This window comes from Betta splendens, chromosome 14 (genome assembly GCF_900634795.4).
Source record: "Betta splendens chromosome 14, fBetSpl5.4, whole genome shotgun sequence".
Classification (NCBI taxonomy): domain Eukaryota; kingdom Metazoa; phylum Chordata; class Actinopteri; order Anabantiformes; family Osphronemidae; genus Betta; species Betta splendens.
Genome location: NC_040894.2, coordinates 13,053,610 through 13,294,195, shown reverse-complemented (window position 1 = coordinate 13,294,195; position 240,586 = coordinate 13,053,610). Strand labels below are relative to the sequence as shown.

Genomic DNA, 240,586 nt, shown 5'->3' with positions numbered 1-240,586 from the left:
CAGAGCATCTTTTAATACAGTCGAGAACCTTCTTAATCACCAGCTGTTTGCTGCTGTTGCTTCTGAGCGGGGAGAGTTTGGCCTCCGTTGGAGACGAGGCGCCCTCTGTTAGCTCTGCTGTTTCTGAACACCATGGCAACTGAAACATTCAGAAATCCACAGTTCATTTGTTTTACTGGAAAATATTTTAAATAATGTGTCTTATGAAATTAATAATTGTTAATAATCACTCATTTATCGGTGCCCAGTTATTATAACCTAGCCTTCAGTGTTAGAGAAGCTGCTCGAAACACTTTTAAAGAGCAGATTTTATCAGCTTCATTGTGGCATCTCTGCTTATAATCGTTTAGTAATCCCACAGTAAAACTGTGAAATCAAATATAGTTTGGAAATAAATTTTGAGTTTTGGTAATAATGTCTATTTTTTTTTTTACTTGACCTAACTCTAGCTGTGCAGAGACAGCACAAACAACACCAACATACACATCAACTCAATGTGTTTGTGTTTAAGATAAACTGTCAGTGTGAAGCAGCATTTGCTGTTGCCATGACAACAGGTCCGACACACAGCCGTCATCACTGCCCTGTCTTTAGCACTGTTAAGGGACTTCCAAGCACTATTATTGAATGCTGTTGGCTAAAGATGCGTTGCTGTGTCGATGACACTCAGTTTCATATGTTCCATTCATCTTTAAAAGTATTTCTCACTAAACCTGTATTTATTCTCTTACAAAACAGCTTGTATTATTGTCAAATGAAGCTTTATTGCAGTTTTATTATATGGCACAGCTCACCCTACTTTCTCCAACAGGCAGATATGAAAATAAAGTGCATTCAAACATTCTGCATTATGAAGCTTAAACATCACAAACAACAATAATCAAAACACATTTTGAGTTGACAGGGACCTAAACAATTTTGAAAAGGTTTCATAAGCAGATCCATAAAAGTGAGTGAGCCCAACTTACAGCCATGAGCTTTATATTTGAGCTGTTTAGTGAACATTAAAATCACAAGATTTGGAAGTTTATCCACAGCCGCTGTATAACTAGAACAAAGAGGCTTTTTGTTTTGGACCTGTCTTCCCTGGTTCACTCAGTTTTCTATGTAAACATTGTCTGAAGCTATTGCTGCTGATTGGTGCTTTTAGTTTAATGAGCTCATAGGTCAGGATGTGCTGACATTTTGGGCTGAATCATGACAAGTGGACTTTGAGACACTGCTCACCGAATGACAGCTTTCTCAAAAAGTCGTGTTTGTTTGCTCGAAAAACGCAGCAAATGAAAATTGGGCCATCAGCTGGGATAAACATTATTAGCAGCTTGTAATAGCAGCCACGGTTATACACAGAGCTCGAGCTGTGGCTTTGATGCAGCGCATGGTGTGGTAAACATTTACACATCAATTAAAACCATATTTCATTTCTCACACGAGCTGTTTATGAATCGTTATGCTGCACAACTGAGCCGTGCAATCTTCAGCATCTCGCCCCGTATTCGTAATGACAGCCAGACACAGCGGAGAAGAAAGATGACTCAAATATTTACTCTCCCCATTGTTCTCTCGCTGGCCTCTCCTGCCGCACACGCTGAGGTATCCAATATATGGAAACAGACTCATCTGAAGAATCGTTAAAGGAATGGGATCTGGCAGCGTGTAAGGCCTTTTCTCTGTGTTTAGTCCTGGCTGTCAGAACAGGGCATGGAGCAGCGTCGTGCTAAGACAGGTGACGTGTTGTGGAAGAGGATGTTCTTGCTGCGGGACATCAAGAGCATCATTATAAGATAACGCACAGCATTTAGTAAAGAAGCAAATATTATTATGTCATTGTTTGGTTACAATGGGTTGGATGTTTGGTTGCCCTCCACACCATGTAATCATTGTTCCAGGCCAATAGATGAAATACTCAGAGTTCCTCCCAGGTTTTCTAAAAAGGAGGAAGTGCCAATTAGCCCATTAGAACATGTTGTCTTCCATACAGTGCCATCCAGCGACGTGGCCTGGCCTCTGCTGCTCTCTTGCCGATCGTCCTTCGCCATAGCAACGTGAAACAAACAAAGCAGCTCTTTAAAATTACCACTCAAACAAAAAGCCGTCACGTCTCTCTCTCATCACAAACTACCACACTTAATGTGATGACAGTATGTGATTACTGACTTTTCAAACAGCCAGGACCTATCTGATATTTAATAGCTTTGCAAATGCCGAGGACGGTGAAATAACAGTGTTTTCATCAAGAATTTACAGCGTTGCCGTACTGAAAGTAGAGACTTGTTTTACAGCTTTTGTCAGATGGCGATCGCATGAATATAAAATGGAGCAGATATTTGTTTTGCTTATGTTAGATTGTCTCCTAGAGTTCTTCAGGATTTAAAAAACATCATAGCACAGAAACAGCTCTGGTCAGAGTCACTAATGATCTTCTCTTAGCTTCAGACAATGGTCTAGTTTCTGTCCTTGTCTTGTTAGATCTTAGTGCTGCATTTGATACAATTGATCATAAAATTCTTTTACAGAGACTAGAACATTGCATCGGAATTAAAGGAACAGCACTGGGATGCTTTAAATCGTATTTGTTGAACAGATTCCAGTTTGTTCACGTTAACAACAAATCCTCCATATGCACAAGGCTTAGCTTTGGAGTACCACAGGGTTCTGTGGTTGGTCTAATACATGTCTCCTCTAAACTAAATTCTTAATGTTGGGCCTAAAAATCACAGAGAGACTGTTGAATCAGATAGCCATGCTGTATGGCATAACATTAGCTTCAGATTCTACTGTGAGGAACCTTGGTGTCATCTTTGACCAGGAAGAACCGCCTACTTTGACCTTAGAAATATAGTTAAAATCAGAAGCATCCTCTCTCGCAGAGAAACTGATCCATGCATTTGTTACCTGTAGGCTGGACTACTGTAAGTCCTTACTCATAGGATGTCCTAACAGCTCGTTGAAAAGCCTACAGCTAATTCAAAATGCTGCAGGCAGTGTTCTGACAGGACGTAGAAAGAGAGATCACATTTCTTCTACATTAGCTTTTCTGCACTGGCTACCTGTAAAATGTAGGATAGAATTAAAAAATTCCTACTGACCTACAAAGCACTTAATGATAAAGCCCGTTCTTATCTTAAAGACCTCATAGTTCCTTATGCTCCCAGCAGAACACTTAGCGCTGGGCTACTTGTGGTTCCTAGAGTCTTTAAATGTAGAATGGGAGGCAGAGTCTTTAGCTACCAAGCCCCTCTCCTGTGGAACCAGCACCCTGTTCAGGTTCGAAAAGCTGACACACTCTCCACCTTTAAGATCAAGTTTAAAATCTTCCTTTTTGATAAAGCTAGAGTTAGAGATAGTTCAGGTCACTGGCAATGACCCCCCCCCCCCCCCCCCCCCCCCGCACACACACACACTCCCCCACTCTGCAGGTATTTTCCGACTCAAAGCTAGGTGCCTGTGATGGGCAGCTGTGGATCCAACCATCCTGCATGTATCCAGTCTCTGGTTCAACCATCCTGCCTGTGCTCTGTTGTTGCTTGTTGTTGTTGATGTGCTTCACAGCATTTGTCTGCTGTGATCTCTGACACCTCTGCAGTCCTATTTGACCTATATTCAGCTGTGCTTTAATAAACTCTCACGGAGTGGCCTAATAAATCTGCTCTCTCCTTTTCCACCAGTCTCCCCTTCACTTAACTCACACAGACAATAACCTAAAATCAGCAACGGGTGAATTTGTTTCTGCTGAGCCTTCGAACCGGAGCATTGATGAGCCGGAGCCCTTGCTGGGGAACAAAAACGTTTTATTGGAGTCTGTTCCCTGCAGGGAGTTTCTGATTTAACAGAGGCTGAGCTGTCTCTGGGGTGAAGATCCATCTGTGCTAATGCAGCAAGGTCACACAGGCCCGAGCCTACGACCCCAGCTGCCCCCAACATGCCTCCAAAGTCCCTGACACATTTTATAACTAGAAAGCCCAGATCCAGTTCATGACGCCTTTTACCTTTGCTTTTTGCTTTTCCACTAACAGCTTTAACGGTGGCTCCTTTGTAATAAATACGAGAGGAAACATGTAGTTATTGTAGCATGACCACAGCTGAAAGGACAAAGAGAAGGCAGCTCCAGTGAAAAACAACTTCTAAAATGCTTCATTGCTAGCACTTTTAGTGGGTGGGGCTACAAGCGTCCACATCTGACATTATGATATAATTTAAGAGTCTGCAGCATTTCCATTTAATAATTCGGTCTGCAGGTAAGCTGTGTTTTTACAGTCAAGTCAAGCTTTAGGAACTAATTTGCCTTCATTTTCAGGTTACAGCTGTCTCGTGACTACCATCTGTTTTATGACTTATTAGCAGAGAACCGTTGGCGCCTGTTCACCAGGAACACCCACAACTGACGTCCAGGGACGGTTTGTTTAGCTTGAGCTGATCAGAGCGAGGGGTCACGCGCCGGTGATCCTTCACTCATCACACAAAGATGCACTGAAACTGTATGAGCGTCTGCCAAAGGACTGAATCCAACAGGTGTTAAATTACAGGAAACGCAAACATTTCACTGATCTCTAATCTTCTAGTGTTCATGTGAGTGTCTACCCAGCAAGTAAAAATTCACTTGAGCCAACCTTACAGCTGCTATCGGCATTGTTAGATCTCCGCTTTATGTCTCTTAGCCTTTTTTCTATGATGTCCATTCTCTCCTGTTTCATTTGACCAGGACACCATGGCTCTGCCTTCGCCTTAGGCTTGATGTGTCACTGAACCGTGTGCACAGTGACCATTTAGTGTTTCCAGGTTCTAATTGGAGGCTCTGAAGGATGTATCATCAATCATAGGGCAGGCAGAGTGTTGGTCTGTGGGCGATGCAGCAGCCCGCACTGAAGCCATAGACAGGACTCCAGCCTGACTGGCTTCATTTGATTGTGTTCTGGTGGATTGCGTGTGGTTTTCCTCTGTTTATTTGCCACAGTAACAACACATTATATTCTCACTGTGTTATTGCCATGCTGCTGCTACGCTGATGGAGAAATAGTGGAGTGCCGTGTACCTACACGTAGGTCAGCGCAGCATAAGTGGATTTTATTTATGGAGCATAATTACTCGAGCAAAGCTGCCACTGCCCTGTATTTGGTAGCTATGTTAATAAATGCTTTAGATAAGACTCAGCACGTACAAAGTCTAATCTACCTGAGGGAGCTGGAGTGTCTGGACCAAATTCCTTCATTACATAGTGTAAACCAAGGGTTATAGTTTACTTGGTTTACACTAGATTCATATTCACGAGAGGTGAAAGGTAATCTAATCTAGAGCAAAGCAACTCACCTTTAAATCTGTCAGATGATTGGCATCATCCTCCTAAATAAAGGAGAAACTACTTGGCATTTATTAAAGATAAATATGTGCTAAAATTTAGGACACCTTTTTTCTGCTAATCTGCCCATTTGTAACAAGGTCCAAGATTGTATGACTGTGGCCCTCTGATATATTTCCCCATGGGGACGTCACAGTTTAGGTAGTGAAAATATGTGTGTTATTTTATTGCTCTATCTTTGTCTATGTCAGTCGTCTGTGTTGACTTTAGATATTCACTTAGCAAATCTTTAAAAAGCCAAAGCCTGATCTCTCTTAACTGCTGTGGCAACCACTTAATATGAATGGTGCCACTTCATCAAACTGTGGTATTTCCTCTCCAGTCCGTCAAAGTCCAAAGCTCTCTGTTTTTGTTTTCTTTTCAGCGGCCCTCTCTTTTCTCTGCTGCCCTCACTGAGTGTTTACTTTGTTCCAGAGGAGAAAGGTGCTAAACCAGAGCTGTAAGTCACGTCTCTTGTGCACTCTGGAACTTGAATAAGAGTTGCCTGGATGCTCAGAGAAAAGGTGCCCAATGAAGACCTTTGTTGAATGGGGAACTCTGATTTCAGGTCAGGACATGGACACACGCTGCTAGGAGCTGAATGGCACCCTACCCTCCTCCGGAGACTCGAGATCAGGGGGCGATTACATCAATACAGCATCCTGACCTCCTTCCTTGACCCCCGGAGACCCTCGTGTGTTCTCCTAGCCTTGGTTATCTGGATCATATGACTCAGCAGAGCTGTGTGTTATAGGTCCTTTACATAAATACAGATAGATAAAAGAGCAGGGACAGGAAGGCAGACATCTTGCAACTCCATGGCTTCTTAGTGGCTGTGACCCTCAGCAGGGTGACTGTGGCTTATGCTGAGTCTTTCTTTGAAGCCTCAGGGGAGCGGGCTGTAAGTTAGGCTTTATTACAGGGAAATGGATGGGTCAGGTACCTGCTGTGGCTTGTCGTTAGCCCCAAGACTGTCTTATCAGCTTAGACTCAATCTGGGCTCACGGCTACCGTGGATTACATTTGCAGCCGCTGCTGTCTGCTGTTGGGCCCCATGCTGCCACTAAACATCCACAGCTGTCGGCAGGCAAAGTCCAAAGAAGCGTCTTAACAATGCGTCGCCATGAGGCCAAGTGAGGGAGCCGCATGGGATTCTCTGGCTCCATTCACGTTGTTTGTAAGCTCCTGACAAGACAGACCCCCCTCCTCAGCTTGATTCATCCCCATTCTTTAGCTCCGCTTTACAGGAAATAGATTATGTGCTGTAATTGGAGCTGTGATTTGATCTTCTGTGAAAGTGGCCAATGCAGAGGACTGTTAATGCGCTTTGAAGATGACTTATATAGAAACAAGTGAGGCCATACTAATAGAAAACTCACCCCGATGCACCTAGGTAGTCACGGGACAAAGACCTGCTAACATGCTCAACTAGAAGCTTTGAATTTCTTTTGAAGACTTGAGAGCTAATCCAGAACTTAGAATCAATTATGTAGCAAAAACAAGTAAAAGAGACAACAAATAACCTCACTAATGTCAGCGCATTGGTGCAGCCAATGTGCAGCAGTGGTGGGGACCAGAGTCAGAGTCAAACAGCTCCAGAAGCATCTCTTAGATTCCACCATTCTTCTCTGTTTCCAAGCTTTTTAGTAGAGTTCCAAAGTTTGTTTGAAACGCTTCCCCTTAACAATTCGCCAGCACATGGAGAACACTCTTGTTACGGCGGACGTCAAATTCTATAAGCATTATTCTCTAATTTCATTTTGTCTTTGTTATTTAGATTCAGAGATTGAAAACAGAATCTGTTAATAATTTACAGAATGAAAAAAATACACAACTAATGGCAGCGAACCACCGTCCTAAGAGCTAAAAGTCAGGGATGCGTAAAACCGAGGTCCCTGCTCTTTGAAGGATGACAGAACATCAAATGCCCTTGTCTCTCTTTGCCTTTATGGATATTGAACTGTTCCAAAAATCTCATTTGATGTCAATGCTCAGCACATTCCCGTGGAACAAAGACGAGATGAACAGACACAGTAGTTCTGCTTTGGGTTTGGACAAAGCATCTCACGTCTCAGACCCCCATGATGACAGCACCAGGGAGTTCTGGTCTGACCTTCATCTGGACAACTGACCTACAGCTTAAAACATAAGAAGACACAGATTCTTCTCAACATTTTTTCTTGGTTTTAATTTTCTTGCGGCTGCTTTGAATTGACTTTTCTGAAGTGACAACATGCGTTTCTCTAAGGTTCTACCAAAGTAAAGCTGCCAGAGTGAAACGCTGGAGTGTGATGTATTAGACTTTGAGGAATGATCAACTGAGAATAAAAATAACCTTGTTGTCCTCATTAAGCTGCCAGCTCTGAAATTATTGACGCACGCACAAGCTGTCAGCTGACCGACGAAAAACAGTTCGAACGAGATCCTCCGCAATTAGCGTACTGTAGCTCAAGTCACAGAAGAAATGTGAAATACACTGAAACACAATCATCTCATTTGGTTACAGTTTGCATGATATAAACAGCTGTCAATCAATTGTGCAACGCCAATCAGTTGGACAGTGTCGTTTCAAAACTTTTCAGCTCGACTGACTGGATGTAAACACAAAACAGTCATCCAAGCGCTGGCTATTGACTCACAGTAATGCGGACGTCATTCAAGCTCAGGCTACCACAAACAACACAGACCATCATTTCCTATAACAGAGTGATTATTCTCACCTCCTTTTGTGGGAACAGATTAAAGGCAGAGGTATAAATCAGATTGAAAAACTGTGGAAACTGTTTTAAATGAGTTGAAACAGGCATCAGTGTCTCTTTTGGAGTAAGCGGTCGGTTTAAACCAGCTGTAAACACAAAGCAAAACACAGCCCTTTATTCATGTTCAGTCAGTAAAAGAAAGAAACACTTGCAGTTTGCTCAATGTTTTGGTGGACCCCCCAAAAATGTACTGCAGAACTGAAATATGGATTAAACAGGCTTTATTCAAAGAATGTAAATTAATCAGCCAGTCACCGTATGCAGGTGAACTAGAGACAGAGCAGAAAACAAATTTAGGTTTAACCTATGGCCTACCTTGAATGCTACATTACTTTACACGCCTCAATGGACAAGACCGAACTGACTTTAAACGTGACACATGAAACGTAGAGTGAATACGCAAAGAATGTGTTAAGCAAAGTCTCACCGACACACGGATTGATCATCTAATCCACTGAAAAGGGACCAATAAACCAGGGGGGCAAACTTACTAATGTCCACCCGAAGGGGCACATCCCTGGTAGCCAACTAAACTTTCTGCGCCTTGCGATAGCGAGGTGCCGGTCTACGATGGCGATCAGCCTGACCTTAGTCCGTGTCTGTACGTATCTGTATGTACAACTTTTCGTACCCTGGGCCACCAGAAGCGCTGACAAACTGATTTGATCGTACGGGCCACCCAGGGGTGGACCATCAGGCTAGAATCGTGGCAGTTGAGAGGGTACAAACAAACAGCGGTCAGCACATGCTGATGGTGCAGAAATACCCTGATTAGTCGCATTAACCATCTGTTCTAGTCCAATAAGAGATGCCCCCAGCGTGACTGACTCTGGAAGGATCAATTTCGTCTTGTCAATGGCATCGGTAGTCTCATGAAGCCTGAGCAACACGTCAGCCCTATTATTCTCAATTCCCGGGCGAAAAGACAAGATAAACTGGAACTTTTCAAAACAAATGGCTCACCAGGCCTGTCAGGAGTTCAGTGGCCTGGCCGTTCTTAGATACTCAAGGTTCTTATGGTCCTTCAACACAGTAAAGGGATGCTTCTCTCCTTCTAGCCAATATCTCCATTCCTCTAAGGCAGGGGTGTCAAAGTGATGCCAATGAGGGCCGCTGCCCTGATGGTTTTCCACCTCTCCCTGCCGCAGCTCCTACTGATCACCTTGACCAGGTGTGTTTAGTCAATGACAAGCTGGAAAATCCAACCGACACACCCGATCAAGGTAATCAGCAGAGAGAGCTGGAAAACCAGCAGGGACACCGGCCTTCGAGGAACGGAGCTTAAGACATGGTCAATTTAACAGCCAACAGTTCACGATTGCCCACATCGTAATTCCTCTCTGCTGTCGTCAGCTTCCTAGAAAGAAATGTACAAGGGTGTAATCTGGAATCACCAGGTATGAGATGTGAAAGGACGACTCCAACCCCTGAGTCGCAGGCATCCACCTCCACTATAAATGGTAGTTCCGAGTCAGGCAAGGTAAGTATAGGAGCTGAAGTAAACATTACCTTAAGTTTTTGGAAAGCTTCCTGAGCTGCTGGGTTCCAGGTGAACCGGATTTTGGAGGAGGTCAACTTGTGGAGTGGTTCAGGCTGATATGAGAGAGCATCCTTTATTCAACCTATACCTTTACCTCTATTCTATTCTTCATTTAACACTAAGTAGAATTGATCTTGAAGAGCAAAGTCATTCCACCTGTTCTCAGCAGCAATCAGAATCAGAATCGGAAAAGGCTTTATTGCCAGGTCCTGTAGAGTGCACTTTACAGAATTAGGAACTTGTCTTGGTGTTGGCACACCCAGGCAGCCATGACTAATTTGTCCAGATCAATAGTCCAATCGGACAGAACTCAGGGCTTAATCACCTTTTATGGGTCCAGGGGGTACCTGTGACATCTCCTCAAGCCTGTCAGACAGGGCTGTCACCATAGTAACCAATTGTTCAGTCTGCCTGCAGATGTTGTTCGTCTGTCTCTTGTCTTCCTCCAAACGAGATCTTACTAGTCAGTCCTGCAATCCGGGCATCCAAATGGGCTGAGATGTTACTTGTCAGTCCGTCAATCCGGGCCGCCCTCTGGTGTAATTCCGGAATTATAAGTAGCCCTGTTATCAAAGTCCAAAATATGAATAGAACCTCTGCATCCTTGATGGACAATGGCCAAGCCATGCAAAACTTCTGTCCGAAGCCAAACAGGATCAAAAATCAGAGACAATTGATCCCCAAAAGATAAATATAAAGGTGGAACAATAAGGTTCTCGCCTCCTCCAGGCTGCCATTCCCTATACCACTTCCCTCCCTCCTAGCGAGGTTAGCACATATGCTAACTTAAGTAAGTAAGTTCGAAAGGAAAGGAAATCAGAATTTCACACTGTGTGAGGAATGAACGACTACCCCCCGGCTCTCCGCTATAACGTGGTGAGAGAGGCAGGTGTACCTCCGAACTACCCAAAAGCCTCTGAGGGGGAGGCAGTCGGTTCTGTGAAGTTAAAGGAGCAGGCGACAAACAAACCATCAAAACAAACTGAAGGCGAAACAAATACTAATGACGCTGCGAGCCAGCAAACTTCACAATGTCTTAATAGCAACTCAGCTGCTACCCATAAAGCGGCCAGAGTCCAAGATGTCGCTATTTACCGTTTGCTCCCAGATTGTCCGTGATCACACGATTCAAAGCAACAACAAAGTGTACAAACAAAATACACACCCAACGGACTAGCGTAATGTTGTTTTCTAAACAGGCTGAAAAAGATAAGCCACAGATTGGCAAACTGTCAAAGACTCTGAGAATTCATGGTCAAAACTTGAACAAATAAGCACTTAAACCCAAGAAGCATAACCTGGCTGATGGCGTCGGAAATCAGCAGTGCTGCTCCTTTGTAGGACAAAATAGGTACGTGAAATAATAATCCTGAGAGAGTGGAAACACTGCAGGTAAGCTAAATACACCACTGATTAAAACGACAGGTGCAACTGATCATCAATGGAGCAACCCCAGAACAGACAACCCGAAAACTGGAAGTCCCTACAATAAAGTCTCAAACAGAAAACAGCACTGCTGATCATCACAGTTCTGTTTAGTTCATGGTCATTCTTCCTATACTGTTTATTTGCATGCATATTAAAATTGTAGCAATCTGTCACTGAATATATAATACAGTATATAGCACTATAAATATGCTCATCCCGAGGCACACGGGTGCTTTTATTATCAGTGAAAGGTCCTGTTGCTGCACAGACGCTGTTGAAATAGAGGCTGGTTCCAAATATTCTGGCCTCATATTTGACTTGTGCCCACCAAAAGTTAACAAATGGATTTGGGAGGTAAATTAGCTGATACCGCTACAGCTTTATGTTGACCCTATAGTTACCACTGCACATTTAGAGCAGTGATTAGCAGCTACAGTGGCAGCGCTAAGATGGATTCAGCCAAGCGGTGATTTGTGAGGTTGCAATGTGGCCTAAACCCAAATATGCTCTGGCCTCTGGCTGCCCTGAAGCTCTCCCAGCTCTTTGATGTTGCACACACCTTCTGTATGCCTTAGTGGGTGGGAAAAACAAAACCAGAGCCGGCCCAGCGGATTCTCTGCCACAAATTCCTGTTTAAATTTCCAAACAAATACATCCTTCATCAATGTATAATATACGCTTTAGAGGCTGTGCTTTGATATATTTAACTATATAGAGTGCTGGTGACTCCTTAAAGGCACCTCTGGATACAAATAATTGTGACAAGCGTGATTGTCAAACGTTTGCTCTTATTCTCTGGTTTAATGATTTTTAATCAAGAGACAAACCATTGACTCCAGTGGGCTGAAATGTGCAGGGTCTGGCATCCCAGTGATGTAAAGCTACTCCAGCCTCGTGCTGGAGCCATCTCAGTGCCAGCACAAAGCAGAGCAGTGCCAGTCGAGACATGACATGTATATCTAGTACATCTAGTGTATCTAGTAAAAACGAACTTGCACACGTGCAACCAGACAACGTGTGTGAGAAGAAGAGCGTGTGATCCGTTTGGTGGAGGCTGGAGAAGAGAAACAAGTGTCCGTCAAACGCGACACACTTCAGCAGCAGCAGCACGTGAATGATCACACAGTGGAATCTATATGTTCCTACCATGACCTGCATGACTGACAGGTGTGATGGAGGGTTGCAATGTTGGCAGAGACAAATGAGAGTAATCATTAATGTTACATATGTGATGTAAGGTCTCTGCCTGGACACTTCTTTATCATTAGGTCTTTCCAGCTTTATATTTCAGTTATAGATATTCTCCATTCTCTGGAAATGCTTCTAAGGCAGCTAAGATGTTTAGCAGGTCAGTGGCGTGTTCATTTCCTCAAATCTGCTCGATCTGATGACACATTCCATGACCATCCTCGTCACATTTCCACCGTTGCCCCGCCGAAAGGATCTGAAATCACCCTTAAACGTCTGCAGAGGCATTGAGGGGAACCCTGGGAAAGATTCCATCACCATGTTGAAGACGCCAAACTGCTCCTCTCTGACCTGAAGCTACCAGGAGTTTAGAAGTGGGACTCCTTAGCTGCACAACAGCAGATCTGGTCTGTCTCAGCCACCCCCTGCAGGTCGTCTTTATCCTGTTGAAAGTGTCTGTCTGAGGCAAGCAGGAAGCTTTTATAGACTGTAAAACCCTTTTTTCCCTTTCAGTAAGGTTCTCTTATGTATTGTGGGTATTGGGACTAATAATTCTGTGTAGTGTAATTCTCACTAGTTTGGGGTAGACACCTCCCTTGTATATTTATTGCAATTACTCTTGAATCTGCCCTGATGGTTGGGTCTATCGAACAGTACCTGAAACTCCTGCTTCTCTCGTCTTAAAGCTGAAACCTTTCTGCCAAAGATCCTCAGACCCAACAAATACTATCATTGTTTTTCAATTGGAAGGAACATCTTTTATCACAAAATCCAAGCGCTCACCATAAAATGTAATTTTTTGAAACCAATACCTTTAGCAACATTCTAAATAACTACAGTTTCAGACACACATATATCGGTACCAATATCTGTCATGTCTTTCAGTTTCAACTCCGATCTGAACTGGCTGCATTTCCAAAGGGATGGGACATTGGCCAGAAATAGTTGTTAAATATTTAAAGGGCTTCCAATACACTCTATGTTAATGATTCTTTGGATTTACATCATCAATCTGACACTGATCAAGTTGGATATTTAGACGCAGTAGACATTTCTTGAATCGTTAGATGTGTGTGGCTGGTTAATGTGGGGAATCAGGTTCACCCTGACCAGCTCTTTGTTTGGAATAGTCATAATAAACGACACTATGCAACAGGTTATGTTTTTGAATTTATAGAATTCCTTGGACCTTTTGAGCATTTTTGAGCATGTTTTGAGTTCTGACACCTTCTGGACGACATTTTGTCACATGTGGTGGAATTAACGAAATGAGCTCCAAGCACACATCCTTTAACTCAGTTATTCTGTCTGACACAGAGGCAGTCGTTGTTTGCTAATCCCTTAATCCCGATATATACCAGCATATTTTATATATGTTGTCTTTTAGGACTGCATTTGTCCTATAAAGCAACCCGTATTAACTAAAGCTCACAATTACTTGTGTATTAAAAGAGGTTCCCTCGGCCTATTACGTTGATTTTACAGCCTGCATCTTTACTGGCGTGACTCAGTCTCACCAGTCTCGTCCTGTTGTGTTTTCCACATTAAAAAGCTGTGGAAACCAAGTATGTATAGTATTGGCAGAGGCAGAGTCAGCAGATTAATGGCCCAGCGTGGACACTGTCAAAGAACCGACTCAACGGTTGAGGCAACGGGTCGGGGTCAGGGTCAGGCGGGGGTCATTGGGCATCACAACACGGCTCCAGAGCCCCTGGAACACAACTTTTTTGTGTTGCAAGTGGCCAAAAGTCAGTTGTTTAGCTCCCTTTAACGTATATTAACATTAAGAGAAGAGAAGATTTTATTACTCAGTGCTGGTTTCACGCTTTATAGATGACTAAACGTTCTTCATGGTAAGATGCTCGCACCTACAGAAAGCAGCTCATTACTCTCACTAACCCCAGCAGCCGAGGCCTGAATACATGGGAGCACAGCGGAGGTGTAACGAAGTAGACGGGAATGTTTTCTGGCCGCGGAGGACGTCTACAAAAGACAGTGACAAGGGATAACCTGTTTAAAAAGCAACCACATCTCACATGCTTTGACGTTGCACTTAGAACCTTGTTTGTCTGTAAGAGAAATTTATCCTCCCCGCAATGCGTCAAAGGAAACTTCGCTCCCGCTCAACAGACGGATGTGATTAATGTTATAATAGGTCATAGTTTTGTCTGTTGGGGTGAGTTATATAAGTAATGTAACATCCCACAGACCAGGGCCTTGGAGCTTACTTATAAATACACCCAGACAGACTCTACAGTAGAACACACTGCCCATGGAGGCATTTTTATCTCCAGCGACGCCTTGCCTTCTAATAAAGATGCGCATCAACGAGCATGCCGGTCTCACTGCACATCCTGTTTGAAAACCATTTGTTACGCTGAGAGGTTCTTACTTACTTCACAGTCACTTTGCAACATTCTCCAGATTCAATGCCTGCTCTGTGTTTGATCCCCCTCCTCTAAAGCTCTGGCCCTGTGGCAGCTGTCACTGGAATGACCCCTAATTATCATGGAACCCCGGGCCTTAATGTCCTCGTGAGCATGTGTGTTTGTGTGTGTGTGTTCCGTCACTATCCATAACTAAATAAATACCCTGCAGCACGTAACAGCGATTCTGATCAAGGCAGCCTCCTGTTGACTGTGTGTGCATGTTTGCATGCACGTAGTTGCTACTTGAAGGTTTCGTAGCCTGGTATGTGTAGTGTTTTATTTAACAATGAGGTGTTCCACTGCTCTAAATACTGGCTACACACACACACACACACACACACACACACACACACACACACACACACACACACACACACACACACACACACACACACAGTTGTGTTTCTCATCAACGTGGGGACTCCCCATTGATATAATGCCTTCCCTAGACCCCATCACAACTAAAGGCAGGACGTCTAATCTTTGGTCTCATCTGAACCAAAAGTCAATTCTATCCTCAGCCCTAAAGCCACATCTTAACCCTAAAAGAAGCTTTCAGACTGGTGGGGACCCACCAAGTGTCCCCATGTTGTTGCAGTGTCCTCACCTTGATAGCAAAAACATGGTTTATGGGCCCCTTGTCGAAAGAAAAACACACACACACACACACACACACACACACACACACACACACACACACACACACACACACACACACACACACACACACACACACACACACACACACAAAGACACCTCTTCCAATGGTACCAGCCTGATCTCATCTTTCTAGCAGCCCATAAAGGTAGCCTGCAGTGTGAACAGCCCTTTCACACTCAAGGGCCCTCTCCTCAGATCTCATTACAGTGTGCTACAGCGAAGCCCACCATGTGTTCCCACAGTGGAAAATCCTGCTGTTCTCAAGATATGGCTGAAAAGTCATTAATTCCACCTCCAAGCCCCCTCACCCCCCGGCTCCTGCTCACAGAGCCTCCCATTGCTGATGTTCATAAAAAACACTCCAAGCACTCTGGGACAAAGGGGCAGCAGCTGCACGGATGCTGTTCCTTGGCCACATGAGCAGCAAGCAAGGGGTGCCACTGGCTGCTCACAGCGGGAGTGGCTCAACTCATAATGTGAAGAAATGGTTCAAATGAAATGGTGCAGGATGTGAACCGGCGGCTGGTAGCACTAAATCAAGACAGAGGGGGCTTCATTAATTTGGTTCTTTTTTTCCTCCCTCCTTCTTCTGTTTCTCTCCTTGTGTCAGCACTGGTATTTTGGGAGCAGACATGGAAGCGGTCCACTCAGCAGCTGCGACCCACCTGGGACGAGCGCGCGCCTGTGTGTTCGTACAAGGGTGAGTGCTTAGTTCACGGTCACATTCCCACCTTAGCAACCGGCGGTGGTGGGGCAGGGTGTGAAAGCGAGCCGGGCCACACACGCCTCATACGGCCCGCAGGTTTCCCCCCTCAGCTGTATGGATTACACACACGCACAGGCTCAGGAGGAGCCTGTTGGGGACTGAACGTAAGCAAACCTACTGTAAACACCAGCTCGTACGGAATTACGTACGGAGGACTGAGGAGCTCAATCCCCCTCACACAGATAATGATGTATGACACATGCACAACTCAGGCAGATGATCTACCTCTGTGTCTTTGTACCTAAACGCTCTCTCTGTGTAGTGACATGTTGCTGAGCCTAGTGGTTGATGGGACACAGTTATACTTAAAGCAGCAGATGGAAAAGCCGTAGACAGAGGCATTTGAAGTGACTTCACATGCCCCTTTTGTTTTTACATATAAATACAGGGTCGCATATATAGTATTTTCCACTGTACTCCAACACATCTTGGGCATACCAGGAAAGCGGACCTCACAGATTTCTCACATTGCATTGTGAATTTTGAGCCTTGTCTTGCTTGCAAACCCCCTTTGTTTTGTTTTTTTGTTTCCGGACCCAGCATTTGACACCTCTTCACTGCCACTCTGACAGCTGATTTATTTCCATTCGGTGCAAAAGGGATTCCTGTCCTGAAGGATACGTGGCACCTGGGGAGGGAAGGGGGGGCTGGCAGGCAGCGCGGTGTTCCACCACAGGGCCCCAGCAGCTCGCATTGTTGTTCTGCTGCTCTCACGTCATCTGACATTCACAGCGGCTCTGCAGCTTGCCGATCTTGTTACCATTCAGCCGGCGGAATCCAGGAAGAATAAATCCTTGACTGCATTTATAGGGTTCCCTAGATATTTATCCCTCTAGCCAGAAGGCTATCCCATGTGGGTACAAGGCATTCAGGGGTTAATGTGAAATCCTCCTTATTCCCCTTATACAGGATGATTTATTCCTTTGGCTTAAGTTGTAGCACATGTGCGTCACATAGACAGAGCTGCACATCGGATACGACCGCTGGCCCTGACGTCTTGGGAATCATTTGTAGAAGGTCCAAAGGGGTCAGAAAGAAATTTCGCCCCAATAATCAGACAGACCTGCCGGATGCGGCGCACGTATTGGTTGCTGTACATGTTGAGCCAAAAAAACAGTCCTTTCTGTTGCCTAACAAGCTGGAGGGTTCGAATCAACCACCAGCAGCTGGCAAACACGAGTGCCAGCATTTGACAAACTGCTGCGTTGCATCGAGAACAGGGACTGCTCATCAAATTTCTGTTACTGAATAACAAGGGGAACCTGGACGTGACTGGAGGCTGCAAATCTGTAAGAGCCATTAGGGCGAGCAGCAAAGGTTAGCAATCACGATGTCATAGCCTTGTCAGGGACTCAAATGCACCATTGTCCTCATTCAAGGGATATTTTCATCCATCACTTTTGTTCATCCTCATCTCCAGTATCCACTTGACTCTTATTCTTTGCTTTATTGTAGTGGGGATTAGAGTAACATGTGGTGTATTGTGGTGTGTACACCAGTTACAGCATCCACCGCCACAGGACACGCAGTCACAGGTGTCTTTACACGCACCGAGCAACATAAGAAGGTTAAAGAGCTGAAGGAAAACTCGTTTCTGATTAGAAATATTACTTTATTCGCTGCTGGAAAGACACAAATTGAAAATTTAAACCAGATGCTTGAATAAATAGTTTAAAAACATATTATTTTACCATAACCTGAGATTTATACATACATGATTTATACAAACCATGCACACAGACAGGGAGCGTATCGGTTGATACTGTAGCTGCACTGCTGCCAAGTCCTGAATGCGAGTCTGGGTCACAGCAACTCTCCACACTGAGATAAGGTTCAGGCCATACATGTAGTTCCACCCAGAATAACAGCGCTAAGTACAGTAGCTTTAGTCTAGCTTAGCATAAAGCCTGGGAGCAGACGCAAAAAGGTAGGGAAGGTTAGGACAACAGCTTAGCAGCACCTCCAAAGCTCTGCGACTTTGTATGGATTAAACAAACAAGATATGATGTGTTTGCTTTGCATAACCGTTCCCACCTGTTTACCGGCCAACCTTACATATGTTCCTTGAAGTGAAATAAGAAATAGGGAATTTGTGTAGAATAAAAAAGTCTGTTGTTGGTTAGTAGTTTGATATGTTCTTCATGCAGTGATGGTGCTAAAAAGACAAACGAGAGCTTCACTTGACTATAGGCTGCTCTATTTGTGCACAGTCCCTGAATGATGGATGATCAAGACAAACTGGCTGCATGATTTTGTTTTTTTATTTGTCTCTTCTCTCTGCTTTTTACTCTTTACTGTTGCTATTAGGATAAAAAAATATATAAATAATAAAAAAATATAAAAAATAGTATTTATTGTTGTTTTAATTAAAAAGCTTGCTTGCATTTAATTTCTTGGATTTTCTATATTGTTTTAATTTTGAAGTCACTTTTACCTTGTGAAGTAAAATGACTTTTGTTTTGCATTGCCATGATTTTAACTGAACTGAACTGAGCTATATCTAACACAACATTATTACATATAACATCATCATTATTAGGAATGTTGCATTGCTATGAATTATAGTTGTAACTTGTAACTTGTGTGTAAGGTAGGAGAATAAACAGAGACTTGGTAGCTCCATGATTTTAAGACTACATACAGAACCAAGAAAAGGAACAGGAACCCTGCACTGAACGCTGGATCCTCATTCGCTTAAAGCCAGGTCCCTCTGTCAGTCAGGAAAGCCAGTCAGGAAAGCCTGGTCCATCCTCACTGGGGCGATCAGGTGAAACATTCAGAGCCGTTTGACCTTGTGTCCTCTGCTTCACTCCATCTGGACTAGCAGCATATTAGTCCACCTGTAATGTAATACTTCCGTGTAACAAAAAAGCTTCCTGATTTAGTTCAAGATTGTGCAACAAGTCAGGTGTGTTATTTGTTTTCTCATCATTGTGTCTTTTAATGGCAGCCATCATGATGCTGTATTACATATCATGTTTATTTTATTATTTACTTCATGATTTGAAATGTTTCGATCCTCTCCACCATGACTCCTCGTGTGACTAACGAGACTTGAACAGTATCTGATGCTGTCTTAGATGCACTTCATGTGGTGGCTGCGTCACAGATACACAGGTAAGGTTTCACTCTATTTGAAGTCCATCCCGAACGAAGCCATGTGTGTAGCAACATTGTTACACGCTAATCCAGCAAGCCTCCACTGGCCAAGGAGCATAATCGAAACAGCTGCGTTGTTTCCTACAAGCAATGACTAGCTGCTCTGATGATGCAGCCACATGTGCCTCCAATAAGAAGCGACGGGAAGTAGGGGGTCAGAGTTGACATTGCTAAGTCTGACAAAACATCACAAGACACAGATATAAATCTGGAGAAGTCAATATTAGTCAGTGAGGAGATAGAGAGCTTTTGAGGAGACATCTCTAGATCAATGCACTGGCCCCTGGGGTTTCTACGGCCAACTTACCTCTGTCTAACTGTGCCTTCGCTCCAGCTTCTATCTCATCCATCTCATCTGTGCTGTGAGGCTGATCCTTCTCCTCCAGCTGCCGCTTCAGGAATCCACATACCACCTCTTCACTGCGCCGGCTGACCCCCGTCCACTCCACAAACAACAAATAATTGCCTCAGCTGATGGACGACTCTCTGCCTAACCCAAGATGGAAGCTCTCTGTCACTGACAGCTTCACGTCGATGTGATTATTTGGCAGTGAGACTAGTTTTAACCTTGCTTGCTGTTTTATCCTGGCTGAGGCAGCTGTTGTTACCCATAAATCTTTACGTCTAAGTTCGGATAATGGTTCTGAAATGCATTGACGTCAGATAGGGGAGGAGTCAAGAATGAGCAAAGCGTTGCCTTCATCTAGATGAAGAAAAAAGAAAGCCATTATTGGTCATTATCACATACAATGTAACAACAAAATTTGTCTACTGCATTCAACAGCAGTGGGCTGACATGCAAGGCTAGTGCAAAGTGGACTCAAGGACACACTTGGTGCTCTGGTGGGGGTTTGAACGTGGGAGGTGAACCGACACTCTGCCACTGGGCCACCAAGCCACCATGTAGGAGGAGCCACCTCCTGCAACAAAAGAATAATTTGTTTGTTCAGCCGGTGTCCACAGCATATCTGTCATACAGCCAGTAAAGCAGCAGTCGGCACGGCAACCACTGGAATAGCTCCCCTCATTAGACTCTAATCAGACTGTAATATGGCTCAGTGTTTTTCTACAGTGCACGTGTGACTTATGTGTGACTAGTCAGTTAATCAGTGTACACTTACTTTAATGTGCTCTTGATAGATTGAAATGATTTGGCCTCTTGCGCTGCAGCCCGCCTTTTCAGTGTCATTAGACATTATTGTTATGATAACCAGGACAGAATCCCTGGAATGGCAAAGGCCAGGGGAACGTTTGATTAAATGCATCAATCTCTGCTGAGAGCCCGTACGATAAAACCTGGTGTGCTGGTACGAATTAAAGGGACGTTTATCCAACTTATCGTAGCAGCAGACCTCCTCGTCACTAAAACAAGATCTAGGAGTTTTGAGCTTTGAAACATGCCCCTGCGCTGCTAGAGGAACTCAGGGTTTATCACACATGAATAAGAGCTTTGTGACCGCGGCGTGGCTATTTCTGACACCACCATTTATAACTGAAGAGTGTACATTTGGGTTAGCCGCGGGCAACGCATGTTTTCTCTGTCTGACATCGCATGCATGCGACGCGCTGCTAGGTAGAGCACAGCCTCATACAGTCTGCTTTGCTTTGCCCAAACCTAATATTGTGAAGGAAATTTCTGATGCAGTATTCATGCAGTTCTGGCCCTGCCCCTCGCATTGCAGCTCGCCTCAGCATCCCACTGGACTGTTGACTCAGCAGCGCTGCTCAATGGTAGCAGTCATTTAACCGTATGTCACAGAAAAAGTCAAACTAAATGTAGACTGAAGTTATTACAAATTATCCTGAGGCTCTAAACACAATCTCACTGAGACACTTCAGTGGAAACCATGGATGTAGACAAGTCTGGGGATCTGGGGAAGTCATGAATCCCCCCCACTGGGGGACACAGATTTAGGGCAGTAGTGTGACTGGAAACACTAAGAGGATCACATTGCCAGAATCCTGGCAGATGCTGAAAAAGACTCCAAGACGGTTTGGATGCTTTCGTGCTTGACGTTGTCAAAGACCTTTGGTGCCTGGCCAGAGCCAACAATAACAAAGTCTAAAGTGAAAACACTGAAAATCCTACCAACACCTCCCCCTTCTCCCCCAGGGGTTGGATGCCTATGTAGATTAAAATAACGCTATCAGACATCTTTAATGAAAACTACAATAACATAATTACATTTTCTTAGGCTTAGTCTAAATAATATTGTCAAATATTTCATTCTCCGCGTTGCAGGAGACTTTGATACTGTGTCTGATTTCAGTGTTTAAAATGGTAATAAGGATAATGTTAATAGCGTAATACGGCCATTTCATGATAGACAATCTGGGTATCAATTTCAAGGGCCACTAATGGGCTACTGATTCAACAGAAGGAGCTGTGGAATGTCTTAGGTCTAATTTCACAAAACCACCGAGCAACAGATACGGTGACAGATTTAGGAAAATAAAAACATCTCAGACTGATGCTGGTCAGACTCACAGAAGCAGTTGCATATTCCACTCATTATTGTATGCAGTGACCTTAGAGATGTCCATCTGAAGTCATCACTTCAGTGCAAATGAAAAGTCTTTGGCAGCCAGATTTGTGAGGTGTTTTAATTGTTGTGTCCAGAGGCAGACCCGCCTTTGTCCTCCTAACTTTTTTTCAGTTTCAACAGAATTGCAGTTATTCCAAAGTAAAACATTTACAGTACACTCTGTTTCAGTACTTTTTACACTGTTGAGGAAACAAGATGCCAATAACTACACAATGTTCTCAGTATTTCTCCAGCAGAAGCTATTTCTCAGCCAGTTTAGAGAAAAACACTTGATACAAGAAATAAAAATATAACATTTAAGAATTTTTAGTTTAGTTTTTAAAAAATAACTTGATGCATATATTAGCTGATGCTCACAAAGACCTTCCAAGTCCACTGTCACTCCTCTGACGCAAACCTGCCTTTTCCTATTTATACCAGAATATTATTAGGCCTCGAATAACAACATTTGTTTGGGTTGCTCTCCAGAGGAAGCCGGCAGGGAAGGTCAGAATGGTTAAGGCTGTTTGTCAGTGTGGCTTCGGGGCTGGGAGCCCTGGAACACATTTCTGGAAGGCTCTTCAAAACAGTGGCCTGCCATGTTTCTTCCCCTCGCTGAAAAACTGGACCATGAGGCCCTCAAGAATAACACAAAATGCCAAGAGCGAAAATAAGCCTCCCCGTATCACACAATAGGGGAGTATGTGGATTCCGTCTCCGGCGCAGCTCTGAAAAATGTGCAGATTGATAAGAACGCTGGCTGCTTTATCATATAAAACAAGCACACAGGTCTGACAGAACAGTCATACCAAGCCATCCATCTAGCCTCCTAGAAGTCACGGTGTTCACAACATTCATCACACATGGAGAGGTAACTCGAACCATACTGGTCTAAGCACCACTTGTGACTCCATGTACCAGGCACAGTGGATACGTTAGAAGCCGCATACCTAGACACAATGAAAACAGGTAATTTTATTCATAGCATTCATTTCTAAATATTACTAGATGTCTAGAAACTGAAGCTTCAGTTTCCTGGATGCATCTACTGTCTGACATCACTTTTCTTATCTCACTCAGCAGAACGGAAAAAAAATTTTCACTAAAGTGATAACAAGCCTGTAAATATATAAAGGGTTATTTATCTCAAAACAAATACTGCTGAAGCCTCCAAGTGAAGCATAGAGAAAGTCTTACACTGCTTAACACACAGCGATTTAAAGGTTGATCACAGCAGTGACTAGACGTGTCAGCATCATGAGCAAGTGTCATGCAGAAGAAGTGAAATGACATTAAACCTGGAGAACTTGACATTTGATTAAATAGTAATGGTGGGTAACTTACAGTACAGTACAGTACAGTACAGTACAGTGTTGCCTATAGTAATGGAGAAATAGATGTTTTTTTATTGTATACAGATAAAAGGTCAGTTTCACTATAATATAAACCATCACTGCCATGTGTTAAGTAAGTTACACTGTAAAACTGTTTTTTATTTACTATTATTATAACAACTTGGCTGAGTGGTTAACTTGAAGTTAAAGGTGGAAAACTTTTTTCTGGTATTTTTATGTCCACCTGCTGCATTAACACACTAAACTTATCCTGAGATTTAATGATGCATATCGTTTTTTTATAAAGGAAACCTGGAAATTCACCACTGACCACAGCAGAACCACTTATTACTCAATGCATATATCCACAATAAAGTATGTTCGGACAAGGCACACAATAAAACCTGTCTTAAACGCTGGCAGTATTTATCCAAACAATAAAACACATTAGATTTAAATGGGAATTAGTCATTGAAAACAAAATGGGGTTGGAGTAAACCCAAAAGCTGGATTATTTTTTTCATGAGTTTAGGGCAAGTTGGTTTAGGGAGAAAATTGACTGTTCAGATGATGAAACAAAAGCAACAAGGCCCTGGACGAAAGAGCTTCTATGACTTCAGCAACAACGACGTTAAATGGAAAATACTCATTTAAATAATAGTAAACAAAGTTGATCCGCTGTATCAGCGCATATGTTTGTTCTATGACAGACAGGCCTACTGCATAGGTCTGACTTTACAGTGCAGCTTGGAAACATTAGAATCAGGTACCTTTGTTTGCAGCCGTTCTAATCTGCTCAGACCTTCACAGATTTCCATCTGTAGCAATATGAGGCATATGCTAGTAAAGTACACAACTTTAAATGATTGAATGTTGTATTGATATCTTAAAACCCCCTAATAACTTAAAGGTGTATTAATATATATATATGTGTATATAGATGTATATAGATGTATATGTATATAGATGTATGCATATATAGGTATATGTATATGTATATGTGTGTGTGTGTATATATATATATTTTTTTTCCATCCATATTAGTTGGCTGAGGGGGTTCAGACCTATGCAGAACAGCAGTGGGGACAGTGCATCTCCTTGGTATATGCCACATTTGATGGATACTTGGGCAAGTGGCTTCCCATTGGCTTCAAGGGTGGTTCTCCACAACCTCACTGAGTTTGCAATGAAGGCCCTTAGAGTTCTGTTGATGTTGTACAGCTCCAAGCATTCAGTGATCCATGTGTGTGGCATTGAGTCATAGGCTTTCTTGTAGTCGATCCAGGCTGTGCACAGGTTGGTGTGTCGCACTCTGCAGTCTTGCGCAATTGATCTGTCAACCAGGAGTTGGTGTTTGGCTCCTCTGGTATCCTTACCAATGCCATTCTGTGCTTCACTCATGTATTGACCCATGTGCCCACTTATCTTAGCCGCAATGATGCCTGACATGAGCTTCCATGTTGTGGAAAGGCAGGTTACTGGCCCGTAGTTGGATGGGACAGTACCCTTTGAGGGATCCTTCATTATCAGAAGCGTTCGCCCTTCGGTTAGCCATTCAGGGTGGGTCCCATCCCTTAGCAGCTGGTTCATTTGTGCTGCCAGGCGCTCATGGATTGCAGTGAGCTTCTTTAGCCAGTAGGTGTGGATCATGTCAGGGCCAGGTGCTGTCCAGTTTTTCATACCTGAGACTCTTTGTTGGATGTCTGCCACTGTGATAGTCACTGGATTCTGTTCAGGGAGGTTGCTGTGATCTTCCCTCAGATCTTTATATATATATATATATATATATATATATATATATATATATATATATGTAATATATGGAATGTTATGTGGTGTGAAATAACAATATGTTGTTGTCATAAAGCAACAAGAAAATATTATATATTTTATTATTATTTAATTATAATATTGATAAAGGGCAGCATGTTCCCTTGTCCAGGGTGTAGCCTGCCTTTTGTCTGAGTGACAGCTGGGATAAGCTCAGAGAGTGTGTAGAGGGTAATGACATCATTCATTTCAGCCTTAGATTTAGTCAGTTCTTTGTTTATTAGTAGTTAAAAAAGGACTTTTTGACTCAAGGGTGGAACCGGAGGCGATCAGTCAGGTTGAGTGTGTAAGAGTTATTGAAAATTATTATTCTGGCAGAACACGCTGCATATTTCGATCAAGTGGAACTGATGGCGCCGTTACGCAGAGTGATTTGTCCGTTGGATAAACTGATGTGAAAGCAAAGTAAGAATAATGAGAATTATTCCATTACACTCCCACAAAGACAAGCTCAAACCTTCATGAAACACGACACCCCGACTTATAAATTCAACACAAAGCCCGTCGATTTATCTGGACTGCTGTGTGTAATGTGTTTTCCCCTCTCCTACAAAACCAAAACGAATAGAGCTTGGAAAGTTAAGTGACATTTTTATATTCCAAATTTACTAAATTTCCAAATTTATTTTCTTTATGTATCAATAAAAGTGAAGCTATTTTGTGCTTCATCTTTATTATGACAAATGGAGTGCGAGGGACATGCCAGGCTGCAGGAGGAGTGGCTGACGAGAGGCACCGTGGAGACGACCAGTGGCCTCAGTTACTGTTGCACACCTAACAGTCTGGGTGGATTGGATGTGCAGCCTTAGTGTGTGAAGTTGGCAGCAGCTCTGTGGTGTTGGTGTCTTCTGGGTGCAGGTTCCCACAAACACTGCAGTTAAAATCAACTACCTTCAAGCAGGTAAACGTCAAGACCATGGCAGAGCCGTGTGTGCGTCACTGACCTGGAAAAGGAGGGGATGCATTATGGGACTCCAGTGCACTGAGGCCCCGTTTTGCAGCTTCCTTGGAAGATAAGCTGCTGACGGCTCACTGCCAGACGCAGCACACGCCACTCACAGGGTGGTTCCAACGGTGCAGCTGGTCAGTGATCAGAAAAACATAACACAGAGGGTTCTGCTCGTGGTCCATTATTCATGATGTGAATAGAAACCAACAAAGACTGGATCAAAGCAGAACGGAGCTTTAGTCACTAGCAATGAAGCGCTGAACACAACCTCTGTAAAAACAAGTCCTTAAAGTGTGTGTTCCTGGGAGCACTGTGAAAATGTCAGTGATAGTGTTTAAGGTTCAGCCCTGTTGATAATGTTTTACCACCACAACACCACTTTGATGCTCCCTCCTGAATCTCTGAACTCCAAGAAGAGTTTTCCAGCCAGGGTGAAATCCCAGGAGCTCTTCCAGGATGACTTAAGAGGCTAAACTGTGTTTCCACAGACTCTGGCACGTTTCAGAGGAAGAACATTGACAATTCGTCAGGAACTAAGTTAATATGTTGATGAATGGTTTCGCTGAAACATCCCACCACCAGATACACATTCTCGAACCAACTCTCAACTTGGGAGAAATGATCGTGGTCAGATACCAGTGTCCATGAACCAGGATTAAATATTGAAGAGGTGCACGAGGTTGAGGTTCACAGATTTCTTAGCCACTGTTTCCAGGCGCATCAAAGCTGTTGGTGCAGCCAGTGGGTCATTCTTCCGCTTTCACAGCAGAGAGTTTTTATTCCCTGATCCAAGCAGCCGTACTGTAGCTTCAGGAAAACCTCCAGCAGGACATTCCTACCTGCTGCGTAGATTTCGTTTACAAGGATATTTGGCCCAAGCTCCTCCCTGAAAATCTTTTCTACTCTACTGTAGTACTCAGTGTCTCTCTGTGACACACATTCGCCTCTCGCTCACTTCTTCTGGTCACACTGGCAGACAATGAAGATCAGATGTGTGTAATTGCTGCCAGGAATAAAGGCCCGGGTGCACCTGTGATGTCGGAGATGAGACAATTACACACATGACAAGATAATTGCAAGCGCGAGGAGCATCGAGTCAATTCAACAGCCTTGGCGATTTCCTCATACAGTACTAGTCCAGCGGTGATTACCAGTGACAGTGGCCATGTGCGTCCCATTATCGGCTGTGGCATCGGTCTTGCTTTGAATTAAAACAGCATCTTCCTTCTCAGCCTGCACACATACGACTGTCACCAGGGACAGGCAGAGAGGCTCACAGATCAGTCCCAACTAAGTGACAAGAATGGTCACTGTCCAGTAGAAAGGAGTTAGCAGCTATAGTATAGGAGCTGAGCTGAAGGCGTCCATTTTAAATCTAACATGACAGCTGACAGTGATGGCAGCAGCTGTACGAGCTTATGCTTGGGCAGAGTGGTGCCTTGACTTAACACTAACTGTTTATTATTGCATTATATTGGTGATGGTAATTTATCCAATAGTTATGGAGACGCTTTGCTTAAAACCACAAATGTGAGCCTCACTGGGTACGATTCATCCTCTGGGCACCATAAATGTCTGCAAAATGTCAGCTGCATTCTTGCAAAACACGCTGATGTAAATTCTGAGGGAATCTTAAACGACACTGTGGAGTTTTGAACGTGTAAGAAAATTCACTGCTAACCTTTAGCATGAAACAAATCTAACGGGTCCGCTGACATCATACAGTACCTGTGTTTTCAGCACAGGATCACTCCCAGAAACAAGAGAGGACAACTCATGAGGTCGATACTTGAAAGTACATCTATTTCAAAACATGTGTACCACATGCAGCACAATGGCAGCGAATAGGCATCCGGCAAAAAGCTAATCTTTCCCTCTGCGCTACGATACGTCTGTTCCTCTTGTTTGCTATAGCTGTAGGGGGACTGTTGTTAAAGCCTATTGTGTGTCCGGGGAGTATTCCCTCTCCGTCTGCATGTCAGGTGTCAATTACGTCATTCAGATTTTCTAAAGGTAATTTTAGGAAACCATAATGTTTTCGAGCATAAATCTACCATGGAATCCTTGTAGGAGCACGATGACATCAGTCTTCAGCAACCGGCTTTAATTTCACAAGGGCCATAATAAAGCTATCACCGTTATTGTGATATTATTTTTACCCCAATATTATGCACTCACGGCACTCCAAACCCAATATTGATATTGCGGCAGTGAAATCAGAGGAATACCACTGTGTTTCATTAGGCCACGCAACTGGAGCATGTGGAGAGAATAAGTCAGGCCCATAAAAGTTTGTATTGGTTGAATGTGCTGGGAAGGAAAGAGAAAATAGGGCGAGCGATGGTGAGAGAGGTTTTACTGGCGGGAAGCTGGGAGAGGTGACTGGGATTTCATCCAGGCAGATTGTCCTCTGTCTCTGAGATGGATTAAACAGCTGAGCGAGGTCGCAGCGCCACGCTGACCAGCCAAGTCCAGGACCAGGCTAGGTCACAGAGCTCGTCCACCAGCACCTGGGATCAACGCTCAGAAAGGATGCTGCGTCTCCACAGCCCTGTATCACTACCTCGCAGTAAAGCATTATAGAGGCAGTTTGAGGTCTCAGAGCGCTAATGAATGAGAATATAGTGTCTGTGTGTTGACTTTAACCCACTGAGCTAAACTGATACATGAACCCTCTCCTCCTTATTCAGTCACGATGTGCTCAACTCATTGTGAAGACTTGAAATGGAGCAGACCACTGACCAGGCTCTGACCACACTTCATTGTTCATGAAGTTGCGGCGTCTTTACTAAGATGATGCATGAGAGCAGTATTCATTTAGCAAGGCTTAACTAGGTCTAAGACAAAGCACAACAACATATTGTCATGCATCTATCAAACATCTTCTTTTTCCATTTCCCAATTGTTCAGAGATTTCCAAAAATACATGCACAGTCAAAGCAGGCCCAGCATATAGGAGGATTACAGTGCATGAGTGATCCCAGCAGCAACAAAGGAAGCGGCCCTTCTGTCATGCATGTACTGTAATGACACACGTATAGAGTGTCTGTGACTGACTAGGAGCAGTCAGCTGATGCTGTGTAAATGAGGCTGCAGCTATTCTCTTCATGGATTAAATGGATTGGGACATTTTGCTGCTGTCTGTTTGTATCAATAATCCGACTTAATAAAGATGAGGAGAGAGGGTAACGCTTCATTCGTTGCTGTAAAGCGCTGGGGCCTGGTTCACCGACAATCTCGGGATCTGCTTTGGCTGGCGTGTGGTTTTGTGAGGTGCCTGTTGACGGTGAGCAGCACAGTGGACTCTACACTGAGCGCACAACTAAAAATACATAAGGATGGTTTTGTGAGTGCTGGAACACGGTCTGCTTACTCTCATTCTCAACACCTTGGCTCTTGTTCTCATAAACTTTATAAACCAATGTGAAGCCGCAGACTCTGAGCCTTTTCAGACGGGCACCTGCGCTCAGGCACTCACACAGGTCTTCATTCACACAAGGTTCCCGTCCACAAAGCGTATGACATGTGGTTCCCAGAGGGGCCGAGCGCTGAGGCCTGCAGACACCTGTAGGAGCTTAGTCGTGAGAGCACACGGTCTGCAAAGTGACACGAGCAGCTTATGGGATAAAGGAGCAGGACACTGCTCTATGTGAACCTGGAAATTACCAATGGGAGAGACTATGAACAGCCGACAGCAGGTGATTCTGAAATAGAACGTTTATTTCCATGACTAAGAGGGTACGGACTATTATTAAGAACCTGAAACATAATCTGCCTGCTCCACCTGATGTGACGTGCAGTAAAATCACACAGTGGGGTTCAGACACTCTAAGCTGCTGTACTGAAGGTGAGCAGCAACATGAAACATAACCTGGAGGCTTGGTCATAAACCAATATCAGCACCAGGTTCATATAAAGGTTCACAATGAGGTAAAGGAAGGCAGGAGGCTGGTTACTGTGGAAAAGCCACAGATGCAGTACATACAGTATACAACCACACATCTGCCCTGAATGAGAACAAACTGGAGCATACCTCAATAAAAGCAAAAAATATTCAATTTGTTGTGCAACTTAAAACATAGAAACATTATGTATATTTCACTTTTTACATTTAGGACAAAATTCTTATTTACGTATTTATAAGTTTAAGCAAATTTAGTTTTCTGCTGATTATGATTTATGAAATATTAAAGTTAGAAAGAAGTTGTTCAAAATTATATGGGAAGATTATAGTTAACAAGTCTTTAAAGAGACAACTTGATCCCTTCTAACAAGTGTAACTGCAGTCCACAAATTTTGTCTTAGGGACATTGATGAAGATCATCCACAATGTGTTTTATCACAGGATCTTTGATGATACAGTAGGGGTCATCCGTCCTCAGACTGACACAGATTAATTGGTTTTAATTAGACCCAAGCACTGTGCTGTTGTATAAAGAACATCTGTGACATGACGCCACACAAAAGCATGTGTAATTAATTGTACATAGTAAAGATTGCAGATCTTCACTAAGGACGTCCATGAAGTGGCCAAGCTTGATTTAATTTAACATTTCCCAGTAGATGCTAAGGTGAAGTTCACCAACACGACACAAACACAGGCAGACAGTTCCTTTAATGTGGGCTACATACATCCATGCCTTTGGACTGCAAGTCTTTAATAACAAAAAAAAACCCAACAACCTCCATACAAAAGTATATGTACATGGTCACTTACTGAAGTGTGTAGCAGTTCATGGAAATGATGTAACACAATTGATCTTTCAGTTAAAACAATACTCCAACAGGCAACAACCACAGTACTGGATCTGAAACAAAAAGACAGGTGGACCGCCTGGTGCTGAGCCCATCGTTGCCATGACAACTGATGCAAAGCTGCTGTCTTCATCTGGACCCATACGCTGCAGCTGATACCAGTCTGACATCTGACAATGTTAATGGGTTACATCCTTCATGACGGGGAAAATAAAACTAAATATCGATTTCCTGAAATGAAGTACACACACAATCGTTGAGAGAATTAAATAATTCAATAAATTGAAAACCAGTGCAAGAAAGCATTCAGAAGACAGACGAGACTAAATCACAGACAATGGAATTGAGACATTTATCACTTCAACTGAACACAAGACGCAGAATTTTAGTTCTGGTCCACTGGATGTCAGCATCAATTACCATTAACATTAAAGAAAAATATTGATAGAAATGGGCTGAAAACAACTGCACAATCCTCCTGCACTACTGGGATGCTCATCCTCAGATCTGCAGAAAACATCTCCACACTGTACAGAGAGACAGTTGAGTCGGGCTGCAGGGATGCAGTGTGTTGGAACAGCCTCCCACCTCACTGTGTTAGGTCACTGGTGGGATTACTTCAAGTCCACCTGTGACTCGTGACCACAGGATGCAATCTAATGTGAAGCCACACAAAAGCCTTCGGCCTTGGACCCTGAAGCAAAGCTGGGGAAGCCTCTAAAGGTGGTACGTAGTAAGTACTGGGACCGCAGGCGGAAAATAATCTACTCAGATTAACCTTAAACTAAAGGTAAATAAACATATCTGATAAAAAACTAATTAAAACCTTGCTGTTATTGGAGTTAGGGCTAAATTAAACCTTCTTGTGACAAATATCAATTTCAAACTTAGGAGTTAAGCTTACTGTTCCAGTACCTGCACCTACTAACCACCTTTAATTTATGGAAATGTTTATAATAAGTGCAAATTGGTCTCCTATGATTTTTAACGTTGCAAATAGAGAGTCAAGTCCACAGCTTTCAAACTAACTAAATCCCTGCCTTGTATTCATCCAGCCGTTCATTCTGCCCTCAGCCTCACTTATCAGAGTTCTTGCGTGGCCTGCGGAAGCTGGACGTGTTCTCATTTAGTGCATAGATGCGCCTGGAGAACTCCTCGAAGCCAGCGGCGTCCAGCTCGCCCAGCACCTGCTCATCGCACTCCACAGCTACGGCGTGGTCTACGGGAATGCAGCAGTAGTCCTCCAGTTGAGCCTCATCTGCCAGCCCTAAACCCATCCCTAGACCCAGACCTAGGCCTAAACCGGTTGCTTCTGTGCCCATTATTTCCTCAGCTTGTTCCACAGAGCAGCGTAGTTCTGGAACTAGGGTAACAGGCATCTGTTCGGGCAGCAGGGAACCATTCATGGTGTCCGTGTGCTGAACAGTGGCAACTGTATCCTCCACAGTTTCCTGCACTGTAGAGTAGTTTGTTGCCACTGTGCTGCAGGGCAGTTGCTCTTCAGTTTGGTCTTCCTCCGCCTCCATCTCTCTCTCCATCTCAGCCCCACTGCCTCTCTCCACCTCCTCTGCCAGCTCTCCACCCTGCTCCTTAACGCCCGTTTGCTCTTCCTCCTCATTAGCCTCCACAGCCTTGGTGAGGTTAAGTGAGGCCATGCTGGCGTCGAGAGAAGAGGGCATGTGTTTGGCTGAAGGTGATGGTGATAACAGGCCAGCTGGAGGCTGCTCTTCGCCCACGGCTGAGTTGTAGCTGGGTGTAAGGTTTGATTTGTGCTTGAGCTCTTCTGCCTCGGAGCTTGTCCTTTTCCTCAGGCCTCTCTCTGGGGAGCCGACGTGGCAGGTGTAGTCCATCTCTGAGGCAGCAGACACACCAAGCTGGGCCTTAGCAGGTACTGGGATGGAACTGGAAACATGATGTCGATCACTGTAAGGAAGAAAGAAGGACAACTGTTAGTGAGCAAATACTAAACTACTTCCTAGCTAAAATAGATTAAATTCTACTAATTGGAGCAAACATTGACTCCACTACAACCTTGAGTATGATGTGTAACCGGACCTGGCTCTTTGCTGATCTCATCAGTGCCGCTCCACCCATAGCAGCCAGCTCCTATCTCCTAATCCAGGAGAACGACAGCTGGAGCTCTTTGTAAATCACTCCACCTTACAACATTCCGAAAATATTCAAGCAGCCAGCGAGACTACACTCACGTTCTGCTGAGTGGAGAATCTCAGCGGGCGAACAAGTATGTCAGATATTTTGCTCCGTAACAGATAACAGACTTGGGATGTGGGACACCCTGCCATGCCCCAGTACTAGAGCTATAAATTCACTTCAATAGGGGCCTCGATGCCTCTTTTGATTGCTAAGGCCATGTATAATTCACGGGGCTACTTAGCACCCCCCCCCCAACATGTCCGGTTCTCCATTCAAGGAGCTGAGGTAGTGTACTGTTTGGTGTCAAAGGTGAAGCTGGGCCTCCCTGTGCTGTCGGGTGATTTACATCTGTTGGGTGGACAAATCTGTGCTCATTGAGCTAGACACGCAGTCATAATATATGCCCTTGTGAAGGTTCTCCTCTCACTTAGCAGTTGCTAAGGAAGTCATGCTTAACGCCATGGCACGCGAGGAGAGCTCTGGTCAGTATATTGTGGAGGAGCTTGCTAGACTAACGGGCAGATGATGTTTAAACTTGTTGAAGGACAACAATATACAGTCTGAAATTAATGCATGAAAGCGCTTATGTTAACAACCTGCAAATACTGAGCCTCATAACATTGAAGCTGCTTAGAGGCCAAGAGATGTAAATGACCATTACACAGTCAGCTGAGGTCAGAAAATAGACACAGACTAATGGCCATCAAGTGAGAGTGATCACTTATACTGTAAGTGGAGCTGAACAGAAAATGCTGTGCTTGTGCTGTACCTGGCAGTACATGTCTATCAAAACACGTCATTTTAAAAATCTGGCTAACAAGCAGAAGGTAAAACTCCACCATGAAGCATTTTTTTGGCAAAATGGAAACAATGTGGTCTTTAACACCTACTTTTGTGGGAAATTATCTAAAAAAAAAAAAAAAAAAAAACACCCCCAAAAAAAGAGTTGTTGAAAGTGATGATTTGACACTTATCTGCAACTTTCCAATTGAAACCATTGTGGCCTCTTTCAACACCAGTCCAAATATTCCAAACCTTTGGTGGAAAGGACCAGAGACAGATGTCATGAGAAGTCAATTATCATTTAAGTACGTGGAAAATGCGGTTCGGGCTCTTTGAAATACAATATGGGTTCGGCAACTGGAGACCACTGGTACTGGGTGAAAAAGTTTAAGGTTCCTGTGCATCATTTAGAATCTAATATGTGAATACGTGAATCAAATATGTTTTTAATTTTATTTTGACTGAGTGATACCTTGATGGCAACAGCTGACTACTTTGATTTTAATTGTAGTCAGCCAGTTCCTCCCATTTGCCTCTCTGTAATAATCAATTTCCTCTGATTTGAATTTACCATCTACTGTACATCCTGAAAAAAGTAAAATTGACACAAAAATTCACATAAACTTCACACACATTCTGTTTCATGAGGAGCTTTGTATCTGGGCCGGGTGTTAAGCCGGGTTATGAGCAGCAGAGGGGGATTGGCTGTGTCAGTGAGGAGTTCAGCCAAGCAGAGCTCTCTCAGTCATAACATTTTTTCTGGAAATATTTTAACTGGTATATTGATGACATGATGTTTAAGGCAGGCAATTAGGTTGCGTACAGTCTGTAGCATGTGACGTGTGCCGGGAGACAGGACTGCTGAAAACATTTGCTTAAGTTGTGTGGAAAAGCTGGACCTCGTATCGTGTCATTCCCCAAATAAGGCCAGGAGCACGGACTAACTGTCTCCTGTTAACATTCTTGGGGCACAGCTTGAAATGCTTCAAACTCTAACATTCAATTACCAGTTATCTCCGTCTTTGAGCATCTTACCTTTGCACTAACCCTACAAGCACTGAAATTAAATTGTAGTTGGCCCACACTAATGCTGACACAATTGCACAGATCACTCAAATAAAACCACTGCTAAAAATCTTGCCTCAAAGCTGCGTTCTATATCTATAAATCCAGCCAAACATCAAAACTCTGGCATCTCAGCAGAAAATGTCAGTTTGCAAAGTAAAACCAGTGCAGCGTTAATCACTGTGGTCCAGCAGTAGCTGGATCCACCGCTTCTTCGCCTTGAAACAAGTCAGGAGAGGTTGGCCAGGAAATTAATCAGCCGCCCGATGCCTGCAACCGGAGGCTCTCCAACCGGTAGGAGACCACCAGCGCTCAGTGTGAGGACAGTATCCAAATGAGAAATTAGAGAGTACAATCCATATGACACTAATAATAAAAAGGAGCTCAGATTTGAAACATGATGAGGAGCCTTGACTGTGTTTATGTCGTTACAAGCAAAGCACCTTGGCATACCTCACTGTATGATCCACAGCTGGGCAAGTCAATTGTCACTGAGACCTAGAACCAAAGCTCCAGTGCACGCCATGAATGTGGAGAGACCTGACCAGACCAAACATGATACTTGCCTGCTCTCTTCCTTACCACTTTCCATTCCACTGTTCCTTTCCTGTCCATCCCGACACATTTCAGGTCAACTCGTGAATCCTGTAAACCAGACCTACCCTCTGTCCAATTGTCCTGACAGGCTTAACGTGCCCCTGTCCCTATCCAAATCCTGCTGAGGAGTTGCAGGTCTGAGCCAACACAAACAATATCAGATAAGATTTGGCTGTTTGATGAGGTTGAGGGAAATCCCTATGAAACTTGTAGAGCAAACATTACTAAAAATTTGATATGCTCTATGCTGGAAGGTTTTTTTTGCTCAACACAGGATGTATTGGCTGTATAGCCTTGGAATCGACCCCAGCACAGCAGGAGCGAGGCCATCAAGAAGTTGAGAACATCCTCCCACTGTTAAGCAGTGCTTTATCTGACATGCAACATCTATTACACACACTAAGCAGATTTTGCTACAACATTATTTGTAATAATTTCAATAACAGAGGATTATAATCAGTCTATTCACAACCACAGTTTAAATGAAACAATAGCACACAGGAAAGAATTAGAAAAGCTCAATAAATCTTCAATTAATGTCAGGAAAAACCTAAACTCAAAGGTCACTGACCACGTTTAATGCAGTTTGTAAATTGCTTTTAATGGCGACACTCTACACGCCACGTGACAGGAGGAGGTTAATATGGGTTTTATCTACTATGTGGTCTTTGGGGAGGTTTAAACCCTCCAGATGCAGATTCATCTGCCCGGCCAGACGCTTGGCCACACCTTACCTCCCCCTGTGTGTGTAACCTCGCTCGCAGGCACCGGAGTGGGATTAGGGCCCTCTGAACCTTTGCCAGGCCCTTAGCTGATGTGGAGCGGCGAATGGGAGCATGTTGAACGCGTTTGCTTTGATCTTAGCACGCTGTTCAAAGAATCGGTTTTCGGTACTGTCTCTGTCTCACTCTCTGTAATAGATTCTCTGCTGTTACGTACCCTTGAGCGAGCAACAACACTGCTGTTGTGTGACTCCAGGGACATGTTATGATGTATATCTGAGACAGTACTCAGATATGATTAGCAGCTTGTCAGACTAGCATCACAAAAAAAATAGACATTACACACTACAGTACGTTCTTGCCCTCCGATTCCCATCCACTCTGTGTCCGATGCAAGCCTGCGACCTTCTTGGTCTCGGCACTTTGAGAAAGAGTCTCCCTACAGACTGGATTCATGCTGAATTAGTTTAATATGGAGAGAGGAATGTTTCCAAATCAGTTCTGGAAAAAAGTTCCTCTGGTCATATCCTTCATCACATCATCCCTGTTTGGATGCATGAAAGAGTGAGAGAGAGAGAGAGAGAGAGAGAGGGGTGGCAAGGAGGGATAGAGGAAGCGGATAAGCCTCTCTCACACAGTGTATGGAATAATTACCTGCAGCTGCCATGCAGCATTTTTATACATCCATATTTCATAAACTGGGAACTGTATCTGAATTTAGGCTTTTTCAAACAAGCACGAAAGCAGGACTGGAACTGATATGGAGAGGAAATGGTGCAATAGTGTGTAATGGGAAAATCAGTGGTTATCCCCCAGATTACAGGTCAATGTGAAACACACACCTCCATGTTCCTGACCAACAAGCACAGCTTTAACATATCATCAACGGTCATGAATTTTGACATTATTTTACTCTAAGGCTGTGTTTTTACCTGGCTCACAGAGCTGTGCCCAGGCCAGCTGTGTGGTCTCGTTGTCGTACAGGAGTGTAGCTGTGACAAGCCGCTGTAGTACAGCTACACTTGTTCCCTCTACTTCCTAAAAAACCTGCACAAGCGTGTACACGCGAACACACGTGGCTTCAGGGCTACGGCTTCTTTGCTTTCATCTCATCTATCTTTAGGCCCTTCCACTTCTCATTTAGAAACGGGGCGGCAATGAGGAACTGATTTCAGAGCTCAGGCTTTTCATGACTTCTTTCCTTTCAAAACAAAAGATTATTCAATTAATGTGTGTAATACACATATTCCCCTTGCTGAGTGGAGATCAAAGACAGCTTTCTCTTATAGGGCAGTGGAGCTGAAGCCTGGCGGAGACCAGTGTCCGAGATTTAGTCAGGGGGTTACTCACAGGGCATAAGACTGTAGAAGAGTCGTGACTGAGCCCTAAGCTCACTCCCCTCAGCACTTACTGAAAAGCTTACACCTACAGTATAAATGTGGAAGGACTGGTGTACAGCAATTTCAGACAGCAGTTGAGCAAAATCAACAAGGAATCTCTTAAAATAGCATTTGCAGATCAGATATCAGAGATATCAGCTAATGTCATAAAAACAACTAACTAATGCAAGTTAGAAGTCATTTATCAGTTATGTGTAAATATAACTTTTTGCAAAAGTGAGAGTAGCTTTAGATTTGAAACTGTGCATTTGAAAGTGTGCATTAATTAAACAATTCCCTCTGTTTGAGTTGTTGAGGTGAGAATGTGTGACTCAACACGGTAAATTGTATATTGTATTGTACTGTGACGCACGATAAAATCTCTGTGCTTCTGATTCTTACCATCTGACCAGCAGGCCATGTTCCAGAAAGTTCTTCAGGTTGGGTAGAGTCTGCTGCAGGTCTGGGGTAGTGAGACTATGTTGATACCTCAGCTGGAAAAAAAAAAAAATGATGATGGTGAAAATGATGTGTCATTTACCTCAAATTCATGCATGCTGTTTATCTTACGCTGACCCAGATTCACCATGTCATGCACGTTTTTTAGGTTTGGATATCATTTAAAGGACTTATGGCCGACAGAGGTGTGAAGTATTTGTGCTTTCACCATGACGCATCCCCTTCCATCACACTTGTGCCACATCTGGACACACAATGAGCATCTCTGCCTGCTCACAGGCGTGTGCACTAATATCAAATTTGTGTGGAAAGATGGGGGTGACATGCAGGTGGCAAGAAAAAGCAAACATGTTCTTAAAACATCTGGACAAAACAGGGCCACAGACAGTCTATTAGAAACACCAAGGCCTACTTCTGAATGTGGGCCTGAATGTTCCCCCCACTTTTAAACTTCAGTGCTTTATTTTATGATGACAGCATTAAACCCAGTGCAAAAAAACTCATCAAGGCCACCTTGAAGCTCCAGCTCCGGTGCCAGAAGTAGCTCATCCAAGAGTTGAGTGAGGTCACAGCGAGCCAGCTCAGGGGCTGGGGAGTTTATTTAACCTATATGAGCGAACAGCAGAGGAGCATCATGCCGCACATCCGCTGTATATCTCCAAGGCCCTTCTGTCACACACACTGTCTGCGCCAGCTGAAGTCTGTTTTGTTTCCACTTGGGCACCACAACAACCGCTATACTTGCACACATACAACTATATAATGGATGAGCTACATCATAAAATAGGAATTATGAAGAAATAAATGTCTTAGTTTCAAAGACCAAGCATCATTTTTCCTTGTTTTTAGTCTGAATTTAGTTTTACGGTTTTAGGGGGAGACAAATTGTTTTGAGGGCTTTAGCAACCCTCAAAAACACATTCATGGGAGGGTTTTTATGTGGCAAATGGTGTAATATTCAATAACGACACAGCTGTAGCACATAAATGCTTGACTAATGGCCAGAGAAGCGGCTTACAAGTATTAACATACTTCATGTCAATCGTCACAGTTTGTGTGACGTGACACAAAATTCACAACAGTATCAGAGGAAAACCTTCTCAAAAGCAGCTTAGATCAAGAGAATTGGACAAGGATGTTGTTGCCTCGAGACCAAGCTGGTGATGGAGCAGTCCAAAATCTAGGAGAACAACACTGAGATTCATTCATGTCTGAGATCTTCACAGGGCCGTCTGAACGGAATTGTGTTTGAAATACCAATCAGAAATAGCACCAGAAATAGCCCAGCAACAAGGGAATGGATCGTAATGGGGCTGGTGGCTTCTTCTGTGGCCAGATGCTATATAAAGGAAAAAAAGCACTCTCATAGTGTAGATACCTTAAAGTTGTCCTATAGAAAAGATGATCATTAAGACTTTTGGCAAATGTCTGTCAGTGTGCACAAACAACACTTTTACGAAGTGTGTGGATGGCAGCAGGATGCTGGGTGACTGCTGCTTCACACATTGCGACAGGCTGTAAGATTGGACACTGCAGCCTCTCTGGTAAAAAAGGCATTAGGTTTCTCCTCAGACTGCGCTACATCCACATATATGTGTGCTGCTCATGAACTCCGTCCTGGGAGGGCACATATCCTGGAGGCAGACTGTGGAATATGCAAACAACGCCCCTCCCCTTCGTTGCCGTTTTTTAGACTCAAACGAAAAAAACATTAGCGACCCAGCTGCGTCATCTGGAGGAAAACGAAGGTTGTAAAAGAGAAATAAAAGCGGGAGGCAGCTTAATCGCATGAAGATGGGTGTCATTTCCAAAAGTCAGAACCATGAAAGCTCTGAATGAAGAATGGAAACAAGCAGAAGGGAAGGTTTAGATTCTGCTCTGCTAAGCTAAACTATTTTTTTAAGTGTGTGATATGAAGCAATATGTTGTAACTGACATGACCTAAGAAAAACAATTGATCTCCATTGTATAGTACATAACAACACGGTTCTGACTCCAACTGTTAGAGATTTTGCCCAAACGGAGCATCCTTTAGTGTTTGTAGGTCACAGAATCAGTCCACTTGAGACGGCTTGTCATTTCCAGTTTCCTTCTCATACATCCTTGTGATGAACGTTGGTGTAGAACTTTGCGTGCTGGTCCGTGCATGTGTATAGAACATTGCTTTCAAGCTGGCCGCGAGGTTCTTTGTAATGGAGCTAACCCGCTTGTGGTGAGAAATTCCCAGAGCCCATAGAGGATGGCTGAAAAATGAGAGGATGGAGTTTGGGGGTTAGGGCAACCACGATGACACACTGAAAGAGAACCGCCAAGGTCTCCTCGTTGCTGTTCACACCTTGGTGTCTGGATACTCCCCACTTCCCTGGTTCGGTATTCAGCTACAGTAAAGCCACTCATGGCACGGTTCTAGGGACCAGTAGTATGAAAATGGGCGAGTCAGGAGGACGTTGACAACTGATACATTACATGGGAATTCGGGGGGACTCATCGTCATCCATCACAAAATAAGAACACAAAGAATGCAACAGTTTATGTAAGTCCGGCCTGCCAATCTGCCGCAGCCATGACCACACATGAACACACTCAAAGTGTTTACATTCAGCTTGCAATACATGCCACCCATCACTTGGCAGAACATGCTTGTTTGCTCCAAGCTTTGTACAGCAGCTAAGTAAACACAGTCAGTCTCCTGCCACATACAGAATCACTGTTTCCTTAAGTTTGTCAGTGCAAATCCTAGTCAGACGTGGCCTTGAATGTGGGCAGGCTGCAGAGGCATTTGAGGTTGATTGCGGATGATGGGCTGTAGGAAGGTAGCCCACGTGAACCTCCTGTCCCCCCACGTCTAATGCCATAAGGTGTGCTTGCCCGGAGCAGATGCCGCAACAGTCCACTTGATGCACATTACGCATCGTTTGGTCTTCCAAAGTCACTGGAGATGGGCGTTGGAGAAAATCTGGGACACAGGATATTTTCATCAAGAGGTTAAAAGTCATCTAATCAAGCTCTGGGGTATCCTGTGAATGTCTGAACGGCATCACAGACAATTACCTGTGATCTACAATCAGTAAGTTTCTGTCCACTGGGGTAAAAATAAAAATGGTTATTTGAAAGAGAGCATGGGTTTACAGACTCCCTGGAGAAGGTAATCAGAGAGCTCTTTAAGTCCTACGACAGTTTATTGCAGAGGAACTATCCAGGTGTTTATCATCTCCCTGATCAGACTGTGGACTGGACAGTTCAGTAGACACAGACGTGGACACAGACAAAGGCGCAGCAGCTCATGCTATGATAATGTGGAATTTTATATTAGTGTCTTCTACAGTACCTATGGTGCTGCTTATTATTAAAGCCAACAATGTTTTTGTAACCCGAACATAAAATAGATTCCCAGGCAAACTGATCTCCATGTGCCTTCATAATCAAAACATATCCGACCGAACCAAACGTCTATTTAGATTGATAAAGGTGATGCTATACTGCATTCTTGCAGGTTTGTGCTAGGTGCTTTCGTTTATGAATGGTAGTGAGACTGGCACTAAAAAAAACAATAATCTACAGTTTCCTGGGTTCAGAGAGCAGCTGTTGGGCATCCACAGCATCCTCTGGAGCCATTTGGCTCCCGCATTAAAACCACATACCCCACACAATGTTCAGGCCTTGCTCATGATTAACCTCATTGAGCTCTCAAACCCAGCCAAGATTTCCCGATTCCTTCACACCACACACACTGCCACATTTTCCTTGTCCTTTTGAGATGCACACAAACCTTTTACGCTTCTTAATTGTACTTGTCATTAAATGTGTAATTTGTATACTCGCTCTTGTTTTAACACTCCCATTACAAGCCTTTTTTTTTTTTTAAATAAAAAGGAACTCACACAGTGGCATGTCGGTCTAATTACTTTTTATTTTTGTTTACAGCTGTATGTGAGCCTCACACATACAGCTCAGGGCCTTTTGATTGACATCTTTTTTTTATTCTTGCCAACAGAAATATTGTTGCCAACTATGGGAAAGCCAACTCAAGACAATAAACAACTCATTCACCTCTGTTGTGCTGATATAATACATTAAATCACTCTATTTACACACAGATTTCCATATGAGATATTGCTTTGACGTTTCAATAAATGGTTTCCCTCATCCAAAAGAATTACGACATGGGTGTTATCTTTGGTTGCCAAATAAGACGTACATTTAACGTTTAAACCTACACAACAAAACTGTCTTTGAGTCACTTTACAGATTCAGGAAAGAAAGTAGGGTAAACAAACAAAAAGACAAGACAAACATAGTGAATACATGTACAGTATATATCTATATATGTATATCTATAAACTAGACATACTGCTGAACAGATCCTTAAGAATTTTCATATTATACCTGAATTAAAGTTGGCCGATCTAAATCCGATCTACCGTTGTGTTGCCCCGTACAAAATACTGCAAACGTGCAAAAACACAATTTTTGCTTTATGTCATAAACAAGACCCACCATCTTGTAGGCGCTTTCTAGCTGACTGGTGAATTTGAAATGGCCGATTATGTTTGTTACAGCGCTGTGCTTCTATGATTCAGCCCATCTGGTGTATTCCAAGCAAATAATGAAATTGTGTACAGCCTTCACTCATCTGCTGAATATATTACACTACAATGTCAATCAGGACGCATAAAACATGTCTACAAATGGAAAAAGACAGTCATGAAAACAATGAGTCGCCTACTGTATCTGGTTAATGTTTAGTCTTTTCATTTGCCGTGAATTTATAGTCACCCTCCGTCCTTTTTCACGGTTTCACATTTGCTGCTATGTATTGGACAGTGTTTTAGGTAAAACCTTACATGGTGCAACAGGTTCAAAACCTCAGGAATTATGTGGTATAACATGGATTATGAAGTCTGAGTTCATTAATCACTGGAGCCTTTCATCTGTCTCTATAAATATGCAGAGCAGAGCTGAACAGTTGTTTGAGTCTGGCCAGAGCCATATAATTCACTCACAACAGATATTCACTTCCTTTAAACTACAACAATTCTCTGGCCTTCAGTATGCGCCATGATCATAATTATCCACATTCCTGCCAAACCGGGAATCAAGATTTAGAAACAAGATAGCTATTTGCTTACTACACAACATGTCCTCACACATACTGTATGCAGAGTTCACAGGTTTTCTGTCTCACACATTGCTTGGAAAAGACGTGTCTTTATTATTTACCAATCTAAATTCGGTTTCAGTTATTATTGTATTTTTCTAAAATCTATTTTACTACACTAGGCACACAAGTAGAAGGATACAGAGGCTGTGGAAACACTATTATCTCAGATTTTCTTCAATTTCTGTTTGCACAGAAATCAAACCCAGACTTTTATATCATGATTAGGTTGTGTGTCATAAAACGTTTTTACAGATGATAATAGTAATTAATTAGACTAAGTCACAATAATTAAATTACTGTTGTGTCAATAAATCTTTCATCATCATTTGATGGATCATGAACCTATTTTGCAGCATTATAATTAAATTTTTTGTTAGACATCTGAACAGCCGCAGTAGCAGGTGATGCTGAAGGCTGACTGCCATGATGAAAACGCAATATTTAAAAATGCAAAGTGAACACGTTTTTAGACCGTTAGATTTTCACTCTATGAAACCTGAAAAGAATAGTTATGGTAAGAAAAAAAAGGGTAGTATTGGCAGAAGGGCAACACCTGTTGTCTTTGTCCCACCTAGCTAATCATGGATTACTGTTAACTCTGATATGAAGCAAAGTAAATAATATTAAAACGCAGACTCAGTCTGTTAAATGAAAGTCGGGAATTAATAATTTATTGCTTCTATCAGATTCAATCTGACAAAGGCCTTTAGTTACAGAGTCTGTAACTGATCTACAGCACATCAAGTTTAATATTCACAATGCAAGAATGTAGGTACTGTACAGTAATATACTTAAAGCAGAGGAAAAATGAAATGTCTGGGAAAAAGTATTGATTTGTAAACAAAAAAAGGCAAAGGGTCAGAAAAGTCCTGCTTTCTATAAGATATCCCATTGAAAGAGACTGGAAAGAACAGTGTTAAAACAAGTTGCATTTTATACTTTTTAAGATTCGAATGCTTCCTGTGTCTGTGTAGAGTGGTGGATGGTGTAATTTAAAATAAATGATCCAAAGTAATGTCAATGTCAGTCATAAAAAAGTGTGAACTTCTCTCTTTAGTGTCAACTGTTAGTAGTGTGAACTGTTAGTAATGTAGAAAGAAAAAAAATGACACACTCGCTGCTTTAAATTTTCTCTTGAAATTGTCAACTTAAAATGTCTTAAAATGTGAGGCCTAAAACCTTTCACTTTCATAACCTTATCCACACTTTCAGCATATTACATAACAGACGGTGTAGAGGTATGTCTAAGATTAAGGTGTTTGACTAAGCTATTGACTTTAGCAGCGACCTTATCGCGGGGAGATTTTTAGAAACCAAAGTAAACCCAAATATCACATGGTCATGGGGACTGCCTGACTGCAGAACTCAAGTTGTACGGTATGTTACAGCACTTCCTTAACAGATGAAATGTAATATTGCTCATACTTCCTGTCTTTGTTGCCTTTTCAAACGAGCGTGTAATAAAACAGTTTTTAATATTGCATACTCAGAGTTCTTTCACTTCATTTAACATCCTTTAACTGGGCTCACGTTCTCCTTTTACTTGCCCTGCTCTCCTCTCCCTCATGTCTCTTCGACACTGTCGTAATGTAATACAGGTGTGGCGTAACAATTCAAAAGCAGCCCTAATTCAAACCACATTTCTCCGTCACATTGCTTGTCGTTACACTTTGCTAAGGATCATATTGCTGCCAAAGTCAGTCAACGGATTTACATAATTACAGGAACTGTAACGGTGCGAGATGAATAGCAAATTCACTTAGGGAAACTATGGGCGACAACACACCTTGGGTGACACCGATCACTGTGTGAGGGTCAAAGGTGGGTGCTCCCATGCCAACACACTTACTGTACTGAAACTATTTCATGATATGCTTAGTAACGGATGTGCGTTGGTCAGTAAAGCCAATGACATCTTTGTGCTACAGTATAGTGACATCTAATGGAAGAGCCACCATCCGTGAGAATCTCTTCTCTTTCCAGGGCTACTGAGTCTTACCACTGGAGTCAAGGCGAGCAACCTAACACCAAAGGCTGACCCCTGTTTGTGAAGTCACATCACCAGGGTCAACACCCTGTTACCCGTCTAGGCATGCAGAACCACCATCAATCCTCTATGGCAGCTCTCACCATAACTCCTGGGGCCTGGATGGGGTACACCTAGTTCAATATGCTAATTCCCTACTTTGTAGTTTGAAATTCAAAGCCCGGAGACCATGTTCCTGGAGAAAGACACAAATTTCTGTGGCCTTTGCTGTTTGGCACCGTTTGCCGTAAAGGCCACAAAATGTGCGATGGGTAACAGAAAGGAAATGGATAACGCCAGTTCAGCAGGCCTGATATCTTCCTTTTAGCATGGAAAGTTCTTGTCACAAAGGAAAGTCACAATAAACACATATGTTTTCAACTTATTACTTATTTTCTACTTACAGTAATATATTTTAATTTTAGCCATCAAGTCTGAGTCTCATCACACTTCTTATATTTTATGGATTAGAAGTGTTGTGGTATTTTATGAGAAAAATCCATTTTATACATGTGCAGTGTTTCCACAACACCCTTAGAAAAAAAGACGATGAATGTACAGCATGTTTTGTGGGCAAATGTCTATCCTACAGTAACTTCATGCTGCCCACATGTATTCTCTAATTCAATCCAACTCCTTGTAAATAAAAGATATTATTTTCTTTCCTATTTACTTTGTGGTAGGTTTTACAGCTTTAGATTTTCTAATTGTAAGCTGCTAATGGCTACTTATCCAAATGTCTGCATATTGCAGTAGCACATTTTAACAGGTTGAAAGTCTGTAAGAGCACAAACAAGAAACAAAGAATAAATAAAAACTGACAACTGATATAACATTAAGCTCTTATTTATCACTACAGATTTCCCTCTGCTAAATCACGCAAACCTCTTTCTACTTAATTACTACAAACAGTGATAAGACTTACTGCTTACTGTAAATCCATAGAAAAAATTGTGTTAGCTGGTTTTTAGTATTTACTAGATGCACCATTGGCAGCAAATACAGCATTGGCCCTATGGGGAGAGGACGACTGTGACTGAACAGACTACTATTTCAGAATATTTAAATTGATGTTTGTAAAATGGTACACAACTCCTATTTTCTGTAGACAATAATATAATTTGATTGTTAATAAATTATCAGAATTATGCAAATTATATGTCATCAAAAATATGCATTTATATAAAAACCAGCTATTTATTTGCCCAATTGCACTGTACAATCTACCTTTACAATATTATTAGTAGTAAGATTTAATTAGAAAGAGTTAAGAGAAATAATATTTTGCTGTTAAATTGTTAAGAAGACAATATTATCACTAAAGAGCTTAGATGCTCACTAAGTCAGCAGCAGTGTCACACCATTTGTGTATAATAGAATTTAATTTAATAATTTGCAATCTGTCATGTGACAGTTTTCTGGGCTACACGCTGGCATAAAAAAATAGCAGATTCCTTTCTAGTTAATTTGAATAAAATGCTTGTGCTGTCAAATGCCACCAACCTATAATAATAACAAAAATAATACGCCCCTTTGTAAGGGTTTTATAATCAGTTTGAATAATCAATCCCATAAATGAACAAACAAAAACGTAACTCACTAGCTGAGTGTTAAAAGAAAAAATAATTCTCAAGAACCAAATCCGATTAGACCTAGAAGAGAGAGGCAGACACAGACTGATGAAAAAGAAACAAAAAGCTATTGTGCGATCAAGTTTTTCCCTCACCACAGTTTTGCTTGCCAACTATGTAGATTGTTCCATTAATTCAGAGTGAGGGAAAGGGTGTGAGGTTGAGCGTGTGGTTTCTAATAAGCTGGAAGAAGGCCACTGGGGAATTAAAGTGAAGGTTAAAGTGAAATCTGGTGCCCGTACAAAAGCTAGTTCATAAAAACCAAGCTCTCTAGTACATGAACACAGACACTTGAAACACCAAGGAGGAAATATGACAAACTAAAGCTAAAGTGAGGAGGAATAATGTACATTAAATAATCTAAACGCAGCCTCTGTCATTAAACCTACTGACCACACTGTAAGTCTATGTTCCACAAATGCTTTAGGCCGACAGAGTTTGACAGGTAGAGAAAGCCTTGTCAACAGGATAGAAGAGATGAATTATGACATTGTGGCTGACAGGTAGACTTTTCTGGCTGTTTTTTCTAACAGTCAGGGGAACGACACGTACTGTAACGTTCTACTTTCACCACAGCAATAGGAATAGATGACAGCTAAAAACACATATAGTAAAAGCTAAACACATACACCAACACATGATAATTATAACATGTACACGTGTGTTTATATTGGTACAGTGGTTGGATCCATATTTCATTGAAGCAGGGTGCCGTTTCTGTGGACACAATCCTAATTGCTCTGAAAAGGCAAAGTCAACATCTTGGCTAAGACATGTTTGTATGAAAAAGGTTACGTTTCCATGGTGGCAACAGCACTGGCAATAATGCTTCCACTAAAACCAGAGTGATGGTTGGTTGGCGTCATAATGGGCGAGTAACAGCCTGGACTACTACAACATAAAAAAGCTGAAATTCCAGTAAACACAGTATATTGGGAAATGACCTGCTGCTGTCACTCTGATTTCACACACTCAGTGATTATCCTGTGATTATAAACAAATAACAATGCATTCAACTGTTGTAGTAAATATGGTAAAAAACAGTTATTTGATGTTGCAGAAGAAAAGCTTAACCTACAGTAGTAATTTTTAAAGGGAGAGAAGAAAACCCTTTCCTTGCAGCTCCCTTTTTAACGCAAGCTGGTGTTTATTTAACAGCTGCTTTCATGAGCCACTTAGCCCCTTTTCTCCAATAAGTGTAAAATGATAACGTGACCTCTGGGACAACAGGCCCGGGTCCATCACAGTCACGTCGTTAATAATGACAGAGCTATGGTAGAGATGAAGACATGACAGTGAGGACTCTGTACCCATTTCACTCACCCATCCAGGACTTGAGGATGACATCAGTAGGTGCTGCAGAGACACTGCCCTAATGAGGTGTTGATTTATTTGATCGAGAGGAACGAATCCTGAGACTCACTTTACAAAACTAAAAAATACTCTCTTGACACAACGATGAGTGCTACTGAAAGAATTCTGTTGTCCGAAGCTGTTTCGGTAATTCAGATGAAAACCTGCTGAAGGGCCAGAGTCACAGGGCTGCAATGAAATCCACATGGAAGCACTGGGAAATACAGAATAAGAGAAGGCAAGGATGGCAAATGTTTTTTTTTATTTTTATAAATATTGACCAGATGGGGCCAGCATTGTTTTATTCTAAGAGCTGTCATTGAGCTGCAATAAGGCCTGTGCTCATGATAAAGTGTTTCTACTCCCGCACAGCACACAGAGTTTGACGAATTAGGCAAAGCAAAAAAAGGAAAAAAAAAAAAAAAGAGTTTTTCTAAACCTGCCGGCATAAAATATGCTTGTACTCTGCCCTCTGTATTCTTACGACAAGTTGGTGAGAGCCCAAGGAGCGAAACACAGAGAATTCTTAAGTTTATTTATCTTGCCAATTTCCTCTGACTTTACAAAGAGAAAAGATGAATGGACATTTAATGTTTAGATATTTTAACACGTCATGACATAACTATGATCAAACAGAAGAGATCTGACCTTATATGAAGATCAAACCCCACTTAATTCAAAATGGACTGTCTGGTGGGGTTTTTCTCTTTCTTTTATCTACTAAGCATTTACGTTCCTTCTATCCTCAGCCAGATAATACCACAGCAAAATGGCTGTTAAAGTGAAGTCATAAGTGAAAGGATTTCAAGAGACCTTGTTGCTAAATTAACTGGTACTGTAGCATGTACTGTAGTACAGTGAGGTGACAGGAAAACTGAATCCAAACAAACTGGCTCAGCTCCAGATTCCAACAGACTGGAAACCTCAGACACACTATTAAGTCAATGATGGAGCAAAGGAACCAACAGTTTCCAGACAACTACTAGAATCACAGCAAACCAAGTTCATGTTGGTGATAACAGACCTACACCAAGATGCATGTATACTGTACTATGATCATTGTTAAAGATGAACAGTACTGTAGAGTAAAGGCTAATGACACTTGACAATAATTCAATAACTAATAACATATTTGCCCTTATCTATGTTAACAAACCACATATAACAAACTTTACGATACAATTGCACATACAGTAAATTCTCTAATTATTTAGCTCTCTTTTCTACACAAAACACAGCCTTATACTGTATTTAGTGGAACCAGCTCCTTCAGTACCTCTTTGCGGTGATGGACAAACCTGGAACTACCAACCAAATGTGGAAATTCAATTACACAAATTTAAGTGTTTCATAAAGTCATAGGTGGCTGTCCATAGGAATTCCCATAAAAAGCTGGTGCTTGGGCATAATCGCAGCAAGCGGACAGCCTCACTACGTACATACGCCCAAAAGTGGAAACCACAGAACACTGACATACACTTACAAGTCATGAAAAAGTTCAAGAAGCTTAAGACAAATTATAACTTCTGGCAGATGCAAAGGAGACAGCTGACGGACACTCTGCATTGTACTGGTCTGCTCTGAAGCATGGAGGAGCCTCACTGCACTCTTATTAAAACCTCAATCCAGGATAGGGTGGTCAGGGTTTCGCCAGCACAGCACCACAGACACATTACTGCTTTTCCACACTCCCACTGATACAGTGGTAAATGTCTGTTTGTGGAAGAGCGCTACTTCTTCTGGCAGTAAAATGGTGCCACCAACAACTTATTTGGCCAATAAGTGGTACTAGACGCAAACTGTAGCTAACAACAAAAGTTTGTGATGGAAAACAGAGACCACACACAAAAAGAGGTGGTGAAACCCAGCATCCAAAGGTGTCTGTTCAAGGAAACATTATCTAATTATACATTAAATTCAGTGTATTTGATGTATGGGAAATCAGGGCCTTTGACTAATCAACAATTTAAACAAGAACAGCAAAAACAGGACCTTGCCTCTTCTGTCGCTTCTCTCTGCATTAAACTCCAGGAGACGACTGTCAGCTTCCTGTCTCAACTCGCGTCAGGCTGTTAACAATCTCACAATGGCTCACACGTCTCTCAGTTTAACCCATTTATAGCCTGCCAAAAACAATCCCCTGCTTGAAATGTGATAAATAAAGTACTCTAATGAAGTGCTTTTTACTGTCAGCAGTGTACAGGGATCTTGTTAAAATTGGCACCTTGATGGCATTCAAATGCAAAACACATTGACAAACACAGGTTTTATAACTTATCCTCCACTAGATGTAAGAGGATGATTATCCAGCATTTGTACAGCATGTGGCCATGTGGGAAATGACGCTCACAATACAAATTCAGGCTTTTCTGCACCATGCTAAAGCGAAAGCAGATATGTTTATAGCTTGGCCTAAAACAAGAACCTAACTTGATACCTCATTTCTTCTCTCCTTTTTTCTAGGAAGGGTGAAAGTGAGATATATTACATTGACTTAGGGCAGCATTTTCTGCTCCATGTCCCACACATTATATGTTTTTGTCATATCAATCCCTGTAAAATGGAAAACGAATGGGGCTGTTGCAGTACAATGAAGACAATGAATGGCAGGAGGCAGCTGAAATGGTCTGATTGCTTCCAGGCCCCGTGTCTGTCTTAAGCTATAGATCGCGGCTGAGCCTGGGGAACTACGGTCCAGGGTTCAGGTAAACAAACAGCATACACTGGGCTGCATTATGATTTCTGAACAGGGAGAAGTCTGTTTGTTGACATGAGGCTCTCGCATAGGCGGCTGCAATAACAATGACTGCTGTTGTTTAAATCAGACAGTGAAGATGTAATTGTTTTTTTTTTTTCTTTAGTGTTGTCTGGAATGAAGTAAGAAATGAGTCATGAACCGCAGCCATCAGCTGAACAAGAAGTAAATTACAGGTCTATTCCAAGTTTCCTACAAAGAAACCTGAAATAGTTGTGCCTAAAAACTGAACCATTTCTCAGGAGCAATTTACTGATACATAAATAAATATCCAGTTTCTGCTCTTAGACCTTTTTAGAACTGAGAAATTTTGAGCAATAGAGCAAGTAAAGAATTAAAAAAAGCAAGAGGAGCAAAATGTTTCTCCAGCCAGAGACCTGTGTCTAAGATATAAATGCTTCATTAGGTTTCTTTTATTAAAAATCTAAAGTCCTTACTTTCAGAGGACTTAAAGATCAAGGTCAATCTGATTCTTTGCTTGTTTCTATGTATTATCAGACTGGTCCAACCAACCTGCTACCTGCCTGATGCTCTCTCAGATGCTCCAACATATGTTGAAGAGAGTATAACTAAAGATCCACAACTAGGTTTGAATGGTGGCTTTTCCTATACTACTGCTGCTGCCACTCAACCTCCACCCACTCAGTGCCTATACTTTATTATTAATTATCTTAATGTTATAAATTCTGGTTACTAAAAAACATTTCTAATTGGGTCCAACTAAAATAGGAAAGACATCATCTACATTAGTGATGGCACAAATCAAATTTCTGATTCATGGCATGTGGTCTGTCAAAGAGAAAGAATGTCAACTTGGGAAAAATTTAGATTGTAGATACATATGAAGATTACTTACAAAATACAAAGAATACTTACTCACAAAATCTAGCTAAAAACACAGTACTACCTATAACAACCGCGTTGAAGGTAATAAGACTGGACTGAAAATTGTTTTTACAATCTTGGCAACATAGTCTGAAATTAAGTTATGAAGTAAGGGAGAGCTCCATATTGTTCACTTTTTGTTCGTGTTCTGTCTTTGCTGGGCTTATATGTTTTTTATCCAAGCACAATAGTATGAGCTAATTTACAAAATAGCTTTTGTCATAACCATGCAGTGTCTCTTTTGGTGGGGTCATGAGCTTTGTTGATGATGAAGAACTGGGAGAGGGTTCAAATTCTGTTCTGGAATATACTGTAGAAATGCAGACCTAAAAAAAAAAATGAGGGAACAGCAAAAAAAAAAAAAAAAAAAAAAAAAAAAAAAGATGAAAAACTAATAAAGGGGAGTGAAGGAGTTTGCTCACCAGACACAATTAGCAAATGTCTGGCCAGTCATGCAGACTAGTAGGTAAATAGGACTATACTTCCTTTAATACTAGACCTCAAAGTTAACACTAGCATGCCTAGATTTTCTTCTTTTTTTTCTATTAGTAAATAATGTAAAATCCATTAGTTACATTATTTCACGTACATATTTTCTTCCTAATTATTCATCTACTAGCGGAAAAAGTATCATGGGTAAATTACCACCATGTGGAAAACCATTCTTTTTACTGTCATATTTACTGTAAACAAAAGCTTTCCCACTTGGATAAATGTAACTAACCAAACTAACCAAATAGATTCACCAGGAACACATCCAGCCAACCAACTTCTGTTTCGCCGGCTACTACCTCCACTAACTGCAGCAGGTCCCCCTTAAGTCATAGCCATGTTTTATGGAGCCACAGTTGCCACTCTTGATGGCAACAGGCGCTTTGACGTATGCTCCAGACCACCAGTGTGGCAATCCGCCAACACATCACAGTCTGAAACTGCTTGGATACTTTTTTGACTTGACAGAAATAAAGCTGAGCCCAAAGGTGATCTGGTGGGGCTACAGCGGATTTAAAATTGTAATTTGCGGAAGCTGGTTTCCTTTACATGAGGTCAACAAGAATGATGCACCGAGTTGGCCAACGAAGGACTAAGCAATGTGTCTACCCCCTTTTGCTTAAAAGCTAGTGATTTAAAAAAATCCCACTCGGGATAGGTAAGTGCTGCATACCAGCCGCCTCCAGAGCTGCTGGTTTTCCCTTAGAGGTGGTGAAACAACTCTATATTTTTACTATATGTCACTGTGAATAAAAAGAATTGCAGAGTTAACTTTTAGTGTATCCCCCCCAGTGGAAAGGCACTTCAGGCCCGGTTATAAGGCTTTAACATTTGACAATCCAGTGCCATTGATTGAACACCTATAGTTAGAGCAAATCAGACACAGTATATGCAAAATGGCAATATCTTCACATAAACATGTGGCTTATTCAGACACTGCAGTAAGTTCTGATTGAAGAAGTATGGTCTTAACGTCTCAGTTTCACCCCAGAAATTCCTTGAAGCCTTTCTTAACTTTTCTCTGTCAAACAAATTAACCTAAAGTGGCAACATGGGAGTGTGTTACCACCTTCCATCCACAGCACCCCATGCAGCTTTCTTATCTGTACCCCCGGGCTCACAGACATAATAAAACCAAACTTATCCCTGTGCCACATCAAAGAAGGGCTGACCTGCTGTGGCCCTGATTCTTTAACAGCTTCCCTGTGTCAGTTTCAAGCACAACCAAACAGGGCAATTTAATAAGAGATAGGCAGCTAATGTCTTCCACATACATGTACTGTAGGACTCCAGCCAGTAAGCAGACCGGCCAGTCAGTCGAATCTGTTGTGAAACCAGACCTGTGTTTCATAAAGTCAGACACTGGACTAGTTGTGGCGTACCTTCACAACTGAAAAACCCTCTAAACTAATTTGGCATCTGTTGATTATTCATATAAGCAGTAGAAAACCAACGCTCAGTGTGTATGGGTCAAAAAGGAAGACATTTCCTGATAAAGTGGTCGACTGTGGCGAACTGAATCAGTTGTAATTAGATTTTAAATGAGACATCACACGTAACATTAAACACGCCTGTGGACTCTTTATTTTCCAGTCTTAAACCTTAACATCTGTGATGTGAGGTCTAAAACAATAAAGGACCCAGACTCAGCGTGTCTGAGTGTGCAGTTTGATGCAGTGTGCAGAAATCCACCAAAACTAAAGCATTGTTTGTGGCAAGTTTTACATTCTCAAGTGTGACATGTTTATCACTTGTTCATTTTCAAAACAATGGGCTATTATCACTATCATATGGAGCTGCATTACTCATATGGCTCTATTAAATTGTTTTGGATTTAACCTGATAACTCATCCTTAACATACTTGAAGTTAAGAAACACATGGAATGGATAAGACAGGACACTGCATGAATGATGAAATTCCATCCTGTAAAAATACTGATGCTCCACCAAGCAGTTAACAGCACCACATGTAACTCTAGCTTTAGTGGGTGAAAATATGAAAAAAGCCACGTTTCTCAACGTAACCTGAAATTAAAGTCTACTCCCCACCCCCCAAAATACTATGAGTTTATGTACATTTACTGTTCATGGATCACATTCAGTTTGTTGTGTGGACTTTAATTTCTGAGCTTTCCTTTCCTAGCTGAAATATTTGCAAGTACTAATGGTCTATATTGACACAGACAAAAACACCCTATCTTAGTAAAATTTTACATGTAAAGTGGTTTTACTTTAACTGTCATAGTATTATACTGCATATACACTTGTCTTGCTATTTTTTCTTCTTACATGTACTGTAATGAGAATAGTTTTTCTCACTTAAAAGAACCTTTTATCAGTAATCACTGATCACTGTCACGTTTTACTTTGCAAACAAACATGGACAGGACTTTAAGATAAATGTTCAGCTTGTAAGAAATATGAGCAATATTTTTTCATTTTATTTGAGCTTTGGTGCAAACAAAGTCTTTTGCCAGGTCTTCTACAGTATGCCGCGTCTGTTACTAGTCACAGTGGTGTAAATGCATGCCTGTGTGCATATGTGAGCAATCAAAAAGTGTGTGTGTGTGTGTGTGTGTGTGTGTGTGTGTGTGTGTGTGTGTGTGTGTGTGTGTGTGCTTGCTTAGTCTTGACAGTTATTATGGTACATTAAAATCAATCAAATGATACTGACCTCAGTGGTTCAGTTCAGCTAATATTTTACCTCTGAGAAGAAGCCGGTGAAATTGACAAGCAGTGATGGAAGTAGTGTCAGATTAAAGCTTGGCGTTAACAATGTACATGAACCTAATGAGGTGAAATATCGAAGTGACCTTGAACAATCATTATGAAGAAATGACAAACTATATCCACTTAGACTGCTTAAAAAAACAACATTTTTCTTTTCATTCTTTTTGATACTATACTGTACAGTACAGTATGTCCATTTGCTGCTATTGGCCAAGTGTCTTGTTATTTGGCTTATCTAATATTATTTCCACTCAAGTGGGAAGACAGTAGACATGGATACCAGAATAATAAGAACAGAACTATAAGGAATGTAAATTGGTAGAAGTCACTGCTAGATGTCTAAGGAGGAATTGAAGGAGTTATTCAGGTCAACACAATAGGTGTACTTTAATAAGTGTGAAAAATTCAAGAGCTCAGCACTCTCCTGGTTTGATAGAGGAACCTATTTGAAGCATGAATGTAACGTATGCAGCAAATGTGACCCACACACATAGATACATTACATGTTTTGACTACTGTATCTTCAGCTTCAAAGGCACTTCACTAGAAAAGGGAGGTTCATACTGTACCTGATCTAAAGGGAAGAGCAATATGAAAATACAGTTGCCATAGAGAATCGTAAAGACTTGCTGACCTTTTTAGATCAGCTCTGCAGGACGGGAGTCATAATTTTGTGCCACTGAGCCACAGAATAGAACATCCAAACCCTCATATACCACCATTAACACAGTAGAACACCAAACTAGAGACATGCAAGTATTATGAGGCTGGATTCCACTTGGGGCTACATACCAAGCTACTGTAAAAAGCTTACAATGGCAATAGTAATATGCAAATGATAAGCAAGTACTGTATAATATTGACTGAGGCTGTCTGGTATTTTCGTATGTCTGGACAACCATGTAAATCATTAACTGGGGGAAATGTGCTGGTTCTGATTAAATGATTTTTTCCAGACCTTTCTTTCAGACAATGGAGTCCCCCCTTGTAAAACGCTTTGACTGTAGAGGTAACAGGGTAGAAACGTTTGACACAGAGAGTGAAAAAGCTGATGTTATATTTTAATAAGCTTCAGGTGAATTTACCTGCTCTATATAAAACCCTTCCATTCTTACATAAAACCTTTCAACATTTGCTTCATGGTTGTGTGTTCATGTATTACCTGGGCAATGTTCTTGTTGAGTAAGTAGACCCCATATTCAAAGTGAAATCTCTCTCCTCTGGGATACAAAGGAAATCTGTCAAAAATAGGAAAGGAAGGTGATTTATTGTATTTGATACACTACATTTACCAGTCCCATAAGCTTCATAACATTATGTATAATCTGCATGTGTAGGTCATAAAAGCCTGTTTATTGTTGGTACTGTATTTTGCAGCAGCCTTCTTATGGCTGTTCACATTTACTGTACAGTGGTTAACACTTGCACATGGTTAGGGAAGCGGATTCTGTCTCTGGGTGTAAGAACCCATTCATCCACCCATTTTCTACCCCTCTCACCCGTTCAGGGTCGTGGGGCTTGCTGAGGGCGAGAGGCGGGGTACACCCTGAACAGGTCGCTAGTCCATTGCAGGGCCACACGGAGACGAACAACCATGCAAGCACACACCGACACCTATGGGCAAAGTAGAGTGGCCAATGAACCTAATAAATGTCTTTGGACTGTAGGAGGAAGCCAGAGAACCTGGAGAGAACCCACACAGACACGGGGAGAACATGCAAACTCTACACAGAAAGGCACCCGGGCCGCCCCGGGACTCGACGCCCTTCATGCTGTGAGGCGACAGTACTACCCACTGCACCACCGTGTCGCCCGGTGTAAGATTCCATCCCAGAAAAATATCTGAAACTGAAATATCAAACAGAAGCAGAGGCGTCCAAACAGCCTAACTATCCGCCTCTCAGCAAGAACAATAAGAATGTCTCCTTTCAACATGGTAAAGTCTCAATTGTGCCAGTCAGGATGGCTTAGGACTTCATCTCTAAATGCTTTATCTTGACCTTCGGTGTAACCTAAACCTAATCCCACTCTTAACCTCTCACCCAAAGACGGAGCATTAAAAGAAGCAGGGGGATAATTTCTCCTTTTCAGGATTCTAACACTCATGTGAAACTGAAATCTACAAACGCATTGAAAAACAGCACAAATGCAGTAAATCTAATAAACAGCATTCTATATACAGCGTAACCAATTCAATAACACAATTCAACTTCTTATATGAAAGCCCTGCCAGAAGCGAAGAATGTGTTTTGATGTGTGGATTGCATAGTAAGTGCAGAGATGCTCTGAATGCTTTGTGTTTAGATTTATGGAGTGGATAGTATGAGCATCCGGCATCCCTGCTTCTCTCAACAGATGGAGATCATTCTAAGAGAGTCTAAAGAGAGGAACTGTAGCCTCAAGGCCACACAGCCGGCCACTCGCTGGTCCTCCACATGCTCGATGTGCATCTAAGGGCCCCTTGGATAAAGCGACACGCCAGAGGTCACGTCTTAGCAGTAGAAAATAACTAGAGAGGACAAACAACACAACAGGCATTCCCGCTCCTGCCAGTGTTCCAAATATCACTTCTCTACAAACAGATAGGATGTTGTTTGGTGAACACGTGTGAAAAAATACTAAACAGAGACAATTCCAACATATACATGAACATACATGGGCTACATGATTAATGATCGCTGTCCACTGTGTCTGAAATCACACTGGAAAGACCCCGGTTCACCAAACACCAGGAATTCTTCCCTGGGACGTCCAGTGAAGCCAAATATATTATTACACAACAGCAGTAGTAATATAAGTAGAATGTGTATGGAAGAGACATAAAAAAAAGACGCCATTTTTAATCACTCAGCTAGCTACAGTGGTATAAACAGTCATCTATGCTAAACAAAATGAAATAAATTACAGTCCTGGAGGAATATCCAAGCCAGATTTCAGCACCCCGTCAGTCCGTCAAAGTGGAAGCTCCAAAATAAACAGACAGAAACCAGAAAAATTTAGATGCAGTCTAAAAGAGTGCTGTTTGTGGCAATTGACCCACTGCCACAATTTGTTATGGTGTTGTTTTTAATTAGGCTGTGCTTCCTTCCTCTCTTGCACCTTGTGAACAAAACTCTAGCAGCTTTTGTTTAATTTTGTTGTACATGGAAATCAAATCAAACCAGTCCCGTCAAAGCAGAACGCCTTGAGTTTCTTCACTTTCCTTAATCAAGCTGTTCCTTCTGTCAGCACATCCCTCCCCTGCCCCCACCTCAGTGGCAGCTCCGTTGAAGGGTTGTGTCCATTAAACTAGCACCAGCAGACTGAATATGACAAGTGCCATAATCAACACACCCACTCACTTTAGCATCTATTTAAAAGACTGATTACCGATACATGAGATCTGCTTTCATTTAGCTAATATTTAACTCTGCATGCACTGGACCAACAGATGAAAAGGAAATGACAGTGAGTTAAAAGCAGAAGTAAATCTGTCATTTTTTCCCCTTCCATAAAAAAATGGGGGAAAAAAATGGAAAAAAAAACAAAACAAAACTTTTTTTTCCAGCTTCCAAAGCAACCTCACCACGGGATAGTTAACAAGTGAGTGCTGGCTCTGGATGCAGAAACAAATATATGCAATTAATAGGTTTGGAGCCATGACACTGTAAAAAGACAAAAGCATCTCACAGGAAAGTCCCCCAGCTTTATGAGAAAAAATATGTACACCCCCAGCCTCCCAGCTCTTTAACTGCAAGGTCTAGACACCCATTATCCACACTTCAAATATTGATGTTAAAAGAAGGAAACAGCCAGTGATTAGACAGTTACTGTACAGCAATGAGGTGGAGCGACAGGAAGTCCATTGCCCTTGCTCTGTAGCAGGCCAAGTTGGATTCCTTTCATCATTGTACGATTCCTCATCACCAATGTCTACAATATGTCCTCTGGGAATTTAGGGTGGTGGGTGCTTCTTTAGCAAACTGCAAAGAGTCCTCAATAAAAGGCGGTTTTAGAATATTGGGTCCAATGTAAGAAATGGTAGGAGGTGGGTGGTCGCACTGAGATATACTAGTGTTGACGAGGACTCCTAGTGACTGGCTGACTTGCGGTAATGTATACACAGGCTGAGGTCTCCATATGTGTTGGTCTGCCTGTTTAGATACCCAAATTAATACTCCAATGTGAAAAACATCAGCTCTGACTTACACGGTGGAGACTAAGCTTGGCCAGTGTTAACACCCCAACTTTAATGGTAGCACTGGTTGAAGGGGGGCTGCATGTGAGCTGAACAGCACTGAGCAATAAAATCTTTTGGGTTGGTTTCCAAAAAAAAAAAAAAAAAAAAACACCAACACACCTGCCGTGCAATCGTCAAGGCTCTAATGGCAGTGGTTACTATATAAATCACAGTGAGCTGTAATTTTCAATATCTGGGAAATGATTACATTGAGCATCTGTCTGTGAATGCTATTTTAATCACTGCTGCCAGTATAACCCTTTCGCCATCGTGGTCTATGTCGTTAAAGTGTCTCCTGAGCGATGTGGTGCTTGCTCGTTCTGTCATGCTGCCTTTTCATTACAGCTCTTAAGAATAGCCAGGGTCTGTTCATTCATCATCTTTACTTTTGTTTAATTCCACTTTTTTTAATGGCACATAGTGATGGCAAAGAAGAAAGTGATATGACCTGTAATCACAAGCAGACCATCACTTCACCCCAAATACATGTACGTGCCAACTCACTGTAATACAAACAATTCTAACAGCTACTTAGGATGAGGAAACAACAAATCATTACAGTGCATCCTTTGGGAACAATGAAAATCTGCACAAAATTCTGGACTTTGACTGACAGAACAAAAGCAGCATCCTTTTATCAATGCTTTAACAGAGAGCTATAGCAAAGCCTAGATGGCCTCAACTGAACGGATTACATTTTCTGTCCGCTCATTTTACATTATAAACAAGCAACCAAATATTATTAAATATTCTCAGACAGCTGGATCTTTCTTTTCAACCTACAGCCCCTTCAGAAAGTCATTTAGCCCAGATGCTTCGTGTTATCTTTTTAATGAAGTATGGCCTAAGACCGCTCGAATAGGCTGCTCAGCAGCAGGGCTCCAAGATAAAGGGCTGCTCATGCAACTAACCTGTCATCCTAAGAGACTCCTTGACTTCTTCAGAACTATTATAAACATACCATTCCATGCCATTGTCCTTGACTGATATGGCAGAAAACCACAAAAGACAAGTAAACATTCTGTCCAGTCCGAGGGTCCCTTTGTAGTTGACAAAAAGACCTAAATAATGAACCATTTGTTCAAATTTGATTTAAGCTCTTTGGCTTCTAGATTGTCTGTCTCCTTCATCTCTTCTGTGAAGAATAAGGCAACTAAACCACTACCACACATGTGCATGTGACACTGCTTTACAGAAAAGGATTTATTCTGTAATGCAAGACAAGGACAGACTGTAGGGACATTTTAAAGACTGCACATTCAAGAAAGCAGAATGTTGTCCAATGGCTGAACTGCACTGGCAGAAAAAAAAAGAATCTATGCCAGATATCTGAACATTTAATTTAAATAATAATCTGTAGGGCAAAAAAGAAAATTGCCTCTCTTGCAATTTAAATAAATTATTTATTAACTGGTACTCAGACACCAAGAAGCCTCCAGTAATATGGAACTTTGAGAAGGCTGTTCAAGCTGCCCTTTAACCTAACACTGCTTTTTCCTGTCACTGCTGCAACCTATCGCAACGTAAGTCAGAGCAGTTTGGGTAGAATTCCCATGCACATGTTCCATGTTAGGAGACGTGAAACCACTGAAACCCCCTAAACAATAACCTCTTTTCTTAGAGCTTACAGGTTCTTCTTGTCTTAAGCTGGTCCTTTCCCTTGGCATTTACAGTACAGCCACAAGCGCCACCAAAAATGTCTTTTTGTGCTCACATAGCACACCGATGTGTAAATCCGACTTATATCCGTTTTCCTTCAGCCAGTGATAAAGTTAAAATTGAATTGAAAAAAAAATGATTTGCCTCAATACTTAGGGGCAAAAGACTATATGAGCCAGTGCTTGCTTTTTAATGGCTGGGTTCTGTTCTCAATCAAACTCACGACATCTGGATCACATCTCCCAACTTCTCCCCCCATGCAATCAGAAACACTGGAACTCTGCTCTACGCAGGACAAAGCGTGGGCGCAACATGCCGTTAGCATCCACTGATTTCTGAGAATATCTGACAGGGAGGTGGTTTGGGGATCCAAAAGGGCAAAAAAAAAAGAAAAAAAAGAAAGTGTCAAACAGACCAGTCATCTTCTACACCTTACTTTCAAACACTATTCCAGAGGCCAGTCTTGAGCTTTGGTCTGTGCCCAAGTGCTGAAGGGTAACAAAGTTCAGATCAACATGTCTTGACTGTGGAAAAATATCAGACTATATGAAGTGCAGCAGTCATTTCTTGGTCCCACGGGTGGAACGAAATAAAGTAATAGTCAAACCCATGGGCGAAACATACGCAGGCTGTTCACACCATGCTAAAAATCGCACACTTGTACTTAACTCAGATTAACAGGATATGATCAAGCCTTTGTTCCCCACTGATGCTTGATTGAAGGTAAAAGCAACATTGACTTTATTTTGTGTACTGTAGCAACTGGGGTAAATATTTGGCTACTAGAATCTGGTTGCAGAGTAGTTACTGCTTTACAGCCAATGAAAAGCACCTCCACACATCACATCACAAAACCAAAGTTTGGGCAATTACAGGGTCCTACAACATGCAGCGAAAACATACGGTTCTTATGTGCATGTCATTAAAATTGCCTGGCTGCCTGCTAATCCTACCACACTTTGGTAAACTGATCCCGGGCCACCTCACTTATCACCAGGCTGCTTCTTTCCGACACTTTAATCGGTACATTTCTGTCCACATCTAGAGTTCTGCTGGTTGCGTTCTGTCTCCCAACACATCATTTTGCCATGTGTTTGCAGCCCATTGGTGCCTCAGGGGTCATAAACATGTTTGGCCTATTCAGGGACACCTACAGTAAAGCTGGACTGTTGTGTCTGTTCAATGGCCACAGAGCCTACAGGTTTAGTTATTTTTTTGTTGGTGGTTGGCATAAATATCCTGCAACGTGACTCAGAGTGAGCTTCTCCACCTGTTGTCATACTGCAATCACAGTCACTGACAGATTGCAGCATGTTGCATAGTGTCTCTATGTTCCACAGTTTCTCCCTGCTTCTTATCGTCTTGTGCCTCCAAAAGACCATGTAAAGCAGTAACATTTTCTTAATAATTTCAAGTATATAGTACTAGTTATTTTAGTAGTATAGTTATTACCCAAGATCAAAATATTTAGCTATAAAGTTGAAAATAAACTACAAAACATTGCTGCCATATAATTTAAATGAATAAATAAGTTATAAATAAAAAGGTATTGCACACAAATAGAAATATTTTACATCAAATGCATTTCAAATGTATTGAGAAGAGTTGCCACGTGCATACATGAGAATGCACTTTTTTGTACTAAGAGAGCAATTTAATTCACCCATGCTTATTAGCTACAATGCTTATTATAGCCTAATCTGTCTCATTACTCACCCACTCGCACCTGGTGCACGTGTGAAACGTCAGTATGTATGTGAGGAGCATATCTGAGCGCACGTGCCCCAAGGATGCAATTATTATAAACACGGTAGGGGTTTTTCACCCCGACATGTTGCATAGTTACAAGACCATAACAAATGCAAATAATAATTTATTTACATTGCCGTCAGCTATGAGTAGAGTGTGTTGTAAAATTTATATCTTACACAAACCGCTCTTGCAAGCCCCCAGGTGACATTAGATTCTGAGTCGATCATTTGCTGTGCTCTTTCTTCACCAAGTTCCTTTGAGCTAAGTTCTGGATTCACTAAAAATCACATAACGTGAACACATTAATCAAAGTGGTTACAGCCCTACAGGTGTGATAGAGACACAGGCACATAAAAGGGTACAGTGATTTACAGTCCCGACTGAAATTCATAGAGCATTTTCTTAACACCAAACCTAAAAAGAGTGGAACTTTAAGTTGTTACCATGGTCGCAAGAAAACAGAACATGAAGACAGACGCTAGTGTCTAAGCTAGACTTAGTTTTAGCAATGGGAGAAGGGAGGGAACAGCAAAAACAAGCATCTCTGTGGTTCCTAGGCCCAATCTGACCTGGTACTGGATGCAACAAATGATTCAAATAAATTCAGCATTGTAAAGAAATACGCACATAAGAGTGTTGAGATATTTTATCCAGCCTAAATCCTCTCTCACAGGCAGAATACTGAAGCTGCCACCAGCTGATGAAAGACAGGACCCTGCAAGTCATGAGTGTGACGAAAACAAGTGGAAAAAAAACAAATCCCGTTGTACTGTGCACTGCGAGGGAACAATCATCTGTTGCACCGACCGCTGCAACAGATGATTGTTCACCCAAAACGGCTGTCACTGTGACCGAGCAGATGCAAAAGAACATGGGGTAGCTAAATCCATCAAAATCAGCTGAAACACACCACTTGTGTGTGTGTAAGATGTGTTGTGTAAGATTTCATGCTGCATTTTAAGAACGACTTTCATAATTTCTACGCTCCTTAAAAAAAACAAATGTTTCTGCAGATGCTCTGACTTAAAATGTTTACATTACTTAAGCAGTACAAACCTGTTTATGCCACAGCTCTATAGAGGACATGTATATGACTGTGTACACATTCATGGCACAGAAGGAGATTAAATATCTGAATAATACTTTGTTCAAATCTTATAGCACGACCTATAGAACACAAAAACAAATACATATCTGATATATATATTGTGGAAATCTTGTGGGTTTGTAAGCATGTTAAGCTTTGGTGCATGGTGTTGTTTACTTACTCCCGCTCCTTCTCAGTGAGTCGGTCAGTGATGGTGTCCTTGATGGAGGAGCGTGAACCCTTGTGGATTATCGGATACCTAAGAGGGATTTGCAGGAAGCACGAGATCATCAGGACCAGGTGTGCTGTGTAACCCAGGGCGACAGCTATGCTCCCATCATCCCTTGCTACAGTACACAACATAAAAAAAGGCTGCAGTAAGTCACACATTATATAATATATAAACACAAATATATGTTTGTTCTGGAAACACAAGTTTCCACATTATACTTTAAACTACCAGACACAGTCACATTCGGCCTGTTTGCTCACTAAGTTCATCTTAGTTGGCAACAGGTGACCTGAGCTGCAGTTTGACATTTCATTATTTGAGAGGGTGAAAGAGTCATTTAAAAAAAAATAATAATAACAGCAGATACTGTACTGTAGCATTTTTCTCTCAAACAAAACCGGCAGTGAATAGGACTGAAATAGAGTATTAATGTATTATGGGGAACTATAAGTGATCTTTATTAACAGGAAGAAGTATCAAATCATAATAAAATGCAAAAAATAATGAAAACGGCATCATTTGAATCGTTCCACATCAGTACAATATTGTATCAAAAACGTACATGTACATGTGAAAAAAAACTGTGAAACCATGTCCATGTCTTGTGAACGCAAACAAAGATGCAGAAAGGTCCAACCCAAAGATAACTTGGCAACCAAACATTCAGAGGATGTGGACTAATGTGGGAAAGATGGTTTGAAAGTAAGACAAAATTTGGCACAGCAAACAAAGTATTTGAAAAAAAAAGATCACACAGGGTGCAGTGGGATACCCAAAGTCATTTGAGATATGCACTTGAAAAGCTAAACGTCACATTTTTCTATCCCCTCTGAGCCCAAATATTTTCAGGGCAGAAAGCTGGATGCCTCTGTGAAGTCTCTGATGGGGGAACGAAACAGAAAACCGTCTCGATTTAAGTACGAGAAATGGTTTCAAGACAACATGCTAAGTGGTTTCACATTCTCAAACAGCAGCAGGACACCGCCTTAGGCACAGACTTAAAATTGTCGTGGTTTTTATCTTAATGCTTTGAAATAATAGACTATGGCAATAGTGAGCGGTGGGCTCCTTGGCTTATTCACGTGTTTTTTAACTTAACAAAAAAGCCTGGTTTGTATTGCTCCACTTCCTGAACTTTTGCAATTAAAGCACCTGGAGTAAACAGCTTCCTGGCCTCGAGTGCTTCAGGATGATTCATCACATAAACAGGAATATCAGGTCAAGTAAAGGAAATTCTACTATAAGCGACACCCTAGGGAGCAACCGGAGACTGCTGATACCAAGTTGAGCTGACAAGAAAGGCTTACTCAGATGTTAAATGCAGCACCACCCTGCCACATCTTGACCCACAGTAGGATTAGGACTCCAACTTACCCTGAACCTTGTCTCTAATGTGGGACACTCTCCCCTGTAGGCTTTTTCAAAGTGGCCTCAACAAACCCAGTTCTGGACTTGAACACCATCTTTGTGGGGCAGACCTCACACAGTTAGGTAAAAGTGAGGGATTAAAAGCATGCTTCCCAATGTTTTCCTGCCGTCATGTCTACACGTCGTCTGTGCTGGCCCTCTGCAGGATGTCTAATGATCACGGTTGTTAGAGGGTGAATGCTAATGGGTAGCTTTATGCATTTCACCAAGTGCAAGCCACCTGATCATGACGGAGGGCATAAAGGTAGTAGTTAGCAGTAAATGCATTAGGATGTTCTCGGTTTAAACTTTCATCTCCTGCACACGCTCAGTAGTTTACTTACTGCTACGTGTACACCTATGCAGGACTGATAGGCGGAAGCAGCCACAGCTCTGCAACTCAAAGAAATACATGAACGCTGCAAACACAAACAGGCTTGCTGTCACTACTGCATCACTACTAATGCTGATCTATTAGCACGCTGCTACAGATGAACAACAGGTGGAAAGGGACAGCAGGAAGTGGGCGGCATTGACAGTGCCCTTTTTGAATTATGGGTTCTAAAGCCTACTTGGTCTCACCACCTGTGAGGAAGAGGAGCTTGAAAATGCAGAGTGAACAATGGTGGCACTGTTCTAAAGCCAACCATATATTACCCATGCAAACCAGCCACCCCCACCCCAGTTTTATCTGAGCAGTTCTTGATGTTGTGTGTGAAACCAGATACAAAAGCATCTTGTGACAAATGGTGTTGGAAAACTGTTCCACCAGTAGCCAACAAAACATCACAAAAAACAGAAGGATACACCCAAGTGTACCTTACTCTTTCTCCCCAGCCTTCATAGATGGCCCTAATCTCTGAATTACATGTACCTCATTTACTGTAAATGCAAAACTATTGACATTTTATGTAATTTATATTTACAGTTTATTTAATATTTAATAATTCACCTATTTTCAATAGAAACCACTTTCCCTTCTCCTTCCTCAGTAGCCAGTTGTCTTTATCTCTGTAGCAACCCAGGTTAGAGACCAGGGGCATTTGGGCTAAGTCATAACACATCTGTTCTCCTGCATTTCTCCTAAAATCATTCCAAAATACTTAAATATTCTCTCTACTTACTATGACAAGAAGAAAAAGATGAAGTCAGATGTGAAGAAGGTAATATAGAAATAGCCAGGTTTGTGGCTATTAACTTGCTTTCAGTTACTGGGAACGTGATCATGTTCATTGCACATATTTCAGTAAAGACCTGTTGTCATGATTGGGTAAATTCTGACTGCATTAAATCACTTAAATTAGGAAGGGCGTCACTCGTTCCCAGCTGCTGGAACTACTGCCCCTATTGATGAGATAATTATGCCATTATGCTTTAAAATAACACACTGGTAACATGCCATTTATGCACATTTCAGACTGTAATAACTTAGAATAGTAATGCATACTCCCATTTCCAAATTACCATCTACGGGAGCCAAAACAATGATATCATCAGTCTCAGAACTGCAAAGCATTCAACTGCTTTTCTTCACCAAATATCTGTGTATAATCACAAGTATTAAATCTAAGACCAAACATTTGTTCGGCATGCCTTAACACCAATTATCCTGCTGTAACCTTAAAACACACAAGCAGGGACACACAGTAAATTACCTTGAAAGTCTTCAGAGTTTGGCAGCTTCACTCCGCATATGACATAATCCGACTGATTAGTCTGTGGATTGAAATCAGGGGTTTGTTATTAAAGACAATGAGCAGACATCAGACGTGCACCTAGATGAGCCCATGTGGGGCCAAACACCTGCTTTGGTGCTGGCAGAGGTGCTTGGCTTTATCATTATTGTCATTATATACTACTGGATAAGGAAACATGAGTTACTATAACAGAATTGTGTCAGATGAGCAAATTGATGGAGTGAAGACTCTTGGCAATCCTCTAAAGTGGCAATGACATTAAGAACCAGGTTTTAGGAAGGAACATTATTCCAGTACCTGCTTGAACAACCTTTTCTTGGTGGTAAAATGTGGTGTGCAAGGGAGAATAGCTAGATTTAACTCACCATATCTATGGGGTAGATGTATGAAAGCTCAGAGAGAAGCTGACGACAGCGGAAGGTGAGCTGAGCATTGGACTTGAGGAACTGCTCTCTAGGGAGGCAAAACCAGACACAAGGACGACACTGTGAGTAACTGGCTGGCACAAAGATCAGAGCTGTTGTTTACAGATCACAGATACTTTAAGAGTCTACAGATGTAGGACAAATCTGTGCCAAACCCACCACTTTTCCAGTGTCTGTGCTGCTCCAATCTGCAGGTAAAATGAGCTCTGCATGTAAATAGTAAACAGTAACTCTTCAAGGATGTTTAGACACATGGTCCAGTGAATGCCAGTGAAGAATCAAAGTAACATTCACTGGTTTAATGACATAACTAATCAACTGGCTATTGTGGTTTAATGATTGGTGTGCAGTTTGACTGTCCAAACCAAATTTACAAAACTACTTTAGAAAAATTCCATGTGGATGAAAAACAGGGTGAAAATTGTTGGAGAATGTGATGCACCGTCTTTTCCGTGCAGCTTCAAACAAAAGATGGAATAGATCAGTGCATGATGATCTAAATCGGAATCAAATCAATATTATTGGACACTATTTTGGAGCTGCGTTCCTGACAACTATATTCTCAAGGAAGCTATTGATATCAAGAGCAGCTAAAATTTAAAATCTAGCACTTAATGTACAAAAGATAGTTTCCCAGGTTACCAAACATTTGCTGTTTCTCCATCATTAATTGGTACTTTAAGATACAGTAAAGTTAGGCCAATAAGCCGCTGGTCATAATTTTAGAATACTGTATGTAAGCAGTATCTACTGTAGCTCTCTACCAAAGTCTCTACTAGAAAGAAAATAAAGATTATTCGAAAGACATACTAGTTTTGTTTTGGACACCATTTTCCTATGGAAGGTGGTGGGTGGGATGTAACATGGTGATTTAATCAAACTAAGTGGATTTAAACTGTTAAGAACTGCCGTACGTACAACAAAGTTGTGAATAAACTTGCATAAGAAAAGAATGTGAAAGTGTGCATGTAAAAAAAGGACATTAACTAGAAAGATATTTAATGAATACCAACAGTGGATTTTAGGCAGATGTCCCAATGTCCCAGTTAATTTCCTGGCCCTCCCTGGCCTTTCCAGGGCTCTGGTATAACATTTGACTGCCAGGTACGTCTCAGACAAACAAAGTTGTATCTAGGGTCGACAACCACTGTGCACATTCCCCCACAGGCCAAGGCAAACACAAGCCAACAGGCTGCTTAACGCAATGTGCAAAGGCTGTTGAAGCACATAAATAGGCAGCACCAGCCATAAAAATATCCCCTTGCTTTGAAAAAAGCACGGTGGGAGGCAGGATGTAATCTCAAAACTGTTTAATACAATTATGCAACACACTCGGTCACATCAATGGCTCTGCCCTGGGTAATGTATAGCTGGTAGGTTTGTCAGGAATAAAGCAATAGCCAATTACAGGTTCACACATACCTCTTAGCAGTGCATTCCTTTTGCTGCTTGCTTAGGGTTTCTTTCTCGTCCTTCAGACTTTCGTGCTGAGCGGAGAATGCATCCTCTGACAAACACACAAAAGACAAGAAGAAAATTAGCAGTTATGGGTTATGTTCAACTCCATCTGAACATCCAGGTGGGCCCGTGTTTGGTTAGTTGCCATCCACTGTTAAATTTTTTTAGATCACGCCAAAACCATTTCCTTTTGACATCACATAAAACTAAACAACATATGTATGCAAATTACAGGATTTGTCAGACTCTGTAAATACAGAGCAGGGTAAATAAATCAAATCCGACAGATAGGGCACAGTGGTGATACAGCCGGTGGAAGTTGCGTAACCACAATAAATCAGTGTAATATTATTTAGTTCTATGTGATTCTTTGTCTACTCTGTGTTCATGCAACATAACATATGTTGGAACCAGAGGCAAATGCATAAGAATCACACCTTAAGGAGGAACATTATTTTAATAACTAAATAATTAGAGTAATCAATGCTCATTTAAACAAGTCAAACAATGCACTCAGTTTTAGTTAGTTGTTCAGAAATCATTACATATGATACCATTATTATAATATAAATAAGCAGAGGAAGCTAAGATACACAATGATAATGAGTATAGAGAGGAAATGCTTTTGCCTAATTGCTTTCTCTGTATAGGTAGTGATGCCATCAGGCAGCTGTGCTAAAGGACTGTAACTGCTTCAGCAGGTGATGGAGAAACTACATCGTCACCCGTCTTTATGCCAAAATAAAATTAATTTATGGAACTGTAACCCACGTCCAGAAAAGCAGGATGACACCAGTTGGTCGAACGTTTGAGTTCTAAGCAACTGCTTGATCAAATCCCATTTGATGCTCAAGACTGGCATCTTAAGAGTAAAACGAACGACAGACAGACAGACAGACAGACAGACAGACAGACAGACAGACAGACAGACAGACAGACAGACAGACAGACAGACAGACGGACGGACAGACAGACAGACAGACAGACAGACAGACAGACAGAGCTCTTCGAAAGAAGGAGAAGTACTCTGAGGTATCTCCATCAGATTAATTCATAAGACAGATAAGAGTCAGACAGAGATCAGACAGGTCGTCCATCTGCTGCAAGTGATGACATAGAAACATATTTTAACACTGACTACACAGGCCTGTATTGGATTTTTGCTTTCATGTAATGCCCAGCCCTATCGGTTCTATCCATCCATCTTTTCACTCTGTCATCTCACTAACGTGTTCCAGTTTGTGTCAGGGCACCATCATAGAAAATATAGACAGGCTTTACAATGTTATTAAGCTATTGAAGCTATGGCTGAAAAATCCTAATGTAACAATAATGAAATCAGGGAGTTCAAAATAGTTTGGGGGATTTTTGACATATGCATGATATTGTAAAGCCAGGTTCCTTTCTTAACAAACACTGAGTGTGGCATTTTAGAAAATTGTAATAACCTTCAAAAGCTGTCTTTTAAAGAGTTTTCTTCCCAGAGTTATTGAGCTGTCTTTTTTTAAAAAAACCAAACTTTAACTTATGATGCTACAACTTAAAAGAAAAAAATCCTTAGCCCAGCTGATGAAAGTGCCCAATAGAAAGATTGTCATCATCACATAATGGGCTTTTCTTGTGATTATACACATAAACATGAGAAAAAAAAACTTTTTCACATAAATCAGATACTTATAAAAACTGTCTTACAGACACATTGTTAAGTTCATGTCACTGAGCTGAAGGTCAATACAAGCCAGCTCCAAGAGGAAAGAATTACTGGAGTCTAAAAAATGGATCATGGGAGTTTAAGAACTATAAAATCTGCACATTAAAAAACAAAAATCGGGTTTGACAGAGGTTGACAGGAAAGTCATGGGACTGAGCAAAGAGAAAGGAAGTGGGGAGAAAAAAATCTTGGTGCCTCTTTAAGCTGAGACCTGGTGTGTAGTACCTGTCAGCGCATGAGGCAATGCTGCAGCCAGCTGAAGGATGTAGATGTGTGAAGCTCAGCTGCTGCTTAAGTAAGCTTAATGATGATAGCTTCAATATGAGACCTTTTCTCCAAGGTGACAAATGGCTACAAGCCACACACACACACACACACACACACACACACACACACACACACACACACACACACACACACACACACACACACACACACACACACACACACACACACACACACACACACACACAATAGCTTCCACAATGCTGCGTCACTCTCACTTGAGAAAACCCATCACTGACATTTATTGGTCAGGAGCCTTGGCTGTATTACAGAGCGTGAGAATGACTAGCACTACAATAAACGCCGTCTATAGACCTGATTTATGTCGCCTACTCAAGGTGGAAGGAGGGAATTAGACATGAGGAAATTGTGACAAGAGTGTAACCCAAGCAGAACCAAAGCCATTAATTCCACACTTTTATTTTGAACTCACAGCCATGGAAAAGGAAAAAACTGTGGTCTTGCTTATATGTCCCCTGTTATGATTTGTGCGAAAGACATGAAGTGGAGCACAAGTATAAAAAAAGTGCTCTTCTTTTTACTTCTGCACCACTGCTATGATTTCACAGCCTTTACTGTAAATCAGCAGGCAGTCATTAACCGGTCATCAGGATGATACCAACTGCTGATGTTCTTTATTGCTTATTATGCCAACACTGTCCAGGATAGTATTATATGAACAAAGATGTACACAGAACAAGCACCAGCATGGCCTGCAGCAAAGTCCTAATAGTTCCTTTTAAAAAAATGCAGACATCGAACTTTCATCTCATCTTTATCGGCTGGCTTGCATGTACCTGCAGGACCTCAACTGTACGTATCTCTGGGTTTTTAGTAAGGCACTCGTTTTTCCCAAGAATACTTACTGAGACTTATTCACTAATGGGCTGAGTGGACCACACAGCCAAGTAGAAATGAGATCTTAAAAAGCGTGGCAAATAATAAAGATTAACAGTCCATATGGGATGCCCCCAGGGAATAAATTGCATAGCAGTGTACTTACACATACTGTTAGACATCCAATAAAACCTACAAAGAAACGTGTTTCTAATAAACTCTTCAATGTGTGAAAAAGTGACAAATTAAACACTCTGTTCTAATTAAACTAATATTGTCAATAAATGAGAATTAAAATCACCATTGCTTGGTTTATCTATTTACAGTCTTAACTGAAAAGAATCAAGTTTGCTTCTTCAAGCTTATGTGGAAAACAAGCGGTCCTACATGAAATTTAAGCTACAACTGATAAAATCGCACGCCTCCAAAATGAAAGCTGAGATCATATGAAACAAACACGTGGCGGTGCCAATCTAAATACAATCAGACAGAATGGTCAGCTGCTGTATGATATACTATAAACAGCTGTCTCCGATAGTATCCTGCCTGTAATTAACGCAGGTTTTTTTTCCGATCGTCAAACAAATGAATATGTGCAGGCTGATTACAAGAGCTAAACAACAAGTTGAAAGTACAGAAAAGCGTCGCAGCATATGGTTTTTGGCTTTTGAGTTATGAGCATAGGAGGAAAAAAAACTAGTTTGTCAGGACAGCTTCACTTGGCCTCAGCATTTCAATTTGTCCTAAAATACATTTTCCTTCTTTATCCCGCTGAAGGAATTTTCCTCATCTATGTCCTAATAAGCCGGTCTGGACAAAAGCTATGACAGGGCAGAGGAGGGCACCGAGCACTTTGGCTGCAGACAGAGTGGTGACAGGTAAAGAAGCTGAGAATTAAGAAGCTTTTTTTTTATTTTAAGTAGCAGGACACAGGAAATTTCCCCCTCCCCCCCTCATAGCGCAGCCTCTAAGTAAATGCATAGACTCCATCCTAATCACTACCAATCCCCACCTTAAGTTGGCAGCTCAGTGAGGTGCCCTGCTCTATGGCCTAAGACCAGGCCTGGGCACTGGGCCCAATTTAAAACAGATGCAGCGCATTCTAGAAGCATACACAGAAACCAGCTAACTGTACACCCCGTTACACGGTGCTGCTAAACATTGTTTGTTACATTAAACCTAGGATTTGTTGGGTTTTCCTCGAGATGACTGTGTTGTGAATTGGCTCTACTGCGTATAAATTATCTAAAATGAATTGAACTTAACAGCTGCATATAAACTACACTGGGGGTTTTGTATGTGCACACATAAGTCACCAAAACTCCTCCCACACTGACTTTTAGACTTCATTTTCTCTACTGTATGCTCAGACTTTCAAAACAGTCATTTATTTGTGTAGTAGAGGTCCAAAGATCAGATCAGAGATCAGCCATTCAGATATCACATGGTTAACTAAATGACTCTGCTCCACAACTGTTTCAGCGGCCTGGAACAGGATGCACAAACCCGAAGAATCTGTACCTCTGTGTACACACAACAACTCACTTCACACATGAAAGTAGCTTGATGCGGCTTAAAGGCAAATTATGAACACCACAAAAGTGTTAGGGTGAAATAAATTAGTTCAGGTTGTAGTTTCATTTGCTTTGTTTACAACATCTGAGAATAACTTAATTAGACTGAATTTGTCAATTTAAGAGTGCCTAGATGCAGTTAAGCTATAATTTAATAAATAAAACGACAACGATCAGTTTATCTTATTTGAATTATTTTCCACCAGCGTGATCAAGTTAATTTATTGATAATGGTGAATAAAATGCTAACTACACAAGCATTTACTATTCGTCTATTACTTCTGCTTAACCGTCCCCTGCACTGGGGAATCAGCAATTAAAAAATTTACAGTGTGGCATTAAGAGGCACCTGTTTTACCTTTATTCTGGAGTTGTACCCTCTCCTTCTGCTGCAGCTCCATCTCCCTGCTCAGCGCCTTCTTCTGTCGTTGCAGCTCACTGCGCAGGACGGCTAAACGCAGCTGCATGCATTCCCGCTCTTTCTTCTGCTCGGAGCACAAGAGAGTGAGGATAAAAGAACATATTTAGTATAACGGTCACAGAAACGCTGAATTTGTATTACTCTTTTATCCTATAAATCCTTAATTCCTATAAGCTCTCTCAAAAACAAACTATGTTTTTGCAGGCTTGTCTTATGCACATTGATGTTATACATATCTACAGTGCAACTGATTTCCTACAGAGAATCCAGCATCCTAAGCAATCACATCCTACTGTAGCTTCCCAGCTTCACCCCGAGCTGGTGTCTAATCAGACAGATGTCAACACAGGGTGTTTTTAAACTGTTGCAGGCAGTGACACCATTAATGTTTTGTCACAGCAAAGAATGCATAAACTGGCAGGAAGGAAGTCTGCGGAGATGCTGGGACAGAGTGAATTACCTACGGACAGTGTGAATTACCCCCAAGCAACCTTGCGGTGCACTCAATTTTTATATAACATTACTAACCAGCAAAAAAACCAAGCATGTGCACAAAAAGGCATACCCCTGAAGAAAACGCCAAAAAAGACCACAACAATATGTATGAAGTCTAGAGGAGTCTTTATCTTTATGTGCCTGCAACTATCAGCCGGTGTCTCTCTCACCACATGTTTGACCAGGAGCAGTATCAGCATGTAGGCTATTAGTCAACATCCTCATGGGATATCCCCTTATCAGGCTCCATGTCTCTATATGGCAGAGGGGGGGCTCTGCGGTGGGCTTAGGACCTAATGAAGTCCAGCACAGGGAACTCATGGATTGATGGATGTGGTCTACTGTAGATGAAGGGGGGATTGGGAGGTTAACAGAACCATTTGATTAAAAATGATAAATTGGGATGAACAGATGAGCAACTTCAAAACATGCAGAGAGAGATTTAAGAGGTGACTTTTAAGAACTGCGTGGATGATGTCTAAGAGCCTGATAAGTTGGAAGGGTTTCATGAGGAAAAGGTGAGACGTAATATAAAATGACAAGGAGATCTGACAGAGGTTTAACCCCGTAGCTGCCAAATAAGGAGGCATCTCTCATTGTCTCTCACACACACACACACACACACACACACACACACACACACACACACACACACACACACACACACACACACACACACACACACACACACACACACACACACACACACACACACACACACACACACACACACACACACACACACAGCTAGATTCTAATCTTAGCTGGTGTCTGAAAAAACACAGACATGGATCTACTTGAAGATTTCTGAAGGCTTTGTGACAAAAACAGAGCGTTATCAGAAACTAGGGGAGAAAACTGATAGAGCCTTCATCTCTCAGTGTGTGTGCAGACCCTGATGCTTGCATGGTAATCACTGCTGGCCTTGGCACGAACCGCCAGCCTCCCACACTTTCACTGAGAAACACAGCTGACAAGTGGGACACAACCATGCAAGTCTGTGTGTGAGAGGGACTGTAACCTGCCACCAGGACCCGTCTGACTACTGCTGAACATCAAAAAGAAGTGGGTCAGCTAAGCAAATAAGCGTCCAGCTTGAAGGAGGGAGGACTGTGTTATAACCCAGCCGATTAATGGCGGAGTGTGGGTGAGAGGGTGAAAGGGCCATGTGCTGGGGTTGGTGGCCTCCAATCTGGCCCCCTTTGATCTATGCTCGCTATGACATGCACAGAAGGATAGTACAGAGCTCTCCAGAAGGCATAAGGGGGGAGTCTAGAGGAACCACACAATGCTCCAGTCACTATGTTGCTGGGTTTTTAGACAAGGATAGAAGATGAGGATTATGTGATTTATTAGCCATTGTGGGCTATGAAAGTAGGTTTTAATGAATGCTTCACTCAGTATTTGAAAGATACTTTGTGGAAAAAGGAAAAAAAAAAAGAGTCTCAATGCTTTTGTGGGAAAGCAGGACAAAGCTATACTGGAAATGTTGTGATTGACCTGTGAAAAAGCTAATGAGAGGAAAAGAGGCACTCAAAAAGGTAAATCTAATATCACAATACACAAAAACATTTCAGCTGCCCAACGTACACCTCAGCATCAGAGGGTGAGTAAGTAATCCGCTGGCCAGAAAAGCATCTTTCAAAGACATGTCTAGTGTCACCCTCTCAGGGCTTTATTAGAGGGGATGCTTTTGGAGAGAATGTTTACAATAAACACAGAGAAAAACCTGGGATCAGCGCTTCGTTTTCACAGCTGCGAGGCTGCCAATTCCAAAAATGTTAAATATGCTTTCTTGTCTTTTCTTAAAGTCGCAGTCCAAAACATAGTTGGATAGTACGAGTGTAAACAGTGGGTTTTGCTCTCTTGCCACTTTTCTGTGGAGTCATCTAAACAAGAGATACAATAGCCGAGCCTTTACATTCAAACTAGATCCAGGGACTCAACTGATGCAAGCACTTAAATCTTGTTAAGTATTTAGCACAATATACACAAGCTGCCGATGCTTATTATTAGTGTGGAAGTGAAGGCCTGCTAATGCTGATCACAGCAATCCCTGCTCTCAGTATTAATGAATGTTCTATGAAAACATCTCAACGTCAACCTTCATCTAAGACTTTCTCAAAACCCAAACTTCAGCTCATTGCCGCCTACATTTACGGCATGGGTTGATGAATCAACTTGATGATCGTTGATGGGAAGGAAAGTTGCTGATCAGGTGAAGATCACTGTGTGACTGTGCTCACCCGTTCCGTGCAGGTGGCCGTCGTCCTCAGCTTTTCCTCGATCTCCTTCCCAATCTTCTGCACTGTCACTTGGGTCTGTTTGATGGCTCTCTGTGCCGTGTGAAGCCTGCAGGGTGGGGTGGAAACAGAAAGTCATCCTGATTACTGTTTGTTACAGCACACCGGACCACAAGACATTAACATGTTGAATTTGTATTTCCAAGCAGCAACCAAATTGACTAGCTGAATAAAAAATTGAGTGTCAGTGTTATGACTACACCATTTCATTTAGCTTAGATGTTTACAGTGACTGTTTAAAGGATTTTATAAGAATTATGACTGTCCCCATCTGGAAGCGTTTTTTTTTTTGTTTTTTTCTTATTTACTGAGGTTTATCATCCCTGGTCCAGCCCCACTGCCAAGTCTCCAGAGACTTGATGAGCTTTCACATTCAACTAAAGGAACAAAAAACATACTGACAACATTTCCAGTGTTAAAGGTTTGCAGTTCTTCAGGCATGCGGCCAAAAACACTAACTTCTTAAACAGCAAATATCACAAAAGAGTGTCGTCACAACTATTCTCTAATAACGTAACCGCAACATGACATTACTAGTTGTCTCAAAGACCTGAGTCCATCAGTTCCAGAAAGTGAAGCCAACCCTCGACCTTCAGCTGATTAATTGAAACCACAAAGCTGGAGGCCCATTTCCAAATGCCTTGCTGCTGTCATCACTACAATAGAGCCGCTACACAATGACAAGCAAGCAGCATTATTTATACCATAAATCATACGTGCAATTAACATCCAAGGATGTTTTCCCTAAATCCAAATCTCATACAAACAGGGACACTAACTCTCCCCCACACCATCAACCCAAACCCTACCCAAGGGACACCAATAACTCATCAACAACAAAGTCAGTATGGTGGGAAGGAGTTAGCTCCGACAGGGAAAAGGGGGAGCTCACAATCAGCAGACATACAATAAAAATTCTCAGAAAACTCATCAAGTCACCTCTAAATATTATTGTCACTTCCTAGCAACCAAAGGTTTCTACAAATACATTTTTTAGGAGGAGTCCTGCAGAAAAGTCCTTTCATGTTCCTTCCTACCCACATTTTCTATCTGTCTGAGGTGACAGCGATAGGCCTTTGGAATATCAGGGCAAAGCTGTTTTGACAGCTTCATGTGTTTAGGTGATTCCACAGGGAGTATCTGATCTGGCCTTTTCCCCCCCAGGTGAGAATAGTTATCTCCCCTCTCCTTTTCACGCATGTCTGCCTGCTTATCATTCCCTGAGTCTTGGCTCAACGCCTGCCCGTCAGGCCCTACCACAGCCTGTGAACCAGCAGGATTTGGGGAGGGGGCGGCTCCCAACGTACACCTTCAGTGGACCAGCAGTTCAATCGACTGCCTTGAAATCGGTTTCCCACAGGCCATGACGATTTTCTCTAGGGAATGAGAGGTACTTAACAACTTGGCCACGGGGGATTTAAAGGAAGTTATGACTGAGGCTGTGCACTCAACCACTGATGGCGATAAGCATCTGAAAAACAACATTTGCTCCTTTGAACGTAGTCCTGGATTCTGCAAGGTTGTCGAGATTTTGAAACTGACAGATGCTTTGATAAACATAATAAATCTTGGAGTTTTTGTAAAATTAAAAAGGAAATACACAAGCTAACTGAAGTTCTTTCAAAACAGTAGATATGACAGCTTTTCCAATCAAGATATCTCTGCATTTCAGCATCTACGTTTTTTCAATCAGCATAGCATAAAAATCAGCAAGTCCACATGTGTCACCCTGCTCATCTCTCAGAGATAAGCAACAAAGATGCCAACGCTGAGCTTTTCATACAAGACCAAATGTACGTAGAGTAAATCACATCAACTACATTTAAGTGTCTCATTTAGCACACAGAGATTTAAATGACAAAGCGCTTATTCACATCAAACAAAGCATTTTACGTTGCTATTTTTGACAAACTACATTTAATATGGATGCTTAGGGAGCAAGCGTCAGATAATCAGGTAAACGGTTCTAATCCCAACATACACGTTCTACAATACATGAACGGTGCTGAACAGTGTGTGGCCTGCCCAGTTCTTCTTCACATACATATACCTGTACATGTGTGCCCAGTTCACTTGTCAAAACACATGGGTCAGAGGAAACAAGCCCAAAGACTAATGACTTCACTGAATTCATTTCCAGCAACCATTTCCTAAACAGAACAAGGTGAACAGCACGGGCCGATTAACTAATACAAAAGTGTCTCCGACACATTTGCAGACGACAAAAATGGAGAATAATGTCCCACTATCACGCCTCTGCCAGGGACAAATCTGGAGGCAAAGCGGAACAAAACAAACTGAATTCTAGATGCATCTTACTGACAAAGAATGTAAACATATTTAATGACTTGCTGTTCACCTCACTTGAAGGAAGGAAGTAGAAAAAAATACCATTGGTCTCAATTTGGTTAATAGTAAATTGGTTAATAGGAGTCACACTGTGGTTAACACCAGACGACAGATGACCCAGGGTAAGCTCAGTGTCACTTAAAGCCACAATATGCATCTACCATGACACCAGAGATGAGTGTTCTCTGCTCTCCCAAGTCATTGTGAAGGTGGAAAGGCACCATCTGAAAACCAACCCAAAACCACCTTTACATTTAAATATATGAGGGACGCTTTGATTTTACTCCAGAGGTGTGAAATATGAACAACAGATTCCACATTCACATGTCCAGTTTGATTTAAAGTTTTGTTTCTGTAGGCTGCTTGCTGCTGGGCGAGACCCTGGGGCCGGCTGTAGACGCCGATCCAGCTGCCCGCCTACTGTAGGAACATATGAACATATCTAAGTCCTGTGGCTGAGCTGCGGCAACCAAACAGCAGGCTAGCAGACTTCAAGAGCTGCCTAAGGAAAAGCATAATTACCCTCAGTGGCCTTTCAGGTAGAAGAGGTGCCAACAGAGCATCTCCATCACAGTGCACTGCTCCAGTTGACACTTACTGTATGTACCATATTCTACGTTATCAACTTATAAGTATACACTAGGCATAAACAAAGCTCCTGAAGAATTGTTTTTACCCTATTTCAAGAACAGTATAAAACTCTGTTAAAAACATCTTGGTTGAGCTGCAGGAACACCTTGGTTACAGTCTTCGTGGCTATATTTCTAACCAGTCAGGGGCCCAGGTCTAGATACGATGTTGCTCAACCTTCATATCAGCCTCTCTGACACAGGTTCACTAATGGATGATCTGTGCGCCCCCTCTTCATCTCTCCATCTGAGACGTGTTGTGTTCACCAGCCCACATCACCACGTTACTCACACAAGCGAGAGGCACTGTTGACTGGAGCCAGGCGGAGAAGTGGACTGTGAATCTGCTGACAAATTACCATCATTAATCAAGATCAGTGCATTTTTAGTAAAGCCATTCTTCTCCTTTTCCATTAAAGCCCGGTGCCAGGAAAAGACTTACACTGGGCAGAAAGAGAGAGCTGGATGAGGATGTCTGACACTGTTCAAAAGCAATTTAATATTAAATTTAAACCCTCTAGGCCGCACAGTAAGATTTACATAGAGGAACACTGTCTTATATTCCACTGCATTTTCATGGTTTCATTGGTCTGACTTCAGCAGCATAAACATAAATGCTTAGTATAATTTATTATATATGTATCTAAGAGGAGGCAAGGTGAGCCAATAACATTTCAACAGAATGCGTCAAAAATCTATGCACATACTTTGTCACTTTAGAACATGAGTTGTATATACGGTTTTGTACCATTGGAGGGAGAGAGGGAAGACCATCGCTGATGGAGTGTACCGTACCTGATGAATTATACTACAATACATAAAACATGCACACGTGAGCGCAGTAAGTCAAGAAATATTACAGGACAGGGGAGCGTGAGGGGGGAAGGGTGATCAATGTGGAAGTGTGCTCAACTTTGGGGTGGACACAAGATGATGTGGAAGAAGGCTGCAACAGACGTGGCAAGAGCAGAGGGAATAAAAGTTACTATTCAAACTGGGCTTTTTTTTTCCTGTACGTTGCTCGGGAGGTAATCGTCTTATACAAACACAAGCCCTGACCACTTCTAGATGAGGGAGCACTGTTTATGCTTAGCTGATATGTGGTATTCCCTTTGCCATGGCACTACAAAAGCCTGCGACACATTTATTGCCCCCTATTTAATTCTTATAGAAGGAAAATGCTAGTTAAAGCCTTTATAATGTCCCTAATGACAGGATCCCTCTCTTTTTTTGGAAGCGTCCAACTTGAGCCTTCCAGATATACGTGTATTTAGACAAAGCTGGCCTCAATTATGTTGTTAGGTGATCCCACTAGGGTGAAGAGCGGGTTTCCCTCTGGGGAAGCCCTGGTGATTGCGAAGGTAGTGTTTATATTCTACCACATTTAAATATAAATGCAAAACAACAAGCAACATGTTTGTCAACAACATTCCAGAACCCCCGTGTCAAATCGGCTTCATCACTGTCCAGGGTTTCCCTCATAGCCAGCATCTGTCTGTCTCCTTCTTGTGGCACAAAGTTGTATTACTGCCAACTTTGTCAAATTAATATCACAACGCTACATGTGCCATTAATTAAGATAAAGTACATAAAGGTTTAAATATATATACTATTTGCAAAAAAATTGTCCAAGAAATACAGCGTACACAAAAAAGTGCTTCACGACTTTGGATAAAGTTTGGGAGATTGAGCTGAAATGTTGTCTCTCCTATAGCGCCACCTGCTGGACAAAAAAATGCCAACGCCACAAGGGATTTCAAAATTAAACGTGTCATTAATGCCATTAATTCTTTAACACTGTTATTATTTAGAAAATACTTAGACCTGAAAAAATATAATATGATGTACGATGTGGGCCTTACCTGAGCAAAGCAAAAACACTGTAGGAATTCCTGACAGAACTCTGGTCAACTTGAAGCAGGCTGTTTTTCTTCTGCTCTAACTGATCCTGAAACAGCAACACGTGTCAGTGAAGAAGCTCAAGGAGTGTCCAGACAAAATCATATATTAGCTCAGTGCTCCATTATGATGCAGAAAATGTACATAACACACTACCTTGTCAAAGTCAGCTGCATAGTAGCCATCATTCAGTCCAAATATGATTTCATTTGGATTCCTGGATCGAATCTATGGACAAAACAACACAAACAAGACAGAGAAGGCTCAATGTAAGAGCAGCATAGACATGTGGGCGAGACTGTGTTAATGCATAATGACTTCAGCTTTAACCAACCTCAAAATACACTTGAGTTTTCACTTAATTCCAAACTATGCATCACATTTTCACTTCTAAAAACCTTTACTGTTGCATGAAAGGTTGCAGCACATTATTACCAATTGACTGATAATTAATTGAAGCAAAAATGTTACAGTTTTAACAAAAACTACAAAACGCAGCACAGTTTGCAGATTCTTGGTTTGCTACATATAGTAATTGGAAATGTGGTTTGATTTTCAGCAATTCATAAACAGCAAAAAACATAATTTCTAGCTGATCACACACCAGCAGTAAGGATACTTGTCTTCATTTAACACACCCCATTAAACATAGAGAAATAGCAACAGTATTTTAATAAAAACAGGTTGAACCTGTTGAATTCCAACTTTAATTAGGAGCTAAGAAGACGTTGGATAATACAGTATCCAAGTAGATCTACTACCAAATGGCTTCAAAGACAAATCTACCATTTGCTCTGGCTGAGTCAGGGCCCAAGCCAAAGGACTAAGGCTGAGCTGAAAGAGTCCTTTACACAGCTGCCAGAAGTGCTTGCTTGAGGGTATTGATGCTAATGGTTTAACAAGTTATTAAAACAATGTTTTAAGTAGCAAATTAGACTGACAGTAGAAATGGTGTAAAAATCCATGACATGACAACTCTAATAGCAGTGTTAACAGATACACAGTTCGCTACACAAGAAACTCATGTTAAGTGCCCACTGACCTGCTGTCCTGTGTATCGGAGGCCATCCAGGTTGACTTTCCATTCTATGAGGAGCTGATACTGGTTCTCCTGCCCACCCCAAATTCTCACCACAAAGCAAGACACTGAGGTGTCCAGAAGGTCAGGAAGCATGCCAAAATCCAGGCTCCGCCAAGTAGGGTTCTACACAGACAAACAGAGAAACAATTTATAGTTATCATAATAACTTAATACAATAAACATACCTATTTCATACCTGTTCAATAATACTTAAATACAAAAAAAGTTATTAAGTTATTTTTTATTTATAATTATTAATTTATTTTTTTATTGTAAAAGCACCTGAATAGAAAGACAAGTATAAAGGTTTTGATCTACATGTCATAATCAGATTTCTGGCCACTGTAAGATCATCCTTTTTTATGTTAACCTTAAACTCGGATGCTTATAAACCCCTTGAGTACTGACTCTCAACTGTGGCCATATTTAATTATGTATTGTTAGCCTCCTGCAGAGAGGAAATTGTTGGCTGTTGAGTCAGTTTCAAGGACAGGTTGGAGGGGAATGTCAAAAGCAGAGGTACAGTACATGAGGGTGAGGAGGGGTGGGGAGTGTTAGAAGATAGAAGTAGTGAAAGGGAAGCAGAGGGTCACAGCAGGCAAATGGACAAATAGAAAGAATAGAGAAAACTAGAGATGAATGTCAGCAAGGATGTTAAGTACAACAGGAGGAAGTTGGGCTGAGGAATGTCACAAATCATGACTTCGGCAGTGAATCATTCGCTCTGCCCTCTGAGGATACTTAACAGAATGCTTGGAAAGCTGCTTAGGTCAGCTCACGACTCGGCAGCAAGCCCAACAGTAATGGCTTGATTGCCTTAACTGCTTCAGTAGCTTCACACAGAGCTGAATGTGCTACACAAAAACATGGGAACAGTCAAAGAAATATAAAAAAAATATATATATAAAAGTTGTTCAATATCTTATTCACTACAGCATGTGTCAGTGCAGATTAATGTTGCTTTGAATGGAACGACCGGTCCACCGCAGGGAAGAAGGAGTTAGACAAAAATGCAGCTAAATAATAAATAACAATAAATGCTAAATGGTAAATGATCCACATTTATAAAGCACATTTTTACACTTTAGACTTTAAGGAATCCAAAGCGCTTTACAGTAGCTTCTCATTCACCTATTCACTCTCACATTCACACACTGATGCTATCGGCTGCCATGCAAGGCGCTAGCTTGAAACACCAGGAGCAACTTGGGGTTCAGTGTCTTGCCCAAGGACACGTCAATACAGTATATCGACCATTAGATTCTAATCAGATACAGGAGGACAGGTCTTTCTTCATTAAAGTACCACAATATACTAAATCAATAATTAATACAGCCCTTACACAGTTTAGTATACTCACCAGAGAGTCTCGTATGACTTCACTCTTGTAAAAATCTAAAAAGGCAGAAAATAATGTTAATAAGAGACACACATGCATACAGTAGTAAGTAAAATAGTTAAATCTACCTTAAAGTACAATTTTCCTGTATTCTGTTGTAAATAAAAGTAAAATTATACATATGTTTCTTCATATTTCCTAATAGGGAGAAATACAGTGTAGAAATAGGGTAGTTAGATTATGACATCCACAGTAATTACGTTTATCTTTAGAGAATGTAAAATTACACAATCCCATGTTGTATACTGACAAACAGACGCCTTATTGGGAAGAGTAGATACTGGTTACTACAGTACCTACATTTTTGGTTTGTATGGATTAAAATGCCTAAACTATTATTTTATATCATGGAGAAAAGGACTTTACCTGTACTACATAAAATCTCACAAATTTAGTATTTGGACAAACTATTAACAAATCTCTTTATTGCTTAGCACCTCACAAATTGATTAAATGAAGTCTGATGAACTGCCTCCACTCTATTGATAGTAAAAAATATGTTTTTTTCATTGTCTGAATTTTTTTTTCTTTGAATACACACATGTTAATATTTACTGATTGGCAAAATCATAAACTTTTTTTAAGATCTACTGATCCTGGCTACAGTAGGTAGTGTAACTCCCATTAACACAGAGGAGCTACGTGCTGGCATGTGACAAAAGGTGTTAATGCGTACCTCTAGAAATGCGTTCTCCTATGCAGAGGTGCAGGGTAAAGTATGTGTCCAGTAGTGGAGAACCATTCTTGTTGACAATGTTTCTGGCTGCAATGCTCCGGAGATGACGCAGCCGTCTCTGTGGTTTAGGAAAAATATATTGAAGGAGTGAGATCAAACAATGGAAATGGGAGCATTTACAGGCTTTTCTAACAACAACATCGACAACATCCCTGTCTAAGTCTCAGGAAAGATGAACATAGATGCTCAAAGAGATCATTGAATTTCATGTATTAAGATTAAGGCAAATGCAACAACAGTTGTGACAATCTGCTCCAAATAATCAAGACATGGCCTGTTGAATGCATCCATCCATTTTTCTAAACTGCTTATTCCCTTATGCGGGGTCCCGGGGGTGCTGGAGCCTAACCCAGCTGACTATGGGCGAGAGGCAGGGTACATCGCAGGGCAACACATAGACGGACAACGATTCACACACACGCTCACACCTACAGGCAATGGAGAGAAGCCAATCAACCTAATGCACGTCTTTGGACTGTGGGAGGAAGCCGGAGAACCCAGAGAGAACCCACGCAAACACGGGGAGAACGTGCAAACTCCACACAGAAAGGCACCAGGAATCGAACCCAGAGCCTTCTTGCTGTGAGGCGACAGTGCTACCCACCGCACCACCGTGCCGGTAAGCATACAGCACCTGGTATTTCCAGGCGGTCTCCCATCCAAGTACTAACCAGGCTCGACCCTGCTTAGCTTCCGAGATCAGACGAGATTGGGGGTGCTCAGGGTGGTATGGCCGTAAGCCCTGTTGAATGCATTCATTCTTTTTTAGGGTTACTAGTTAGTGACAGAAATAATATTTATAACTACTCATACAACTAAAGCTCACTTTTTACTATGGATGCACATTTGACAGAGGCTCTAAACTATATCTGCAAAATCCATAACTGAAACTGAAACATCTGCATTAGCAAAATTAACTCAAAAATCTTTAAACAGATGTTTTTCATAAGAAAAAAAATCTAGTATTTATTAGGAAAACTGATGTAAACTGTGCTACACCTCAAAAGCAATGTGTTTGAGTACAGGCAAAAAAGCACAGACCTGGTATTTTGCAACTTCCTGCTTTCCCCTGACCAGTAGGCCTGGACTGTCTCCTGCAGCCATACTGAGAACAAATCTAAGTCATGGGATTTCCTATAAGATTAGGGGCCTCAGAAACAAAAACACTGATTGTTCCAAAGGGGACTTTTAACTCTCCTTTAAACTATCAATGCACATTTATGCAGGCACTAATGTGGACCACAGGCAGAGAGAAAAGGCTGTGATCACACCATTATGAAACTGCTGTGGTGGCCTGGTCTCCCCTAGATAAGGCTACACCATATAAGACCCTTTGTTCTAGAATACAAGCTCAGACAAAGAACAAAGTAGTTGACCACGTGTCCTCAAATGATCAAAAAGTCAGACTGCGGTATGTGACTGTGGTATGTAACTGATTAGCTGGTCATAAGCTTTTGCTGCACACGTGTGATTCAAGAACATAAAAGACATTGATTTTCTATAAACGCTACATTGATCTAAAGCTCTACATTTAAATGGTTTGTGGAACAGAGATCGCAAGAATCTATACCATGAAACAGAATACCAGTAAAATACAATTGTATTTACACATTATATAAACCACAATGAATTAAACTTTACTTTCTTCAAACTAAAAACAAAGTGCAAAAAGTTCGTTGTATGTACATGTATGTTCATTATATTATATTTACAAGAAATACATGCTACTTCCTGGAGTGGACAGCAGTGAAACAAACTATGATAATGAAGCAACACAGCACAGTGTGATGTATTATTCCACATAAGGTTATAATATTATTGGTATAAACAGCTGCCTTTGGGTTGCTAGACATACTGTATTTGTTTTGTGTAAATGCTGGTATTGTTTTTACCAAAATATTTGTACAATATCGTACAGTGCTCATAATTAGTATTAAATTAGACACTGACATTAATATTATGTAAACAGAATGAAACCCATACGTAATGTAGAAAAATCTCTTCTGAGTTTAGCTCACAGTTCGTCTCATAATGTAAACCAGTGGAAAACATCTGCACTAAATGATGTTGGGAACAAATATTTCATAATTAATTTTAATAATACATGTAACGTTGCTGGTGGGGACTGGATGTAGGATATTTTTAAAAATAAATTTGATATCAGTAAAAAGTTATATCAAATAGATAACTGTAGTACAGTATGATTTGTCTGAATGGAAAAATACCAACTTGATATACAGTATACAGTATCTTCAAATGAATGAACGAATGAATGAACGGATACGAGGCTTCCAGCAGCTATCGCGGCTTTCGACTGTTAGTTAATGGTCTAGATAGTTTCACAATACATTCAAATTGCTTCTTGAGACAGTTTACAATGACTGGAATAATATATGTAAATGTTTTGAGTCGTTTCCTTAAAACTATGTGGTCACCTGCGTGCTGGCACAAGTTTAGTTGCCGTTAGCAGGAACATACTTCTGTAGCGTCGTGCTCAATTTGAATATGAGGATCAATAAATACAGTTCAGGTGTGACAAGGCGCTGTTCTGGTGAAAACGTCTATGATTAAGCAAACTCGCTTCAGCGTCCGCTGTATCAGCTTCAGTAACTTGCAGTAGGCTAAGAAGCTAAGCGCAAGCTAGCAGCTGCTAGCTAACAAGTAGCCTGTCGGGCCTGACGCTGTAGACCAACACACTTGAGGCGGCCCGTCCCTTCCCGTCTTTATTCGAGAGCAGTGTGTGTCAGAGGTTCTGCATCTAAGCCTAACCTGTTGAGATGTGAGCTCTACGTGCAAGGCTCGAGAGGATGAAGCTCCAGAGTTGGTGACAGAGGCAGCGGAGATGGCGAGAACCCGACCGGTGATAGAGTTCATCCTCCTGTCGGCATGTATCAGGTCCCCGTCATTCAACAAAACTTCCCATCCTCGTCGTCCAGGACACTCGTTTTAAAGTTCGCCCAGCTCTAGACAACCACGAGAGACACGCATACTCGGTTGTTTGTGTGTGGAAAGCGCTATCAGAGCTGTCAGCTAACCAACGGGACGTAAACAAAGTACAGCCTATTTTGCCACACTTGGTTCGGAAATCCGTCTCCCGTTGGGAGGGGCGATTGGAAGACTGCTAATTGGTTTAAACAAAGGTCTGTCTGGTAAAGGCGGGACTTAGAACTAAAAGCTCATAATGTCAATGGTTGTGTGATCTGTCTGTCTTCGTGGAAGGGGCGGGTGTTCAGGGAAATCTGTCAGGGCTGCAAAATATGAGGAAGTTGCACAGCGTGACATGCAGCTGACAGTTAACTCTAAGATGTAATGGCGCTTTCTCCAATACATCTATTTTACAGCAAGTGCAAAAAGTTGACGGAAAGATATGCAGTTCATTATCAAATACTGCGTATGATATTTACAAATGTTTAGCACGAAACATTTAATATATAATGTGTGAGTGATGATTTATTTATCAAATTGTGTAGTCTAGAGACATTCGTGTACTGCTTATCAACAAGTAGAAGGAAACGCCCTCAAAAGGATAAAATATATAGTAGGTAGTCATTCCTGTAAATATACCGTAATAACCCTACATTCAATGTTATACCAAGTAAAAGTGCAAAATAATGTCAACTTTAAATATATGTTTTAAATAAATATTAAAAAGTAAAAGTATGCACATTTCATAGAATCTGTCGATCAATAAACTCGTCGATACATTAACTTAAAGTATTCATTGTGTTGCCATCAATTATAGTGATCATAATCAGGCTGTAGGGACTTTGTGGTCTTTATGTTTTAGAAGTTGATGAGTTTATGTGTTGTAAAATATTGATAAAACGTACACGTCAGACGAAGCTTGGCAAAATACTTAGTAACACGTAACTTTAAATTTAAAGGCTTGCTGTACACACGTACATGTACTTTAATTGAAAGTATGTTTTTACTAGCACAGAAATGTCAAATTTATTGTTGAAGAAATTCTGGTTTTTGATCACCCTCACTGCAGAATGTTAAATCACCGCTAGAGGGCAGCAGCAGCTACGCAGAGCGGCCAAGAGGGACGGTTTCTTTCTGACGTTTGTACATGTCCTGATTATTTTTGTATTTCTTCATTATTCGGATTATTTAAAAAATAGAAATAGTCGGGGAAGTTTTCTTCTTTATAATAATCAATATTAATCAATTTCATGGGGCTGGAATGTCCAAAAAGCAAAATTTGAGTTATCAGGTCATTTTGATTGAGACTCATCCTTTTAAAAATTCAACCAACAACCACACCTGAAATTTAAAGGCAAACTGGCCCTCATCAAGATAACCATGCAGATGTCTAGGAGCTCACACATTTCTGAAAACAAAAGTTGATTCAGAATATGAGCAGACAAAAAAGGCAATTCATCATTAAGACAGATCTGTGTTTATTGCTCGTTAAATTAGTGAACAAATGTTACTCTATGGTGAAACATTGGTGGTGAAACAATTGCACTTGACAATCCTATAATGTGATGCCCATCAACATGATGAGCTAACTTATTTTGATAATTCACAAGAAATATTCACATATTTTACACAAGTACCAGTGACACTCTAAAATATAACTTAATACAACTAGCAAGACCTCACCTGGTGCAGTCCCTTCCTTTCTGATTATCACCCCTGGCACAGTTACAAAGTGGTGCACTTCCGTGAAATTATCAAATATCAAGCGTCCCAAAACAACATTACTTTATCGTCCTCAGCTGCAGCTCAAAAAAAACAAAAAAACACTTTCCAGTTCCAGTACAAACAAATTCTACGAATGCAATTAGCAATACAAAAAGTGCATGAGAAATATTCAATCAAGGACAAGCACTAAAAACAGGCCTTTTCCCCTTTCTGGAGATTAATACTATATGGCACTATAAAATCAGGCACACATGAATTGTGCATTAATATGAATCCACTTTGTAGAACTCCTTCAGCGTTTTCACAGTGGCGATACAGACATGTACAATCAGGGGCAACATTGGACTTTGGCTCAACAACCTTAGGGCTCCTCCCAGTGATAAAGTGGAACCTTCAATTTGCATTATTCGTACGTTCAGCATATCCCAAAACTTTTGGAGAGAACTAAATAAAGAGTAGAAGAAAACACTAGCACACATTCAAAATCCAATGTTCACCAGCGGCTTGACACTCAACACTCATATTGCTCACATTAGTTGCCTTCATTCAAAAATGGAAATGCAGACAAAGGCACAATTTCTAATACATTTTACCTCCCAATCAAGGTCATTTATTGTGGTGGCATGTGCAAAGAGTGAGGCACTATTGTTCAAAACCTGCTTTTCCCAAGGAAAGAGTGCACTTGTGTGGTATAAGACAACACAAAGAGAAAGCTTCTTTACAAAATATGCTTGGACAAGAAAAGGCAGCACAGGGGGCCTCTGAGGATGCTGCCACAGTTCAGAGCTTTAACAGCCCCCAGCCCCACTTCAGCCTTTCACTGGATGTACAGGATGTCACTCTCTTTTAAGCCAAAGCGGGTCTTGTATCGGTCAAAAAGGCATTGGAGAGATTTTATGTACATTTCATGGTACAGATCCACCGCGTCGTCAGAGGGAGCTTCAATTTTTGGTACAGTGATAGGTTCCCCAACTAAAAAATATAAAGTACAGGAAGGTATAAATACATCACTCTATCAAGGACAAATATCTAAGTCAAAAACTCAAAACCTATGATATGATCATACAATACAAAAGCCAACTTGCCTACGGTGGTGATCGGCTTGCTGTATGGCACTATGCCCCATGAGTTGCCAAAGAAGAAGCCACATCCGTGGAAGAGACACGGGGCAAAGCCTAACAACTTCTGTAGCCTCCTCTGAACGGCTCTTGACCAGGTCTCCTCCTCAAAGATCACCTGCTTGTACACATCATTCTCTCCAAAGGAATAGACTGGAACCAGGTCAGCCCTAAGGAAACACAGGAGGTCAGAACTATATAAACATGCAGCACTTCTGCTACAGCCCATACAGCCACTCCTCTGTGGTGAGGTTAGAGTTAGTTTGATTACGAAAAGAATTACATAATGAGGAAATTTGGATTCATCTACCAAGATCTGCAGCCAAGCATGAAACAACCTTTGATCAGCTGTGGGTTTTGGCATTTCCTTTCATTACTGTTCAACGTTGGAGCATTTGAGCCCCCCCTCTTAATGAACAGCTGGTATAATCAGCCCCAGTGGTTTCAAAAATCTTGACTTGTGCAATGTTAGCTCATGTCCTCTTGTCTATACATTAGTGTTTGGACCTCAAAGTCATTTGTATATTAGACTAAATATCATGAAGTTTACACATTTCCTTATCATCCTCTAATCTTGAGGTGGAACCATCATTCTGTGGTACCGTTGACATGTGGATTTAAACATAGTATTGTATTGCATTGTATAACCTAAATATCACTACTCAGCTGGTTTCAACGTCATCTCTATTTTGTAATCATCAACTAAAATCCATAAAAAAACATCCAGAAAGTGAAACTAATGTGGCCTCAATTCACTCCAGTCTTTCAGCTAAACATCTAACCCTGTTTTATAAGGACAACATTTTGCATAACTACGTCATTTCTAGCAAACTAAGCTTCTTTAGACAAGTTGTACCCAGTAAAACAATATTACAGTAGTCATTTTATTCACAGTAGTGGCCAGTCTGGGTTAGGGAGACCATCTAGGTCGGCTTCCTATAGCAAACAGTCCAGTGTCAGTTAACACAGGCAACATCTTCCACAAGTTGTGAACCCCACAAGAAGAGCTGAGCTTCAAGGGAGAACAGTACACATTCATAGATTTGGTAAAGCTCTTTGGAGGCAAGTTGCTCTATCCAAGAGTAATAATCTAGGGTTTATTCATTCCACTGAGCCACTGCAGCCCTGAGAAGGACATTAACATGCTTAGAGCAGATTAAGTCAAGGCTGTGTTTTGTCGCTGTGTGTGTGTGTGTGTGTGTGTGTGTGTGTGTGTGTGTGTGTGTGTGTGTGTGTGTGTGTGTGTGTGTGTGTGTGTGTGTGTACTGCTCACCCTTTCTGCAGGGCCAACTTCACGAAGCCTTTGCGATTCTTCAGGGTGACAGTGTTCCTGCCCGGCACACTGTGCAGAGACTCCGCCGCTCCTCCGACAACAATAACCACGGCATTTCCTGTTCCATTACACGACAGCAAGTAGTCGATGGAGTTTCTATTCACGGGACAGATACCTGATGCAGAAAGGGCAGTAAAGGACCATTATTATTGTGTGTTTACAGCAAACACTAAAATAAAAGCTTAAAAAATTACATTGTATATACTGATCAGCAGCATCTATATGGACAAACAGCTCTGCACAAAACAACCAGTAACGCTCAATACACACGAGTGAAATCAGCAGGTCAGAGTAAATATCAGCTGTGCAACAGGCCAAAGGTCTGGTTCCTTACAGATACAGTTATCAGTGTTATTGGACAGTTCTGGAGCACAAACAAGGTCTTTGATCATCAAACAAACTCACCTCCAGACATCAAGTAGTCTCGCAGGACAGGCAAGCGGAAGTTCCCAGCCAGTGTAGCCAGGGAGGGCTTGATACCTGGAAACTTCTTGGTGAAGCCGGTGGCCTCGGTCCCAAAGTTGCAGAAGGCGCCGAAGCAGAAGATGCCATGGGGATGGTAGCCGAAGATGTAGTTACGGTTGGGCAGCAGGTTGTGGGTTTTAATTAGCTAAAAGACAACAGCACAGTCAAAGAGAATGGTCTGGAAAGTCATCATAATGAGCAATGCTTCAATATAATGTGTTGCGTTTAAAATGGAATTGCCACACAAAGGGCCCAGAATTGATTTAATGGTCAACAAACCCGTCACTCCCTTTCATGCTCATCTGTAGAAAATACAGAATCCCCAAGACCTGTGCTGATCTGCAGCGTAGACTTGGATTTAGCAGTGTGTGCACAAAGCTGCCTTAGTCGCTGAGCAAAGAGCCGTTGCATAATCACATTAACCAAAGGAGATTCCACCCAAGATCCCCCATACTGTAGTAGCACAGGGCAGCGGCTGTCGCAGCAGATGTGGCCATTTCTAGCTATACTAGCTTTTACTGTATCACAGACTAGGACAAGATGCAGGGGTTGATGCAGAGAGATCAAAGCTGTTGCTAGTGTTGAACCAGGCACACACACACGGTCACCAGGCTCTTATCAGTCTTAGTCCAGACCTCCTGCACTTAAGGATGGTTTGGACTTCAACCCTTTTGCTTCCAACTCACATAAATAACAGTCACACGCTGGCCATAGATGAACCGCTTCCTGTACAAACACAGATGTAGATGTATTTATATATTGGTTTTATTGAGCAATCACAAAATAGGAGGCACCTTAAAATAACTTGAACAGCTGGTAGAGCAGATGAACTTTCATTGACAGACCTCAGATTTCAACATAGACAGAAAGGCAGAGATTCACTGCAGAAACCACTGTTGGCTAATTTAGGTCTTGCAGCAGTATTGAGTCAGCCATCGTCCAGCATGAGGGAGAGGGGAGAGGGGTCTGACCCACCCATGAGGGCAAGCAGTCATGTCACTGAGGAGGAGTTTTAGAGATCAGAAGCAGGAAATTAGCATAAATGATAGGATCACAAGCGGTTTGCTGTCCTAAGTTAACATCGTGAAAAGTGAATGGAAATAAACTGTAGCGAATGTAGACGTGAAACACAAAACCTCTCATTCATTTGTGAAATGCTACAAAACAGACACATGTCCACCACACTGTCCCCGGCTGCACAGTAACACACGTCCCACTGGAGAAGCTGGGAGTCCAAAGTTTGTAAATCCTATGACGACGAACTGAATGGTCCAGAGGACCATAACTTTCCTTTAATGACACACCAACGTTGACCTCTGACCTTTACTCATACACAGCTACAGAGCCATATCTTCCCCTTTGAGCAGGGCTGCCTCGTCATCAAGAGGCAACAAGGCACCTGAGGGCAGGTGGAGATTAAGGCAGGTAGAGAGACATCCTACAGCCTCTGGTCAATGGTCGGACACTTCAGAAACCTACCAGAGTAGCGCACAGGTGAGCGATGGATGAACTGACAGAATGACGGTGGATTTCAACTCAACACACCTTCACAACTTCACAACTTCATGCTATCAATAAACTAAAGGCTGAAAAAAAAATCACCTACCCTGATTGGGAAGTAGTCTCGGAAATACGACCACACAGTCCAGTTTCTCACCCATGACGACCTTCTCCCACCTGAGGGGTGGAAAACAGGGCTTACAATCTCCCCAGAGCCCACGCCAACTTCTTCAGCAAATGCTGTTCAGAAGCTGGACTGGAACTACAGGCAGGCAACGCCATGATTAAAGCACTTGCCTTCTTTGGGAGTGTTCCAGTCGATGATGAGCCAGGCGGTGTACACGGCAGAAATGAGCCAGCAATCCGTCCAGAACATGTAGATCAGCAGCCCAGTGCAGGCAGCACCTTGAGGGGGAAAATTTCAGTTAACACATGCTTCTAACAATCCTTTAGTCCAGCAAAGTTTTCAATGAGACACAAGTAATGAATGAGTCTGTGCAACTTAGAGCTCTGACCTCATTACATGACTAATGCTGCTGCAAGCTCCAGGAATTCTTCACTCCGTTAATACTTAAGTGAAATGAACATTAGCACTCACTCACTCACTCACTCACTCACTCACTCACTCACTCACTCACTCACTCACTCACTCACTCACTCACTCACTCACTCACCCAAGGCCAAGAAGCTAAGGACCCACTGCATCACAGAGATGATCTGTATTTGTTTTTCCATTTTGGATCTGTAGGGCCAGGACCCCAGTGGCACGTCGTGCAGGGCTGAGAGGATGCTGGATCCGGTGCCTGGAGACGACACAGGCAAGAGAAGACATGAGACGGGAGGACATGAAATGACAGGATTAGCTGAGGAGGAGAGCACATGAAGAGGGGGCACAGATCCACTGACGGACACACTTAAGAAGAAGATCTGTCCTCCAGGAACCCCCCCCCCCCCCTACCCATTGTCTAATCCCTTCTGTATACGCTGAAAATAAACCAGCGCCAGGCTGAACTCTGATGCTCTGAATGGTGACAACTCGCACCTCAAACTTTCCACTTACGAGACGCCCTGATCCCTGCAGCGATGCGATCAAGCAGTCCCCCACCTGAGCCAGCTCTGCTTCTGAAGAGCGATCAGCTGCTTGTCTGTCCCAAACCCACCCTTGCATTGCTCCACGCTAACATTTCTACTGTAAGATGTGTTTCAGGACTCTCACATTCACTTGCAGAAGCAAATAAAGAATTCTGAAAAAAAAGTTTGTTTTTGAGTTCATCTTCAAATGGTGAACTGTGAACCACCCAATCACAGAAATCAATTCATGACAGCAATTTCCAGCAATGCATCTGACAAGTGAATTGAAAATTAAAAACAAAGATTTTCATAACTGTTTAACTGTACTGTGAGAATAAGACATATTTCCATAACTCGCTTTCCATTAATGTTTTGCCTGTAGTATCTTCGGGTGATGTGTGTCTTAATGTGTATATTTTTTTAAACCACGTGTTTTTCAGTTTCTGGCATGTTGTGTGTGCTTTATGTCTCTATGACCTCTTCCAGGAACTGACCCCGATCTGTTTGAGCACCTCTTGTTTGTTTGCCTGCTGCAGCTTTGTTACGCGTTCCAAGTCCGAACACTCACCTTTGAGGACGCCCGAGTACGCAGCAAGAATGGTCTTCATCGTGGAGGAGTCCCGGAGGAGGCGAGGAGGAGGAGGGGGACGCGCAAACGTTCGCCGGGTGTCGGGATGATGCAGGCGCCGAGCCTACAGCTGCTCGCTCATGACTGCCTTGAACTGCAGCTGATCGAAGCAAGCGGGCATTTAATAACGGGCGCGGGGAGGAGCGAAGAGGCCGGAGGCGAGAGCGCAGGAGAAGGTGGGAAGGAACGCGGAAGACCGCGTGGCCGTGAAGGCGTCCTGCCGCCGAGCAGCTCGCAGGTGAACAGTTGGGAGTCGAAGTGTGGCTCCTGAGCCGCCGGCCCTCTATTTATGTGCGGTGGTCACGTGAGTCAATAGTGGGAACTGTCGAACATGTATCGGTCGCCCGTGTCTCACCTCTGCAGCACGTGGAAATATGAATGTTTGAGCATGATGATACAACCGAGTAGCGTTTTAAAACTAGACTCTTATGTTCCAATTACAATATTTATAACATTTATTTTATGTCATGTCTGCAAAATATGTTCTCTCACGAGAAGACTTTCAGAGGCTTGATCCGATGTGAAATGTCTTTCTATGCAGCAAGCACGATTATTATGAAGGCAATATTAAATTAAACCTCATTTGCTTCTGCATCTGTTCTTCTTTATGTTCCCCATTTACATATGATCCACTAAATATCATTGTTCACCGTGCATTTGGACATAATCTAATTTTACCTATTAATAAATAGTATTATGTATGTAACATTTCTGAGTGATGTATTTAGTATTTCCTTTAGCATGTATACAATCTGCACCTTTACACAATTTAACCTTTGCACAGGCGGTGGTTTATCAGTGCATTTCTCTTTGGCTGATGCTAATAGTATCTCTTGCTACACGATTTGTGACCAGATGTTGCATTTGATACATTGGCACAGAGCAGGGCTTTCTTCCAGCAGAGAGAGAGAGGTGAGCACATACTAAGCATTATGGCAAGAATCCGCGTGTTGTTATAGACAATCATCTCACACAGTGTCAAACAGAAATGCATACTGTAGTGGGTAAGTGACGGGTGCTGATCACTTGCTGAACGTCTGCATGTTGATGGGTGGCAATGGCTTGTTTTCAGATAAATTCCAACATAAAGTTGCCAAACACAATTTTTCCAAAGTCAGCATTGAACCCATGGTCATTAATAGTGTTATTAAAAATGTGGTTTGTGGTAGGTAACATATTCAGACCCTCTACATAAGTAAAACCAATATATCCCTGCAATTACAGGCAAATATCCTGCATTTAAAATTCAAATGAAGTCAAAGAACAGAATTATATAAAGCATAAATATAGTCAGGCAGATGTGGGTTAAAGCTAAAGTACTAATACTAATACTAGTACTAGTACTGCTAAAGTTAAAGTACTTTTTTGCAGGTGAATTCAATTCAGAACCCATCATTATCATAGTCATAGTCATTATCATAGTATTATATCATCAGTATTATATTACAGTGGTAATTATGATGTACTGTAGTAGGTGAGAGAAAAATAATTTCTACTACTTTGCTACAGTGTTAAGTGGGTCAGTGCATTGCTTTAATTTATTATCTTCTCAGCTTCAAGTCAAGATCAAGTTGCAGATCAAGCATGTCAAGTTTAAACCTTCAAAAGACAAAGTCGAGCCTCCTCGAAGCATGACATGCCATGGAAACCCAGCTGACCCCACTAAGAACTCATCACCCCCAGAACCTTTCATTCCAGTCTGTAATCTCAACCCTTGTCCAATGATCAAACTAAATATTTATTCAATGAAATATTATACCTTCATGTCTACTGGCGAAATCGTTTGCACTTTGTATCCAAACGATTTCCCATATCTGGTGGGACCAGGCCCAAGAATCATAACTGCTTTTAGATGAAATCAGTCATATAGTCCTTGGCATGAGTGGCTGATAAACCAGTGATCAAATCAACATAATCTCACTGATACACTGCTAAAAGCCTTCCTCTCAGTTTTTATGAAGTTAGTGTCTGTTTTGGCTGTTTTATAGTTACATGATGAGCAGCTAAACAAGTTTAAATTGATTGTGATGTCATACTGCATGCAATACTTCAGTTAATAGTTCAGTTTAATCTACATATACAGTTCTCCACTCATTGCCATAACTTTATGAATTTGCCCAAGTTTTTTAGGAATTACAGGAGCAAGCATGTGTTTTTTTTTTGTTTTTTTAATACATCCGTGGAGCTTCTCAGTCATCCAGGTGATTGTCTGAAGGTTGAATCATGTAATTTGGTCTTCTTTTCCATGGAAACATTTCACCACCAACCCAGGAAGCTTTTTTTGGCTGGATTTATCCTATTTTGTATAAAGTGCAATAAGTTATTCATTTAGACACATGGACCTGCCTTTGGTGCAACCACCCAACCCTTGAAGGAGTTTCATTCATAATTAGTTCTGTGTTGTTTATTTTAGTTTTTTTTTTCGTACATGATAAGATATGACCCTAAGGATCCTGTGTGTCTTTTTTGTACTTTGACCACTGTCTTCAAAAATAAGTCAATAACAGTGTTACTCTGACCTCACCCACCTCCACCTAAGAGAAGCCTGCTGTCACCAGTACTGTGCTACATTAGGTCCCAGTGCGACACATGCCAACAGCTGGCAAAGACGCGTTCCGTCTGTGCCTGTAGTTGCTTTTGCCTCACACTATTGCTGAAAATGTTCCTTTTAGTCAGCACTTTTAAAACACACACAGACGTGTCTAGACTGTGTTGAAAGGGTCGGGCCAGTGTCCAGTTTGTCAATCATTTCATTTTGAAATATATCAGAGTCCTGCCATCATCTATAAAAAGTACATGTATCTGCCAAAGTTCACAGACTGTCTTATCGCTTGGGAATCAGATAAAAAAGCTCTGAACCTGTAATGTGTGATTTCATATTTAATAAGTATAATAAAGTCATGTTTCTTCACACCAATGTGTAGAAAATATCTTGCTTTTTTATATGTCGTTAGCTTAGTTAGAACAACAAATTACGTCAATATATATATATATATATATATATATATATATATATATATATATATATATATATATATATATATATATATATATATATATATATATATATATATATATATCTCACTGGATAGCTCAATCGGTAAAGTCGCAAGACTTGTATACGGGTGGTCCCCGGTTCGAATCCCCCGTTAGGGCGCATAGGCATCCAGTGTGGGTCCTTGGGCAAGACCCTTCAAGCTACCGCCTACCTCATATCATGAGAGACAATGAACCACATGAGATACCGGCTCAGACGTCGCCCGGTCTAACAAGGTCTGCGTCAGGTGTTGGGGAACCAGAGCACCTTGGCGAGAAATGGGCTACTGGAACAAGAAAGAAATGGCTGAGATGCGAGAACAGAGAACTGTTGAAATGCTACTACTCGAGTAACCCTAGTCAGAGGGGTTACATGCAAAGAATGTGCGGTGAATGGGAACGGAGAAACCCACATTCAAGGCTGACGGCGGAGCAACTAGTAGCTCAGTGTTCCAACATCCACAAACGGCAACTGCTATCACAACTTGAGATTGACGAGATACAACACAAATGCTACGGCAAGGGGGAGCCAGGACGCCAGGTCAGAGGGGAGGTTTCACCATCTCCCCAACCGGAAATTGGGTACGAAGCCCCAATGAGCACAGATACGCTGAGCGAGGCAGCAACTGACCTGAAAGATAAGATCATGGCGAGATTGAACAGGCAACCCTGAACCCCACTACAACGGCTAAGTGAAGTACCATCAGAAAGTCTCATGGAAGATGTGAATGCAGCATTGAGAGCGATCCCTACCACAACAATCACGGAAACCAATGAGCTGGTATACGCCTCAGCATCAGTGATCCTAGAGGTGCTTGGCTATAAGAGCAACCATGGGAGCCATGAGAAACAATACCCACCATGGAAACGAAGGTTGGAGGCAAAAATCAAGGCAGCTCGGAGGGAAGTGAGCCAAATGACAGAGGCCCAGAGAGGTGCAATGAGAAGACCGATGCCCAAGAGGTACAGCCAGATGACCATACCTGAAGCACTCGAAACTGCCAAGCAAAGGCTACAAGCCTTGGCCAGCCGCCTAAAGAGATACACCAGAGACAACGAAGCCAGACGAATAAACCGGCTGTTCGCAACACAACCTGCGAAAGTGTACTCTCAATGGCAGGGTAATAACAACAGGGCAGACCCACCAAGGCTGGAAACTGAACAGTACTGGAAAGGCATATGGGAGAGGGAGGCATCACACAACAGTGATGCACAGTGGCTGGTGGATCTGAGGGAAGACCACAGCAACCTCCCTGAACAGAATCCAGTGACTATCACAGTGGCAGACATCCAACAAAGAGTCTCAGGTATGAAAAACTGGACAGCACCCGGCCCTGACATGATCCACGCCTACTGGCTAAAGAAGCTCACTGCAATCCATGAGCGCCTGGCAGCACAAATGAACCAGCTGCTAAGGGATGGGACTCACCCTGAATGGCTAACCGAAGGGCGAACAATCCTGATAATGAAGGATCCCTCAAAGGGTGCAGTCCCATCCAACTACCGGCCAATAACCTGCCTCTCCACAACATGGAAGCTCATGTCAGGCATCATCGCGGCTAAGATAAGTGGGCACATGGGTCAATACATGAGCGAAGCACAGAAGGGCATTAGTAAGGATACCAGAGGAGCCAAACACCAACTCCTGGTTGACAGAACAGTCGCCCAAGACTGCAGAGTGCGACACACCAACCTGTGCACAGCCTGGATCGACTACAAGAAAGCCTATGACTCAATGCCACACACATGGATCACTGAATGCTTGGAGCTGTACAACATCAACAGAACTCTAAGGGCCTTCATTGCAAACTCAATGAGGTTGTGGAGAACCACCCTTGAAGCCAATGGGAAGCCACTTGCCCAAGTATCCATCAAATGTGGCATATACCAAGGAGATGCACTGTCCCCACTGCTGTTCTGCATAGGTCTGAACCCCCTCAGCCAAATAATAAACAAGACTGGCTATGGATACCGACTCCGGAACGAGGCCACCATAAGTCACCTCCTCTACATGGATGACATCAAGCTGTACGCCAAGAGTGAGCGAGACATCGACTCGCTGATCCACACCACCAGGATCTACAGCTCGGACATCGGGATGTCATTCGGGCTTGAGAAATGTGGGAGGATGGTGACAAAGAGAGGCAAGGTAATCCACACAGAAGGGGTCTCACTCCCAGAAGGAACAATAGCAGACATTGAGGACAGTTACAAGTACCTTGGAATACCACAGGCAAACGGCAACCTTGAACAGGCAACAAGGAATGCGGCAACAGCCAAATACCTCCAACGAGTAAGGCAAGTCCTAAGAAGCCAGCTCAATGGCAAGAACAAATCCCGGGCAATAAACAGCTACGCTCTGCCAGTGATCAGATACCCTGCGGGAATAATAAGGTGGCCAAAGGAAGAGATACAGACTACAGATGTTAAGACACGAAAGCTCCTCACCATGCATGGAGGGTTCCACCCCAAATCCAGCACCCTGAGACTGTACGCTAGCCGCAAGGAAGGAGGCCGAGGACTAGTGAGCGTGAGAGCCACTATCCAGGATGAAACATCCAAGATCCATAAGTACATCAAGGATAAGGCCCCGACAGATGACGTGCTGAGTGAATGTCTCAGGCAGTGGAGAACGGAGGATGAGATGCTGGAAGAGGGACCATCATGGGAGGACAAGCCCTTACACGGGATGTACCACCGGAACATAACTGAAGTGGCTGATCTCAACAAATCCTACCAATGGCTTGAAAGGGCTGGGCTGAAGGACAGCACAGAGGCACTCATCCTGGCCGCACAGGAGCAGGCCCTGAGCACCAGAGCCATAGAGGCCCAGATCTACCACACCAGACAAGACCCAAGGTGTAGACTGTGCAAAGAGGCCCCTGAGACGATCCAGCACATAACTGCAGGGTGTAAGATGCTGGCAGGGAAAGCATACATGGAACGCCATAACCAAGTGGCTGGCATAGTATACAGGAACATCTGTGCAGAGTATGGACTGGAAACCCCAAGGTCAAAGTGGGAAACACCTCCCAAGGTGGTAGAGAACGAGCGAGCCAAGATCCTGTGGGACTTCCAGATCCAGACTGACAGAATGGTAATGGCGAACCAACCAGACATTGTGGTGGTGGACAAAGAACAGAGGAAAGCCGTAGTGGTGGATGTGGCAATACCAAGCGATGGCAACATCAGGAAAAAGGAACATGAGAAACTAGAGAAATACCAAGGGCTCAGAGAAGAACTGGAGAAGGCTTGGAAGGTGAAGGCCACAGTGGTGCCTGTGGTGATCGGAGCACTGGGGGCTGTGACCCCCAAACTGGAGGAGTGGCTACAACAGATCCCTGGAAAAACATCCGACATCTCAGTCCAGAAAAGTGCAGTCCTAGGAACAGCAAGGATACTGCGCAGAACCCTCAAGCTCCCTGGCCTCTGGTAGAGGACCCGAGCTTGGAAAGTGGATGAGACCACCCACGTGGGGTGAGAAGGGAGTTATATATATATATATATATATATATATATATATATATATATATATATATATATATATATATATATATATATATATATATATATATATATATATATATATATATATATTATACTTGACTTGATACTGTAGAGCCAACAAACTACACTATAGAGAGAAATAGCATTTGTTATTACCCAGGTAAATAATTAACATACTTTCACTTTATGCAAGTTACATGTTCCTTATGTAATTACCTCAGTTATAAACTTTCACTGTTTTCAGTGAACAGTCTAATCATGTTGGTACAGTCTCAGAATCGTGACATCATAATTGCTCTCCAAACAAACGCTGGACCTGAGAAAATGTCTGATGGATTGATGTAAGATGTAAGGACAATCAGCTCAAACTAATTTTATTTAATTTAATTTAATCTTGTGATTGATAAAACAATTTGGTTGTGGGTTTCTTTGCTACATGAGCAGTTTGCATTCATTTTAAAATACATTTTTTCCTCTTTCCTTCACACATTTCACTTCTAGCAGTATCTGGTCATAAAACACAGGGTGTACTCTCATACAACTGAGGCTCCAGCTCCCACAACCCTTAGTTCAAAAGACCGTACAGGCATAAATAAAGAGAAGCAATAGTCACCTTAAGCTAAATTTGGTAATTAGCCATTCACTCTGAAAATTATTAGTATGTATTATTTAAATAAGAATGAGATGATTTTAGACATTAGACTCATGCCTATGACAACAAATTACTATTCCTTTATTCCTTAAACAATGATAACACAGTATAAATCAGCAGGTATCCTGTAATGACCCTGATTTGAATGGTGCATAACTACTGTTTTTGTTTTTCTAATATATGATCATGTAGCATACAGTATATGGGCTAACGCACCAGTAATCAACATCTGTAGCATCCCAAAACCCCATCAGGGCCCAAGCTACAGCCTGAGTGACCTACTCACATACTATATTGGTTAATGCTTAATGAGTCATGTGCCAGGTCACACTGACAGAAAAGGTGTTACGGCAACCCCAGAGCACAAATATGGCCCTTGTCATTTTTGCGGCTAATTTTCTAAACATTGGTGTTTAAACTAGTTTATTTTAGGTGCCATACAGTAAAATCATTAAGATCATCAGCAACAAGAGAGGACAGGACTACTGAATTGTGAACAAAAACGATGACACAGACCTAACTTTAACCAGTAAGAGCTGCTCTAAGGTTAATTAGTTAGTCTAATTGGCACTGGGTTGCACTATTGTATAAGTTCACACTTTGCAACATCTAGCTTAAAGTTCAGTTCACACCGATTACAATAAACTACAGTAATCTGTGTTCATAGTTCACAAAAGAGTCACAAAATAATTTCTCACTGTAAGAAAAAGTGAGAGGTCGATGTGTGATTGATAAGAGCGCTCAGCTGTGAGTGACTCTGAAATTAATTTGACCTACACTGTGCATGGTCCCCAAATGCCCCACACGCGCACACTGATCACTAAGATTAACCCTGTTTGTTAAAAACCTTCACAATCTAACGGACATGTTTCATTTCTTCATGATCTAGCTACATGCATGCACAACACTTTCCTCATATTTGACTTGAGCCAGTCCAGTGACGTTAATCCACATTTTCTATAGTTATGGGAGCTCCCGATAAGGTAAACACAACTGTAACCAGAACATTGACACGTTAGAGTGAATTGGTGCTTGTATGAATCATTTCAAGTGAGGTTTAAACAGCCACATTTGCATCACATTCAGATGTGAAGTGAGAATGGTGACAGGAACACCAATACTTACACGTTGCCTGATTGTACACTTACTTACAGAATGTAGTTTGTGCATTTTGAGCTACAAGGTAAGTGAACTCTTACTGACTGAGGTGATTCAGAAGATGTTTATTTAGACTAAACTGAAGCAAATGATGTTATTTAAACAATAATTAGTATGTATTTTTAAAAACACATCAACTGGTTGGTGGTTGATGTTTATTATGTTATTTAGTGTAATGTTAGACAATTTACACACATTATGTGAGTATTTGAATTTTTTATATATAAAGTATTTGTATTAATACATGCATGACGAAGGTTTATTCAAGAAATATGATGTATATTTTAATAAGTTGTATTTTTTAAATGTAGTATAATTTGTTAATAAGGTTAAATTGCTGCAAAATAGAAATTAAATAAATTATTGGCCTAGGTTATCATTTTGATTTATTGATCCATACTTCTAAATGTATTAGACTTTTTAGTTTGGCAGAAAAACAAAACAGTTCAGTTGCGATAAAAGTGAAGGAAAAATCATAAATTAGTGTTATACATTCACCCTATGTTAAATAAGGAATCGTTTACAATTTAAAAGTTACACTAATTAAACAATCAAGAGGATTCATTTGTATCCTGTGTGTTCAGTGCCTGTTAAATGTAGCCAGGAGACCGTTTGCTTATGGGACAAGCTCCAGGAACTTGCTGCCAAGAACCAAGCTGGATTTATTTAACCTTGGACAGAGCCAGAGCAGCTAATGCCTGCTAAGCTGCATCTTCATTTGCAACAGGCAGATGTTAGCATTGGGTCACCTGCAGGTCATATACAGTAGAAATAAAATAAAATGGCATAAAGTTCTGTTGAGTTGTATATTTTGTATTTAAGATGTGAAGCTGCAAACGAACCACGTTACTTAAGTGTGTCCTCATGTGATGTTGCAATCCAAATGAACCCTTTGACACCATGTGAACGTGTTAGACCTCACATGCTGGAAGAACAAGTGAGGAAAACCGACTGGCCTTCTCGTTCCATATGGCCCTGAAAACAGCAGTCATCGGAAACTGCAGCACTAGAGCTCCACAAATAAATACGCCTTTGAATCCCTCAGAGCCTCCAGTTTAGACAAAGTTCAGGTGCAGGTCCTCATCCACTCCATAGTTGCCTTTGTGCTCCTCAAACAGATTGCTGAGCTCATCCATGTAAAGCTGGTGCAGAGCATTGAGCTCCTCAGCCGTTGGCTTCTGATTCTTCGTCACCTTAATGGGCCGTCCGACTGCAGAGAGGTCGAAAGGTTACAAGACAACACAGTCAGTGAACTATTTGATGGAACACAGGGCAGCAGCCATTAGTTACAGAAGGCTGCCTCTCTCTGCTGACATGACAAATCCTGTTCTCTGGATCATTGATGTTGCCAGTTTGGTTACATTGGATGCTTCTGACAAAATCAATAGCAGGTTGGGAAATAGGTGGGCAGGGGTGCAAGTCTGAAGCATCATCAGTTTTATACTGTACCAGCAATAAATGCAATCAAGCTATACCCACCTACTGTGTTGATGGGTTTTCTGAAGGGCATGAGACCGAAGGAGTACTGGAAGATGCCCCGTGCATGGAACAGAGGTAAGGAGACACCCATGACTCTCTGCAGCCGTTCCTGCATCCATCGGAGCCACGTTCCCCTCCGGTTTTCAACTTGCTCATAGACGTCGTTCTCCCCGAAAGAGAAGATCGGCACAAGATGAGCTCTGAAGGAAAGTTGCATGACAGGGGATGTTGTCGATAAAAATGTCCACAGCTCATGTCTCACATCAGTTTCTAAATCTAAATCAATCGCGTAAAAGGCAGCGTACTTTCCTAGGAAATTCCATGTTAGAGGAGTCAATAGGCCTCTGTCTCAAAAGGCCAAGAAAGCCGCAAGAGACCAAAACAAACTGACTGGTTTCTGATCTGAGAGAATCTTCTGTTGACAGATTGTTTTCATTCTGCTCTTACCCATGCTCCATTGCAAGCTTGATAAACCCTTTCTTCTGGGCCAAGACCACATTGTAAGTCCCAGGGTGGGCATCAAGGGCCTCAGGGGCCCCACCAACTGCTATTACAACAGCATTCCCACCTTTCCTTTCTAGGAGATAGCTGGCGCTCTCTTTATCCGAGGGAACCAGACCTTATGTTGGAACAGAGGGTAAGAAGTAAGGATCAGCTACCACTGTGGTCTGCAGTTTCATTTGTAGCCCAGACCTGCGCACATAATGTAGTCTCTGAAGAACGGGGCTCTGAACCACAGAGGCAACATGAGCAGGTAACTGCTGAGGCCGGGATACAGCTGTTGGAAGCCTGTGGCCTCGGTGCAGAAGTTGGTAAAGGCTCCTGCCACCAGCACGCCGTGAGGATGGAAGCCCAGAACGTAGTTATGCTTCGGGTCCAAGTCAGCTGTCTTCACTAGCTGAGGGAAGAGCAGAGCGATTCAGGAAAGAAAGCGCTAACGTGATCCATTTCCATCACCTAATGTAGATGCATATATACCCAGATGTCATAAAAATTTCAAGTCACCTAAGTCCTCCTGAGCAACACAATGAGTTGGATGGAGCAGCCCAGCTGGCATTAAGTACAGCGCGTGGCTCAATATCACAGTTGCACCACTGTGCTTGACCCCGCGTTGCATCTCTGTGCTGAGCTCTTAGTCAGCCAACTGTACGACTGAGGCCTCACATCCAGAGAGTCTGACGTTAATACAGGACTTCTGTGATTTTAGCACAGTCTCACTTTCTTACTTACTTTTTTCACTTTCTGTCTTGCTTATACCCCACCATCTGCTTTATGAAATTATTACTTCACTTGTTTTTCAGTTCACAGAAGCAGAACCACCACATCAAACAATAGACCAATACAGTGCACCAGAGTGTCCAGTGTGATATGCATAGTGAACCATTGACCTGACAGTGAGCTACTGTTCCTGTTCAGTTGTCTGCTATATTTCTACACAGCCACCTGGCTACACATCGTCTGCACAGTTTACCCCACAATCATCCCTGTTCGCGTAGTAGTAGCAGCTATTGATTAATGTGTCATTTATCCATACACAGGGGAGATGAGACCACAGGGTGACGCTTTAGATCTAACAAAAAGTCAAACTGAACTCTCCTGGTGTTGACATACAAACACCCACACAAACGCCCCTGAGGTGATCTTTGCATCCTTCGATCCTTACACTTTCTCTGTAGGGCCAGAAATATTAGTTGATTAAAAATGATTAACTGTAAATGATAAGAAGTTCACCAGCGGAGGTGATAGGGAAGAGATAGCGAGCAGCGTTAAAGGTCACCACCAGGTGACCACCAAGGTGCAGCCTTGTGCTGCAGTTTGTTTTGCAGTGTTGTGCCCTGTTGAAAAAAAATAAAATGGCAAATCTGCCCCTCTCACTGTATCTGGGTCGGTATTTGAGTGCTCTCAGGGCCAAACTCTCTCCCATTATCTGGGAGCTGTGCTGCCGTCTCAAGGACAAATGAACAGCTTAAGGGAGCGTATTACATTTTCACAACATTTATTTTGAAATGTTTTACTTATAATTATTCAAATATAACATAACACTTATCAGTGATGCAGTCACACATTTTTTTGTTGATGATCAAATTCAGGATGTACAAAATTAGACTAAACTGTTGTTTTAACAAATCCTGATATTGGTCATTTCGTTCCCAGACTATTTGTATTGTAGGCCCTCACGGCAGGCGACCCACAGGTCACAAAGTTAATCACTGGCTCAATTGAGAACCAGGGCTGTTTACAAACAAAAGAAGCGGTCAGTCACAGGGCTCCGCTGCAGGGTCGTCACCACCACATACTCCACATGGCTCCTGTCGCGGCCAAGGACCTTGGATTCAGTCAATAAAGTTTGGTGACCCAGAAGGTCTGACTAACTTACTTATGTTTTAAATATGGGTGTCTGCTTGGAGGACTTTTCCACCTGGAACATTGCTACACATCCAAACCAATAAAAACAAGACCACAGTGAGTGAATTTGAAACAGTGGGAAAAGACGCACTAATTAAAGTCATTTAGGTCTAAGAAGGACACTGATTCTTTGTGTAAGACTTAATGTGGCAAACAGTCAGATGATGATCCTGTTTGAAGTGAATATGGGAGATGAGAATTTTTAGGCGAATTCCTCAGAAATGATTCAACTTGTGTTTGTTGTCGCAGTGAGAGAAAAGTTGAAACATTTTTCCTCTGTGTGTTGGACGGTTAAGTCACACGACGCACCACATGAGCTAAATGCTCATGTAACACTCCAGTACCCAGGAACACTGAACATACTCACAATGACGTGCAAACCCTGATGATGTCTGTAAAATATAATAAAGTAAATATTGTTGATGCTGATTAATGCTGTTAAATAAAATGACATGCATATACAGCATGTGTGCACAAGACCAGACTAATCTCTCCCCTTAGTTAAACCTTAAATGAGCCAATATGGATTACTGTGTCATGATTGTTGGCTATGGAGGCTAATCCATATAAACAGCATGTGAGCATGACCAACTTAATGCTCACATATGAGTAGGTCTAATTACCTAGAGCTTGAAAGAATCTGCCCTGACTCTGACTCTTCACTTTAAAATGTAGAACTTGCTTTATGCTAAAGGGATCAGGTGAAGATTAAATATGCAATAGTCATATGTGACCACAAGGGGGAGACAGCGGGCTAATTTTATATTTCCATTAATAGTTTACAGCAGCTACATGGCTGTTAGAAACTCTTAGGTTCTGCATTTTATCATATCTGCCATTTAGAAATGGAAAGCGGTATAAAAGATGTCTCTCACCTTAATGGGGAAGTAATCTCGCATGTACTCCCAGAGTTTGAGTGCACACAGGCCAGGCACCTTGCGGCCTCCGCGTCCTGGCGTGTCATAGTCCAAGAACCACCAGATGGCGTACAACACGCTGATCAGCCAGAAGCGCGTGAACAGCAGGTAGAAGAAGAGGAAGATACAGGTGGGTGCTGAGGAGGGAGAGCAGCAACTTTTCAAAGCAGGAAAACTCTAAATAAGTTCAAGTCAAAATTTTGATTCTTCAAAACATATGTAATGCACACTGATAACGGGGCTGTTCAGGAATAGTGGCACTGACTCTGCACTCAATACTAGAAATAACAAAATAATAATTTGTGGAGGTCACTGATAGCTTTGAAATTCCATCTTACCATGAGCAACACAATGTGTCCCTGTTATTTAAATATCTGACTCTCTTTCTACCACTTAGTCCTCGTAAGGGTCAGGGTCATGCTGGAGACTTTCTCAGCTGCCACTGGGATGAGTGACAAACCACTTACTCACAACTACCATACCGGCAATTTAGAGTCTCCAATCAACTCAACTGCCATTAGGGAGGAACCCACACAGTAAAGAATCAGGGATCAGAATCAGGACCTTCTCAGTGTGTTACCTGCAGCTAATTCCACCACCATAGACCAGACACACCCTGTCCACCTCTTGTCCCAACAGCTGGAACACGAGCTCACGGGGACTACCAATAGTAACATATTTAGCAGATTTGTTATCACAGTCGGCGTCCTACTCTGACATATTTACTACACGAGACACGCCTTCCTCCTGGACAAATGAAGTGTAACTTGGTTTATGACAAGTAGCTTCAGTCTCTGCACAGCTAGGTTGAAAAGTAAACCTTAATTCAAATGAAAAAAGGCTTTTGTGCATAACGTAACAGAAATAGCTGGTTGACCACTAATACATATTAATCTAAAACTAATATAGATGTATGAAGTACAGTAATCACTGTCTAAGTAACTCCACAGTGTTTAAGGTGAGCTGAGGCAGCAGCAACTACAGGCTTGAGTCCAGTTACCTTCTGCCAAGTGTACATCAGGTCATTCCTCTGTGGCTACTATGCTCTACTTTACCTACCGTAAAGAAGTGGAGAGTACAACTGTAACTGTAGCAGATCTGAACTTCATGAACAGTAATGCACCCTCACCAAGTCCAAGGAAGGAAAAGACCCAGAGCAGCACTACAGTCGTCTGCAGCCGTCTATGGACAGGTAGGTCCCAGGGGGCGAAATGACGCTTCATGTTCTCCAGAAATGAAGAGACACAATCCAAGACGCTCTAGTCGGTGGGGAACAAGAAGAGCCAGTGACAGAGTCCAAAGTCTGTCCATCACCTCAGCTGTGTGGCTTATCTCAGAAGCTCAGTATATCTGCCACATCAGACTTTTGACCCTGCAAAGAAGAAACTGCTGAAACTCTCTGCAGAGCAATCAGGGAGCTGTTAGCATGAATGCTAGTGTTTCACAGGCTGGTTAGGCAAACGCATGCCATAGCAAAAAAGGCTGTTTATAACAATTATTATCTTACTCCAATATCAGTGTTGTATGATATGCAATATTAGTGCTGTTTGATGTAAGTGTGCTTGTGGACCAATATGTTAAATAAAAACAAAGTAACAAGATCCAACCATGGCTTGCTTCAAATGAATACCAGCACTGAGATGTACTGTATTTTCTTTTGCCTTTTGATTACATCTTCATAAATTATTAATTACTTTTCGCGATTATTACTCCTTTTAATCTCAATTTACTCTTTGATCTTGAACACTTGGTTATTGACTCAATGTTTTATCTCAATTCACTGATTATCAAGAAGGTGACTTCACTAAAGTGAAATAAGCAAGCATTGTGTATTAAAAGCCTAAAGAGCCTTTATTCTAACGATGGCCTGTCACTCAGTATTGTGAAGCTCTACTGTTTAGACAATGTGCTTGTCTTTCAGTCGTCTTATAAACCAATGTGACGCAGACCCTCTGGGCATAATGAGCTGGCATTATTCATGTAGTCTAATGTTTTCTGGCAGGGTAGTCTTCACCACAAAGGCAGTTATGACTCAGTAGCCTACATTTAACAATTTGGACTCTTTATGGTGATAATTGTATTTTTTTCAAATAGTTAAAATATTTTATATACAGCAATTACTATTTCTGTGTTAAGTACTGTCCTATATATTAAAAAAAAGTTTGGCTAATATGGTATATTTATTAAAAATTTATACAGGGGATATAAAAGTCTTTTTATTTAGTATACTTTATATCAAACCATATCCTCGGGTTTTCTAATCTAGGACATTAAATGTGAGACTTTACATATTAACCAACCAGCTTAGTGATGCTGAAGCCAAACGACCGAACACCTGCACCTCTACGCTAGGTCGTTAAAGACAAACCGTTCGTGTCAAGTTGGCCATGTTCATCAGCTGTATTAACATAAATCACTTAAATTCCAGTTTCAAAATAAAAGCATTAACCACATTTCATAACTGCAATAGCTGTAACGTGTATTTTATTCGTATTAACATTTGATTTCATTCACAGTTGTTTTATATTATAGCGTAATTCATTAATTACTAAAACGCCATTGTGTTCTTGTCTAAAAAATATTCGTAGGGCCGGAAGCCGCATTGTTGCATGTCTAACTTGACATTGTTTTCCCCATCGAGCTCGTTTTGTGTCTCCGGGATGCTGAGCGGGCGGGGCCGTTTTTCCTTGCAGTGCCAGGCTATGGAGTGATGTGGCAAGACGCACTGGACCGAGCGGACACGAAGGGAAACATTGGAAAGGCCAGTTGGGTGTTTTCTTATTAGACTAAAAAACAGTGGTAGCTTATTTCAAGAAGCACAATGGGTTCACTTAACAAGCCAATCTAACGTCAAGGGCTCTGGAACCATCTTTGCAGCGGACATCTTGTTTCTTTTCTGTCAGGATTCTCAGAGTGTAAAGAAACATTTTCTTTCATACCGGAGTCGAGGGAAATTGTGTTGTAGTGGACCTCGCCGAACCTCACTATGGCGTGGCCCTGTATCAGCAGGGCGTGCTGCATGGCCCGCTTCTGGAACCAGCTGGACAAGGCTGACATTGCGGTGCCTTTGGTCTTCACCAAGTACACGGATGTCTCCGAGATGCAGCACATTCAGCTGCAGCCGCCCCTGCACCCTTCCCAGGCCCGGGTCGCCATAGAAACGCAGCCGTCTCGTGCCGAAAGCCGCACCAACACAGCGCGCGCACCTCGAAGATGCGTCTCCGAGGAGCGCGTGTGCAGCTCGGTAATGCGCGAGGACTTTAAGCACTGGAAAGTGCGACCCGAACCGAGCTGTAAACCCAAGAACCAGTACCACGAACCGGATACACCGTTTAACAGCGAGACCCAGTACCAGAAGGATTTCAAGCCTTGGCCCATCCCAAAACGGTACAACCATCCCTGGATACCTAAACCCGATGACCGGGTACCGGACCGGTCCAGGCATGCGAAACAGCACGTGGCCTTGGCAGATAGAGACAACGGCATAGAGAAGAGTGCTATCGCCGACAAGGTGCAGGAGAAGGACCTATTTCAGGATCGGGAGCGAAAAAAGCGTCCCAGTAAGCAGGAAGGCGAGAAGAAAATTGTCCTGAAGGTGGACGGAGAGGGGAGAGGGCGGGCGGCCACGGACGCCGTGAACCGGCAGATCAAGCACGAGATTTCAACCGGCAGCTCATACAAGTAAGTTTTGACACAGTCTGACATTAAACGCAGAACGGGATGTCCAGAGGCGAAGGTGTCCGTGAAGGCGTCATTTATGTTAGGAATGTATTGATCCCACTTTTATTTTATCATCTCAGCAACACAAATACTGCTGTGACAGGTTTAACACGCCATAAATAACCCAGTAAGCATAAGCAGGATGTTGTCAGGAAAAAACTAAACTACGCTTTAAACATTAAGCTATATTTTATGGGGTTCAATATATTATAGAATGATCACTATGTAAGTCGCTGTATTGCTGGGTGATTTATGAATTTATGGTTTGCTTTTTTGAAGCAGGAGCTCTGGTGTAGAAACATTGCACCTGTTTTCTCCTCATTGTGGGATTCAACAGGAAAGGTGAAGGTGGAGTTTTTCCCAGTGTTGATGTGCTGGTGTTTGGGTCCATAAGGCTAATCTCTGTCTGTTATATAATGCCCCTGAGGATGATGGGGACTGGTGGATGGATAAGCATCAAGTCACGCATTTCAAAGTCACAGCACACATGCTTTTGGAACCATTACTGTCATCAGTTGTATTGTTGTAAGGGTTATTGTCTTAAGAGTGATGGACACTAGACTTTACAGAAACGTCTTGAATTGTTTTGTCAGTGAGAGACAATTGACAATTGAATTGTCAGTTTGTTTCAGTGCTGCTGGCTACAAGTGGACCAAGTTCTTCCTTTGACGTGACCAGCCTGGTTCTGCTGGAGTTTTTCCTCTCCACTGTTGCTGTCAAATTAAAGGCTTGCTGTATGTGAGATCAGTTGGGTTTAGCTGTGTAAGGTCTTAAACCCTACTTTGTAAAGTGCCTTGAGATAACTTCGTTGTGATTTGGCACTGTATAAATAAAATTTAATTGAATAAAATTTTAAAAATTTAATTGAGTTGAGAACAGGTGGCAGTGTGTGGTGCTCTGAGTGTGTTAGGGATGTTTGGTGCCTCGTTGCTGTGCCTGCGGCTATGAGAGATCCCAAGGGTGAAATCCACCACATGTATGAAAGTGGCAGCATCCCAGGCAACAGTCAGTCTGTCTCTGCCAGTGGAGACTAAAAGCAGGCCAGCTGTTGGCTCTTACTGAACACACACCCTCTACACTCAACTATTTTTATTATGTATTAATTTCTCTTATAAGATTAGTCTGATTCTGATTTTACTGTAACACACAACCACAAGTGAATATCCCACCTTGTCTATTCCATTCAGAAACTGTTACCAAGCTCCCTGTAGGGATCATCATCATGTCATATTGTCCAGCACCACCATGAACACATCCTGAGCCTCACACACTGGGGAGATGTCAGGGATATGTCTATTCTAAGCTCTGTTCTCCACAGCTCCTCTGCTAGGACACCTTTATCAACATTTATGTGACCCTGCTAAGCACAAGAGACCATGGCTGCCTCCCAGTCACGGTCTCCAGCTCACTGCAACATGTTTAAAAGCTAATTTTTGCATGAAAATACATCAGAAGTTTCAGAGAGGCCTGCTGGACTTATTGTTAGTGTTGTCTTTCAGCCGTCAGCACCACAGAACAAAACAAAGGCTATTCTTTCTCTTGTCATCCTTTTTTGTTACATTAGATGACACGCAGTGTCTAATAAAAGACATTCAGTAATCATCAAGCAGATGTTTGGAGTGAGAAAGCAGAGTGGAGTTGGTTCCGGAGGAACAAAGCAGGTAGCACGGGTTCACTGAGTTCATAGAGGGATTCAGAGAGACTGGGAGCTTTTAAATTCCGCTTTTGGTCTATTTCTGTTCTTCTTTCCTCTTGCATTTCTGATCTGAACACAAAAAATGATTTCAATAACCGCAGAGTAAGTTTGCCTTTGTCATGGTTACAGAAAGGATGTCGTCCGCTCGTGCTCGACAGAACACTGGAAAGAGGCGGATTTAAAACTGATCTGCTTAGTGAGGCTCCACAGCTTCATGTTGCATCTACACAGTAATCCTTTAGCACCAAGACCGAGGAAACATTTTGCCCAAGAACTAACTTCTGTTCTGCCTTTCCTCTGACTTGCTTTGACTTTTCTACTCTCTGATATTAACCAAGTGGTTCATTGTAGAAGTATGTTTCCATATTGGTACCAAAATATAATCCTCAAAATCTCAGTTGACATCCACTTTTTGGCCGTTGCACGGAATCAGATTTCTGCCAGCTAAAGCCAACTGTCTTATGCAACTAATGCGAGTTGATCATATCTGATTACAGTTAATTCATGAGGAGATTCAGATTTGAATGTGGACATGAACAGATTCACTAAAATACTGTAACCCAGTTAAACCCATATTTGTAACTAAACTCCAACCTGTTACTGCGCTTCTTTACACACCGTCCAGATCACTGTCAAAGGGCAACTGCAATAGTTCTATGCATCTGGCCCAGTGGGGAAGAGATGAGACCGAAGGGAAGCAGGCAGGGAGCGCTGACCAGAGGAAAGCGAAGCTGCCGTCCAGTTCAGTATGTGGGCACATTCATACCCTAGAGAAGCTGGCAAGATTTATCCCAGGCCAGCGCTGGTGTAGATTTAGAGCCAGAAGCACTGGTCTGTGATTACTGTGCTCAGACGTATTTACGGTTTCTACAGCTTCAAATTAATTTTCACACAGTCACAATTTCATGGTACACTGCTTTGTTTCATAGAACATTTCTCCTACTTGAGCGACAGTATTTTCACTGTCTGTATGTTTGTTGGGGTTTATTGGTACTGGTACTGGTGTATGTGATATTATCACTTTATATCCTTTATATACTTACCTTTATGTCCTTTTAAAATACTAAGAGTCCTCAATTATATTTGAAAAATGCAATATCGTGTTCCGTTGAGCGGTTTGTGGGGGTTTTGCTGTTTTCATGTTAACTGTGGTCCAGATTGGGCTACGTTAGAGCAGTGCAGCTCAGCGGTGCTGTACCCTGGCGTGGTGCCACTGCCCTTACTGCCAGTGTACTTGTAGTGGACCAGGCCTCTCTCCAGGGCCGATTTTCAACGTTGCAGGTAATATCATGCAGTGTGATAGCATACTGTAGCTTGGGTCTTAGCACCTCACAGAAATAAAAAACAAATAAATAAATGTGAATAAATATAAATAAATAATAAATAGTTAATTAAAAATAAATGAATTAAAAAAACAGGAAAATGTGCAAAACTGAACCTTTTTCTGTGAAGTTTCTCAGTACTGCTTCAGTAGTTTATATCTGCTGAGTTTGTGGTCGACATCTACAGTAACCGGCATTAACCACCCAAAGGCGTTTAGCACTACGAGCTGAAGTGCTCCTCACTCTGTTGTGTTTTGACATCTATGTCACAGATAGTAGCTGGATTCAGCAGCTCTGTGCCACGACAGCCACTAAACCACAAACACTAGTAAACAATTGCCAAGTACAGACTGAGCTCGGAGACGTGCACATGGTCCCGGAACCGTTTGCTCATGAATAGAAGCTATGTTAAGACGCAGGCTGCGAACCCACTCTACACTGTGTTTCTCTGCATTTCTCTCACACAAACCTTGTTATGTTTTGTGTTTGGCTTTATGCTTTTGGCCTTGGACGCAGTTGTGTAACCTGCCTTCGCGCTGGCTTCTTGGCCCGGCTAAGGACTGACAGTGGACTTCAGACCTGTTATGTAATTCCTCTCTGTATGTTGTAATGCACAGCTGCCATGTCCCTGTCATCAGTCTTTGTATTCTGGCAAAGGAACAAAGGCACTTTTCACATTCACGCATTTTAAACATCGGCTCTGTTTAACACTTGAATAGCTTAAATGCACCAGACATTTAAATTAATCAGTTAACAAATTAAACTTTAGGATAACTACTTACATTGTGGGATGTAAAGCAAAGATATTTATAATTAGAACAAATTTTTTCCAGTTTCCTGTTTGCTGCAAAAGATGCTTTATTTCTCATAAATCTCATCAGTCATCTTATAAATAAGTCCAGGATGAGACATGATGTCCCTCAGCAAAAATCTCGGAGGTCAGAACACACCTGTTACGCTGAAAAACCCGACTCAGCTACTCTGGACCTCGTCAGTGCATTAGAAGATAAAAATCGATGGACCTCTAGCAGCCACATACATTAGTCTAAACGGAGGCTGTGCTGTCTCAGGAGCAGCTTTCTAGAGCTGCAGCTATTGATTTGATGTCTTTCCACGTTACTTGGCTGTACAGTACATGTACGGCCTCCTGCTGAGCAAGGTCACACCTGGTACAGTAGTTCGGTACACATTATCATACGTCCAGATGAAGCAATAAAAAAGCTGAGACATCTGTTATTTGCAGCCAGGACAGATTTAGATGTGTAATACTGAGGTAGCGCAGTTTCACAGAGCGAAGGGGTCGTTTTGGTCTTCCTCAATGAGGCTAAAACAGAAAACAAGCTGCAGGCCCAGCTGCTCTGTGTGAATGTCACGATACTGACCATAATGTTACCTCTGTCGTGCTCATGAAGCTTGCTGCACACATTGGTGCCCTTTTAATTGTTTCCAGCTCCCTCAGGGGTTCCCCATTTATGAATTAACTAATGTTAACCAAAAAAACAATGTTTCTAATATTATCAGCCTATGACAATAAAGGTTCAACATCTTTATTTTTTTTGTGTGTGGTTTACAAAGTCAAACCAAGCAGTGAGTCAAGTCTCTGTGTTGATACAAAGCTGTAGGAATCATTTGTTAAAAAAGAAGACTCAGTAGTTCTTCTTTACATGTATTATGTTGGCTTAGGAAACTATTATTAAATTATTTTAATTTCCAGTCAGGACTGATGGTGTAATTTATCCATAACTTAGCAAAGAAGTAGCAATACGCAACTATAATTAATTCTTCTTTAACAACATGTTTATATTTGCAGTGTTTCTGCTGCATGGTACGTGAACTGATTTCCCTCTAATTACACAGAACGGAATTCAAGGCGTACAGAGATGTGAAACCAGCGAAGATGATACGGGCCAAGTCCCAGTATCTGCCCCCAGATGAGAAGACCAGCCTGGAGACCAGCTACAGCGCCACCTTCAAGGGGCAGGCCCCGCTGCAGTCTGCTGAGAACAAGGCCCTGGAGAGGAGGAGGATACGCAGTTTGTACAGTGAACCTTACATAGACTCCGCCAAGCAGGTGAGAATGCATCCTTTACACTGAGGGAGAGGGAGGAACGGCTGAGCTCTGTAGTCTGTGTCTCACTGTCAGATTCCACCATCCCAGCAATCTCATTTCCACTATTCAACATCCTTAGGTTGACAGGTATAGTGTCCCTCGCTCTAAACCCAAAAAGTCTGGAGCCACAGCAGCAGGACAGGGCAACAAGCCGGCAAGGAAATCCAAAGATAAGCAGAGCGCCGCGCTGAGAGGCTCCAAGAAGGCAACCTCGGAGAACCAGAGCGAGAACCGGCCCGCAGTGGGGGACAAGGAGAAAAGTAAAGAGATGAACAACAAACTGGCTGAGGCAAAAGAGTAAAATCATTTAGCACTACTTCTTTTATTTCTTCTTTTGGGGGAAATCATACTCAGAGGCTGCAAAATTAATTAAGGGTTCCATGTTCCTCCTCTTTTCGTTCTCTGTGTTTTTCTTCCTCTCTCAGTCTCCTTCTCTGTTGTCTTTCACTACCTCTTGGCTACATTTGTACAGTAATGCTAGTTGAAGACATCGGGGGTTTAGACATGACATGTCACAGCACCACCTGCCTCACGCTATACTAGATTAGTACTGTAGATCACTGTTGTAAGAGCTTCCTCTTCCTCTAACATTTGACGCCACCCACTACCCCCACTCTTCTAGTCTCCATCCCTAGGTTGCCATGGCTACTGGCTGCCTAGCTAGCCAACGCATGGGCCCACCAACAAGCGATTCTGAACGGTTGGCTTTGATCAACCGAGCAGATTGCTTTGTTGAGTTTATCAAGGATTTGTTCGTTTTATTGTTTTGAAAAAAAAGGAAATTTAAATTGGTTCTTTTGTCATTTCTGCACTAAAACTGAAAATCTTTGATAAATGTCCTGCTTTGTTGGGTACAGCTTGTTTTGTACGGTTCTGCCATTTTTGCTACTGCTATCTGTTCACATATAGCCCAGTGCTCAAAGTCTGTGTTGGAAAGACATTCTGTTAAATGTGATTTTGTAATTTCCTGTTTTATCATCATTTGAGCTGCAGGCCACATAAAAGATTCCTGTTTTGTCACCTTCATTTATGCGAAACTCATTCATGCAGGGAATATTATTGTATTCAGACTTTATTTTATGACATTTGTTTTGTTGCCAACAAACCATCTGGGTCACACTAAACTGATTATGCCTTAAACACCAGTCGTTTGCATGGCAGCTGAGTGTTCTGGCTGAATTAGATGACGCTGTTGTGCAGATGTAATGACGTTTCTATCAGAATAACAATATTTCTTAAAATTAGAGAGGGGCGGCTTCAGTAGAGTTGGAGCATTCGGTTCTGTTTGAGTCCTATCTACCAAGCACAGTAACTGTGGAGCCCCCTTCATAGCTCGGCCTCATAGCGTTTTGCTCATCATGTGTACAGAGGAGCTGGAAGAAGCACAGTCGCTGTTCAAATAGGCCACAAACAATTACGCTCCTGTTTATTTTTAATTTGTTTCCAGGCAAATATACGAAGAAATAATTTCCCTGAAGTTTTATTGTGGACAGAACCCAAAAACGTTTCTTCTCCTTTGTTTTTCCTTATTTGATGCAGATCGTGTGATAATCATGTTGGTTTGATCAGGTTTTTATCTTAGGCTATCAGTGTCCATATGGTGGGGCTGATTTTGTGTATTAAATATTTAATTTTAATACCTTATTTTAATCTACTTCTTTGTATATAGAGCTAATACTTTTGTGTATAACATCACGTCTGACTGTCGTGGGTCGACCCATTAATGCTCCCAATACCTCATTGTTTTGGCTCATTCTGCTTCTCAGCCTCCTCCCCTCACATTCTGACTGGATCAGTGTATCGTCTCTGTCCTCAGTGGTGTCTAAGACAGCAGCAGCCATCACCACCACCATGCATTTTGCAGCCTTTGGTCCGGGGGCATTTTTGGGGCTGTACATTAAATGTAAAGCGTGCTTAGCACATCACACACCCGGTGCTATCTTTGTGATTATTAGACAAATAAGGATAGGAGGGAAGGTAATGAAAGTTATGTCTTGGGCAACATTGACTGTGACGTGCTTGTGTTTCAATTTGCTTGCTCATATTTAATGAAATATTACAAATAAATGCAAAACACAGAAAAAGCAGTGTCTTCTCGCTTCCTTTTATTATGGGTACAGATTAGTGCTTGCAGGTGTCAGTCAGTGTTTGTCTTAGCGAGGCAACATTCTTGAAACAAATCCACATGGAAGAGAATTTTGTTCTCGTTCACTTACTTCTTTCTATGCTTATCTTAAGAGTGCGCCGTGTTCTGGCACAGGCTCTGGCCTCCTCTCTGGACCCTGCGTGTTGCTCTAACGTGAGAACCCGCGAATATATTATTTCTGCATCGTGTCTCAATATATTCCAAGAACTCATCCAACTTACAGAGCAACACGCACGCTGAAGGATGAGAACCCAGAACCCTATTCCAGAATAAATGTCATGTCCTTCTCAGTTCTTAAGTTATTGTACAAATGATGCAAACAGCCTCAAATGTGTGATTCTTCTCTCTCGTACTTAGTCTGATGTCTTAGAATAGCTGAGGATGCCACATTTGGATGATGCTGTGTCCAGTCTGTGTGCTTATGTGCTAATGAGTGACATTCTTATTTATTTGAAGGGTTGTGCTAAAACAGTACCACTACATACAACTCTGCCAGCCAATCCGAGATATTGGCTGGGTGCAGACCCTAAAGCAACACCTGTGGGGCTGTGCGCTACCGAATCCCAGGTAATCTGTCAGCGACCGGGATAAATAGACCACGAGCCACAACTGCCACTCATTCTCATTCATACTGTACACACTCATGGAGTTGTGTTTTAATTTTTGTTTTCTATTGCAGTGGCACGGTTTTGTTTTTCTGGTGAACCACCACATTATTTCTGGTCCACCCCTCAGGACATAGCCTCTGTAGTTCTCTTCCATATGGACACTAGAGTGTGGGGGTGAATGGGGCCGTCTGACTGCCTGCTGTCACATCCACACTACATGTAAGGCTCCTTAAGGTGGCTGTTCTTAAGGAAGCCCCAGGTCCAATCCAGTCATCCCTAAAACCATGAACCTCAGTAGTTCACTCACTCTTCATGAATAAAAACAAAATGCATGATGGTCGAGGGACTTGAGGACATTACTTGTGTCAGCGGGTGATGATCAACGAGCCATTTTTTGAAGCATGATGCCACCCTTTTCTGTTGGATTTGTGATCTGATGTCATGTTTGAAATTTCGGTCCTGCATCTGCAGTAGATTACCTGTTAAGTTTTAGCATGAAGTCATGTGGGGTAAGGATGAATGCAATAAGGAAAGCGGCTTGGGAAAGACAGTCCAATGGAGCTTGTAAGTGCACGTTAATGATCTTGGTTTATTAGATTCTCATCCCGATGTGATTTGGTGACGATGTTTGTGCTGCATCACCCTGAGACCATCACTGTGTCTGAGATGCCGCTGTTGTCACTATGATAAAATAAAGTATAGATTTAAATCAGTGAGTAATCCAACAACAAATTGTAAAGTAGTATATATTTAACAATTAGCACGTCTAATAGCAAGCAAACAGGAAAATAAGTGAGTTTAAGCCTAAAAACAATGCTTTCAGGGTCACAGGGTGCTCAGCTCAGCCCAGCCCTGTGACTTACTATACTGATGTCTGTCTGAAACAAGTGCCTCATAATGTGTTCTCCTTCTGTCTCCTCCCTCCTCTCCACTGTCTTAACCATGTGCTGCCTCCTAGAGATGCTAAGGACGAGGTTCTCCGACCCAGTCATCATCATTCCCAGGGTGCTGCTGGAGGAGAACCACAGTCGCCACTGGAGAGAGCCGAGCCTCGGCGGAGCGGCGGAGTCGTACGCTTTGCCCTAGACGTGAACCAGACCGAGTAGCCGTGCCTCTGCATGTGGAGGCGGGTGAACCCGTGCACAGAGACTGATGCTCTGTACTGTAAATAGCTAGTATTTAAGTATAGGAAAAGAAACCTTCGCCTGTCCTCATGTTTGAAATACGCATGTTTGAAACTGCTTTTCACAGCTGTTTGATTCATGGCATTATTGCAAGGTGCTACATCATTTTCTGATTTCATGCAATTTATTTAAAAGGAGTATGTTGATATTGTTAGGAATACTGTACCACACCATAAAGTGCTTATAAAACAATAATGAAACATGTACTGTACATTAAGTGGTTTTAGTCTAATAAAGGAGCATAACGTGTGTGTTCACCTCCTAGTTTAATACATGGGCATACTTGAAGGATTTTGTGTTGGTTTCTTATTGTCATTCGAGGTAAACGTGCTACTATACTGTATAACTGCCAAAATTAAGACTGTTAATGCAATCGCTGTTACAATCTAGTAAGTGAGAGATTCTAAATGGGGAGGAGTTGAATAAAGCAGTGGGTTTGAGGTGTAGTCAAGCTGCTGCTCTTGTCACACGTCGTTTTACTCCTCGTTAGGCCGACCGTTACAGTGTTACTGCTTTTTACTGTAAAACAAACTACCACTGATAATGTGAATATAACTGTCCTGACACATAAACAATGCACACATCCAGTACAACGTGGAGATGGTACTTTATTACAATTACTATTGTAGCCGAAGACATCTGGGACGTGTGTAAGATATTGTTGCCTGAAATGAATGAGAGGGGGTTGGTAGCAACTCTGTCAGTCGTCATCAGCCATTCACCCATCATGCAACACACACAAATAATTTAAAACTCAGAGAAAGAAAGAGGGTGACAGCAATCACTGTGGTATACTGTAACTCTACCTCTAATTTACATGGTTTAAATAAATAGCAATAAGAGATTGTAAAAAAAGTAATTAAAGAAATGTTGGTAAAAACTAAATAATCACACAGCCAGTTAACGCACACATGGGTGAAGTCACATACTGGTTAAAAAGCAACACAGTTTCCTTGAACATGTTGTTTAGCACAGAACATCTGTAAATGTATTTATTCTATTGCTCAACTATGCAACTGAACCAGACGAACCAGGGACCAACCCAGTATGTGGCAGGCAGCTAAGACTTACAGCCAATTACACTGCAGGTAAAACTCTAACAGGGGTGTTTAATGAGTAATGACCTCTGTGGCTGCAGGCCGTGGAAGCGCCAGCACTGACTGGTGACCGTAGGCTCTGATGGAGGAGTGTGTCACCGCTGCCCTGACCTGGATGAGAAACGGATGTGAGGAGGAGGAAAAGAGGATCATGTTGCAGCTATTACATCTCTCTAGATGTACAAAGTAGAAATAAGCATTCAGCGCGTGTGTGTGCGTGTGCGTTCGTGTGTGTGTGTGTGTGTCTTTCATTTTTACACTGTCAACCAAAATGGTTCCCTTTGTGTTTCCTCCCCTTTGGTTGCTGTTGCTCACCCCCCACGACTCCCCTCCTCCCATCCATCAGTTCCCTGCTCGGGCTGTTGCCATAGTGACAGTTTGCCAGGTCTCAAATGGTGAGGCGGAATGGGTTAATTAAGAGGCGGGGTATTTGCAGCGCTCCGGATGGTAGTAAGTCCTCCTCCACCACAGCCCCACAGGGACCTTCTCACAGAGAGAAAGCCTCTCCTGATTAGTATTCAGCACCACTCACCATTGTCAAGAGCTGCACTTATGACTCCATAATCAAGTGTGGGATTATGGGAAATGTTGGAACAGACCTGTGTCGTCCTCTTCAGACAAAATTCCCTGGATACATTTCCTAACCCAGTGGCCTGATGAAAGGCAGAATATGACCCCTCCTCAGCATAGAATGATCATAGAAAACAACAGTAACGCTGTTTTCTTTACCGTTTCATGCAGGAAGCCATCTTGTATTCCTACATTGTTGTGTAAAGATGAGGAAATGCATCAGCAGCACCCCCAAGTGTCTACATTTACACAGAGCTGGCACAACAGAAGAACAGATAGAATATGTTACGCAACAAACTGCTCCTGGACACGTAACAGATGTGTCACTGTATATATGAAGAATAAAGTGCTAACTCTGCATAAAGGTTGTGGTAAATTATTTATTTCAAGGGTATTAGAACCATTTTGCGCTGCAGCACTGTAAGCTCAACAGCACAAATCGGCTGAAATGTGTCCTTTTTCCACAATAAAAACAATGAATTAGTGGCATTAGTTTTACATTAGATTTTCTCAATATACCTAAACAACTGTGCTTTATTTCGACTCAACATTACAATATTATTTATTATTTAATGTGCAAAGATTTGCAGTGTCTGTTAATGATGACACCTAGTGGACACTGTAAGAACCTGCGGTTTACTTTTACAACAAATGTTTATTTTTTTTCCTTGGGACTCAGGCGTTGAGGTCCAGGACGGTGAAATTCTCCTGCTTAGTCTTGACGCTGAAGTTGTAGTGTCCGATGCGGTTCCTCTGGCAGTAGAAGACGCAAACAAAGCCAACAATGAAGAAGAGTGACAAACCCACTCCAAGGCAGGAGAGGCCCACCACATGCACAATGTCGTACCCCTGCTCCGAGGACTCTGCAACAATGTGAGTGGAGACATATTCACTTTACCCTACTTGACTCTTATAATAGAGACTGAGGAGCGTTTTAGTTTCTCTGCTTTTGAATGTACCCATGTTTCCATCAACAGAGTGGAAGCTGGTGTGTCATTCTGGATTAATACTCACGATCCTCTGATCTTTGCAGAGGTCCAACAGAACCGTTAGCGGTTCCAATGGTGTTTGAAGACCGAGCTGCTCTTTGAAGACAGCCCTGCAAAACACAACTACGTGCTTCAGTCCAAATGCTGCATGCAGATTATTGCTTTTGGAATCTTTTAGCTGTTTCAAACTCACAGTGGTGCAGGTGTCTGAGCCGACCTGGATACAGACGTGGACCTGGCAGTGCAGATAGACCACGTCCAAGTTTACCAAGGAGAATATCTGCACAGACACGCGGGACTTGCTGGATTTGCCATTTATCAGCACTTTGGTGTAGGCGTTCAGGGAACAGCTGTGGATGTGGAGACAAAGAAGTGAGGCCGTCTGGAAAATAGCTTTTCGTTGCTGCATGCAGAGGTTTAGCATGAAGGCACCAGTTTTAAAACATCGTTCTCATCTACTGTTTGTTTCTTACCAGCTGGAAAAGTACATTCATTTAAATTATTGCTATTATTAAATTATTATATGCATCATCCTGGACCTTTTACATGAGGAGCATGTGGTCTTTTCATCAGCTTCAGCTAACTTGTTTTTATATATATATATATATATATATATATATATATATATATATATATATATATATATATATATATATATATATATATATATATATATATATATATATATATATATATATATATATATATATATTAACTTGTTTATATATATATATATATATATATTACCAACCGATTGAGCTATCCAGTGAGACATAAAGAATAGCTGAATCGGTAAAGTCGCAAGACTTGTATACGGGTGGTCCCCGGTTCGAATCCTTGCCCAAGGACCCACACTGGGAGCCAAATGACAGAGGCCCAGAGAGGTGCGATGAAAAGACCGATGCCCAAGAGGTACAGCCAGATGCCCATACCTGAAGCACTCGAAACTGCCAAGCAAAGGCTTGGCCAGCCGCCTAAAAAGATACACCAGAGACAACGAAGCCAGACGAATAAACCGGCTGCAACACAACCTGCAAAAGAGTACTCTCAATGGCAGGGTAATAACAGCGGAGCAGACCCACTAAGGCTGGAAACTGAACAGTACTGGAAAGGTATATGGGAAAGGGTGGCGTCACACAACAGCGATGCACAGTGGTGGATCTGAGGGAAGACCACAGCAACCTCCCTGAACAGAACCCAGTGACTATCACAGTGGCAGACATCCAACAGAGAGTCACAGGTATGAAAAACTGGACAGCACCCAGCCCTGACATGATCCACGCCTACTGGCTAAAGAAGCTCACTGCAATCCACGAGCGCCTGGCAGCACAAATGAACCAGCTGCTAAGGGATGGGACTCACCCTGAATGGCTAACCGAAGAGGTTAGCCAGATAACGATCCTGATAATGAAGGATCCCTCAAAGGGTGCCGTTCCATCCAACTACCGGCCAATAACCTGTCTCTCCACAACATGGAAGCTCATGTCAGGCATCATCGCAGCTAAGATAAGTGGATACATGAGCGAAGCACAGAAGGGCATTACCAACTCCTGGTAGACAGAATGACACTGATCCACACCACCAGGATCTACAGCTCGGACATCGGGATGTCATTCGGGCTCGAGAAATGTGGGAGGATGGTGACAAAGAGAGGCAAGGTAATCCACACAGAAGGGGTCTCACTCCCAGAAGGAACAATGGCAGACATTGAGGACAGTTACAAGTACCTTGGAATACCACAGGCAAACGGCAACCTTGAACAGGCAACAAGGAATGCGGCAACAGCCAAATACCTCCAACGAGTAAGGCAAGTCCTAAGAAGTCAGCTCAATGGCAAGAACAAATCCCGGGCAATAAACAGCTACTCCCTGACAGTGATCAGATACCCTGCGGGAATAAAATAATAAGGTGGCCAAAGGAAGAGATACAGACCACAGATGTTAAGACACGAAAGCTCCTCACCATGCATGGAGGGTTCCACCCCAAATCCAGCACCCTGAGACTGTACGCTAGCCGCAAGGAAGGAGGCCGAGGACTAGTGAGCGTGAGAGCCACTATCCAGGATGAAACATCCAAGATCCATAAGTACATCAAGGATAAGGCCCTGACAGATGACGTGCTGAGTGAATGTCTCAGGCAGTGGAGAACAGAGGATGAGATGCAGGAAGAGGGACCATCATGGGAGGACAAGCCCTTACACGGGATGTACCACCGGAACATAACTGAAGTGGCTGATCTCAACAAATCCTACCAATGGCTTGAAAGGGCTGGGCTGAAGGACAGCACAGAGGCACTCATCCTGGCCGCACAGGAGCAGGCCCTGAGCACCAGAGCCATAGAGGCCCAGATCTACCACACCAGACAAGACCCAAGGTGTAGACTGTGCAAAGAGGCCCCTGAGACGGTCCAGCACATAACTGCAGGGTGTAAGATGCTGGCAGGGAAAGCATACATGGAACGCCATAACCAAGTGGCTGGCATAGTATACAGGAACATCTGTGCAGAGTATGGACTGGAAACCCCAAGGTCAAAGTGGGAAACACCTCCCAAGGTGGTAGAGAACGAGCGAGCCAAGATCCTGTGGGACTTCCAGATACAGACAGACAGAATGGTAATGGCGAACCAACCAGACATTGTGGTGGTGGACAAAGAACAGAGGAAAGCCGTAGTGGTGGATGTAGCAATACCAAGCGATGGCAACATCAGGAAAAAGGAACATGAGAAACTAGAGAAATACCAAGGGCTCAGAGAAGAACTGGAGAAGGCTTGGAAGGTGAAGACCACAGTGGTGCCTGTGGTGATTGGAGCACTGGGGGCAGTGACCCCCAAATTGGAGGAATGGCTACAACAGATCCCTGGAATAACATCCGACATCTCAGTCCAGAAAAGTGCAGTCCTAGGAACAGCAAGGATACTGCGCAGAACCCTCAAGCTTCCTGGCCTCTGGTAGAGGACCCGAGCTTGGAAAGTGGATGAGACCAACCGCGTGGGGTGAGAAGGGAGTAGTGTATATATATAAAATTTTATATCTACGGGAGATGAGAACAGCTATGGTTGTTCATTTTGAACTTGAGGGAATAACAACAGTTTTGTTTCATTATTTATATGTTTTATATGTTTATAATGAAAGATAAAAAGATAAACAGAGAATAGACAGTAAGTAAGACAGTAAGACCTGTTCTCCAGGAACGTGTAGCTGTAGGTGTCTGCAGGGTTTGGGGTGGACGTGGCCCAGCACTTGTTGGCAATCACTTTAACACGATCAGAGGATGTGTCGATGCTGATCTCTATCACAACCTCCTCCTGGCGGGACACGCTGTAGTTGTGGGAAAGAGGCGCTGTACCGTTCACCAACTCCATCGTCACCTGGAACGACCCCGAGCCCACAATGATTTCTTTGATCAGTTCATACCTGGAGATGGGCAAGAACAAAGCACACTCAGAGTCACAGCCTCGTCCAGCTGGCTGCAGGGAGATGACCCGTTGCTTTGAAAATGAATTGTAGCATAAGATGTACAGGATGCTAAGTGAAGCATACCCCATGGAACCAAAGTCAGAAGACATCAGCATGCTCTTCTTGTAGGTGCACATGATGGGGACCTCTAGGCGTGTTCTGGGCGCCTGCATACTTCCACTGGGTAAGCGGTATGAGTCAAGGGTGTTGATCAGGGTTACAGATGCTGTGTAGTAGGTATCATTCTAAAAAAATATTAATGCATTTAATTCAAAATGCAAGCACATAAGAAAAAATGCATGACTTCCTCAGAAAAGACGAGCTCACATGCACAAGCCTGGTGCCACACTCGTTCCACGCCACGGTCAGCTCGGCGTGGCTGGCGTTCCCCCCGTTGACGCCGCATTCCAGCAGCCCCAGGTACAGGGTGCTGTCCCTGATCTTGTTGCGCAAGAGAAAAGCCCTCTCCACCATCACAGTGATGGCTGCAACCCTGCACTGAACTGAGACGGGCCCACTCCTCAGCACCACGCTGGAGACAGGGGTCGCAGGGGCAGGAGTGGCTGTTAAAGTGCCGGGGGGACTTGCATGAGTGACTGTAGAGGTATTTGATCCTGGTGTGGCTCTAGAGGAAACCATTTCACTTGGTGCTACAATGGCTTTGGTAGCAATTTCTGCACAAGACAAAATGCTGTCATTATAAAGCGCAACCATCTTCTGTTGTTGGGTCCGTTTACACTGTCCCCCTCTGAGGTCCTACCTTGACAGGCTCGTCCCGGCCTCTCTGGGTTGTTGTCTTCATATCCATCCAGGCAGCTGCATGTGTAGCTGCCCCAGGTGTTAGTACATGTAGCCCACTGAGAGCAGTCACTTTCCCCTGAAGCGCATTCATTAAAGTCTACAGGAAACCAAAGCATGATTTGGAAAGAATCCTAAAGTGGGAAAAAGTTCATTGCTGATTGTGGAATGAAAACCTGCCGTTTATGCTTGTGCTGTTTGTGTCAACTGTATACACAGAGCTGTTCAGCAGAGACTGCAGCAGAGCGGAAGACACGACACCGATGTCTTGGCTCTGTCCGGAGGTGAAGATGGAGAATTGGACAACAACGCTGCCTGGTGAGAAACCTCTGATCTGGATTCTCACCTGGCCTGCGTCCACCAGGGCCTCCACGTCTGCAGACAGACACTGGTAGATCTGTGGGGGATAAATGATCAGAATAGTAACAGATGAGTCAGTTAAACAGCCCGAAGCTCAGATGCTGGTGCCACACGGTGCTGACCTCCTCTGTAATGCTCTCAGATGTGCTTTTGTAGGCCTGGCTGCTGATGTTCTGCAGGTCAGCAGAGAACCCGATGTTGGTGAGTCTGACTGTAGCGTCAACAGTCTGAGCATCTGCAGCGAAGAGTCTTATTTCACACCTTAAATGCAGTACTGTTGAAGCTACGAGGGCAGCGCTTACCAGTCCTAACCAACACAAAGCGGGCCGGTCCACGGCTGGTGCAGGCATGAGGGGTGAGCGTAATGTTATAGAGGACCCCTGGCTGCAGTCTCCTCATCGTCATCATGGTCTGTGTGGTTTCCCAAAGGTGCATGGCTTCTGTCCCCCTGCTCAGAAGAACCCAGTAGGTCTGGTTTGTCTGAATTGGACCAGACCAGTGTACACAGAAGGAGCTTCCAGTAACGTTTGCTGATTGTAAGCTGGTGATGATGGGAGGAGCTGGGAGATAGACAGACAGAGTGTTCAAATTAAAGTGGGACTTGTAGTATTGATGAAAGTCAGACACATCTTACAGCATGTGGCTGTGGGCAGAGATGAGCTGCTGCTGCTGCTGCTGCTGCTGCTGCTGCTGCTGCTGCTGCTGCTGCTGCTGCTGCTGCTGCTGCTGCTGCTGCTGCTGCTGCTGCTGCTGCTGCTGCTGTTGGTCTGAGGATCAGCATGTGTCCACTGTGGAGCATTGACCGTGACAGAGCTTGTGTTACTTAGGGGATCGGTCGACCCAGAGTTGTCGACTGGAGGCTTCAAACCTGCTGGTGGAGATGAATGGACTGATGAGTTGAAGTGGGGCTGGGAGGGAGCAGCCATGACAGCAATATATTTATCCTTCCATTATTTATTCCCAATAATTTTTTTATTATTTTACGTGTTTCTTTCAAACCTGGACACATATTTCTTCAAGGCCTGAGACAAAACTCAAAACCACAGGGACTTTAAACCTTAGCTTCTTGCTGCTCCTGCATGTCCTGTTTCTTTAGGTTTGATTTTCTCCTCTAAACAAAGACATCATTTGACTTTCCCTCCGCAAAATAACACTGCAGCTTCAATCTTATGTTGACTTTTCTAGTCTGGCTGCCTATGTTAGCTTTAAATCGGAAATTGTGTGTCCTTATGACTAAGTGGTGGACGGAGATTATGCTTGGCTTTAACAACAACACTTCTGGTCTCAAGTTTGATGTGGTAAAACATTACTTATTACAGATTTAAACCATCACAATTCCTTCATTTTTTAGTTAATTTATTATAGTGTAATAAATCTGAAATTCAGTTTAGTTTAACTAAAAGAAATCTATGCACATATACTTCAACTCTCTCCCTCTCTCTCTCTCTATACCTCTCTCTATTTCTCTCTCTCTCGCTTTCTCACCCGTACAGTGGGTTCCAGGGTTGCTAGGATCAGCATCAATATATCCCTGGTGGCAGCTACACTTGTAGGAGCCCTCTGTGTTGTAGCAGTCTGCCAGAGGGGAGCACTGATGGAGAGCAGGTTCTGTGCACTCATCTACATCTGCAAGTAGAAACACAGAGCTTTGGCTTGTGTGGTTGTGTCCTTCTCTAATTTCGTTTTTGTATAATGCAGCCTGGTCTTATTTTGAGAAGGATCAATCATTTGCATACATCCTCTAAATTTGCTGTTGATGCACCTTTCTCTCGATCATTGAACAAGCTTACACAAGGGGAGAGTACGCTTGTCTTGCCTGTGTAGTTGCAGCTTTTCTATATTCATTTATATATTACAATGTTTCCAAATTGAATATGAAGAAGCACAGAGACTGTAACAATACTGTATGTTTAGTAACTGGGATTTCTGTTGCTGATTGAGGCTTGTGGTCTCATGAGATGTACTGTATGATCACATGTAAGGAAGCCATAATGACTTAGAATGTGAACGTACAGACACAAATGTCGTTCCAAAAAATGTCTGAGCTTTAAACTGAAGCTGTTGTGTGTGTGTGATGTGGGTCTGTCTCTTCTGCAAATGTGAAACTATGACAGATTTATGATTAATTTGTGTGTGTGTGATTTCTGCATGTGTGTGTATGTGCTGACTGTCGTGTTATTTTCCGCTATTGCAGGAAACATCCCACAAACGACTGTCACTCAAATAGAAGTGGTGGGAGAAGGAAACTGTGGTACGACTGAGTCATTTTTTCCTGAACACCGTGTTCTCTGCAACATGAATCATTCTCACAAACTCTACAAGAATGTCATTTCTCTGAAGGGAGAAAAAAAGCCCCAAGTAGATTCGCAGAGATAAACAACCATGTCTCCTCACCTTCCACTGTTACAGCTGATACCTCCGGTATGCGTTTGACGAGAACATGCAGCCGTGACGTGACGTTGTTTAGTGGCAGCGGAACGCTGAAGTCGACCAACAGTGAAGTAGCAGTTCTATATGGCTGCACAGCCCATGAGCTGACATAGAAGACTGAAACATCATCAGACTGCAAAGCGCCAGTTACCTGGGACCAAAACATAGGAAGTGAAGGATTATAATTTTTCCTTCCTGACCGGTCGCTGTCAGATCTCCTTATCTACGACATACTGTAATCTATACAGTTTTAATGGCGGTACCATTGCGTGTAGTAATCTGGTGTGGTTCAGCAATCCGCCAACCTTGGACATCAGTTCCTGGTAAACTGTCTCCACAGTCACTGTTGCTTTCAAACGATGTCGTCCATTCTCAGAAGGACTTTTGAAGCCTTAAGGTTAAAACAAACAGTGATGTGTAAAAGGAACATTCAGAGTGGAGGGTAGCTCAGTTTATTTGTTCTTTTCTTCTATCATTTTTGGACATTTGCTTAATTTGGTCTGGTTTTGAAATTAAATGGCTGCAAATAATTAATTAACAAGACATATTCTACAAAGATAAACAATATTTAATCAGGTCTGTATCTTCATTGCTCCTCAATACATGGCAACGTCATGTTGTACGTATTATTTTTGAGCACTGCTTTCTATAACCACTGTACATACAACCTGTTACCTGCCAGTCTGCTATAAATCCAACATTTTGAGTGATGCTCTGATTTGAAAACCCCCGCAATAAAAACACATGAATTTACCTAGCAACTGTTACTTTATATAAAATACCAACCTGTAGGATCCATGCAGAAAGAGCATCCCAATCCCTGGCAGCACTTCTGCCGGCCTGGACAGTCTATGTCCCACACACAGTCCTCAGATTTGGGCTCCAGTCCATCTGCAGTTGGACAGGATCCTGGCTTGGCACTGAAGGCCCTACTCCTGTTTACAGCTTCATTCAAGGGAAATAACACATTACAGGCCATATATTAGCAGTGAGATATTTGTAGCAGCGCACTTTCTGTTCCTCCATCTGGTGTCTTGTCCACAACACTATACACTGTGAGGCCGTGCCCGTTGCTTGTGCTCGGCTACAGAGAATGACTTTTATACGATGCACAGTGAACTCACGCAGGGCACAGTAAGGGCCGACTTGTACGTAGCCATCGCAGCACCTAGGCACATGATCCACCACTGTCTTGTATTCAATCTGAGGGGTCGTCCTGTAGAGTGTGACTGTACATGATTTCCACAGGAGCCAACCTCCACAAGGCTTCGTCACATTATAGGGGACTTCATGCATCACCAGAGAACTCACAGTCCGTCTCTCATTGCGAATACAGAGATGGTAGCCAGATTCAGACAGGTTAGTTCCTGGAATAAATGCATCTATCAGTGGATAGTTTGTCTTCCCTCAGATAATACACTCTAATAGTTGGTTAAATTAGAAATATTAAACCATGTCTTTCTTGTCTAATTAGTAACGCTTAAGTTGTTGTAGCCTTTCTTTTAGATTAGCTGTCACTATGGCCTACCTTTATACGAAGAGTTTTGTCCCCTACAGAGAGCCAACAGAGCTGCAGCCGCCCAGAACGAGAGCATCCACCTCATTCTTCACAAATGAAAGTCTCAGTCATGTATCAAACAGCCACATTGTATGTGTGAGTTTTCTCCTTAAGGGTGTATTCATAGATCAAGTCCTGTGTGACTCTGCCTTTCTCCTCCTATTATTGCACCATCTAATGCCATGGCAGCCAGCAGGTAGTATCACATGACTATGACTATTCACAGTTACATTTGTACAAATTACATTTATATTATGTATATTACAATCTTCACACAATTGGACATGTATTTCCATGATTTATGATTAAAACAAACATATATGATGATTGCATGTATTTTTAGAATATATAAGTGCTTGCTTTACTCATTCATTTGCAGCATCAGAATCAGTAAACATGTTTATGGTGCCAGAAGGAGAGAGATGTGAAAAGGGAGAAGTGAAAGTCCCTAATGATTGGGTTTCCACGCAGGTAACCATGGCAGTGCCTCTATGCTACTGGTACATAGTCTGTGTCATCCATTAATGATAAGGAAAGACGGGGCAGAACTTCACTGCCGCCTTTCATCATCGTCGTACTCATTATAAGAAGTAACAGCGGGCTGTCGTGAAATGTTCTATAATAAGACCACCATCACCATCATCACCATCACATGGATGCCAACAGTCTGCTCAAACCACTGCTTTTTGATCAAACATGCTCATACTTTGAAACACTAGCACCACATCTGACTGGCTCACAGGTTTGTCTCTAGGTACTGCACTTCATAAGGTTCAATAAGCACAGCAACAGGTCCCCATGGGCGACAGTGACAGCACAAATCTGTGAGATACTGACTACAGATCAGTCATGGGACTAATTATTTTCACTGGGCTTATGTGGGCTTGTAGTTACATGCATATTGATGCAAAGAGGGTCGTTTTAACCTACCAAAGACAATCACTTTAAAAATGAATACAGTACCAACAATATATCATGTTCAGCATTTATTTATGACTCTGTGACCAGTTAAGTTACAGTAACACAACTAACATCACACCGCAAACATTTAGTAATTTAAAATATAAACAATCATGTTATTATAATGCTCGGGTACACGATCAATACCTATTTTATAGGACTCTAACAGTTAAATTCTAGTTGTATTTTTGTTCTAAAAAAATCACGAAAAACACGACCTATCCCTTTAAATTAGCCTGGGTGTCAAGTCTTCCGTTTTCCCGCCTCCTGCTCTTTGACCAGCCTATCAGAGAGCAGCGCACGTGACGAGCGCTCTATGCGATGACCTCATCCCTGGTGTGGGATGACGTCAAATTCAAGATGGATGGAATCACGACCAGCGCGAAGAAATCTACACAACACTGAGTAAAGTCGTGGCCGTGTGGGGCAAGGCACCTATTCGCGACGGGCAGGGTAAGTGTAGACAGACTGTTAAAGTTAACATTAAACAAAATTAGCTGGGAGGAGGGACCGTAGTTGCTGGACTGCTGTTAACGAGAAGCTTTTTCCTTTTCCTCCCTGACGTAACTGAAAAGGGGGGGTTGCGCTGCTGTAAACCCGACCAGATACAACCTGTTTTGCAGCCAGGAACTGCGCCGTGTCGGTCTGGAACCAGGCGTTTTTAGAGGGGAAACACTTCCACCGGAGCCACTGGGTGTAATCCACGTCCCACACGCTCGAGCCGCGTCTCCGTCCGTCCGCACTCACTGTGTTTTCATTCCGGGATTACCGCGTTGGAGTCCATTGAAACGCGCTCAACTTTTCCCCTTTCGATTCGCTGGAGCCGTCGGAGCGTTGACGCGCCACGGCCGCCGCTCTCATCCATTACCCCCCGAGGGAGAGACACGCGTGGCTGTCTCCTGAACTGAAGGCGACATTCCGTTTGGAGAAGTTAACTGACTTGAGAAACTGAGCCACGTCTGATGGATGCACAGATGTCTGAAAAGTCCCCGTTGGCGTTTTAACGTAGATTAAACATGGTGATGAGTGGGACACATGGCGCTCGTTAGTTTTTAGTGAATGGATGAAGCTTCAGTTTATGAATCTTACTGCAACAACTGCTCATTAAGGCACAGAGCGTGAATAGCACGTCTTCCGGTCATTTTTCAGAATAAACGCCTGGAGAAGCAACGCGGTCGGTAGACAGCAGGATTAGAAAACACTTGAGTGAAAGTTAGTGGGTGAAGATGATTATGTATTAGTTGCTGCTGCTGCATTTGAGCATGCCTGTGCAGCTCTTAACCTGCAGGTCGATCATGTGCTCTGTAATAGGCCAACCTGTTTGGGCTGTGACAGAGACTTGTTTACATTGACAACAATGTGGCAAAAAAACACTTAGTTATCACTGTTATTTAATGTGTATGTTTACATTGCAGAGAAAATTGGTTCACATGATTGTATTACAAAAATAGTAACCAATTTTTTAAAATGAAACATGACACTACAATCAAATCTCCTGTTGTAAACACATATGTGGTGATAACCTGGACAATAATATAACTGTCATTCGAAGCACACATTAAAAAAAATTGCAATTATATTGAAGTGTAATATACATCATGACTCATAGAATCTCTCGCTACAGTTGAACAGTGTGAAGTCTGTAAAGAACGTTAGTTGAAGTGGAGCTAACGTCAGTATGCTTGTATGTGTGACTGAGCTGTAACCATGTAACTTCACATGGTAAAATTACATACCATAGCGTAACCACACTGGTAAATGCTGACTTAGTCCTATGTGTAATTTATTCCCTGTACAATTACATGAGCAAAACCTGTGTTTAAAGAATGCAACTGAAAAAAATGACATTTCTTATTTACAGAAAAACAGATGCATTGTAACACGTCTGCACTGTACGCTCTATTAGGGGCCAAGCACTTTAACTAGAATCACTAGAATCGCCCCCTCTATGTTTGTTATGTTGACCATTTGTAATTTAATATGACATCACAACCAGTGATTTCCTTAATATTCAAACCATATACACTAGGTGTATGGTTTGAATTTCAAGGAAACCCTGCCACTAGCCACAGAGGTCGTGTTTGAGGAGTTATTACACATTTGAAGCTTTTATTTTTAAACTTCCTGCATTAGCATTTGTAGCTGAATGTGACTTAACAAGGATAAATACCTATCATTACAAACATGATGTAATGCATATAAGTGTGCTGTGCCTGCTATACTATACTGTGGCAAATAAAAAGAGTTACACTTCATTGTCATAAACAACAAGCAGTTCAACTAAAAACAGCCGTAAAACCTTAATAAAGCTTTCACTTAAAACTATGTGCAGTTCATAGTGTGTCAATTATTATAGTATTGGAGTTTAGTAATTATTACTCAGACACTATCGTTTATAATATTACACATAATTCTGTTTGTTACTAATCATTGCTACAGCTGCACTTTACAGTAGTTGTTTTATCACCCGTGTCAGCTAATGAATAAGGCAGCTAATGCTGTTCTCTAAAACTAAAAAAATTGTCTTGTCTTTCAGCCATGGAGAGCCTAGTGCATTACAGCAACCCCTCCCATGCCCTTTCAGTGTTGGGGGTTCTCAATGAGCAGCGTCTGCGGGGACAGATGTGTGATGTAGTCCTAATTGTGGCCGACCAGCGGTATCAGGCCCACAAGAGTGTTCTGGCTGCCAGCAGTGAGTATTTCCAGTCCCTGTTCACACGGATGGATGCAGAGTCACTAAAAGATGTAAACCTGGACTTCTGCGAGCCAGACGCCTTTGAGATAGTTTTGAATTACATTTACTCCTCCTCACTGTTTGTGGACAAAGGCAGCTTGGCAGCCATTCAGGAGCTGGGCTACAGCCTTGGAATCCCTTTTCTCACCAACATTGTGTCAACAAGGCCACATGCATCCTACTGTGTGTCTAGGAAAAGGCTTTCATTCTCAGAGGGTGAGGAAAACGATATCCACACAAGAAGTGTTATTGTGTGCCGGGTCCGGAATGACTCGTCTCATCCACACTTAAATTATCAGAGAAAACCAGCAGAGAAACCATTATCTCCTCGACCCACTGGAGAGTCTGCTCAGCTTTTATCAGAACACAACTTGAATGAATCAGTGAGGAAATCTGAATCCATTCACAGGAGATTATCCCAACAGACTGAAGCTACTGAGAGGAAGTCCTCTTATCCATACAACTCCATATTAAAGGAGAATCCATCACGCATTACTCCTGTTAGGCCTCAGTTAACATCATCTGTGTCTTTCAGTGATGCTGAAGTGCAGCACATCACATACACAAAAGAGGAAAATGAGGAGCAGAACACCAAAGTGCCCTTTCAGGGTCAGGCCAGTGAGCCAAGCCAGACCATCGACAGGAGTGGACCACTCATAAAAAGCCTGCTCAGAAGATCTCTATCCATGGACAGTCCTGTTCCAGTCTTCTCACCCACACTGGAGCTCAAGGAGCTAAAACTTCGAGAACAGTCAGTTGTTAAAATGGCATCAAAAGCATCTGAGCCAGAAACATCTACTCACAATGGGAGTTCTAAAAGAACATCACCTCTGGTTCTCAGGCCAAAGTACCCCAGCAGGTATGATGAACAAACTCAGGTAGAAAGGGAGGTTAACGTGAAGGCTGAGCCAAGCAGTCCACTCGCAGACCCCATGGACATTATTCGAATCACAGTGGGAGATTCTTTGCCAGTTAATCTTAGAGACTTGCAAACAAATTATGACCAAGGTTTGAAGCCTGTTATGAATCCTCTGGGTAGAAGAAAGGACAGGCCAGACAACAGAAGGTACCCATTCAAGAAAAGCAGATTCTTTAAAGAGCATGCCCTCACTGATAAGAACATATCGGAAACTGTACTTCACACTGCCAGCAATGACACAAATGATGAGAGCAGAGAGCTGCCTCCAAACAAGATTTTTAAATGCTGGAACTGTTTAAAGGTTTTCAGGTCCAGTGCTGGATTGCATCGTCATGTAAATATGTATCACAACCCAGAAAAGCCGTATGCTTGCGACATCTGCCACAAGCGCTTCCATACCAACTTCAAAGTGTGGACACACTGCCAGACTCAGCATGGCGTAGTACAAAATCCGGCCTCGTCCTCCAGCTCCTCTGTACTGGATGAGAAATTTCAAAAGAAATTAATCGATATTGTGCGAGAGAGGGAAATAAAGAAAGCGTTGCTGTGGAAGCTGAAGAGAAATAAGCAGGGTTTGCTGTCGCCTGCACTTGCCAAGAAGAGATCAAGGCCCGGCTTCATATGTCCTTACTGTGGGAAAGTATTTGTGTTCCAGTCTCAGTACAGGCAGCATTTAAGGACACATCCTGCTGAAAAAGCTGAGCAGGACACAACAAGCGAGAGTCACCTCTATCAGGAACAGGATGAGATCATTCAACAGGAGAGCACGGACAGTGGTGTTTACTCCTGTCGGCTTTGCAACCTGAAGCTGTCATCACTCTTCGAACAGGGAGATCATGAGAGAGGTTGTCAGCACGCAACTGTGTGCCCTTACTGTGGCCTCCGATTCTCTAGTCCGACAGTCAAGAAGGACCACGAAGCACATTGTAAGTACAAAAAGCTGACCTGTCTGGAGTGTATGCGGACCTTTAAATCCTCATTTAGCATTTGGCGGCACCAGGTGGAGGTCCACAACCACAACATAATGACTGTTAAAGAGCAGATTCACCTGAAGCAACTGGAGAACAATGAGGAGGTTTCTGAAATGCTGACGGAGGAGAGTTACGGCGATGAACCTCCAACAACTGGAGGCTCAAGAGAAAACATCAGTTACAGTGACTCCTCAGGTCCTCCCATGTATGATTCAGAGGACTCTTCATCCTATGCTCCTGAAGACCTGAGCATGGGTCACCATGGCAAGCTGGTAGTGAAGGAAGAGCCTTTAGAGGAGGCTGTGAGTGAGAGGGACAACACAGAGGCTGCCAAAGCTGCGGCAGAGGAGCCTGGGGTGTGGCCATGCGAGAAGTGTGGAAATCTTTTCAGCTCTCGCAAAGACCTGGAACGACACCAGGAGCTGCTGTGCCACATCAAACCGTTCATCTGTCACATCTGCAACAAAGCCTTCAGGACCAATTTCCGCCTTTGGAGCCACTTCCAGTCTCACATGTCGACTTCTACCGAACCTGGAGCCAAAGAGATCGACCAGCACTCCTCACCTCTGTCCCCCTCCCCTCCCATGACCCCTCTGAACTCTGAGCGTCCATCCAAACAGGCCTCCATGCTCAAATCCACTCAGATAGTGCCAGTGGTTGCCATGATGGCCGAGGAGTCCAACAGCCCTGAGCCCTGTAGTTCATCAGCCAGCAAGTTGAAAAGGCCCGAGCTAGACCGGCAGCCTAGCAGCCGAAGCCCTCTGTCAAGGTCAAACAGTACGGAGAATCCAGGGGGTTCTCAGGAATCCGATACACTCTTTTACCACGCACCGTCTCTGTCTGCTCTGACATTCAAGAGGCAGTACATGTGCAAGCTCTGTCACAGGACCTTCAAGACGGCCTTTAGCCTCTGGAGCCACGAGCAAAGTCACAGCCACATGTAATAATCAAACAACAGCAGGTTCTATTAGGAGACAATAAATCAGTAAAGGATAAACACCTCAGCCGACACATAGGAGACATTGAATGTATAGCTTATTGGCTCGCCTCCGATGTCATTTATAAAAGTGGCTATGTTCTTTAGAGGTGTAAACGTGAATGTGCAATGAAGTGCTAGATTAAAAATGGTTCAACTTCCTCTCAAACTGAACTGTAAGCATTTATTTTAGTTGTTTACTTGTAATGATCTATCTAGGTGTTTTGAGAAAGCAAGGTAACCCCCCCCAAGTGTAGGAAAAGTGCTTTAAAAACTCCAGAGACTGTAATTTTGTGCTTTTGCTTTTGTATCTCTTGGTGTCAGTGACATCCCCTGTGATGATATTGGTGGCCTCAACAATGTATTTAATATGCACTTTGTTTGACACTTTGATTCTGTCGTTATGGAGTTTTAGTCAAAAATGTTTTCTTTGATCCCTAGGTTTCCAAACCAAGGGAAACCAGGCTGCAGATGTCAGATTAACTATTAGGCCCAAGAGTTTCCTTTCTCCATATTTAGTATTGATCTGTACTTTCTATTCCTACCTTTGAGTCTTGTGTTCCTTTGAATCATTTGATTTAGTGGGCTGATTGAATCCGTCAGTATGACGTAATGAACATCAAACACACCTCAAATACCTGTTGTTTAAGGCACTTCATCTCTTTATGTTGCTTAGATAAACACCTAACAGTTTTCATTCAGCATCTACACTATGTGCTGGATTTAGTGCAATTTTCAGATTTTAAGACATGTTCTTTGGTGCTGAGACCGGCCGTCTTGTAAAAAATGGGGGTAATTGCGAGTGAATATTCACAGCAAGCACACGGCGGTAATGCGGATTATGATTTTACTGATTTGAAGTGAGACTCACAATTTCTGAAAGTCCGCCCACCCAGTGCACCACCAGTGTTATGTACATACGCAGACATACAGATTTGTGCAATCAAACAGAATTGGTAATAAACAAGCTTTACAGTGCTTTAATGGCCTTATGCAACTTGAAAAAAAAACTATTTTGTGAATATTATTTTACATGAAGCACAATTGAATTTCAGATGACCTATGACTCAGGCACTTCAGGGTAGTCAAGTCACGAAGAGGCAGAAGAATGAGAAATTAAATAAATCTTCTGCACTTATTCTATGGAATGGCGAGAGAATGTTTCTGCTTCCTAAAGATTTGTTATTAATGATTGTGTTTTGATTGTATTTCAGGTGTTTCTCACTTCTGTTACTAGTATATACTTCTGCTTTGGCTTGATGGTTTAGAATTTGTCATATATTATTCTGTTTGTTCCTATTTGGGGACATGTCACAGAGTGCTTCACACAAACTATAGGAAGTTGCTTTCCACTAAACAAGCGACTAAAGCTGCATTATGACTTCATAGGACACATCCTGTATTTATAGTGCTTTTTATTTCTTTGTGAGGAAAATCTTTTTAACTGTTTCATAGATGATGATCAGAGTTGTGTATATGGAAGTGTTTGTATTATGTATTTTGTACCAATTTTGTTAGTAACCAAAAGTTTGATCTTTTTAAGTATTCCTGTGCTCTTGCTGCAATAATGAATATTTGTATCAGCATTGGTTGCGTTCTTGTTGCTTTTGGAGATTTGCAGCCGTTTTGTCTTTAGGTTTTTCTACAGGTTTTGTGCTTAATTTCTGTAATAAACAGTAATAATGGACAATATTTACACATACACTTGTTTTTGGTGTTCATTTGTGGTAATTGTGCTGTAACTATTTAGGCCACATAACTAATTTAAATAAATGCTGAAAGATATTTAACAAATTAGTGACATTGTATGGCATTGTATAACTCCTATTAAATAATGTCACACATATATTCTAAAATCACTTAACACCACCTGCTGCTGTATCCAGAAATGCAAATTGAAACTAAACTAGACAAACAAAAATTCATATACCAGTTGTATGCAGAAACCCTCCTTAGTTGTATGACAGATGTGGAAATGTGCTGTGGTCAGACAAGTAAAGTACAATTTTAGCTTGTTTTTGTAAAAAAAAAAAGTTTGGTCATTTCTGAGGGCTTAATATTTTGTTCTTGCATAAATTAAAGCTTAAGAGAGCATTAAAGTGAAACAGAAATTAGATGTTACTAAAAATGTTTATAAAAAATAGCATTTGTAAAATGAAGCAGTATTTATATCACCATCTACTTTCAGTGGCTGGGGTTTTCAAATAAATAGGAGTTTGCATTGCATTGTACGCCATAGTCTTTATTTTTCAACCCAGCAAAGATAATTAACAGGCAGATGACAGTTTCAACATTGTGACTGTGCAGACAATTCTACCTGTGGAGCTGTCTTGAGTAAAAATGCACACACATCATCCTGTTGGCAGGCCATCCTGCGTCAGGGGGGATGTTTTTCAAGCTGCGGGCCACTGTGACACTTGTGGAAATTTGGGAGTGAACTTAGGAAACGCTTGCTTTCATTTGAAAATCTGGCAAACTGGAAATCCTGTCCTACTCATGTCTAAGGTCACTCTCTCCGTCACACTGTGCACTGAAAGGAAGCTTCCACATATATAGAGGAAACCAGTTTCCAAACTCATCCAGATCTTTTCAACAAAAATGTGTTTTTTTAATGCCTAGTGAGGTATTCTCTGCCAACAGTTGTTCTCATCTTAAAGGTTAGGATGGGTTAACAGGCACTCTTCAGTTTGACAGAGCTATGACTGTTAACTATTACTACCATTAGTTATAATATATATTTGTTACATTCACTGACTGGAAAGCAACACAACATTTACAACTGTATATAGGTTGCACTACTTGATGGTGTAAGGCAAACAGACCATAGTGGAAAGACATATATTGCAAAAAAACAATATGTCTTTCAAATATATTTAATCAAAATCAAAACCAGTGTAGACGCATCAGAAAGGTGATTACCCTGACAATGCTCCCCCATAAGTCATTGTGTTGCCAACAGAGGGTATAGGGCTGAGTTATACACAAATATAGTATAGTATAGTATAGTATAGTATAGTATAGTATAGTATAGTATAGTATAGTATAGTAGATACAGTAAGAAATAACAATATTCATCTATGTTGGGGGTCCTCACAGTGCCAACGTGTCTTTAATCAGTCTTCTCATAGTGGTGCTTACAGAGGTGCCCAGACAGTCCGTGATCTGGTATGTGATTTTGTAAAGGTATGGTTGAACATCTTTGAGACTGGTGTCAAAGACATTATCTACCTCAGACTGGGTGGGCATCTTTGGCAGGTATTCGTGGCGATTTATGACCTCAACGACGTTGATCACCTTCTCACCGAGCTTCTCGCCCACTTTCTCCCTACAGATCTGTCTCTCTTGCTCATTAGCCAGGTTGACTACGTTGACCTTTATGCTCCACACTTCCCAGGGAATGCACTCGTCAGAAAAAGGCCAGCGAGACTTCTTCTTCTGGTAGAACTCTAGAGAAATCTGCCCGATGCCGTCGCTACCAGAATTGCTCAAAGCTTCCTGTGACCAAAGCACATAACAGAATCCATCACTTGCAGGTGCTATCTGCATCACAATCAGATTCACTGAGAGAGCTCATTACCTTGAATTCAGACACCGCTTTCCTGATCATTCTGTCCAATTCTTCCGAAGACACTCGTACAAAAGTAAAATCGATGAAGTCGCAGTCGATGTCCAGCGTGCCCACGGTACCGATGGAGTAGGTGCCCTCCTTTTTATAGTGGAACTTACCAGTACTGCGGTGCAGTAGAATAGTGTGGAGCAAAGCGAGCATCGCTTCTTCAACCTGTCTTGCCTCCACCGTTACCTCAAGAACCTCCGAGCGGCAATTCATGACGAAACTGCTGTTGTTTTCATTTACAAGCGACGACGCAAGTCGGATGATAATGGCCACTGATCGCGTTACTTTGTTTGCCTTTGCGGTTGGGAGGAGCCTGTTTCACAGAGTAACGCACTATTGAAAAATAACATACAGGTTTTTGAAAAAAAGAGACTCTAACTCCAAACGTAATGTTTATAATCGGCTTGACGACTGCAACAGAACCCTGCTAGCTAGTGAATGTTTACAACAAATGGGGCAGGAAGACGTAATAAGGATGACGATAGAACAGTCTATGGCAAGTCGCGCATGACAAAAAGACTCCGTGTCGACAACAACAATCCTTCATACTGGCCGCATTGCATTCTGGGAATTACAGTTTGTGCCACATATCTGTATCCAAACGGTAAGTTTGTACAGTCAGGCTGAGACTGAGCCGGAGCCGAAGCCGAAGCCGAGTCCCAGTCCCACGGCAGAGACTCAACTCTTCGCTCCCAGGATGTTTCCGAGGCGTTTAGGCTCCATGTCTGGTTATCTTCTGACGGAACACAACGATGGACTTCACCAATAAGTCGTCTTTAGGAAACTTTGGCGGTTCCATATCAAATGACGAATAGCTAGTTAGACAAGCGAACCGTGGGGAAGATTGGCTAACTAAGCTAGCAGAGGGAAGAGGGTGCTACTCAGCAGGTATAGGTGAACACGCAGACCAACATTAGCTCGGCAATAATGGTCGTTGTCTCTACAGCCAGTTTGCGTAGTTCAGGGCGTCTGTATTGCGCTCAAAAGCTGTATGCGGTGCTGCAATATGGAGAACCGTGAGCACGGTTTGCTTTGGAGGTTGATATCTGTGCTGGTATCTACTGTTTGAAATTGCTTCCATTGATCTCGCTGCTACCCGACTAACTAAATACTATGAGTTTATCAGAAATTTTCCTAGAGGTGGTGTGTTAAGCTGTGATCATCGCGTTTATTTGCAAAGAATGTCCGAAGTGGGAAGTTCTAGTTCATCCTTTGGCTTGGAAGATCCGCAGTGGCTATGCATGGTCACACTGTTCATCGCATCCGTGATCACTCTAGTACTGTATCTGATACAGTATTTCCAACAAAGGAGAGTAGGAAATAAGCAAAGAGCAGGAGATGACAATGCAGCGCAGGAGGAAGCCGCCGCTTTGCTGGGATGGGCGCTGTCACTGAAAAGCTGGAAAAGTCAATGGACAGAAGCTTGGTGCCGGACTCTGAATGACGAATCAAGAAAGTGTGGGGTAAGTCTCATGACTGCCGAACCATCAGTGTACATTGTGGCAGATGACTTCAATAAAGATGCAGCCTGTCTCACGAAGTAGTGTGTAATAAACTGGCAGTTAAGCTGTACTTTGATACTTTTAAAGAACCTGCAAACTGACTCCATTCTTTGGTATCAGTTGTTTTTGACAGTACCAATCTTACTCAGCGTTCTTGTTAATTAAAGTACTCCAGCATACAAATCATCAATGAACACCTCCATCTGCATTTTGTGTTTGTCAAAACATAGACTTGTCAATGAGATAGCAGTCGTACTCATTAAATGCTTTGACCAAGTAATTTCCCTCGTCTGTGAATTTTTGTAATTGTTATTTTCTATACTTGAAACATTCTTGTCTTCTTTCTCAGCAGGGTTCTGTTCTCTTGACGTTTGAAGATGACGAGTTTAAAGCGTCGGAGCTCATGGTCAGCCAAGTATCTAGCTTCAAAAAGTCTAACAGGAACAAGGTATGCTCCACTAAAAACGAAATGGTATTCTTTAACTTCAGTTAAAAAGCTTTGCTTTATCCAAAATTTAATTTATGCTATTGTTTCTTTACCATGCTTTTCTCTTTCCAGTGAGGAATTAGTTATTACATTATGTGCCTGCCTGTTGCAGATTGTGTGTTAAACAAACTGCCACCAACAGAGAGGTCAAACAGGGACACATTGCTCGCCATGTTGATGCTCTGCTTTGCCATGCTCACAGTGCAAACTCAGCCTTTTCTTTGTAATTGTCATGATATGTACCAAAACACAGGTGCTCTGTAGTTGAATGCAGGGTGTTTAATGAGCAGAGGCTTATTTTTACCCACATGCTGTGTGAGTGCGCTTTAAGGAGCTTACATATCTGTCAAGCTCAGCACAAAGGAGGAGCAAGCAGACAGAAATACACCAGCACCAATGTTTGTGTTTCAGTTGACTTTAAAGTGTTAATGTAAAGAAATAAATGCAAACAAACTCACCCCACCTTGACATCAGAATGAGTGCACTAAATAAACATATAGCAATGTATGTGGACTCTTTGATATTGTGTGGTAATTTGCAGAGTCAAAGAATTAACCTGTTGTGATTTTTCATGTATTGCACGTAGATCAGGTTATTCATTAGATGACCATCTCTTTTTCGTGACTGATTAGTTTCATTAAAATTCTGTGTGTATTTGCACATGCTGTCTCATTCTCAGTAGATTAACATTTCACCAATGCCTTACTTTGTTTTCCCAACAGGTTGCCTGCTGCACTGTGATTGGGGAAAAGCTTCAGTTCTCGCTCAGTGCTGCGTCGACAACCATGGCTACAGCAGGTTGTTGTAAATATACAGTCTGCATAGCTCCACTGGAGCTACAGGTAAGGGCTGTATACTTCCCAGAATATCTGTGAAAAGAACACACAAAAAATTCACCTTTGTTTTTTTTAACACATACTTCGTTGTGGTTTAGTTTACAGGGATATTTTATTGAACATGATATGCTGCCCAGCATTAGCTCTCTGCAGCAGCATTAGATTAAGTGGTTGGTGTATCTTTATGTGTCTGGCAGATGTCCAAAAGACCTCATTAAAATCACTGTCAGACCCTTTTTCACTAACACTTGTGTTCACATTTGTCAGGGGCCTGACTCGCTTTTTTTACCTAATTAGTCACATTTTTTCATGTGCTACTTTGACTGTTCTTATCTGGTTAATAAATGTTGGTATAGGTCTCAAACAGTCTTTTCAGTTTAACATACTGTCCTCTTTAGACTTAAATGCAGTGTAGAAACGAATAGGTCAAAAGGGATTTGTTGGAATATGTAGTATGCCGTGCACTAAACTGTTAACTCTTAATTGTTCACCAGTGTATAGATCCAAATAGTTATACAAACTAATTCCATTTGAATTAAGGCCCGAGGTCATTGGACCATAAATACAACAGGAGTGAGAGGTTACAGAGCTTAAGCAGAGATTAGAGTTGAGGCTTTTTTCTGTTTTGTTTGTGCATCGGTTGTTTCAGGAACACAAAGAAGCTCACTTGTCTCTTTTTCACTCTCACTTTTTCAGTCTGGAAATATCTGAAAGGTCCTTTCAAATGTCTCATCCATCCACTGGAACATTTGCCCATGGTCCTGGTCTGTCAATTGTGCCTGGGCAGTGACATGATAATACACTCTTTACATAGAGTGTACATGGTCGCTGTACATGGTCCCTTTTGAAAGCATTGTGATGGGGGACACTGTGTACTAATCTTAGAAATGTTGGTAATTCATTTACATCTCATGTAGTTTAATGACAAAACTGAGTGCTCTGTCTCATCATGTCTTATTTTACTGACTATATGTTGAAGGAACTACTGACCTTCTTGGTAAAGAAAATCAGAATTTCGGTTTATATCTGTATATAGAGACACACAACCTAGATTAATACTGTCTTAAAAATGAATTTACCTTAAATGTGTTATACCAGTGTCATGCTTTTTGTAAGCTTTGGCCAGCATAAGATATTTTTATGAACTGAGGCTGATCAGGCTGTTATACTGTTTATTTGGATCCACTTAAGCCTTCATACTGTTATCTGATTAGGCCTTTGTTTGACCTAACAGGCAACTGTTCTGTCCTACAGTGGAATCCAAGCATGCTGGGGCAAGATCGCTCAGTCTCTGCAACGTTATTTTTTTTCTTTCACTTTCTTTATCGCATGGGCTACAGTAGGTGTTGATGTAAACTGTCTTGACCTCCTCTAAGAGACCCTCTTTGTATTTGTCAGGCTGATGATGATCGTTATTGCATACCTCAGTGTTGTAGAGCTCATGGTGTTGACCAATGGCAGGCTGTGCTTTTGAGCAGAGAAGTGGAGCAATCTTTGTAGGCTTTCAATTTATTTTTCCCAATATTAGCCTGTACTACCAGCAATGATGTATGTTTTTTCAGCTACTGGTCTTGCAAAATATCATTTTCATGATATATACTGTTCGACCAAAGAAGATCACACACTAATATTTCTAACATCACACATTCATAATGGCAAAGCTTATACAACATATTGTCCTGTCCTTTTGCCTAGTGTTACAGCTGCAGCAGCAGTAGCAGCAGCATTGTGTTTAGATAATGTTTGGTGTTCTTGAGCACAACTCAAGTATTCTCAACAGAATGTTATGGCTTGGACTCTGGTTAAACCATGTGTGAAAATATTGTCTAATGCTGCATTAACCATTTTTTCACAGTCTGAACCTCATTAATCTTAGCATTTTCATTTTGTAATATGTCCATTGATGGAAAAACCTGGTTGTTCTCTATATTTAGGTAGCCAGCTGACCCCTGGTGTGCTGCCAGCTGAAACACATTAATCGCTGTTGTAAATATCCAGTGAAAGGTAGTAAAATCATGGGAGGGACTTTTTTGGCCAGACGGTGTCTAGAGAGAGAAAGCAAAACTGTCAGCGTTTGGAGGGATGAGTGTGTATCTACTCTGAAAAATCCTTCAAACTGTTCTTGCAGCTTACTATGCAGTGGACTCAGCAAAAAGTAAAATCCTAATTCTGTGTACACATTGCAGTTAGTAATTAATCACCACAACTGGGTATTCACAATGTCAAATGAGCAGCTAGACTGAGTCTAACATACTTTGCAATGATTTACTGGGAAGAATAACTTCTAATGTTATTTAAACTAGTGCAGTGGTTCAACCTCGCTAAATAGGTTTTGAGTCATCCAAAAACATGGGTACAACAGGTTCAAGGTTAGAGAAAGAGCCAGGAGATCTGCAGGATTACTGGTTCAATTCACCAAACTAGTAATATAAAACTAGAATGGAAATTCAACAAAAAATCAGCAGCATCAACACAACGTTTGATCTCTTTAGTTTAAAAACTACTACTATGAAGGTTCCTGGTATAAGACTGTGGTACTGACCACTGAGCTGATAGTGGATGTGTGTAGCTGTGTAACACTTGCGTGAAAAGCCAAAGAATCATACTTACTAAAGCAGTTGTAGGAGTTCCAGGTGATTCTGCAGCCTCAACAATCATCATTAATGAACCCTTGACTTGTGACTATAAACTACTTCTGGCTCTCATTTGTGTCCTGTATTTTCCAGCTCAATCTACAACAGAAAGAATTAGAGGATGAGGTCAAGGTGATATGGGGAGTGCCTACCATCAAGACAGAGGAGCTGCAGGTCATACCAACCTCCACCCAGGTAATTCTACCACTGCATGAGGTCAGCCTCTGAAAAGGATACAATTGACTCTTTCTCTCTCTGTATTCTGCATCATAATAGTGTGTTAGTCATTCTGGTCTGGTTCTTTGAAAACAGCCAGCGAGGTGCATAATGTTTGTTTCCTTTTATACTATTTTAATATGTGTCTGATATAACCATTCTTGTATATCAGAAAATTGCCAGTTCTTCCAGTGTAGCAGCCATAAAGGACCAGTTGAGGCAGCTGTTATGTGCGACGCATCCCACTGTGCTGCTGAGCTGCAGGCCTGCTCAGGCCTCCGAGGTCAAGGTGAGTGGGAAGAATGCCATGTAGACTAACATTCACAAGTCCCTCATTTTTTGGTCATTATTTGTCTTTGTTGTTAGTTTGTTGCAGAGTTGTGAACTGAAAAAAAATTTCTTTCCTTACATTTCTGTTGTATTCTTGCAATCAGGATATCAACCTATTCATTTTCTTACTCTAATCTTTCTGATAGGAAACCCAAAACAAAGGAGTTTCACCTCCTAAACCCCCTCGTGCCCATGACTGGAAGTTGCTGGTGAAAAACATCCGGGTGACACTTAATCACGAGGAAGATGCTGCAGGTTAGAAATAAACTTAGTTCTGTTGGAACAGCTGTTTCTTTGTTCACTTTCTGTTTCAACCTTCACACATTATCAAATTACACAGTTGTAAAGCGGGTTTATTGTTGCTTTAGAAGAAACTGACTGGAGGGTTTCTCAAGCTTACCTATTTTTATAAACTAACAGCTACACTGGCGTCAAAATACACACCACTGTTGATGTAAACGGACAAGGTCTCTCATTTGACAGTATCTTTCAGCATAATTAACTAATGCCAGCAGCAACAGCAAGTTTTAATTTACTTGATACTGACTGATAACATCACTTTCAGCCTTTTTCGAAATTAAACCAACCAATGTCGTTTAGACTTTGGCACTTTGTTTGTTTTGCCAACACAGACTATGCTTTTAGTTGAGAGTATGTTAGAGCTGTGGTTTTTCAAGACAACCTCTGTTTTTTCTGATTACAGATATGGCATTTCCCTATTTGTTTTCCTTCCTTTTAGTAGAAACAATTACACTTCGCTAAGCTTCATTTTTGACGCTTCCTGGATACAGTTTTTTTATGAGTCTGGTTTAGTTTTCTTTTTCGTTTTGTGTTTATAGGCAGCATAAATCCTCTGTGTATGATGCAGTTAGATGATCCTCCACAGAGGTTTAACACTTCTATCTTGAAGAACACAACCAGTCCATCCTGGGATCAGCCATTTATTTTGTAAGTCCCTAGACCCTAGAGCTATGCAGACCTTGGCTGTTTTTGAAAATAAGCTTTTGTTGATCTACATATTATCAGTTGTCTGCAATAATCCATTTTTCTATCCCACCAGTGAATTGAATGGACGATCAAAGGAGCTTAAAATTCAGTTGATGAATGATGGACAACAAGAAAGTGAGGGAAATTACTGACATCCTTGTGATATGTGTGGTGTTCATCATTACAAAGACTCCTTCTGTTCATGAGCTGTGACTCCCACATGGTTTGTTACCACGACACTGAATCTTATTTCATTGGCAGATTCTTTACTCGGTGAAATGTCAGTGCCTTTTGATCTTGTGAAGAAGCAGCCCAAAGGACAGCAAACCTTTGCACTCATAACCAAAGACACAGTGACTGGATCACTTACTACTGACGTAAGATCATCATCTCAGTTAGCAAGCAATGTCCACTAAGTTATAATATTAATTGTGGAGAATTATATTTGTCAGTTTACCTACCTGGAGCCCAGTGAGGTAAGGTCCTGGCAAGCTCCCACCCCAGCCACCAACAAGAGGGTGGAGATGGACCGTACAGTCATGCCCTGTGGCACGGTGGTCACCACCATCACAGCAGTAAAGAGCAAGCCAGGCCGACCTCTCCCGCTTGGACTTAACATAGGTACAGCCGTTCAGTGCTTTGATTTTGAACTCCATTGGCTTAGCAATAGTACCCGAGTCTAAATACAGTGAGCAAGACTACATCACCAGAAAGAATGGAAATTATTTATCATGCTTTCCTGTTGTGATATTACATTTCTGCAGGAAAATGTAGTTATATGTGTTGCATCTGTGAACAAACATTTTGCCTTTTTAAATGCTATTATTCAAAGACATAATAGTTTTTATTCCTATTTATGCAGTTCTATTAGATATGTATTTAAATAAGATATTGTATTAAAATCACTAAATTTTTGTTGCTGCAAATGGCATCAAAATAAGAAAAAACTCAAATGGGAACATCTATGAGCATTTTCCCAGCTCAACCTTTAATGTGTGATTGCTGAATACTGTTGGACTGCCAGGGCCCTGTCCAATGCATACTGACCCAGTCATTTTTATAGACAATTATTCTTCCACCAGAAAGCTTTGTAAGTCCCCTAATTTGTATAAAACCTCTCACATCATGGAAGACAGAAAATCTTCTCTTCTGGCTTTGAACATGAACTTTTATTATTGTTATTAACCTAATCTTAACTTATTAAGTTAAGATTTATTTTTGTTGTTATTATTTCTCAGACCCTGTTCAGAAAGCCAACAAGTCCAAGCTGTCGGAACGTCGTGTTTCAGAACAGGCATCAATGCTTGGGGCTACTGTCAGCAAGGCCCTCTCATCCTCTGACACTGAGCTGCTGATGCTCAATGGCACAGATCCAGTGGCCGAGGCCGCCATCAGACAACTCCATGAGTCTGCCAAGCAGAAACTCAAGTCCCCAGTGAAGAAGAGTACCATCATTATTTCTGGCATCGCCAAAGTAGGGATGAGCTCCATTACCAGATCTCAGCAACACTTATCTGATTGATTACACTTTTTAACTTTTATTGCCAAGCAGTGCCAGGTTCTAACACTTCATAAGCTGTTGTGCCTAACATAATAGATCTCAGATGGTTTGGTGTGGCGTCACGTCTAGATTATAAAGTATCTTTTTGCTCATACAATTGTTGTTTCAGTGATTAAAACAGAGCCATAAAATGAAAAACTAGTGTTTAACTTTAGTGTTGTTGGAATGTTTGGCCCACATTTGCATTAAAACAGAATTACTAGAAATGACTGGAAATTGATTGTTAAACTGTGACTATGCTTAATTCCAGACCCCCTTGTCTCAGGATGATGAGCTAGCTTTGATGGCGGGCTACGCTGCAGCGATGGATGCCTCGATGTCTGAGGGCAGCTCCACTCAGGATGTGACCACAGCAATTGTGTCAGGAACAAGCAGCCCTCCAGAAATGTCAGAGCCCCAAGTAGAGCCCAGTGGAGTTGGTCGGCCTCCAGAAGATTGGGAGAGCCAGACTGGAGAAGAACTAGACCATACCTCACTCTCCATGTGTGTGTCTGAAGCAAGCTGTAAGAAGAGCAGAGGTGAGAGTTCACGGAGATGACTAAAACTGCCTGTTCCTGTGAATACATATGACACCGTAGTGCTGATCTTTATGAAAAAATCCTCAAAAACAAAGACAGAACCTAAAACTGTGTTTCTGGCCATCTGTTCTTCCCCAGTGACGTCTGTTGTAATTGTTTCTTTCTTTCTCTCCTACTGTGACAATCCAACAACCTCCTTTTTTTTAACTTTCACCATTGCAGTGTGTCCAGATGAGTAAGTTTGTGATGAGTTACTTATAGTTACTTAGTCTCGTGTGTAGTTTCTGCTAACAGTAGAGTAGATTTCATTTTTTCTCAGAACTCTCAAATGGGATTTTGCTCAGATATGAGCTTAGATTCTAATTTAGTTAGCTGTTGTTAGTGCTATGGGGCTGCACAATATGGACAACATACTGTTAATACTTTGAAAAGTTTATACTCAACATGGCCTTTAACAAACTACACCTTTGGCTTGTAGATGAAAAGTGTATTCTCACTATTCCACTTCATAGAATATATGTAAATTTAGACTTTGCAGAGTCAAAATCACTCATTATCTAGATTTTCAAAAGCTTTTTAAGGTGTATATTGTTCAGCCTATCTGTTTTTTGGGAGCGTGTCATTTAACATGTTTTTTCTTTTTATAAACACTAATTTACATATGTTCACAGACTGATTTGTACATTCAGATTTAACTGTGAGGCAATTATGTGTTGGTACAGTTCAACACAGTCAGTAATGTGTTAAAGCCAGAAGTCAGACTTTAGAAGGAAAAAAGGAGCCATTAACTGCATGTTTTCTGTCCATGCCAGATTTTTCAAACCAAATTGTGCCGCTTTTATTTCAGCTGGTTGTTAAATGCTGTATATGCCTTAGTTTTGCGTGATTGATTGCATATTGACATAGACTTTGATTCTGGTTTACAGGCAGCTTTTTACAGAAAAGTGCTAAGCTATTCTTCCGGCGGCGACACCAGCGCAAGGAACCGGGAATGAGCCAGTCACACAATGACCTGGTTTACCTGGAGTCTCCAGCTGCAGTGGAGCGGGCCAGCCGAACCGCCACACTTAGCCGCATGCTCCACCGCAAGATCAAGAATAAGAGCAAACCCAACGGCTCTACCTCCATAGGGGAGCCTCATGCGTGATCCCCTTTTCACCTCAGTCCCTTTCACATCTACCATCACCAACTCCATGTCAGACTTCCTGGTTAACCCACTCCCTGTGTCACCTAAGCTGCATTCTGCATGCGGTAAACTAGGTCTCCTGCATTTTGATTCACAGAGCAATGCGGATGGAAAATATCCTCTTGTTTTGTCCTGCTTTTGTGCTTCCTAAGAAGCGGATATTGCAACAAAAGGAATTAAACTACCCTGGATTTATGGCATTTTAGAAGATATTATTCCACTTTTGTTTTTTTTTTTGATTTTATGCAACATTTTGAAATCTTGAAGTGCTTTTACAGCCTTGTTATGGATAGAAGAGTCTGGTGTGGGCTATCATTCTTTACAACACATTAAATGTAGAGAACAAACTCTTCCTGTTGTGAAACCAGAAAGTTTCATTTAGTGGGCCAACAGGACCAAAGATAAAAAGCAGAGTGGTATTTGTATGATTTGCACACTTTATCAATACCATTATTTGAAGTGCAATGACAGGAGCTACTCTTGTTATGAGACTGTTCTGTAGTTCTGATTTGTGTTAAAAAAGGGGAGACGATTATTATACTATATAACCTATGTAGTTGGGGGATACAATACAGACTTTTTACACTAAAATGAAATGAAGTATTGAAGTCCAGCATTGAACATTTTGTTTCTCAATTAGCTTACAAAACTTTAATTTGAATTCCAATTAGGTAGGACCAGTACATAAACTGTAACATATGCATATAAGCTACATATAAAGGTATCCAGAACAATGCCAGCCTTACATCTAACACATATATCAAAACCATTCCAATCATTTCAAGTTCCACCTAGGCAGAAGTCACATCATGCAAATTAAAACAACATCTTCCCAAAAGGAAACGGAGAACACTGTGGCTAACATAATCCTTCATCTATATGTGAATTGTTAATGTTTACTCCTGTTTTTAAGATATGCAACTTTCTTCTTTGTCTTCCCAAAAGATTTCCTCTGCACTACCGTTACCTGCAGGATGTGTCAAAAGGGAACTGAGTGAAATTCTATCCAGGGATTGTGAAGTTACACTCGGCCAAACATGTCGCATTACACACTAATGAACCTTGGACTGTGTTCATTCAAGTCCTGCATTTCATCTGTATGAAAACCTCATTCTTCACTTAATGACTTGCTGTTTTAAAAGACGTACCTTTTGAAGACATGAACACAACAAACCAGTGAGAATATTTTGCAGCAACTGAATTGTTTGGCTGCTTTTTTTAATATTCAGCTAATGATTGTATCGTTTCTTGACATCATCTTAACTGCTGTTTCATCAAAACATGAATCTGCTTAGAAGACTAAGCGTGGTGATAAACACAAGTAACAGATTGCCTTACAGTTATTCTGAGGGTGCTGTCAAAGGTGGATGATCCAGACTTGCCCTTGATTTGATGTGACTTTTTGGTGCTGTGGCTGCATCATCTGCCATCAAACCAGAGAACTGGGAGAATCTGAGAGACAGGCACGTCAGCACAGTCCTGCACCTTCAGCAGAGTTTGTAATCAAGAAGCCTATGCACATAACATATTTGTTACCTGGGTGTTTTCGTTATTTTACTACCTGAGAAACACACTTGATTGTGTTTGTGACAACAGTCTTCTACAGAGAAAATGTGGCTTAATTATCATGTAGCATTTACACCATAGAGCTTCTCTTGTTCACCACCATCGCCCAGTCTGTTTAAAAATATTCAAAGTGGAGTTTCAGGTTGAATAAAGTTCAGTAACCATTCAGTCAGAAACCTCTTTAAACTAGAAGTAAGGGAAATGTGTCATTTGTTCGTGCTCAGCTAGCACTGGCTATGTTAATGCAAAGTAAGTAGCAGTAGGGCTGTATGTTCTTAATAAACTACTTCCTGGTGTTTTTTTTATTGCCATCTGCTCTGTGCACAGACACTGACTGATGTAACTGTTGTAACAGAATGTCAAGTCATTTCCCTGCAGGGATTGTAACTATTTACATATTGAGTTGTTCGTTTTCAGCAATAAATACTGATTGAATAACTGAGATTATGGTGCCACTTTGAATTCCTTCCCGTTGGAGAGTAATGCGTTGCTACATGTTAACGCTCTATTTCTCACTTGCTATTGTACATTTAAAATGCCAGTATAACCTGGTGGTGCGTTGCCTCACAACAAAAAGGTCCTGGATTCCATCCCAGAGTCATCTAGGTGTCTTTCTGTGTAGAGGTTGCATGTTCTCAAGTTTGTGGGTGTTCTCTAGTTTCCTCTCACTGCCTAAAGTCAAATTGATTGAACATTCTAAATTGCCTATAGGCAAGTGAGTGCTTTGTCTGTGTTTGTATGCGGCCCTGTGTGGTACCGTACCCTGCACCTCCCCTAATGACAGCTAGAACAGGCTCCAACACATCTGCAGTATTATGATTTATAAACAATAGGTAGAGGTACTACAATACTGTGCTACAGTTACATAACTGTAACTGTTATTTATACAGATCTATACTCTTTAGTTTCATGTTAGAATGAGCAAGTACAGTGTACAAAGTATCACTGATTTTATTAATATTTGAAGTGTTTTATATGATCCGTTTAATTCTACATAAATATTATTGTTATTGTAAACGCAATACAGTAAACACTTAATTTGTATCTCCTCATAATATAAAAGACTAAGGAACCGAATTTCAACTAATACATGACTCAGTTGACTTGCTGTGTACATTGCTGGCGAGCCTACAGCTCCCACAATGCACTCGGCACGACTCGTTTCCGGTCCTGCGCCGTTTCTGGAGCGGATTGGAACCCGGAGTCAGGATTCGATAAATGAAGGGTCTTTTGCAGAAAAGGTAACGTGTTTTCCCAGAAATCCATGTCGATTTTTTACAAAATGGCGACGTAGTCATGTCGTAAATGTGCAGCCGATGTGTTCCGTCCGCTGCGGCACCTCCTGAACCGCCTCGGCTGCCGATTGTGTGGCGTTGATGAACATCGACTCCGGTTTGGAGGTTCGTGTCTCCGGTCCATCCGCCATACCGACTGTTCTTTGTTGCATTTTACACGAGAGGAGCCGCGCAGATCGGAGTTAAAACCCGACTACAGTTTGGGAACGATTCAAATCCCGGATCCCGTGTCTTACACGGACTGCATGCGTTAACGTGTATGCTCCAACCGTAGCGCTTATAGCATAAAGCAGTTATAGTGAGCACGCGCTGCTGTTGTTGGGAAGTGTCCTCGTGAAACGTGCGTACAGGCACTGAAGTTCTGTTACGTCCTAACACACTCTTCAAACTACTTTCTCTACATACATGTGCATTGTGTCAGAAATTGAAGCTAATAAGACATCTACCTGTCTGCTTATAGGTTAGAATAATGGCTGAGCAAGCGCCAGATGAGTTAATCTGTAAGTATGGATCCAGCTGTTGCTGTATATTAGATGTGTCTGTGTGAGGTAGAGACACTGGGCTGTGATGACAGTTATAATGTGTGACATAGGGTGTGAGGACTGTGGCCAGTTCCATGATTCTGAATGTCCTGAACTGGGACCACTGGTTACCGTCCAGGACTCCTTTGTCCTCAGCCGAGCTCGGTGAGTAACAGATGTCATTGTGTACAATTCACCTACCGAAACAGAACTTTAGTCCTTTGATTGAAGTCTTGTGTTGATCAGAACAAAGCAGAGTATATTGTGTATAATTTAATGTCAGACTATTGACAGTCATTATCCCATGTCCTGAAGCTTCCATAACTAGTTTTTAATCACATGATGTAACATTAACAAAAAAAAGTTGTTTCAAAACCTGCATCCATGTGTGCCTTTGCCCCGCATCAGATCATCGCTACCAAACAGCCTAGAGATCAGAGAAGTGGCTGACGGGGTGGAGGGGGTGTTTGTCCTACGGCGGCTGGTTAAAAGGACCAGGTTTGGCCCATTCGAGGCCAAAAGGGTCCCCCACCTGGAGAAGGAAGGCCCGTTTCCTCTGAAGGTGCAGATGGTGGATGCTGTGCAGAAGACAATTTCATTTCTAGATTCAAGATTTAAGAATTTTTTTAATCCGAGAGGGAAATTTCTTTGCCCACTTATGATTGATTTCACATATAATAGGTTAGATTAAAAATAGCATAAAGTGTTATCAGGACAGACGTGTAATATATGTATAAATGCATCCATATACATACATATGTATACACATATGTCCACGTATACACACACTATCAAATCAAGTTACTTTGTATGCACATACAACACCTATACTACGACATTTGTATGTACTATGCTACACAGATGCAAATTGACCCTTGCAGAGGGGGGAGGAGTTGTACAGACTGATGGCCACCGTTAGGAAGGTTTTCCTCATGGTACATGAGCAGATTGACTTCAGTCTCCCTCCGTCTATCTGTAGATCTTCCAGAAGGATGGATTGGTGGTGTGTTTTGACTCCAGCAGTGAGGAAGACTGCAACTGGATGATGCTGGTGAGACCCGCGACCAACCACAAACACCAAAATCTGACAGCTTACCAGCAGGATGACGATGTGTACTTCAACACCTCCCAGGTACCTGAAACCAGCCTAATCCTGAGCATCCTGATTAATCCTGATGCAGAGACTCATGTTTGTGTCTGCTGTTCCCCAGGACGTGCTCCCGGGTACAGAGCTGAGGGTCTGGTATGGAGCCTTCTACGCTAAAAAGATGGAGAAGCCCATGCTGAGGCCACTTCAAGCGGCTCCACCTCAGACAGGTACAGGATATTATAGCCTCTGTGGGCTTCTAGGTTACCACAGCAACAGTGGATTGTAGCATATAGCTTTTCTCGTTTCTTCTCAGATGTCACATCATCTGCTCAGAGAGAGGAGACCATAGAGAAAGAAGTGGGCTCACCCTCAGTGGCTGAGGAGAACAGTGCAGGTAAGCCAAGCCACACAGCTAAGTCCACACAGATGCCACGTTATGATTGCTCACACTCTGAGTCACTTTATTCGTTTTGGCGCAAACAGGCAACATGCTAAGTCATCTGGATGAGGTAAAGACCGCAGCGGAGGTTCCACTCGACGCGCCTCTGCCTCGGCAGGGGAGTCTGGGTGGGCCCAGCGAGGAGGAAGGCAGTCTTCCAGCAGCACAGCCGGGCCCCAGGCCAGGGCAGGGCAGAGGGAGGCGAGCTAAGGGCCGCAGACTAGGAGCTGCAGCTGCCCCAGGCAAGAATAAAGGTGAATACAGCCAAGAGGTGGATGTTAATGGAAAACAGGTGCAGCATCTTGTTGAGAGGTAGATAATTGACTGCACAAAATCAAAAGCATAATAGATAAAAATCGGGCTTTGCGTCAGTCCCAGCTTCCATAGATGCTGACTGTTCTGAATTGATATTCACCAGCCATACAATCAGAACCATTTGTGCTTCCAATAAAAGCAGAGCTGCTTGTTATTCCACTGTGCTTACACTTCGCAGTGCTCTGCACCACACATAAAGCTTGTTACTTACAGTTACTTACGCCTCCTCTTTGTCAACGTGCAGTGTTTTACTGACTGTACAACACGTAACTGGGCAAGAATACAATGGGTTCAGGCATGTTGGGCTGCCGATTGAGGAACACGTCGATAACCGTTATCTGAAGTGGTTGGAGATGAAACGGTCTGCGATTTGAAACCTGCTGAACTAATTACGTTATCAGCAACAGTTAATTATAATTAAAGGACATTTCCAGATTTTATGAGGTCTCCTTACAGCAACCTTTTAAAAGTCAGGTGTCTAAAATCAAGAGCAGGTCACAATAGACAGGTCAGCAGGCACTGAGGCACTGAGGTGTTTGGACCCTGCAATTGCAGGGTTTTTCTACAGTGTACAGAGTTGTTGCAATTCTGCCTCCTACTGGTTCAGGAATGAAACCTTTCTATGTGCTAAAATGCTTAATTGTTTTATGCTTCATTCGAAAAAACGTACGTAAACAATGCATCTATCGGTACGAATGCTATCTATTTGATCCCTCTTTCCATTTAACGCTGCATCTGTTCGACGCCTTCCCCTGGACACTGGGCTTGTGATGCGTGCAGATGTCAAAGCGACAGCGGAGCCCTCAGAGCCAATGGCTGCGGCGGCAGAGAGCAGGCCAGACAGCGCCGCCGTCCTGAAGAGGCACAAATCTAGAGAGCACAAGAGGGTTTATCGCTGCTCCCTGTGCAACAAGGTCTTCCAAAACAGTAGCAACCTGAACAGACACATCAGATCCCATGGTATGTTGGAAAACTGCACACATAAATGAGCTCTGACAGAGTAGATGTTATTAAAGCAGTCTTCATGTGCATCCTTCCAGGTGATAAACTGTTCAAGTGTGATGAGTGTGATAAGTTGTTCAGCCGCAAGGAGAGTCTGAAGCAGCACATCTCCTACAAGCACAGCAAGAACATGGTGGGTACCACTCCAGACCGTTCCTTCCAGGGCTTTTAGTTCATGTGGGTGTTCATGCCTTCCTCTCTGTGCCCCACCAGCCTGACCAAGAGTACAAATACAAATGCAACACGTGTGAGAAATCCTTTCGGCTGGAAAATGCTCTAAAGTTCCACAACTGCCGGACAGGTGTGGATGGCTCCTCTGTTCTGTGTGTGTGTGTGTGTGTGTGTGTGTGTGTGTGTGTGTGTGTGTGTGTGTGTGTGTGTGTGTGTGTGGTTAGAGGTGTTGTTGGTCTGATCACGTTTGTCCATATTTGTTTCATCATGTCAGACGACAAGACGTTCCAGTGCGACATCTGCTCGCGCTTCTTCTCCACCAACAGCAACCTGTCCAAGCACAAGAAGAAGCACGGCGAGAAGCTCTACTCCTGCGAGATCTGCAACAAGATGTTCTACCGCAAAGACGTGATGCAGGAGCACCACCGCAGGCATGGAGTGGGTGAGTGGTGGTGAAGCTGGACTCTCTGCTCTAGCTACGCATCACCACGCTAATCTAAACCCACAATGCACCCCGGCAGGAACAAAGCACATGAAGCGAGAGGAGCTGGAGGCCAACGGAGAAGAAGGCACCAAATATAGGAAAGAGCCGTCGCCGTGTCCGATCTGTGGGAAAGTGAGCAGGGCTGACGTCCACGTTAATGCAGGTACCGGCGGCCTCCGTATTCATGCACTGATGCTGTGTTCTTGTCCATGCGCAGGTGTTCTCCTGCAGAAGCAACATGAACAAGCATCTGTTGACTCACGGCGATAAGAAGTACACCTGCGAGATCTGTGGCCGTAAGTTCTTCCGCGTGGACGTCCTGCGAGATCACATTCACGTTCACTTCAAGGTGAGACGTCGCAGAAGGAAGACGTCACTGAAGCTGATTTCACACCTCTGTATATTTTAGCTGGTAGATACCTCTCGCTGTTATACAGAACCTCTTTACATACAGGTATGTGTATGAGTTAAGTGTTATTCTCCCTCAGACTATGTTGCAGTCCCATCAGAACACTGAGGCAGCATCGTGTTTATGAATCAGTCACCTCACACATGAGACATATACAACAACACGCATACATTAACAAGTTTTACATAATGATGTGCTCAGCACATCCCAAGCATGTGTTTTTTTCATATGTGACTAAAAAGAGGAAGTGAGCTGTAGGTGGAGGCTGATACACTGGATCGCACAGACTTCATTTGAAGCTGCTCCGCTTCCAGGACATAGCCCTAATGGACGAGCAGGAGAGAGAAGGATTCATCAGGAAGATCGGCATCTCGGCCAGCACCAGCGACGACACAGACGAAGACGAAGAGGAGGAGGATGACCCCGAGCACCACAAGTACAACTGCAAGAAATGCCAGGTAAGCATAATGCTGATACCACTGAAGCACAAAGCAAAGCCACATACGCAAACGCGCCTCCTGTGTCCCCAGCTGTCATTCGCCAAGGGCAGAGAGTACCTGAAGCACATCATGGAGCAGCACAAGGAGAGAGGCTACGGCTGCGGCATCTGCAACAGACGCTTCGCACTCAAAGCCACGTACAACGCTCACCTAGTCATCCACAGGGAGCAGCTGCCCGACCCGGCCGTGCAGAAGTAAGGCTGCAGGGCGCCGCGCAAGAGAAAGCGTTAGAAGAAAAAGTTTATGTTGTTAAATGCTGAATATTGAGTTAAATGTTGTTTGTTGCTTGTTTCAAATGTGCCCATTTATCCCAAAGGTACATTCATCCCTGTGAAATCTGTGGTCGAATCTTCAACAGTATCGGAAACCTGGAAAGGCACAAAATCATCCACACTGGTGAGTTACTGTATATTACTTTATTTACATTTCTTTCCATATTTAGCTTTTTAGCACCCACACAAACGTGCATTTTACATTTGAAATGATCGTGTGTGCCCGCGTGCGTGTGCGGTCGCTCAGGGGTGAAGAGCCACAGCTGCGACAAGTGTGGCAAGTCTTTCGCGAGGAAGGACATGCTGAAGGAGCACCTCAGGGTGCACGACGACATCCGAGACTTCCTGTGTGCAGAGTGCGGCAAAGGTCACGTCCTCTTTATTGTTTCGTGCTTCAACTGACGTTCGGGTCACTGTCATGCTAAAGAGCCGTGTCCACGCGCAGGCATGAAAACCAAACACGCCCTGAGGCACCACATGAAGCTGCACAAGGGCATCAAAGAGTACGAGTGTAAGGAGTGTAACCGCAAGTTCGCCCAGAAGGTCAACATGCTGAAACACTTCAAGAGACATACGGGTGAGGAGATGGAGACGAGCCCCTGACATGGGAGCACAGAGCGCAATACGCATGTTTACCCTCGGTCTGTTTGCTTTGCCCGCAGGTATAAAGGACTTCATGTGTGAACTGTGCGGAAAGACGTTCAGCGAGAGGACAACGCTAGAGACGCACAAGCTCATCCACACGGGCAAGTCTCACAGTGTGTTAAAACTGAGCCACTCAGTCGCTTGTCCTAAGATAGGAGCCTATAATTTAGCAGCTTTCCCACAGACATAGAGTGGAAAGTAAATCTGCAGCTTATTTTTCAGCCAGCACCACATAAAGAAACCAAACCACTCCCCAAAAATGAAAGGAAGGGAAGTGGAGGATTGGTCGGTTCCACTCCACTCACCCTGGACTGAACCCGTAACCCCCCCCTCTCATTTCAGTGGGTAAGACGTGGACGTGTGCAACGTGCGATAAGAAGTACCTGACAGAGTACATGCTGCAGAAACATGTCCACCTGACCCATGAGAAGGTGGAGGCCCAGGCCTGTCACCTGTGCGGGACCAAGGTGTCCACGCGAGCGTCCATGAACCGGCACCTGCGGCGCAAACACCCAGAGGTCAGTGGAGACTGCGCTGACTGGACGGAAAGTCTTAACACAGACTCAGCGTATCATGTATTATGTTTGTTTGTTTGCAGGTGGTGTCTATGAGAATTGATGAGTTTGATGATCTTCAGGAACCTCCAACAATCAACGACTCTTCCATCAGCATTGTGCAGGTTTGAATCCGTGTAATCAGAGCTCACGTTCTTCTGTGTATATTTTTATTTCTGACTGGTGATTTACAGTAAATGTTGCTTTGATTGTCCTGATCATCATGAAGCCAGCTTATTAACCCCGCAGTAAAGTTGTGTATATTTACACTTTTACCCTCCTTGTCCTGCACTCCACTGTGTCTGATTCGTCTGATACACTGTGTTACAGCCTTTTCACCTCTTTTTGTCATTAATGATGTGTGACCATGTTCCACCTCTTCGCTCAGCCCACCCTGACCCTGGACAAAGACGGGCTGTCTCAGGACCGGCCCAGCCGACCGGCCCGACACACCAGGCGAAAGCAGAGGGTTTCAGCAGAGCCGGAGCTCTCTGAGCCCGACGACTACGTGGATTTCACCGAGCCGAGGCACGAGTCTATGACGGAATTCAGCGCCGTCATCGTCGGCGATGAGACGGAGACGAGCTCTGCTGTGCAGAGTATCCAGCAGGTATCCAGCAGGTCCCCTCACGGCCGTAAGGGGCCAGAGAACAATGCTGCCATCTCTAGAACGTTATGGATTAAAACTTGCTCCTGTTGCTGTTTCAGGTCGTGGTCCTCGCAGACCCAAATGCTCCGTCAGCGTCCTCCCCCAACAGCTCAGTGGGGCTGACCAACATCACCGTCACCCCCATCACCAGCCACACCTCCACCCAGTTCACCAGCCTGCAGCCTGTGGCTGTGGGCCACCTGACGGCCAGCGACCGGCCCTTAACGCTGGACAGTTCCATCCTCACCGTCACCTTTGACACGGTCAGCGGATCCGCCATGCTCCACAACCGTCCTGCCGAGCTCGTCCCAGAGACGGTGGGGCCCGGTGGGAGCGCCGCACCTCAGTCAGTGGCCCATTTCATCAATCTCACCACTCTGGTCAACCCCATGGGCCACCAGCTGGACGCTCCGACTCTGGCCTGGAGGCCTGTACCGGCAGCCGAGGCCGGCCAGGTCACCCCAGTGGTGGAGGGTGCTCAGGGGGACTGTCAGGAGACCCAGAGCCAGGGCCCAGAACCGGGCAGAGCTAACCAGAGCCAGGCGCCCACTCCGCAGCGGCAGAACAGTGCAGCCCAGCAGATGTTTACCTACTGAGCAGAGGTGCTGGCCACCTCCCATTCACATCGTCACCTAGCAGTCACTGTCACCCTGATGCCTCTCCTGCCCAACCACCCACTCCTCTGGGAGATCTACATTTCAAACCAAAGCAACATGATGAATAATCTTTTGCCTTACCAGTCTTTTAAAAACCTGCATGTTTTTTCAACTTAAATCTGCTGCTCTGGTGAAACGTGTAACAGCACCAACCTCAGTAAAATCACAGCTTGTGTCAGGTACCTGGTCCTCGATGGCCACCAACCTGCTGGTTCCACCTCTTCCTGCTCATTACCTTAATCAGGTGTGTCAGTTGGCTTTTCCAGCTGCTAATAGACTGAACACACTCATATTCCTATGAGCCATGAGACGTTATTTTTAAATGCTGTAAACTGTAATTACTCTTTAGACTGTCTGGAAAAGTACTGGAAAGTTTTTCTACTGATATTTTTAAACAAAATGCCTCTTTACACTTGTTGTCATTTGTTTTTATGTCAAGTGTGTGTGTGTGTGTGTGTGGGGGGGGTTACTAATCACAACCACGGGCACAAACATCACAGAAACATGAGAATGCTGCAGATCTGGTTTGGTCTCGGCCTGTTTGCAGCTAAATGACCCCTTTACTTTTCATTTCCTCTGGCTGTTATTATTGAGATTATTTCTACTCCTCTCAGACAGACAACAATAGCTTTCCGGCTACATGCATGTGTGTTTGTAGCTCATAATGTCATAATGAATGAGCTCAAAACATTATCTTTGGCTTTCACTTTTTGAGCTTCAGTTCGCAGGTCAATTTCAGTTCAGTCTTTTGCAAACAGTGCATTTCACTTTATCTTTTCAGTCCACAGCACATTTTACCTGTAGCCTTGTGATGCCAGTGTGTCCTCTTCATGCAAAATGCACAGCGACAGCTATTTATTTGTGGCGATCCAAATCTCCTCCATGTCATTGGGTGTTGTCCTGATGGTGAACTTGTGTACGACAGTATCAGCGTGAACTGTCTGGGCCTCGACAGCTAAAACACATTGGTTAATGTTTGACGACAGGGGAAGACGTTGCAACCCAGCACTGACCTCTTATTTAAATCGACCAGATGGATGAAGCAACAAACCCAGGTTCACAACCACAGGCTGGGAACACACTCAAGCCTCACAGAGCAGAGAGCTGTCAGTAGATGGCGATAAAGCCTGACATTGTCCTACAGCACTGGGTGGAAATATAATGATTGTTTACATCTGTGTACAAGTCATTTGTCTATTTAATGTCCAAGTCTAATATCTTCAAATAATTTTCAGAGTTCAAGAACACCAGTCGCTGCTTTTTTGCCCACATACACTTTAAAGAATTCCAGAGATTACTTATAGAGATGCACTAAATTCACTGGATAATAGTTCACCAGTCGCATACCTGATCTGAACATGCTGTCACAAGCTGAGATGGAGCCTGTGACAAATGGGACAGGACTGTACGGGATTCCTGTTTGTAACACAGTTTGTAACACTGTTTGGATAAAAGCTTAGAGATTTATTGACAACTAACTGAGAAGGATCAAAGAGGTGACTAAAGTTCACAATAATACTTGCTTTAAAACATATTCCACTGCTAGTACAGTAGAAATACAACTCCAATTCTGTGTGATCTGTTTGAGCGAAGAGTTGAAACCCGACCGAACATAATGATGCTAAAGACATGAATACACACTAATGGATACATTTCCTGCAGATATCAAAAACCTATAACTTTACTAAGAGCAATAGTCTATTACAAAAATTTAAGGAACCACTCAAAAATCCTCTTTCTCCTTTTGTTCCAAAATGTGCATTGTTTAGTAAAAGTTCCAAACATCTTCTGAGAGGGAACACTTATGATAAAAAATAAATAAGTGTAATACATGTCTGCCACCATAAGACTTAGTGTGAAATCATACAGCAGCTGGTAAGTGGAAGAAAATTCTGTGCCGAAAGCTGTGTGAAAGATTATTATGGAGCTCATAGAGTCTTACTGGTAGTGGAGTCCTATTGGAGTACATCATATTTTGCTACTACTTTTAATTGAGCGCCTGTAAACGGCACCACCTCATGTTGAGTCCTCTTGTTGACTGACGGCTGCCTTTTGTTAGTGGAGAAAAGAGGGTGGTTCTGTTTAATGGTGTTTCTCATCAGAGCAGTGATGCAGATGAAAAGAACTCATTCATTAACACGCCAATGAAACCTCCGCTCTCGTTCTAATGATCAAAAGGTGTGATGCCGCCCGCGAGGACCCATTTACTGTGGGAGAGGGTGGAGGGGGCTCCCATTCTCTCTGTCTAGCAGCTTTCACACTTTCCCTGCCCCTCATGCCAACGACTCAAAGCCTGTTTCCTTACTGACCAGATCATTGTTCGGAGCCTCCTCCCTGATCACGCATGCATCCTTAGCGTTTTCTACCTCGTTCTTCCAGTTCCTGAGTTAATTCTGCAGGCAAGGGTGGAGGAGTATTATATGACATCATGTGTTATGAAGATAAAGCAGAGGTAATTAAAGTAGTAGTGCTAAGCACCAGAAGGCAAATACATTACAATCTTCAATTGTACCTATAGTCAGAACAAGAGGAACAGAGCCTCAAGCAGCTAAGGCCATGAAGTCATAATTTTCAGGTGTTGGTTTTGATTGTCAAACAGAAAGGTAAATGTTCAGGAAGAATCTACCTTAAAAAAACAACAAAAATATACAAGACCTAGTAAAGGACTAGTAGCAAATTTATCCAAAAGGATTGTTCACTAAATATAATGTTCTTCACATATGCTTAACAGTATTGTTTTATTGTTATGCTATGTCAGTGTTTATAATAAAAATGCAGTCAATCATTTTAGCTAACAAGCTCCTCTCCTGTGGAACCAGCTCCCTGTTCAGGTTCGAGAAGCTGACACACTCTCCACCTTTAAGATCAGGCTTAAAACCTTCTTTTTTGATAAAGCTTATAGTTAGAGATGGTTCAGATCACTGGCAATGATTGTTAGTCACAGGAACCATCTCTTAGTTAAGCTGCAGTAGACATAGACTGCTGGGGGGACTTAATTTATACACTGAGCTCCTCTGTTTCCTTCTACCTCCACCTGTCCAATAACCTCCTATCATTGTTCTATGTCCAACTAACCTTGTCTCTTTCTGTCCAGTAGTTGTGCTTCTCCCCCGCTCTCCCTCTCTCTCTCCCACTCTGTCCTCACCTACAGGTATCATCGGACTCAGAGCTTTGTGTCTGTGGTGGTTAACTACGTATCCAGCCATCCTGTCTGAATCCAGTCCCTGGTTCAACCAGTCAAATTTTAATTAAAGGCTTGTTGTATGTGGGATTTGTTGGTTTTTCTTAAACCTTGAGATAACTTTGTGTGATTCAGCGCTATATAAATAAAATTGAATTGAATTGAACTGAATTGAATCGTCATCGTCATCATCATCATCATCATCATCATCATCATCATCATCATCATCATCATCATCATCATCATCGTGATCACTCGTTTGATGTTGGTTTCCATGTGAGTGTTGGGATGTTCCCCTCTGCTGGATGGGATTGAGGTACATACACATTCCTAGACCTTTGAGTTAATATCACATACTGTAACCCACCTTTTGTTGAAGAAATATTTCCTCATCTTACCTCAGGCTGCTTAGGTAGATAATGGTTCACAGTACGTTGGTTCACAGACTATTTACAAATACCCTCTATAGAAGAAATCTGAGAGGACAAATTAGTGGAGAGCTATTGTCCACAGAAGCCTGTACCGGCTGGGAGATTTTTTTTCTTTTCCTGTGTTTCAACACCAGGAAGTGAGGTCACAGCATGATCCAGCCCTTCACCTGAAAGAGGCAGGGCCAACACAGAGCTAGTCAGGAGGAAAAACACAGAGCGGCTCACAAGCAGGCAGGTAGGTGTGAGTTCACTTCCCCAGGCCGTGCTTTGGAGACGAGTACGAGAGGAGTTTACCCAGTCGCTGGGTTTCTCAACACAGACATGGATGTTCCGGATTCTCCACACTGGAATATGGGGCTGTTAAAGACCTTTGATTCCTCTGAGTTTGGAAAGTGGGAGAAAATAGGCTCAGGTGGATTTGGACAAGTATACAAAGTTCGGCACGAACAGTGGAAAACATGGCTGGCTATCAAGTGCCCTCCCTGCCTTCATGTAGATAACAAGTAAGTTCCAGCTGCTGAGCCAAATCTCTGTGTTGATTCGTTTGTTCTCGTGTCTCTGCTTTTCCATTTAATGGTTAGTTTATGACGACATAGCAGGCAGGCCGGTGTGAATGCCTGTGCTGTTGAAAGGTGAACACTAGGAGACGCGTGACTCACCCGGTGACAGTCTGGGCCCTCGAAGCTGTCGTGCAGTTCCCTCAGCAGCGAACAGCGGACAGCGTAGTGGATGTTAAGACGCTCTGCTGAGCTCCAGGGAGTTCTGACCTGCCATGTCTGATCACATTGGTCAGGGACATTGCTGTTTGCTGAATTCAAACCAAGCAGACACGAGAGCTTCTGGTTTCCCTCGTAAACATGCAGTGACATTAATACATTACCATATTATCATGTTACATATGCCAGAGGGGGAGGGGGCTCTTTGGGACACATTTCCATTTGCAAGGTGTTCCTGAATGAATACACAACCTGTGCTGAAGCTCAATTTATTAGTGATCTGTGTTGACTGATTGCTGCATTGGAGTCAGGTGGAAGTCTTCTCTTAAATCAAACCTTAAATCAAAGAATCAGTCGTGTTTAAATTAGTAGCTGATGGGTCCCTGCTTATTATCTGAGTTTTAATGTTTGCTGAACCTGTCTGTTCTACATGAGCTCCATAATCAAGACTAGGCCCTAAAGACAACTTTTAAATCTGTATTTCCTTCACTGCACACTCTTTGACTTAAAATCTGTATTTCCTGTATGTCAGCCGCGACCAAAACAACAACAACCTGTAAACAGGAACTTCATATTTTGTCAGTGCCCAAAAATGGGACTGTCATTCTCCACCTGTGATGCAACGTCAAGCTTGCACTGAACCCGAACCCGAAGATCTTATCACCTCCAAACTTCTGCATAGCATCTAAACAGTCATTTTAGTCATTTGACTGCAGCCTTCCCTGAGCTGGTGTTGTGTACTCAATGCTACCTTTGTGTCCCTGGGCCGCACACCTCTGCTGTGTGGCGTCGACAATAAAAGAAGCTGTAAAACTGGTCGTACCGGGCGTCTGGGTTAAACCAAGGGCTTTGTCTGGTTCTGAGGAGTCTCTCAGATTAAGTTAAGGATTAGGCAAACAAATGCTGGTAGTTTATTTATTTATTGTTGTTGCCTAGATCTTGTGCCTGAATAAAGCAGCAGTCTGTACCATGAACAGTCATCATCAGTGTTTTAATCACGTATACTTTTCTGCCACCATTTATGGAATTTCACCTGCTTCTGCATTCGAAGCTCATTCCTATGAAGATGTTTGTTCTCTTTGTTTTTTTTTTTGGTTTTAACTGGAGAGACACGCTTTCAGGTTTGTCAGCAGGGGCCCGTGCACTGATAAAGGTTGAGCAACACAGAACAAGAGCCTCTGTTTGAGCCTCCTGCGCTCCTCCTGATGCATTCCTGGCCGGTCTGGAATGTCTTCAAGGCCTAAGAAAGTGCTCCGTGTACTTGGATTGAACTGTGGAAGTCTACAGAGGTCACATTTTCATAGCCTCTAAAGGAAATGTTGGTCAACATTCTCTGTGGTTATGAGCCCATTAGAGATGACATGCAACGTGCTGGAATGTGGGTTATGACCGAAGCCATGCCTAATATTACAGCACCGTGTGCAAAGCCTGACCTCACTGTTATTAGGCAAAGATTTAATGAGAGGCCAATAAACATCTGTGAGCTCTATGGCATGTGCAGCAACACAAGGGCTGGAATTGCACTTATGTACACTTCTCAGTATTTCCGGCCCCGTCATTCATAGGCTTCTTTTTATGGCAGGGACCGTATGGAGCTGCTGGAGGAGGCTAAGAAGATGGAGGCGGCCAAGTTCCGGTACATCCTCCCGGTGTATGGGATCTGTGAGGACCCCCAGGGCCTCGTCATGGAGTACATGGAGACGGGTTCCCTGGAGATGCTGCTGGCCAATGAGCCGCTGCCCTGGGAGCTGCGCTTCCGCATCATCCACGAGACGGCGGTGGCCATGAACTTCCTCCACTGCATGAACCCTCCGCTGCTCCACCTGGACCTGAAGCCCGCCAACATCCTGCTGGATGCTCACTACCACGTCAAGGTAGGGTTTAGCAGCTTATCCATTAGAATGGCTTTAATCTGGGGTTTTCAGTAGAAGCAAAATATGTAAAAAATTGATGACTAAGGAAGAATCCCTTTCTCGTTGAAATCATCCAAACATAGAGGAGGAGTCGGGTTTTGTTGCAGGGAGGCAGGAGTGAAAGGACGACAAATCACAGCTAAAGCTTTCCTTTGAACCTAAGACAGCTGTAAAAGTCACCGTTTTCGGGTTTCAGGGGAGAATTCCATGGGTGACACGCTTGGCTTTGCCCTTTGATCCGTTTTAAAAATTGCAGCCTTGCACAGGCTCTGGGCAAACAGGTGTCTGTCAGCCTCGCTCCGGCCTCAGCACAGCTCCAATGGGTGGGAATCTTCATTTGTGGCTTTTAATACCTGGATGTAAACACCTCGCCCAGGCGTGTTCCGACAGGATCCATTCAGCTCCTATTAAAGCCCGCTCTGTGAATTAGCGTGTGTGCCTCTCCTCTCCTACAGGCTGGGACACGGCCGCGTTGCCCTCATCATACCATGAGTACACACAATAGGAGCCTCGCTGGCTGTGTTACTGAGGGTAGCATTAGTCATCAGCTTGGTGCTGTGTGAGAACTGTGGCGGGGGCAGCTCTTTAGAGGGTTTTATCTGATCTCCTCTTTTTCAGATCTCCGATTTTGGCCTGGCCCGGTGGAACGGGCTGACGAGGCCCGGGGACGTCAGCAGAGATGGCTTCTGCGGCACCGTGGCCTATTTGCCACCCGAGAGCATCTTAGAGGAGAAAAGGGTGTCGGACACCAAGCATGATGTATACAGGTCAGACTTCTGTGTACTTTACATGTTTTCTGTGGCTGTAGGATTGTTTGGTGCTGTATTTTATCCTCTGACTCACAGTCACTGCCCAGAACAAGTAGCTCAATATCTGAATGTTTGTGTGCGGATCATTACTCACCTGCTTTGACAACCAGTGCTAATAAGAAAATCATAGGAGCTATTCTTTGATGTGCCAACACCATTTGATTTCATTCTGCCTCCATTTCAGTTTCTCTATCGTCATCTGGGGAATCCTCACGCAGAAGAAACCTTACCAAGGTAAGACGTGAAACCTGTTTTTATGAAAGGAAACACATTTTGAACATTTCAAAACATTTAATGGATCAAGGATAAAATAGTGATCATTCTAACAGAGTTGGTCTTCATAGATTTCTATATTCTTGATAATAGTGTTATATAATTAAACTGTTTTAATTGATGATTTCACGTATACAGTATGTACATAGGTTAAGCAAAACCATCCAATTTTGACAAGAACAAGGCTTAGATGACAACAAAGCATTTCATGACAATTTATGCACAAGTTGCTGAGACCAGACTTTGTTTAGATGTTTTCGTAATAACTCGCTCTGAGAGCGTGACCTCAGGTTGTGTCTGCGTCGTTGCCTTTGCACGTACGTCCTCTGTAAATTCCAGAGCAGACAGGTGGACATGGCCAGACTGGCAAGTAGAGGATTTTTTCCCAGGCATATCGTGTAACAGTTCAGAACTTGACTTGTTTTAAGGATACGCTGTCTAGATGATGGCTGCCATGTCATGTGGCACCGCCTATGTTGATCCAGGCACAAGTAAGACATCAGGTCTCCAGCTCCTGTCCTTCTTTACAAGTGTCTGTGAATGAGCCTCCTCCTGTTTGCTTTGAATCACTGACTTGGCTGATCCTTCACTCAGATACAAAGGTCAGACCAACTTTGTCGGCCCCCGTGGGAAACGGCACAAACACTCCCTTATCTGAGCACACAGGAAGAATGTGGTGAAGCCATGCAGGTGGACTGTCTCCATAGGCAGTGGCGCCAATCTGTACTTGTTTATGTTGTCACAACCTATAGCATGTCTGCCTTTAAACCACATGCAGGAATCAGCAGCTATGATGAGAGCTGGCTGTCATGGATCTGAAGTTAAGAACTGTATCTTTCCCCTAGAAGAGAACAACATCCTGCAGATCATGCTGAAGGTCGCCAAGGGGGTGCGTCCAGATCTGAGTGCGGTGCCACGTAGTCGACCTTCTGCCTGCGCAGGGTTCCTGAGCCTAATGCAACGCTGCTGGGCCTCAAACCCTGAAGTCAGACCCAGCTTCCAGGGTAAGTGGTTCCAAGAAATACAGAGCACAAGTGCAGCAGGCTGTTAAATTGGGGCTTTTGTCTCCCACTCCTACTTCAATGGCGCCTTTCTCAGCTTTGTTGCTCCTAATCCTCTTCCTTTCATTATTGGAACCTGAGCCAGACCTGTTGTCCTTGTAGAAATCGCTACTGAAGCCGAGGAGCTGTGTTCCAAGCCTCAGGAGGAGCTGAGGAGCCCACGCTTATCCACATCGGAGCCAGAGCCCATGTCCCCGACTGCACTTCCCAATGACCAGGTAGTATGATGACGCAGTTTCTCAATAATGTACAGCATACACACCAGGACGTTGACAGGCTTATCTGCAGACATGGTTATTGCTTTATAGTTATACCTTGTGCAACCTTGACATCCATTGTGCTACAAACAAGGAATGTAGATGGATGGGATTGTTCTGCATTTTTTCATTTTTGTGGTCACTGTATGTTGATTCAGATGACTCGTTGTGACAGCAGTCATTCATCAGTTCTGATTTACATTCAGCAATGTTTCCCGGTGTCAACAATAACCATTGTTGGTGGCTGCAACCATGAATCAAAGCCAAATGGAAGGCAAAGTCTTTAAAGAATATGTTTGTGTTTTATTTGATCTGTAGGTTCAAGGGGACAAACCGGTGCGCCCAAAGTCAGCCATGCTGCCAGAAAAGGACTACAGCCTGTCGGAGCTGCTGAGCCAAGTGGATTCTGGGATCTCCAGGAGCTTTGATCACGTGAAGGAGGACAGCTGTCACATTAAGGAAAACACTTGCAAGAGACTGTCTGGCATCTCCTCAGCTGATTCAGCCTTCTCTTCCCAAGACTCCATCACGTTGTTGTCGTTTGACAAAGAAAGCACATATGGTACAAACCAAACTTAAAATCACTGCTGGGAGACATTATGTTAGATTTTTTGTCACATTATTAATACTAATAATTGTCATTTTGTGTTGCTTCAGATTTCGCTGAGGTCCAGAAGCGGAAGCTTTGCGAGGCCATCCGGACCAGAGACACGGCCAAGCTGATGAAAATCCTACAGCCTCAGGATGTTGATCTTCTCCTCGAGGGCGGAGGCAGCCTGCTCCACCATGCCGTCGCCCTAGGCAACGAAGAGGCCGTCAAGTTCCTGCTGCTGAACAACGCCAATCCCAACTTCGCCAACGCCCGTGGCTCCACGGCCCTCCACCTGGCCACGGAGAAGCACATGAAGCCCCTGGCGGAGCTTCTGCTCGGCCGGCGCAGCACCAACGTCAACGCCAAGGACGAAGACCAGTACACGGCTCTGCACTGGGCCGCGCAGAACGGGGATGAGGCAATCGCGCGCCTGCTGCTGGACCGCGGCGCCGCCATCAACGAGACGGACGGCCAGGGGCGCACACCCGCCCACGTGGCCTGCCAGCACGGCCAGGAGAACGTCTTCCGGGTGCTGCTCAGCCGAGGCGCCGACGTCCGCGTCAAGGGCAAAGACGACTGGACCACGCTGCACCTGGCCTCCTGGCAGGGACACCTGGGGATTGTGAAGCTGCTGGTCAAACAGGCCGGCGCTATGGTGGACGGGCAGACGACCGACGGCCGCACGCCGCTGCATCTGGCCTCGCAGAGGGGGCAGTACCGAGTGGCCCGGATCCTGATCGAGCTGGGGGCGGACGTCCACGTGAGATCGGCTGAGATGAACACGCCGCTGCACGTGGCAGCGGAGACGGGGCACACCAGCACCTCCCGCCTCTTGGTCAAACACAAGGCAGACATCCACGCTCAGAACGCCCACGGCCTCACGCCCCTCCACCTGGCTTCGCAGCGAGGCCACCTGGCCACTGTCAAGATGCTGCTGGAGGAGGGGGCCGACCCCTGCAAGGCCGACCGAGCCCTGCGCACCCCCTGCCGCCTCGCAGCCGAGGCCGGACACTGCGAAGTCCTGAAGGAGCTGCTCCTTCACTGTCCGGACGGCGGCGACTCGTCAGCCCAGCAGGGGCTTGGTCCCGCTCCGTTACCGGAAGGCTACACAGACACAGACACAGACACCGTCACCGCGCTTCTACCGCAGGACTGCCAGGAGGTAATCGCAGAGAGGTCGGTGCAGCCTGTGGCCGAGGAGCCGGCTCAACAGGAGGTCAAGCAGCTGAAGAGGAAAGTGGTCATTCTTAAACTGACGGAGCACGACAGCGACGACTCGCAGGTGACGTCAGCGCCCTGTTAATGGGCAGGGACGCGGCAAGAACTGTTCCCAGGTTTACACTCCATGGGATCGACTCGGTAATCGGGACTGTAAGTATTTTACCATAGTGAGAGAAGCTTTGATGTACATATGTAAATGAAAATTATAAATACTGTATTTGATTTTTGTATTTCCTTTTTTACTGAACAATACCATTTTTTTTATGTAAAAGCACATTTTCTAAGGAGAGCCCGTACCCTGGGGCATGCTGGTATGCCTGTAATATATATATTTAATGAAACACAAAGACGGTCACAAGCTTCGTTAAATACTGTACATCACACGGTTTCTGTTTATGCATTGTACCAGAAGTGTTTGCACCTGTTACATATCAGTGCTTCATCCACCAATTAAAACATTTAAGAATGTAAACTTCACTCATTCAAAGCGTTTGTCCTTGTTTGTTTTCTCCATGTTCCCATTTGAAACGGACCCTTTACTGTCTCATTCAGCACCTCAGGTGCGGCGGGCTTGTCTGAGGCTGTGTTTTTGTTTTTCACGGTGAGCTTCTCGTTGCCGCTCTTGGGCAGACTTGGCATGTCTGCATCTGCAGCCTCACCTGCGCTGTTATTACAGTCAGTCTGCCTCCACGGAGCACGCTCAGGTTGGCACAGACCATGGGAACTGCCCCTAAGGGGGATCACAGGCTGTAAGATGATGGATGAAAGAAGATAAGGGGAGCTGGTGTTTTACCTGCGATTCCAGCCTGTTGGCTAATTCCTCCGACCACTTTACCCTTTCACCACTCGCTAAAACCAACAGGCTGTCCCCCATGCCTCGAGGGCTTGGCTTTTTGTAAGCTGAGAAATTGAATGTGGTTGGTTGCTGGGTGTAATTGTGTTACTGTAGCTCGTGTTTGCTGAGGCTTTTTAGAAAAAAAAAAAAAAAAAAAAAGGTTTGGTGGATTGTGTGTAAGCTACGGCCTCTGACTTGTGTACACAACGCTTAGGCCTATTTGCTCCCAGGTGAAGGGGGGAACGTTGTGTTCGCCTATTGCCCATACCAGAACATCCGACTGCTGGTATGTGTTGGTTACATGCGTTGTACAATAACTGAAAGCATTGAGTTCCTCTTGGGATAGACTCCAACGCCAAGCACTTCAGATGTAGGATGTAGGTTTCCACTGTATAGTTACTGCTGAATGATTCAAACCTTTTCAAATGAGCAATTTCAAATGAAATTAAGCTATCACTAAACTACTGTTTAAAACCCATGAGTCATTTCCTTGTCTCCTATTTTCACCTCTCCGGCTCAGAGGCTCCTTTAGTACCTCACACCTTGATGAATGATAGATGAACACAGTCCCCAGCATGGCATTAATCACACGGCCTTGGGTAAGAGAACTGGCTCCATTATGCAGCAGAGCAGCCTAATGGGGGCTGACTCCACGCTCATTGTCTGTTTTCCTTATTTTGTTCTCTGAAAGGATGTGATATAACCTGCTGTTAGACACGTCTGCCACGTCTAGGTCGAGCTTTGTCCCTGGACGCAGCAGCCCAAGGTGCTGTGGTCCTGTGAGCTGGGATGATATAGTAGGTAACCTGGTGTTGTGCCTTTAAATGATATGAGACTATGAATAAAAACTACAACTAAAATATAACTAGTGTAACTAGGTTATGATAATGCTTCGTTCTTATGAACCACCTGTCAGTGGGGACATGAAGTGATTGAAGTAATATACTCAGATCCACTTTCAACAGCTGTCTCTGGCCCGTCCTGACCTTTGTTCTTGTGTTGATGCATCATGAATTCTCAAGATTTTTGCCTTTGAGAGATTGTCAAACATATCTTGAGCAGAATGGTGCATCTGTTATCACACAGCGCTGGGTCAACGTTGGAGAACTTAAAGGGTAAAAACTTAGTACTTAATCTTAAGTGAAGCATTAGGTATACACCATAGTACCCATCAGGCATTTAAGTACTTCTATTTAGCTGTAGCTTACTTTAGTACTTTTTTAGTACTTAGTTTTAATTTAGGCAGATTAATGTGTCAACTCCAGAACATTTGATAAATATTTCTTACTTAAAGGATTTTCATTTTAACGTTTTGTCTTTTCTAGTCTGCAGCATTTGTTATGAACAAATATTTAATAATGACTAACAGCACAGTGCAGTGTAAATGTGAGTAGCTATAACTGATCATATTAAAGGATGCCCCAAACTTTAATGATATTAAATATGTCCTAATGGGACATTACTACTGTAGAAGCAATTGTAGAAATAGAGTAAAAAAATAAACAAATCAATACCTCAGTATTCAACACTCGAGCAATGGCACTTATTTATGATTAAAGATGCATTGTTAAACAAATATAAACTTTGATGTGTGATGTCATGTTTTTACAGTGCCCTACACAAACTGTGCATGCTAGACTACTCTTCTGAGAAGTGAGCTGCTTTGTTGGCGTGTGATAGTGAGTCATACCTCGCTGCCTTGTCAGACTCACGGAGCACCTTTTTTGCAGAAGTGACGCAAGATCATTGTTAACATAAAGTAAATAAAGAGATGATTCACATCAGAAATCACTGTGGAGACTGAACAAAATGCTTCTTTTAAAAAATGCATTGATTTATTAATTTTTTTCCCCAGCTGTCTTCCCTCATTCCCTGAAAAACAAAGCAGAGTGGAAACAACATCTGTTTTACACTCTGACTGGGTGCTGGGAGCTCAGTGTTCATACAAAGAGCTGTGGGCTGTTTTCCTCCTAGCTCTTTTTTTTTCTCCCCTTATTTTAACCTCGTGGAACCTGCTGAACGAGATCTGAGACGTGCTTCTTAAGACGCAAGACAAGTTGCAACATGTGGATGTAGCCTCAAGGTCAAAGCGTGGTTGTGACTGCACTCCTCCGAATTGACGACTTACAAGATTTATGGAGCGCCGATGTATTCTGGAAAGACATTCACTGACAGTAGAAAGGTACCTAAAATGTCTGCTTGGCTTTAATGTAGACACCCAGGTTTACCCATCCCATGGACAGTTGATTGGAGCATTTCTTTATCAGGTGACGTACTGTAGTTTGTTTGCTTCCAGTTACATTGGTAGAGAGAACTTCCTGGAAAGCTTTTGAGAGAAAGCAGATTCATTAAATGTGTTAAGGTCAAAGTCCACACAGTCAGGGAACGTTCCTGTGAAGTGGAAAGCATGGCCATATCACCACACAGGGATCCGTGCTGTGTCTTTGCGTCAACATGTGTCCCTACTGTTTGTTATTCAGCAACATGTCAGGATATGTTTCTTGACACATCACCAGTGTCGACACCCAAAGGTCCAGCTTTGGAATCAGTGCTATAAATCTTACTTCTTACATCTTATTGTGGTTTTGTTAACACTGCCTCAGTACAGTACTATGATTTGTTGTTTTTTGTTGTTTGTTGTTGTTGCAGTAGGACTCTGAATTGGGAATTACTGCTTAGATGTTCAGTGTGACTCTGATAAGTGTGTTTATGAACAGCCTGAATGCACAAGCCATCTGGAAAGGCCTTTCAAGATGAGGCTACTGCTATGAGGAGGGTCTTACTTGTTATGGGTATTTTCTTTTACGTCCTACTGTAAACACGAGTTAAAGAATTGCACTATTATTGATTAAACAGCAGATGGCGTAAATCATCTTCATCATGCTCTAACAAACATAATAAAGAGTCGTCACGTATCAAATATGTTTATTCTGCTTGGTTTTGTTCATCAGTGACAAAGAACATAATCAAAAAATAAGTAATTTCATAGAATTATCAAGAAAGAGCTACTGTATATGCCATGGTGTGTTGTAAGCATAATGTGAGCAAGCATTAAGTTGCAGTTTAGATGTACAGTATTCAACATGACCATATGTTGGAGTGTTCAAAGGCAAAACAACTCATAGGTAAACTGAATAAAATACCATTGACGTACAAATAATACATCTAAGAGATGGCTCACAGAAGCTGATAATATGAAAATATAATAATGATGTTCCACAGGCCATGAAAAAATTGCAGTGGCTAAAAGGAGTCCAGCTTGATAACTTAATTAAAGGTACTTTCTCTATTCATTGTTGTGCAAATTAGACCAATTCTTACCATTTATGAGAACATGTCGCTGTGCTGTTCGTTAACAGCAGCAAACTAAGAAAACATATAAACAATATTGAGTAAATACAACGTTTTTCCCCAGCAAGAGTCAGAATTAATTGTTTTGATTAATGTTTTGTTGAACTGGCAGGATCTGTTGAATTACATTATTACAACATTAAGGTTAGTTTCAAGGTCGTTCACCTAGTCAGGACCGATGCTGCTGTATTACTGTATGAGTCTCTACGGGTTCTGTTTAGACATCTGTTTAATGTATTGTATTTGAAGTGGGTGTGAGATCAGGATCCCTCATTTACTTAAAGTATAATAACACAACACAATGAGAGTCAGTTACTCTTCGCATTATTAACGACTATTGCTCTCGTTCTTTCGCGGGAAGTTCCCACGTGTAGCTTAATGTGAAACGAAAACTAAACGTGCTGATGAGGCTGCTGACACTGAAGTCCTCAAAAATGAAGTCATTCACCTCCATGTCACGTATTCACCATACTGATGGTGCTTCGCCATCACTGGTAACTAACTATTATTTTGTAGCTAAACCCGAACCCACGATTTCGTTTCCCTTTTGATATGGAAATATTTTGATGACGCGAGGAGGATTTAACATGTTATCTTATTGTAGGGGTGGACGCATAGCTACTAATGTCAGGCGTTGCTTGTGTAAACGCTGTAATTCTAAAAGATTATTGCTGAATTCTAAACTGCAATTTACGATGTGTTGCTTATTTTCAATCTATGAGCAGCCGTTTAAGCAGCCTTTACATAAAACTATTGATAATGGCCGCACCCCCAGAATAAACTAGTGGACCATTCCACTGAGACGCGAGCGAGGGGGGCTGCGTCTACGGATTTGCCGTGACGCGCGGTGTTCTCGATGTTTGCGTGCTCGCCAAGGCGGAGAAGAACCGAGTTGCCTGAGCGGAGGGGGAACCAAGCCGAACACATTCTTTACGGTGAAGGTAAGTTTCACGAAAACGTGTCCTAAACGTGGGAGGCGGCGTCTCGGTTCCGTCCGCGTACCTCACTGTTTAACGAGGCCAAATAACGGTCACGAATCAAGCGGAGCGGAGTGAGGTAAACGATGCCACGGTGACGCTAGCTTAACTTATTACAGTAGCTTTTCTTAACAACAACTTAGCTATAAACTGTCTAGAAGCGTATTAACATTGACCAGGCTTTAACATATTTAGCCAATATTAAGCAATGGCTATTCGCAACACCGAGGGTCGGTTTCAAATGGAATGGAAGTGAAGCCTTGGTATCGCTGTGTTTGTCTTTAATAATATAGCGATTGACAGTTCTATGCTGTGTAATTTTATGTCCATATTAATTTAAGTGTCTGAGTTAGTCTGGAGAGTTTGTTTATGTAGATAAGCTACGAGCAAGTGCAACTGAAGAACTTTTAACGCCGTTTAACTCCGTGACCTGTAGCGTTACTCATTGTGGCTTTTCACAAGCCAGTGTTTTTGTTCTGTTGTCACCATTTTCTTTATGTTTTGTCCTCATTATGGTAACTGTTACACAAATTTACTCAAACATCCGGTTAAATAGTGATACTGGACTTAATAGTTTCCCTAAATCAAGTTGTTATTGTAATTCGCGTGCAGTGTGCTGATTTGTGGTTGACTTTACATCACAACATGGTGTATTATAGCATGAGTTTACCACTGACACTAACATTGCTAAATATTGTGTTGGGGAACTCGCCTCATATCAGAACAGCTGTTTACTGTTCAAACAAGTCTCTAAAGCTCTTCTACTCTCTCAGACTTCCACGAAAGTATAGAGTTTCTGCTATTAATAGAGAGGTTCTGTGTCTTAACCATATGCTCTCTCACTGACTGGCTTCTCCAGAAGCACTATGGATGAAAAGGAGCAGTTTGTAAACATTGATCTGAACGATGACAACATCTGCAGCGTCTGCAAGTTAGAGACGGAAACGGGGACCCTGTCTTTCTGTCACGTGTGCTTTGAGCTTAGCATTGAAGGTAAGAAGTGGGACTGGGTTGTCAAGTTTGCTTGTTTTCCTCACTTCTTCACTTCCTCACTTCATTTTTTTTCTTTTTTATAACCGTAGCATGACCCTTCTATGCTTTGTATTTGAAGAACACACACACACACACACACACACACACACACACACACACACACACACACACACACTGGTCTGTTTCTGTTTCTAGTAATCTTCTCGTCTCCAACAATTTCATTAGCAGCCATTGCTTGCATTTAGTCTTGGCTGCAGTGTTTGGATTGTAAAGTAAGTCACTTTGCAGAAACTTTCAGATTCTCTTTGATCAATATCTTCCATCATAGCAAATACACACTTTTGTTGCCCTTCATAAACACTTCTTTTATCATCTGCAAGGAAAAACATAAAAGATATGTGCGAGGCATTGAGCCCGTCGGAACAAAGCACTCACTAAAGGAAGCCCCTGTTATTCTCCTGTTTGATGTGCCACTTTAGCTCAAAAGCAAGCGTTTGAAGTTTTTCTGCTCTGAATTAATAAGTAGTGCATTTGAAGAATAATGGGCCATCAAACAGGATAGCTATGCCTCTTATTTGGCCTTTGTCCAATAGGGCCATAGATGGTCTGCCTGTACCTTTGCACAGCTTCATTGTGTGTGATTTCAAAGATGTATCATATAATTGAGAAACATACAGTGATATATCATCCTTCTGATCGCAAGATCCACCTATTTAGATGTTCGGACTGGGATGTCGAACATTTCACAATGATAGGGGCTTCTTGTTGACGCTCTGCTGGAGAGCTTGCTTCTTTTAATAGTTTTAGCCAGGATGTTTGGCACAGGTAGGAGAAAGACAGTTGGTGGGGGGCGGTTGTATAGGTATGTCCCCAAAGCTTCCTTTGGGTACCTTTTTGTTGCAGGTTGTTTCAGATAAGTCACATCGAGGAAAAGGTTTTGGTGAAGGCTTCGTGGTATAAATTGGCTGTTATATAACTGTTTATACCTGGGGGATGGGTAGCGGGGACTCTAGACAGGCACGTGTTCCTGATGCAGCTGAGTGTTTGATCGGTGGAAGTCGAGTTTGCCAAGCTGGATGAGGGCACTTTAAGCATCCCTGTTAGAGAGCTGCGTGTCTGCTGACTGCTCAAATAGACCTAGGAGCTGCAGCACCCATTTATCCTGTGCCATCCTTTGTTAATAGAGAGGAGAACAAAAGCACTCACCACGCATTCAAACAGAGCATACAAAAATATGAGGTGGAGGGAATGTTGTTTACCTCCCTTCGCGCACACACACAGACCCACCCGCATTGCCATTCTGTCCTAAGCCATATCCTAGAGCCATCTCAAATATTCATAGCTTTCTTGTTTTCTGCTGCTTTGAATATTTATTAGAACCAAGAACTGCCTTTTTTTAAACAGCAGAATAGTGGATTAAAAAAGTAAAACAAACCGTAAGTAAGACCCTTGTCTTAGCTACATTAGCACACAGAACCAGCACTAGAACTAAAGTATTATGGTAAATTTCCTGAAACTGAACATCTACATTTGCCTACATTTATAGATAACCAGCACATGACCAAAGTTCTTTGTTTAGACTACTACTCTCCGTCCTACCACCTTTCCTTCTGCTACCTCACTAATCAGGATCAAAAGACAATACAATACCGATCAGGCTGTAATAAACTGGATGTTCAGTTAACCAAATTATGGGTAAAGTCCGTGAAGTTTTTATTTATTGTTTAAGTGGCCACTGCCTGGATCAGAGATCAGGCACATTAGAGGCAACATTACTGTATTTAAGTATTTATTTCCACCCACAACCTCTTCAAGCTCTACTTGGAGAATTGTGTGAAATGGAGATGTGTTTGCTTTAATGTCAGATGCTAACAGAATTTTCTTCTAGCGACTTGAGCTCTGCAGAAATCCACTTAGAAAAAAAGCGATTTGCTTCTTTCAAACCTCAAATATAGCTATTTGTATGAACTTGGAGCCTGTTATGTTGACTGTGTGTCGTCGCAGGAGTAGCTGTGGCTGTGAAGAGCACAGTTCAAAGCAGGATGAATGTTCAGGGAGCGCCGTCTTCATTTTTAGCTGCGAGTGGTTGTTTCCTGAGGAAACTGCTTTGGCCTCTATGTGATGGTTCCATCAGAAAGCACTGAATAGAAATAGTGTCGGTTCGGATCTTGCTCAACTTCTGCTTAACTGGGCATTTCTTACCTCAAGACCATTTTGTGTGTGTGTGTACGGCACATGGTTATACCGCCCTGAGCGTTGACATAGTCCAACACAGAAAGAGAACTGCACTAAGAGCCAGTTCAGCCAGTTTATTTCCTTGGAAGTTGATGATTGCTGTTTTTCAGAAATGTCTTGTAACTCAGAGCAACCTGGCAGGATAATAATATTCTAGCAATCTCAAATTATTCAAACAGTTTTGGTATCAGTAAGAGTAGCTTGGACTAAATGTTTGGGTCTGTCACTATTAGGTGACTATTGTCACATGGACCATTTCATCCACGATTCCTTCTCAGACAAGATGTCTACTAAGCTGCTAGGTTCAGCCAGCACCATTCTTTAATCTGCTTACATAATGCAGATGGAATTTTTGATGAAGCCTGGTAATATGACCAGCCTGGTCTGGAGTGAAAGAACAGAAGATTTTTACAGAGGCTGGATGATGCAGTCACTGCTGACTCTTGTTGTTTCTCAGCACAGGCTATTGTAGCCTGCTCATATAAACAGCTCATTTATTCTTGGTGAACTCTTCACCCTGGGGCGTATAGACCAGCCTAATTATGCCGTCTCTGACAGCTGGATAATTGAAGACTGTTTAGGACCAGAGAGTTTATCACCACCATTCCGAGTGCATGTGTCTCAGTGATATTATACTTCTGAATAATTAAGGTAAACCATTTATTGGCTGATGTTTATATCTGTGTTGGACACTGCCACTCGTGATTCTGTGTTTTCTAGCTCTCGTGTGCATGCTTTGTGCTGTTTCCTAAGATTGGGTAGACTTCTAGTCATGGAGGGTCTCAGTCATTAACAGGTGGTTAGCGGTCATGTGTCACTAAGTTCATTCCTGTTCACGTGAGCGCCATGTTGGTGTCCAAGGTTTCCTGTGCAGCTGCTGGCTATACATTCTAACTGTGCCACATAGGACACCATAGCAAAGCTGACTTCTGTCCTACTTGTCTTTAGCACCATCTCTTAATCGTCCCCTCCTCTGAACCATGTCAAGGATCGAGTGTCCTTGCCTGTTATACCAGCATTGAGTTCAGACCCAAACCAGACGTCTGCAGATGGTTTCCCCCGGCCATACAGAAAAGTATAGCTTAACATTGAACTGAAAAGGGAGTCTGTCTGCATACACAAAATAGAGCACAGGCCTAGACTATTCCCTCACCATTCCAGTCATGTATATTTAAGTATCTATTTTGGGCAGTGGCTAATGCCTATGACTGAGTGGTGGTGTTTATAGTTTTACATGTCCTTCTTAGTCTTTGTTAGACTGGGGTCATGGTTGATCAGTCATTACTAAGGAGCAGAAAGAAAACAAGCTCACTGGTCATTGGTGTTGTTGTTCTGCATGCCACTAGTCCCAGCTGAACAATGTCTGTATGTATGCCTGCACTTCCATGTGCAGCATTGACAGACCTAGTGCTAAGCTGCTTAGCCAAAATGTGTTCTTTGGCTGGTGGTGAACTGCCCTGGTTCTAGGCCAGTGTTTTTGTGGTAGTCCAAAGACTGATCAGATTATGGCAAAGCTGTTTATAGGCAGAAATCTCCTGCAACTATTAATAAAGTGCCTGAAGCGTCACTGGGTGCTGAGTATGAAGCTATCTCACATAAATTGCATGCTTTTTTGTTGTTAAGGTCTCTCTCCGACTCAAACTTTTTTTTTTTTTTTTAAGTTTGAGTCGGAGCACAAAAATGCAGACGCTGAAAATTTAGTTCTACACACAGTTATATAATTGTCTGAAACTATTCTCCTCACAGAAGCGCATATAGTTAATCAGTGCTGATCATTCTACATTCTATGTGGGCTATTAGCGTGACTCTGTAGGAATATAACAAGATCTCCAAATATATGCATATATATCAATATCTATATCCAGAAAGCCTTACCAGAGAGGATGCAGGAGGCACCCAGTCATTTGAGTTATGACTATCGGTGGAGTGCACTGCCTTTCAGCACAGGTCCTTCTAAACCTCAATGCACCAAGAACGCCAATCGCATTACTGCTGCTGATGCACAGATACGTCTGTCAATTGACAGATATTTGAACTTCTCTACTTGAGGCAAGAGGTTTTCTCCAACCTGGAGAGGTTAAGCCACCCTTTTCTGGTTGAGAACCATGTCCGTTGAGCCGTTTTGTTCATATGGACAATAATAACTATTTTTCTCACTTCAGACTGTACAACTATCTGTTGAGATGTAGGTCATGATAGCAATGCAATCACCCAACCCCTGTGCAGCACAATGTTCACTTCAGCCACTTCTGCTGTCTCTCACACACACTCTGGTTTCCGTTCACCTTCAGTTTTTATTTGGTGTACCAGCCTTGGCCTCATTTAGTTTTTTTTAATCTACTTACTACTATTATATAATTGTCTCTTTGCTGCACTGTGACCTGTTTTGACTAAATCTGGGAATTTCAGAGTCTTGATAACATCAGCCTGCCAACTACAGATGCTTTATTCAGGGTCCATTTAAATTCCAAGGGTTGAACTGATTTGCTGTTTGACAGGCACTGGTCGATTCAATGATGAAAGTGCATTACATGAACCCAAAACTACTTTGTGCGTTCTTTTTCTGTACTCGGTAGAAATTTATTTGCTTGATCTTTAATGTCTGTGCTCAACTGGCTAATCCACTGCACACTAAGCAGCTTTTAGAGAGAGCGTTGTTTTATTTCAATTAACTTCTATTTGCTAGGGAAAGTTCAATATATCAGTATTCTATTTCTCACTCTTGGGCTTGCAGCTTTATCTTTATGAAATACTTTTTTGCACAGAAAACTTTTACAGCTGTACTTTATTAATTCACAGCTTCTTGTCTTTGTATATACAGGTGTCTCCTCTGCTACCTTATTACATTCAAAGTCTCTGCGTGGCCACAGAGACTGCTTTGAGAAATGTCACCTCATTGCCAACCAGAAGCTGTCACGTTCCAAGGCCTCTCGAAGTGCCTATGAGGGCATGAAGTTGGCCCTTAGCCAGAAGCTGACCCGCATCATCCAGTATGCTCAGAACAAAGACTCTGTCTCTCCCAACGGCCCCAGCAGACGTGGGGGCAAGCTTCTTTGTTACAGCCAACAGAATGACCGCAAGCTCCTACCCCAGTCGGATGCCCAGGTGCCACGCTACGCGCCGCGCTGGGACACAGCCAAAACTACAGGGCTGCCTGATTACACCATGGGCCTGTTGGAGTGCCAAACGGCAGAGGAGCTAGGGCTGCTGCAGGACTGTCAGTCCAATGATTGGTCCAATAACAAGAGGAGGAGTCTATGTAGTCGGAACCAGCCAGGAGGAGGGCAGACACAGCACCGAGGTCATGGCCAAAGCAGAGATGAATGTAAGCTTAATTGTTTCTACCTAAATACAACTTTGCTGTTACAAGTTATATATTAAAATAAAGTCACCAAACTGTGTGTGTGTGTGTGTGTGTGTGTGTGTGTGTGTGTGTGTGTGTGTGTGTGTGTGTGTGTGTGTGTGTGTGTGTGTGTGTGTGTGTGTGTGTGTGTGTGTGTGTGTGTGTGTGTGTGTGTGTGGACTGATGATGATGTCTGATGAATAACATCAGTGTTAATGTGATTGTAATCAGGTGTCAGCTAGTCATCGTCATGTCAAGTTGTGGGGACAAACATGTTTGACCTCACAGCAGATGGGGAATGTCTGCAATTCAGACTTCGTGCTCGTGGTTGTTTACTAAACTGAAAATCACTTAATGTGCATGACAGCTGCCAAGTGATGTGGTGTTGCCACAATCAACCAGAAGAGTTGTCACATCAACTGCAAAAAGCTGAGGAATCATATTCAAAAGACCAATTTAGGTTCTGATTCGACTTCCTGTGTCTGTCTCACCCTGTTTGATGTACTGTGATGTTAAGAGATTAAACCCTTACAGCAGGCATTTAAAAACAAAACCGCAGCAGACAAAACAGTAACACAGGGCAAGAACCATGTTTTATGGCTGTCATAGAGAAGAGAAGCCATTTACCATTTAACCACTTCTCTCTTCCTTTTGCCTTGTTAGGCAACAAGCTGTTTTCTTGTGCCAACTCATATATAATTCTTTTTAGTATTTGTCACAATACCTGTGTAAACATACATGCATGTAGAAAAGGGTGATGTACTTATGAAAGAACCTTGTTGGCCATGTTTACCTGTGCGTTTTAAACAGACTGAGGCGAATAGACTATTTTACTTCAGAGTGTCATTTAGTCATTTTCTTTCAAAAAAAGTAATTACTTTTTTTTCTTTTTAGTGTCTAAGATGAGTGTGGATGAGCTCCATCAGCTGAACTCCCAGCTACTGATGCAGATTCAGAGTAAGTTACATTTATTGGTGTTCTGGTTAGGGCTCTACTTTGCAAAGTTGAAAATCTTTTAGTATACATCTCCTTCCAACTTTATTTTACACTGTACAGTGCTCTCCCATGCATACCCTGGCAGTCTGTTCACCTTCATTACTTAGTTGTTTTCTCTACATAGTGACGATTAAGCTTTAAGGATCTTATCTCAAGGACTTGTTTTTCACCTCAGTAAAGTCTCATTATAGTACAAGGTTGTCAGGGGGTTGACATTCCAGCCATGGTTCTATGATGTACACTGTTTTCTTTAGACCTATTCAAGTATTATTCTATTGCACTACATCTTGTGTTATGCAGACTTTGCTCCCTTAAAGTGAAACTTGATTATGTCATTACTGATTGCATTTTTTCTCCACAGAGGTTTTTGAGGAGCTGACCGTAGCTGTGCAGGAGAAGGACTCACTGGCATCGGAGCTGCATGTGCGTCACATTGCCATTGAGCAACTCTTTAAGAACTGTGCCAAGCTGCCCTGGCTGCACATTAGCAGAGCTGGGGTCAAGGCCAGCAGCAGCAGCAGCAGCAGCAGCAGCGGGCCTGTCGATTGAGGTGCAAGCTGCAGCTTGTGTCTTCACTGCTTAGAGGAAAGCCAACACTTGAACACAGGCTGTAGTGTGGCTGTCAATGCCTTTATACATGGATAAGTGACTTTTACACTACGGTGACACTGAGTTTTTAGCTCTGTCTTAGAGCAGCATTAAGGGCTAGGTTGGCATGACCTCCATTCTTGTGGCTACAGTTTTGATAAAAATAATAATGGTGGAGGGCAACACATGAAATGCAACCAGATCTCCCCCTACCCCAAATAGTCAGAATCTATGCTAATAACAGGTGAGACTCTGGGTCCAGCACATAATGGGGGGGCGGGTGCTTTAAATATTTAGCATACGATAGACTGAACAGCATTTTGTCCGTGTGCATTTACAAACATGTTTGATGGTTTTGTTTAATTTGCTGTATGTTTCCATAGTTTCATTTCATTTGGTGAAGATGCCTTTTGCCCTCAAAGTATGTTAAATATAATATAACCAAACATGGGTTATTTAGCACCACTGACTTCTGCACTGGCTTCTGCATATGCGATAAGTGAGAAGCTAAGTGTAGTGTTTTATAACATGCAATGGATGAATATTCAATACAAATTGGCTTTTTTTTTATACCAGTATGCACGACTACAAGCAGTCTTCATCTTCCAGCTGCTCCGTAGGAGTATAGGGTTTGGAAGTATGAGTGTTTTTATTTGTTTTCCAAATATTCAAGCTAACCCGACACTTTATAAAAACTGTTGTCCTCTGACATATTTCTGGATGGCTCATACACACTACCAGCTAGACGTCCTTTAAAAATACAGAATATATTCAAGCTCACCAAAAATGTGAGCTTAAAATAAGATCAAGTCTAATCTGGATAAGCACAAGTATCCATCAGTGTGAGAAAGAGGTTTATAGTGAAAGTCACATCTCTGTACCTGCTGAGCATGTGAAATACTTTCTCTGAGAGAAATGTTTCTTTCAATTATACAGTTTGGTTTAAATTTACTACTATTTCTAGTGAGATTTACTTGAAGTACAGACCTGTTTGTTGTATAGCTTCCAAGTACAAGTCACATGTGACTTTGCACTGAAACAACTGCATGGTTGAAAAGAAATATTGAAAAGAAAATCAAGCTTTCAAACCAAAGTCTTTCACGAGTGAAATTTAGGCATTTGACTCATTGACCTTTCAGATGACCTTATGAGAGTTACAAATTGAATCCGTTATTAAAACTGTATGATGCTTCTTGTTTTGTTCACCATAGATTTTTACCCTGAACCTTTAGCTGTTACAATGGTTTTTCAAAAGTAACAGTTTGTTTACCCCCCCACCAGCCCAAGCACTAGGTGAGAGCATGTGTTACAGCAATACAAACAGGATAGTCTGGTCTATTGTGCCTCTGGTTTCTGGAAGACAAAACAAGATAAAGGTTAAGATAAAGTTGATCATCACCTTCAGTTTTACTTGACTTATTATTCATTTATGACCCTATGCAAGTAATAGACAAAAAGTCAGCCTTATCAAATAGAAATATCTAAAACAATATTGGTGATTTGAGTTTTTCCTGGACCTACACTAATGACCTGGGAAAGATGTTAAAATGTGAACGATGTTTAGAAAAAATCAGCGTTGTCACTGTTTCTTCGCTCTCTCTTTGTAAGAGATTTAATGTATCTGACCCCTTTTTCGGGTTTCACGTTAAAATGTTTAGCTTACTTGAAGACATTTATTTTGGATAAATATGTGTAGTGTGAGTATCTGAGAAACTTCATGGCTGGCCTTTTCAATCTTTAGGTGCGTGTGCGTGTGTGTTTTACTGGTGTACTGTGCATATCTGTATACTGTTGAAACATGCCTGGGCCTATGCCTGTACTCAGCAGAAAATTTGGGCTGCTTGTTATTGCTTGTCTTTTTTGGCAGTGTCATTAACTTTTACTGGAATATGTAAACTTACCTGTTCCATTTTCACCTTCTTTTATGAACTTGACTCATAAACTCTTCGGTTTGCGATTATTGAGAAAGGCTGCGTTTGTGTTGTGATCTTTTACATTTTATTTATTGTATGTGTTCATTGACGTTACACAAGCTGTGTGATTTCTGCTTAAATGACTTTGTATTTTTTGTAAAGAAATATTCCAATAAAATTATTTTACTACATATTTTTATACTGAAAGATAACTCATGAAGATGAACCTTTTAACTAACAACTATGAACAAATATGAACAACTGCAAAAAGACAAAATGACTGCAGATTGTCTTTTTGGGTTTTAAATAAGATTCACTTTGATTTCATGTTTAGTGTTCAGTGTTTAGACAGCACTCTTTTCATAGTCTGGATTTATGATTCTTAACGTAGTGGTAAGTGCAGGTGTGGTTCCCCCTGGTGGACCTAAAGCTATGTTTAACTGTGAATGATCAGGTACTGTAATGAATGTTTTTCTGGGAAATGTGCAGACTGCTTAACTCATGATACAAGTAACGTTGCCATGGCTATGGCGTTGTGAAATATTGTTTAAATTTTGAAAAACGAAAATAAATCAGTCAATTATTTACTACAAACCTACAAAGTTGCCTTAAAGCAGCAAAACATTTGACCTACAAATGTTTTTTAATTAGTTGGTTCTAGAATACACTTCACAAATACTGTGTGTGTGTGTGTGTGTGTGTGTGTGTGTGTGTGTGTGTGTGTGTGTGTGTGTGTGTATTTATTTCTTTTATACACACACATTCTTTAAGTTTAGTTTAGCGAATCGTTTGATTAACAAAGGAAAATCTCCTGTTAAACTGCAAATCCGTTGTTACTTCATCACTGCACTTCAGACAGGGGTCATTTGACACAAACTTGTCGGATTAATTCAAAGATTACATTACAAAACAGATCTAACCTTACAATGTAAACGTAGCTTCATTATTTTCATTTATTAGGAGATGACATCACTGGGTGGAACCGCTGCAACAAACAAGAACACATTTTTAACAACGTGAGTCATAACAGTGTTAGTCATTCGCTGACGACATTGCAATTGGCTAATGAACGCGCGTGTGGAACTTTTTGAAGCCAATGATAATTGACGGGAGGCGGGAGTTGTCGCGTAAGAGGCGGGGCCAATAATCGAATTTTGAGTTCGCTCTGCTGCCTGACTCCTCACTCTGTAATGTTCTCCTTCACGCGGAATGACAGCACTTATGAAATGTAAGTTTAACTGTTTATCGTCACTTATGTTCATTGCACGTTTGCTGAAGTAGCTTCTATGTCTCTGCCACCGCTTAGTATGATTCCAAACTTTTGTTAAACAATTTGGAGGGTGGGCTTGTAATAGCTGCGGTAAATAGCATTAGCAACATGAGGCTGTTAGCGTTAACTAACCCAATTGCTATGTAGCTAATGCTAGTAGCTAGCTATTTTCAGTGAGAATAGATGCATGGTTTTCAGTTAAAGTTGTAACTCCTTATTATAAGTACGACTTTCACGATGTAGGATAGCATCTCGCACAGTTAGCCGAACTAGCTTGCTTAGCTCAAGGAGTACTGTAGTGTTACTGTAGTGATTGAGGGGATGCGTTGCTCGATTACTGGAGGGTGTGCGTCACAGCCCGCCTTATTCCAAGTGGTACCGTTAACTGAAATTATCAGCCCACATCAAAAAGTGAAGCGTAGTATTACGAATACACTAGGCATAGATTAATTTGGCAATTTAGTATAACAGGACCTTTGTCTACTTTACAGACGCTGCCCTCACGTAATGAAGCATATGTGAAAAATGAGGAGAGAAATTGCAGCTGTTGTGTTCTTCCTGAAGAGGCTTGTGACAAAAGGCGATAAGGTGGAATCGGACAAGGTGGAGCTCTTTGTCGAGCGGCTGGCCGTTGCACTGCAGGAGAAGTTCAAGGGGCACTGGTACCCTGACAACCCCAGCAAAGGACATGCACACAGGTGCTGGTCCCTACTCTTAACAGTGATTCTTATGTGCATTCTCATATCCTTAGCCTTTAAACAATGAGGATTTTATAAGTAAGTTTATTGTGCTTTGCAGGTGCATTCGAGTGAACAGGTTTTACAGGCAGGATCCAGAGATCCTTCGGGCCTGCCAAGAGAGTGGAATTCAATACAGTGACTTAGGACTACCTCGTGAACTTACACTTTGGGTGGACCCTGGGGAGGTCTGTTGCAGGTACAGTTTCCTCCTTTTGAATGATTGTAATTATTACTACAACATTTAGAATAACAGTCTCTAGTCCACTAGGTTTTGGACTGCAAATGTTCTGCTATACATGCTTGTCCATCTAGCAAAGGCCTGAGATGTCAATGTCTCCCCCTCTCTAGGTATGGAGAACAAAATCCTTGTTTCTCAGTGGCCACTTTCTGCAGTGATGAGGAAGACAAAGATGTTACAAAGAAAGTGACCACAGCTTTGGAAAGGGTGACTTCAGACTACCATTCAGGGTCTTCCTCTGATGAGGAGAGCACACACACTTCCCCTCACTCTATGCCCATCAGCCAATGTACTATCCAGGTATTGTAAAACATTATGCAATTGGTATAACTAAGTAAATCAAACCCCTGTATAAACTGAGTTTGTTCAGGGGCTAAAAATGATTCATTTCTTTTTGTAGCTTTGCTTTTAAAACTGTTCTTTTTTTCCTCCTAGGCCATGAACCCAGATGCTCCTTCTTGGCATCCTAGAAAAACGGTACCAGGGAAGGGTCCCGTCCCTTCACGACCTCACTACGGTTTTAGGCCTCGCAGCAGAGCTCCCCTTACTGCAAGACATAGTCTATGGGTTCCTCCAGGCTTTAGAGGAGGGTCTGGATACTGGGACACAAACCACAGTTTGGCACATTGTTACAGTTAGAAATCATGGCTCATATTGTTCACACTGGATGTTAAACCTGAAGACAATTTGAAGATGACAGATTTTTTTTTCCATTTTTTTATAGCAGTTTTTTGCACTTTAGACTATTTGTTATAGTTTAAATAAGTCACTTGTATTAAATTAGATATTAAAATTGGAATACTACACGAAGTCTTGAAGTAATGTATTTTTTTATAATGGGAGATCTTCATGTATTGCACCTGCTGTTCTTTGTGATAAATGTTTTATTTATTCATGGTGTACAATTGTGCAGAGACCTGATCCTATTGTGTTTTAATAAACAATTTCCAAGCATCACAATGTTTTTTTTCTACTTTTTTATAAATCCATGGTGTGTGTGTATATATATATGTGTGTGTGTATATGTAAACTTAGTTATTAGTTTAGTTATATTTTCATGTAATGCAAATGCAAAGTGTTGCTAAGACAACTGTAGGATTATTTAGAAATGAAGAAGGATTCTTAGAAATTGTATTTGGGTGACAACTGTATCCATTAAAACCATAACATTAGGGGTGAGTTTCATATATAGTACTATATATGCATTCAAGACACTGGAGATCGTTTATTCAACTATCATCTCTGATGTTGAGTGAACAAAAACATTGCAAGTGCAACAAATGTTGAAAAATAAAAAAAGCAAAGTAAATGTTTCAGTTAATCTATATGGGTATAAATACACAACTCATTGGAAAACAAAATAAATCGTGGTCATTGGTTGAACGCCTTAATCGACAACTCTACTATAGGTATTTAAAAGGTGGGTAAAGACTCTTATGTACTTCTGCCCTGACGACATCTAAATAAGTGAGTTCATAACCGCTCTCGCTGATGTGCGTCTCCTCTTTCCTGAACTTGAAGTTTGACCCATGCGCCGGCAGGGAGCGACACTAGACCTCGTTGGGCCCTCCTCCGACTGTCACGTGACAGCCCGGGGCGAGCTCTGCTGTGCACCTGCAGAGAGCGGCGGAGGAGAGGAGGAGGAGTTGGGTTTGGATGCTTCGCTCGAGCTCGGCTGCTGCTTTTCATTTCCAATTCAGCGCAAGTTCTTCGACCAAGTTTCGCCGCTAAACTCGTGGAATATCTGCGTAAGGGATGGCGTTCGCGGCCGGACGATTCTACTGTGTTCTACTGAGCCTGCTCGCAGGTAAGTTTTCCGACGCCGACAGCCGCTGAGCTACTTTGATTCTGGTAAAACTGCGGCGTGTCCAGTCCCACGACGGTCAACCGTTGTCCACTAGCACGGACGGCAACAAGCGGCCTCAACGGGGAAACTTGTTGGTTATGTTTATTTTGTTAACTGGGTTTAGTGACCTCATGTTAGAATAGTTAAAATATAACTTATCCCCTTGATAGCAACGCTTATCTGAATACGCTTTGAAGAAACTGACCAACAGGGAGTAACTGACCCAAGGTCGGTTTACGGCGCAACCGACGGAACCTTGTTTAAGCTCATATACAAATATCTGTACATTAGATATATATAATATGTGTGAAGTTTTAAATTGCTATTTAGTTGTGTTTTTTCATCCTTGGTTTATGTTTCAACAGAATGGTCAGGAAAGAGAAACAAAAATGTGAGAATGTGTCAACAGACAATAAATCAAAGTTTGCTAACGTCATTACAGTCTTTTTTTTCAAGACAGTTTATCTTCTAACCCAAATAAAGTGACAGCGGTTTGGGTTTCTACATTATATTGAGCCCAATTACTGGGCTACACTGACAGGCTTCATTCCCAACATGTACGTGTAGGATGGTGTTAAATGCCCACATAAATGAAATGGTGGATGTTTCCGGGGACGTGTCTCTGTGCCAGAAAGCTTGGTGTCTGGTGGTTAACACAATAGCTTGATCCGCTTTTAAACCTGTGGCTGCAGGACTTCAAAGTGCTGGCTTTTTTAGTCTGCCATCTGCCAGCAGCGTTGACCCCCTCCTCCACCATCAGCTCCCCCTGAAATTACATCAAACTTAAACACACGGTCAATTGTGTTGACAGCTTTGTTTATGTTGGTGTCACTCAGTGAGCTTTTTGTTGATAGGAGCAGATATGTGGCCTGGGTAACCTTTATTGGTATTTAGTTTGTATTATTTGTTCATGAGAAGTGTCATTTATATCCTATGAAAAGGCCAAACAAACTTTAAGAGTTAATTGTTTAAGGTTTGTGTCTAGGAGCTAAAATAAATGCAGTAAAAGGTATTTCATAGTGATTTCATAGTGACACTAACCATTTCTGTACAAATGTAAATGGATTCTATATATAAATTCAAAGCTGTTGTTTGTTAAAACAGATTTATTTGCATGCATACGGGCGTGGTTGTTTTGGGCCCTGGAATTTAGACTGAAACTAGCTGATTACTCCTCCCACTTCAAACAAAAGCGAGAAACTTTTTCAACAGGATTGTCCTTTGCCTCCCTGTGTTAGTTAATAAAATAGTTTTTGATACTTCAATGGGAAGCCACAGAATCTTGGTCAGACCAGTGACATTCCAGTGTAGTGATTAGTGCGGAACCAGATGGAATGAAGAAGCGCTTTGTTTGGAGTCTTCCAGCACATCTCTGTAAAAGCTGGCCCACTAACTATAACCTAAGGTTTAATAGTGTGTTGTTTAGTCGTCCTTTGTCTCAGCGTTCACATAGTTGTATACACTAGTTTGGGCTCATTACCATCTTAATGGCATCGAGGCCTCGTCATTTGGGCTCTGTTCCACTTCAGCGGACAAAAACAGTATCTGCCAGACTCGTAGCATTCTTTTAACTTGGCTTAGAAGTGTAATGTACTTGCTTCACTTGAATAGATAATAACGCATAGGTTCTTTCTGCTCCATTTTTGCTTCTTTACTACACCACAAAGGACTGTATTCAATATAAATAGCCTACAAGAGTGAATCTTGATTTGAGTAGTGTTTGACCACCACAGTCACAGTCAGATGCTTTGGTGACTGTTATACCAGTCCAGTCACTTTGTTTTTATAAGCATTTTCCAAGGAACATTTTGTGTTTGCCGTTATTTGTCTTAGTTAACTCTTTAATGTCCCCAAAATGAACAAAATCGATAGATTTTTCTTTTTTGTTGCTATATTTATTTTTGTGGCAACGGCAGTCACTATGTTTTCTACAGGGTTCTTTTCTCAACATCTTCATTTCTATTAGCTCTCATGTTTGAGTCCTTGTATAGAATTGAAAATTGTTCTATCTCTTCCCAATTTGGCAAAAATTCCAGATTTCATGTCTACAGCCAGAGAATTACTTATCAAATCTTTTATTCATGTTGTGTGTTGCTCTACAGGCAGCAACAAAAAAGCTAACACGGAAAACAGCTGCATAATGCAACATTTGAGGAAAGGAACTCACAAACAACTCTTTGTTCCAAGAAGTCAGACCTTTTGGTGTTTTTGATAACGTGACAATATGGTTATTGTTTATGCCATGTAACAGCTAACGTAAAAAATACATCATGCATAAAAAAAACTTTAGCCTTTTGTTCAATTAATGTCCACTGGATGCTGAGGTAAAATTGGCATCAGTTGTTTTTGCGTATATTCAATGGTCCCTGCGTGTAAGTAGCAGGATGGCTGAGGACAAGGTTAATGACGCTCGCAAGGCAGTGAGAAAGCAAAGCCCTGCCGTCTATAGTCGACTGCCCATGGTTTAGCTTGGATACTTAGCTGTCTACATAAGAAGAACTAGTGAAACCACGAGCAGGCGCAGACAGCAGTTACCTGATAAGCCTACATCCAAAGTCCCTGGCCAGGAACCGGTTGCTTGGTTACCACTTGAAAACAGACCAGAGATCGGGGAGTGTATGCGTTCTTTGGTTCCTCTAGTTGCCCTCTGCCTCGTGTTTATTTATCACGTCCTCCTTTACCACAGACAGTAATGCTGTTGTTTTGTGCAGTAGTTGTTGCAGGCATGTTGGATATCCTGACACAATCAAGTTTTTATGAGTATCGGTTTAGGTGGAGTAAGTCTACATACTTTCAAATGGAGTACAATATATTCATGTAGGGCCTGTAAAAGTAGCTTTAACCACAGTGATGGGTGGAGGCGTGAACAGCACAACCTGTGCCATTGTCATTGGCCCCACACAGTAATGACTTGAGGTCACATTCACTTGTCATGACCCAGCAATCCAATGTCACTTCTTGCCTCCTGTTGGCTAAAACGAGTCGTGGTTGCAGTTTTGTCTAACCAAGCAGCCACCCACCCTGCCTGGAGCCCCCTGTCCTTGGAAATTAAGCAGGAACATGTAGAATTGGCTTACACCCCAGAGACACTGCTTTGTCCTCCATAGTTTGATGACGGGAAGGGCCGCACATGAATATTCACAGCCCTGGATGTTAATATTTCAGGATGTCGGCCCTGTACGAGCCCTGTGCCAACTCCCGTTAACCTACAATGATCCTGGCTTTGCCACGCCACATTATCCCACCTCTCCCCTCGTTTTCCCTTCAATTTTCTGTGAATTATAGAAATATCTGCTTGTGAAAAGGATTAAAAGTGTGGTAATGGATGTGTCACACTGTGTTTAGAATACATTTATTTTCCACAGTTGGGGTGAAAATCTGCCTTCTGCTTCACTATCATAGTGATCTGGGAAGACCGATTGTAAAGATTCTACTTGAACCCCTTTGTCATAAAGTCAATGTTAAATTGACCTTTTCATGTTTCTTCTGACAGTATTGGTCCCAGTATTGACCTGCTGAGTTCACCCTGACCTTCAGTAGCATCTATGCTATGTTTTCTACTGATGGGCTCATTGTTTGTGTTAAAACTGCACAGCAGCTTCTGGACTGGGACACCTCACAGATGTAAGATTTTTTTTTCATGTACTGGATGTCAAGCAGGTCAGTCTCAACATATTATCTGACGGATCCACGGGTGGTGGCATCTTACAAGTGTTAGTGGCACTGCTGAAAACTAGATGTTTTTCTGGAACAGACACAATAGTATGTGTCAAAGCATGTATAGTCCATGGAAAGACTTTTTCAGCATGTTTGTCTGTGAAGTAGTGTCATTCCATAGCAGAGGGCAGAGAACAGTCATGTTACTGTTTGCCACATTTAAACACCTGCTCTGTCCATAGCAGAGTTATCGATAGACCTGTCTAATGCGTTTACTGCAGAGGAATAAATGCAATGTCAACGAATGTTCAGCGTGCGCGAGGCAAAGAACTATGGTTAAGTAGGAATCTGTCTTTTACTTTTATTTATGTCATGAAAAAACTAAAATCTCATCAGAAAAAGGTGTTTCGCTTGGGGTGATAAAACATATTACACCATAAGCCTTAAGTATCCATAGCTGGAATTGTTCAAAATCGAGTTGAACAGGGATTTACCGCAGGAGATCTGTTTTCTCCATCATCCGTGTAACCCATCATTGAAACAAGGTCACTGCAGTGTTGATTTTTCCCTGCACTCGCAACTCCATCGGTCATCATCTTCACACCGCGCTGTTGGGCCGATAAACACCCTTAAAGCACATTCATCATTTAGCCACTTGATGGCCAGCTCTGCGGCACCCACAACGCCCTCTGCACCTAATGAGGAGGAATGGGCTCCATGACAAATAAGCTGTTCGCCATGATGATGAGGGTTTGCACCTACCCTTACACCGTCAGAATATTACTTTTCTGCTGATAAATCACAGACAAGTGGAGACGATACAGCACAGCGGGCAGCAAAGGAGCCCGGCTCACTAAATGTCATGTTGCTATAATTGCATTAACTGAACAATGAGGACTCACAAGAACCAGGAACCAGGATTTTGCCTATATTACAAACTACAGTACAACCAGCCTGTAGGTCAGTAAAGGTCACTGATGAATGTGCTTTGACCCCTTCTGGTTCACCCACAGTTTCCAGTCTGTGATTGTTTTGCATAATATTCTTCAGCATCTCAACCAGCCATCACCGTGTGATGATACACAATGTGGCAGGCAGGTCCCCAGGGTGCTGCATCTGCAGGCGCTGGTGTGCATCGTGCTCCTGCTTACCTGCGAGCTGAGTGTCCTCTCAGCTCTTCACATGCTTGAACCACTGTTAGATCTCTGGCGCAGTGTTGACGATCTAGGCTTAGCAGTAATGTATATGTGTGGTTTTGTCAAATGAACAAATTGACAATCTTCTATCACATTGTCTTCCTTCTGAGATAATCACTGGATTGTGCATGTTATACTGTTATCAGCTGATGTTCAGGCATTGTCCTACTTGAAGCCAAGATGTGACAAGATGATTATATTGTTTCCATCAAGTCCCAAGTCCTTTGCTAAAACATTCACTAAATGTCTACTGTTCCAGCAAAACAAACAGAAGGTGGGGTGAATATTTAGAGGGGAGGAGGGGGTGAAGCAGCTGTTGGAGCCACTTATAGCACCTACATCTCATTGAAAAGCATTACACATTGTCGTTTGCAGGTATGGTTGAAGGGCTGTGTGTAAAAAGCAGGTTTGCACCCTGCAGTCCTGATTGTCAAGTCTGATGTTTAATCATGTCAAATTATATACTAGTTAACAGCTCCAAAGAGATTTCTTGTGAAAATTACCTGTTGCCAGGCACAATCCCGCCCTGCACAGTATTACACGAGTGCAATTGTATGTATTATAGATTTCACAATTATACTTAAGCGGCTATGTAGTGATATTTTATGATGCAGGCCAAATCTTATTAAAGGAATATTGATCCACGGCAACAAAGAATTAAAATGAGAAAATCCAATTTGCCCTGACATTTCTTTTGTCATTATCAAACTGATGTTGAACTGAAGCCAGGACTACAGTGTAGCTCCTCAGAGGAAGGTAAATGGCATCTGTTAGTTTACCTAGACACACATTCATTCTCAGTCTCTAGTTTCCTGAAAAATAAATTAGATTAGATGTAACATTTTCCACTTCAAAAGTGAGCCATTGAGCCTAATGCAATTAACCCATTTGGATGAATCTGTCTTTAAATGATCATTCTTGACTTGCCTCTGATTTGAATTGTAAATTTGATTTCGAACCAGTGGAAGAAAAATACAAAAATTAGCCCTTTTACAATCAGCCATACTGAAAGAATGAAAGAGTGGAGTCCACTGCGTATTGTACTATGAATTTTAACAAGCCTTCATTCAAATGACTTCCATTCACTTACAGTCAGGTTTTAAAACGGCTGTCTGCCAGCTCCCCTCTCTTTCATTAACATTTATTGAATTGGTCTTTTCCTCGTCCTCCCGCCTCTGAAGTTATTACTGCTCGACGGTTGTTGGATCTATAAGTATAATGACCAGCACATCTGCTACATCTGGGTATAGAACAGGCTTGCTGTCCCTACCCCAGCAAGGTCAGCAAGCCACAACAGACATTTAATTACTATAGTGCACCTCGCCGCTGCGAGAGGAAATCGGCAGCTGGCCCAGTTGACCTCCACAGAGATGAGCAGCAACTGAAAATAGCTCTGCGTCTGACTGGTTTATGATGGTCAGCACGCACATTAATGCACAGCTCTAATCACGAATGCTGCTGTTTTAATGAGCAGGCGTCCAGGGGCCACCAGCCCAAAGTTGTTGCTGATAAGTTCCTGGGGAGCCAGCTGTTAAATGTCTTAATGGAGTCCATGCATAATTCATGGCCATGCACAGCGATGCCTGGACGGTTGCCGTCCTCTTGATGGCTGATAATTGGAAGGAGAGGAGTAAAACTTACAGCAGCCTTACTGGCAGCTGGAGCACTCCTTTCATTGCAGGGAACATCAGCCCAACAATTAATCCATCTGAGACATTTCATCTATTTACAGACAGTTAGGAAATGATTTATCAGTGACATTTAGTGTTGTAACACAACTCAGCAACGATAGTTGCAGACTAATGACCTGTGGACACATAAAAAGAGGCTGTGGCTGCTGTCAATGTCACCCAGAATTTTCCTGCAATTCTTGTTAATTGTCCATTCACATTTATTGGTAGGTTTGGAAGAGAATCTGCAAATATCCTATCCATAGAATACAAAAATTCTTATTGAAAAGAAAGACAAACATTTATTCTACAAGACTTAGGTGCGCAGTTGTCGTTCCAAGCAATAAACTGGACTGGACTCATAACACTGATGCACTGTACAAGAAGAGTCAGAACAGACTACCTGCTAAGGAGACTGTGGTCTTTTGGAGTGAAGGGGCCACTCCTGAAGACCTTCTATGACTCTGTGGGGGCATCAGCCATCCTGTACGTGTGGTCTACTAGAGCAGCAGCATCACAGTGAGGGACAGGAAGAGACTGGACAGGGTCATCAACAAGTCCAGCTCTGTCCTGGGCTGCACTCTGGATACGGTGCAGGAGGTGGGTGAGAGAAGGGTCCTGGCTAAACTGACATCCATCCTGTACCAGAACTCTCGCTCACTGGAGGAGTCACTGTCTGCTCTGGGGAGCAGCTTCAGTAACAGACTGATTCACCCTCGCTGTCTAAAGGAGAGATATATCTTTTTTACCTGCTACTATAAGACTATACAATCAGAACTGCTAACCACCTCCCACTACATTCACTCACCCACTGCGTCAGTGGTTACGTAGTAATCTCCTTTGTACAGTATTTGTACAAACTCTGTGCATTATTATATATCTACACTATATTTACATAATGTGCAACAATTTCTTCTGTGCAACATTTGTGCAAACCGGTAAAAGATATAGATTTATCACTGTGCAATAACCCTTCCAAAGTGTCTTTTTAACTGTTTCTGATTATGTTGCTGTATTCCTCTGCCCTGTACTTGCTGAAGTAATTTCCTCGCTGTGGGACTATTGAAGGTTATCTTATCTTTCTTGTTGTTTCCCAATGACTTAGGAATCTTCACTCAGATGATGTACAGCCTGACTGTAACTGACCTATACACAGTGTTTGGTTGCCTGCTAGATGAATGACAGGTTTCAGCAGAAGCCTTCCACTTCCTCCTAACCATTAAAGGTCGGATGACCTTGCTGAATGTGTCAGGTTGCTTGTACATGATATTTCCAACCATTGTCTTGCGCATATGTTGAATGAAACAGGATCATGTTAGCGTGATTTGAAGCCTATTTCATCTGTGGAAAATGCAGTAGTTTTACATAACTGTAAATATGGGCGTATCATTTGAAGCCCTTTTTTTACGTAATGTTTCTAGTGGCAACAAAGCACAAACCTGTTTGTCGGGTTAGTCCTGAAAGGTAGACATATGTTGACACATCACTCAGTCATTCTCTCCTGTGTTGAACATTTAGCAGATATTAATCAAGTTGTAAGTTTGTTCCTGTAATGATGTCATCTACCAGAAACTTTGCCCACACATGCTTTATCATATTGTGTGGTGCCATCACATCATCCAGGACTATCCACTAAGCATTATGACGTTGATGACTTGATGACTGCGCTCTTCTTAGATGGCATCACAGTGTAATACAAACCTTTTAACTCTCAAGCCCGTCTTCAGTGCTCGGCCTCCTTATTGCCTCCATAGTATCAGCTTAAAATAAACCGGCTGCTGTTTGATTCAGAAGCAATTTCATGCTCTGGAGTTCCACTGAATGTATGTGTGTTGATGCCCGTCCGCTGTGCTTATGTTTTTGTTTGTGCCAATCAGCTTTTTTAGGATTGTTGTTACAGCTCCTTGGGTTGTGGAGACAGATATAATTAGTCTGCGAAGACTTGAAGGGACAAACCACCCAAGCCTTCATGTGCTCCAGCACACCTAGCATCTTGAATCCCCCCAAATCTGTGTTTTTATAGGGCTTACTGCATTTATCTCTACTGTCCAGACTTTCCACTCCTCTTTATGAGCCTGACAAACCTTATCTCATGCACAGTTAAAGACGACAACACAGAGAATACATTCTGTCGTACCAAAATTGTAGGATTTTCTCTTTGTGCGCCATACCTAAACTAGTGCGGTGGAGTTATTTTTAACATTCCCAAATGTGTCTTGTCACTTAATGGTGTATGTGGACTAGAGTGGTAGTTTTGAGCTTTCTCCTCATGTCTAGGCTGCGAATGTGAGCTGGAGGCACGAATAAACCCAGCGGTCTCTGTTAAGCTGTAACAACAACTGACAGTCTTTGCCTGCAGCTTCCTACAGGGCTCAACGTTCAGGTGCTTTTACTACACCTGCCACAAAGAGCCTTTGAGTGAGGAAGAGACTTCAGCCTTGAAACATCAGGCTCTGTTTTCACTGCCTGTGCAAAGGGGGGGGGGGATTATCCATCTTGTTATCTTTCAATAGCAGCCTTATCTTGATGTCCTGCTGTAGTGTGTCCCCCACATCCAGGGTTGTAAGAGACTGTCTGTATTGTTGCACTTTCCAAGACCTTATTTTGGTTTGGTAGAGACTGCTGTGGTGACGGTGAGCATTTAGAGAGAATGGATGCTACAGATGTATTTGTAATAATTGCTAGAAAAATCTATTCCTTTTCAAAGTGTTTCGTCAATAAGCCCTGTTTGCCTCAGGCAGCTTTCAGTAACTACTAGATATCTTTTCAATGAACAGAGCTCCAGTGGTCCGGTGGTTCTGGACAGTGCACTCTGGGCATAAAACATACATATAAGAATGTGAATTTTTGTAGCAATGTCCAGAAGAGTACATCATGTAATATCCCTAAAGCAGGTGCCTAATTTTAGACCAGAACCTAGAGGAAACGTTGAGAACGAGGCAGACTCATTGACACCCGGTTCAGCTGAGCACACGTGCCACTGCACTGCTGTGAAATGTGCAAATCTAGCATAGGCAGAGGTAATATCTTAATCTGCAGGAGCTAGGCCCTCTCCACAAAACATGAGAAAATCAGCTGTAACCAAGGTAACTGAATCAGTGTGTTTACCATATTTACCCGCAAGACAGTCAGATTCTAGAGTAATATATTGCTGGAAGTAAACCACATCATTTCAGTAGAAAAGACAGTAAGCTTTAAAATATGCTGTACTCCATCTGAAGAAACAAGGGAGGGTCCCAGGAATTTATGGGGAGGGATCTGTATTTGAATTCTTGATCCTTAACACATGCCTTTGAGCTGTCTGTACAGTCTGGCCGTGCACTTTCATTCTTTCAGTGGTTTAGACTTGAGCCGGGAGTCTTTAGTTCTCATAATTGTTTACTTAACATATACATTTTTGCTGTATAACTTCTAATGCAGCAAAGCCAGTGTCTGACTGGTCACAACGTTCCAGAGGTGTTGGTTTCAGACGGCATGAGGATGTTTAGGGGGTTTACTCTGTTCATTCTCACAAGCCCCCAGTCAGGAAGCAGATAGAAAATGATGCCAGAGAGAGCCAGGCAGTGATGGCTCCTACATGTACAACATGTACGCAAACAATGCATGACATGCCATTAATACTATAACTAAGCAGACAGTGGTCTGCAAGCCTGGCAGCAACAAAGAATATATGTTTGAATAAGGCCAAAGTGTCAGCATCCATGATAAGCACTAAATAATGCTGAAACAGCCTACCAGTGATTGTATTATCTAGCAGATTAAATAAATCAAAAATAGCAAAGGTTTCACAGAATATTTTGAGAATTGGCCTGAAACCACTATGTTCACCCGCCTTTTAGTTGTTATTATAATTTATAATATCCATCTCTATGCACAAGTCAAAAAGACAGGCACCTGCACTTCAAAGGCAAAGCCTTTTGAAAATATTAAGTAATGGCTAAAAGCAGGCAAGCAGAATGAGAGGGACAGGCACAGAGAGATTCCTACCGCTTAATTTAATACCAATTTCAGTAATGCTTTCTTCTGATTTTTATTACTATAGAAGCGAGCAAGTAAAACAGACATACAGTGTCAGGGACCCTGTTAAGGCGGTACTAAGAGGGTGTTATAAATGAGAGATAGACAGATCAGCCGCTGGTATAGTTTTCTCCAAAGGATGAGAAACCTTTGGCAGTAATTGGAAATCTTTATTCCCAAGTTTAGTCAGACCTTAGAACTAAGTTTACTTAACGTGTTGGAATTTCCAGAATTGTAAATTTGTTTCCTTTTCAAGGATTTTGAGTTTTCAGAAATTTCCAACATCAAGGACATTGAGAACTGTGCTACAGAAAAGGCTAATCCTTAATTTATCCTTGTGCTTGATGGGGAATGTTTTAGTATGGTATTCACGCTCTGCTGCTTTAAGCTGACTTCTCCTGTTTTCTCCTCTGCTATAATTAAGTGCAGTCATGAGAAGCCTTTTGTTCATTGCTGTATACACTATACTTGAGCGTCTCCTGCATCACACATGTGCACAAGTCCATCAACAGTCTGAATGAAGTAGCTCCACTTGTGGCTCAATGTTTGATCAGCACCGCTGCCTCCTGATCACAGCTGGCATTGTGCCCTGGGGCCCGGACAAAGGCTGGAGCAGGGGCTCAGGCAGGGGCCTGGTCTGTATCAGACACTTTATTTGTTTTGGGGGATGGGGGTTAGGATAGACTGCAGTACAGCATAGAAACTCCTGTGTCAGGATAGTGTGGGACACCCCATGACTACACCCCACTGAGACATCTGGCTTTCATTTTTCACTTAATAGGAAATCGCTACAAGCCTAGAAATACCTGGTTTAAGTGTTATATTTTTTGAACAACCTTACTTTGATCTGAGCTTCACCCAATACACACATACTTGTGTTTTGTGGTCCTCTTTTTATTTTCTAGAAAATGTACGACGCAGTAGTGATCAGTCATTTCATTACATACACAATTCCATGCATGTTCATTTCTGTATGTAGATAATGCAAATAAAACCCTTTTGTTAGCAGTGACAACTTGATATTCTGGCATGTCAGCTGGTCTGGAAGCAGATTTAATGCATCAGTGAAAAGTAAGGTTTAAGATCCAGTCTGCAAAACAGATACAAGTTGATAGCAGATGTAGGAGGTGTGATCTCTGGCCAGCACATACCTGACTGCTGCCTCACCCCTCTGGTTTCTACACCTTCTCCCCCAAACTTGCCCCCCCCCCCAGAACTGATACACTCACCGTAACAAGGATTAGGCGGCAACGAGTCGTGTAAGCTTGTTTGTGAGGAATATTTCTGCATATTTAGTCTGCACTATTATTCAAGTCATACAAACAGTTGTCACGTGTTCACTAATTGCTCTCAGGGAATAGTTTTTTCCCCCTGCAAAGTGAAAAGAGCATGATTTTGTAATTACTCCTCTGGCATCTCTAAATGAAGAAAACGTTCCAGCTGTTTAATGGCTGAGTCTCCTCTGTGTTGCAACTACATTCACAGACAGGCGTTTTTCTAAACATGGCTCAAACATTCTGTCTTTGACTTATCTCATGTTCTGCACCTTTACCTCTTTTTGGATTTAATTTCCTTCTTACATGAAAATGCTGGCATGTCTGCTGTGCTTTTCCATGAAGGTGTTATCAGTGGACTATCTGCACTGCTTCTTGAAGTGGCGTCTTTTTTATCAGCTTCACGTTGTCACCAGTATGTTCCTGAGCTCCAACGAATTCTGAAGGGCACAAGCCTGTTTGTTTGCATGAACAAATAGTACTACCGTAAAGTAGCACCCAGACAAATGCAGGGAATACTCAATATGCTAAAGGTGTTGTAAGACTTTTACTGTAGGGGGCTATAGACAAAACTGGCTCCACCCATTGGGAAAATGGGAGAGAGACAGGCTGTAGAAGGCTTGGCCAGACTGATTTTATTGCTTTGTTTCCAGCTTTAAGTACATAGAAAACTCCTACTTTAATCTACTTTCGTACACCTTGTAAAGTTGTAATGTATTGTGATTAAAGGGAGTTCAACTTTCTAGGCCATGACTTCAGTCATAATAAACAGGCTAGTGTGAATTTTGCTTTTATCCTTAAATATTTTTAACGGCTCTAACTTGAATCAGTATAAAATTTGTAAAACTCTCTATAGTGGGGGCATTAATAAAACAGAACGTCTGGCCTTACATAAATTAAGTAATAAAATGAGGAATATGTCACTGTCATTGTTTATGGTTAATTCATGGATACGTGCAGAAATTGCTTCCCATAGAAATTCAAAGCAGTGACATTAACTATATCCCCAATAGGCTCATCTGAAAGCTGTCAAATGCTCAGGCGGCCAAGAAAAGTGCCTGTCATTTGTCACCCCTTCATCATTTATTGTTCAATTATGTCAAAACAGCCTTTAGGTCATCCACACTGGGAATTGATGTTCCTCTGTGTGGCAAGTGGAGCTTTCAGGCTGCATTACAGCACAATCAGTATGGTTCAACAGTCCTAGCCAGCCACAGCTGAGCTCTCTCTCTGTCTCTGTCTGTCTGTCTGTCTGTCTCTCTCTCTCTCTCTCTCTCTCTCTCTCTCTTTCTCTCTCTCTCTCTCACTCTTTCTCGGAGGGCACCCACACGGCTTTAAATTGAATGGCTCCAGTGGGGGCAGTGGGGCGAGCATTCAGAGCCTTCTTTTTACGCAGCAACCAAGTTATGAAGTTATGCTCGGCTGTGCTCGTAATAATTGATGTTCTTGGGCATGGTCACAGGGGATTGGCTTGCCTGTTGAGGATGGGGAGAGTGTCTGTGCTGTTTAATTTGCTGATTCCAGCCCGCGGATTGCACTTTTACTATAATGACTATAATGACTCTCTAATGTTTGTCCCACTACCACTGACTTTCTAGGAAAATAAGCGGCACTCGCCAAAGGCTTTGTTTGTTTTATTCGAATAGAATTTACATTTACTTAGTAGTATCTTTTAAAGAATACAAACATAAGTTATATATATATATATATATATATACACACACATATTTTAATATAGTATATTTTTATATCAGTTTGTCCTGTTTTGTGGGATATGTGAACACCTTTTAACAGAAACCAGAGTGAAAGCTAGTGACTGTAAAGTCGTTCACCTTTCACTTAGCACATACTTTTCGTGTTGCTGTTGCTCTGTGGCTTAAAATAGCTGCTGTCTTTATCTCCTCATAGTAAGACTTGGCTTTCCAGACTTTACTCCCAAGGATGCTGTTTAGGGTCAAAGAGTAACAAAAGAGGCTTATGATCCATTCTGCTCGCTGCCAATGCTCTCAGGGTTTGGCAGGCACAAGGGTCACAAGGTTAGCTTGTCAAACTGTCGCCTTGTTTCAGGCTTTATTGCTGTCTGCTGAAGCTGCTCCTTGCACCACAGTTTAATCTTGTGTCTGTCAAAGGACCTCTGACAAACCTCTGCTGTTCATATCCATGCATGCAGTGGATGGGAGAAGATGTCGCTGTTTTGGTATTGCTGTTACTGCTCACTATGATTGCTACTTTCAGTAGTAACAGGTTGCATGTGTGTTTACGTAGTAGATTACTGTCCCACAACATGGTGATTACCATTTTCAAGCAGTCAGTAGACCATAGATGACTCAATGTATTTATGACTCACAGCTTGTGTATAGAGTAAAACATTTTATTATTTATGTTGATGTCCTTTTAATAAAATGTAATTGCTTGTTTCTTCAATTCAATTCAATTTTATTTATATAGCTCCAAATCCCAACAAAGTTATCTCAAGGCACTTTACATAGCAGGGTTTAAGACCTTACACAACTAAACCCAACAGACCCCACATACAGTAAGCCTTTAATTTGATAGCAACAGTGGAGAGGAAAAACTCCCTCTCTAACGAGGAAGAAACCTCCAGCAGAACCAGGCTGAATGTGGGCGGCCATCTGCCCTGACCGGTTGGGGTGAGAGGATAGAGAGAGAGAAAAGCACTGCAACAACAACAAGCAACAACAGAGCACAGGCAGGATGATTGGACCAGGGACTGGATACAGGCAGGATGGTTGGATCCACAGCTGCTCATCACAGACACAAAGACACAAAATGAGGAGCTCAGTGTATAAATTAAGTCCTCCACCAATCTATGTCTATTGCAGCTTAACTAAGAGATGGTTCCTGTGACTAACAATTCTTGCCAGTGATCTGAACCATCTCTTACTATAAGTTGTATCAAAAAGTTAGGTTTTAAGCCTGATCTTAAAGGTGGAGAGTGTTTCAGCTTCTCGAACCTCGACCCAGGGAGCTGGTTCCACAGGAGAGCAGCTTGGTAGCTAAAAGCTCTGCCTCCCGTTCTACATTTAAAGACTCTAGGAATCACAAGTAGCCCAGCACCCTAAGAACAAAGTGTTCTGCTCGGAGCATAAAGAACTATGAGGTCCTTAAGTTAAGAAGGAGCTTTATCATTAAGTACTTTGTAGGTGAGTAGGAGAATTTTAAATTCTATCCTACATTTTACAGGCAGCCAGTGCAGAGAAGCTAATGTAGGAGAAATGCAATCTCTCTTTCTAAGTCCTGTCAGAACTCTGGCGCCCAGCGGTAACAAATGCATGAATCAGTTTCTCTGCATCGCTATGAGAGGATGCTTCAGATTTTAGCTATATTTCTAAGGTAAAAGTAGGCCAGTTCTGGGGATTTGTTTAATGTATGACGTAAAAGAGAGATCCTGGTCAAAGATGACACCAAGGTTCCTCACAGTAGAATCTGAAGCTAATGTTATGCTATCCAGGGTGGCTATCTGACTCAGTAGTGTCTCCCTCTGATTTTTAGGCCCAACGATAAGAATTTCAGTTTTATCTGAATTTAGTTGAAGAAAGCTTTGGGACAAGATTTGATGTCTTTTAAACAACTCTGAATTTTGACTAGTTGAGTCAAAACTTCAGTGATTAAAGCTGTGCAGATAGTGCAGGTTTCATATTATTACCATAGCCAACTATTTTAGTTCAATGACCTTTTAGTTTAATGAAACTGTGTGGGTGTTTGTAAAGTTTTGAGTTTGTTGACTTTCAACTTTCTTTTAAGTAACGTTAACATTCCTTCTCATAATTCTACTGTTTCCAGCTTCGTAACTACTTTCTCCCTCTTTACCTCCCTCTCTGATTATTCACCTCTGACTCTCTCACGCTGTCTCTTAAGCACCACGGCAACCTTCTCTGAGGGATTGGTTGCCAGGAGACAGGATTGGCTCCCCATTGTATGCCGACAAAGGTGGAGGGGGTGGGTGGCCGTGTTACAATCCGTGGGACTGGAGAGAATTGGTGGCCTAGGAGACTGACACTCCTACGGCATGGGTGTGTTAGAGGGAGGGACAGGAGGGGAGGGTGAGTGAATAACTAGCGGTGGGTGTATAGGGTGGAGTCCTCTGACACCCTAAATGTTTCATACTCATTCCCAGTCTCCAAGTAACCACGCTGGGATGTGCTGCGTCAGATGATGGAGACTATGAGGGACTAGGACTCAGAGAGACAGTCAGCTATGAATAGTTATTAAGACAGACTTTTTAATTAACCAGTGCTCCCTCCCCTGATGCACACAATAGAACACGCATTCTCACTTCACGGAAATAGTTGCCTGTTCGGTGTACATGCAGGACTACTGGCAGCTCCCTGACAGCTGTAATAATCGTCTCTCTTATCAGCTGAAAGTGTGTACACTAGCTCTGGTGCCATTACTCTAAATAAAGTCTGACGTCATTCTGTATAAGCCACAGATTATATAGAGTGTTGTCTCACTGTGGCAGTGAGACTTGGAGCTCGGTAAAATTGTTCCTGCTTGAAGTCGAGCGCTCTAAGGTTCACACATTTGTTTATACGCTTGTGGATGCCCAATAGTGACTGATAAACACGATGTGAGCTCGGCGGATGTTTGTTATTCTGTTATTCCACAATAAGTAGAGCTAGAGGTGGGAGATGATAATTTCCAGACGGTTCTGTTCAAAACCACCCTCAATCACAGGGTTTGCTCTAGGCAGCAATAAACTAAAAAAATAGGAAATATTAGGTGTAACACCTAATTTAAAATCCCCGAAAACACACTTATATGCATTTAAGGAGTTTGTGTTAGCACCTAAAGTAGCATGGGCATCTCTGTAGAAAGATGTGGTTTTACACTCTCATTATCCTCTTGCTGTTTTGAGATTCTATTCTTTTCTGGCCTTTTGGCTAAACTATAGTTAGACTAATGCAGCCTAGGCTATGTCACTGTTTTAAATTTGACAGTGTCTGAGAACACAGTCGCTGATAAGCTGTTCCAGCTAAATACTCCTGTCTCAGAATGCTGTTTTCTTCCTCATGTAAGCAACTTCCCTCTTGTTCTTGTTTAACTGCTTGATGACTTGACACGGCATTCTTTTACACAGATGCCAAGCTGCAAGTCCGTTCTGACAGTGATAGACACATATCTTAGCTTTCTCTATATTACTGCACATCTCTCCCGTCCCCCGCTGAAGGCGATGAATCGTTCTCATCAAGGGCGTCTGTCAAAATCTGTGGGCCAAAACAACCAGCTGTGGCACCGGAGGCCTGGGAATAACACTGCGATCGTGCGTTGTAGCATATCGGATGTGAACAGGGACTTCAACAATAGTGGGTGTGACAGAGATTGTCAGTCTGTATGTGTATGCTTGGTCTCGCTCGCAGTATTTTCATTCAGTTGTGTCTCAGGAGTGTAGTTTGACACTCATGCCCAGCTCACTTGTAGCTCAGTAGTTCTAACAGTTGCATGTCTAATATGACTTTAGACCTTAGTCACACTGTGCATAGGTCTGATGGAAAAACTATGCAATACTATTTTCAGTCCCTTTGTGTTTGTATAGACACGTTCTTTTGTTTGCTTTTCTATTACGGAATGCTTGTAATCAAAATAAAAAGACCTTTCCAGGAAGCGAAAATAGGTTAATCATGCTGTAACTAAGTGTTTGCAGTTGCCAGAATCTGCCTGTCAGGTAGTGTAAAAGCAGCTAAATGAGATGCAGATGCTTGGAAAATGCTGGTATTCTGGTTCAAGTAGGAGTAACAAACTCTCATGTGGTTTAAGCGGAAACGTTCGGCTTCATCTGCTCTGTGTCATGATCAGTGTTCGCACATTTAGATGGTTTGTAGTAGCAGCATACTGTGGTGATTCCATTTTTTTACGCTGTTGGCTCCCCTGCTTGCTTGCTAGAAGGTGGCAGGCTGTCAGAAGGATTTCTGTGTCAAGGCAGCATGTGACAGCTCCATTCTCTATGGGCTCTGTTCCTGCCACGGCTTAAATGTCTTACTGAATGGAGAATCTTAACCCAGTCGATGTTACCGAGAAATTATGTTTATTCGTTCTAAGAATAAATTCTTATTAGCTTGCCTCAGTTTGGTGATCACCATTTCTACATCTGAGCTAGTTTTATTCTGTTTTGATTTACATTATGCATATTTTAAGTGCTTTGTATCCCAAACAGGAAGTACCCATATTTATTTTATGACTGACATGTTCTTCAAATCAAAACATTTGTCAACCGACGTCTACAGCTCAAAGCAAGTCCCCAGGAACCACTTTCATTTTGTATTCAAATAATGTAATTTACATGCAAGCATGGGCATTTATACTCTGTGGTCTCCTGTCACTCATTCTTCACCTTGTTTAAAATGATTTCCATTTATAAAACAGCAAATATGAGCCATATAAGCAATTTAAGCGATTATCCATCACACCAGTGCTTTCAGCCCCCAGGGCTGTGTGATCCAGTGGCACATCTCTTTTAAGACATGATCTTTCTCTCATTTCTGAAGCTCAAAGTAGCCAATCATAATTACAGAGATTCATCTCATTTCAGCATGATCAAACTATTTATGAATAGAAAGTGCATTTAATAGATAAAGGAATAAGGCTCTTATGGCCGCCAAAGAACAAAAGACATTGCCAGAATAAAAGAAATAGAAGAAAAATAGATGAATTCCGCCTGCTGTTTAATGATACTGTGGATTATTTAAACAGTGTTTTGATGTTCTTTCTTGGTTGTAGATTTTATTACTAGGTGGTATGTCAAAACTCTGAAGTTGAAAGTGATACATAATATTATCCTGACCTACGCCAATGAAAAATTATTTTGAAATGTTTTGTTGCAAGCAGCCTCAGCAATCTTCATGTGTCTTCATGTGTTGTTAATTTATTTATTATTTAAGTGTGAAGTTGTTTTTCCTATTGTTAGGCTAAATGTTTGTGTCTTTCTCTGGACTAAGTTTTATATGTTTAAATGAAGGTTATATACACAGATCTTACCACAGTGCAAGGTCTGGTTTGCATCAAACTAGAGCAAAACAAATTCAACTGTTAGCAGGCACAGGCATTGTTAAGATGATTGTGGCTGTCATATGTGTACGGTACATAGGACATTCATTAATTGTTGTTTTCAGGTTAATGCATTCATTTTAGTTATCATTCATCTTGGGTCTTTCTTGTCTTTCCAGGTTTGGCCTCAGGTCTAGAGATTACATCTACAGGGCCGACATCCATAGAGAAGGCCAGTGGTCAAAGTGTGAAGCTAGACTGCCAGTTTTCTCTAGCCACTGAAGACTCTGGACCCCTTGACATCGAATGGAGCCTGCTGTCCTCCGACAACCAGAAAGAGGACAAAGTGGTATGTCTTGATGTAGATGTTGCCACTACAGTTACATTTGAAATACATCAGATATTTGTAGGGTTAGGCGCATATTGTCAGGAGATGCTAGGAAAGATACAATTTGCAGTACACGTGTAATTTGAGGTAGCTGTACTTGTATAGAGCATTTGTTCTCTGCAGCGTTCTCACAGACTCACGTTGGGAGCGATGGGAGCTCTCTTTCTTGCAGGCAGTGCCTATCATTTCCAGCATGGCCCATAGCCATGGAAAGGGAATACTAAGAAAACACTACAGAAACCCCACATGCCCTCAGGGCTTTCAAAGCTGTAGAGACAGCTTCTTGCTACAGATGATTCCAATGTGGCGGTCCTCCACGCTACCACAGAACCACTGTCATTCGCCTCCATTCCACACTGCCCTGTGGCTTTACTTGTTTTGTCTAAATGTTCGAAATAGGTCACAGTCTCATCATGAGGCCGTCATCCACCCACTGTCCTCTTTCTCCCTGCTGACTCCACTGTCTCTGCTCTTGCTCAGGTGGAGATCCAGACTTTTGCTTCTGGTCACTGCTTTCTTCACAGTCTGGACATGTGTCATTAAAAAGACACCAATTACCCCTCATCTATCAGTTTCTGACCTACCATGATTTCTCTCAGAATCACTAACTGGACTAGTAGTAAAGTATGAGAATTGATGAGGTGAGGGTTCAGTGTGGCTTCTCATCTGAATGTGGCCATTTATTTCTTACATTACATGTACCCTTTAAATGTTACCAAACATTTACACCATTTTAAACAGACCAGACGTCTCTCTCTGAACGTATTTGTTCTTCTTGACCTATTTCATTTTGTTCGCTATGTACACACGCACTCACATTAATATAGCCTTCAACCAATATGAAGTCATGCACAGAGAAACTTCTTTGTAATTAGCAGCATATTAGCTCCAAGGGGATGCTTTACTATATGTGACCATGTTCAGTGAAATTAGGCTAAATCTAAGACTGGAGGCTCCCAGTTGCAAACTGGGCAAAACCTTTGCTCAGATGGCTTGACAAGAGCGATCTAGGCTGCTCTTTAAGGAATAAAAGATAAAACTTTAAAGTAAAGAGCTGCTCACTGGAAGGTGTCCACCGGGTTACATAAAACCCTGCTACTACAAGCTCACAAATGGCTTGTGTGGTGGCCATCGAGTGCAAGTAACTTTTAAATTAAGGACTGGATTCATATTAATGAACCATAAATCCCTGCTGCGTTTCCTTTCTTTGATGCATTTAGAAGTAATTCCACAGCATTGTCTATGCAGTCCCAATACCTGGTGGGGAGTGGTGGCCCTCTCCTGGCATATCCCACATATCATCAGGGTCCTTTCGAGGCTATTGAAGCATAGCTAATGCATGTTGCTCTGTTGGCTTTGAATGAGAGATGCCAGGCATGCCTACAGTAACAAATCATTTGCATTTGGCACTCATTTCCTGGCTACAGATTAGCTGAAAGGAGGGTGTGCCCTGAGTATTTACCAGCAGTGTGAGAACAACAAGGAAAATAATTATGAAACCAAATGTGAACTGTGTGAATAGGAGGGGATTTTTGTGCCGGAAAATACATTAAAATAGATAGCTTTATCCCATGTTGTACAAACTGGCTCTTTTGTCCTTGGATGCAGCAGCAGAGGCTTTTGTTTACTGAAGATATTGTAACAGGAGGTTGTGTATGTTGACACAGTATTGGAGGATTTGGACATAAAGCCTTGACACGGTTGGATGGAAATCGTCTTGTTTTGTTTTTATCAGTAAAGATCGTATGTGCTCAGGGTCACGCTTTGCAAAAACAGTGAAGGACACTAACTCCATTCCCAGGTAGCGATCCTGCTTTACCCTGGAGAATCATTTTGGAGAAGAGCCGTTTCTGTCAAAGCATGTGGTATCTGTACTGTTGAGTCACTGAAGTAAAAAAACGCTCAGTAGGGATGCAGACATACAACACTGCAGGTTGTTTAGAGTACGCAGGTATCACACAGCGCTCCGTTTTGCCTCTCAAATAATCGGCACTTCTCTTCCTCCTCCTCCCTTCTGGAGCTACAGCATCATGTGACAGTGACCTCATCTTTGCATGTGTCTAATGTAACTAAGCCTGGCCAATAGAGATCTCTTACCTCTGCAGCATGATCTGTCCACTGAGAGCGGCCAGGCCAGGTGGCGGTGGTATCATTGAGTGTCCTTTTGGTTACGAAACAGCACGACAGTGGCGTTCTTCTGTCTTTTCCTACCCGCCAGTTTGTCTAGTCGCTTGCCCTTTTCATTTTCATTTCCCACGTTCTTTATGAGATTTTCTTTTTTTCCATTGACTCATGATTTTCAAGGTTATTGTGCTGCTGCTTGAGGTGTGCACACGCTCCGTTCCGACACGTGTGCCTGAGAAGTGCTTGAGCCCAAGTGAGAGTTCTTGTCTGGTTTAGCTTAGGGCCATTTAATTTCCTGTCCTCTGTGCCCTCATCTCACATATCACTGCTGTTGTTCTGGTCTCCATTCAGGTTACTGAATGCAGGTTTTTGTCCTCTGAGACCCAAGTGGAATTTTAACAGAATTACCTGTTTACATGGTTAATAAGTACAAGATGGCCAGTGCCAGAAACTGTGCTTCCCAGTGGACACCAAGCAGCAGCTGTAGGTGTAGCTTCCATAGAACCTCAGTGAATCTGTTTCCCTTTGTTTTGCTTATCTTACACTTCCTCCCGAATGCTTTGGCTCCTCTGATGGGTTCATTATACTTGTTCTTCGTCTGCTGTGTTTACTTTTTCCTTTCTCCTCCTTTGCACCTAGGAATATTGCTTTGTATGTGACTTGTTGATTCTGGCACAGAAAAGCCAGCTGATGACTGTCTCCATGGAAATGTGAAGGAATACACCGCTGTCTATGTTTAAATGAGAATGACAACTCTTATCATTGTTTGCTTTTTTCTCCTCTTGTTGTTTTGCCTCTGAAATCAACCCTGCTTCGAGCAATATAGTTGTTCGTTTTACTTGGCTTTTATTTCTAGGTATTTCCTTGCAGCATGCTTGAAGGGGAATAGGAGGGGAGCTACTGGGGGCCACTGGTCTTTGTTGACACAGCAGGTGTTGATTTGGGTCCACAGTGGTAGCTTTGTTTGTTCCACCTTCATTCCTCTCAAGCACAGAGAGTAGAGCAGCACAGGCTGAAGGGCATTGCAGAGATAAAAGGGAGGATGCTTTCTGTCTTCCATATATTTTGGTTGGTTCATTGAGCAACACCTTTGCTTTCAGAAAACTGTCATTTCAAGGCCTTTTCTTATTTACAGCAGATAAATCAAACATAGTGCACCATTCATACTTTCTTTTCTGCTCCTTCTTTATGTGACCAGGTGATCCTGTACTCGGGTGACAGAGCCTATGAGGACTACTATGACCCCATGAAGGGTCGAGTCCACTTCAACTCGGCTGACCCAAAGAATGGAGACGCCTCAATCAATGTGACAGGACTGAAGGCGTCCGACTCGGGCACCTACCAATGCAAGGTGAAGAAGGCTCCCGGTATCCGCAGCAGGAAAATGCTTCTTATCGTCATGGGTAGGTGGAGCATTTGCTACAACAGGACAGACTATTGCTGTTAGGTCAACCAGAAATGCACCAAATCACACATCCCTTGCCCTCCTTGGCAGTTTTGATGTAATTCTTTCTAAAAGCGAGTGCATTACATTTTCACTGGCTATAGAGCACTGCCCTCTCTGCGACACTGTTCTGAATAGACCCTAGATGTTTTGTGAAGATGTCTAAAATGACTTTTTACTTTAACCAAATACTTGGTAATTTAATAATAAAAAATAGTACAAAAATAGTATTTAATGAAATTAGTTTTTACTCATTATCATTGTTGTAGTTGCAATAATAAATATTTGTCAATACACTAGTGGTATTTAATAAAATAAAATGATTAAATATTCCTCAGAACCTTAGCTAATGCAGCAGTCAAATAATCTGGAATATTAAAGATCATAGTCAGTGTTTACATCATTATTCTGTTAAAATGAAAATTTGCTCATAAATGGAACCTTTGCACTCATTCGGCTTTTTATTATGTATGCCGAAACGGGTGACACATCAGAGTTGTGTAAGTCAGATGATTCACTCTGTAGGCAAACACACAGGCCTTGCTGTTTGGTCAGCTGACTAAATGATTTTGAAAGAGAATTGCCTCCTGAAACCTGACTTGTATTTGCATATTCAGATAAAACCCACATGCGCTACGCTAGTCTGTGTTGTGGGATAAGCTGTGAATCGCACAGTTGTGGCGGCTCTGTTATCACAAGGGCTTGTGCTTTCTACAGAGAGATAGGACGTGCTACAGAAAATGGCTGCACATGTGTCTGTGCTGCGCCAGGACTGACTTAGGAAGTCATGCACTGTTGGAAAAATGGTTCCTCTGAAGGTACAGAATTGATGAGCTGTTACCAAATAAAATAGATGTTCGGCCATTAATAACCTGGCCATTAATTGTGACTGCAACTGACCCAATAATCACTGACTGTGGCCCCAGGGAGGATCTTGTACATATTAATGTGACCAGAAGCAACATAAAAAAGTTAATCACTGCTTAACCTTTAACAGGCTTTTATCATTGCCCACCATTCCTCCCTACTGCACTAGGTTTGCAGGCTGATTGGTTTTAATTACTATTTTTACATAGTGGTCAGTCCTTTTTTTTAAGTATAGTATAGCTGTCATATTTATGATAATTATCAGATATGGTAACAATATGATGCACAAGCTAATTCTGTGCCCCTAAGATGTGTTCAGTATTTAATGATAATTTAACTTTTATCATCAGCTGTCAAGAGTCAAGCAGTGGTCTGTAATCTTCTTTTAATTGTTTTTCCCTCTTCATCTATCCTGCCATATAAACATCAGCCCGCCATTAAAGCAGAGCAAATTAAATGTCATTAGAAACTAAATGCAGATGTCTTTTGCTCGTGTGTGTGCGTGAGAGCGAGCGAGTGATAGCTTGAGGCTACCGAAGCTGACAGGCTGCTGGCTATTGACTCCTGGGGCAGGGGTGTTCTTAGCAAAGAAACACTGACAAGGAGAGGCGAGGACATCTTGCCTGCTCTGCATTTTACCTTCAGGTTGATCTTGTCACAAGGTGAATTGTCCTCAGAACATGAACGACACGCATGCATATGCGTGTCCCTCGGTTTCTACACTGGCTCGTCACATGCACACACAGGCTGACACCTCCATGTCAGGTACTGTACAGTACTTGGCATCGCTGTGTGTTCTCTGGTTGCAGCTGGACATTGACTTTAACGTAGAGGGAGTAGCCACCTGCAGAGTGCATTGCATGTCAGTAACTCTCACAACTGTTTGACTGTAGCCCGGTACACTGTCGACAGCCAATGACTGAGCTCTGCTTGTCTGGAGTGCAGGCAGTCCTCATCACATTCACAATCTGTCTGCAAGGCTCCACAGTCAGTTTTCCTGTGCCATGCGCACTGTATGACCTCATCGAGTGCAACGATCTAGATACTCCATTCTGCTTATCTCACCCTTGAGATAGCCTCGTGCAACACATAAATCTCTACTAACTGTTTGGACTCAGATTGGCTGTATCGCCTTGTCTCTGATCTCCTCCAGCCTCTGTCACCTTTTTATTTGACCTCCATACCTTTTCTCATTGTATAGTTGTGCTAGTATGAGAAGCTGTGTCAGACATGCTTGGTTGACTTTCGCCTTTTTGAAAGACCCATTCAAAATGTCATTGGTCTCTGCTTCAACACACACATTCATGTGCCAAATGTCAAAGTACTAAAGAGCAGGCCAGTGTCCTTAGCTCCTATCACTCCAACACCTGTCCTTAACCACTGGCCCACTCTGCTTTGCTTTCTACCTCCTGACCCTGTTTGTGTTTTATCATATTAGTCCGTCTACTGTTAATCCATAAGTAGTTTGTTCTGTTACAGAACCCATCACCACGTCTTGATTTCAGTTTTGTGTCAGTGAGCAGAGAGTACAGACTGGAATGTGGTCTCAGATTTTCTGTCTAAATATCACCCCTCATAGTTGCCTTTTCCTCTCCCCCTCCTCCCAACTCCTCTCAACTCCTCTCATGGCTGACTGTGAGTCTAGGTCTGCTTTTAATTTGGAGCTCTGTTTGTATTTGAACCCCCCATCTCATCTGCTGCCAACAGTCTGGCTGTGGAGTGTTTGCACACGTTGGGCTCTCCGACAAAAATCTCTGCCTCCACCCTTGTGTGTTCACTAGTACACAGCACCCTTATTTTTCTGCAATTATCCTAATTGACAGCTCCTGTAATGACAGCAGCTGTGTCAATTATTCTGATTACTTCTGTCATTATGCTGATGACTGCTCCTTTGGGTGAGTGAGGAAATCAACGCACACACACACAACTTGTTCACAGGGCTGTAAACAGGTGGAGTGTGTTGCTTTCAGCTAATGCGACCACCTGGATATGTCTTCTGTTTTTCACCTCTGTTAATCACCTCCTTGTACTCTAGTGAAGCCATCCAGGCCCCAGTGCTATGCCGAAGGCTCCACGCAGGAAGGCAAAGACATCGTGCTGAAGTGTTCATCTAAAGAGGGCACCAGTCCCCTAGTTTACTCCTGGGACAAGACCAGTGACAGCAAGATTCTTCCTGCATCTGCTGTGTCAGGTAATGGACTCCTTAACACCAATTCCAAGGTATTCCCAAAAGTCCTTGACATGTTTCCTAATCTGTCTATTGTGTTTTTCACCCTCACTACAGATCCTGTGACAGGCAACATTAACATAAGGAATGCATCTGCAAGTGCATCTGGCACCTACCGCTGCACTGCCAGCAATCGTGTTGGTACTGAGCAGTGTATAATGAATCTCAACGTAACTCCTCGTGAGTGTCCCAAAAGATTCATGTTCACAATTAGATTTGTGGCTGTGACTCATTTACTCAAAACAGGGAAGATCTGATATGCACTTCAGGAGTACAAAGAATGTTGTGAAACAGCATCTCAAAAATGACTGGGCCGGTCCACTACCATGCAAGATGCTCTACGCAGCTATGGATGTGGTCTGGCGTGAAAACTGAGCATCCTAAAGCCAATAATTGTAGCTGATTATAGTAGGACACACATTCTCTCCAGCCCCTGTTAATCTGACTGAAACTCCAAATCTATTAAATGTGTTATAATTTCAAGACCAGATAAACATTTGCATGGAAAATTATGTGAATGTGTGTTTCATAATCGGGTTAACTTTATGTGAATACATTGATCCAGTAATGATTACAGCTAATTAACGAGAAGCAGTTCCGGCCAGCAGGCTGTCATCCTCCGTCCATTCGGGCCAACTGTAGCTTGGCTAAACTGGATTATTTCGGTTCCCACAAGAATGGTTCATTTGTGGGAACAAAGGAGCTTAGTGCAATTACTTGGTGGGCAGGCATACCTTTTATGTACCTGCAGGCATTAATTTAAAATGATGTCATCCATATAATAGAAAAATGTACCATCTCTTCGCAAACTGAGCCAATGGTTGTCTGTCTGTCTGTCTGTCTGTCTGTCTGTCTGTCTGTCTGTCTGTCTGTCTGTCTGTCTGTCTGTCTGTCTGTCTGTCTGTCTGTCTGTCTGTCTGTCTGTCTGGTTTATAACATAAAGAGAGAGTTTATAACATAGAGAGAGATGCAAAGGTTTTAGGCAGGTGTGGAAAATATGCTGTGAATACAAGAATACTTTTAAAACTGGAAAATGTTAAACACATAAACACATTATCCATTTGGGAAAATAAATGTTTATGTGTTTATATTCTAACCTTCTAACAACTACCTTCTCTGTGTTGTCCAGCCCCAAACGTTGCAGGCACCATTGCAGGAGTCATAATTGCTATACTGCTCTTCCTCCTCATCATTGCTATCATCCTCTTCTGCTATTGTCGTGCCCGTCGCAGGAAGAAGTACGAGAAGGAAATCTGCAATGAGATAAGGTACTAAAACCTGAAAGGATATTTGGGACAGAGATGCTCAGAGCTCCTTTGTAATTGGAAAGTATTTTGTAACACCACATATCGCTACGACATCTACTTTATCAAGGAAAATGTGACCGTGGTTGTGTAATACTGTATTGAAGGAAAACATGGTAAAAATTACAGATTATCATTTCCCTGAGCTTCATGTAATGTAACCCAGTCATCCCCCTCACACGCACGCACGCACGCACGCACGCACGCACGCACGCACCCACACTCCAACTGCCCCTGCTACCATGAAATGGTTTTTCTCCATCAGCGTTTTCCTTTTTTTTTTTACCCCTCCTCAAATAAACAGCTGTGGTAATCAGTTTGAAAGCTTTGTTTGCTCTGTGGATCCTGTGTCGTGTCTGCCGCTCCCTCCCCTCCACAGCCACCTACCCTAAACCACCCCTTGCCATCCAATTCTCCATCCGGCCCAGAGGCTCTGTACAACCACTGGGCTTACTATCGCTCGACTGCAAGTGGACTCTGTCGAAGACCACAATGTGACACCGCTCACGCTGTAGGACAAAGAGGATTAGGCCACTGGTCCTGTCTCGTATACACAAGAACACACATTTGCTGAAAGACCACAGCACGAAGCTACAGACTGAACAAGCTCCGGCCCCTCAGGCTCAGTTTGATTGAGCATTTAACTGGATTATTGCTGCTTATTAGTTGTTAATGTGGTGGCAGAGGGAGTAGAGGGCATCGCTGTGTTTGGTTGCGCAGTTCAATCTCTCCAGGCTATTACAAAGTCAGTGTGGCAGAGCATTGCAGACGCTGCCCCAACCAATCAAACAAGCTAACTGCAATTATTTTGTCCCCTCCTTATTGAGTCAAATCATGTTTTGCTCTTGAAATGACTCCTGTAGACTCCTTAAGTATTCATTGGTTTGCTTGCTGTGGGCAGCAGGTGCCAGACATCTCACTTCAAGCATTGAACTTCATTAAAATTTATGACACATCATGAAAATGTTTTTCATTTTTTTGTTTTGTTAACACACAGGTAAGCACTTGGATGGGAATTTATGACTTAGTCTTATTGTCTAAATGTGCTGTTTGTCTCTGTTTCCTCCCAGAGAAGACGTGCCTCCTCCAAAGAGCCGTGTTTCAACTGCGCGCAGCTTCACCGTGGGCAGCCAGCGCTCCTCTCTGGGCTCCATGTCACCTTCCAACCTGCACGAGTACGCCCTGAAACCGCAGTATGACAAGATCCCCTCGACAGAGGAGTACGAGAGACCACCGAGCCACGCACCTCTGCCCCCGCCCACTGTTCCCAAGATGGGCGGCCCCAATCTAAGCCGCATGGGAGGCATCCCCGTCATGATCCCTGCCCAGAACAAGGACGGCTCGATCGTCTAGCACGCCGTCTCTCGAATGGACCATGCAGTGAGGGGAGGGAATGGAGGAAGGGCGTGGGACACGAGCCAGTGAAGATGAAGCAAGGGTTGGGATGGATTGACTCTCCTGACTTTTAGCTCTATTATTTACAAACGGGAGTATGCTCCTGTTTTGAAGACCTGGCTTTGCTGTGGTGCTAAGGAAAAAAAATTGAATTGTACTGGAATCACAACAGAGCACATTAACTTTTTATCATATACGAAAAAGAAAAAAAAGAATTTTTCTTCTTGGACTTTCTCTCAGAAATATGAATTAGTGTGGAACTAGAGTAAAGTGGCTGGAATACATATTATATTGTACATAAGTGAGTGCATGTTTTTTAAGATGACAGCCCTTGCTGATACTGTAAGTTCACCACAGATCATAGCGGTCAGCTCTATGTCTGCATGTATGTATAAAACTGCAGCTGTGTGTATGTGTGAATATAGGTTCATGTATATGAATGGAAGTTGGGAAAATGTGTAATTCATTCATCATATGCACAATGAATGCATAAGATTTAGAATTCAGTTCAGATCAGTTTCTAATCATGTATTTTTCTTTCATATGAATGAATGGGATTTGGCAAAACAAAATCAGAAACAAAGGGACAATTTATCGTTTGAACTTTTCTTTGAACTGGGCTGAAAACGCTGTGGTGTTTGTAGGTCAGCCATCTTAAGTTCAACCGTCGGCTGTTTGAATATGCCAGTCCAAGCTTAGGCGGGGGCCTGAAATCAACAGGGTTGGTTGGTTGTGAGGGGGAGGTTCAAGCTTAAACCCTGTGATTGGGTGGATTATTGCTTCTTGACCAAGCTTAGACAATAAAAGACCAATGTCCATCCCACCTCCATAGATCCTAGAGGGGATGGTGTACAGCTGGACCTCAAGGTTCACTGAGCAATCAACTTGAATTGTGTTTGATTGTCAAAGGGTCCCCAGACCCTGTGACCACTAGTACAATTAGACCATCCCAACCTCACACACATAACAGGAGCACCGTGGCAGTCACTCCCTCAGAGCTGCCATAACAGTGTGTAATCCCACATTTTTTTGCAGTCACGTTATGAAGAGCAAACATGTTGATGAACTTCCCTGTGGTCAGTGTTAATTGGACTTTTAAATGAAGGATGTGAAGCCTGTGTAGGTGAACAAAGGCTTCACTGTGTCAACCTCGCAGCTATATGATATAAGTCATCAGTCCAATTAAGAAGTGCATAGGTTCTGTTAAACCACACCCATTCTTCTGTTTCATGCTACTCTAGAAAAGTCTACATGAAGATGGCTTCTCTGCTCTTGACGCCTTATTCTGTTCCTTCCTTTTGCCTTACTCACCTCAGTTCACCTCTGCACAGCCCTCACAGCTGGATTCTATTAACTTGTATTGTGCCTTTCAGACCCAGTCGACTAATGTCAAAGCACACCCAACAATGCGTGTTGTGCTCTGTGCAGTAGCATCGTCCTACATATCCAGCCTAACAATCAGTGAGCCTGGTGATTGCTTCCTGTTGCCTTGATCAGGTCTAGTTTTTTTCCCACACCCACTCAGCTCACACAGATTCCCCTGCAGCTTATTGAAAGCTTTATCTTTGACTTCAAGTGTTTGTATTCCATATCATGACCTGTGTTGTTTTCTAACATGTGTCTGTGGCTGTACGTATAAATATTCTGTCAGAGTAATCCTATCTAATCACTGCAAAATCAAATAATATTCGTAAGTAAATGTGATGATCAGCTGTAGCAAATCTGTATCTCAATTAGAAGAGGAGTGACTTGTCAGTGCGACATAAATGTTCCCTGGTATGAATGGAGGTGTGTGTATGTGTGTGTGTATGAGAGACTGTGCGTGTGTGTGAGTTGTAGGTTTTCTTGGGTGAATTCTACAGTTTAAGGGGTAATGGCATCTAGTTTGGCTTTCTTCTGCTGAAAAACTGTACAGAGCTCTTGGGAAGGTGATCTGGTTACTGTCCTTTATGCTCAGAACAAGGAACTACTAACAATATTAACTAGCTTATAAATCTCCATATTAATACTGTATGAACATCTCCTTTTTGGTTTGCACACTGCGTGAAGACCTCTTTTTTTCTTTGTGTGTATTTTTGTGCTGTATTTTTGAATAATAAAAGATGTGAAATTCTAAGCAACCATATTTGTTTGTTTACAGCACGAGCAGACGCTCGTTTTGAACATTAACACAACTTCATTTCTCTTTACTCCGGCAGCGCAGTCTCTCCAGGGATGCAATCTCCTGCCGCTTTGCGCCTGCAATTAATTTTAATCAGCTGTTGAATTCCACTCCTAACACCAGGTGAGGTGACTTTCTAACCGCTTAATGACTGTAATTAATCAACGGAGCAGGCCGTCGCATGTTGCCATGTCTAACGTTTGCCACACAGAAAGGCCGACCCCTCGTCCTGCAGGCCCGTCGTGGGGCCGCACCGAGGGCGTTCGTTTCAACATTGGCTTAGCTTCTTTTTTTTTTCAATTACCACCAATTTCTTCTCTTAGTTAATGTGGTGGTTAATTACTTCCATTGCAAGCCAGCACTAATCAAAGTTGTCCAAAATTAGCTTTGTAATTAACTATGCTGAATGATGTGGAAAATCTTGTTAATGGCCAAGGAACACATCATGCAGGCACTAGTGTGGCCACTGCCGCCTCTGCTATTTATAGACCTAACAACACACACTGGCGATGTTAACATGTGGATGGACACTGTAGATAGATGGAAGGCTGATTATTAGCCAATAGCTCCACTGTGTGCAGGCTGTTGACAGGTGGTTGATAAAAAGACTGAAGCACTTAGTAGCAGCGCTAAGCGAACCGCCATTGCTATAATTGGATGTCCGTAATAGATAGTGCTCCAGAGCATTGATCTGTGGCCAGTCGAAGTCACTCATAGATCCTAATAGCTCCCCCAGCGGCTCTGCACATCAGGGGCTCCCTGCTTTGTCCTGCTGCTGGTAAACCACCGCAATCACATCAGCTGGGCTTCGCGCGGCCCATTTTAAGGTTGTGCATTCAAAACATTCATTAAAAGCACATTAGCGACGTGTACTGCTGCGTGTATGTAGATTAGATTCATGGGCTAAACGATGCTCTCTCATTGAAATTATCTCCAATTGAGCCATGCATCATCCCTCAGTGTCCCCCAGTTCCAGAAATGCATCTGAGACATTTTTACCTGGTTCACATAGCTGAAGGGAGAGAGTGGCGTTTTGCTAAGCACTTAGGGATTTGTGACTGCTTCCCACTTCCCCAGCTCCCACCCTTCTGTCTCGATAGGGTATTAATTGTTTGCAAAGATCAAGGAGGCTGTATAGCGAAGGGGGGAGAAGGACTTCTCCACGAGGGTTTCCTTGGCAACCTTATCTGGTTGTACACAGTCTCAGCCGGCTGCTGGAGGGATGATTTATCTTGTAGAGCGGGATTCGCTCAGCGCTAACAAAAAGGGGCCTCTAAAAGCACGAGCCTCATCAAAGTCGCTCTCCTCCGGAGTGACGTCTGTGACAGCAGACGCTAAGCTTCCTGCCGCTTTTAGAAGCCTCGGTCGGGGCTGGGAGAGGGTTGCAAGGGGAATTCTGGGCAGGATAGTTGGAAATGCATATGCATGAGGCGAGAGCACCGTCGGTTTTATTGGAACAGAAGTACATTATCATTTTGGCTCCTTGCTCTTAGCACTTTGGATGTAAAATGACACAGATTATGATGTGAATGTAAGCTTTTACAGCCACATCGGATGAATGACTAACAAGCTGCAGCCTTTTCTGGATCCTGTCCCTCTTGTTTTTCTATCTCTGTAGTATTTAGATGGATGCTCAGTATATCTGAATATAAAATTGGAGTCTGAAATATGAAAGTGTCCTGTAGAACCTCATTTGATACTTTCATAATCCCAACTTCAATAGCAGACTTGGGATTTTGAGGCTATCTAAGGTATAAATGACTATAGTTAATGACGCTTCCAGTCCATCTGAATATCGTTAAATTAAACTTGACAGTCTGAACTTTAAATGCACAGTCATTGTGCCATGTCAAACGAAAAGGAATCGGAGAAGGAGGTACAACATCAATGTGTCACCATGCAAACACTCACGGCACTCAACCGTGCGCCGCCTCGGAGAACCTGAACGTCGTTGCTGGAGACGGCCGATATTCAGTGAGCAGAGAGTGGAGTCGAGGCCGAGCCAATCGCCACGCAACGTCTGGCTCGCCTGCAGACAGCCCTCATTTCTCACGAGGCCTGCCCAGCAGCTGTGCACTCGTTTGTCAGTCTTCTTCTGCCTCCAGTTTGGGAGGAGGAGGAGAGTGCTGGTACATCACCCTCCTCCACCGACCACTAACCGATCTGTCATTCTCTGGCCTCTGCATCTGCTGCATTTCAGCATCATCTTGGGTCACTTTTTCAACCTTATGCCACTCACAATTTCATGACTAATATGTGACTTTTGATGAATCCCCTTCCCCTACGTGCCAGAGGGAGGACAGATGCGAGGCAGTAGATCAATGCAGAGATTATCCGCAGTCCAGGAACATGTTGTTATTTCAGATCCCTCTTGCTTTCTGGGGAACATGTCTGGTGGATCTGTTGACGCTTTTTAGTATGTGACACTTTTTTTTACTAATGGATAACGTGGCTGCGACATTTGAGTGAACCATACGGGCAGAGAAATTAATGTCCTCAAAGTTGCTTCTTGACCTGCTTCCATATGGCACGGAAGGAAAAAAACAGAAGAGGGAGCCAGTCCAGCCACATGTTCTCGGAGGAAGGACACCTGGAGCAACGTCCTCTCTCAGCAGACCGCCGCCTCACACTCACGCTGTTCTCCTGATCTTTTGTCCTGCCATTGTCATCTATTATTTCTTATCATCTTTGGATTAAATTGAAAGCTTGGATGTAGAAAAACACTGTCATTTTCATTGCTCAGACCTAGATGGAGGTTGAACAATGCGGCTCGGCTTATTTAGCGCTGTGTAATTTAGGCGATCCCCCTCCAATGCCATGTCACCTCGAGGGCACAATAGAGGCCAGAAATGAAATGCAGCCTTGGCAAGAGAATGGGGATCACTTCTCCCTTTTCCCTCCCTCTGATGATTGGGGTCATCTGTGTTATTACCACGGCCATGTCGGTGATATATTCTGTGTTCTCACAGTGTCTGTCCAAGTGTGTGTGTGTGTGTGTCTGTGTGCAGCAGCGACAGTCGGAGTGGCCACAGTGAGGGCAAAGGTCATGGTGATGATTCAACATAATGAGGCAATCCCGTTTCCTTCTGCACCAGCAGACCAAACTCGTTCCCCCACCTCAGGCTATTTCCAGCCAAGCAATTAGACATTCTCTTGTCTCTGTGCTCCACACGTTCTTCAGACCCCTGCAGCATCACAGGTGCCAATCGGTACCGAGAAACTGCAAAGCAAAGCAATTCCCATAGAAACTTTTAATATGGAATATTAGTATAATATGTTTTGGGGCATTTTCCAACCCATTTTTTGTGACAGTATAAAGTGTTGGGAGGCTTCTGACGTTGGTGGTGGCTTTACTGGGAGGTTCTGGTATAAAACAGTTTGCAGGCCTGAGATGAGACAAGGCATGAAAAAGCTAAATGTGAACCATCCTTGGTTAAGTCAACAGCCCTTCAGTGTCAGCTACAGGCCGTATAACGGAGTGTGACGTCACACCCAGTTCACGTAACCACGAGTTTCACCTGTGACGGCTGCATTCAAGCTACCGTTCCCTGATCCTCTCCCTCACTCGCGCTTTGCCCAGACTCCTTTATAATAACTTTAATTATTGAGTGTTGCTGTTATATGGATTAACAGTCCTACTGAGCGTCTGTTTGCCACTTCAACTTGTTTTCATGGGGATGTTTTGAAGACGTTCTTTAGCTAAATGAACCTAAACATGACGCACAGTCATGACATGCTAACAGAAGACATGCCATCTTGTGCATGTCTTCTGTTAGCTTAAATTTAATTTAAACTGTTTTCTGTGAATCAGTGGCCACCTCATTTACATTTACATGTGTATCCATCCTCCAGCTTAAAGTGTGTGCGCTGCTTTGTTAATGTATTCATTATATTAACTTGTGTGTATTGCATATTGCATTAAACGGCTGTGTATCAGTGTTGATACAGTTTTACTGAGGTCATATTGAGCCTCTGGTTTGTAGTTTACTGAATATTCAGAGTGCGGAAACTGGAAAGACCTATGGCTCAAACAATTTTATTTGTCTGACAGCAAGTTATTTTAAATATAGCTGTAGTTATAGTCCAGGCTTTTGTTTATGAAGGAGGGAATAGTGATGTGCAGGCTCGTTATTTTTTTTGTTTTGTTCAGTTGTAAACAAATGTTATTAGATACAGTGAGTGAGTTTGTGCCACTGACCTGCACATAATTCCACACAGTGACTGGCTCCATATTTTATGTTTTTATGAGGGGAATCACTCTTCAGTCAAAGCTGTGTTGGTCTCTCATTTTCATTCTGAAAACACACAAGGTCAGACAGTAGATGGCGAATTTCACGTGTGTGTACATAGTTTGCTTTTGTATAATAGTGCGCTTCATATGAGCTGATGGACTGAAATGTTGCTGTGCAGGAAAAACACCTTCTGCAATAATTAAAGTTCATCTGTCTGCACTGGTGGAGCTGAATCATGCAGCTAATGAGCTGCATTGGGCGTGTGAGAGTGAAGGTCGTCTGAGCCCATCCTGGCAGAAATCAAATCAGAGACCTGTAGGACTAGGAGGAGTTGCTTTTATGCTCGGATCATTTGCGGCTCGGCCTCGTGTTGTGTGAAAAGGAAGAATACATTACAAGCAGAAGCAGTAACGTCTGAAGGACTCCAGAGTAATGCAGTGCACGGCGGGTACTGCCTTGATCAGCTGTGATAAACAAGTTATCCCCTGCTTTTTATCGTCCTGCTTGTTTGAATGTCACGGCTGTGTGAGAAGATTCCTGCTCCAATGCTTCTCTCCCTTTGGCTGAAAGCACGTTGACGCTCGGATTCTGTAATGGTTCTGCAAGTTTGGGTTCCTCGGGGTCAAACCTTTAGACGTTCCCAGTAACCCTATACAACGTGTGTGCAGTATCAACAGTTATGTGGGAAGATCAAAATATTCGCTGAACTCAACCAAACAAATGAATGTTTTGCTAAGGGTGAACCTGGTGTCAGAGTATATTTACACTGGCCTGATGGAAACGCCTGATTCCCCTCACGAAACCCATAAAAGAGGAACTAGCAGAGCAGCCAGTTTGTCTTACTCTATCCACTATGAGCAGCCAGTGTGAAAGATTACTGGCTCCATATATCTAAAGCATTAATGCTAATCTCCCTGGGTTCGCTGGAGGGCCGGATCAAGCCCACACTAATGGAGCATTTCATATTTAAGGTTGGCCCTGACACTCTGGATCTCATTCACTCGTGAAATGTACCACTGGTCCGACTCTGGTGCAGTGAACTGTTAGCACATTTTAGTGATCCAGCTAATGAAGGAATGGAAACATTCCGGAGCCTGAGCACTGGCTGAATACCAGTAGAGGAACTGAGAGCTGTACTGGGAGGCTCAGGAGGGCACTGGATGCCTTCCCATTCATCAACAAGATGATATTCGGGGATGCACCAGCGCATTTGTTCAGTTGTTACTAACATATTAGCATTTTTCTGTATTTGGTGGTTGCGGTGTGGTTGTAAGACAGAAGAGCAGGGTGAGGAGGGACAGGTGCAGTAGGAGGGGACAGTGACACTAGAACATGGAGCGTCTTTTGCATAAGAGATGCGTTCTGCTTACAGTAGCATTGAGGCGTCATGTTCTTGTTTGCTGATATCATGTGAGCTCGGAGGCAATGTGAGGTGTGTCCCCGTTGGACAGATGTCTCTCCACTGGGCTGAATTATAGGCGTCAAGGTTCAGACAGCTGATGAATAAAGCCACTGGCTGTGTTTGCGTTCTAGCTGAACTCCAACACACCCAGCGTTCGTCTCGCACGCCAATGCCGCTCTTCCTGTTAGACGGCATGCGTGGGGGCGGTGTGTCGATTCAGGCAAATGCCAGACAGACACCGCTCATAGGAAGTCGACCTGAATAACTGGTTGTGCTTTTTTCAGGGGTGGGCGCTGGACAAAGTCCTCCCAGTAAAAAACCTTGTCTGTGGAGTGTAGAGTGAGCACCGATGCCACCTTGTGTCTGTAAAGTGTAATTACATGACTAGAAGTTAATTGTCAGGACATGTTCATGTATTACAGGATCACCAACACACTGAACTTGTTTCAGACAACAGTAATTGAGCGTAAATGTTTCAACTGGCAAATTATGAAATACGTTTGATGTCATTTTTAAATGGTTTGCAGTTTTTCTGCTGTTAATATTGTCTAACCTTTAGTTTTCTGGTTTCAAACTGAGCATGTTTGAGGTTTATCTGTTGGCAGGATAATTAAAAATCTGGATAATTTCTTTGGGCAAGTGTTACAGAGTTTTGATTTTGGATCAAATATTGACACTTAAACAGTTGAGTGTTTATTGCCATGTGGAGAATGGTGCAGTTTGGCTCTGTGTGACACCATCCTGGATTTAAACTGGAATCATCAGGGTGTGCTTTAGGCTTATGGACTTTTATCAAGTATTATTGTATGTACTATAGGTTTTGGAATTACATTATATAATATCAATATTAGAGGAGAAGGAACTGCTTTTAATCTGAATCTAGCAGAGTGTCTCTAAAGTAAAGCATCTACGCATTATGCTCCATAGCATTTTCTTAACATTTATTTATATCCAAACAAAAGTGGCAGGAAGAATATTCATGACTATTTTATCTGCTGGGAGTCAGCCAAACACTTTAAACTTCATGGGACATGTTTTACTACACATAAAGCACATCTTGATTGTTTGCTTTAATTCATTTTGTTGTCGCACTTCCAGAAATGATAAAAATTGTGTCAAAGGTCAAATGCTTAACTGTAAACAGTGCCATAAAACAAGCCAAGCGCTCAAGCACTTATGTAGTGGTGATCACATCTTTGTTCAAACTCACGTATAAGAGCAGCGGTTCCTGCTGTCCTAAGCCCTTTCACCTGCTGTTTTGACTCAGGACAGTACATTTGTTCAGTTGGACTAAGAGCTGTTTGTTTGATGATGAGAAAATAACACTCAGAATCTTGCAATGTAAGACCTCCAAGGTCATTAGAATAAAAGAAATCGGACTTGGATGGATGTGCAGACTAGTCTTGTTAACATACAGTATGAAATGGATGACACATGACAGGGCTGTTACTAGTTAGTGTTGATTAACGTTTGTGTGTTGTCGTGTGTTGTGTTCAGCTGAGTATCCAGGTTCTCCAGCTTCCTCCCTCCATCTAAACACACAGCAGGTTGTGATGGTTGAACAGCAGATGTGACAGACCACACTTACATTGTAAATTGTAGATTCCTTCTAGTGGCAACGTCCAAAAACAGCTGACTTAGGCTGAATGTTGGTGGTTAGCAATCAGATTAGGCTTTAAGGGTTGGAAGGCTTTTAATTGGTTCTCATTAATTAGTTTTTAAATGTCTGTAAAATTGACAAAATTATCATATTAATCATTTAGAAAGCTTCTTCTCAGATGAAGTAGAAAATAGTATGTGGAATGATTTTAAATATTATCATAGAACACGTGTAAAACCTTTTTTTTTAGAAATTTGCCATGTCTTGTCATTTCATCTCAGTGACGGGAGTTGGGTTATTATTCATGGCACATTGGCTCCCTCCTCTGGTTCAAAGCATGAACTACCACAAACTGTAGGTTTGTTTTTTTCATGGGGAGGAAACATGAGTCAGCCCACGTCTCTCTCATTTGATTGATGCATGACCCTGAGTGCTTTGGTGCTAAACGGTGAGTGATGTGGTTACTCAGCGTAATGGGGATGTCAGTAACTCAGTTATCCTCTGATAAATACACAAACTCTGCTTGCGTGTTGCCCCTGTTAGCAGTTTGGTAATAATCTGGCAAAGAACATTTTCATCTGGCTTTTTATGTGGTCAGTCTAATTTAGTGTAGGATGTCAACAGCACACAGTCTGTTTACTCAGGTCTGTGTGTGTGTGAAGAGTCAAAACCACAGACGGGTTAGTACACATTTTTTAATAACATGGCACAATTTACATAACACAAGTTTAAATGAGGAGCATGCTGAAGATTCAGTCGCTTCATTTTTTCTCATCTTTGTACATGATCTAGAAAGACTTAGTTTTTTCCCCTGTACATGGTAAACAGCAAACAATCTTTTTGAAATATGCATCGACTAACCACTATGGCTCCTGTGGACATTTTAGGGTTGGATTAAAAAAAAACAAACAAAAAAACACTGCACAACATGGTATCACAGAGTTTGAAGCGCACAACTAAACCTTCAGTGGACTACTAAAATAGATCTCTGCTCATTAGAAATGAACGGTCTGGAGTTTAGACGCGTTTTTTTGTCTTTTGATTTTGTAGGTACAACAACTTAGGAAAGCACTTGAATACACTGTTTGACCAACAGAACCTATTTCCAAAACATGTTCTTTACACTCCTTCCATAGGGCTTATGTGCTGTCAGCGTGTTTAATGTGCTGTAGTCTCCCCAGAAAACGACCAGGAGTCTCGGCACCAATTATGGTGATGTTTCATTACTCAAGATGTTACCGTTCTTGGAACTTGGAACAGGCGTGTTTGCTTTGAACCGTTCCATCCAAACACTGCACGATCAGGTAAAGCCTGTAGCAGCATCCGCCGGGTCGGCGTCGTGGGGAGACTACAGCGTTGACCTTTGTCGGTGCACAGTCAGTAGTGATGAGAAGGCCAGCTTTCAGGAAGGCAGCCCGTACATTTGTTGCATAGTTGGAGAAGGGACTCTGGTCGCATGTTCACCAGCTGCTTGAAAACAAAAACGGCAAAGAGCACATTCTGAATCACCGTCTTAATACTGCTATTTACATTAAAGAAAAGCTTTCAAACCACCCTTTTGCATATTTGTACCATGATTTTGAATCCATAGAGTGAGCACAGCAACTGTACATGGTATCTACACGCTCAACCGTCTCAGTGCTGAAGGACCTGTACATTCCAAAATTGTTCTTTTTTACTCCATGACACTTTGCTGTACAAGAGAGAGAATGCACACGAAAAGCTGGAGCAAATGGGGCAAAAAAATCTTAGAAATTCTTTTTTTTGTTCTGTGATTATTGTCTCTTTTATACAAAAACAATTCATTGCGTGAGCACGTCCCCACCCACGAGTTATTCACAGCTATGTTACAGTCTTGCTTTGTTCAAAGCTAAGTGCTTGGTGTGAGTTCAGTGTTAGTGAGGCACAGAACTGAAGCAGCGTCGCGTCTGCCGAAACTCAGCTCATCGTGCCTCGATGTCTTTGTGAGCCGGTCTGTCTCTGAGGTCTGTGGTCAGAGGAGTAGTCCGTCTGGGCGAGCCTGGCCGGGCGCCCAGCGTGGGGATGAGGGGGGGCGGGGCGCTCAGGGAGGCGGTGGGCGGCGTTTTGTTCAGGAGGCTGTTCTGATGCGCTACGGCGGCAGCAGCCGCCGCCGAGGGGCTGACCCTGGAGTAGTGCATCCCTGGGAGCCCGGGGGCCATGAGGCCCGGGGCGGGGTGGGGCAGGTGTCCGTCAAGGGCAGGGTGGTGCATTGCGGGGTGAAGGCGCCCATGCTCGTAATCCTCCCTGAGCATATTGAGGCGGTCGCGCTCCTCCAGCTGTGCACGCTCCTGCTCCCTCCTCTGCTCCAGTGCCAGAGGGTGGACGTGGTCACGGTTAAAGTCATGCGGCTCACGGTCCCTGTAGGAGCGCTCCGCCTCATAGAGGCGTGGCGCCGCTAGCCGGTGCAAAGGGTCGTTCCTTAGCAGCAGGTCTCTGGCCAGAGGGTCCCGTCTGTGGATGTCCAGGCCCCTGTATGGATCCCTCATAGGGTCCCAGTGGAAGGCAGGGTAGGGCAGCCTGTCCGCTCCAGGGATGGGACTGATTCCCATGAAGGGTGCCACCACTCGAGTTCTCTCTAAGCCGCTGATGCTGTTGATGGGGTGGACACCTGCCATGCCCATGGGCACAGGCATGGAGGAGGGGGGGTGCAGGTTCGGTGTGGAAGGTGCTTGTATTGGGTGCTCGCTCGGCCGCTCTGTGGCGCCGTCTTGCTCCTCCTTTCTCTCCTCCTTAACTTTCACCTCATTGTTCTTCTTCTGGTGCTCGTAGGGAAGCTCCCCCTTCTTCTCCAGGACGTCCCGGTTCAGGCCGCCGTTGGGGCGGTCCAGGCTCGTCTGCCGGATGTAGGGCGACGCCGTACCCCTATTGGACAGCTTGTCCTCCGACAAACGGCCGTCGTGGATGACCGGCGTGTCCTTGTCGCCGTGCTGGTTGTCTTTAAGCTTGTGGTCGTCCGTGCCGCCGTCCTTCCACGAGTCGCAGTGCTCTCTGTCCCGCTCTTTCGTTTTGCTCTCCTTATCTCTTTGCGGTTCTGCAGATGCAGGCGGTAAGTGGTTCCGGTGGTGCTCAGGAGGTCGGCTGTGGCCCAGGAGGTTAATGGGGTTCACAGGAACTGGTGACGGGTGGCTCGGGTGACGCTTTTCTGCAGAGTCCCTGGAAATACAAGGAAAGCCCCTTATCAATATTAAATGTGATGGGGGGGGGGTTCTCCATTTTGTTTTTGCCTATAGATAAGTTGAAATTTAAAACATAATTAAGAAACTAAAGATAAAACATGTCTTGTGTCGCGCTACACCCACCTGTCTTTGTCGTCTTTACCAACAGAGTCCCGTTTGTCAGAGTCCCGGTCCCTCTCGTGCGAGCTGACAGAGGCGCTCCTCTCGGAGTCTCCGGGTTTCAGCCACGGCGGCGGCGTGGGAAAGGAGGGCGGCGTGCGGTGCAGGCGGTTCCACGGCTCCTGGTGGTTGTTGTTAGCGTTGTTGAAGTGCTGCTGTGCATTTGGGCCATCTTTATGGCCGAACATGGAGTTGGCCGCTGTTAGGGATTCAACACGTGGAAAAGCACAGCAGGACGCAAGTTAAATGCGTATCTCCACAGGTTACTCTGAAATCCAGCTCAAGCAACTATATCATGGTTTAGAGTGAACAGTAGAGCTACAACTAATGATAACTGATTAATCTGTTGAATATTTTTTTTGATTACTCATTTAAAAAAATAAATATTGAATGTTTTGCTTATTTTGATTGTTTAGATCACAAATAAAACACAAAATCCAGTGTTTGGAGCTTCTGCAGATCTTCTTTGGATAATTTTTATTATTCAGTCAACCTGACTGTGGTAGAAAACCAACACAGGAGAACATGTGATGTGACAACCACTAAAACGTGTCCTCATATGTTAATGCTGCTGATCTGCTGTTGCGGCCCTACTAAATAGTGTTCTAATGCTGTAACAATTACATGGAAATTAACAGCATCCATGAGGTTGAAACTCACTTAGTGCTGGATTTCCCAGTCCTCCAAAGGCGGATGAACTGAGAGCTCCCAGTCCTCCAAACGATGCAGGCCTAGTGAAAGGTTCTGAAGGGAGATACAACATGTAACCATGAACATCATCATCACACCCCATTTTCCTTTTTTTAGAACGAACAAGAGATGAACATTTGACTTCTCATACCCAAATGAGATGTCGGGGTGAGGAAGTTTCCTGGATGATGGGGAGGATGGCCGAAGGGACCTGCTGATGGGTGTGCAGGACCTGTGTGTAGGAGGCAAAGACAGAATGCACCATGGAAACGGACCAACCAAGTCTAAGTGTTAATCTACTGCACCTCACAGACCACCCTCAGTTTAAGGTCCACTTACTATCTATTTTCTGGGCCTAAGTCATTTGAACAAATACTGAATGAAATTCTGTGGGAACTTTAGAATATTTTGTGAACATTTTGTTGGGTGCACAGTTGCCATCATTACTCTCGGCAACTTTATTTCTGTATTGAGTGGCAGCTCTTTGAGGAAGGTGTTAACTAAAGGTTGGGAGGGGAGAACGCTGTGTCGGCTTGTTTACGGACGAACGCAAACAGCACTGACCGACTGGCATCAATCTTTCTGCCCAGCGCTCCGACGCACACTCACCTGCAGCAGAGAAGAGCGTGGCCGGCCGTGCCAAGTCACCAGGGTGATGGATGGCACCGAAGAGGCTGGGGCCCGGAGGTCGACTCAGGAACTCAGGCTTGAGGCCAAAGTCTAGCTTGTGGGGGTCAACCTGCATCTGCTGCTGGAAGATGCCAGAGCCACAGAGAAACACTTGTAAAATCCCTGTTTACCTCTGTAATAACATCGGTTACAGTTCTAGCCTTTTCGTCCCCAGGAACAATAGGCTCCGACTGCTACACTCAAACCCTGCAAAACTCGTGTGCTGGTCCTTTCTTTAAATTGTCTTCTGTTTCTATTAAACAGTAACATATTTACTTGGTACTTACACCATGACTATACTTTATTTAACTATATGTAGTTATTGTACTGCACCACCCTCCACTTGGTACAACCCAGAGTCCTCACCTTTACTTTCTGCTGGTGGTGGTATATCTGCCAGGCGATATGAACATGCATGGCGCACCACTTCCCCGGTTTCTGCAAAGCAAACAAACATCGTTAGGTATAAGTTGGGAAGATGTCACAGTATCCCTTCTCCATCTCTCCCTGTCTTTATTACTGTATAGTGTACCACAGCTGGACAGATACACAGTCTGTCACAGTCATAGCGTTAATTTTTTTTATTTCCATGTCAAAATGTCAAATTTGTTGTCAAACTTTTTCATAATCATACAAAAAACATTGAATCTATTGTGGGTAAATATTTGAGGAATAAACAAATATTACCATTTAAAATTAAATCCAGAGTGGAGGGTTAAGAAGTCTGTGATAACAATATTTGCAATATGGCTGTAATGTAATTTTTACATCCAAAAAATTTGTCCTAGTACAAAAAACATCTAAAGAGTGTATAAACCCAATTTACAATAAAAAAGGTGTGAAAGCAGACGTCCTGTAGAGGAGCTTCACTCACCCTGAGAATGGGCCGAAATGGGTCCGTTAGCTATAGGAAGGAGAAGAGTATTTCTAATTAGTCTGTGCGTCCATTTCATTTTAGCTTTATAACAAATATACAAATCTAACTAAGTTACACACATTTATATATTTTAAATGTAGCAACTGAAAAACAAAGTACATATGAATCCTTTACTGTGACATTTTGATGCTAAACATTAATCTGATGACTCAAAGGCTTATGTAAGATGCTAATGGTGTAAAGGTTACTGCTGCACTGCGAGTGCTGAGTGGATGTGCCGTTTACCCTGGGGTCCTTCTGTAGGAATGTGTGTGGGACGGCTCCAGGTCTTGTGGACACATCCAGTGGATTAGAGGTCTAGACGAAACAAGATTCTCTAAATAACTATGATTGAGTTTTTTTATGTTGGTGGTGGCTGTGAGGGGGGGTCCCTGGGTCTTACCTTGGGCTGAAAGGCGCCCTGCAGCGAGCCGAAGGGCCCAGTCGGAGGAATGACAGGGGGGAGGCCAGACATAGCCGGTGGGTATGAGTGGAAGAGCTGAGGAGGCAAACGGGGAGAAGAGGTGTGAGGACAGTTTGGTCTGCCAGGAAAATGCTATAGATGACAGAGGCAATGAAGCTCAGATGTTACACAGCAAACACAGCGATCAATCAATGGCAGCATTCAGTCAGAATCAAAATGGTAAACTGAGGAAGGAGAGTAGTAATCAATGTTTAAAATGAGTAGCTAGTGTTAATGAGCAGACATGAAGTGTTCCACTGCTCCCTGTGTTCTACAGCCCTGCATTTACATCTGTGCACAGCAACACCATAAATCTTGGTTTCCAAGGTTTAAGAGTTGGCCACTGTTGCATTAATCACACCATTTGCAGGAGCTAGAGTGTTTACAGTAGCCATTAAGAAGTGGATGAGTGATCGCATGGAGTCACTACACAAGCACACCAATATCTCTATAGCTGTGGGGACACGAGTCGATGAATCGCTTTTTTCTAGCGTCACATTTCAACCCCCCCCACACACACACACACACGCAGACACACGGGAGGGCATAACGCATGCAGTAAACTCACGCTATGTCTGTAGAAGGGGTCGACTTTTGTTGGGTATTTGTCAAACTGTGGGAGAAATCAAACAGAACTAAGTACAAAGATATGGAACACACACATTGAGCTACAAATATGGTTACACGGTCAAGAATCGCTTGTTTCAGTAATAGACTGACACCAAGCTTAGAGATAGGACACTGACTGCTCTCAAGAGCATCTGCACATATTGTAAGCTCTGTGTTTCCTTTTAGTGTCGTGGCACAAGCTCAGGGTGAACATTTCCACAGTCAAGACCGAACACTGCAGCTATAAAGAGCCTTTATAATGGCCTCATTAGCTGTCGAGGGCCTTTGAGGCATCAAAGTCAAGTGAGCCCTCTGTAGGCGAGGCAGCTCCAACTGCCCTGTGCCTGTGGTCTCCTGACAAACAGCAGGGTTCCTAACACAAGGCATATGCCAGTAATGAAAACCTCCAAACGGGACCAAGTGACGTCATTCAATTCAAGTTGCATTGTGTGCATTATGACCTGCAGACTCTGAAGTTTGCATGATTTGGGCAAGTTATTGCCAATTTAGAAAATAACAGCGTTCAAGTCTGGAACCCTCAGCGTTTGCCAGAAAAAACACTAGAAAGGCTCAGTGCGAGAATAAAGGCATCACTGTGGTGTGAGCAGACACACAAGCTCCCTACAGAGTGTAGAGCACACACTCAAAACCACAGAGTGAAAACACTGTCACTGACGTGTCCGCTCACTCCTCTACACACGTCAAAGGAATTATTGGAAGACATGAAAAGCCAACACAGTTGTGTTCTACTTATCCTCACATTTCTGGCAGGGGTACGCACCATGGGCGGTGCTGGGGTGGGCATAATGGCGTGGGGGAAGGGCGTGAAGGTGTGCTGGTGGGTGTGCTGGTGGGTGTGTTGGTGCTGATGCTGATGCTGGTGCTGGTGCTGGTGGAACTCTGTGCGCAGGTAGGGCGGAGGACCCAGCGAGGCGCCGCGGTCGGCGCTCTGGGAGGCCAGGAAACGAGTGTTGAGCTCCTGGCGAAGAAGATCTTGTTCTGTAGAGGAACACACGCGCACACAGACACACACACACAAACACACACACACGCTATTAGCATGTCATTTCACATTTAAACATGGTTTAATACAATTACACTGATCTGACTGCTGGAAATGTCAGATGTTGTCATTTGAGCCTCAGAGACAACATCTGCTGTTATAATAGCCTCTACTCAGGTTTTCAACTAATCACTGGCACTTTTCTTCCACGTCTCCTCCAGAGAAATCGTATGCTTCCTATTGCACAGTGACTCGCCGCAGCATTTTCTCCACTTATTTGGAGCTCTGTTGGGAGTAAAAATTTCATCGGTTTGTTCAGAACAAAATGCAGCGTGCTCGCGCCGCACTGTCCAAATTGATTTCTTTCACTTGAGCAGCATTACAAGCGAAGACGTCTGTTCTAGTAATATTGCTCTAACCCCGTCCTCCTCCCACGCTGACCCTGGCATTTACCCTGACAGCGGGGCATGGAAATGCGCAGGGGGCCTGTAATCACTGTCGCTGGGCGTTTTCTCTGGGAGATATCACCGGCACGCAGGGTCGATCAATCACAGCACCACAGAGCGCGAACTTGAACTCTCCACAGGACTCGAAGCACGGGGGACATGCGGATAATCTTGGACCCAGTATCATGTTTCTTTAAATAATTACAAGAGTTACATTATGTTTGTGCATCTGTCTCCACAGCTCAACTGCTTTCTAATCAAATGCTGCTCTGAAATGCTTCCTCGTTTACTTCTCGTATGTCTCCACCATCCTGGCAACGTGATGCAACACCTGCTAAAATAAGAAGCCTCTTGCTTTTTGTCAGCTCTGTGCGCTGTACTCTACCAAACCACCAGGGGGGGCTGTGGGGACATGCTGGCTCCTTGAGCTGTTTACCTGAGTAGGCACTCCCAGCAGCAGGATGTCCGGGTACTGGCAGGGCGCTAGACGTCAGTGGTGGTGGTGGAGGCAAAGCCGCTGGAGGAGCGAACATATTGGGGTGATGTGGGTGCGGCGAGGTCTGCAAGGCAGCGGGAAAGCTGTGAGGGGTGTTCTGGGTAGCCAAGGGCAGGGGAAAGGCGGAGGCTGCCGCAGCCGCTGTTGGAGGAGGCGGGTGGGGGAGGTGCAAGGAGGGAGCAGGGGGTCCGTGAGGTTTGGTGCCTGGGGTGCTGCTCCTGCTGCTGCTGTGGAGAGATAAATACAGAGATGAGCTGGGTTAAAGCAGGAGCCATGTGTCCAAATTAACAGTTGCTCCTTCACTTCACATTCCGTCCAACATTCAATTCCCAGATCAGTTTTTTCACATCTCAACTATCCTCTGTTTACAAACGCCTCCTTGTTTCTCCCATGTGCTTCACACAAACCAGGGCGAACGCGATCCAGGAAAACACCACACTCGCAACACCCTCACATGCAAATAAAGCATCGCTGGCAAGCGCCACAGAACAAGCATCTGTCTTTGAACAGCTTCTGCTGCGGCACTTCCTGCAGCGCCAGGTACCCAACATGTGCACTGGAAATGGGATGAGACGGAGATAGGGTGCGTATGCATGTGTAAGCAAACAGCCTTGTGTAGCGTGTGTGGGTTTTCCCCAGAGGCAGCCACAGAGCCCTCGTCTCCACAGCCCTACGCGCTAAGCCTAAAAGCTCATTTGCAGCGCTCGTGCTCCGCTGTGGGCCCCGGCC

The 240,586-nt window shown here is 42.7% G+C and overlaps 14 protein-coding genes and 1 pseudogene across 38 annotated transcripts in view; 8 read left to right on the top strand and 7 right to left on the bottom strand.

The window, feature by feature from the left end:
- Positions 1-30,498: 30,498 nt before the first annotated feature.
- On the bottom strand, positions 30,499-87,596 carry uvrag (UV radiation resistance associated gene). Of its 2 annotated transcripts, XM_029173284.3 has the most exons (15): positions 87,275-87,595; positions 84,446-84,563; positions 83,731-83,765; positions 82,332-82,493; positions 81,446-81,517; positions 81,253-81,338; positions 76,356-76,461; positions 73,552-73,678; positions 68,751-68,835; positions 67,269-67,356; positions 66,862-66,922; positions 63,749-63,914; positions 56,013-56,088; positions 37,760-37,851; positions 30,499-32,580 (listed from the first exon to the last, which is right to left on the bottom strand). In XM_029173284.3, exons 1-15 carry the CDS (start codon positions 87,377-87,379, stop codon positions 31,734-31,736), a joined length of 2,226 nt encoding a protein of 741 aa, XP_029029117.1. In that variant the 5' UTR covers positions 87,380-87,595; the 3' UTR covers positions 30,499-31,733. The 2 variants fall into 2 exon arrangements, with proteins under 2 accessions (XP_029029117.1, XP_040929643.1); XM_041073709.2 differs by lacking the exon at positions 37,760-37,851 and having other exon boundaries at positions 32,444-32,580; positions 87,275-87,596.
- LOC114870186 (5S ribosomal RNA) lies at positions 85,128-85,246 on the bottom strand (annotated as a pseudogene).
- A 1,295-nt stretch (positions 87,597-88,891) lies between the features above and the next one.
- On the bottom strand, positions 88,892-95,659 carry dgat2 (diacylglycerol O-acyltransferase 2). Its single transcript, XM_029174383.3, has 8 exons — positions 95,211-95,659; positions 94,246-94,374; positions 93,869-93,976; positions 93,678-93,748; positions 92,012-92,216; positions 91,547-91,721; positions 90,241-90,443; positions 88,892-90,127 (listed from the first exon to the last, which is right to left on the bottom strand). Exons 1-8 carry the CDS (start codon positions 95,248-95,250, stop codon positions 89,973-89,975), a joined length of 1,086 nt encoding a protein of 361 aa, XP_029030216.1. The 5' UTR covers positions 95,251-95,659; the 3' UTR covers positions 88,892-89,972.
- Positions 95,660-102,178: 6,519 nt separating this feature from the next.
- On the bottom strand, positions 102,179-111,503 carry mogat2 (monoacylglycerol O-acyltransferase 2). 2 transcript variants are annotated; one of them, XM_029174410.3, is made up of 7 exons: positions 111,365-111,503; positions 109,555-109,797; positions 108,384-108,562; positions 105,796-106,000; positions 105,550-105,721; positions 105,103-105,302; positions 102,179-104,833 (listed from the first exon to the last, which is right to left on the bottom strand). In XM_029174410.3, exons 2-7 carry the CDS (start codon positions 109,646-109,648, stop codon positions 104,679-104,681), a joined length of 1,005 nt encoding a protein of 334 aa, XP_029030243.1. In that variant the 5' UTR covers positions 109,649-109,797; positions 111,365-111,503; the 3' UTR covers positions 102,179-104,678. The 2 variants fall into 2 exon arrangements, with proteins under 2 accessions (XP_029030243.1, XP_029030242.1); XM_029174409.3 differs by having other exon boundaries at positions 109,555-109,684; positions 111,365-111,498.
- On the top strand, positions 111,073-121,468 carry map6a (microtubule-associated protein 6a). 5 transcript variants are annotated; one of them, XR_008696600.1, is made up of 5 exons: positions 111,073-112,106; positions 117,021-117,234; positions 117,353-117,570; positions 119,876-120,246; positions 120,986-121,124. XR_008696600.1 is itself a non-coding variant. In XM_029174403.3 (5 exons), the coding sequence occupies exons 1-5, from the start codon at positions 111,412-111,414 to the stop codon at positions 121,131-121,133; spliced, it is 1,386 nt and encodes a 461-aa protein (XP_029030236.1). In that variant the 5' UTR covers positions 111,073-111,411; the 3' UTR covers positions 121,134-121,468. The 5 variants fall into 5 exon arrangements, 4 of the variants coding, with proteins under 4 accessions (XP_029030236.1, XP_029030240.1, XP_029030238.1 ...); XM_029174403.3 differs by having other exon boundaries at positions 119,876-119,986; positions 120,986-121,468; XM_029174407.3 differs by lacking the exon at positions 119,876-120,246 and having other exon boundaries at positions 111,074-112,106; positions 117,353-117,533; positions 120,986-121,468.
- A 1,772-nt stretch (positions 121,469-123,240) lies between these two features.
- On the bottom strand, positions 123,241-134,540 carry umodl1 (uromodulin-like 1). 3 transcript variants are annotated; one of them, XM_055514357.1, is made up of 17 exons: positions 132,438-133,362; positions 132,034-132,276; positions 131,696-131,854; positions 131,173-131,300; positions 130,874-131,060; positions 129,965-130,105; positions 129,114-129,350; positions 128,782-129,039; positions 128,602-128,714; positions 128,300-128,516; positions 128,082-128,219; positions 127,649-127,995; positions 127,406-127,566; positions 127,043-127,279; positions 124,061-124,217; positions 123,893-123,977; positions 123,241-123,741 (listed from the first exon to the last, which is right to left on the bottom strand). In XM_055514357.1, the coding sequence occupies exons 1-17, from the start codon at positions 132,511-132,513 to the stop codon at positions 123,554-123,556; spliced, it is 3,072 nt and encodes a 1,023-aa protein (XP_055370332.1). In that variant the 5' UTR covers positions 132,514-133,362; the 3' UTR covers positions 123,241-123,553. The 3 variants fall into 3 exon arrangements, with proteins under 3 accessions (XP_055370332.1, XP_055370333.1, XP_029030232.1); XM_055514358.1 differs by having other exon boundaries at positions 129,114-129,347; XM_029174399.3 differs by lacking the exons at positions 132,034-132,276; positions 132,438-133,362 and adding an exon at positions 134,040-134,540.
- On the top strand, positions 133,752-140,729 carry zbtb21 (zinc finger and BTB domain containing 21). The gene is made up of 2 exons (XM_029174400.3): positions 133,752-133,880; positions 135,964-140,729. The coding sequence occupies exon 2, from the start codon at positions 135,966-135,968 to the stop codon at positions 138,993-138,995; it is 3,030 nt and encodes a 1,009-aa protein (XP_029030233.1). The 5' UTR covers positions 133,752-133,880; positions 135,964-135,965; the 3' UTR covers positions 138,996-140,729.
- A 519-nt stretch (positions 140,730-141,248) lies between these two features.
- On the bottom strand, positions 141,249-143,088 carry atg101 (autophagy related 101). The gene is made up of 2 exons (XM_029174411.3): positions 142,605-143,088; positions 141,249-142,522 (listed from the first exon to the last, which is right to left on the bottom strand). The coding sequence occupies exons 1-2, from the start codon at positions 142,854-142,856 to the stop codon at positions 142,118-142,120; spliced, it is 657 nt and encodes a 218-aa protein (XP_029030244.1). The 5' UTR covers positions 142,857-143,088; the 3' UTR covers positions 141,249-142,117.
- Positions 143,089-143,258: 170 nt separating this feature from the next.
- On the top strand, positions 143,259-154,909 carry LOC114869868 (C2 domain-containing protein 2). Of its 2 annotated transcripts, none has more exons than XM_029174402.3 (13): positions 143,259-144,106; positions 144,498-144,593; positions 145,355-145,474; positions 148,195-148,296; positions 148,490-148,606; positions 148,794-148,902; positions 149,487-149,595; positions 149,708-149,769; positions 149,896-150,011; positions 150,087-150,255; positions 150,873-151,108; positions 151,446-151,713; positions 152,640-154,909. In XM_029174402.3, the coding sequence occupies exons 1-13, from the start codon at positions 143,825-143,827 to the stop codon at positions 152,858-152,860; spliced, it is 2,007 nt and encodes a 668-aa protein (XP_029030235.1). In that variant the 5' UTR covers positions 143,259-143,824; the 3' UTR covers positions 152,861-154,909. The 2 variants fall into 2 exon arrangements, with proteins under 2 accessions (XP_029030235.1, XP_029030234.1); XM_029174401.3 differs by having other exon boundaries at positions 144,495-144,593.
- A 683-nt stretch (positions 154,910-155,592) lies between these two features.
- prdm15 (PR domain containing 15) lies at positions 155,593-163,879 on the top strand. Of its 3 annotated transcripts, none has more exons than XM_029174436.3 (24): positions 155,593-155,706; positions 156,221-156,260; positions 156,353-156,446; positions 156,690-156,843; positions 157,261-157,413; positions 157,493-157,598; positions 157,685-157,765; positions 157,855-158,064; positions 158,906-159,085; positions 159,166-159,260; positions 159,341-159,428; positions 159,573-159,740; positions 159,820-159,914; positions 160,000-160,131; positions 160,506-160,649; positions 160,722-160,885; positions 161,008-161,087; positions 161,211-161,330; positions 161,409-161,540; positions 161,626-161,709; positions 161,951-162,126; positions 162,207-162,287; positions 162,551-162,772; positions 162,871-163,879. In XM_029174436.3, exons 1-24 carry the CDS (start codon positions 155,608-155,610, stop codon positions 163,405-163,407), a joined length of 3,435 nt encoding a protein of 1,144 aa, XP_029030269.1. In that variant the 5' UTR covers positions 155,593-155,607; the 3' UTR covers positions 163,408-163,879. The 3 variants fall into 3 exon arrangements, with proteins under 3 accessions (XP_029030269.1, XP_029030271.1, XP_029030272.1); XM_029174438.3 differs by lacking the exon at positions 155,593-155,706 and adding an exon at positions 155,719-155,865; XM_029174439.3 differs by lacking the exon at positions 155,593-155,706 and adding an exon at positions 155,948-156,100.
- A 3,405-nt stretch (positions 163,880-167,284) lies between these two features.
- Positions 167,285-174,398, top strand: ripk4 (receptor-interacting serine-threonine kinase 4). Of its 2 annotated transcripts, none has more exons than XM_029174233.3 (8): positions 167,285-167,582; positions 169,378-169,669; positions 170,327-170,475; positions 170,702-170,751; positions 171,639-171,794; positions 171,954-172,069; positions 172,427-172,670; positions 172,766-174,398. In XM_029174233.3, exons 1-8 carry the CDS (start codon positions 167,401-167,403, stop codon positions 174,001-174,003), a joined length of 2,427 nt encoding a protein of 808 aa, XP_029030066.1. In that variant the 5' UTR covers positions 167,285-167,400; the 3' UTR covers positions 174,004-174,398. The 2 variants fall into 2 exon arrangements, with proteins under 2 accessions (XP_029030066.1, XP_029030065.1); XM_029174232.3 differs by having other exon boundaries at positions 167,286-167,582; positions 171,636-171,794.
- A 4,462-nt stretch (positions 174,399-178,860) lies between these two features.
- On the top strand, positions 178,861-189,343 carry c14h21orf91 (chromosome 14 C21orf91 homolog). Of its 2 annotated transcripts, none has more exons than XM_029174213.3 (5): positions 178,861-179,048; positions 179,944-180,077; positions 185,134-185,637; positions 186,550-186,612; positions 187,013-189,343. In XM_029174213.3, exons 2-5 carry the CDS (start codon positions 179,951-179,953, stop codon positions 187,198-187,200), a joined length of 882 nt encoding a protein of 293 aa, XP_029030046.1. In that variant the 5' UTR covers positions 178,861-179,048; positions 179,944-179,950; the 3' UTR covers positions 187,201-189,343. The 2 variants fall into 2 exon arrangements, with proteins under 2 accessions (XP_029030046.1, XP_055370646.1); XM_055514671.1 differs by lacking the exon at positions 178,861-179,048 and adding an exon at positions 179,073-179,163.
- Positions 189,344-190,226: 883 nt separating this feature from the next.
- On the top strand, positions 190,227-192,360 carry btg3 (B-cell translocation gene 3). The gene is made up of 5 exons (XM_029173659.3): positions 190,227-190,380; positions 190,914-191,120; positions 191,221-191,358; positions 191,511-191,700; positions 191,836-192,360. The coding sequence occupies exons 2-5, from the start codon at positions 190,948-190,950 to the stop codon at positions 192,037-192,039; spliced, it is 705 nt and encodes a 234-aa protein (XP_029029492.1). The 5' UTR covers positions 190,227-190,380; positions 190,914-190,947; the 3' UTR covers positions 192,040-192,360.
- Positions 192,361-192,957: 597 nt separating this feature from the next.
- Positions 192,958-223,930, top strand: cxadr (CXADR Ig-like cell adhesion molecule). Its single transcript, XM_029173657.3, has 7 exons — positions 192,958-193,207; positions 212,245-212,414; positions 215,776-215,980; positions 218,924-219,079; positions 219,173-219,295; positions 220,245-220,383; positions 221,490-223,930. The coding sequence occupies exons 1-7, from the start codon at positions 193,156-193,158 to the stop codon at positions 221,770-221,772; spliced, it is 1,128 nt and encodes a 375-aa protein (XP_029029490.1). The 5' UTR covers positions 192,958-193,155; the 3' UTR covers positions 221,773-223,930.
- Positions 223,931-231,890: 7,960 nt separating this feature from the next.
- The window catches only part of auts2a (activator of transcription and developmental regulator AUTS2 a), a 198,115-nt gene continuing 189,419 nt past the window's right edge, over positions 231,891-240,586 (bottom strand). For 5 of the 12 annotated variants that reach the window (XM_029172675.3, XM_055514351.1, XM_055514353.1 and 2 more), the window contains 12 exons: positions 239,798-240,084; positions 238,673-238,911; positions 237,872-237,916; positions 237,244-237,339; positions 237,087-237,158; positions 236,799-236,828; positions 236,291-236,362; positions 235,865-236,006; positions 235,407-235,487; positions 235,226-235,309; positions 234,530-234,776; positions 231,891-234,383 (listed from right to left, as the gene is read on the bottom strand). In XM_029172675.3, the coding sequence (XP_029028508.1) occupies positions 233,153-234,383; positions 234,530-234,776; positions 235,226-235,309; positions 235,407-235,487; positions 235,865-236,006; positions 236,291-236,362; positions 236,799-236,828; positions 237,087-237,158; positions 237,244-237,339; positions 237,872-237,916; positions 238,673-238,911; positions 239,798-240,084 (2,626 nt within the window). In that variant the 3' untranslated portion in view covers positions 231,891-233,152. The remainder of the gene's footprint in view (positions 234,384-234,529; positions 234,777-235,225; positions 235,310-235,406; positions 235,488-235,864; positions 236,007-236,290; positions 236,363-236,798; positions 236,829-237,086; positions 237,159-237,243; positions 237,340-237,871; positions 237,917-238,672; positions 238,912-239,797; positions 240,085-240,586) is intronic. The other 7 variants (XM_041073885.2, XM_041073884.2, XM_029172676.3 and 4 more) reach the window with 7 other exon arrangements.

What these genes read in the sequence shown, in the direction of transcription:
- uvrag (XM_029173284.3), bottom strand. Translation starts at nt 87,379, where the DNA reads ATGAACTCTATCACCGGTCGGGTTCTCGCCATCTCCGCTGCCTCTGTC. An exon ending in ATGCAGCTGACTTTGACAAG is followed by an intron (nt 81,339 to 81,445) that starts GTAGTGTGTTAT and finishes TTGCTGTTTCAG; the next exon opens with GATCAGTTAGAGCAGAAGAA. An exon ending in ACATCTACCCCATAGATATG is followed by an intron (nt 66,923 to 67,268) that starts GTGAGTTAAATC and finishes TTCAATCCACAG; the next exon opens with ACTAATCAGTCGGATTATGT.
- dgat2 (XM_029174383.3), bottom strand. Translation starts at nt 95,250, where the DNA reads ATGAAGACCATTCTTGCTGCGTACTCGGGCGTCCTCAAAG. An exon ending in CTGGAACACTCCCAAAGAAG is followed by an intron (nt 93,749 to 93,868) that starts GCAAGTGCTTTA and finishes TCCACCCCTCAG; the next exon opens with GTGGGAGAAGGTCGTCATGG. An exon ending in AGACTACTTGATGTCTGGAG is followed by an intron (nt 91,722 to 92,011) that starts GTGAGTTTGTTT and finishes TTTCTGCATCAG; the next exon opens with GTATCTGTCCCGTGAATAGA.
- mogat2 (XM_029174410.3), bottom strand. Translation starts at nt 109,648, where the DNA reads ATGAAGCGTCATTTCGCCCCCTGGGACCTACCTGTCCATAGACGGCTG. An exon ending in CTTTTCCTTCCTTGGACTTG is followed by an intron (nt 108,563 to 109,554) that starts GTGAGGGTGCAT and finishes CTCCCTCCTCAG; the next exon opens with CACCCACCTGTATCTTCCTC. An exon ending in AGACTACATTATGTGCGCAG is followed by an intron (nt 105,722 to 105,795) that starts GTCTGGGCTACA and finishes TTCCAACATAAG; the next exon opens with GTCTGGTTCCCTCGGATAAA.
- map6a (XM_029174403.3), top strand. Translation starts at nt 111,412, where the DNA reads ATGGCGTGGCCCTGTATCAGCAGGGCGTGCTGCATGGCCCGCTTCTGG. An exon ending in AAACTGGCTGAGGCAAAAGA is followed by an intron (nt 117,571 to 119,875) that starts GTAAAATCATTT and finishes ATTTATTTGAAG; the next exon opens with GGTTGTGCTAAAACAGTACC. An exon ending in TGTGCGCTACCGAATCCCAG is followed by an intron (nt 119,987 to 120,985) that starts GTAATCTGTCAG and finishes GCTGCCTCCTAG; the next exon opens with AGATGCTAAGGACGAGGTTC.
- umodl1 (XM_055514357.1), bottom strand. Translation starts at nt 132,513, where the DNA reads ATGAGGTGGATGCTCTCGTTCTGGGCGGCTGCAGCTCTGTTGGCTCTC. An exon ending in ACAAAACTCTTCGTATAAAG is followed by an intron (nt 132,277 to 132,437) that starts GTAGGCCATAGT and finishes CATTTATTCCAG; the next exon opens with GAACTAACCTGTCTGAATCT. An exon ending in GTGGCACCAGGCTTGTGCAT is followed by an intron (nt 127,567 to 127,648) that starts GTGAGCTCGTCT and finishes ATATTTTTTTAG; the next exon opens with AATGATACCTACTACACAGC.
- zbtb21 (XM_029174400.3), top strand. Translation starts at nt 135,966, where the DNA reads ATGGAGAGCCTAGTGCATTACAGCAACCCCTCCCATGCCCTTTCAGTG.
- atg101 (XM_029174411.3), bottom strand. Translation starts at nt 142,856, where the DNA reads ATGAATTGCCGCTCGGAGGTTCTTGAGGTAACGGTGGAGGCAAGACAG. An exon ending in AAGCGGTGTCTGAATTCAAG is followed by an intron (nt 142,523 to 142,604) that starts GTAATGAGCTCT and finishes CTTTGGTCACAG; the next exon opens with GAAGCTTTGAGCAATTCTGG.
- LOC114869868 (XM_029174401.3), top strand. Translation starts at nt 143,825, where the DNA reads ATGTCCGAAGTGGGAAGTTCTAGTTCATCCTTTGGCTTGGAAGATCCG. An exon ending in ACGAATCAAGAAAGTGTGGG is followed by an intron (nt 144,107 to 144,494) that starts GTAAGTCTCATG and finishes CTTCTTTCTCAG; the next exon opens with CAGGGTTCTGTTCTCTTGAC. An exon ending in TAGCTCCACTGGAGCTACAG is followed by an intron (nt 145,475 to 148,194) that starts GTAAGGGCTGTA and finishes TGTATTTTCCAG; the next exon opens with CTCAATCTACAACAGAAAGA.
- prdm15 (XM_029174436.3), top strand. Translation starts at nt 155,608, where the DNA reads ATGCACTCGGCACGACTCGTTTCCGGTCCTGCGCCGTTTCTGGAGCGG. An exon ending in TGCGGCGCAAACACCCAGAG is followed by an intron (nt 162,127 to 162,206) that starts GTCAGTGGAGAC and finishes GTTTGTTTGCAG; the next exon opens with GTGGTGTCTATGAGAATTGA. An exon ending in CTGTGCAGAGTATCCAGCAG is followed by an intron (nt 162,773 to 162,870) that starts GTATCCAGCAGG and finishes TTGCTGTTTCAG; the next exon opens with GTCGTGGTCCTCGCAGACCC.
- ripk4 (XM_029174232.3), top strand. Translation starts at nt 167,401, where the DNA reads ATGGATGTTCCGGATTCTCCACACTGGAATATGGGGCTGTTAAAGACC. An exon ending in ACCAAGCATGATGTATACAG is followed by an intron (nt 170,476 to 170,701) that starts GTCAGACTTCTG and finishes CCTCCATTTCAG; the next exon opens with TTTCTCTATCGTCATCTGGG. An exon ending in GCAGAAGAAACCTTACCAAG is followed by an intron (nt 170,752 to 171,635) that starts GTAAGACGTGAA and finishes TCTTTCCCCTAG; the next exon opens with AAGAGAACAACATCCTGCAG.
- c14h21orf91 (XM_029174213.3), top strand. Translation starts at nt 179,951, where the DNA reads ATGGATGAAAAGGAGCAGTTTGTAAACATTGATCTGAACGATGACAAC. An exon ending in CTTTGAGCTTAGCATTGAAG is followed by an intron (nt 180,078 to 185,133) that starts GTAAGAAGTGGG and finishes TTGTATATACAG; the next exon opens with GTGTCTCCTCTGCTACCTTA. An exon ending in GCTACTGATGCAGATTCAGA is followed by an intron (nt 186,613 to 187,012) that starts GTAAGTTACATT and finishes TTTTCTCCACAG; the next exon opens with AGGTTTTTGAGGAGCTGACC.
- btg3 (XM_029173659.3), top strand. Translation starts at nt 190,948, where the DNA reads ATGAGGAGAGAAATTGCAGCTGTTGTGTTCTTCCTGAAGAGGCTTGTG. An exon ending in AGCAAAGGACATGCACACAG is followed by an intron (nt 191,121 to 191,220) that starts GTGCTGGTCCCT and finishes TGTGCTTTGCAG; the next exon opens with GTGCATTCGAGTGAACAGGT. An exon ending in TCAGCCAATGTACTATCCAG is followed by an intron (nt 191,701 to 191,835) that starts GTATTGTAAAAC and finishes TTTTCCTCCTAG; the next exon opens with GCCATGAACCCAGATGCTCC.
- cxadr (XM_029173657.3), top strand. Translation starts at nt 193,156, where the DNA reads ATGGCGTTCGCGGCCGGACGATTCTACTGTGTTCTACTGAGCCTGCTC. An exon ending in AATGCTTCTTATCGTCATGG is followed by an intron (nt 215,981 to 218,923) that starts GTAGGTGGAGCA and finishes CTTGTACTCTAG; the next exon opens with TGAAGCCATCCAGGCCCCAG. An exon ending in TCCTGCATCTGCTGTGTCAG is followed by an intron (nt 219,080 to 219,172) that starts GTAATGGACTCC and finishes CCCTCACTACAG; the next exon opens with ATCCTGTGACAGGCAACATT.